Source organism: Zeus faber, assembly GCF_960531495.2.
Source record: "Zeus faber genome assembly, chromosome: 1".
NCBI lineage: Eukaryota > Metazoa > Chordata > Actinopteri > Zeiformes > Zeidae > Zeus > Zeus faber.
The window spans coordinates 49,559,770-49,767,269 of record NC_137193.1 but is presented as its reverse complement, the minus strand read 5'-3'; the positions used below and the strand labels follow the sequence as shown (position 1 = coordinate 49,767,269).

General features: G+C 43.2%; 4 protein-coding genes across 7 annotated transcripts; 1 reads left to right on the top strand and 3 right to left on the bottom strand.

The window, feature by feature from the left end:
* Positions 1 to 29,654: 29,654 nt before the first annotated feature.
* opa1 (OPA1 mitochondrial dynamin like GTPase) lies at positions 29,655 to 73,085 on the bottom strand. Of its 4 annotated transcripts, XM_080004757.1 has the most exons (31): positions 72,938 to 73,085; positions 71,788 to 72,112; positions 70,187 to 70,283; positions 69,423 to 69,530; positions 68,369 to 68,422; positions 67,191 to 67,273; positions 64,661 to 64,795; positions 61,700 to 61,753; positions 61,068 to 61,172; positions 60,785 to 60,871; positions 60,482 to 60,595; positions 59,656 to 59,736; positions 59,481 to 59,555; positions 59,272 to 59,343; positions 58,776 to 58,875; positions 57,654 to 57,784; positions 56,950 to 57,022; positions 56,787 to 56,859; positions 56,298 to 56,413; positions 54,642 to 54,706; positions 54,465 to 54,541; positions 53,236 to 53,401; positions 52,943 to 53,095; positions 52,461 to 52,569; positions 52,262 to 52,341; positions 51,855 to 51,995; positions 51,546 to 51,662; positions 51,316 to 51,409; positions 50,248 to 50,358; positions 33,071 to 33,144; positions 29,655 to 31,453 (listed from the first exon to the last, which is right to left on the bottom strand). In XM_080004757.1, the coding sequence occupies exons 1-30, from the start codon at positions 72,964 to 72,966 to the stop codon at positions 33,080 to 33,082; spliced, it is 3,090 nt and encodes a 1,029-aa protein (XP_079860883.1). In that variant the 5' UTR covers positions 72,967 to 73,085; the 3' UTR covers positions 29,655 to 31,453; positions 33,071 to 33,079. The 4 variants fall into 4 exon arrangements, with proteins under 4 accessions (XP_079860883.1, XP_079860885.1, XP_079860884.1 ...); XM_080004759.1 differs by lacking the exon at positions 64,661 to 64,795; XM_080004758.1 differs by lacking the exon at positions 68,369 to 68,422.
* A 4,259-nt stretch (positions 73,086 to 77,344) lies between these two features.
* On the bottom strand, positions 77,345 to 121,687 carry atp13a3 (ATPase 13A3). Its single transcript, XM_080003592.1, has 33 exons — positions 121,570 to 121,687; positions 116,367 to 116,439; positions 109,947 to 110,028; positions 108,539 to 108,712; positions 105,413 to 105,610; positions 105,048 to 105,118; positions 103,292 to 103,375; positions 102,299 to 102,368; positions 101,026 to 101,160; positions 100,184 to 100,256; positions 98,663 to 98,794; positions 97,146 to 97,328; positions 96,606 to 96,763; positions 95,755 to 95,943; positions 95,463 to 95,524; positions 95,089 to 95,239; positions 92,112 to 92,234; positions 91,057 to 91,210; positions 90,727 to 90,847; positions 89,784 to 89,908; positions 87,562 to 87,722; positions 86,701 to 86,829; positions 86,369 to 86,448; positions 86,067 to 86,109; positions 85,858 to 85,967; positions 85,400 to 85,496; positions 85,018 to 85,090; positions 84,677 to 84,854; positions 84,271 to 84,452; positions 83,461 to 83,549; positions 83,055 to 83,135; positions 82,263 to 82,355; positions 77,345 to 81,106 (listed from the first exon to the last, which is right to left on the bottom strand). The coding sequence occupies exons 3-33, from the start codon at positions 109,995 to 109,997 to the stop codon at positions 80,909 to 80,911; spliced, it is 3,768 nt and encodes a 1,255-aa protein (XP_079859718.1). The 5' UTR covers positions 109,998 to 110,028; positions 116,367 to 116,439; positions 121,570 to 121,687; the 3' UTR covers positions 77,345 to 80,908.
* A 9,705-nt stretch (positions 121,688 to 131,392) lies between these two features.
* On the bottom strand, positions 131,393 to 141,731 carry lsg1 (large 60S subunit nuclear export GTPase 1). The gene is made up of 14 exons (XM_080011672.1): positions 141,545 to 141,731; positions 141,117 to 141,243; positions 140,499 to 140,619; positions 140,327 to 140,413; positions 139,958 to 140,044; positions 139,809 to 139,869; positions 139,545 to 139,721; positions 135,175 to 135,498; positions 134,582 to 134,683; positions 134,363 to 134,505; positions 133,986 to 134,110; positions 133,246 to 133,325; positions 132,458 to 132,631; positions 131,393 to 132,374 (listed from the first exon to the last, which is right to left on the bottom strand). Exons 1-14 carry the CDS (start codon positions 141,644 to 141,646, stop codon positions 132,195 to 132,197), a joined length of 1,890 nt encoding a protein of 629 aa, XP_079867798.1. The 5' UTR covers positions 141,647 to 141,731; the 3' UTR covers positions 131,393 to 132,194.
* Positions 141,732 to 145,428: 3,697 nt separating this feature from the next.
* On the top strand, positions 145,429 to 147,612 carry fam43a (family with sequence similarity 43 member A). The gene has a single exon (XM_080018212.1). The coding sequence runs from the start codon at positions 145,594 to 145,596 to the stop codon at positions 146,641 to 146,643; it is 1,050 nt and encodes a 349-aa protein (XP_079874338.1). The 5' UTR covers positions 145,429 to 145,593; the 3' UTR covers positions 146,644 to 147,612.
* The last annotated feature ends 59,888 nt before the right edge of the window (positions 147,613 to 207,500 follow it).

Below are 207,500 nucleotides of genomic sequence, written 5' to 3'. Positions count from 1 at the left end.
ACCAAAATCTGGAAAACCTTATTCATAGCAGTGGTAGCACTCTGCTCTCCATCTTTCAGCGTCAAGTCTGTCTATAGTACACATTGCTCACTGCTTGGGCACTCCCAGTCGCTCTCTTCCAGGCCTTCTCCAAGACCTCAGCTCCTGACGCAAGACACCAAACGGGATAATCCCTTGTCAACATGTCACTGATCCCAGGATTGGACTGCCCCCAGGCCCTGATCTCTCTTCTCCCGACCCCTTCCTCTCCCCCAAATCTGCCTGGCTGCCTCCGTCACCCATGAGTCTCCCAGGCCAACATGGCTCCTGACAAAGCCCTTATCCATCACCCCCTGTCATGGATGTCCATGGTGCAATGCCCCCTCATGGTCCGACATTAGCCTAATCCACTGGGCTGGGGCTCCATGCGAATGGTGGGCCCATGCTGCTTCACCCCGGTTCTGTTTGCTTGCCCCATCTGAGTCAACACACTCCCTGAGGACAAATGCACCAGACAAGAGGGGAGACAAACGTCCGATCTCCTTCTGCCCAGATCCACCCCTGATCCCATTACCAGATGTGGTCTTACCTTGGGTGGTGCTGCTGTACGCTTCTGTATGTCTGAGGCCCAGTGTCTGGTCGTTCCTCTGGTGTGGAAATGTAATCTGCAGCGCAAATAGCGGCCTCCTGACTTCAAAGGACTGTAGATGTCCCCTTGATGCCGGAGACTTGAATGGAGGTCAACAACTGTTGATTCACAGCGAGAGACACCAGGATACCAAGGACAGGGCTCACTATCTGGAGAGGATGAAAAGCAAAACGTTTCATATCGTGACCATGCCTGTGTTCATAAAGGGCTCTTGTATGTATGTATGTATGGATGGTGAAAAACAAGGTCTGTTTCATTTAGTTGCTACTGCATAACCGCAAGTGCAGTAGTGACCTCCATGCTGACCCACAAATAATGTTATTAACTTGCTGCGTTTACACCCCGTGGCATGTCAAAATGTGCAGTCAAAAAGGTCCAAACACTCAAGTGTTTCCATGCAATATTTATTCAAATGGCATAAGCCAAAGAAGACAGCTCAACTAATAATATTCATTCCTAGTTTGCATGAAAGACTGCAAAATAAGTGCAACAGTACAGTTTCGGCGGTTTAGACAGTGGGCGTAGACTCTCAGTCCTTATTTCTAACCCTTTTCAACGCTTTCCAACAACGTAAATAATGAAATGAGCATTACATTTGGAGAGCAGGGTTGTAACCACTCATAATTTGGCATCTGTAGCCTTTCCAGCAAACTGCGCAGAGCAATCAATTATGGGCACCTGCTGCTGCACAGCCACGTGGTCTGACACCTGAAGAGAGGCGCAGAGGGAAGCAACGTTACAGCCTTGCAGAAACAACAGCGCCCTCTAGTGGTCCAGGGCGGAACTACCCCGTGCTCAACAGCGCATCTCTGCATAGACTGTAGTTTATGTATTGACCAGAGGGAAAGAAGGGAGTCAAGGAAGGAAGGAAGGGAGGAAGAAAGAAAGACAGAAAGAAAGATTGGAAGGAAGGAAGGGAGGAAGGGAGGAAGAGAGGAAGGAAGAAAGAAAAAAGAGGAAAAGAGGGAGGAAGAAAAGAGAGCAAATGAAAGGAAGAAGGAAAAAAGAAAGGAAGGAAGAAAGAAAGAAAGAAAGAAAGAAAGAAAGAAGAGAAGGGGGTAAAGAACCAAGAAAGGAAGGAAGAAAAGAAGAAAGAAAGATTATTGTCTTCTGGGCACAGAGTAAGGTTTATACAATCGTAGAGCTGACCACACTGTTTCCTCCGTCATCATTTATCACAAGGTGCTCAGATCATCCCTACGTGTCTCACTGAAATCTCCTTTAAGAGAGATCTGCAAACATGTTGAATGTATGAAAAAAACACCAACAACAACACAACTCAATCACACAGACACGCCAGATGACTAACCCGCTCTGTTGTCCGGTGTCGTGGTTTTTAGTCTTGACCTGGATTTACGATGGGATATCTTGGAAGAAGTGGGAGCAAGGCGTTGTTCATGAAAACTGATATGCAGATTGCCTCCACTTATAAATCGGGCCAACTTGCTTTTTCATGCAAGTCACAAAGTGTGATGGATGAGAAGCGTTGAGGCAAGCCCTGTGGGCAGACTTTTCAATTCTCAATGTAGGTGGCATGCTTTATTGTGGTACAGAAAGCCTATTTTTGTTTTTTAAGCTTAAGAGTTTTGTGTCGTATGATGTTAAATTCCATTTGACATTTCACTTGAAAACAGATTTAAATTTCCCACTCCTAGAACCCACAGCAACCTTCAGTGTGAGCATCAATAGAACAACGTGTGTATGTCAGCGGTTGGAAGCTTTGTAGGTATGATTTGTCAGGTCAGAAGGATTACAACCAATCAATATAAGGACCGCTCCGTCCTGATCATATCCCAATAATGATAAGATAAGATAAGATACTTCATGCATCCCCGGGGGGGGAATTCAGGTCTTTTTTCATTTTTGAAACAAGCGCACATCCAAATTGGTTCAATCACGGGGAAACAGGAAAATCCACCCCCACGCCACGCCCGGGGTGTTGACCACCAAATACAAGAGACCCGGAGGTGTGAGCACCGCGTGCAGAGGGAAAACTAACACCCCCGGCCTCGTTATCCCGGCGCCCACTCCATTGTGCTCGCGGTGCTGTGTCTCCACACTCCCCTGTTCTCCATCCCACACACTGTCCCGGTCCCTCGTGCAGCCCAGCAGGAATTCCAGAGGGAATAGCGAGGTATCCCACCCAGGGGCGGAGATTAAACGGGGTGGGGGTGCGTGCTTTCGCTGGCGTCCCACACAGCTTTGTTCTTGGCTCGAGCCAGGAATTTGGGAATGGCTGGGATGCAGTGAGGCCGTTTGCGGGGAGAGGCGATGGGGTGTAACGTGCTCCTCTACAGCGTGTCAAATGAAATGAATCAGGAAGGGCGACAGCAGAACAACACAGAGGAGAATTTGTTCCAGTTTTTATTGAAGAAATCATAAAATGAACATAAGACATACACGTAAAAAGATGCATGGGCATGTTGTGTTTTCTCATCCAGCAAAACAACACAACTGTTGACACCAAGCAAGATCGATAATTCATTGTTAATTTTAGATCTTACTTTGTGTATAGATGTGTTCATAGACTTTGCATAACTCACTCTTCTTTCACTCTCATTCCTTTTGTGAACAAAAATTGGGAGTGACTTCCAACTGGAGGCCAGTCCTTGTGTGTGTAACCATACTTGGCAAATAGAGCCTGATTCTGAGTCTGATTGAGTTTGTCGTGGTTTGCAGAGAAAGTGCTGTTTAATTTGCTCTTCACTACGTTCTTGCTGCTTTTCAACTGCTTGTCCTTTTAACTTGAGCTGCACTGCTTCAACAGTTCAGTTGATTTTGCTATACAGGCCTTCATTTCCTTTCTTCCAACTTTTCCCAACAGTTCCTAACTCTTTACCCCAGGGTTGCTTTTCTCTATAGGGAAGCCTAGAGCTTCTCATTTCTGACAACCTTGGCTTTTTTTTTTTCCCCCCTGCGCTGCTACTGTTAGAGCTGGTGATTTGAGACGTGCCTCGGCGTCCTCCCCCAGGAGAACCTACAACCTCCTCGGTGGATGAATAGACGGCAGCTACAATACGCCCCGCTGCCCCACAGCACTTTCACCTGCCAGAGCACAAAGAGGGATCACCTTGCATCGCCTGCAGCTCCTCTGAGCGCGCAAGCCGGAGATGAGCAGCTCAATGACAGCAGCGCGTGTTGAGCAGGTTCGACGGCAGCGCGACGCGTGCGTACGCACACGTAGACACGTACCGTCCTGCGGTGTTTCAAAGCGGAAAAACGGGCTGTTGCGCGGTCGGTGCGGTTGGCTTGGCTCCTTTTTTAGTCTCCTTCAGAGGAATTTTCCCATTAAGGAAAACCTCTACGATTGCAATAAAATTACCTCACGGACTAAGCCGCCCTTGTTCTGGCTTTAATCTGGCCTTTAATGTTCCTAATCATTATTGTGGCTCTCCCACTCTACGGCTGAATGAAGGCAATAGAACCATAAAGCCTCTCTCCGCAAACTAGCGCGGCGCTGGAGGGCGGCGCCCCGCTCCAGCCTTTGTAGGCTTTTGGATTATGGATTCATCTTTGCCGGACATGTGTCTAATTCCTCGACGGGGGAAAAAGCCTTCTCAGTATTTCTGTCTTTCATCTCGGTCTCATTTGCGGCGCATGTAGTCGTCATAAACGAGGAGGCCGTGCTGGGTGTGTGTTTGAAGCAGCGGTCAAGGAGCTCCTAATCCCTTCAAACAAGGCTGTAGACCCTCCACCCCTCCCACCCGGATTGCCGACCCCCCCCAACCCACCCCCCACCTCCACCTACCGCATCTGAATGTGGTGCTGAGAGTGTGTGTGGACTGGAGTGTTGGATCTTATGAACACTTTCACACACACACACACACACACACACACTGCTGGGAACATTTCTGACATAATGGCAGAGGGACATTTCAGTACGGGTTTTGGGGTGCAACCCATGCATCTGGAAACCCATTAAGACGGATGGAGAACTGTGTTCACGCAACCGTCGATTTCACCAGGTTGAGCTGCATAATGTAATGTCGTCATGTTTTTATTGGATGTTTTGTATTTAAATGCCGTTATCCCAAAGAGCTTAACAATGCAATGAAGTGATAAAGGAAAGTACAACACCATTTTGAATTATAATGGACATAATTTCTAGTTACGGTGTATCAATAAAAGGTGTTGGGTGCTATTCAATATGAACATATGATGAATATGTCTTAAGGGAAACAAAAGCCTTTGGATGCAATATCACCAACCAAAGACATGCATTTGAGTGTGATGCATAGCACTCCAGACAAGGATCGATCTGCTATGACGCCCTGCTTGTTGTGCTTGTTGTGTATACCATGAAAAGCAGACCACTTGGGTCTTCGCGTTCGCCTCTTAGCCCGAGGCACCAACACTGAAGAGGTCCCAGTTCCAGCTCTGTAGTGTCCAGGAGATTACCAGAGTCAAGTGGAGTTAGCTTGGATCTCCATGCCCACTCCTCTCCCAGTGAGAGGGAAAGAGAGAGATAGAAAGAGGAGAGAGAGTTCAGGCCTGATCCATCTTAGCAGAAGCCAAACAAAACAGGGCTGGAGATGCCCACTCCAGTGGCCAGGGCTGAGCGCAGGGAACCCCTTCACCGCTAAAGGCAGAAGGGTGGGGGTTGGGTCCTTGCCAAATAGTGGACGCTGTATCTGCCTTGGGCCCCCCCATTGATGCGCTTCACCCTCTCCACCTGCACCTGCCCCTCTTCTACTCTCTTCTCCTCTCTTCTCCCCCCGATGCTGGGCCTGTCACTCACTGGCCAGAGGGGATGGTTGGGTGTATTGTCTGGCCCCAAGAGGTTGGAAGAGACATGAGCAGAGTGGAGGAGAAGTGGAGAAAGAGAAGTATGGAAAATGTATGTGTTTGGGTGTGTGTTGGGGGTATGGTTGCGGGGGGATGGTTGTGGGGGGATGGGGCGGAGGGGTTCCCTGTCTAGAGAGAAGAACAGGAGGGATGGAAAGAAAGGGAAATTCCAGGGCCTCTCGTGAAAAGAGGGCGAGACTGTATAAACTCAGATGTGGAAGAAGCAGACAGGGTAGAGGATAAATTGCGGTGTGTGTGTGTGTGTGTGTGTGTGTGTGTGAGTGTGTCTGTGTGTGTGCGTGTGTGTGTTTATGTGTGTCTGTGTGTGAACGTGTACATTTGTGTGCGCTGATGTGTGCATCGACGTGCACGTGCGTCTTTTCTTGTTCCGTGGCTCTGATGCAGCAGCCAGACAGGCCTTCCGCTCTCCGGCTTTGAGCCGGCGTTTCCGACGGCAGCCACATCCAAAGCCTAAACCCCATGGCAACTTCCGAGGTGGGCTTTCCCTCCCGGCCTGGTCATCCACCGCGAAACGATCCGACCCCCCTCCTCCCCACTCCCACCCGCACATCCAGTCCTGACGGGCTGCTTGGTTCTGCCCGAGCAGCCTGGGACAAGGGCACCATTAACTGCAGGGCTGTGCCGGAGGGCATTCGGGACAATAGCTCCAACACGCAGTCCCTGCCCTCAGACAAGGCTGGAGACAAATGTAACAGGGCTGGCGCAGAATGGAATCATCCGGCCGATGTCACTGAATACATTTACCTACCTCAGAGCTCTTTCAGCCCCCACACTTTGTTTTAGCATGGGAACAAGGGAGGGCGGGAACAGGCGGACACCCGGGGGAATGTGTGTGTGTGTGTGTGTGTGTGTGTGGACACTGAGAAAAACAAGGAGGAGGGTGGACGGCGGGCGGGTGGTGGTGGTGGGGGGATGCTGTGAACGAATGAAACGAACGGAAGACGCTCCCGGTTTCCACAGTGACAGCCCAAGCTCAGAAAACACCACAGTGTTTTTGCAAGGGAAGGGAGGCGGTGTGTGTATGTGCATGAGACTCTGCATGTGTGTGTGTGTGTGTGTGTGTGTGTGTGTGTGTGTGTGTGTGTGTGTGTGTGTGTGTGTGTGTGTGTGTGTCCTCCCCTGAAGATGACGCCAGGAGGTCTTGTTGATTGTTTTTTTTTTTTTTTTTCTTTTGGCCTCCCACTCGCCTCCTCCTCCTTTGTCTCTCGCCTCCTTCCTGAGGCCTTTTTGGACTAATTGGGGACCTGGAGAGCAAAGCAAACTCCAGACAAGGCCCTTTTTTTTCTAAGCTCCTTGACTCCGGTTTGGACAAATAATTAACAAGTGGTCAGCGCTTGGTCAACAGTGGTGGACGTCAGGAAAGTCAGATTGCAGGTCTGAGTGGAGGGCTGCTGTTGTCCCTCAAAGCACTGCTCTTAAGTTTGGATTCCTCGCAGACAACAGGAAGGACTTGAGTGGCCCAACAGATACTGATCAGGAATTAGCAGCAGCTTCACAGTCAAAGCCTCCAACCATTAGACATGTAACAGTCAGGGTAATGGCTGCTGAGAGATAAAAAGGTTTAGATATTGGAGAAGGTGTTTCGAATTGAATCGAAAGAACCATAACTGTGTGAAATGTTAAAGCAACAGTGCTTCCAACTTTTCAAATGGAATGAACAAATATGTTCAGTGAACAAATGTGTTGCCGTAGTTATCGGCGGGAGATCACAGGCGGGTTTCTCACCAGATCATTCCAATGTTCCAACCTGATACCACCCTGGCCCGTGAAGAGTGGATTCACGTACATCCACAAGTGCTCTTCTGGCAGAAACTTGAGAGATAGCTCTTTAGAAGTCACTGCAGCGATGGTCTGATACAAATTTAGTGCAAAACACGACAAAACCTAAATAATGCAATCTGAATTAGTCTATACATAATATATGAATACGTTCGTATTTTAACAAATGAGTCCGAAACAAGTTGTTTTTCTAGCTCAAACATCATTTTCAATCATTATTTTCAATCAGCCTTTCCCATTTTTAATCATTTTCAACAAGGAGAAATTTGACTCCGGAAATCCCAAAACTTGAGGAAAAAGGGCGTCCCAGAAGAAAAATGTCATGGAATTTCACAGGAAAGCTTTTCGTAGATACCAGATTGTTTTCACTGCTCTGTCCCATAAACATGAAACATGATGTACACAGTACTTGCATAATTTATCAAGAGGGTGCACAGAACGACAACCCGATCGGTAATTCACTTAAAGTTTAAAAAAATTGAAACCCGTCCTCCACAGCAATAGAAAGTAATTAGAGTGTCATTTCTCCCACAAGCCTTTTCTCCCTCGGCTTATCTCCCCCAATCCACTGGTTTTGATTCAGTCATCTTTTCTCTCGTATTCTAATCCATTCTGCCTTTGAGCGTTTTGTGTGTGTCCCGGCGTTGTGCTACCACCACAAAGAGCAGCCGCTGAGCTATAACATTAAAGGTTATTGTTAAGCAGGCATCACCCCCCCCCCCCCCCCCCCAATCACCACCACCTACCACCACCCACCCCCGCCCCCTTATATGGGCCTGCCAAGCAAGGAAGTGCATGTTTCTATCCTTGTTGTCATGGGGATGAACACACAAACACACACAAACACACACACACACACACACACACACGCACGCACACACACGCACACACGCACACACGCACACACACACACACACACACACACACACTCACACACACACACACACACACACACACACAACTTCAACAACACACACAAACATCAACTTTTCTAAATTGGGCTGCTTAGTGTTCAGCGTCCTTCAACACCTGAACTTTGAAATATGAGACATGAAAGAATACTATACTTATCTTTCTTTCTGTAGGTTTTGCAATAGGTAAAGAAGGTTTTGAAAACACAACACACACACACAATTCCGCCCACATGCCCATCGTCAACTAGGAGCTGTTCGTCAGCTTCAGAAGACTCAGACAGATGGGAAATGGATGACAGGAGAGGAGAGAGGGAGAGGAGTAGAAATTGAGAGGGTAGGAGAGGAGATGATGAGGAGAGAAGAGAAGACAAGAGGAGAGATGAGACGAGAAGAGAAGAGTAGAGAAGAGAAGAGAAGAGAAGAGAAGAGAAGAGAAGAGAAGAGGAGAGAAGAGAAGAGAAGAGGAGAGGAGAGGAGAGAAGAGAAGAGGAGAGAAGAGGAGAGGAGAGGAGAGAAGAGAAGAGAAGAGAAGAGAAGAGAAGAGAAGAGGAGAGGAGAGGAGAGGAGAGAAGAGAAGAGGAGAGAAGAGGAGAGAAGAGAAGAGGAGAGAAGAGGAGAGAAGAGGAGAGGAGAGGAGAGGAGAGGAGAGGAGAGGAGAGGAGAGGAGAGGAGAGAAGAGAAGAGGAGAGAAGAGAAGAGAAGAGAAGAGAAGAGAAGAGAAGAGAAGAGAAGAGAAGAGGAGAGGAGAGAAGAGAAGAGGAGAGAAGAGGAGAGGAGAGGAGAGGAGAGAAGAGGAGAGAAGAGGAGAGGAGAGGAGAGGAGAGGAGAGGAGAGGAGAATAGACACTCTGACTGCAGCGTCTGGGTAACATAGATTATTTGCTTCCTTTAAAGATTTGTCTTGAAATGTCAATAAAATAGCAAATGCAATGTCACTTGTATTCCTCTGTCATATTTATTCATTTATTTATTGTAATATTATTTTCTGTCTTTTTTTATCTTTTTCTCAAAATCAAATAATAAATCTTAAGTATCCAAATAAAAATACACATGGTTATGGGAAACACACACACACACACACACACACACACATACATACAGTATGCACACGCTCAGTTACGTAACCTTGGAATAAGTTGTAAATAAATTTGTTGTCATCTTTTCCGATGACACTTCTAGAATGTTTCAATGAATCAAACTGGGAGGAAAAAAAAAATAACTTGAAAAATCACGTCTTCCCTCCAGAGCTCCCAGTCGAGTCGCAACTTCAAAAGCTCCGTTGAATGTGAACGCCGTTTCCTTGAGAAATGTTCTGCCAAAACCCGGAGGCTGAGTCTGGTGTCTCTGCGGAGCTTGGCGTCGGGGGACACTCAGACGTGCAGGTTCAGATCGGTGCCAGTTGGCGGTGGGACGCTCCTTACGCAGGAGGTCAGTTGTTGTGTCACTACTCTGAGATTGTGATATGGAAAATTCACAAAGCAGTCGGCGTTGAAGCCACTTGGCCGCCTTGTCAGGGGCGTGTCCCGACAAACCTTTGAAGACGCCTCCTGGACACTTGCTATTGCCATTTCACGCAACCGCTGCGAGAGCAGTCGACAGGTACATACAGAATGCTGGGATTGTGTGGATCCAGAAATGTCTGAACAGTCGGAGCCTGTCGCTCTCTCCAGGTTTTCAGAACTGGAGGTTGCTGCCAGAGGCGGCTCCTATAGAAATTCATTTCAGTGATGAAATCCGTCAAAAGTTGAAGCCCTTTCAGACTTTTTTGGAAGGGCTGAGTTGCCGCATCTTGCATCTTCTCACGGAACCCTTGGCCAGTCCACGTTGTCTCGTTGAAACACACAGATTTAGCTGGTCAGCTTTTATAGAAAGGGAGAAATCAGAAGTGCTGTTGTGAAGGCTGCTCGACTCACTCCTCTTTCGCTCCCTCTCTCCCCGTCGTCCTCCCTGTCCCTCTCTCTTGTGTTCCGTCTCGACGGCTGTCTCAAATTGTCTCGAACCTGTCTCCTCGTCTCGCAGAAGACAATGAGACGTATTTGCCGTACATTCACGGCGGCCATACGTCAAAATGAAGGCTCTATTGTGGCCGGGTGTCACCTCCTCCACAGCTCCATGCCGGCTAATTGAGTTTGTCTATGAAGCATTTATTCACTGTCAGACATCTGACAGAGGGGAGAGCTGCTTGGTACCAGAGCTCCCTAAAGTCAACACGAGCATGGGGCACACACGCAGCATCACTTGTACACACACACACACACACACACACACACACACACACACACACACACACACACACACACACACACACACACATACACACGGCCAGTACAATGCAGCGCCGAGGCGTCTGGGGTCCCGCAGACAGCATCCTGTCCCCACTGAATAGCCCTTGTGTCACCACTAACAATTTGGCGTCTTCTGAGCGCGGCTACCTGCACGGGATGTGAATGGCCGCCTGGCTGACTCGTGGCCCCAGCTCTTTGTGCAGTGTTTGGGTTGTGTCTCTTCCTCCATCCCCTCTCTCTCCCTCTCTCTCTCTTTCTCTCTGTCTCTCTCCTCTTTCTCTCCATCTCAAGTGGTCTTCAGAGAGTATCCAGCATGGGAACCTGGCCTGCTGCCCTACCGACCCCCAACACACACACACACACACACACACACACACACACACACACACACACACAATAATTTCTCCTCAATTAGCCCTTATTTGTCTGCTGTCTGACCAGAATGGTCAAATACACACACACACACACACACACACACACACACACACACACACACACACACACACACACACACACACACACACACACACACACACACACACAAATCTTCAAATATTCGCACGGACTGGACACACATTTATGCAAACACACAACAAAGACACAGACACTGAAGCACAGAACACACAAGCTCATGGACCCAGCAAGTCACACACACAGATGCACACTCTCTCTCTCACACACACACACACACACACACCACACACACACACACACGCACGCACACACACACAATTAAGCCGTTTTCAGCAAGACCAACAGGATGATAAACACACACAAACACACACACACCCACGCAGTGGTTTCATCAGAAGCTATGAATTGATATGAGAACGACCAACATTGGAGCAGACACGCCTGAGACCAAGGTGGAGCCTCTTCACCACATAAATCCATACATAAACTTAATTTCTAAAATAACCCAAGCATAAACATTTTGAACATATCTACATTCCACAGCAATTAAAGAAGATGCAAAAACCGTCTGGTGAACACGAAAAACACAATAATCACTAGTCAATAGTAGAAGTAGTATATATAGTAGTAGTATAGTAGTAATAGCAGTGTCGTTGTGAAGCAGTCTATACATTTGTGTTTGGACAATGTGAGTTGGTGTGTGTGTGTGTGTGTGTGTGTGTGTGTTGTGTGTGTGTGTGTGGTGTGTGTGTTTGTGTGTGTGTTTTCAGCGCTCGTGTGCTCTGTGTGATTTCTCTGTTTCTGATTTGATTTGTCTGAACTCAGACAGCAACGAGACATCTTCATGCATCTTCATTCTGCTCAGCCAATAAACTGATTCTTATGAGGTCACAGGTCTTGCAGGTTCTCTGCTCTCTTGTCCTACAGTTTTAGTGAGTTTGAGTGTGTGTGTGTGTGTGTGACTCTGACTGTGATTGTGACCATGACTGACTGTCAGTACACAAGTCCTGCAGCTGTTTGCACATAAACCAGTAGGGAGTCATGTGAGTGAGGGCGTGCACATACACTAGTATATGCTTACATCTCTAGACATTGGTGTGAGACAGTGTAACAATTTAAAATAATGCACTAGGTGTGGAATGTAATGTAACCTCATATCATATTATATAACATAATTGAATATATATGTTTATTATTGTGCTTGGTATTGAGACTGTATGTTTGTCCTGCCTGTATGCGTGTATGTGCATGCAAGCATGTGTGCGCGCATGCATGTGTTGTTGTATATTTGGGTGGGTCCGTCTATGCAATGCAATATACAGTTTAGTGTGTATATATGTTTTAATGTGTGAATGTGTGTGTGGTATGGGTGTGTGTGTGAGAGAGAGAGAGAACGTGGCAGCCAGCAGCAACCCAAAGCCCCCCCCCCCTCGGCCCTTGGCTCATTGCCCAGAGGTCACAGCCCACGCCTGGCCACTTCCTGTCTGACCTCCCTCAGTACAGCAGAGCATGCTGGGCCGTGGAACACACACGCTGGTCACAAACAATCCCACTTCCTCTCCCAGTGCAGCCTCTGACTGGATGAGAAGGCGTGGAGAGGAGAGTGTTTGTGTGTGTGTGTGTGTGTGTGTGTGTGTGTGTGTGTGTGAGAGAGAGAGGGAGGGAGAGAGAGAGCGGTAAAAAAGAGTGATTGAATATGTTGGGAGAGTAGGAGGAATGAAGATGAGAGTAGAAAGAGAGAGAGAGAGGGTGACATTAAGAGAGAGAGTGAGCGAGAGAGAGAGAGAGAGAGAGAGAACTCCCATCCACAGCTTGCTGTGCTTACTTCCTCACCATTTAAAACTCTTTCTTCCTCCTCTGTGTTTCATTCATCAGCTGCCGGCCTATTCAGTCTGACCCAAAGGCGAAGAACGTGGAACAGAACAGTCACTGGCAAGGCTTGTTCCAAAGCGACCGCCTCACTTGGCTGGATGGCATGAGTCACCATGGATTGTGTTAACCTTAAATGGGGAGGATTCAAACTGACTTTTTGAGGGAATTTGTGAACTATGAGATGGAAAAAGAACTATGAGACTGAAAAAAACCCTTCCTTTGTCATATTTTGAGGCATCATGACTTTTTTTTTAATACAATTCATCTTTGGCCTTTAAAGGTCTTTGGCAATTGCTCTGTGACAGTATGTCACAGATATCATCTCTGACACAATCAGATATCATCCCTGATATCTGATTGTTATCATTCCAATCAAAGCTAATCATATCTCACAAATAACACATTGATCCAGAATGATGATAATAATATGCGTGTGTCTGTGCTTATTCCAAAGCACGGCAACAAAATCTTCCCATCCGACAGCGAAAAGATTCACATTTGCCAGCTTCACTTCAAACACGTAAGATCTGTAGCATCTGTCACTTCATAAGTATTAACCAACACTGTGTATTGAGCGTCCACAGAGGACCTCCGGCTGAAAGGCCTGGCAAAATGAAGACCGATGTGCTGAATAGCATCTCAAGACAACTCATTGATGGCAGCTGGGCTGTATGAGCACTAGATTGGCCCCAAGAAAGAGACCTTACACAAACATTATTGTGCAGCGGTGCCAACCCATTGTGGGGCCGACCTCTGTTGTCCACCGACAGGCATCTCAAGCCAAATTAGACCTGAGCAGGAGGCGTGCAACCATCCTGTTGCTTTCACCCCCCCACCCCCCATCCTCCTTTTCTTGACCACTGCTCCCCAATGGCCCTTTCTCAGCAGATTCTGGCTGCTACAATGACCCTGCAGTAGTCTACCCCCATCCCCGCACAGCGGGGAGCCCAGGCGAGTGTGCACGTGGAGGGAGGTCAGGGCCACAGGGGCAGCAGAGGCCTGCTGGGTGAAGGGCACAAGGGTGATGTGGAACCTTCTCCCGGATTGTTGTTGAGCCCTGACCCCGGCGCGCTCCCCTCCTGCGGGGGGATTCACTGGTGGAACTCGGAGGGCTGGGGACCCCTATGTCCGGCTCAGAGCTGACGAGCAGAGGCCCAGCAGGTCAGCCAGGACAGAACCCCGCTGCTGGCCACAGCCAGAGAGTGAAAGGAGCAGCGGCTCATTAGGAAAGGCATTCCCTGCGGGAGATATGTATGAAAAGTCCCACTTAGCTGGAATTAAGCGGTGCAGTGGGGCACCTTCCTGATTGATCGTATTGATCAGATTCCCAAACGCTTGGTTCAATTCATCATATTCACCAAGGCGTGATAGCATGGAGAGGCTTGTCCAAAAGCGTAAACCGGGCAGCAACACTGGAAGAAAACCCAGATGGTGGAAATGTATGAGGAGAGCATGTATCTCAGGACATATGTAAACCATGAACACCCCACACACACACACACACACACACACACACACACACACACACACACACACACACACACACACACACACACACACACACACACACACACACACACACACACACACACACACACACACACACACACACAGATCTTTTTGAGTATTTCCAGAGTACCATCATGTAGTGGTTAGGTTTATCTGATGAGATGTACTGTGCTGCGTGATGGATGAGCTGGTGGCTCTGCATCCTCTACCTGGCGGTTGTCTCACATCACAATTCACATTTATACATCTTTTCCACCCCACAAAAAACCCGCTAACACCCGCTAACATCTGGCTTTTGTCTTTTGTGGGAAAGGTTACAATCGGCATTCATTCTCTGGACAAATGACTTTGCAGTAGTCACGGCCCCGTTTCCGGAAGTTGTTGCATCAATAGACAGGTATATTCGTGTATCATTTGATCATTTCATATCTGATTTAGAATCCAAAATCAAAATCAGAAGTTATTGAACTTTTCCTGCATGCAGGACCAAAAAATGTCTTGAGTATGGGGGTTCCGTGGGGACCGCTCCGACCGCTCCGTGGGGACCGCTCCGTGGGGACCGCTCCGTGGGGACCGCTCCGTGGGGACCGCTCCGTGGGGACCGCTCCGTGGGGACCGCTCCGACCGCTCCATGGGGACTGCTCCGACCGCTCTGTGCCCAACTCCCACGCTCCCCGCTGGGTTCCGAGCCACTCCAGTTCAGAGGCGTCCCCAAGCCAGCCTCAGAACCAGAAGAGTCTCTGCTCCCCGCTGTGCATCAGGCGCTGCCAGTTTGGGCATGGATACTCCATGGGGCTTTCTACATTTTTTTCCCCGCAATCAACCACACTGAAAACACAACACTTTTCTGCAGGGTTCATGATGTCGAACGTGACACACCAGAAAAAAACTGAAAGAAAAGCATACTTGTCTACTGGCAATGGGTGTGCAGTCAATGGGGTTTACCCGCGTTTAAAAAACCCACATATAGACTCTAATTTTGATGTTAGAACAGTATTAGGCTCCTCTATGCCGCAGATAAGATCTACGAGGGACTTACTTTTACGACAAAGCAAAAAATATATACAGTATATAGATATAATTATATTCCTCTTAGATTGTGAATGGTCTTGGAATCCACCGTTAGCATCGCACTGCAAAGGCAGGGTTGGATAGGTTTAATTGGACATGTTGTAGGTTAACATATGTATGTATGTATAAGTTTGAGGGATTTCAGTGGACCTTAAACTGAGATATTGACCTTTGAACCCTGACCAGACGTGACCTTTGAAGCCCTATATCGCAGTAATTAAAAGAGCTACCAAAATAACAACAGTCTCAGACAGCTCTGGACATGTACTTTTACAGGTGGTAGTGTCAATAGGGGGCGCCACTTAAAATGGCACAACACTTAATTCGGGGCTTTGTAAATTACATAATGTCAATTCAGTCAACGCAGGTATATTCCCTGACCAAATGTACCCCTATAAACACATGAATGGTGTTGTCCATAAATTTATTTCATTTTCAGGTTTTTAATAATACAACTACTACAACTACCAGTGTGTGTACTTTTTAGAGTTAAGGTTAACATTAGGGTTTCAAACATTTAGAAATAACCGCGAAATATAACCCAATGTATATAACAATTAGTTTCTGCTCCTGTAGAAGCCACAAGTCCATAAGATATCAACCTTGATTTAAGAAAACATGTTTTATTCGACATGTCATGGAGACTTCACTACCCACAATCCTAAGTGTACCAGCAACGTCTCTGATTGGTGGAGCTGATATTATGGAAATTTTTATCGCACTGGCTGAAGGGTACATTGGGTACACACTGATATTTATATCCAGTTAAATTGTATCTATGAATGAAATTCATACTGACGGTATGACCCTATATCACTATTCTCACGCAACCTTGAATTTAATAGACTATTCAAAACCAGTAACCCACTTTTATTTTGTGATAGAGCAAAATTTAAACCCATGCATTTAAAATTGTAATACATCCATGCCCCGCCTCAACATTACACGGTGGCGTACTTTGGTGGGTTTTAGTTCGAGTGTACATATCCGCACCCTTTCCCCATGCCCCCACCTTCTAAAGTCGAAGAAAATCACCCCATTCAAATAAATTGGTGTAAATTTCATTAAGTATAGCATTAAATAAATTGTAGAATCGTGCGATACGTTTCAAAAGATACATTTTCGTGACTTTGGGCACGAAATAGTTTGGGTTGTATGTTGGTGATTTTCTGTGTGGTGTATTTGTGTGTGCGTAGGCAAGGCGAGGCCTTTTGTAAAACACATTTCATACACATGGGCAATTCAAAAGACTTACATACTGTCAGGCATAAAATACGTTATATAGAAAAAATAAGAAGAAGAATAAAAGCATACAAAAAGCCAAAGCAAACATTAAAAATACATTCATTCACAGAGAAAACAGGTTAAAGTGGAATTTAAAATATGCCTACCCAGGTGCAGCCATTTCAGATTTTCAGGCCATTCATGAGAACGCTTTCATACAGTTCACATCTGTGGACCATGTTGACCGCTGGTGATATAGAATCACCCCTAAACAGCTACAATCAGCTCAAATTGTCGGAAGATCACCCCTAAACATCTTCATCATCCCTCACTGCAGTTTACTCCTATCACAATACAATGACTCATACCATTGACCAAAGATTTGGTGATACATTTTACCCAAATCAGATAATCAGGCCTAGCCTGAACATTTCCGCATGTGTGTCTATATGCATATATGCTTGCCTACTGTTCATGCAAATGCATTCAGGAGACGTGCCACACAATATGTGTGTATGTGTGTGCTTGTACATTAGTGCGGGTGGGTGATTGTTTGATCTGCCTATCCATTCATATGTCATGTATGCACTTGCAGGCCTGGTGCAGCCCTGCAGCAGAAACATCACACGCTTCTCATTCTTAGTCTGACCCTAGAGAGAGGCGGTAAAACAGAGAATGCCAGGAGGTGAACTGATAAGAGATGAGGAGAACAGGTCGCGCCTTGTTCTGTAGAAGACTCCGACATCTATCACCTTTCACCCATCTGTCCATCCATCCTGACTCTCATCCATCAAGCCCTGTCAACAGATGACTGGACTCAGGCATGGGAAGGAAGCCCCTGTCGAGATAGCGTCCTTATCATTCCGAGGTCAGTTATGCCTGTTGCCATCAATCAGCCATCCAACCAACCATTTACACTGGATACAACTCAGTTAGATGGGCAAAGAGATAGGGGGAGCAACAGGGAAGAGATAAGATAAGCAGCAGGCCTTAAGGTCTCTGTTGTTGTGATTTTGAAGAAGTCAAACTCTGGGTTTGGTTGAGATAGCCAGGTTAGACAGTGTTAGACCATTGGCCAAGGTGCAGACAGACCTGGGTTGAGTAAAAGGACTCCACTTCCACCTCTACGTCTCCACTCTTCTCCTGCTTCTCTCTTACTCCTCTGCTTGTTTTGCTTGTATTAGTACCCCGGAGGGACGAATTATGGATCAACAGAGGGACATCTATCACCATCTCGCCTTGGTCTCCTGCTCACGATAAAATAAGTGGCCAATTACTTTGGCGGTGACCATGGATGCTTTTCCCCATCTGACTGCAGATTAATGACTGGCCAACACTTTCCCTCCCAAAGCCCATTTATCAGAACCAGCAACTAGGTCAGATGATGATTAAACGTCCGGACCAGTGGTCCCTCCCGGGGCTCGGGACCCACTGACGTTGTATGCTCCAATTGGATTTAATTGCTCCCCTGTTTCTTGGCTGTGAGAGAGAAGAGAAGAGACTCCATTGGCAGGTCCTATTAGCCAGCAAGGCGCCAGTGCCGAGGCATCTGGGATGTCACACGTCCTCAGTGTGTGGTGAGAACAGGCTGGCTGTGTCCACTTCATTAGAGAAGACATACTGGAGTACAGTTGGACTTTCCTCAGACTGTCTGCAATGTTGACCATTTTGTGCCTAGGACCTGACACATTGATGGAATTCAATAGGGTTGTTAGCGACAGGCAGTCTTCATATCAAAGAGATCTTGGGCATTCAGTGTGTAAAGCATTTTGCTTAAAGTGACACAAAATTACATTCTTACTGAGACAGATATTAACAAGAATTTGATGAAATTCCATTGAGTAAAACATCAACCTTCAAAACTATGTGAATGTTGCTCGAAGTAAAACAAAGTCAACACTACATTTTCCCACCTCATTCAAACTACATCTCTCAACTTTAGGATTGCCTGTGCCATAATTCACCACAAAATATAATTACCTTGAGCTTGTCAACACAGAAGTTAGCGCTAGAATTAGTGTACCGTGATGGCCGGCCTCAACTCCCTCCCTCCTTGAGGAATGTGTCTGAAATAGAGCAACGTTACTCCTGCTTCCCGGCATCCTCTCTGACTGCTTCATCACCGGCCAGGTCATTGATCAGTATTAGTTTGGACTGAGATGTGATTTGTGTGTGTAAGTTAGTTCAAGACACTTGATGAAATTAGCCTGGGAGCGCAGGGAGACAGCTGTAATAGAATTAAAGTGTGTGGCCGGGTCTCTCGGGCCAGGTTAAAGACATTAGCAGCTGTGTGTTTAAGTGAATCAGGAGTCTGGCAGTGCGCATCTATCAGACTTTAATTGAGTTCTGTGTCAACAAACTCAAAATCTCTGGAGTGTGTTTGTGATTTTGTGCAGGCCAGAGGTGGAGGAAATGCAGCATACTTTGTTTTCAGTTGAATCCTGTGTCTAAGTTCCTTTGGGCACAAAAGCATTATGGGACAGCTGGGAGTCCTATGACTACAAGCCCACAGCATGTATTATCCGATCCAATTGAATGTTTAGGAGGCTCCAATTTGTATGAGCACCATGTCAATGATGCTGATCATGTGGGCAACATAAACTTGGCATTCCAGGAGATAATTGTTGCCATCTGCACAATTGCTTGCTTGCTTGATGTCATTGCAATAATTATCCTATATAATGTTGCTCAAAACTGACCGTGTGTGCATTCAGAAATGTCCAGAAAGATGCAAGGTATCGATGGCATTTGAACGGCGTTGGAGTACCGTGGCCAGTCTGACCTTGCCCTGCTCCGGCCATTAGCGCCAGGGATTTGAGTCGCTGCCGGACAAAGCCTGCTGGTGTCAGCCCCCGAACTGAGCTGATTAAGGAACTGGTGCTGCCACAGAGGGAGAGGGCGTCACTGTGCCCCTGATGTCGCCCTGCGCCCACGGGACAACCGACAACCCCCCCACCCCCCCAAACACACACACACACACGCCAAAAGAGGGCCACAGCAGGGGCTGCTAGGGGCCAAGGTCAGCGTCCACGGTGGCCTCTGACCTCCTTCCATGTTTGGACATGTCTCTGCACAATACAGAGGCAGGGCCTCAGGCAGCAGATTAGAATATGGAAGGGATGAAAGAGGCCAAAAGGGCTCAGGACCATCGCTGGCAGTTGTCGTTATTATCCGTCTGATGTTGGCATGGAGACCTGGTCAAACAGTTGTCTCAGGACGACTGGACCACCGGACCATTACGGACAACCCCTCCCCTCCCGTCCCTCAATCCCAACTTCTTCTTTAAACCCCCCCCCGCCTTCCCCCAGATGTCCGGCTCTTGTCCCAGGTCTCTTTGGGGACCAGGAGGGAGGTATTATAGCAGGGATGATCCCATATTACTGTGCCTGCCTGCCTTTCAGGCTGCCTTTCACTGCTCTTTCAGGTTGGGCTTAGTTTTGTTGGCCTGGTCCAGTCTTACCCTCCTCCTGGTGTCTCTGCCACTGATCTGATCCCTTTGATGTCCTCATAAACTGACCACCACGAAGGAACAATACACATTTTGTCACAAACAGGAGGAAAAAGAAAGAAAATGGAGGGATCCCACCCTTTTACAACATTCGTCAGGAAAATGCTCAGTACAATAGTGAAATATGAAAAAGGGGATAAAACAGTTTCATAAGTTGAAACATGTAGAATTACATTTCAAGATGTGGAATCTAACTTTGGAAGCTCATGGGTCTCTTTGAAAGGTTTAATGAGCTCTTATTACTGCCCCTGAACCTTTAATAATGAATCTTTAACGAACAACAAAAACATATATATATATATATATATATATATATTGGAAGGAGTTCTATTCTAAAGCTGTGTAATTAGTGATTTTAGTGACAACCTCCAGAAAACTGCAATGTCTTCTATAAAGTCCTGTGTGAAGGGAAAACGATGTCCTGATCAAATCTCTGCGTTGCAAAATATCACTGAGTTGTGTCTGAAGTGGAAAGTCTGTCAATTAGGTACAGCAATCTAGGAAAAGGTGTTTATGTACCGCACATCGATACCATACATTGTAACACCCGATGGAAAATTCTGCAAATTTATGGAAGATTGCCACATTTTAAATTCAGCATTGTACTTGACCATAATCCCTCTGGGGACGTTCGCCATAAAATCTGATTCACATCAAGCCTGCATTCTTTCCCCCATCCTCGCACTGGTTGACATTGATTGGGGATTCTCATGTGAGAAAAAAAACTGATAAACCTTGAGGCATCTGGTGAAGCCTCCTCTCCCATCTCCAAGATCTCAACCTTACTGATGATCTTGTGATTTTATCGTCAATGCAACCTCATCTGCAGCAGAAGACCAAGCACTAAGCTGATCCCAGCGCTGAACTGAGGTTTGATCACCTCTCCTCTCTCCTCCTCATCGTCCTGCAGCTGTCCTGTCCCGACCCGTCTAATTTGGACTGTATTAACCTGCGGCCCCCACCTAACCCCCTCACAAACCTCTGCCGAGCTGTGCCTCAGTGTGCCGTGTGTGTGTGTGTGTGTGTGTGTGTGTGATAGGTGGGAGGTAAACACAGTCCTTGTCTAAGACCAGTGGTCCATACCAGTTAACACTTCTTCAGGGCAGGTTTTGTGTGTGTGTGTGTGTGTGTGTGTGTGTGTGTGTGTGTGTGTGTGTGTGTGTGTGTGTGTGTGTGTGTGTGTGTGTGTGTGTGCGTGTGCGTGTGTCGCGGTGGAAGAGGTGGCTGTGGGTCTCGCTCTGACGCCCCTTGTGTGTGCTCATTCAGCAGAGGGGTCGTGTGTCAGGGGTCAGAGGGTCTTTTTGGTGGTTGTGGTGGGTGTGAAGGGATGTGTGAGGAGGTTGGGTTGGGTTGGGTTTGGGGGGCAGGGTAGCCCTCGGGCATGTAGAATATCTTAATTGGTCCCTGAAGACCTCAAGAGAATTCCATGCCTGTGGTTATATGAATGCATGTGTTTGTGGGTGTGGGTGTGTGTGTGTGTGTGTGTGTGTGTGTGTGTGTGTGTGTGTGTGTGTGTGTGTGTTGGGGGGGTGGAATTGTAGTTTCTTGATGGATGTGTAGCAGATGAAGGTATGATTGCTGGTGAGTGAGAAAGAGTGTGCGTGTGTGTGTGTGCATGCGTGTGTTGGTGAGTGTGTGTGTGCGCGTGTGTGTGAGAGGAATGTGTACTGCAGTCAAAAGGTCAACCTTGCACAGGGAGGACGAGGCCTGCAGGTAGACCTTTAGGGCTCTGTGTGTCTGTTTGTATGTCTGTTTGTCTGTCTGTCTGTCTGTGTTATGAAGCCTCCCTGATCTCTCAGTATTTATTTATTTGTTTTCATGTTTTATTTTCATCTGGTCATCTCCTCGTGCCATGTCAGTAACCTCCATGTCATTTCAGATCTTCCCACTCCCTTTTGCTTTGCTGTCACTCCCTTCCCTTCACCTGCTTTCCGCCGCATGCAGCTCTGTCCCCTCATCAGTCCCTCAGTATAAATACAAGTCCACTTCACTTTGTTCTCTGCCAGATTGTCTTTTGCATTACGCTGAGCTCTCCTGCAATTCCTTCCTGTTTCCTGAAACTTCCGTCCGAACCTCCGCCTGATTCCCTGGACCCTGATTCTCTGCCTCTCCCCTGCCGGATAGATTCTCCTTCTTTAACTGATCTCCTGGTTTTGACCCCTGCCTGTTTTGTGGAACAAACCTTGTGGACTTTGACTTCTTACCTGGTTGTTTTTGTGTCATGCTTATGGGTTCTCATCCGTTCTGATTCAGTGAGAGTAACAGTCTGTCCGTCTGTCTGAGAGCACAAAAGAGACCAATTGGAGGAAACATCAAGAAGCGAAAGACAAGTAGAAAGAAGGTGAAAAGAGAAGGCGAGACAGGGAGACTATGAAGAAAAAAGACGAGCAGTTAAGAGATCCACTAGCCATGCTGAGCTCGTGGAAGCTCTAAAACAGACACATTACCACTTGCAGTGGCAGTGGGAACAAAAAAAATATATATATTTTTTTTAAATCAAAAATGTTTGGCTTATAAACACATTTTTATTTGTCTTTTGAAAGTTATTTTGATGCCGTGAAGTTTTCCCCTAGTAAGGACACTGACTGATTGAACACACTCCCGCCCAGATTTCCAGATTTCTTCTTCGGCAGTTCACGATTACGACATGGCACATATTCAAACATGTTCCTCTGTAAGTTCACTCACTCACTCTTCATTAACATGCATGATGTTTGCAACTCTGTGCTGACGAAAACAGCTCACTCAACTAAACATTATATTTAAATGAACATATACCAGTTATTAGCTTATTTACTCATTTGTAGTTCACCATATGACTGATTTATGTTTGAGATCTTGGTTTTATATGTTGGAGAGCCCAAGAAGTAGATTCTCAAGGTTGATACACATTGGCCTTTAGGTATCGAAGAAGTGGTCAAAATCCCACATGTAGATTCTAACCTCAGTTTATCATTGTAGAGGACTAGTGTGAACCCTCATGTCCCTGCAGGCCCCCAGCACTGCCAGTGATCAGAGGCTGTGATATAAGCCCAAATAACAATTTTTATAGACCATTTTATAGATTCATGGAGTTTAAAAGTGACTATACTGCCATTGTATTGCATTATAAATCATCATTTTGCGTGTGAGTGTGTGTGTGTGTGTGTGTGAGAGAGAGGGAGGGAGAGAGAGGGAGCGGTGAAAAAGAGTGATTGAAAATGTTGGGAGAGTAGAAGGAATGAAGATGAAAGTAGAAAGAGAGGGAGAGGGAGACATTTTGTTTGCGTGTGTGTGACTGAAAGTCCCTAAATCTCTCAAGAATTAGAGCTGTTGTGTGCTTGTGTGTTTCTGTGTATTTGCACAAGATGGAAGACGAAACAAGTTTGGTTTACATCTTACGATGATATTAGGACAATTAGAAAGTGTGTGTGTGTGTGTGTGTGTGTGGGGGTGTGTGTGCGCAGGCCTCTGGTCAGGGAGAAGGCATCCTGTTTGAATAGGGACAGTCCGTCCAGCACCCTATGACCACATCACAGACCTTTTAAAGCCCCGTGATTATTTACCGTCCTCCTCTCAGAGGAAAGGGCCGATGAAGGGCCTGCGAGTGGCTGTTTGACTTCAGGCTGAAGGGCCTGGGGGCCACAGACACTGACTACAGTGGCTGCGTATTGTCAGAGCAAACATTCCTGAGCACCCGGGAACACAGCCCTGATGGACACACACACACATACACACACACACACACACACACACACACACACACACAACCACACCCACACACACACACACACACACACACACTGCAAATGAAAGATGCGCCAAGACTAACTGACAGCAGACACACAGGCACGAACGTACACACTACGCACGTACGCACGTACGCCCACGGACACGCACACACACACACAATAAATACTATCATGTTATAAGATACTTGCTTTCCATCTTCCAATATTTGCCTCGTTACCCAAATTACACACACACACACACACACACACACACACACACACACACACACACACACATACACACACAGCGGGGCATGCCCTGGCTTGGCGGGGACGACCTCCAGCGCAGGACAAAGGGGACAAAGCGGCTCTCTAGTAACTGTCACGCAGCGTTTCGGCGCTCGCCAACACAACCAGCGCCTGATTCAATATTTGGGCAGGGTCGGGGGCCAAGGCTGCAGAGAGGTGAGGAGGGCAGCGGGGGCCCAGGCCGCGGCTCTCTGACCAGCCGTGGCCAACTAGCAGGTGAGCAAACAGGGCGAGAGCGAGCTAGAGAGAGAGAGAGAGAGGGAGGGAGAGAAAAGGAGGGAGCGAAGGAGGGAAAAAGATCAACATGGTAGTGTGTAGGGACGGCGAGTAAGTTTCCGGTTTTCTGATCAGTTCAGTGCAGTTGGGTTGATCCAGTTTCATCTATTTATAGTGCACAAATGATATTAAAAAAAAAACTTGAGAATTTAATATATGTATTTCAATTGTTACAGAAATGCAATAGAAAACAAATGAACATTACAACTATTAATACTAGAATTATATACAGTATATTATATACTGTGTAACTTGATAGAGACTGACTTGAAAATCTTCTTTTCTATCTTTTCCCTATCAGGGAAAAATAACAACCTCCATTCATTCGTTCTTTCAGTTTGACTCCCGGAATCGACCCTAATCTTATTTTCTACCCCTATTCGTGCAGGGGCCGTGTGAAAAAATAACAGGTTGACAGAGCGATCGAAAAACTTCCTGAATCCATTGAACGAGCACATTGACAATAAAGCTAAATCTAGAGTCAGACTTGCTCTCACCCGGGTTGGGAAACAAGGGGGACGATCTTAAGCCTGTTTCCCCGTTTCCCTCCCACGACACATGTAAAACCAGCCCCGTGTGGAAATGCAAAAGCCAATTAAAAGCATCAGCTCACATAGTAACAAGCTTAGAAATCTCCTGACGGGCAGGAGACGCTCTCTCACTTTACCAGCCCGAGGTGTCACCTCTCGATTCGTGGCTGCTACGCGACCGCCGCCAGCGGCTCAAGCCTCCCGCGGGCGGAGAGACGCATTCAGACCTCGTGCCCGCTGCGTGTTTGCATTTGGTTTTAGCGCCGCGCTAAGACTCCGTTGATGGCCAGTCAAGTAATGTCACCAGACCCTTTTTGGTGCGGCCACACTGTGGTACTTAAGACAGTGAAAGCGGACCCTCAGTGTTCCCCATCAGGCGACAGGACCCCCCCCACCCCCCTGGGTGTTGTGACGTGACTAGTTTGGACAGATACACTTTCAGCCCCGGCGACAGAGCCAAGATCTACACCCGCTAGACCCACCCCCCTCCTCCTCCCACGTACTGTTTACGAAAAGGCTCAGCCAGCTGAGCTCGGAGCTCACCTGCAGGCCCCATGGGCCGCCATGAATGCACACATAATCCCTCTAAGTCCATGCAAACCCAGGGGTGGCTTCTTGTGGCCCTTCCCAGTCCCCCACACCCCCAGTTGATTCAGAAACAGTTTGTGCAGCGATCTGTTTCTCCATGGCAACGGTGCTTATCTGCATTCTGCAATTAAAGTCCCATTCACATTTGCTTCCTCCACGCACTTCTCTCTTTTATGTCTCTGTTTGCCGCTTCAGTGTACATTTCGCTGGGTTAATTCATTACTTTTCTCCGTTTGTTTACTGTGCGTCGCTGTGTTGTGAACTCCAAACAGTGAGCTGTCTGTTAGGAGCCGAGGCAAGACGGACTCCTGAGTTTCTCTGAGGTTCCGGCATTTTACGTGCATGAGGAGACACCGTGTGTCTGTCAAGCGCGGCAAAATCTCAATATAGGGCCGCTTCCGTCCACAAAGGCCCGATTCATTTATGATGCCCGATGCCATGAGACAATGAAGTCATTTTATGGATTCTTTAGGGGGGACGGCATGAATGGTGAGAACATAACGTGATGCGTGTGTGCATGTGTGTGTCTGTGTGTGTGCATGTGTGTGTGTGTACACAGGACCCGCACGGCCGTCACACAGTCAAACCTCTTTCAATTTCTAGGATATAATCTGTACCACCACAATTTACAGCTCTCACACACTAAGAACAGAGGTGTGTGTGTGTGTGCAAAGGGTGTGATAGAGAAGGTCGGTGACCCCTTGTGACTCGGCTGAAATCCCCACGGGTCTAATTCAGCGCTGGAATGGACCTCACAGCGCAATGGGAAGATGGCTGCGACATAATGAACACAATGGCCAATTGTGACGTCTATTCTGTGGCAGGCAGAAAGCAGCGGGCCCCGGGGACAGTGGCAGGTTTTGTTGGTTGGAAACGGAGAGGGAAGCCTGTTGATTCAACAAGCCGCTGATAACGTTTAACGGGCGGTGAGCGAACAGTGGCGGCATGTCTCCCCAGGCACTATCTGTTTGATTTATACCTAAAGCATTTATCTCAAGTGTCACAGTGGACGCCTCTCGTCAATGTCCTCTTACAGTGTCCATTAACAGATCCATAGGGAGACTAAGCATTGTGGGGTTTTGGTTGTTTTATTTTTTTTCCACCGATAAAGGGTTAAACCATGACCTGTGTAAATGATTACCATGATACTGAGGGGCAAATCCACAAAAGGATTGTGCGGCTTCTCCGTCCACTAATCCTGCACAAATTAGACAAAAAGTCACGTCTCTCTGAATTGCACCCCTAACTGCGCTGCCACGCAAATAGTGGCTAGGTGCCCCGGTGGTATTTCCACGCATTTCCATTTGGTAATGTTCATGCATTTGGCGCCAAATCTGCAATTTTTTTTGCAAATGAGCCTCGTTGCAAAAATGTCCAACTTACAAGCACCAGCGCTAATAGCTACACACAGTTAGAGTGAAATTATTACCTTCTTCAGAGAGCTGTCAAGAGTCATGCCGAGACTTTCCAGTTATCATGGCAGCAGTTATTGTAGCCTGGCGAAGGCATGAGCGGATATTTTGAAGGACAATATCACTTTTTGATTTAACAGAGACCAAAACTCATTCACTCCACTCGGTGGCGCGATGAGATCGATCTCCGCTCCGTTTCTCCAAACAAAGCAAATAATGCAAATGTTTTTAATGTAGGTGTATTTATTTCCTCTGTTTCCGAATTGAATGAAACAACAAAGCCCTGTGTGTAACAGGGAGACTTTCTCAGTAGAGATTCAGGACCCTGGACAGCTCCGCTCAAGAGAGTGACTGAGAAAGTCTCCCTGTTATCCACAGGGCTTTTTTATTTCATTCAATTTCAAAATGGAGGAAATGAATACGTCTACAATAAAAAACACACTGTTTTTACTGGTTTTATGTGGGGAAACGGGGAGCGGGAATGCACAGCAGAGCAGAGAATACGGGAATACAGGAGATTTACGGGAAAATATTTAAATGGGAGGACAGCAGGAGAGAAGGGTAGATTACGGGAGATTCCAGGGTAAAACGAGAGGGTTGACAGATTTGACATGGATACTTGCAATCAGACACTAAAAACAAAGGCAAATTGCACATTGCTGAAAAATCTTATGGCCGTGTTTGCGCTGTCATATCATTAACGCAGGATCTTTTGTGAATCAGACGTTGAGGACGGCGCAGATAGCTATATATATATATATATATATATATATATATATATATATATATAGAGACCACCACAGATATTTTGCCTCCTGAAGCTTTTTTGACAGAAACACTTCATGGAGAATTCTGCCCCTACGTGTCCCTCTAATCAGCTTGTGGGGAATCTTCTTTATTTCTTGGGAGTAAATATTGAAGAACATCGTGAATTTGTTTCCATTGTTTCCATTGAGGTTCTCTGTGTTTCTTAAATGCAAAAGAGCATTAAGGAATTGATATATCACGCTCACAAGGTTAACAGGATGTTACAGCAATCACATGGCCATTGAAAAGAAACTACTCGACTATTTCTCCTTAATATCATCCTCAAAATACAAAGTAATTAGGTACCGGATAGACCAGATAGGATAGATTCACTTTATTACACATATCTCCTGGATACGACACAGACAAGAAACCTTTGTGAATAAATTTGAATAAATTGTTGTGATCCTAACTCCGGACAATATTACAACAAACAAAAGCTCATTTGAAGCAGCTTAAGCCGTTGCTCAGGCAGAATTTGACTGCGGCTGACTGAATCTCCCTCTGCCCCACAACCTCAACCAACCTTTCCATGACACATATCACGAAACAAAGCCCGTCTCTACAACAAGCCAGAAAACAAACGCCTACATGGCGGCTAGTGCCAAAAAAAACCCAAGCCCACAATTTGTCGTTTTACTTCAGACTTATTCAATGGTTTCATCATATACCCTGCCTCCGTAGCCCACCCCACCACCCTTCTCCCGCCAAAACCCCACAGGAAAAACAAAAAAAAACAAAACAAAAAAAACAAAACAAAAAAAAACCGGGCAGAATGGGTGTGTGATGAGGCAGGGGATTAAATAGAAGCAACAAGACTCTTTTCATTTTCTAGCGGACGAGTAGCAATGATGCTTTGTGCACGTCTGCTGCTGTGGCACATTTGACAGGTCTTTACCGGCTGCCTTTGTATCAGTGGCATAATGGGTTTTGGGGGAAAACACAAACTGAGCCACTGTGCCGTTGTGGCGCTGACTATTAGTCAACGTGACGGCCTTTGCAGATGCTAATGCACGTATAGTGTGTCTGGGCCGGCCTCCCTCCTCCCCAGAACGTGACTATCTGATAGCACAAAGGCTTTCTGCTGGAGGTTGACTTTTCCCATTTCTTTTCACGGACGCTACAGAGTCATTAGAGCCCTCCGCCCCCGCGCGTTTTCTTCAAAACTGGGGGGATTTTGAAGCAGCCCTGAGAACAGCAAGTGGACATGAGGAGGGTATCTCCCATGTGTGCAGCCCCAGGTGATGGCAGCAGACGACCAGGGCCCCCTCTCACTCAACCCGGCCCTCCGCTGGCCCACGAGTCCCCGGGCAATGTGGAGATGCGCTAACAACCAGACTCTTATGAAAGAGGAGACGCTGCCCGTGAGTGCGGGACCTCTAGACCCTGCCTTATTAATCAGCCGGGCTCTCGGCTGCTTCCCTCCCCCCTACCTCCCTAAGAACCTGGCCCCGGGGCACAGGAAAACCTTAGCCGGGTTCGGCTGGGTGAGATTCCAGCCTGTGGAGAGTTAAGCGCCGGGGCTGTTTGGGCCAGAAGCCTGGCTACATGAACACAAAGGTCAACATACTCGGCTCTGCTGCAGCTTGCTGTAGGATAACATCAGCATGTGGAATAAAAACACATACATTTAAGTCTACACTCCGAAGAGACATAATTGGCCAGCGCGTTCGAGGTGATAACTTCTAGTGAACACAGCTGTTTTCTTTCACTTGTCATTACTCTTAAATATGCCAGGGTGCCTATAATTATTCCCCCAATGGCAACAGCAGTTTGCACATTTCTAGACAATAAGGGCTCTCCAGTATGAATGAATCCCAGCCGCACCGCTAACCTAAACTTAGGTTTGTATCAAAACCTCCACCTAATTCACCCTTAAATTTACCAGGCTTAATAATGGCCTAATGGGCTCCTCACTCCAATCTGTTTTCATATATCTATCATAAGTTATGAAACATTCATCAATAAGAGTAAATGCTCATATCATTGACAGAATTAAATACAATATTGCAGTTTTTTGTCATGTCAATTTTATTTTCACTTTTTTTTCATGAAGGAAACAATTGAGCTCAATAAATAACGGACATCTGATGGGGTACGCCATGCAACCATCATATAAACGGGAAATACAGAATTTGATATTGTCTTTGAACAAACCAATTGATGTTCTGTCACAAGAGTGTCTCCCTCTCCAGCACTGTAGTGGACGACAACAGCTTCATAACTACTCACCAACTTCTACCTGAACACAACGCAGTGTATATACACAAACCAATATACACATGAATAACAAGGGCGAGAGCACTCTCTCCCCTTCAGATCAATCCATCAACAGATACTTTGTCGCAGGACAAAAGGTGAGAAGACAGATGATAGAAATGGACTGAGTGATGACGGTGGTGAAGTGTGAGTTGGTGATGAGCCAAGCAGTGGTTTAAAAGAAAAAAAATAATAATACAAAACACGGACGAGAAAGAAACTGAGATAGCAGAGGGCATCTACAAAAGTAACAATACCTATCATCCAGTAACACCGGCCACTGATAAGAACAATTATGTGCAACATCATAAACTAACCTTCTATTTTGCCAAAAGATTAAACATCCCCAAAGCAGTGAAACTTGGAAAGCAACTGGCAGTGGCCACAGACAGATCGTAAATCATCAGTAAATCTGAAAGAATTTCTTGTTAAGGATTTACAAATAATATTTGTAAATCCCGACTTTCACAATTTTTTTTATTTTTTTATTTTTTTTCCACATATGTGAAAAAAAATACAATTAAAAATTGTGAAAGTCGGGATCGAAACCTAAAATAGAGCAAGTCGATTACTTGAGGAAAATGACTTTAGTAGAACAAAAACATCATGTATAGCATCAACCCTGGAATATTAATGTTTGGTTTGTTTTTCCATTATTTAAAATGAAATCTGTTCCTTGAACTTTGAATTACTCTTGTTTTGTGGTAACTGTAACAAAAGGTTAATGAGAAATTCGGGTCAGAGATTCCCCAGAGGGGGGTCAGAGGAAGTAATACATGACCACCCTCGCCAAACTGGCCATTATCGGGTATTTTCATACATGATTACACTGTACAGAGTGATACATTATTCAGTCCAGTGATCATTCTGTTATTTTAATGCTTGAATAGTGTCCGAGTGATTTTACACCGCGACAGAACCCATGGTAGGCGTGGTGGTGTTGGGCTACACGTCTCAGCAGGTCACATGACACGTTACAGGGAAATGGGTTGGGGCAAAGGTATTGGAGCCATAACAATGTCACCTATGGAAAAGTACGCCTGAAAGTTTTCTGCAAACGCACACACATAAAACACACCAGAAAAAAAAGCAGTAAGAAGATGAAACACGTACAATAGCCTAATTTATTCAAAAACAAGGGAGAACAGGGATTGGTACGGCAAGAATGAAGGAGCTCGTCTCTTGCTTTTCATCCGGCGTCCGTGTCCCGCCGCAGAGTCGTACTCAGTCTGATGTCCCAAGGCAGATTATGAGAAAATATAAAATAAAATAAAAAAAGAAAAAAGAAACAAAAAAAAATAATAATTTGAAAAGAAATGAGAAGCTCTGTTCACCTGCCCACTGTTCATCGGTTTTATCCTTCTCTTCAGGTCCTTCTTTTTGTCAAGTGCGATGGGAGTGGGGGGGGGGGGGGCGCGTTGGATATCTAAACCAGATCGTTTAGGCGGCTGCGGGGTGGGGGAGGAGGGCAACCAGGTACAAGCGGGGAGGAACTCTCTGTCCTGATTCAGTGCATTGGTTCGCTCTGAGCTGTAGGTTCGTTTTCAGGGAACCTGCGAACCAAGGCAGAACAGAGATGACACATGGTGGTACATTTGTACATTTGTCGTTTGTCTTTTCAGTTGACAATAAATGCATTCAAAGTTGAAGAAAAAAAAACAAACCAGAAAGAAAGCCAAGCAAAGTATAAAGTATAACAGAACTGGCAAACAAGAGCATGCAAGATCCCGTATAGGAAGTGATTGAGATTCAATTTATTTTAGTGAAGGCACAATATCAATTCACTTCAATTACTAAGAAATTCACCCGAGCTTTACTTATTTCATATATTAGGGAAGTTTTGGATTTGGATTCCTTCATCCCGAGTAACACAAACACAGAGCCCTTTACACACAACGAAGGACACAACGGATTTCAATGTGGGAATTTGGCCGTCGTAGTGCGTGTGTCTAGATTTTGCATCACTAATTGAAAATATGTTTGAGAAAATGGGAGAACAGGCCGACCCTGGTGTCTTCTCCAGTACAGGAAATTGTTTCAATTTTGTCACAAGAGTTCACAACCTTGGTTGGACACACAAATATGCACCGCAGAAGGTGGGAGCAGTTTGTGATGCTAGGTTCACACCGCCGGCAATGGGGCTCCTGTGCACCTGGCATTTGTGGGCTCGTCGGCTCAACATCCAATGTTGTGGGCATGCCAAACCTCAAACCTCTCTCCCTTTCCATATTTAATATCTATTATAGATATATGGGGCCGTGCATATTTTTTGGTGTTAAAATGGTGTCACTGTTTGCTTATTAAAATAAATTACTGTGGTGCAGATAAGGGACGGTTTGAGCAGCCACACCTGACCTGGATCTAGGTGATTGGGTCAGGGTGGCTGCATGCCTGTTGCTCATTGGTCGGGCTAACGAGCAGCAGGTTAAAACCCCCATCTCTCACACGCTCAGGATAGCAGCCCTGTCATGACATGTTCCATCTGCTCCTGGCTAATTCCACCTGGCCTCCTCGCTACAATAAACTGGTGTTTACAACCCCCGTCCTCTGTGTCTCTCTGCCAGAGGGCCCTGAAAACGCCACTTGGGTGGCGTGTGGTGGCAAAACTGCCACAATTACCACTTGAAAAAACGATGTAACTAGTATTGCCATCCGTCCCTTAAAGTAAAGAATTGTCCTCATTGGAAAAACAAAAAATTACGTGTTCCTTATTTTGTCGATAGTTTAAGGGACGTTTTCATGAAAAAAAAAATAGCCAAATCATGAACAACACACAGTGGTCCAAGCGTCCACTTCCAAAGCTCAGCACCATTGAGAGCGTATCTTCTCTCCTATTGACATTTGATTGTCGCCCGGTGCTGCTCATTTGCATTAAGTTGAAATCTGCTCAACTTTCCATGTCGGCTTGATGTCGTGAGCTTGTCACCGGTCATCGCTCTGCCCCTCGTAGCTGGCCGAAGCCGAGCTCTGTTTCAAATGCATTGCAGCCTGTCGCTTTGCAGCGCGTGTACGCCGGCGGAAAGAAAAAGAAACGAGTAAGACTTCCGCTCATTTGTTGTCAATTGTGCGTAAAGGCGGCTTTAGTATATGATTACCAAGGGTTTATTGTCATCTCTGATAGACTCAGTATGAAGAAACTGATAAGGAAGGAGATTTACTGAAACAAATACCTGGTACTCCTATTTCTCCTTGTGAAGAGCTTCAATGAAGGCTTCAAGTTTCTCCTGGATCTCACGCACTTTCTCTGCACAGGGGGGCAAAAACAGTCTTGCTTAGTCAAGTCAGTGAATGTCAGATATGTGTTCACATTTCCCATTGTATTCACCTAGGAGAAAAGAAATGATATTGAAAATAGTTGAGAGATGTAGATAAGGTAATATGTATGCATGGACAGTTTGAATGGATGTAAATTTTTCGGCATATTTTGTGATGCCTGTCTTTTGGTCTCATCCTTGTTTTTAGCCACTTTCAAATGTCCCTTGGCTCCTACAAAATGCTGTGAGACAACTTTTTCCAAAACATTGTTTAACATGCACCCTTGTTGGTTTGTTGTACTTCCATTCGTAAGACCATGTGCGGTTGTATCAACGTCTCACCAGTGCAGACGATATAGGAGGAGACAAGCCAGTTTGTTCTTGAAGAGAAGCTCTAAAACCAACACTGGATAACCGTTATGTTCATAGCACTGAATAACATGTTATTCAGTGTTATTGTGCTTCTTCCTGCTTGAAATACCATTTTCCCCCACAGTTACAGCAGATGGTCCCTGACAATGACAGGCAAACCTCAAGGCAGGAACTCTTCACACTACATCTGATGAGGAGTCTGAATCCCTTTCCAGTTTGATCACAGACCACATCAAAGCTCCGTAACCGCCCGCCCCCCCAGCACAACATGGAACGTCCCTTTAAGGCACAAGGCTGATGGAAGGAGGGACATACCATAACAACAACATTCCACATGAAAGGAGGAAATCTATCGGAAAAGAAAACTGCTTTTCTTTACTGGGCTCCTATTGTCCGGACACTGTCTCTAAAAGGAGCGATCGTTTCACACAACATGTACTGTCACACGAGGGCTGTCTGAAGCCGTCTTAATCACTGATTAAACAGTGCTGGAAAGATGTCTAGGCGACAGGATTTCAAGGGGGAAAAAAGGAAGCCTTGGATCGCCGTGCCAGCCGCACCAGCAAGTTTGGCTCACGCTGCTCTTCCTTCAACCCCCCGGCTAATCTCTCCAGATCTCCACCAAGCACAAACTCAAACACAAAGTCCAAAAGAAGAACGTAGCACGGTTCCCGCTTGATCAATCGGCCACACGAGATGCAAAGGCGACCCATTGACGATTATTTTCCAGCGGCACAGGCCCATGAAAATGCTGATATCAAAAGCACTTGTTTGGAGTTTTCATTTTCAAAGCAGTGATAAATCTTAGCGGTTAAGACCTTCAGAGAAACAGTGCCCTAAGTGTCCATTTTGGGTTGGCCCAAAGGTGAGAGCAGTGTGTGCGCTTCAGAGTGTAACTAGATCTGGTAGATGAGGGGCTCGTGCGCGACTCCTTTGATGGAGCACGGCTGCAGACGTATCCTTTTCCTGACATATGAAAGGCATGGCAGCCTTTCAGGGGGGAACACACACACACGCACAAGCGCACGCACGCACGCACTACTTTCATGACAAACAGACACTCACACAGATAGAACGGCAGGTCTTTATATTAGACATTTACAGTTAGTGCAGAAAACAGAAAACCTGTTCTTGTAAGAATTACGTGGTCATCTGCTGCCTATTGCTTTTCTGCCTCCGCCTCTCACCTTCTTCCATTCACAAATATTAAGACAATCTCCACCGTCAGTTGGCAAAAAGATATTCCCCTACCTTTGATAGTCTAACACATTGACGCACAATGGCAGGAGGCCGGGAAGTGGAAGGAGATTACAACAACTAATCGAGTCGTTAGTGGGGGAGGGACACCGACACACCATTGCAGCAGGTGTGAGGTTGAAATCTAAACCTGCCCTCTACATTTCCAACACACATTACCACACAGTACCCTACACCAAGGCAAGTAATGTCACAGCATCCCACGCCACACTAGTTCCTTGGGCAGGGCACGGCTCAAAAGAATCTGACAAAGTTCATCCATGTGGGTGGAAATCCCCAACCGCAGGCCAACATCACTCAATCCGGGCCAATCAGAGCCGTATTACCCACATCTGTCTGACCTCAGGAACGAGGGGTTGAGCGTGGGGGCTGGGGGTGAGAGGGAAGGAGGGGGCTGACTGTCACACCACAGAAACCTCGAAAGCCCCTGGCTACACCATCAAAGCCTAACCAGGTTAAGATGTGGCTTGTGATAAGGCAGGCTACCGTACAGAGCTGCGATGCCTCCATTAAGAATGGTGCTGACTGGCAGGGAGAGAGGTGCCAAGTTCATTACTAGTTCAATGCAGAAAGTGGTTGCCTGGAGGATCACAAACAGGCCCGCTAATTATAAGGCTGACAGTTTGCTGTTGAGGGCCTGAACTGGTGGAAAAGTTAATGGAGAATCTCTCGCACCCGACAAACATTAAACTCAGATATTTCAGTGGAAAGCGGCCATGTTAAATAATGCTTGATAATATATATATAGATTTTTTTTCTTGGTTTGGCTCATGGCACGATTCAAGTAAAACAATCAGGAGCCATTTTTAAGTCTTTGATTTTCTATTTATTAAATGCATTTATTTTTAGAGATTATTTAGATAGAATTTAAGAGATAAGACTGCATATATCAGGGTGACTTACAACTACTATTAACCGTTCCCTTATTGCAGGACTCTTAATCACATTAAAATGAGCCTTCAATAGCTTTCAAAGGACGAGGGAGCACTGGGTGACTGTGAATAGCAGCCTTCGGAAAAGCCAATATTCTGGGGATAGAAACTGTGAGAAAAATATATTTATTTCCCCCCAGCACCATCTGTTTGTTTCCAAAAGACAGCAGCAAGGGAAAGAAAAGGCCACAACAAGGCTTTCTTTTCAGGCACCCACGGAAATGCAACAAAAGTGGACAGAGTCACCATTGCCCATTCCACACAGAGCTGTGGGAGAAGGGATCTAAAACCCCATTTAGGACCCTGTTTACCTAAGAGATGAGCCCGAAACACGGCCATTCAAATACCCACCCCTTTATCTGGTCATGAATATTCCCATAATCCTCTGGCCTCTATCCCAGAGGCCCATCTTGAAGGTGGGGTGGGGGGGGCAGAGGGCCAAGGGACTCTCATCCATTCAGAGACAGAGAGGGAGAGGGGACCCCCCCATAACCCTCCAACCAATCCTCTCTTTCAGGGGCCTTCCCTCGGCTGATCTCCACATTAAATGATATCTCACTTACTCCCACTCTGCAGAATCCCCAAGTCTGCTCTGGTCACCATGCCGACAGAAGGAGGGCCCGGCCAAATAGCCTTTAATTGACCTGCAGTTAGAATGTGAAACTGCCAGATTCCTGTTGGGGCAAGCAACCAAACACACAAGTGAAGAAAGGGAGATGAGAGAGGCCCTACGACTCTGAGGTAGAGAAAAAGGCCCAGTGGAGCCACTCCTCTGGAACGGATGTGGAAGAGGGGTAGTGAGTAATGAAAAAGTGGCAACGGAAACATTTCAGCGGTCCACGTTCACAGCTAAGGTCAAGGCTCCGTTATGCAGGCTGCTCTGAAATCATCTAGTGACAAGAAGACCGGAGTTCACAGACTGGTCACTGGGGATGGGTCGGGTGTACGAAGGGAGCTAAGGACCCCTCGTCCCAACCAGTCATCGTTTAAAGAGAAACTCATATCTTTGCGCTGCCGAGGCCACGGCATAGGTGGAGATGACGACCAGTTAGACGCGTCTTTGAAAACCTATCTCTTAATGTAACAAACAGAAGAACTCCCTGCTCAGTCATGTGGCTTGATTTGTCACTAGCTCTGTATTGTCATGCTGTAAACGTCAGGTCCATGGGAGGCGGATACAGCCTGAGCAGAGATGTCGACGGCCTAGCGGCTTTTTCGTGACAGAACCATGAATCAGCCCTAGAGCACGGGGCTCTTATTTAGAAAGCAGATGCCTGAAAGGGAGCAGAGGAGGGTAGACACAAGGGTCTGAAGAGGCTGAAAACCCAGGGGTCAGTTGGAGAATCTTTTTGTGAAGAACAGTAAGTGATTTATTTTAATGCAAAAGGTGACAAGTTTTGTTGTGGTTTGAGGAACACATGGGAGGGCCGTAGACAGAAATCCACAGCTTTGGGCAGAGGGGTTTGTAAAGAATTAAGTTGAGGCAGCAGTCAATAAAAATGCTGTCAGTAAACTACTGTAAAATGTCTTACTTTAAGTAGTTTTTGCTTTGCAGCTGTAAAATTCACTGGTGATTTTGTTAAATGGCTAAATGGTTAAATTAAGTATAGAAGAAAGGGCTTGGTATAAAACTCTCAGAGATTATTATTTTTTTCAAAGGAAAAAACAAGGGTGGTCATAACTGGTCACTAGTGTCTTAGCTGGCCCCATAAGTGAAGCCACACTTATATTTATTGTAAATTCAGGAGAACTGTCTTTGTGACTTGGAATGTAAATCACAGCGAGTCAGCCGTTTGAGGTTTTCTGAGGCTCACCTTTTCCACTCCAATGGAAGCCTGTGCTTGGCCTAAGTGGTGGTCAATCACGAGTGGCCACATGGGTCTGGGGATATGGAGCTGACGTGTGAGGTTTCAGATGAGATCCTATCATAATCCATACGAGAAACTTCCATTTACAGCCTCAGCCACAGGTGTGTGGGACTTCACTTGACTACAACTGAAGCACACAGACCCAAAAGGTTTTATCTTGAAAACTGATTCATGGACAGAATCATGTTCACTTTTACGCAATGGTAGCAGGTGATAACTGAACACACAGACAGAACTTAACTTACAATTACACCTACAGTACTAGTAAAGTCGTCACATATAATTCTACAAAATTGTCATTAGTGCACAAACTGAAACACAAACACGCCATACATTCCTTGAGCTTTATCGGCTTAAAATTGACTGGGTTACAAGAGTTTTCAAAGTTAATATAAAATCCAGACAAGAAGAAATCATTTAATCTTATCTTCTTTTCGAATGTCTAAAGTTTATACTTGTTAGGACAAATCTTTAGGATAAAATTGACTTTCACCATAATAAGGCAAGGACTTTGCGTTCAGCCTGGTTGAGGTTGCCAACTAGGGCAGCACAGCATCACAGGACAAAGTCATTAGAAAAATCTTCACCATTTTTATTCCAGCACATAGAAGGAGACCATGTATGTTTTTCGCATTACCTCATCCCTTCCAGCGCCTTATCACAGCTGTGTGTATGTGTTTTTTTTTTTTTTTTTTTAATGTGTGTGTGTCTGTGCACGTTGTCTGTGTGAGTGACAGCAGATTCAGTGAGAGCAGGTCTCTAGGGCTCCTGCTGTGCTGGAAACAGATGGACGGAAGCCTCACAGAGGTTCTCCCTCCATCACACACTTCATTCTCTATACTAGTTTCCCACACTCACCGTCTCCTTCTCTCTCCCCGGGGGAACAAAGGATGGGTCCACATTCTGCACATCATTTTCATGTCATCCCTTCTGTCATCACGTCCAAGACATCCATGTTTATTTGTCTTATTTTCTACATTGTAACCGGGAGTTGGCATGAGCAAGAAACGTTGTTACCCACTCATGGTGAGGACTAAGTCTTACTTATAGGGAGATAAAGTGCTACCTTGATGACTGTTGCAAATGAGCTATGCTATCTCAAAATAATCAACCCTCAATTCTTACAATACTGGTCACAATCTAATTGAAAACTGAAGCCTTTGTTGTCCACAGCTAGACGTTTAAATTGCAGCGTCCAATAATTATATACAGAAACATGAAAGAATGTTGATTCAAAACAAAGCATAGCAGTGGCTGGAATGTGTTGTGGATTAAATGGCCTTTGGACATCCTCCCCAAAATAAGCGTGGGTAAAGGAAGATTTTGAAGCTGGAGGGGAAAAATAAAAAATGTCTACCAGTTTAAGCTTGTTGTTTATACTCCTCAAGTTCTCTCTATTAACGATCTCACCAGAATACTCAACCAATTTACATTGGAGACACGGCCAAATTGTCGCAGATCAAATATTGTTGGCTGACTTCTGCTGCAGATTTAGCTGATGTACTTGCGCCATTGCACATGGAGTGAAATCTAAAATCTAAATTTGCGACGAAGAAATAATCATACGGTCAACAATTTAAGTAAAATTTAGTGAGAGTGATTCAACTTCAAATTGTTTGTATGTGAAAACTGGATTCTCTCTTATTTCATATCAGCATTATCATCTCATTCACCCCAGTTGGATTCTATAGCATAAAATTTTCTATATCAAAGCAGATATCATGATATATACAACGATCTGCCTCACTGTGTAGCTCCCTCTCATGCCACCAAAACACCTCTGACCCATTGAGGCATGGACTCCACAAGACATCTGAAGGTGTCCTGTGGTATCTGTTGCGAGGTGGGGTCTCCATCGATCGGGCTTGTTGTTCAAACACATCCCACAGATGCTCGATCAGATTGAGATCTGCGGAATTTGGAGGTCAAGTCAACACCTCTTTGTCATGTTCCTCAAACCATTCCTCAACAGTTATGCAGTATGGGAGGGCGCATTATCCTGCTGAAAGAGGCCACTGCCATCGGGGAATACCGTTGCCGTGAAGGGGTGTACTTGGCCTGCAACAATGTTTAGGTAGGTGGTACGTGTCCAAGTAACGTTCACATGAATGCCAGGACCCAAGGTTTCCCAGCAGAACATTGCACAGAGCATTACACTGCCTCCACCAGCTTTCCTTCTTCCCATAGTGCATCCTGGTGCCATCTCTTCCCCAGGTAAACGACCCATACGCACCCGGCCATCCACATGATGGAAAAGAAAATGTGATTGATCAGACCAGGCCACCTTCTTCCATTGCCTGATGGTCCAGTTCTGACGCTCACATGCTCATTGTAGGTGCTTTAGGCGGTGGACAGGGGTCAGCATGGGCATTCTGACCAGTCTGAGGCATACGCAGCAAGCTACGAGGCACTGTGTGTTCTGACAACTTTCAATCATAGCCAGCATTAACTTTTTCAGCAATTTGTACTACAGTAGCTCTTCTGTGGGATCGGACCAGATGGGCTAGCCTTCGCTCTCCATGCACATCAATGAGCCTTGGGGACCCATGACCCTGTTGCTGGTTGATCGGTTCTTTGGACCACATTCGGTAAGTACTAAACACTGCATACCAGGAACACCCCACAAGACCTGCCGTTTTGGAGGTGCTCTGACCCAGTTGTCGCCATCACAATTTGGTCCTTGTAAAAGTCGCTCAGATCCTACGCTTGCCCAGTTTTCCTGCTTCCAAAACATCAACTTCAAGAACTGACTGTTCCCTTGTTGCCTAATACATCCCACCCCTTGACAGGTGCCATAGAAACGAGATGATCCATGTTATTCACTTCACCTGTCAGTGGTTTTAATGTTGTAGCTGATTTGTGTATATTGATTATGTGAAATGGCATGTAATTATCAAAATATCTTATATGTAATTTCATCAACCCTCCAGCCCTGGCAGTGTTACATCAATGGTCGACATTTGAACTACACATGGAATGGGACGCACAACCCTGTTAGTTGTTCTATTGTGTTCTGTCGTTTGAGGCGCTTTAGTCTTGGTCCATCGAGTCTTTCTGTCTACACTTACGAAGGTATGAGTTAGCTCACATAGAGGGAGCGATTGAAGATTTATACTCTTCCTGGGGAAATCACCCAGCATGTTGCCAAGCACCTGTCAACTACATGCTGGCTAGGGGAATATAAGGTGTGCGAGAGTGTGCGTGGCTGAGTGCTCGTCAGAGTCCACATTTCTGTGTTTCTCTGTCTGTGTGTGTTACTGAGTGTGTATTACTGAGATAAAGATTATCATACTTTTAGGACCATAAGGATGAGAAGTCTTTTCTTTGTGTGTGTGCAGTGCTTCATAATGTGTTGAAATAAGCACAGACAGCTATGGCTCTGAGAGGTAGGAGAGGGGAAGAGGTGGCTAGAGCACAAGGGAAAGACATGATGTTTCAGTATATGATGAAACAGAACCTGAGCTTCAGAACAAGAAGCAAACCAAAAGACGAAAGGCGCGATGTACGTACATGAAAGTCTGCCTTTCGATGCAATTTGCGTAGACAATCTAAATTAAACATCTAACTTATGAAGCAACAAATTATGTAATAAGCGAATGGAACTACGTGCTAAGCACATTAAATGTGCTAAGTACGTAATTCAGCTAAACAATTTTTTTTTGTGAGTGAGGCAGTGCTATGGAAGAGCAGCTGCACACCAGCTCAGGGATGATAAGATAAACAAGGATCAACAACACAAGCTCCTGTTTATTTATGACTGGTGGCAATGTATGAAAACACGAGAAATTAAATACCATCAGAGGTGGTGACTGACACTGTAGGAGAGAAGCTGACCCAAATTGATCAAATAGCCCAGATGCTCAGACCATTATGAATGCAACTGAAGTCCTATTTCACATCCATATTGGCAAAAAAAAAATAAGGAGTCCCACAGGTCTGAAATATACTTGTGGCGGTTGCCAACCAATACGGATTAAAGTTTTCCAAGTTCCAGTGAACGCAGCATCACTTGTTGCTTTGGAGCACTTCCAACCGGAGAGCCGAGTCTGCATCTTCTAAAGTAGTACCAGAGAAGGATCCACTAGTTAATCGATCGCGGATCGTGTCATTCTCTGATGGATTATAAATAAAAAAATAAAAATGCTAAAATGGGCTGTTGCACCCCTACCAAAAAAACAAAAAACAAAAAACGTCTCTTTGGATCTGGACGATTCACACAAGTCACCCAAATTGAGGTGAAAGAAAGCGACATTCGCCGAAAAGCGAGTATTGTATCCCTGAACTTCATAATTAAATCAATTTTTAAGACCTGTCAAAATAGTTTTGAAGACATTTTAAGGTCTAAAATTCAGATTTTAGATCATGAATTGCCTGGATGTTTCTAGCCTCAGAATGCACCTGAAATGAGGTGCAAAAGGCTTTTAGTAAATCTGGCCCCTGGTGTTTTCAGTTTGTATGTGGATGTGGATCCTAGGATAAACAATAACAAATGTATCATCCGGCAGAAAGCGAGGAAGAGCGGTTCAACACAAACCAGAAAAGCAAGAGCAACGGAATGAAGATAAAGAGTTTGTGTGTGAAAAATAATAAGAAAGACACGATGGAAGGAGTAAGCAAATATAGAAGAAAACTAGTTTGTTAAGAAAGAGAGTCATTTCCTGAGGGGAGTCTGTCAGGCAGCGTTTGCCAGGATGAGGGCCTGGCGACAGATGAAAGGGTGCAAAGGGGCGGCTACATTAGGACAAACTGGGAACACAGTGTTTGTCTTCTCCGCGCTACCAGAGGGAAATGGATCATTTGACTCAGAATCAGGGACTCAGGTTTCCCCCGCCATGGGTAAAGTAGACTCAAAAGCACCAACAATACTAAACCCAGGTTTACAGAACTGCAGGGTAAGCTCGCATTTATTATATTCAAATGTGGACCGGGAAAAACGTAGCGAGGGACAACGAGAGAGCAGACGAGAAGAAGTTGAAACGAAAAATGGACCGCTAGTCGTTAAAAGTGGAATTCGATCCAAAAGGCATTGTAGCAAATGTACAGAACTGTGGATTTTAGATGCTAATTTATCGATTATGATGATTGTATTGAATTAATAAAGTAATTATTGATGGATTGAAATACAAGCAAAATAGCACAGTCATAAGAGCTGAGATGTGTGATTTAGGGGTCTTATATTAGAAGAGGTGCAGGCACACACACACACACACACACACACACACACACACACACACACACACACACACACACACACACACACACACACACACACACACACACACACACACACACACACACACACACACACACACACACACACACACGATCGTACGTCATTCCCTACAGCGGAGCAGCGACTCTCCAAGTGCTCCCACTAATCACTCTGGAGGAAGCTGCTCAAAGGGGGTGGGGGGGGGACAAAGAAGGAGAGGGTGGGGAGAAGAGCAGAAAGCAGAAAAAGAAGAAGAGGAGGAGGAGGAGAACGAGAAGAAGAAGATGAAAGGCAGTGGAGGGGTGGAGGGAGTGCAGGGCTGAGAGGGCATTCCAGTGAACAGGCCCAGACAACCAGAGCACTATTGTATTCTGCTTCCACACATCTGTAGTGCACGCACGCACACACTGTTGCTCACATGTCCTCTCTACCGTGACTAAGGATTTAATCTCGCCGGAAGAGAGGAGGAGGAGGAGGAGGAGGAGGCGGCGGCGGCAGTGGCGTGCTGAAGAAAAGAGCTGAGGTAATAATGTGACACTAAGCACCTACAGCGTGCGTGCGTGCGTGCGTGCGTGTGTGTGTGTGTGTGTTACCACATGTGTACTGTACAGGCACGCGCTCTCCATCAATCTGACAAGCCAAGAAACGGGGGGAGGGGAGCTGCCAAGAAGGAACTGGGGGGATGTGTCTAATAGTCATGCAGTAGTATTGTCTTTGTTGAAACATTAAAATTTACACTTGAAAAAGATTTTGCACCCTAATTTATCAACATGAGCATTTAAAAAACTATAACTTACACCTTGTAGAGCTTGTTTTGTTGTCTTCTAAATTGATGTTGCCTACTTTGCACATCGCAACTCTTGGCCCACGAGCTGCACAGACACGCACTCTCCATCAATCTGACAAGCTGGAAAAACAGTCGACAAAAACTAGAGGGCAGGAACCGCCACCTCTTTCAGATCAGGCCGATTCATGTGACATGTGTAGAGTGCCGCCGTTTGATGCCTAAAAGGGCCTTCACAGTCAGGGTTTACACAGTCATTTGCCAATGTCGAGCCGCCGAGCCGACGCACCCTCTCACACCGTGAGAGGAGTCTCACGCACATACGCACGCATACGCTTCATTACAGTTAGAAAAAAAATATATATATTTTCTAGTTTATTGATATTGAGGTACATGTCAGTTGTGATCATGGGGGTGGCGTCCTAAGCTCCAAGCACACTGCACCGAGTACTTTGGTTCCACATTCACACTGGGCTCCGGACCAAGCATTGCAGCAGCCTGCCGTAGAGCTTCTCTGGCACACGCCAACACCCCCCTAGACACACACACGCCAACACACACACACACACACACACACACACACACACACACACACACACACACACACACACACACACACACACACACACACACACACACACACACACACACACACACACACACACACACACACACAAACTCTAAAGTACTTCGGCCCTGACGTTCTCACTTTCTCGGTTCTCATTTTCTGGTTTAACTGACAAACATCTCCAGACAGGGAAAGGGACGATAGACAGAGTCAGAGAGACCGACAGGATGAATTAGCTGTACCAGTCTACAACCCAAGTCTACGTGGACATGTACAAGTACTTAGGATGCAACAATTAATCAACTGTCGACGAATTGCTAATAAGAATTTAATTGATTAACATTTTTTCTTAACAATAAGAACTAAGATATCTGCAGTCTTCTTGTTGTTATTGTTTCAACAGGAGTGTTTGTGGAGCGCAGGGAGTAAGGAGAAAAAAAACACAGAATAACATGAGCGAGGTGTGCGTGTGATGGAATTGGCGAGGCAGTACGAGCGTAGTACATCTACGATATGTACCATACTGAAGCAGAAGGAGACAATAAAGGGTATTACGCCAGCCAAAGGCGTTAAAATAATGTCTAAGCTGCGGACCGCTGTCCATGAAAAGATGGAGAAATTGCTGTTGGTGTGGTTGACGGAGAAGCAGCTTGAGGAGATAGCGTGACTGAGGGTATCATCTGGGAGAAGGAAAAAATGATCTACACATTTTCTTTTATTATTATGTTATTATATTATGTTTTTTTACAATATTTGTTATTTCTAAATACATTTTTCTTATTTAAAAACACGTTTTTGGGGGCTGCAACGGATTAATGGCATTTCAATTAATTTCAATGGGGAAAATTGATTTGCTATACGAGCAGATTGAATTACGAGCTCTGTCACGGAACGAATTAAACTCGTAAGTCAAAGTACTAGTGTAGTAGTAGCAGCAGTAGATAGAGGCTTCCAGAAGAAGGACAAACAAGAAACATGGCTACACGTAGAAAACCATGTTTAATGTTTTTCAACAACTAATGTTCAGATGAACACGGTAGACAGGAACAAGATAACGACACTTTCTGAACGGCAAAAAAAAAAACTGAGCTAGGGAGAGGAACGACGGCAAAACAAAACAAGCAATATGTTGCTGTCGTGATGACTCCAATAAAATATATTAAACAAAATAATTTTGTGTGTTATTATATATCACAATTTGAGTAATGTTTAATACTATTATTAGTGTCTTGTTGTCCATATCTGCACCACACTTGATCTGCTACGTAACATCCGGCTTATTCCATCGTGGAGGACGGCAAAAAGTTCAAAAATTGAACTTGCGCAAAGATGGACTGTAAATATTCCTTTATGAGCGAACCAGCTCAGCGAGTCTTGCATCAAACTTCTCTATTTAGAAACGAAGCACGGAGAAACGCTCCTCGTGCCAAGTCACGAACATAGAAACATTTTGACATTCGGAAAACAAACGATACAATTATCAAGAGTATCGAGTGCACGACACGTTGATGAGTACATGCAGTCTCCTACAGCACGAACAGATTGGCTCACAAACACACATACACAACTCCATCAAGGTTGGTCTTCATGCCAGTGTATACACGTCGACGCTGACAGGTTAAAAACTTACTGTGGTCATCTCAACAACAGCCTCAAAAGGTCTCAAATTCAATTTATAGTTCAATAATCCAAATATGTCAGGCATGTGCTTTTTGCCCAACACATTCATTTCACATGCTAATCATGCTTCAGATGATAAACTTGCAGTTAAATGTTAGAAAAAAAAAAAAAGAAGAAAAAAAAAAGAGCAAAGAAAGTTTGCGAAAAGAAACCATTTGAGATAGGATGTGATTGTGGACTTTGTTGCTGCAAAATGCCATACTTTGCTTTAAGGAATGCTTTCGTTATGCGCTTTGGGGCGAATCTAGCAAGTCAGTATGGACTGCTCGTTTAGAGAAACACACACACACACACACACACACACACACACACACACACACACACACACACACACACACACACACACACACACACACACACACACACACACACACACACACACACACACACACACACACACCTCGGTGTCAGACGGCTAATGACCCACATCCTTCTCTCTTCAACTGACTGACATAGCCGGTGCTGCAGTACAGTATGTGAATTTATATGCTTGACTAAACAAGATGAAAAAATGGGGACACAAAAAAAAAAAAAAAAAATTTCTCCTTGGGATGTGGAAATCACTGTGATCAATAATGCGATCGGCACGTTTCCAATCAACACTCTGCTTCCAATCAACGAGCAGACAGTCAGGTGTAAGGTCTGGTAGACATGAGAAGGTTCTTCAATGAGTCCAAACCATCACAACAAAGGCTATGCAGGTGCACTCGAGATCAACTTGGATGGCGAGGAATATTTTATGACATCTGTTGTCAGAATGTCGTAGCAATTTGGTGGCATGTCACATCGGGGATCAACAGGAGGATGCACTTGCTGCCTCCACTAGTCAGACTGGAGAAGAATGACATGTGAATGCCTGAACGCAGATGGGCCCATAGCAGAGTTCTTTATGTGCGGTATCCGACACCATCCTTTATATCTCCTACTGCCGCACCACAGCAGGTGTGCGTCTGCACCGACAGATCGCTTTACAGATTCCAAACACGTTCCCACATCCCTCATCCACCGCGGATACGAGTCTTCCATGGTGGGAAGTGGGAATGTCACGCTTGTTTGGGATAGACTTTCCTTATGGGGATTGCAAGGCTGGACAGGCCTGGGCATTCCTGACAGTGCGGAAAGCAAGGAGAAGAGTTAAGCGGATAAGAGAATGACAGTGTGTGTGGGTGTGTGTTCTCATCTCCCATTAGCTGCTGTAACAAAGAACCCGACTCCCTCCAACACCATCTGACCACTGCATCATATAGCATATACTTATCATACTTTGCCCTCTGTCTGACCCTAATCCATACCTCCATATCGATAATTTGACACAGAAAGAGAAATATTTCAGAAACAATTATTACTAATGTGGATATTGCGACCAAGCAGTCTATAAAGTTCAGAAAATTAAATTTCTTCACTGTAATGCAGCCTTAAAGACAACATTTACCTATATTACAATAAACAGAAATCCAGACGATATCTAGTCTCGTATCACAATATCTCTATTATAAGGACTATCACTCAGCCCTATTTGCCACTGTGCATGTGCCGTGTGGCAGATTCTGAATGCCGTCTGCAGACTGACTGTAGAATTTTGTACCGAATGGGTGAAAAGCAATTGCATAAATATCACCGAAGCTACATCTTTGAATTTGTTTCTGTTCAAACTTGCAGTAGAAGAAGACGGCCATGTGTGGAGGCCACCTTTGTGTATGTGTGTGTTTTTACGGGGCGACACCCAAGACTCGGCCCATCTAACTAAACACAGAGATCCAGCAGCTTATCCCTGTTCGGTCCTTTTTTACCTGCAACCCATTAGCACATGAGGCCTTAAGCCCATACCAAGAACAAACAAACATCAAAGCGTAAAAGAGGTGGGGTTGGGAAGGAGAGATAGAGACAGACAGTAAGAAGGTGTTTGGGGTGGAGCTAGTGGGCGGCACTGTTCTTTTCTGTAAGCAGGTGTTCACAAGTGTGACCTCTGCATGGCTGAACAATATTTTGTTGCCGTTCACCACTTGTGTGTCTGCAGGCCGAGAGAATCTGAGAAACGAGATCTGTCGGGCAAACGTCGGAATCAACATCACTAAATTCAGTCCTGCCACAACTTCACAACGGTTTTAAAAGGTGTCCAGCTCCAACACATCCTGAGTGACAGTGTGTGCATGTGCAAGAGTATTAGCTTGTCATGTATGATAGTGTGTGTGTGTGCGTGTGTGTGTGTGTCTAGCATGCTCCCTTCAGCTTCTCCACATCCATTTTTTAGTGTGTGCACATGTGTATGGAAATCAGCATTTGTTATGCTTGCACATTAATGGCGTTTAAGCCAGCGTGTGTATTCACAGGAGACTGACAGCACGCCTCCCTTGTGTTGCCTCTCTAATGCACCACTGTCACCACTTAGCTTTAATGGGACAACTGCTTAGCACGCCTCACACTCGCAGCACCAGTCTTGATATTAGGACCCTCCAGGAATGGACAGCTAATAATTAGCACCTACGACAGCCCACCCCTCAGGGACAGGCCCGCAACTTGGAGAAAGCCCATGAAGGCATGTGCGCAGACAAGGTGTCCCCCTACAAACATACAGTTAGGGCTGGGGGACACATTTGCCATACTGTTGGTGTTGACCCCTTGAATATTGGAAAGACGCAGCGGCATTCAATGGGAAATTTTGATACTCGTTTAGTGAACGAAACAGGTGATCAGTAATTTCTACTCAACGTAAATTAAATAAATAACTTAGACTGTTAGTTTCATATTTGCATGGACCCTTTACATACAAACCTAACAAAGAATATAAATTCCATTTATAATTTTCTAATGATAGTCATTGACTAAAAATAATTTCCTAAATATAGCACAAGCAGACAAACTTTTATCGCAGCCAGACAATTAAAATCCAGCGAGGAAAATGTTAATCAAAATTGTATGAAATTCCGTAATCAAGTAAATTTTCTAATTTCCTGGATGTTCGAGAAATCCTATGACTCATGGAACCTTATCTCAGCTCGTCTCCACGGTGATTTACTTTAGGATTCGGTTTGGAAGTGTAAGAGGTGGACGTAGGGCTTTTACTCAGGCTGTAAAAACCTTCATCACACACACACACACACACACACACACACACACACACACACACACACACACACACACACACACACACACACACACACACACACACACACACACACACACACACACACACACACACACACACACACACACACACACGTTTTGTGTGTGTGTTTTTTTGGGGGGTGAAATGGCCGCTGCCAGTGAACTCCATGGTAAAAGAAAGTCAAGTGACAGAAATTATGACAGAAAAATTAACCATCATGACAGTTCATCTCTGCTAAAACCTTCGCTTGTAAGACTTCACAGCAGCAGAAAGACAGCCTGGCAGGAAGAAGGGGTGAGAAAAGAGATCAATATACTGTAAAGACAAACAAAGGAACATACTCAGAAAAAGAGGAGGGTGCAACAAGCATGCGAGAGAGAAAGCACGAGATGGGGAGGGTCGATAGAGCGATGAAGAGATAGAAATAGAACCTGAGCGAGTCGGGGCTTGTGGTGCAGGCGTGTGGGTGCTGTGCAAATTGCGTCGTGTTTAATCAGCAGAGTTGTGTTAACAGTGAACAGGCGGACAGCTTGACTTGACAGGCAGGTGGCAGGCGCACAGCCAGTGTGTGCGTGCACACGCACACACACACACACACACACACACACACACACACACACACACACACACACACACACACACACACACACACACACACACACACCAAGCTAAGTGGAAATTAAGGCTGCTAACTATACATAATGCCAAAGGTATAACTGTGTGTATGAGCAAGAGAAAGGGACGGCTCTTATACAAAAAAAAAAAGAAAGAAATAACTGTTAAAATGTTCATCTTCCAATGGAAATCATTTGGGTTGGGTATCTCACAATTCAATAAGATTTTAATACAAAGGGTAATGATTCAATGTATCGGATTAAATCTTTTTTCACACAGCCGGTGAAATATGGAATATGAAAAAAAACAAAAAACTAAAAAAAACAGAATCAAACTGAACGCAGAGCTGTTTACAGCCAATAACCTGATGGCAGAAACAAGCTGACAGTAAAAAACATGGGAATGGCTCTGTTAAAACGACAAAAAGCGGTGTTGGCTTCGCTGTAGATATTCAGCCAACTTGAAATTATCGCCCTAGCAGATCAGCCTGTGTGTAAGCTGGGCTGGAGAGGATATATCCAAGAATAAACTTTACTTAAGCTCCACTGCCACCTACTGGAACAGAAATGTGAGCGAATGTAACCAAGGTTAAATTGAGTGATTGTGTGAGTGTGTAAAAGTCAGTGAACAACAAGTAGGAACCCCGCTGTGTGTGTATATCAGTCGTGGTGAGTGTGTGTGCATGCATCCTGGACTCACTGAGGTCCTCAGCCAGCTGGACTCTGCGTCCTGTGATGAGTTGCATCTTCTTCTCTGTGTCTTCGCCAAAGTCCTCCAGAACTTCTTTCACGTTCTTCTCTAGACGGCGTACTGAGGGGGACACACACACACACACACACACACACACACACACACACACACACACACACACACACACACACACACACACACACACACACACACACACACACACACACACACATACACACACACACTTTGAGAATGTAGTAAAATTTTCCCCAGATTGGGGTTCCATAGACATAATCTTGTCAAATGGGGTCCGTTGCTGACTGCCTATCAAAATGACAATCCTTTATGTGGAAAAGGTTGAGAATGACTGAACTGGTCAACAGGAATAAGGTTAGACCAGATCCTGCTCCTCATGCCATGGGCACAACACGACTTTCAAAGTCGCCAGATCAATGTACTGTTAACACTACACAACTTTCTGTCTTGTGATGGGGAACCTTGCAGCCTTATGGTTTGCACACTCCTTGATTGATCGCAACAGGGGGTCACATAATACAAGATCTTTCACCAGGGGGAATCCAAGACGAGTCTGTCCCGTCTCCAAACTACGTTCTGTCACGAAAACGCGATAAGTGATATGGGAAAGGATGCGATGCCATGCACGGGACAGGATTATTTATTTGATTCTGGATCACTGTAAAAAAAACAATAAAAGCAGAATTTATATGAGAAATATATTAAAAATCCAAAGAAGAAAAGTCAAATAGGTATATTGTGTGCTTCTGGCTGCTGCACTTCTGCCTCTCCTTCTCGACTCCTCCCCACCCCCTCACACCATGTCTGCTCTCATTGGCTGTAGCTCGTTGCGTCACTCCCGAGTCAAGCCCAACACGACCAGATATTAAACCTGCTTGATAGCAGTCGGACCGCGTTGTGAGCAGTTCACACCACACGCTCGTTGCTCACGGGAGCGTGCTATCATTTGCTTCCGACCAGGGGCTTTGCCCGCCGATCTCCAAAAACCTGCCGGTGAGTGGAAAATCAGGCTCATATCTTGTAGTCTCAACTTGACATTACCCTCCCTGTTGGTGAGCTGCTGCCTCAGAGTATTGGCGGTGATTCCCAGCATCCTCTGGATCCTCCAGAACAGCACCACGTCATTGCACTCCAGCTGTGTACACATTGTGTGTGTTTATATTTGGGGAGGATATGTAGGTACATGTAGCTGATCTTTTACGTGATGCATTCCCATTGTGTAAACGCGTTGAACAGGCATTAGACACAACGTGGCGCCTGCGCCGCCTCACCTCAGCGTCCACAAAGTGCCTCTGGTAGTAGTAGAATCCCTTCTTGCAGAGGTTACAGTGAACCAGAGCCTTCTGGAGGAAGTGACGACGGTATAACTGATGCCACGTGTCCTTGATCTGAACAGACAGAGACGAGAAAGTTCATTTGGTGGATCTATTATATTAAAAAAAATATTTTTTTTTATGCATTCATTTCATTTCTTGTGCTTAAGGAGACATTTTTCATTGGTGTTCTACATAAAATCGATACCAAGTGATTCATAGATAATTTGTGTTTGATGAACGCTAATAAAGCTGTTGTGATCTCACCAGGACTGGGTCGATGTCTACCCCTCGAGACTCCAGGTTCTTTCGTACGGTGGTGACCTCGTCGTTGGCCAGATAAGCCGTGTGTTCGTCATGGAGCTTCAGAAGACGCTCCAGCTCGTTTTTGGTTTCATTGCGGATGTGCTGGAAGGTCGATGGAAATGAGAGCATTATGGGATATGGGATTAAAGAATAATGCAACAATATTTCACACAGGAATAATAAATAAATAAATAAATAAATAAATAAATAAATAAAAATATTGCATTGCACTTGCCTCTGTGGCTCTTTTTCCTACAATTCTACAATGATGTTAAGCTGTCTTAGCATCACAAAAGTATTTGGGAAATGTTCTGTTGCAGCACAGTCGGCAGTTTAACTCAAACTGTTGAGTGGGCGCGACTTCTGACCTGGTCTGCGGTTCGGTTTTTCCAGTACAGCCACCTCTGCTTCCAATCTGGACCCACCATGTCGTCAATTACAGACTCGGCTAGCAGGAGCAAAACAGACAAGAGAACCGCAAATCTGTTTGTTCAACAAGCCCTTCCAGAATCATTCCCAATTGACGTCTTGAATAAAACCTTCAGTCAGTGTTGAGGTCGCACGTACTGTCTTTGAGACGCGACTGCAGGGTTTCCTCCATGAACTGGATGGCTGCGTCCCACTGCGGCTTGTCTGTAATAGAGCGGTCTGCAAGGGCATTGTGCTGGATCACCCTCTTGACACACACACACACACACACACACACACACACACACACACACACACACACACACACACACACACACACACACACACACACACACACACACACACACACACACACACACACACACACACACACACACAGAGCATAATTTCTCACAAAGTATTACTTATCCAGCCACATTCAAGGTCCTATGCAAGATAAATGTTTTACACTGATGCAGATTATTTCACAAATTTGCAACCTGCAATAAACCCACTTTTAAAGAATAACTAACTAACTAACTAACAAGTACTATCATACTATGCAAAAAAAAATGCGGGTCATAAAAATAATGTGTTACTCTGTACCACAGACAGAGCGGCACGGTGCGCGCTGAACGTACCAGGCTGTCCATCGCTCTCTCGTTCCACTTGTGCCTCTTGACGCTTTCGTCCTTCACGGCTTCCTTCAGCTTGTCAAAAATGTCGTCCTGGTCTTTACCTTTGTACTCGGCCATGAAACGGGCAAACTCCTCTTGAAGTGTTTCCCAGGCAACCTAATTTGTGTGGGGGTCGAAAGGATACATTCAGGAAGGCATGTAATCAAAATAATCTGAGGAACAAGCACGAGTGGTAAAATGACATAAATATTTGACGGTGAAGCCAGTCGGTCTGTGTCTGAATGAACCAGCTTCACCTCCAGCGCTTTGTGTGGCAGCTGCTTGTCAGTCCACTGTTTGAGCTTGATGTCCACCGTGGTGTTGAAGGTGCCGGAGTTCATGGTCTGCGCGGCTGGTAGGTAGATGTTTTCAATCACATGGGTGGACACGCGCTCCCAGAGCTTCTTCTGAAGGATGGCCTCCCTAGTGGGGGTCAAAGGTCAGACCACATCAAATTCAGAAAAAAAACAGTAAGGGAAGAGAACACAACGACACATTTCCTCCAAGGGGCATTGTGAATATTCAGTCCAGCGGTACTTAAGTCAGGAGTATCCATGTTTACCCAACAGTGCTTTCTGGTCTGTCAGGTGCGTGGGATGGTTGATGATATTTGTATTCCAAAAATTTTGAAATTAAAAATAAAACACAAAACAAAACCCCGTGTTCACCCTTCTGAAAGGACGCTTTCAGACACGCTGCTTGGTTCAATTAAGTGATCCTTAGGGGCAGAAAACAATGAGCAGCGAGGGATCCCTCCAGACTATTGAACTGCTTTCATCTGTGTACAGCCACTCCTACCGCGGCTGCACTTGACTACAGATTCCAATAGGTTTCCAGCCATTAACAGCCTCCACCTCTCCTGCTCTATTTGACCACGACAATGTGACAATAGGAAAAAAACCTTTCCCAAAAACCCAGGGGGAGTGCGCGCTGAGTGTTAAGCCCCTCTCATTTATCATAAACGATGCTCATATTTCATATGGCGTCTCCTTTTGTTTGGGCTGATGCTCTTGGCTGTCGATAGGCTCCGTCTCCAATAAGAGCTAGCGGGTTGCCTAACAGGGCCACCCCTGTCCCGTTCCGCAGGCCATTCATCAGCACATTGATCTAGAGGCACGGACACTGTGCATACATCTCATTTAGCAAGGCCTTCCCCTCGGGGAAGCCTCATAACTACACGCTTATGCACAGAGAGACTTGCAGCGTGCTTGCAATACAACCTCCACACGGTGGATGGATTGCAGGAGCGTCTCAAGTGCATGCTCTAATTGGCTTCAGGCACAAGGCTCTAAGTTTGTTAGTGAAGGTGATGCTGCTTTGAGACGAGAATATCTCTAAAAAGATCAAAATGTCAATTTAGGGACAATATCGATGGCCGTTGACACTGTTAATGGCCATCGAGTAATGGCCATCAAGTAATGATGTAATATTCTTTGTGTAATAAGTTATTCTTGAATAATAACAGCCAATATTTATTTTAACTTACCAGTGCTTTGCAGTCACTTGACTTAAACCAATGACTTCGTCCAAGATTTCATTCTTGGCCTTTTCAAAAAGCTCATTCTGCAAAGAGGCAAAATAAAAGGTTTTCATATCCGCCCACACGTGCAGCATCTTAAGCCTTTTAAAGCTTGTTACAGTGATTTCTGGTTGTAATTCTCACCCTGTCCAGCTCTCTCAGTCGTGGGTAGTTGTTTTTCCATTCAGTCTCCAAGTTGAAGCGAGATGCTGAAGAGATAAAAATGCACAGTTAAGATGACCACCCAGTTCATAAAATAACTTGAAATCTGAAGAAATAAAGCCAATGTTTTAGTGTGAAGTTTTTAAGTGGTCAGTGAAAGGTGACTAACAACTAACTGCTGTACCTCATTTGATTACAGACATGAGGCAAACCCTTTAAGGTTTATTTCTAACAAATAACAGAATTATCCTTTCAGGATATAAAGTTCAGTCACCAAAAGGAAAACTTGGCCACATAGCTATGCACACAGTCACATTCTTTATAGTCCTTGTTTTATGCTCTTCTGCACTTTACTAGAATGTGTTTGCATGTAACTCACTCTATGACGATACAGTTAGGACACACCAATCTAGAAATATATGTGAATTGACCTGTTGTGCTCCAAGGGTCTTCATCTCTGATAGAGCACATTATCACATCTAGATGAACTCATCATCTTTACGCTCCTATTGCTTTTCACCTCTGATGCTATGGCACATTAAACACCAATATGACACGGTCATCGTGCACTGACCGCACAGGGACAGGGCGTGCTTTGTTTCACCCTGGTTTGATATAGAGGCAGCTTTCAGACATCTAATGGTGCCTACCCTTTAATAAAAATGGGTGAGGACTTTGCACAGACACTCTAAAGTCGCCTCTTAGAAGCAGTAGGGATGGCGCCGATCACACTCTTAATCAACAGCTCGCTTTTTTCTTGACACACACACGCACACGCACACATGCACACGCACGCACACGGCCTTCCCCAGAGCTCCCTCTTCACAGAGGGGATTAGGCTAATTGCTAGGTTATGGGGCTGCAATGACGCCACGCAGCGAGGCCGGGGACCACTGCTCTGTTTTTTTGATGGCCCATGGATCGATGCTCCACACAATGAGACAGTGGGAGCAGCGGTCACAGGACCATAAATCTCTTTTGCTGTTAGTGAGGGGCTGTTGGCTGTCTGGGCTAATTGTTGAAGGGACGGCAGGGCTGAGGGAGCAGAGACGTGTGGCAGGCTGGGCTGACCCTTTAGGCCAAGAAGCAGGAGCAGGCAGAGCAGTGATCCTGTTGAGCTCGGTGGCTGGAGCATGGCTGGAGTCTAAAGCCACAGACGAGCATTTTTAGGACATGCATTTAAAGGGTATGATTGTGCAAAAGCACTTGCTGTTTATGGGGTTCTATTCCATATAACAAATCGTTCGTATCGTCTGGGATTTCAGTTATTGCACTAATGATTGCTTTTCAAATATTTCTTGTGTGTAAATACCAAATGTCAAAAGGTCAACTGAACAATATTTCACACACACACAGCAAAAAGAGGCAAAGGTGCGCGCACACACACACACACACACACACACACACACACACACACACACACACACACACACACACACACACACACACACACACACACACACACACACACACACACAGTGTTTCTAATACGCAGGTTTCCAGATATTCTTTGATGCAAAACCTTTCAGATTACGTTTTTTTAAAGACATCAGGAGTAACCGCAAGAGCACATTTATATTTATTTTAGGCATTATTATAAACTTCATTGTTCATAAATCCTGGGGTGTAGAGTTGTACCTTTGAAGGCATCAGCCTGCTGCTCCACAGACTCCCGAACCATTTTCCAGAAACAGTCAGACACAGCCAGGCTCAGGTTCTTTGTTGTCACTTGATGAGCTTTTAGCATACCATCCCTGGTGAGTAAAACAAATTATAAAGTAAGGTGCAGGTGACTGGTAGGGCAAGACCACCATAAAAGTTGATCTGGTTGATCTAGAATAGGAAAGTGTGGCAGTTAAGTATGAAGTTACCAACTTCATACTAAACTGCCACACCTTTCTTTATAACATCAGAAATATTTACCCTGGTGCAGAAGACAAATTTGACAAAAATAAATATTGGAACAAATAAAATCAGACAAAATGTTTATGTTGAAATTAAGGCCTCGTACATTCAAATGTAAGAATAATGACTTGCAATGCATAAGACACCCCGAAACGGGTTCTTTGCATGACACCTCATTCGAAAGGAGCCATCAGCCTTTTGAAACAGTGCCCTGTAGTCTACCGTAGTAGTCTGGAGCTCTGGAAGAAGTCTTCCTCGTAGTCTTTTATGGACTCGATGCTTTCACCGCTGCTCCCTAGAGAAAGACAGCGAACAGTACAGGGGCTCAGAAACAGGCTCTCATTCACTTAATGATTTAAGTGCATTACATGGTGGTTTGCCTTACCTTTCCCCGTGACCACTGCAAAGTAGCCCAGGGCTTTCATGGGGAAGAGCCTGCCTTCAACGATCTGCTGGATCTGAAATTATAGACATGAGACTGCTTCAGAAGGCAAAACCCTCTGCTCCGTGGTGAGGGTTAAAGACACATAAAAAGGTCAAAACTAAGCGCCGAGCTCCCTCTGGTGGAGCAGCTTTGCACTGGAAAGCTCTCCAGCAAAAGTGCATATCCAGTCAACCTCTAATACTGAAAATATAGGCAATGTTTTTATTTATTTTTTTACTTCTTTCTGAGATTTGCAGGCACTTTACCGCAGCCTTTTTTTTTCCAGCCAGACATTGTATTCTCAAGACTTTATTGTAAAAGTACTCACCTGGGTCAAACCAGTAAAAGAACAACCAAAAATACATGCCAAGCCATTCCATTTTATTACCCAATTTGATGGAGAGAGATCTTCTTATTCTATTTATTGGATTTTTTAAGTTAATACTTTTTGAAGATGAAATTCTATATGTATATTTTTCTCATCAGACTGGAGTCACATTTCAATGCACAAGATATTACACAAAACAATCGTGCATGTGACAAGCAAAGACTGAAAAAGAAGAAGAAGAATCTGTGCTTCTCCATGGAGCTATACTTGCATTTCAATTTTAAATTCATGCTAAACATATAACAAATACAATGCTGACATGGGGTACGTGACTTACTCTGTTGGGGCTGGCCAGGTTCTTTTCAGCCAGGTCCACTTTGGTCAGAACAAAGATGGTCCTCTTCCCCTGCGGGTCCATCTGACTCACCAAGTCTGTGACTATGCTGCGCTCTGCATCCACACTCCCATCTGCACACAGAGAAGACAGCCAAGAGCGGGAAGACGGAGTAAGGAAGTGGTGGTAGTATAGACGGAGAGGTTGAAATACAAAGAGGAGAGAAATGAGAAAATGAGATGTTTTAGATTTTTATTTTAAACAACCAGCTATTTCATAATAATTCCATTCAAAAAGTTTTTTCGGCATCCAGGACAGTGGCTCCCCCAGAAATTTTTCATAGGGGTGGCCAGATGGGGCCACTGAAAATTTTGGGGCGGCACACTAAAACCTTATTCACATGTCGGCGGTGGGTGGGTGGGTGGCTGAGAGTGCCTGGTTTGTTTAATGCAATTAAAAAATTAAAATACAATCTACAAAACAGAGTTATTATTTGTTTGAGCTGAAATCCATACTCGCGAGGGAGCATTTCTGCTTTGCTCCACGTGCCTAAATGGGGTCCTGCGAGCACGACCCTCCCTATGCGCTCGCAACTGCTCAACAGTCACTCACTCGTCAAGTTGACTTTTGAGACTTTGGAGGCAGGGACTGAATAGACAGAAACAAGCGGAGAAAAAAAAATCCTGAACTTTTGATTGGGTGGGGCTCCTGAGCAGGGGGCCATGGGGGGCCAGTGATTGAATCAGGGTGGCCGCAGGGACGCCCTGGACCCTGATACAGGGATTTTCAGCTACACCCAAAACAAACTGGCTGTGGAGGAACATCTTCCTTGTACAGTAAATACGCTTTGCTGTGATGTATTTTGGAGAATAAAGAGCCTACATCAACTTCACTTATCAACAGTCCTGATCTTTGAATTCCTGCTGGGAAAGGCGGACCGCACATTTACAGTAGCAGTACATCCATAACGCAAATAAATCAAAGGTTTCTGTAACAAAATAATATTACACAGTTACACTTCTTCAAATAATACTGATATCCAAGTTATTTTCTTGATTTTTGATCAATGACGCTAAAATGGGGCTTCCACAGCTACGAGCACCCATCTTGCTTCTGGAGGCTCACCCTGGATGCAGAGGATGATGGCGTTGGGGTTCTGCATGTACGCCTTGCTGATGCTGAAGATGGTTTCCTTGGTGTCTGCCGCCATGCCTGCAGTCACCGTCTGAGACATACACACATAGAGGGGTGTGTCATTATACCTGCTAAAAAGGCATGATTTCAGAATTGGGAGTATGTTTTGGGAACAGTTAGGGAGTGTATTGGTGAGTCACTGAATTAATACATTCAGCATAAACCCCTCTGTTACTTTTTTTTTCCACATCAACTCTTAATAATTGCTTTGAGAAATGTTGGTATAAAACAATAAATAAACAAAACATGAATGAGGACAAAGATTCAAAAGTACCACTCAGTGCAGAAAAAAGGTTGTTTATCATAATTCAGACCTATAAGCCTATATATAAAGAATGTATGCAAATAACATGGTCTATATTCAGATAAAATACATTTGTTTCATATATTATTAAGACCTGCTGCGTGTCTGTAAAAGTCTACTCACACTGATGACTCCTGGCAAATCAACAAGCACCATCCTCTGAATACCAGGTCCTTTGACACTCAGAGATATTGTCTAAAAAAAATAAAATAAAAAAAAAGACAAACAAAAGAAAAACAGACAAAAACAAATTGACAGGAATATAAATATCAGCAAGAATCCTGCTACACACTACAGCAGTAAAGGTATTATTCTATTTATAATCGTCTCACCTCTGGACTGACTGTCTGTCCTTCCTTCACACTCTTCCTCATCCTCAGCTCGATCTCATGCCTCAGGGCGGCAAGCTGCAGGGGTGGAGGGGGGTTAAATACGCAGCTATTTTTGTGTTTTATGTTGACACTGTAACATATGCTTACAGTAGATGGAAGAAACAATGTGACTTACATCCTCCTCCTTAGTGAGGTCAAACTCTCGGGTGCTGTCCTTGAACATGGCCACGTGATGCGGGCCCTCGCTGAGAGTCACCTGGTGGGGGAGAAAACTGTTTGAGTCGGCAACTTTGATGCAAATTGAAAAGGTCGTATTTCCATCATTTTTGAGGGGGAAAAACTAAGAAAGGCTTGCCCTCGTCCTCACTCTAAGATAGCCATTTTCTTTTGCCTTCTTCTGATTGATTTGTTGTTTGTATTTTTTTATTTGTGGGCGCTGTTTTTTTTGTGAACTCTGATCCATACCGACAGTTTACTGACCACAACTAACTATGCCAGCTAAAAAAAGGATAAAATATGGGATTTGTTTTGACATATCAAAAATTCTTACGCATTGCCAGTTTAAGTAATGCTGATATCCAAGTGACAGAAACACTGTTTTAGTCAACAAGTTTGATGGAAAAGGGGCTCCTGTCAATTTTACATATTTCTGTTAAATCTCAGATTTTTTTCTCCATCCAGACGCCAACTGCTCCAGTCACTTTGAAGAACCTGGTCAGTGCATGCAGACTGGTCATTAGAAACTAAATCATTTTACTGTCCCCCAACAGAAAATATAGTATGATAAGTGGAAAATGCAGCAGGTCCATATTTATATGAAAACCACCATACTATAAGCCCTCTATTAGAAAATCATAGATAAACAGCAATATAATTGAATAATGATGATTGGAAAAATAAAATTGTGGAGGACACCTTCAGAGCAGAAACCTTTTTTTAAAACTCTAGAACCAGCAGTAGGGTGACTGGTGGGCGTCGGTAGCTGGTCTGACTTTTCCTACCTTGACCGGGGAGCGGGTCATCATCTCCCCAGAGCCCCGGGGGAAAATCCTGGCCTGGGCGATCATCTCCAACACACTGGTCTTCCCTGCACTCTGGTCTCCAACCACCACCACCTGACACAGCACACCAGGGCGAGGTGGGAGAGATGGAGGACAAAGCAGAAACAAAAAATAAATGTGAAAAAATATTGTGTTTGACACACATTACATTCTAAAATTGACACAGAATCTCAATACTAAATTCTCCACATTTCAAGGACTGTATTTCCCATGAGGTGTGAGTAATGCTTGACGGTTCCTCACCCTGGGTAGGTGGTCCTGGGTGTTGTAGTTGGAGTCGTAGTCTGACAGGATGTCCAGGACTTCAGAGTACAGATCGATAAGGGACTTCTAAATAGGGAAGATTTGAGGTTAAAATTTTGACAACTAAAACATTTTAAACATCTAACCAATTATATTTCTGGGCAGTGCAATAGTCAAAAGGTTGTACATTGTTAATAATGTAACCAACCAATAATAAAGGCTTGAATGATCATATGATAGAAAAGTTTGTAAGTATAGGTAGTGCTCTGGGTTTGACACCAACCTTGACTTTCCTTTGGTGGATGCCTTTGTCGTCTTTCTGCAGAACCACTTTTCTCAGTTCTTTATTCTCCTTTTCCAGTCTTTCGATCAAGCGTTGGTACTTCATCTGTAAAAAACCCACCAGCTAAATGTTGCCGACCAACATAAAACCTGAGGCTCAAGCCAGAGAGGTTTCCAGGTTGTATAATATTAGGGGGAGGAATTCAGGTTGGATAAGGAGTGGACAGGTGTATCATGCCGCTCCTCAGGAGTTATTAAACACAACGCAGAACTCAAGATGCATTTTCACTTTCTTGAGAAAATCAATCTATTTGTCCCAGTATCATAGCAAAAATGTCTGGTCTGGATTAACTGAAATTAATTTTGGTTCTGATGGTCCAGAATAGTGATAAAATTCACTGAAAATTTGTTTATTTAACTACCTAAACCATGACTACATAATGAGAAGACGTAGCATACAGCTACAGAGGCAATCAAATGTAAATGTCACCATTGTATACAAAACGCTTTATTAGTTGGCTGCCATTTTCTTGTGTAACAACCTAAGGTTTGTGAGTCAAGTTTGAACATTGTTACGTTAAAAAAGGAGTGAAAAGTAATTAAAAAGGTTCATATTATTTGATTTATCATTACCTGATTACGGAGCAGTTCTTCTTGGAGCTGGTCTAATTTTTCCTTATCTGAAGACTGAAAGTAACAAAGGAAGAAGAAATTAAGAACAGAAACATGCCTAGTTTCATCTCCTTACCTTCTGCAAATGAGACCATCCCATGACACCTTCCAAGTACACCGTCATGCACAATGAATACCATGAGCCATGCATGAACACCACAAGTCACACAACCCTAACCACATAACACAGAGCACAACAGCTGAGAAAAGATGAGTCGAAAGTTAGTGTGGGTTAAGGCTGAGTCTGATCATGGAATCGATGTCAAGGTAATTATTATTATTTTTCTCTCCATAATTTCCTCATGATTCGTCACAGATCCGCTGTTCATATAATTTGATTGAGGATGAGAGGATTTGGGGGTGGCAGGACTGAAAGACAGGGTGAGGTTAGCAGATGAGATTGGTGGCAGGGGACATGACGTTTAGCATACAAATACATTAAGACACACAAACACAAAGAACACACCTGAGGCTATGTCTATACTAATAAGTAGTTGCAAAATTCATAGCGTTTCTGTTTTGCAATGCAGCACAACTTTGGCTAAAGTGACTGTAGCGGACTGTGGCAGTGGGGGCATGGTTAAGTTCATCCTGCCACGGTGCAGCTGTACCGGGTTGGCCCAATCAGTCCCACTGGCGCTGATTGGCCGGACCCAGCGAGAGTTTTTACGTGTTGTCTGTCTTGCAGCGAGGGGATGTGGTGGTGCAGGAGACGTGACCCTGCGGACCAGATCACGACCCAAAATGGAGCCGGACGCTAATTAATGCAATATTAATTTATAGCTAGAGAGCCTTTTTGTTTATTCTTTTAATAAAAAACCTGCCATGTCGGCATCTCACTGCCCGATTGTCTCCGTCTCCCTCCCTGAACCTATATCTTGTGGGTAGAGTCCACCACAGTGACATTCCTGATTGGTTTTCTAAACTACCAATCCATCCATGCACATCTCTACCAGCTTGATCTGGTTCAGGACCATGCGGGGCTGGAGCCCAGTCAGTCTTCCTGCACGCATAAGACCGGAATGAAACGCAGTACATCTCAGGCTTATGGCAGGGACACACCAAAAGACAGTATCAGAGGGGATCATAAATCTTGGTATACCAGCACACACTATAGAAGACAAGACTTAAGACTTAATATCAAATGAGCTTCATAGTCTCATAAGAGTCCCAGATGGAAATGTTCTCTGAAACACCCTAAAAAGAAGAGAATTCCTTAGGAGCTTGAAAAAAATTGTCTGTGATTGAGTTCGCTAAAGTTCTTTGGTGTACACGAGGCACAACCTGCAGGTTTTTGGAGGTGGGAGGACACCAGACACCAGAGCACCTTTGGGAAACTCACACAAGCAGGACAGGAAGACACTCTGAGACAAGATTCAAACCCAGGTTTCTGGTGTTGCAGAGCGATGATGCTGCCTGCCCACTGCGCCACCAAAACTGTGACCACAATTATTCAGATTTATACATACTTCATAAAGCAACCATGATTGAAATCACAAATTGAAGTTACATAAATAAGTATGTTTTGTAGCAGCCAACTCATTATTGTGGCATTCGGGCTCACAATTATGGTGCAAGTCTAAGTCTTTATGAAAACCATCCAATAAGGCTGAAGCCATACGCCTAACAAACAATCAGAACACCCCTTGATAAAATGGTCAAAAGGTCAAAATCGTGGTAAATATCAAAAATGCAGGTCATTCCATGCAACTGGGTGTTACTCCATCCCATGCAGTGGACGCCAGTGAAACCCTGGAGGGGTCCCAGAGCAGAATGAGGGAAAGTATGATATAAATATGATTTAAAATAATGTATAATATAATCCTATATGATAGAAAGAATGTGAAAGAATGACATCCAAAACTACTCATTACTTAAGACTTGAGGACAGGAGCCATCGTCCATTTTTGCTCTTAATGTAACATAAGAAACACCTTCTCAGACAGTTTGAGAATAATGTTTGGGAAGCTTATGTTATGTATTAGGCATATGTAAGAGATGGAACCAGTTTTAGGTAACTGTCCTTTCAAGCCATCCCCAAAGCTCAGCTGCAAAGCAGCCTCAGTGATGCCTGACTTCAAATCACCAGTGATAAAGAGATCATGAAATGGGGTAAGCCCCAGTAATGCTAAAAGCCATGATTTTACATTATCCAAATACAACTTAATCTCAGCCAAATTGATGTTTTTTACATTAAGATGTAACCATAAGTTTCAAGGGTTGGGAGAATTAATGTAGATTCGCCGTCTTAGCATAAGCCAAATTTCTCACTGATTACTTAGAGGTACAATCAGTAATTGCACAAATTGTACATGACATTATGGCATGGGTTTGCATACATTGTTGATTAATGCCAGTCAGTCCAATGTTACCTTGATAGCTGCTCAGATTTCACGCTCTCAAAACAGGTGGTCCCCACCGGACGCTGTGTTTGGAAGGGAATGCCCCTCAACCTCCGACCTGTCAATCTCAGTTCATTTCCCGCCCCATGAACTACACTGCTTATATCCCCAAACTGGATTATCTTTGGTTAGCTGAAGCATGGATGAACATTCAGCTACCAAACAACCAAGTTGCAAGACCCGTCTCGCAACGAAAGCTAAAAGGGCTCGTAGAGGAGGAGCATTCATATTTGGCAATGCCTTTGTAGTTTCTATGGCCTCCTTTAGTGGTCGCCATTTGTAATACTGTAATACTGATTGCACCTTTAATGTTACCTTCAGCAGCATTTTACATTTGATCAAATCAACACAGGGCCCAGCCTGAAATAGTGTTTCTATTATCCCAGGTAACTGGCAAACCCTACAGAGGAGAAGGGCTTGGAGTGGCCCTACAGCATATAATCTGCTGGTCGTCGAGAGCAGTCAAGAACTGGCTATGTATGGGACGTCTAAGGAGGCTGGGATGGGGTGGGAGCATCACCTTGCGTTTTTGCTGAGGGGGGCTGGGGTTCGGAGGTGGTGGGGGACGCGTGTTATTGGCTGCAGCGACCCGCTGGACCTCCTCCTCATGTCGCTGTATCTGCTGCTGAATGAGAATTTGTTCGCCGAGCAGACCCTGCTGGGGGACGTCACAGTGAGAGAGGCAGGAGCAGAAAACCAAACCAGTGACCAACTGGGCCAGTCTGCCAGCCAGACCAAGGCAGCACCGAAACGCAGGCCAAACCACGGCCCACAGTCGATGGCATCACCAGGCCAGACTATCATCATTTTAGTCAATCAATGGAATAGAGATTCTTTGGCTTCGGCACATGTTGCCACGATTGTCAGAGCTTGCCAACAAAATCTGCCTCTCTCAGCCACAACGGGGAGATGCCGAACTTTGCCGGTCTGAAAGCGGAGGAGGCAGCTGATACCACAACCAGTGACTCACAGCAAGTGGCATGTTCCATTTTCTGTACTCATCAATCACAGAGAACACAAAAAACGGCTATGGCTCACCAACAGTACATTAACCATGGCTTAAGCATACAAAATATTACCATACTGAAAAAAAATAAAAAATAAAAAATATTGACAAGTTTGATTTGAAAAAAAAAAAAGATTTAAAAGTGACAAACTATGGACCAAAGTGTTGAATGAAAACTAAATGCATGGCAAGTTTAAATGACTTATCATAGTGTATGGATGAATATTTATACTGAAGGAATGACATCATACCGAAGTCAATGAATGTAGATGACAATAGTGTAGTTTTTTTTCCATAATCAGTCTGATGATAATGATAAGAGTGTTTTTGATGATGATGATAATGATGAAGTTGAAATTAGCCAAGCAAGCACTGGGATAATCAGGGAGAAGCAGAGGTCAGCGGCTGGGATGTGCAGGTGTTGGGATATTTTTTAGTCCAGTAGACCCCAAATCCTTGCTGCATAATGTCACTACATGTATGTTAAATCAAGCAAAAACTAAAGGATTCAGGGAGGTTAATTTCAGCAGTAAGAGTAATGTCATTCTAAATTTAGAGGAGGAATTTAGTTTAACCTTTTTTTGTCTTTTTTTTTTTAATTAACCCAAGAAAATAGGGTGACCATTTAATTTGAAATATCTTATTTGAGATGTTTTGTTTTTGTCAGAAAGTCACTGTTCAATACAAACATAAATAAATCATACAAAACACAGACAATTATATCCAGCAGGGGTTAACTGTAACCCACTTGCACAGGGAAGACAAGACAAAGAAAAGTTATAAAGAGAGGACAACAGGGGTAAACAAATGTGCATACACAGTGTTTTGTCACAGGCTGCAGCGTACAGTGAAGCCACACATGAGGGCATGGCCTCCTTGAGGGTTGCTTAAAGCTGCTGGGGGGAAAAAAAAAATCAACATTGAAAAGAATGGGCATGTGAAAAAGCAATGGCAAAGCAAAAGTAAATTAGGTAGTGTAAGCATGATTTCGCCAATTTATTCTCTGTTGGATTAAGTGCAATTTAACATTGCTATTTATAGTAAGTCACTATAGCTTACTGTAACATGAGCACTGTTGCCACAATCAAATGTAACGCAGAAAGGTACTTTTCAATGAGCTTCCAGAGAAAAGGAAACCCAAAACCATGGTTGTTCTGAATACACACTCTAATTTACTGTATCGTAAGTGCTATCAATGCTTCCTCTATTGGTTAGAATACTGCAGATGCTGGAAGCCGTGTTTTCCCCATTATTAGGCACAGGGAATAAAAGCTGAACGGGACCTTTGTTTCAACGTGGGTGGAGTTCATTCCAATATCATTTTCTAATGCCGCATAGAGAATAGAACCCCTACCTGGTTGTTAATGACAAACTTAACTTATGTTCGACAACAGGGCTGCAGGACAGTTTAAGAATGTATTGTACTGCTCAGAATTGTGCCGTTCATTACAAATTCACAAGCAAAAAACCCAAACCCAAACATGATTAAAAATATCTAAATCTGAACAGTCCGACGCTTTTTCAGCCTTTCAGAATTTGAGTCCCTTCGTTGCTCAAGGAAATAGTGCCACTACCCTCATCATTACCTGTGGTATCTATTAGGGCTGGGTGTTCTCACAATTCCATTCAATCCGATATTGATGAGATGGCTGACTCTATATCTAATATATAGACATTTTGTACATACAATATTGCCACCAACTTTTTAGTATACCATCTGACATACATTAGAAAAATATTTCACAGAAAATGTTCAGCCTTAAACAGAAATGAATTCTTTGGATTAATTTGTGATTAAGCAGTAAATGGTTACATAAAGAATCGGTTTAACTATTCGCCCAATAGAGTTTAAATATTGTTTGGGTTTTTTTTCTCTTAACTCAGCTCTCGTGTGATACTCTTCTCCGCAGAACTTTCGATATCCCAGAGTGCATTTGATTCGATGTAATGCTTCATACTGAAAGCCATGCAGCAGGTGAAAGTAACAAAGCAATGGTAAAGTGGGGGGTGGGGGGTAAGGCAAGTGGCGACCATGGCGACTCACCTTCTTGTATTGTTTGTCCCCGCTCTCTGACGTGGCTATAGTCGGAGCATCTGTAGCTTTCAGCTGAGGCTCGCCTGAGGTTTCTACCAGAGAAGAGAACCGCCAAGGGGTTATTTGCAGCATGTACAATACTGTGAATAATAAAGCCCCTCGAAAGTAAATATCTGGAAATTCAGTATTCTAAATAGGAATTTGAAACGTAATGCCACACAGAAAATAAAGGGACTTGCATGAAACAAAGTCCCCTGACCCATTTACTGCGTGGGAGGTGTTTTGGGAATTTGGTGTTGGCATGCACCATAAAGCAGCAGCTGTTGACACCTTTAGAAACACATTCTAAAGCCTGCATGTAGGAAAACACAGCATCTCTCAACATGTGATGGAACAGCTTTCCTCTGCACCTTTATAGGGATGGATGCCAACTGTGACAAGCACAGGAGCAGACACATTTGCTTTGCCTGACCCACAGAGGTGTTGTAGACTCTGCAGCCGACTGGGAACAACAAAGACTTTCGTTTCTCAAGTACAAAAATGTATTTCTAGGGCCGCAGGAATAGAATTGCTCAAAGGGTGATGACGATAGGGAACATTCTCCAAACATTTGGGTGCCTCTTTCTACTTGCAAGCAGAGCCCGCAGATATTAGTCATCCAAACGTTAGTATAATTAAAGAGCACAAAGGCCTTATGGAAGGACCAGGGAAACAAAAGAATGTTAGTCAAAACAGGACAGAGAAGCCAAAGAGAGCAGGTCTACATGAGGTGGAAGGGAAGGAGGACATATTAAAGGGAAACACACTGGATCTGTTGTTAAGAGCACTGGCGGGCAGGATAAAAACATACAAAAAAAAAATACCCTCATAGATGGTATGGACCATCCCACAGGACAGGGAATTAAATCCAGACCCTCAACATAGAGAAACAATCTGCGGCCCAACCCGTGTCTGGTAATTAAAGTGATGTGTAATACTTTTATCGAGTGTTTAAATGCATGTCTGCCACCAAGTGCAATTCTATTTTTCCTTTGCACAGTTACTCATTCCAAATATCCCAGCTGACAGATGAGACCCTTTCCATTTATTGTTCAAGACACTGAATGTTGGCAAAGGTGTCGTCGGGTGCACCACAACAAACTGGGGGGGGGGGGTACACTAAGTGAGGCATTTAGGGGTTTACACACCTAACAACAGATGCAGACCAGAAGCTCCTTTGACTTCACTACCCAAACTTACACCTGTGAAAAATGTGGAGGAGGGGAGGTAGGGAGGGAGGGAAGGAAGGAGGGAGGGGATGAGAACAGAAGAACAGCACAAAATAAAATTATACAACACTGAAGCAGTGGGGGTTGGTTGAGCAGCGTCATTGCCAGATGATGTGTGACAAAAATATAAGAGAAGATAATGAGTGATGAAGCACGGTGCCGTTGTGATGGATTAAATAAGTCCAAATTATAATTAAGTCACGTTACGATAGACCCAAATACAAGGGTCTCCCCAAAAAGTGGAGATAAAATGAGTCTCAGGGCTGTTCTGATCATGACGTTTTATTTAACAGTAAATGTCATACAATTGCAGTTGCAATTACAGTTGCAATTAGCAATTCAATTGTCTTTTTTGTTCATTTTATGTCACTTATATATTCTGAGTCTTAAATAGTGTCAGAATACACATCAATCTCATGTTCTTTGTGAATTGCTTATCTTTTCGTTATTGTCAGGGTTCATTGAAATCAAAGCTGAATTTCTCAACAAAAAAAAAAAACTCTGACAAGCTGCATGAACAGTTTGATTCTGTACAAATCAATGGAGGAACAAAGACAATGCCAAAAACACTGAATAACTGGTCCAAATCCAATCAACTATTTTATGTCAAAAGAGGAAAAATAACCATAATCAACCAAACAAAAAGCTAAATGTGGAGAATGGATCGTCTATCAACTACTGTTCAGTTTGCAACACTGAGTGTACATGATCTCACGGAGATAAGGTGATTTTGAGGCAGGTGCACAAACACACTAACACACTTTCAGCAAAGAGCCATGACAGTGTTAATCACTTGTGTTAGACGAGGAGCCTGGCAAAGCCCAACGCAAATGTGAGAATCTAATCAAGTTCAAATAAGGAATATCATCTACCTCAGAACCAGGATAATGTACAGGGTGTTTCAGTCTGGCATTAGCATCTGGCAAACTCATTACACCATTTCCAATGTTGATAAAGTGTGCTGTACCCTTACCACTGGACAATAGGCTTTTGAGGAAGGTGAAGTTCTCTCCAATCTTATCCATGTCAGGAAGAAGTTTGGCTATTTCCTCAATCTCTGGTAGGGCTTTGGCCAATTTCTCTGTGATGAAACAAAAAAGACAAGTTCATGGTTCTTGAACCAATCCAGCAGCGCAGGCCAGAAAGCCACAGTAACACATGTTTTGCTCGAACGGATAGTGTATGTCCAGTAAACTTTGTTCAAAGGTTTGAACAAAAATATGGAAATACCCAGTATACTAATACAACCACTTATAGTGCTGCAAAGATCTTGACAATTTAATTTCAGATTAATTGTCATACAAATAATTGGGATTAACAATTAAATTGTCTTTCCTTGTTTATGCCACTATCATAGTATAAGCTCAGAACAGTATAATTATACATGTCTTGTGATCAGGTGATTAAGTAAAAATTGTGACAGCCCTAGACATTTGTATATTCAGCAAGCTAAAATGTATGTAGATATTTGTGTGTGTCTGTGTATATATATATATATATATATATATATATATATATATATATATATATATATATATATATATATATATTTTGCATTGTCTTCTCAGGAAAAGGTCATGCTATAGGAGGCTTTTTTTTAAGTCCTGACAGCATTAACTATTTAGGACATGAGATGCAACTGTTTAAATTACAAGGAAAACTCATCACCTAGAATAACAGATGATAAAGACAATAAAACAATTACTCATGACTCATGACCCTGCTGAAAGTACTCACCTAGATCAATTTGTTCACTCAGTTCCCAGATGAAATCAGGGATGACCCAGTTGTATTCACTAAAATCAGGTAGAAGGTCCTTCCACTCATCATATGTCTAGAGGAAAATGACATTGACATTGGTCATATCACAATGTATACAGTATATGCTCTATAACATGTATAGAGTGGTCCCTTGGTGGTTCCCTCATCTGAAAGTAAATGGGAAATGAATGGGTTTTTGGTTAGATGTCTGAAAAAAGGTCTGTGGTTTACACGAGTTTAAGTGATTTTCACGTTTTGTTCTGCAACAATAAAATATGTCAGTTAATACACCACTAATGAATTTTGAAGCTTTAACACGTCTTAAAAAGGGCAGTTGTTAACAAGTAGCTAAATTAGACTATAGATTGTTGGGGCCTATAAACGTAATCACGCCAAATATGGAAAGTCATCTACCCACTAGTCCGCCTTTACAGCCTCTAGTTACGTATACTTGTGCTCTTGCAAACTATTTAACTCAAACTTTCCAGGCTTTTGTAGAAGAGGTTAGTGCACAAAATTAAATGACAAGTTGGAAGCTAAGTGGTGGGGATGTCGAAGTCATGCGACCGTGGTGTAGTTCGTTTAGAGCCTAACGTTAGCATTTTACTTCTGCTGATTGCATTGATGCTTCAAAATTATGAAAGTGGTGTTCATTTGTTCATTATCTTTCTGATAATCCCGTCCCACTAGCTCCCGTGCCTGTGTTTTTATCTCAGATCTATTTATTTTTGTTTGTTTCCTACATGTATAGAACATTTTTTTTAAACAAACTGAGTTAAGGGACTGCCTTGCCCTGTATTGTTTGAAAAAAAACAAAAAAAAAACAAAACTGTGTCCCCAGAGTGAAGACACACGTCTCCTTGTTGCTATGGGACTTAATTTAGTAAAAACTGGATGTTTCTGTGTAAATACTTTACTTGTAAATAATAAATCCTGGACTTCTGGAATGGGGAAACCGCATTTGCCACATTACATTACGTTTTATGTAATGTAATGTTATATACGTAAATCGTATATCGCCGATCGATTGGAATTGCTTGCCTGGCTGGATATAAATATTGTAAAGTGGAATATTGGGGTTAGAGAAAACTTACACAGCAAAAGTGAAGAACTCCAGCAAAAATAACTTCCTAATAAGCATTGCATTTTTAAACACATTATGCCCAGAAACCACAACATGAACCAAGAGGAAAAATGAATATTTTAAAGTGATTGTGAAGTGACTGTTTCTTTGATATGTGCAAATTGCACACAAATTTATATTCTTAGACAAAATACATGACCTATCCCAAGTACAAGTGTCATTTAATTGCAGCAAAAACACAGCAGAAGAGCAAAAAAAAAAGAATGAAAACAGCAAGGAGTAAATAACCCTTGATTCTCCTTTGAGGAGATTAAGTGAAGTTTCACCATGAGATTTCAGCCCAAGGCAGAAAATGAATATTGGTTCTTCTGACTTTGACGGATGCTTAAAAGACGTAAAGCAGAAAAAGAGTTCCCCTCACAAGAGGGTATATGTATGTGACAAATAACCTCTTGAACTTCAACTTTACAAACGGCCACTATCTAAAACAAACCTTTTTCGCTGTGTAACCTCCACCCACTGCTGAGCCCAGCAGGATGTACCGGAGCCTCAGGAGCCTCGCAGCCAGACGAGCCACCCAGAAGTTACGCTGATGCTGGTGTCCACGGCCCCCCGACCCCGGGGGGGGTTTGGGGGGTCGCATGGGCAATCTGGACAGGGAGGTGAAGTGGCGCGCTGCCGTGCGATGAGGGGGCCGCTGGGGGTTGGAGTTCGCCGAATAGCGGTGGTGGATGGCACGTGAGAGCGGGTGCAGCTTCTGCAGGGGTATTCGGAACCTTACCCCCATGTTGGTGGAAACAAGGTTTCGACAGGTCATGCTGAGAAACCAGGAAAAATAAGACAAAACACTTTATTAATTGCAGTGGAGAAAATTGTCTGCATTTAACCAACCCTAACTATGTAGGCAGTCACTCAGTGCGCAGGGACCAACTCCATTCTAACGGTAACATGCATGTCTTCAGCGTAGGACAAAACTATGGGAGAAAAACCCAGAGACCCACATCAATATAGGGAAATCATGCCCCACAGATTTAAATCCAGACCTTTGCTGTGAGGCAACAGCGCTTACCACTGAGCCACCAAGGCATAGAAACCAATTGAAAGTTTTACAATGAACATGTGAATTTGTCAACACAACCCACCTTAAGTACTAAGCAGTCGGACAGGATTGTACATTAGAGTGTGGTGGGGGAAATGTGACATACATGTAATTCAACATTTTAGTGGTAGGTCACTCTGCAATGTTTTGATCCGTCACCAGAAACAAATAGAGGACATAATTGACCCACAACAGTTTGCAAGCGTGGGAATTCAGCCTTCATGCTGTAAAGGAGAACACTGACAATCCCTGTGCATTATGGCTGGACAGCTAAGTAGCCGAGGCACCGTTATTTCACAGTTAACCTAGCTAGCTGACAGCTTCACACTCACGGGCCGCTTTATACATTGAGCAATAACGTCACGGACGGCGTGAAGAGGCGTAGCGAGGCGTCACGACGAGATACACTACGAGGATTCAAACGAGTTCACCGCTTGAATGCGGTCACTGTCCGCCGGTAACGTCATGCAGCGAACCTGTCCTCCACTGTCAGAATGACAAGCCCCGCCATACGGCGCTACGGTGCGCTTTAATATCCTCTTACCAAGCAACTTTGCTTCCGACACGCAACATGGTGCTGTTGCCAACGACGAGTACACACAGTCTTCTTGTAGGAAATACCCTTCAGGCATCATTTAAAGCATCGCTCCTCCTGATAAACACGTATTCCCCCACCGGTAACCGCCGCCCGTTAGCGCGTCGCTAGCAAGGGCACCGACTGACAGTTCCACTTCCGGTACTGCGCGAGCGGTGCAGCCTCGATATCAGTTCGGACACGCGCGACATCAGGTACATGGTTCCTACCCGAGGGTTCAGGTCTCCAACATGTGTTCTATGGTTCCTCGAAGCGTGTTTGCCTCCTATCCGATCGCTCCTCATTTATTTTTTAAATATTTTTTCCCACCGTAAAATCGGTCCGATTATTTGCGCGCTGCATGTGGAAAGGCTCGGTTCATACAGGCCGCAAATTCCCGGAGGCAAATGATGTGTGCGTCACGGGCCGGAGAGACCTGCAACGCCTTTCGTCTCCCGCTAAGAGTCATATTCTCTAAATAGAAAAACATTCGGGACAGTAGTGGAGTTTTTGCAAATGACGGTGGCCTGCCATCAGCTTAATGCTACCCGTCGAGCAAGTCAAGGCGACCCTATAACGCACAAGAGTTCGGCAGCTTGCCCTTTCCACAACTAAGGTCACTTTTCATGACTCCGCCGTCAGAGGAACACTGGACAGAAATGTGATGCTGTTATCACTCACTTGAGAAAGAGAGAGAATATATTGGACTATATTATTATATTATATATATATATATATACATAAAACAAATACTTCAATCACCAAAAATTGTGTTGATGATATATTACTTTTGTAGTGTAAACTTTCACCGAAAAATGCAGCATCATTTATATGTGATTACATGTGTGTGAGACGTGTGTGTAACTCCTGTTCATTTTCATGTTTTTATTTTTATTTTTAATTTACAACTTTCCTTCTACATTTGAGCATGCGTGTGTGTATGTGCGTGCACGTCCAATCGCCAAATTCTTCTCTCCCTCCTTAATCCTACAGTGTCTTTTTATAACTTACGACATAAACGCCTAAATACGCTTGAACGTTTGGTTGACGTGTGGATGGTTTTGCATTTGTATATTGTGACACACATATCATGTCGGAGGGAGGGGAGTGGAACGTGGGTTGGAGCGGACTCTCACTGTGGGGTTGCAGTGGATCCTGGAATGGAGTTCGCTGTGGGGTCGGAGTGGATCCTGGATTGGAGTGGACTCTCACTGTGGGGTTGGAGTGGATTATGGATTGGAGTGGACTCTCACTGTTGGCTGAGAGTGGATCCTGGATTTGACTCTCACTGTGGGGTTGGAGTGGCTCCTGGAAGGGACTCTCACTGTGGGGTTGGAGTGGATCCTGGATTGGAGTGGACTCTCACTGTGGGGTTGGAGTGGATGCTGGATTGGAGTTGGCTCGGAGTGGAACTTGGAATGGACTCTCACTGTGGTGTTGGAGTGGACTCTTACAGTGGGCTTGGAGTGGATCCTGGAAGGGACTCTCACTGTGGGGTTGGAGTGGATCCTGGATTGGCGTGGACTCTCACTGTGGGGTGGGAGTGGATGCTGGATTGGAGTGGATCTTGGAATGGACTCTCACTCTGGTGTTGGAGTGGATCCTGGATTGGAATGGACTCTCACTGTGGGGTTGGAGTGGATCCTGGATTGGAGTGGACTCTCACTGTGGGGTGGGAGTGGATGCTGGATTGGAGTTGGATTGTAGTGGATCTTGGAATGGACTCTCACTCTGGTGTTGGAGTGGATCCTGGATTGGAGTGGACTCTCACTGTGGGCTTGGAGTAGATCTTTGAATGAACTCTCACTCTGGGGTTGGAGTGGATCCTGGAGTGGATAGGACTCAAAATGGTTCACACAACACAAACAACTTGAGAACATTTTTTTCCATTGTTTTCTGCATTCAAAAATCTTAATACACATTTGAGGATTGTAGTATTTGTTCATCTTTTTCCATTTATATTTATTTGTCTAGAATGTATATATTTGTGAATTGTGATACAGAATTCCTCCTAGGTTCCCAGCAGAGTAGTAAGGTTTAAAGAAGCCTACCCTTCTGGAGAAAAAGGTTTTCCATTCCAAAACGGTGTAAATTGAGACATGCAGCGCAGACATTATTTTGAGCACATTAATTTAAAAGGGGGGGGGGGGGGGGGGGGGAATCAAGAGAAAACCGAAATACAATTTTAAGAAAAAATGTAAGTACAAAGTACAAAAACTTGCCAGCAATTTATTTATCTGATTAGAAAAAGAACATACCGCTTTGGGTACACGATATTAGAGATTTGTCGAAATGCCATAGCCAATGCTAAAATAAACTAGAACAATGATTAAAAGACTTGCACTCCCAGCAAGCCCACTCACCCACTGAGCAAATTGGAAATGAGATCCGGACAATTACATCTCAACTTGATAACATCATCCATCAAAAGACAATTCCTCATGCACAGTATCATGCTATTCTTTCAACTACAGCAGTCTCTAAAAGTTAAAATCAAATTGAGGAACAACATCCTACAACCACCTCCGATGACTGAACATCTTACTCATATTGGTCATTTAAAAAAATCCCTTTCCCAGAACATACAAACTTTTATTAAAAAGAGATGACATTTTGTCTTTACCTACCATGGAATAAGAAAGAGACCTTGCTGTTTCCACCGATATCAACCTGTGGAAGCTTATTTGCAACAACACCTTTTCCATGACGCTCAATTCCAAAATGCAACTCATAAGAGTCTGCACAGAGCTCTTATCACGCAACACAAAATGTTCAAAATGGGTTTTGTCGATAAAGACGTTCGTTCTCAATGTTCTCTTCATACCAGACATGACTACTTTCATGCCTTGTGGCTTTGCCCACCTATCCAAATATTCTGGACCACCATCACTTATCAACCCTTCTGGATCACAGCATTCCAGTCTCCCCGACTATATGTCTCAGTTGGCACACCACTGAAACACCACCAACCCATTTTGATCGGCTGAACAATTGCCAAGAAAATAATATTACTCAGTTGGACAAACAGAGAGAATCTCACCACATCCAAATGGTTACATTTATTAATAGAATACATCTAGGATGCTAAACCGATGTACAGGGACAGAGTGGAGCGACAGATGCCGCAACAGGACACCAGACGCTTGTGGCAGGGGCTGCAGACTATAACAAACTACAACAGCAGCTCCTCCCCAGCCCCGAGTGTGGACGCCTCCCTAGCCAACGAATTGAACTCCTTCTATGCCCGGTTTGAGTCTGGCAACAACACCGCCAGCTCGCCGGCTAATTGGAGTTACACCGCTGGGGATGAGCGCGCACTCTCAGTGTCTGAGCATGATGTCAGGAGGGCTCTGATGCGGGTGAACACCAGGAAAGCTGCGGGCTCAGATGGCATATCTGGGCGAGTACTGGAGACCTGTGCTAACCAGCTGGTCCCGGTGCTTACCAGGATATTCCACTCCTCCCCGGCCGGGAGGGCGGGATGTCGGTCTGTTGGTGCGGGACCTGGCTCTGGGCCTGGCGTCCGTGGCCTGGGTTCTACGACTGCGTCTTGTGCCTGCACATGGGAGTGGGTTGGATGTCTTTGCCTCAGGGTTGCAGGGTCTCCTCGTGCTCTCTGGGACTGGGTTAAGCTCCTTGGGATTCCGGCTTCTCTGAGGGCTGGGGGGGTCTTCTGTGACTGCAGGGCAGCGTGCTCGGGGCTTATCTGCGGCCGTGGAGTGAGTGTGTGGCCGCAGGCATCGGGAATGGCGTCGGGGCCTTTTCTGCTTGGGGGGGGATGGCCGGACGGACGGACGGGCGGGCACGCACACACACACACACACACGCACACGCATGCACGCACACGCACACTCCCTTCCTCCTGGTTACATCCCTCTCCTTTTCTCCCTCATTTACTGCCATAACTATGACAGGAGGCCACATGCCCACGATATATGTTGTCATCTGATGTTTATGTTTTTCCATGTACATGTTCTTTGGTTCTATGTTTGTTTGTTTGTTTCACCAGTGTGATTCTTCCCCTCTTAGTGATTAGTTTTCTATAGATCAAAACATGGAAAGACAGTTCTCCAAAGAGGGGGGATGGTGTGGTTCTGTACAACAAAAAACTGCTCTTGTCATCCGACAGGTCACCCACAGGACAGTTATTTCAGCAGTTCTTGATGATTAAAGAATGAATAAAAAGTTGCATTGCAGGTTGAGAACTTGAACTCCACTTGCAGACTAACTGTCCTAGACGCAATGACATACAAATACTCTGTTGTAGGCCCAGCATGCTGACAGCACAGGTGACGAAAAAGAAAGAAAAAAAGATAGAAATTTGATAAAAATGATAAAGCTGAGAAGCGGACTATTGACCAACACTTTTCTTTTTTAATTAATTTTATAAACCAACAATTTTTTTATTTTTTACCCGCATCAATTTACATATTAATTCTTATTTACCTCTCCGTTAATAATAAAATACATACATTTTCCTGAGGAAACGCCATTAGATGTACAGTACGACATATTGTGGCTTACCCATTCTAAATGCTTAAAAATGGTTTGTTTCTAATTTATTTCGATTAAATAAGTGATGCCAACTGATAATCTGTATAGAGTATTGTACCTGTAAGAGCATAGAGGATTCAGCAGATAAACTGTTACTGTAATATAGCCACATCTATTTCAGAATAAAATGTAAAATTAAAACAGATGAGTCATAGCATTTACAATTTTCAAGTAGGCAAGCTGTTTGCAAGAAATGCTTGAGGTGCATCTTCGCGACAGACAGTTGAGATGAATTTTCCCCTTACTTGCAGAAATCCCTTCGAGAGCAGACTAGCAGATATCCACAGTAACAAGAAAAATAAATAAAAGAAAAATAAAGCTTCAATAGTTTGCTTGATTAATCAGACAAAAACAAAAAAAAAAGCTCATCATTACAGGTAATCTGAATGTGTTAAAATCTGATTTCATCACATTACATCAAGTATTGTTCCCTTTTTCGCATTGAGATTCTCAATCTATACCAAATGTATCAGAGATATGCCAAGGACCAAAACTGGGAACCTTCTTTAAGGACTCTGGTATTTCTTTAACCATAGCCTTATAAGTGATTGGCAATATAATCTTTTAAATTGGCCCAGTATTAGAACGGCTTCAGCCATAGTACACTGGCGCAATCACTTCGCCAAAGAACATGGTCGAAATTGCCCGATTGTTGCGGCTCAGGTTGACTCCCAATTAATTGAAAAGTAAGGCTTTGGTTAACAAAAAGTCTGATTTTCTTTTAAAAACAGTGACAAAATCGGTTGACTTACTCTAAACTCCTACATTTGGATCGTGACCATGCTAAATGTCAAGACAACATCCAATTGTCCAAGAGTGTAACGCAACATAAAACAGACTTAAAATTTGAAATGCCCAGAATTTATTCCCAAAACCTGAAGTTACAAGCGTATTGCAAGTTTGCAACAAAAGTGACAGTACACAAATATACCCAGACAGTAAAAAATCTGTAGTGGACAGACAAGTGTTTTTGACAAAAAGTACCAAAGCTTGGGGAGAAAAAAATTGAAATATAACCAGTAAACCAAAAAAAACAAAAAAAAACGAAAACCCACATAAGCCCTTTGATATAATGACTGATATATTTTTCAGATTTTTTTTTTTTTTACATTTAATACACTTAAGCTACTAAACAGCTCAACTATACAGATAAAAGCCAACTTCCAATAATATTATTATTATTAACATAGGGCCAGTATTGTCAAGTCTAATCGTCTGTATTTGGGGAATTTCAGAGTGGACATTGACTGAGATCAGAACTAAAAAAAAAATTGTAACCCCTAGAGAGCTGTAGTGACTAAATGTCATTGAATCTTTGGAAAAATACAAATTTTGAATCACTTACATAAATATTGCATTGTTTCATTTCAAACATTTTTCATTTTTAACTTAATATAGCAAAGGAAACACATCAAATTAACCAACAGCAAAGTTCTCATGTCAGACAGTTCAATCCACTAGGAAAACATGGATCTTATCGGTTACAACTTATTTGCATCTTATTTAAGTATTTCCATAGACAATGGCTTTTATTTTGAAGTTGAGGTTGTGGCTCATGAGATACCAAGAAGTGTTCAGGTATTCCTTATAGAGCAACCCTCTGTATTAAAGGACTATACCAGTGTCAAATTGAGTTTAGCCTGTTTACTAGTGAGCACACACATTTTACATTTGCCCTGACCATTTTCCTGATGATAGCACATTTTCAGATTTTTTTTATATTGCCTTATTTTCCTTGTTATTCCATTTGAAAAGAAAACGCAAACTATGGAAAAATTAAGTACAAAAAAAAAAAAAAAAAAAAAAAAATGCATGCTACGGTAGTTGTCAGCACGGCCAGGATGTTTGTCCAAAACCCGCAAATAGAGACATTGAAAATATTATATTAATCATTTTAATAAATATTACAAATCATCAGGAATATAGCCAGGGGCATAAATATGGCTAAAGCTCTTCTTGACAGCCATATGGTAATTGAATTATTTGGAAAAAAATAAAAATCAGTATCAAAGTAATTCCTCATATCTCCCAAAAGGCAACTTTTTACAGAGCGGAAAAAAACGTGTTACAATTATAAGATTAAAGAAAACACCAGTCATGAGAAGTTGATGGATTTATATGATCTTAAACTGTTGGTAAATATAAAATTGCTGGAGCCAGCAGTACTGTGTTCTGTTGAGAATATATTAGCACTAACCTTATAGTCTTGTATGTCCAACAGAGCAACCCCTCCAGTGTAACTACTTCCCATGTAGCAGCCCAACGTGCACAGACTATACTGTTCCTGTGAAAATATGAACCAGGTGCATTTGTGCAGAAAACATGAAATATAGCCCTTGATCTTTGCTCGACTGTGTAGGGATGTGTAAGAGCACACATTTCATAAAAGGTAAGTGAATTGTACGGTGTGTGTCAGTGGGTTTCTCTCATGTGTTGCATGCCAAGTGTCACTCGCCTGGCCTTATGATCACACTTCAATTCACTCTTCCATAGGAAGCAAGGCGATGCAGAAAGCATTACAGATATACATTTCTATATTCTGTAGAAACAAAAGACAAGACAATTGTATGCAATGGAAAAATGGCCCTCTGGATGGTTTGTACATGCATGACCCAACTGTCCATGATCCCCAGGTAGATGCATGCTGTCCGTTATGCATTTCTCTCTTTTCAAAATGCGAGAAGTTCTTTGTTTTCTATTTTAAATGTCAGCTGATACTACACTTAACTGGGGTTTTATAGTTGTGTCTTATCCATTACCAGACCAACACATGGTTGTACTGATCTTGGTCTCTTGTGCTAATGTAAGACACCCAACAGTGCATGGCTCACATGGTGTACAAACCGAAAGATATGGGTTCAGGGCAAATAGTAAAAAGCATTTAGTATAGAAATGTTCTAGTTTTCTTTAATATTGTGCATTATTTGTCTGCCTTTGGGTGAAGACTCTGAATACTCAATGATAATTAAAAGAAAACCAACCCAAACAACAGAAATCAAACCACAGGTTCCAGCCTGTGAGTTTAATGCTGTAGGGGGGTGGGTGTGTGTGTGTGTGTGCGTGTGCGTGTGCGTGTGTGTGTGTATGTGTGTGTGTGTGTCAGTTGGGGGCAAAGGGACTACATTAACCTACAGTCTGAGGGGGAACATCTGCGAGGGCAATGCTGGAAATGCAAAGGATAAGGAGGTGTAGCAAACTTTATATGGCCATTTTGTTTGTCACTCCAACCATCTTTCCCCTCCCTGTGCCACCCTGTGGATCAGCCACATCCAATAATCGAAACAAAAAAAAGATCTTCTCCCTTTTGCGCTCTGCCTATCAAACAGTTCAACAATGTCTCTGGCAAAAAGCAGGTCTTGCTCTGATGATGATGGGGGCGTGGGGGTGCTAGGAGCAGAGGATCATCTGGTAGGTGGAGCCCTTTTCAGAGCAGGGTCTGGCTTCAGTTGTGGTGGTAGGCCTGGGGGGCCAGTCGGGGTCGACGCTGAGCTCCTGGGCCAGATGCATGTAGCGGGCCTTAGGGGCCACGTTGCGCCGGCAGCAGAGCAGTGAAACCCACTTGGTCCACCAATGGTTAATGCCCTCCTGGACGCAGTGCCGTCCAAGACAGGCGCAGGGGGGAAATGGGGGGGGGTTAGAGTGAATCGGTGTTACTTGAGAAATTCTAGAAGTCAGATTTCCTCACTTTATGCAAAATTACAACTCAACAAAAATAATTGGTGGTAGAGCAAGCAACTTTTTTCCACACAAGACAAAATATGTGTTAATTCATTACAGCAGACTATACAACGTTGAAATGACTGGAGAACTCAACGAACAAGTGTTTTCTAAAGTAAATCAACAGAACAAAAACAGGCATATGGAGTTAAAAACATTCAAACAGAGGTTGTGTAGAGCGTCGCATCCTGAAAATGATGAGTTCTACCTGCTTTTTGTCCCAACTAGGCAACACTCATGTAGCCTTCATGCATGATGGCCAGTAAACTAGTTTGCTAACTGCCTTGATACACCTCCCGACGATTTCTCGATTCTACATTGAATTTGTCTGTCCTGATAGTCGGTCCTAATTCTATGAATAAATGTAGAAAGAAAAACATCCCAGCCAAGTAGAACGCTTTAAATGTGTGGAGTGGTATATTTTCACACAAGGGCTGGAGCTATTGTGAGAAGCTCATTTCATGTCATGCGTCCCTATTATAATTTGGTGCCATTGTACCAAAAGGGCTTCAGCATAAGGGAGCCAGAGGATCCAGTAACTCTCTTGTGCAGTGGCAGCAAAACAATTAACCATTTTGAGAGTAAGGTGCGGTGAGTCCCAGTTGTTTCTCGGCGATGCTTGGTTTGGATTAGACGCGACAACGAAACCTGGATTTCCTTAAATTACCGGCCGGAGAAAGTCGATCAGCCTAAACCGGAGTAAAATTCAGTCGTTTTCTTGTCTTGAAGTCTAAACATCGTTTTGATAGCAAAAGAGATCCGTCGGAAGGTGTAAAGATCTCCTTATGTGCGTGACCATCAACCCTGTGAAGTGTACTCGACACTCCACACAGATGGGACGGATGAGTCTACTTCCTGTCTGACACATGCACTTTGCTGACAGGAGATAGAATAGAAAGAGGTATTAGGTGGTATTTGAAAAATAGGAGGAAGGTGGGGGTGGGGGAGGTGGTGGGACACCAGACAAGGAGGGAAGGTGAGGAGACAGAACCAGGGAAGGAGAGGGTGGCAGATTTTTCCCAACCTGTGCTTTCAGGGTGGCAGGGGTGTTGCCATAGCTCCCCTGCTTGTCTCGGCTGAACAAGAGCTTGGACAAGGCGACGTCAAGGAGGAGGGTCTACGGAATAGCGCATTGGGCAGGGGAAACAATTACAGAGAGGCCATTTTGATTTGGTATAATTTCCATGGTGCTGGTTGTGTTAGTACAAAAGAGTGATTGCTTGACAAGGGCAAAACCTGTTTTTCTTTTAGCAATTCTGCTAAACGTGTGTGTTATTTTCCCTTTAAGGTGCACATTAGTTGTTAGAAAAAGTATGTAGAGTTACAAAAGATGAGTCTATGATAATAACATTTTATCTAAAGAACACAAATACTTCACATAAATGCACTGTTAATAATTAGGTTTTCTTCTCTGTTAAAGCTGAAGCGGCTGGTATCCATTTGTATGGAAAGCCATCTTTTCTCAAAATGTATCAAGCTTCAAGATGGTCTCTCCCTCTCTCTGTGATAAAGTTGCTGCTACTGTGACATGACTTACTGCAAATAAAGGAATCTTTAAAAAAAAATCTCTCTCTCTCTCTCTCTCTCTCTCTCTCTCTCTCTCTCTCTCTCTCTCTCTCTCTCTCTCTCTCTCTCTCTCTCTCTCTCTCTCTCTCTCTCTCTCTCTCTCTCTCTCTCTCTCTCTCTCTCTCTCTCTCTCTCTCTCTCTCTCTCTCTCTCTCTCTCGATGAGACACAGATGAGCACATAGCATGAGGAAATTAAAGCAGCATGGGGGGGAAAAAAACAACATTGTTTTGTGTATCTGTGCTTCTTACCTCCACAAAAATGGCAACTGCTGCGTTGACTAGGATAATGAAGAAGAGCTTAAGCCTCCACTCGAAAGGGATACAAACAATCTGGAAGGGAAACAGATCGCCAAGACCCCCGTCAATGTGAAGTCATCCCTAGTTCACCCACTCATATCATTTTTTTTTTGTCAACAGTGTCGCCATTTTAGGACATTGAAAAACAGTTGAAAAGTTGAAAAACATGTTAAAGGACCATTTAATTTTTTATCTGTAAAATCTAATATAATTTATTGTTGCAAAATCATATTAAAAATGACACAAAAATATCTCTGGTTTCATAATTCTGTAGCCAAAGCTTGACCTAGGTAAGCATGGTGGAATAATGGGGGAACAACCGCCACACGGCGAGTGTTTGGGCCTGACGTCGACCTACCTGGAAGAACTCGTCAAGGGCCTTGACAGGGTGGAACATTATAAAAAGTAGGAAAAAGTACAGGCTCAGGGCGGACACCACAAAAGGCCCTGCATATAGAGATATAGATCGAGATAGAGAGAAAGAGCATACAAATCAAAAACAACGCTTCTCCTGTAGTGTTAGGTTTTTCATAAACGATCCAATTCTTTTGTTTTAAAGTTTTACAGTTTAATGTCATTGTTTAAGTTGCTGTCTCCTCTACTGTTTTGTTCCCAATGACACCTGGCAATGGGCAAGGTGTCGATTGCCTATTTTGACCTGGATTAAAAAAAAACCAAGGTCAACCTGCTAGTGTTGGTGTGAAAACAGCACTAGTGTCATTGTCTCATCTGCTATTGGATTACAGCTGGATTACATTTACATTTCCTTGGCATAATTTCTCATAAAAGTGATTCTGGAAAGTTTTTTTTTTACATTATGATTTGAATTTAAAAAAAAACCCCAAAAAAAACAAAACAGGGAATATCACAGGCTTTCAATTGTCAAGTTTTTTTTCCAATAACTTTTTTAAGTACTTCAGCACAAAATGGGATATTTCCAAGGCATTCCAGTACTGACATTTCTGAGGACGAAATTCAAGTAAATCAAGGACCTTTTACATTTCTGAGAATGAAATTCAAGTACATCAAGGACCAGGTAAGAACCCTGTATACCGTATAACATCTACAAAATACAACTTTTCTGAACTTGATAGACTGCTCTAGCTCTTATAATCGACACCTTCTTGGTCATAATACCCATGTTTTCAAAAGAAGCAAAATGTCTCACAGTTCTTGTAGCTGGGCTGTCTGAACGGCTTGCCCTTGGAGAAGACGATGGCCACGATGACATACTGAAAGCAGGACACGTAGAAGATGCTGGTGTTTTGGTAATTCTGGATGTTGTGCTCGTCCTTCTCCTCCGTGGAGTTGTGGTCAGTCAAGGTTTCGGGCAATGAGACGTTACAGGCGCTGGTCCAGAGGAGAGCAAAAAAAAAGAATACAAATAAAAAGTCATAGTGCACAGACTGAAGATTTCAAAATTTTAAGAGTGGATAAAAAGTATATTTCTGTTGTATGATGGATGTTGTTCTAGAACGAGTCGCAAAACAAAAGGTCCCCGAAAATGGACAATAAAGTACAATCTTATTGTATATTGTTTGCTAAAACAAACAAGTCCAAACAAACTCCCTTACTTTGAGTGTGGTGTCCATTGCTCGAACCAGGGCTGCTCCCTGGTCCAGAGGAAGGTGATTGTCTGGAAGCCCAGGCAGATGAGGATCTGGGTCATCACAGAGAGCAGCAAAGGCCCCGAGATCAGACCTGAGGGCGGGGAGCGCGGCACCAGCTCCTTCCAGGCCGGGTTCAGACTCACTGGGAGACAAGAGAGCACACGGAAAAAAAGGGGGAAAGTTGGTGATGAAGGGAGATAATTGAGAGGATCGAACGTGAAGATGGGAGAAGAGACATACAAGACATAAAAGCACAGAGATTTTTGTTGGTTGAGGCAATTTTTTTTGTTCCAACTTGTACTTACTAGTGAAGACTAGGAGGAGGATGATGGCAATGTCGATGAAGAGGAACTGGAAGTCGCCAAGGTTACTGAGGATCTGGCATCAGCAACAGAGGACAAATGGTAGAAGTTCGATCAGAAAGGTCATGATTTGGATTTTTCAATTTCACAGCAATGAGGAAAAAATAACATAAAATCTGATTAGCCTCAGTGTCAAGACACGGTCCTTTAATCACAAGTACAGTCTGGATGGTTAGACAACGCCGTCTAGCCATCGAACACGTCTCACTTGAGGTAAAACATGTTCCTATAAAGAAGATACACATTAACATACATACATAGAGACAATACAGACCATCATGCATCAGGAGAAAAACATACTTGGCAAATTTCAGTGATTGCTTACAGAGTAAAGTAGAGTAACGCTGATGTACTGGATCATGCTGTAGAGAGCCATGAACTTGAACACACAGAAGGAGGTGATGAGGGCAGCTCTGCCCTCCCTGCGGAGAAGGACATCCAAGACCGTGTCAGCAATCACACACCCAAACAACCTCAAAAGTAAAAATATAACAGACAACTACTACTAGACTGGGGCTTGAAAAACAGCATGTGTCCATGAATTAAAAAAATCGTATTTAATCATGTGGAAGCAGGAAAATGTATCAATAACTGAATCATTAAGGGTTCTAACCAACACTTCTGAATGTGACATGATCTGTTTCAATTTAGGTGATAATATCAGATTCCACTTTTTTTTTTTTTTTGAACGACGATCTTTGATTTTATTCTGGAATTACATTTTCCTTCCAGTGACGGCCAAGACCTGCAGTAACAGACTTGGGATTTGAGCAGACGACCCACCTGATGAGGTCGGGCACACAGGAGATGTTTGGCGTTTTGGAGGTGAAGGGAGACGCCACCGAGGCCTCCAGCTCCGACAGCGAGATGCCGCCGTGAGCCCTCTTCAGAGCCTGGCGGGTTTAGGTTCAATGATGTGAGTAGAAACTTGTGTTTTAACATTATAAAACAAAATGACAACAAAATCACAAAATGAGTGACGCTGTACGTACCCCGCAGTCATTCGCTCCATCACCACACATCCCTACAAAGTAGCTGAATGGAGATGAAGAAAACAATGATTAACCAATTACTAAATAATAATCACTCTGATAGTTACTCAACCATCTCTAAGCCCTTATCAGTCCCTCCAGGAAGTGGCGATAGCACTTATCAATGCTTATTCACCTTATCTCAGCAATATTTGCAAGAGCTTGCAGTACTGCAAAATTCAAAGCTGTTTTCCATTATTTTCCAGGGGTTCAATCCGATCACAACCTCAGACAAATGTAGTGACAGATCCTGTAATACTCACTCTACACCCTGAAGTGCTTCAATGAGCTGGGTCTTCTGGTCTGGCGCCATTCTGGCAAACACAGTCCCGTGAAGCACAAGCTACACACAGAACAAATGCCAGTTTCAAACTTTTAATCGTGAGAACAGTATTTGAAGTGCAGTGACTGTCTTGAGCACTGTGGGTGATGCTTCGATTCTGTGCACACGACTCAACACTTTTAACAGGTGGAGAAAATGGTCCTTTTGAAGCCTATACAATTAAAAAGCTATGCAATACAAACTTTCCTTCAATGAGAACAATGGAGATTGTAAACGTTATAAGGGATACATTTGTTCCACTGGGTGCGGTACCTTTTGCAGCATGTCAGGGAAGTGTTCGGTGATGACTGCAAACGACTTGCCACTCATGGCAAAGTGAAACTGGTCCTGAGACTTTGGCTCGTCCAGCTGACACACGTCCCCCAAACTGATAGCCACTTCCTTCAAGCAGCAAAGACAAAATGCAAAAGCAATGACTTTGAAAGAGAAAAGAAACACCTAATAAATTGTGATCATACATTACAGGCGTCTGCAAGTCTATGTTAAAAGTATTAATAATTATGTTAAAAGTTTGCTAAATTAAGGGAATTCATAGAAAACCTGGCTTGAGGGAAAAAAAAAACCAAAAACAGGTACAATTATTTGCAAATGTTGGCATTGCTTTGAGACGTGTGTGTTACAGTAACGATTACTCTCCTTTCGTTATAGTTTTAGTTCTTCATAACAAAGCCCCGGTCTCATTTAGATTGGTCAACAGAAAGGTCTTACGATCAAACAAGACCGAAGTGCATAGAAAGACATACAATGCACGTTGAGGGCAAATTCCTAGCTCAGAAGTTCAGATTTCAGCGAAATAAAATACTTGAGACGTATAGACAATTATGCAAATATACTTAATCCTATTGTACTAAGCTTGTTTTTTATGAACAGCATGACGCTCATATTTAATTGCATTTATAACTCATGTTTAGCGACCTAATATATATTGACCAGTAGGGGGCGCTCAGCACAAATGCGCCTGTATGAGTAAATAATTACATGGCAATGACGACATTTTTGTTTGTTGTTGTGAGTAAATGAGAGGAAATGTGTGTTAAGGAGAGAGAGGAAGAAAACAAATGCACACGTTTCAGTTAATGGGGTTGTTCACGTTCATCTCTGCCGGTGTCTCACCTCCAGGCGCGGGGTCTTGCTCGGCTTGTCGGCATATCTCCAGGTGATCCGAGCCGCCTGTCCATCCCGGGGCAGCAGGGCATCAGCAATGATGATCCTGTCCTCGGGAGGGATCATCCCGCAGTCCCTGGCCACTGAGATGGCCGTCAGCATGTTGTCTCCTGGAGAGGCAGTCACATTAGAAAACGACGCAGAATTAGAGAAGTGCAGCTTTGATTTTAAAACACTAATCAGCATATTTACTGCTCCGTTTTCTAAATGATAAAACTGTGCGTGGCTGTGGAAAATAGCTTGTCAACTAGAATCCAGAATTTTAGGAATTATCATTGGACAGGATGGATTCGATTTGATTTTGAGGGGTCACAACATGATCCTATATGAAAATAATGACATTTTATACATAATTAAATAATTGCTACCAACTTTTCAGTATCCCATCTGAAGTGCATGACAAAAATACAACACTGCCTCTTGAGAGATCAACATTGTTTTACTTAACTTGCTTGCTGAACGATAACTGAATTACAATGTAGTACATTGTATTTCAATAAATATATATATATATATATATATATATATATATATATATATATATATATATATATATATATATATATATATAAAAAGCATAAATAATTTAAATTAATACATTTGTGACTTTGCCAGTATCTAGAGTAACTATACTGAGAGACTGACTGCCAGATTGATGAAAGGAGAGCTTGTGTATTTTTATTTTCTTAAAGGAGCAGATTAAAATAAAAAAAATGGAGTGAGGCAAGAGGAGATAAAGACAGATTGTCCTTTGGACTTTGGAGCTTTGTGCTACTTAGGCCTGTCAAGATAACTACTTTTGTTGGATAATATATTGTCCAAGGAAATAATCGCGATAAATAATATTGTCATTTTAAGACCATTTTTTTGCCAGATATAATGAAAATATAATAGCACTATAATGCAAGTACACCCTTTTTTATTTTAATTCCTAAGAATATTGAGACATTGTAATGTGAAAAAAATATCTTAGTATCCAAAATAATGCATAAATAAAATAAATAGATAAAACTCAGCCAGGGACTGTGATCGTGGTCACTGTGAAAACTACAAAAGACAAGGAGATCGCAATTTTGGAGGATTCTTCTGTCACCAAGGTACTGTTTAGTTTTTGTCGCATTGATACATGGAGTAGCGGTGAAAAAGATGTGTAAACAAACACGCATGTAAACACAACGGGCAATTATCATGGTCAGAAAAAAATATCGAGGTCAGGTCCGTATGTCGTAGGATAAGTCGATAAAGTACTTATCGCGACAGGCCTAGAGCTACTAACGCTGTACGGCTCCCATAAGTTTAATAGTTGAGATTCCAGAAACAGCCTTTGCAGCACCACAACAAAAACCCACTCAGTCTAGAAGAGGAATGAACTAAAAATAGAGAGTAAAAACAATCCTTAGAGAACAGCCAGGGCAACATACTGTATCTCAACGACACGTCACACAATCTATAACAGGGCAGATCCAGCATTTGATTACCTGATTTGCCGGCCAAAGACATTTTTTATTATTATCATTGTCTGTGTTTTGTTTTAATGTCATTATTATTACAAAACACATGTTGGAGATGACACATTATGGACAAATGGCAGCTGTCTGTCCCCGTTCTGATTCATGATCTTAATTTTTAGTAATCTGTACCTTGATGAAACACTGATGTATCATTGTATTGTTGAACAGTACATAACTTGGCATGGGGGGCAGCAAAAAATATATTTTCATTCAATGCATTTTTTATCTGGAGCAAGTCAGAAGCTGGAAGAAAAGAAGCTTGAACACAACTTTGATAGCAAACCTCTTTTTTTTTTTAATCATAGTATACAGATCAACGATAATGCTCTGGAGCCACCTAGTGGACAGACTGAGGGATTACGTTTGTTGTGCTGAGCAGCAACAGATGAGGAAACAAACTCTGTATCTAGAGGGAGAGAATGAACACCACCAAAATGCAGGGAACCTGTCCACAAAATTCCATGTTTTATTAAACACACCGATGCTTGGGCTACATAAACAAAGGAAAAATGTGGGACGAAATGTAACCGAGACAATAAGTGCGTGTGGGGTTAGAAATATTAGTATGTAATGTTTAGCCAATGTATACATTTGCATACATGAATGTCTTTTGCAATCAGTGGCGTGTGTATCTTTGTGTGTGTCTATATGTGGACTTACCCGTGACCATGACAGTGCGAATGTTGGCATGACGAAGATCCTTCAGCACTGCAGGGGTCTCTGCCTTTAGCTTGTTCTGCATAATTATCAGACCCAAAAATTCCATGTTGGCCTCAATATGGTCCCTGGGGAAAAGACATAGCAGAAAGCATTCACTCAACAAGATGCTCACCACTCCCCGTTCCGACTAAAATATGCGATAAGTGAGAATAAATTCCTTAGCCGGACAGTAAAAGGAAACCAACAGAAAGGACTGGAAGGCTCCTTTAGTGACATAAGTGCACGGTGATTGATCCAGACATAAGTCCACGGCCCCTCGCCCCCAGCGCACAGGACACTCCGCCCGGTCGAGTCGCATCACTCTGGGTATGGACCAGCCCACGTACAGTGGCAATAAAAAAATAACCAATAAAAATAAAAAACAATAAAAATAATTTTTTATTGTTGATGTATTTATTTCACTTATATTAGTTTCTGATGTTCATTGACTGTGAGCCCGCTCCTTACAAAAGTCGGAACAAACTTTTAAATTATGTCTTTTAGATCTACAGTAAAACGAGTGAAGATCCAGCAACTGGACTGTATATTTCTCGCCTCAGATTTGTTCAGAAAGAGATTTTACTGTACTGACAGGGTGAAATAAGTGAAAGTTACGGAGTAAAAACAGGGCACTCACGCCAAAACCCTATTGGCTGACGTCACTTAAGCGTCACTTCAAGTTCCAGTGCGGTGCAAATACAACCAGAAAAAAATTCCTTGGTGGTATCTAGTTCTCAGGGGGACCTCCCCAATTCCTAGTTCTCCTCAGAGAGTCCCCAGAACTGTTCAGTGCAAAAACACCTTATGATAATACACATTCTGAATATTAAGTATTGCAGAGATTCATTGAATTTGCATTAATTATTTCAAATGAATTCCCTAGAATGACGCATGCAAGTGCTACCTGTTGACGTTCTGCACTTTGTGCCAGGTGAGCTTGGACTCCAGACGGCGGTGAGCTAGGGCGATGACCCGGAAGCCCTTCTTGGTGTAGTCCTCCAAGACCTCCGCAAAGTCCTCTGGCACTGGAGAGCGAGAAGGTGAGTGTGCGCGAGACTGATTAGAGAAGAGTCCGTTGAATCGCTGGAGGTAATCATAAATGAAGCTTTAGAGCATGAAGACCGCTTGCAGGTGAAGTCAAGGTAACGACTGATGAAGATAAATTGATCAAAACAATAGGCAACAATAATAAAGTAATAGAATAAAATTTCAACATCAAATTTAGGCACCGTACCCGTCTCCTTCTTGCTCAGGCTGGCCACCACCTCTGGCGCCCCCTTCAGGTAAGCGTCCATGCGCTTCTCCCCCAGCCGCCGTGCGACCACGCTCATCCTCTGGAGGGCCGCCGAGAAGGGAAACTGCCGCACGATACCGATCTCGAAGGCCGACTGGGGGCGTAAAGAACAGAAGATCAATTATATGCCTAGTTATGATGGAAATTTTTTCAACTTAAAAACAAAAATACTTCTATCAAATGATGAAGGTAAATCATTGGATATTTGGAAACAAAATAACTGTGTAGGCAGAGGCCAGATTTAATATGTGAAAGGCTGGATCGTTTCTATTTAATAAATATTATGTATTAATTTATTCAGATTGTATTGTTTTGTTATCCAATATCAATATATGGCATTTAAAATAAAACAAAAAAAACTTACTGTTTATTTTCCTGTACCTAAATCAAACTGCTTCTGTGTTTTAAGTGTAAATTCGACAAATCAATGTTTGGACTAGCGGATATTAAAAGACAACTCCGGTCAGTTTAACTTTTGTCTATAGTGGAACTTTTAAATTGATCCAGTATATTACAGAGAGAATAGCTTCAGTTGAGATTCTGAAGCAGATGAGCTGCGTTGACTCACAATGCAAAAATAAGGTTATGGTTAAAAAAAAAAAAAAACACCCAAGTTTTCCTTTAATTAATAGTATTACTGGGTAATTACTGGGTGCAATCTAATGCACCAAATGTATCGGGTCCATAAGTGTACGTGGCAAATTAAACTGATTCCGATTGTAATAATAGTCATGCTAAATTCGAAGATTCTACATCTTGAAGGAATTATCTGAGAAGTCCACATAAGAGTTGTGGAGCGCTGCTCCGTCACAGGGAGTTGTTCCAGACAACACGGAGGAAAGTGAGATCACAGCTGCCGAGAGGAAGTGGGTTACTTACAGACAGTTCCTAAAGGGACAGAGAGAACAGGGTGTGATGAGAGAGCGAGGCTACACGCCGTCACAACAAATAAACCACTTAGCCTTGTTGCCATGGGTGACGGTGGAGGCGCCTACCATGTACTGCTCTGGGGATGCGGAGACGGGCTCGGGGGGCAGCAGCTGTTTGGGGGGGCGGACCACGGTGGGCATGATGCGCTCGTGAAGAGCCGTCTCCTCCTCTGTGGCCTCATCCAGGGTCTGCAGGGTGAGATAAAATCACGGTGAGGACCCAGGGTGGCGCAAGGAGCACGGTCGGACTGGGCACCAGGGAAGAATCTTATATAATATTAACATAAATCACATCTTCTTTATGATGCTGACGAAAGGTTTATTCAACTCATTCAACTGAGGTCTATCACTTTGAATGGGATCGCACTGTTAAAGGACCAACACTTCTTTTTCTTTTGGCTGCTCCCTTTCGGGGTCGCCACAGCGGATAGTCTGCCCCCAATACCTTCTGTTCTGCACATCTTCCTCCCTTACACCAACCGCTTGCATGTCCTCCCTCACAACATCCATAATCCTTCTCTTTGGCCTTCCTCTTTTCCTCTTGCCCGTCACCTCCATCCTAAGCATCCTTCTCCCAATGTAACGCTCATGCCTGATTTCATCTGTTAACCTGTCCATCACCATTGCAAACAAGAAAGGGCTCAGAGCTGATATTTGATGGAATCCCACCTCCACTTTAAATGCCTTCGTCACGCCTACTGCACAACTTACTACTGTCTGACTGCCCTCATACATATCCTGTACCACTCTTAGGTAATTCTCTGCCACCCCCGACTTCCTCATGAAATACCACACTTCCTCTCTTGGCACCCTATCATATGCTTTCTCTAAATCCACAAAGACGCAGTGCAACTCACTCTGGCCTTCCCTGTACTTTTTCATCAGCATTCTTAAAGCAAACATTGCATCTGTAGTACTCCTTCCTGGCATGAAACCACATTGCTGACCGCTGATCCCCACCTCGCCTCTTAAACTAGCCTCCACTACCCTTTGCCATAGCTTCATGCTGTGGCTGATCAACTTTATTCCCGTGTAGTTACTACAGCTCTGTACATCTCCCTTATTCTTGAAGATGGGTACTAGTACGCTTCTTCTCCACTCCTCCGCCATCCTCTCCCTTTCTAGAATGGTGTTAAACAGTCTCCTTAGGAACATCACTGTCATCTCACCTAAACATTTCCATGCTTCCCCAGGTATGTCATCTGGGTCAACTGCCTTTCCACTCTTTATCTTCTTTAATGCTCTTCTCACCTCATCCTTGCTTATTTGCTGCACTTCTTGATCCACTATCCCCACACCATCAACTCTTCTCTCCCTCTCATTTTCTTCATTCATCAACTCCTCAAAGTACTCCTTCTACCTTCTCAACAAACTCTCCTCACTAGTCAGCACAATACCATCATTATCCTTCATCACCCTATCCTGCTGTACATCCTTCCCAGCTTGGTCCCTTTGTCTCTATCCTCAAGTCCTTTTCTCGATCTTCACTGTCCAACCTGTCATACAACTCGTTGTATGCCTTTTCCTTTGTCACTTCTTTCTTCGTCTTGTGCCGCATCAGCTTGTACTCCTGTCTACTCTCTTCATCTCTGACTATCCCATTTCTTCTTCTCTAACCTCTTCTGCTCTATGCTCTCCTAGTACCTTCTTGGCCGTCTCCCTCACCACTTCTGCAGTTGTTTCCCAGTCATCTGGTAACCGTTCATTCCCACCTGTTGCCTGCCTTACCTCTCCACTAAATTGCATGCAACACTCCTTTTTCGATTTCCACCATTTTATCTTTGGCTTTTCTTTCACTCTCTTCCTGGTCTCCAGTTGTCCTACAGACCACAATCCGATGCTGCCTAGCAACACACTCCCCGACCACCACTTTGCAGTCACTTATCTCTTTCAGATTGCACCTCCTGCATAAGATGTAGTCCACCTGTGTGCACCTTCCTCCACTCTTGTATGTCACCCTGTGTTCCTCCCTCTTCTTGAAATACGTATTCACAACAGCCAATTCCATCCTTTTGGCGAAATCCCCCAGCATCTGTCCTTCCACATTCCTCTCCTTGACACCATACCTACCCATCACCTTCTCGTCACCTATGTCTCTGATCCCTTTGCCAACATTCACATTGAGATCTGCTCCAATGACCACTCTCTCTCCCTTGGGGACCCTCTCCACCACTACATCCAACTCACTAAAGAATTCTTCCTTCTCTTCCATCTCACACCAAACTTGGGGAGCATACGCACTGATCACATTGATTATCATCCCATCAATTTCCAGCTTCATGCTCATCACTCTAACACTCTCGTCACCTCCAAAACACTCTTGACATAGTCTTCCTTCAAGACTATTTCTACCCCATTTCTCCTGCCATCCACTCAATGGTAGAACAGTTTGTACCTGGCTCCGATACTCCTGGCCTTACTCCCCTTCCACCTGGTCTCTTGTACACATAGTACATCTACCTTCCTTCTCTCCATCATGTCAGCCAGTTCTCTCTCTTTACCCTTCATAGTGCCAGCGTTTGAAGTTCCTACTCTCAACTCTACTTTCCCTATTCTTTTCCTTCGGCCGACAGTAGCACAATTTCCACTGGCACCCTGTTTGCTAACGGCACCAGTGGCAGTCGTTAACCTGGGCCTCAACCGATCCGGTATGGAAATCAAATTTGTTGTTTGCATGTTTAATTTGGCATGGTTTTTACGCCGGATGCCCTTCCTGACGCAACCCTCTCTATTCATCCGGGGTTGGGACCGGCACTGATGATACACTGGCTAGATTGTAAAAGGACCAACACTACAGCTTTGAAATGAAAACATACAAATACTTGACGCCTCATAATAGGAGAACTATTAGGACCTTGCGTCATTCATTGAATATTGTTGCATTACATTACAATTTTCATTGACACAAAATTGGCATGGCTGAGACGTTCACAAGGCACTTCAACTCCAAACTGGTGTGATTGTTTTACAGTCATTGATGCTTGGTGTTGTACGGTCTTAAGGTTGGGGCCCTTTCACCGTAAACCAGTTTACCCAGCCTCACCCAGCCTGCGGCCTCGAACATCTTGAGGTCCAGGGGGTCTCCGGACAACTGACCCTCGATTTTGGTGAGTGAGTGGCAGGTAGCCATGCAGGCCACAAACTGGGACTTGACCAGACTCTCCTTATAAGGACTTTCCTCTGACTGGTGGAAACTGGAGAGAAGGCAGGAAGAGGGTTATTGGGGAGAAATGTTGATTTAGAATAGAACTGAGATAACAAATGATCATAATTATAACCAACAATACCGTTTTGTTCCATCCAATAATTTTTTGTTTACTGGCATTCTTCGGTATTTGTTTGATGTTCCAACAGGGAACATGTAAATCTTCAAAGATTCCCATTTGACACATTCCATTCCATATGCAGGATTATTACCTGCCATTCTCAGCTCTCTGGACCCCCCACAGATCCAGTCCATCTTCTGTCAGAGTTCCAGTCTAGAAAAACAAATATAAAAACTGTAATTTCCTCCCCTTGCTTCGATCGCCATTCACATCACCTTGTTGAAGTTACAATTAATACCCTAGTCTACACTTCTGTATTGGCAAATTTTAATCAATTTCTACTTCTTTGTGAATGTTTCATTTTTTGTTGTTGGTATGCAAAATGAACCATCATCATCAAAAATGTTCTGGTTAAAAAAAGCACTGGCACCACCCACACTGACCTTATCAAAGCAGACCAGGTTGAGCTGCCCGCAGATATTGATCCTCTGCGGGCTGATGCAGAAAATGCCGATCCGTTTGAGGCGGCGCTGGGCGTACACGATGCCCGCTGTCATGGCGGCGGGCAGCGCCGGTGGTACAGTAATTGTGATAATATCTAGGGATTCGATGACGATATCCTTGACCGGCACCTAGCGATGGGCAGAAGAGGTCGGTAGTTGCACACCATGCCATATGAGCCAGTCAGCACACAATTTTAAAGACAATCGTTTCAAAGTTTAATTTTGAATGACCAACTATGAGGAATTTAGACAATATTATAGTGACCACATATCAATTGAAGCATTGAGAAACAGCAATTCTTCCACAGTGGAGGCATGCCCATGGCTGTAGTGTTTTCTATTTCTAGGTTGAGCGGTCTGGTATGCATGACTTTCTACCAAAACCAGATCAGACCGGATTCCATAATGGGATTGAAAAGACAAGCACAAACTAGCAGCACAAACTCCCATGGACATGTTTCCCTTCCCTTTTTGATCTAAAAACAAACCTCCCGCTCAAAGCTGCCGTGCCGATACAGTGAAAGAAGTGATCATCCTACCAGAGGCCTCCAGAAAAGGTGACCGTCTACTTCCAACACTGCCCATAAAGATCTCGAGATAAAGTGACTACACTTCCTCAATAATTATCATAAAAGAACATGGTTATTTTTCCAGTTCTCTTTGCACTCAACTCAGAGAGCGTTTAAGGTAGTTGAGCTAGAGAACAAAAACCCTGGAGAGAGACTGGGTCATTGAAACTCACCAGAGAGTACTATTATTACTATTCTTTTCCTGGGTTTCACGCCTTTTACCTGATTCATGATGCTGACGATGATAGAGTATAGAAAGCCGATGGCGGCCACGGCAACCAGGCACAGCAGGAAGAGGTAGGCATCACGGTACAACTTGAAGTCAGTGGGTTTCGGGTACAGGATCGAGCGCACCAGTTGGCCCTTGGCCGTGCTGAAGCCTGAGGGGAAGGAGAAGTTTTAAATCCTCCTTTAATTTATGAATTTACGATAATTTGGTTTTGCTGGGACTATCTGTTCTGTTGCTGATTTATGTAATGCCCAACAACACTTTTTCCCCAACGTCATTTATTTGAACAACATGAATGTGCCACTCTAACCATTATAACTGGATGGAAGTACAAGAGAATCTCATATACTCTGAGATGGTTCAAATAGTGCAATGATCAATAACTATCTTCCCATTGATTATTTCCTGTTGATTGAAAATGCCATGGGAAAAGTAGAAAAATACTGAATTAAAAACAGACTAGGGATAATTTGATTTGATTAACTTTATTTTGTAGAAAAAAAGACGTTAAACACGGGAAAACTAAAGCGTACCTGTGCAGACCACCACAGCCTTCACCAGCTCCCCAGTGTAGAAGCGGGTCTGGATGACCTGGGTGCCGCAGAACAGAGTGTGTCTCTTGTATTCCTCTGTGGTGAAGACGCCATCCCTCTCCGCATCCTTGTCCCCCTGCACCGGGTTCGGCAGATTGGTCTTCGTCACCGGAACGCTCTCGCCTAAGGAGACATTGTTTCAGGGCGGGACGGTAGATTCTGAAAACTTGGAACCAAATATATGGGCAGAAATATGTGTCTTTAGAAACTGAATGTGAATCACTGAATTTGTATTGTTTAACCTGAAGACTTGCATTGAAAAACTTTATCTGAATAGCATCATTTTAAATTGAATTTATAAATTAAGAACTGAGTTCCAGTAATCTTGAAACTGAATGGAATATTATAAAATTGAATGAATTTGCTCCGAAACTGTATTTGATCCTCACTGGAAGTTCATTCAGTTCTCACAATTCAAATTCAGTTTGTGCAATACAATTTCAGCCCAATGTGTCTGAGGTATCCGGGTCGTCGAGGAAGGGCAGATTCACAGAACTCCTTTTAGCCAGAGAAACTGTCCCTGTCAAACTATTTTCTGTTTCATTCAATTACAAGAAATACATCTATTAAAAAACTGCTCTGTTATAAATGGTTTTGTTTGGAAAAATGGGGAGTGGGGACACACAGCGGATCACGCAACCGTTTTTATTTTTTAGAAAAGTTAAAAATACGTGATTTTTACGGGGGAAAAAAAAATACTAAAAAGAAATAAAAAGACTTCTGCTAACACAGAACTTTACGATCGTGTATGTTACGTTTACCACAGTGACCATGATTTCAACACTATTATTCAAAATATAAACACTATAATAATTCAAGGTTCAATTCAAGAAGAGCGCTGAACTATCGGTAGGTAGGTTGGAAAGGTTTCATTCACAATGGTTTATGGGATTAGCAATTCCTTCACTCTATAAATAATTTATGCACTCAGTCTTGTACCTTTGCCTTTTTCCCCCATTTATTTTTTTTGCTCCAAATCAAATGTTTTGCGGTCACGATTCATGTTGTAGTTGGTTGGCTTGGTTCCAGGCTTCAAACTCTTTATATAAGGATTTTCTGAAATGTCAATGGAGTAAATGAATGGGAAATTCACTTCCGGAAACGGACCATTGAGAATTGAGAGAAGTGAATGAATTTTCAGTGACGATCAAATAGTTTCAGAGCAAATTAATTCAATTTCATAATATTGCATTCAGTTTCAACTTTATTGGTATTCAGTTCCACACTAATAAATTCAATTTCAAATTATGCAATTCAGATTAAGTTTTTCAATGCAATTATTCAAGTTGAGCAATTCAAATTCAAATAAAAATGATTCAATTACAGTTTCTCGCGACACAAATTTCTGCCCATACAAATCCTTCAAACATGTCAAGAATTTATTTCTTAGTTCTGCAATCCAGACATTTAAATAGTTACCTTAAGTACAGTAAAAGTACAAATTTTCATTTTCTGACCTGTGAGCATGCTCTCGTTGACGATGCAGGTTCCGCTGAGTAGCACGCAGTCGCACGGCATGATGGTCCCATTGCTCGGGATGACTACCACGTCTCCAGGCACCAGGTCGGTGGACATGATCTCCTCCGTTTCTGTTGGGGCAGGAGGAACAGAGCGGAGTGCAGAGTTCAAGTTGGGAGATGGAGCAAAAACCTGATCCAATCTAAGAAGCTACCTTTAGTAATGCTCATATTCACAGATTTCAAGTGTGACGTCTAGCCTCTTCTTATGAGCATGGGGCTGTATCAGGGTTTATTACTTGACATCAAGCACATCGCGAATAAACATGAAGACATGAAAACGCATTAAGTGGTGTGCCTTTGGTAAATAAAATATAAGCAGTTGTGATGGGTTGAATCTGTTGTTTTGTAGTCAAAAGGCAGGAGAAATCGACCCCAATGCAAATAAATCATATTTAAAAAGATAATAACAATAACACTTAATGTAAAATGACCTTTACACTGAAAAAATGTGAGACCCAAAAGATGTTTCCATTTAGTATATACATCAATTAATTTATTATGATTGTAATAATTATATAATAAACTTGAATATATTAAATAATAAATATGGTACATTTATAAGAAATATACTATATATATCATAATATACTATATTTATCACTATAAAATAAAATACAGACAGTAGAAGTGCATGTATGTTTGAAAAGAGAACACAAAGATGGCAGGGGAGGTGAAAAGCAGGAGGCATGCCAGAAAAGAAAGTAGACAGAGGTAGGAATGAAAAGGAGAGTGAGAGGGGATGGAGTGGGTGTATGGGAAGTATTTTGTGCGTCACAGCCCAGTAGTCTCTGGCTCAGCACATCTCTCATTACTCGTGGCCCGCTGGTCCGTAGAGAAAGTGCTGAGACATTACACGCATCGCCTGCTGCAGCGACAGGTGTTTTTACACACACACACACACACACACACACACACACACACACACACACACACACACACACACACACACACACACACACACACACACACACACACACACACACACACACACACACACACACACTCCTGCTTGCTGCATTGTCCCATCACAAGCCTTTTGAAAGGTGGCATAAGGAATGTGCGCCAGCACAATCGATTTTGAGAAAACTCTACTAATGTATCTAAGAAGTCCTTCATTCCAAGTGCCATCAATATTCTTAACTCTATTAAGTGACTGATGAGATTTAAGCCACAGACATTGACATGAACAGTTTTTAATGTGTAATTTCACCTTGTCTATGTGTTTGTTTTACTCACTGCTTGTCTGCTTTTACGTTATTATTTCGTATGTACGGTGAGCCAAAGACAATATGGTGGACAATAAAGATGTATTCTATTCTACTCTAACATTGGGCTGGGAAAGCCCTGTGCCACAACGGCAGAAAAACTTAACAGAAAAGCTGTTAAACGCTGAACCGTAACACAGCTACGTGCTGCCGTGTCACGCTGCCTACAAAGGAAGGAACGGAGCGGACAAACCGTTATTGGCTCGGCAGACGGACACGCGGACAATACTGTGTGCTGCCACCATATCACGAAGCGTGACATATTGCTGAAAGAAAGAAGACAGGAAAAGAAAGGCATCACATAACAATAAACTAATTTAAACTCCCCAAAATTATTAAAGAACTAAAATGAACTGATGTGGCTTTTCAATTTTAGAGTCCCAGAGGGCTTATCACACATTCAAAATAAACCCTCCTTTACCTGCAGCCTGATGACTCATTTGTGATTTATAACGCGCTATCTTCTTTTATGTGTGTGTGTGTGTGTGTGTGTCTGTGTGTGTGTGTGTGTGTGTGTGTGTGTGTGTATATTCGCCGCCCATGAAGAGCTGAACGAGTGAACCCAGGTGCGGCAGACCGTACACAGATATGCTTTATGTTTGAAAGGCCTGGATTAAACATGAAGTGGGGCAGGAGGTGCGTGTCTCTCTCTTTTACTGCACCCCAAAATGCAAAGCAAACATCTATACTTTTTCCACTACATTTAGAAATATAAATGTTTTACTTTCATATTTACTGGAATGATTGTGTGTCTGTACCTTTACTTAGTAATGTTAAAGTCCAGTCCCAAACAATTATAATTACATTATAAAATAACTACTACTATACCTACAGATATACCTGAATAGGTCTCTGATCTCAAACTAGAATTTGCTCTTACACGTTTTGTCACCCTTATTGTGTATATTATTTTACATAATTAACCAGCAAAAGATTTGCACAATAATGACTCCTATAGTGATTTCCACATGATGTTGTATATGTGCTGATATTTTAATATTTGACCTTGATGTGCCCTCTCTGGTCTGACTGTACCTTTTTAATGGTGTACAGAGAGGTAGCTATGGATATGACCGACATAAAAACAATGGTCGCGGCGTAGTAGTAATACTCGTCGCAACTCCACAGGATCACACTGAAGAGCTGGAAGATGTAAAAAGGGTTGAGGACCTGGAGATAGAGAAGGAGAGAAAGAAGATCAATGACAAAAAAAACAAAAAAAAACTGATTTGCAGAGAGAGAGAGAGAGAGAGAGAGAGAGAGAGAGAGAGAGAGAGAGAGAGAGAGAGAGAGAGAGAGAGAGAGAGAGAGAGAGAGAGAGAGAGAGAGAGAGAGAGAGAGAGAGAGAGAGAGAGAGAGAGAGAGAGAGAGAGAGAGAGAGAGAGAGAGAGATTTAGTGGTTAACCTTCCTCCAGTTGGTCTTAATCAGTGTTGCTGCAGTTTCGCAAACATAAAACAGTAATGTGCTGTGAATTCCAGAAAGTACAAAAAAAAAAAAAAAAAAACTAAGTGGAAAAAGAAAAGGGAAAAATGGGGTTTTCCAGGCAGGCCTTACTGGAAAGCCAGACCTTTTTTGAAATTCAAATGTGATGGAAAAAAAAGGATGAGTGAAAGAGAGTCAAAACAAAAGCGAAAGTGAGAGATGATCTGCTGATTTAGGCCTGTCAATGCCTTTTATATGCTATTGTTACTCACATCCGTATACATTCATGTTTACATTGCACTTCTTTTCCTTAACTTATGATTGTGCATCACTGCTCACTTTTTAACTTTACTTTATTTTTAACTATATTTATTTTGGCTAAACGCAATATGGAAATCAATCAAGTTCACCCTTTAGGCCTGTCTGGAATCACCAATTCAGTATTGTTTACTTTCCAAAACAACAAAAGTGACACTAGAAAGCAAAATAACAACCCTGTAATGGGTACGATTTGTCAATGTTTGTTAGTCCTTCTCTCTGAAGGAAGATTACAAAATAAATAAATTACAGCTCTATGTATACTGTATATAATTACTTGGTTGTTGGGGGAATAAAGCTTCAGGCAGTTTCCCAATTTTCCAAATACAAAAAAAATATTTAGTGACAAAGAAAAGATTTCAGAAATACAAGTAAGGATTGCCAGACATCCAATTGTGAAAAAGATTCTTGTCCACACCCCTTCCCTTTGCTATGAGGAAGCATGTAATATCATGTTTTTTTAACCACACTGGGAAGCCAAAGGGAAATTTCCAAAGATTCATGTGTTTGATATATAATTAGAATGCGTTCGTAAGTCAGAAAAGTTCATTTGATACTGTTCCCCACCTCTTTGATAAGCAGCTTGAAAACTGAAGGCACTTTCACTGCAATTTCATTTATTCCAAAGAACAGTTTCCTGCAAGAAAAAAGAGCAGAGGGTTAAATCAGGAAGATCAATGATTACATTGAGGGAAACTGTTTAACACTGCAAAAAAAAAAAAAAGGTTTCTGCCAAAGCCAACGAGGCTTTAACATGTGCTGTTGAATTTAGGAGTGGGTGGCCTGACACTTTCCCTTTCAGAGCACTAGAACCAGTAAAATGGTATGGTATGGCAGTTTTCAATAGATGGCTTCCTTAGGTTGTGCCATATAAAACCTTCATTTTACCCCCTGGGAAATAGAAATTTTAAAATGCTTATAAAATGATTGACAAAATAAAAATACACAACAAAAACATACACAAATTATAGTCAAATAAAATAAAACATTCATTTGGGTAGATAATTTTTCCTCAGCTAAACAGATGGAAACTGACTCTATTCACATTAATAATTCTCAGAAAAAGTTGACAGCTAGTTTGGCTGGTGACCCCACCCAATTCCTCCACCAAAGCTAATTTTTAGCCACATATGGCCTTTGCTGGGTGTTTATTCTGGACTTTGGACCAGAAATGCACACATTGCACCACACCTTTTACATCACATAAAAGTTAAATCACTACAACATCTCAACAGTTTGAGATGTTACTTTGAGTCACTGGAAGGGCAACATTCCCAGAACAAGGAATCCTGGTAAAAGAAGAGGTGTAACCCCATTTTAATTATAAAACCCAAGCATAAAAATGTTCTTTTATTAAATAATTAAGAACGGCACCATATGGAACTGAATTAATATTAAGATGAGCATTGCAGCAATCGCCTTATTTTTATTTTTTATTATTATTGTAAAAAAATATGCATTTCTACAAAATGTTGCAACCAAAATGCACCAATTAATAAAGTTGTTAGCAGGATCTAATCAAGCTTGTGTCATTCCGGAGCTTCTCATGTGTGTCGTCACCTGTACTCCTGCTGGTTCCTGGTGAGTCCGGTGCTGTGCTCCGAGTGAAGAGCCGAGCAGTTGAGCTGCCGATCCTCCAGGCCGCTGCGAGGGAAAGAAGTCAACTGTGGTTTTGACAATCCAAGAGAGGAATGTTATAAAGAGCAGTATGATTTTATATAGTTATGCCATTTCCTTGGGACTTTATTCGGTGTATTTAAATTAGTTATAAAACTGGACTATAGGGCTGCTGATAAAACAAAAAATTGAAATCACAATGACATTTGAAAACAACACAATTGAACCACGTTCCCGTCTGAGTTCCAAGCCAACCGGAGGGATTTAGCTTCTATCAATCTGATTTCAGTCTGCTCACACACACACACACGATATAATTACTCACAAAGTATTACTTATTCAGCCACATTCAAGGTCCTATGCAAGATAAATGTTTTACACTGATGCAGATTATTTCACAAATCTGCAACCTTCAATAAACCCACTTTTACCTTGTGAGAAGGTATCTTATGGTAATATTTTTGCGACATTTTGTGACTAAAACAAAACCCACAGAGCTTGCACTTGTAAGCCCTCCATTGCAGCTCATTTATCTTTTACGCTTCAGAGGCGCTTCCTAGATCCTAACACACATTAACACCAATTCCAAAGCTGAACCAATTAACCATTTCTGTAATAATACTTAATATAACTTACACTTCTGTAAGCAACTCTCCAGAACACACTTTGCCTTTGCTGGATGTTGCACTCATGCTGTTTGGGTCTAAACCCCAGTTATAGAAAGACTGACCCTGATGAAATGAAACATGTTCGATTAAATCAGGCCGCTGCCAATTGGGATCATGATTGCAAAGCGGTTACGACTAGACAAACGACAGCGACGATGAGACTCCCCAAAGCTTTCGAGAGAACATTGACACGAGCAAACCGAGGTTGAATGTTTGGAAGACTAGTTAGTAGGGGTGGGCCGCTTGATCAGATGAAACCACTATCCGTCACAGATATTGTGTTTTGTCTGATTAGGATTGTTGTCTGATCAATTTTAGTTTATATCCAGGATCGGAGAAATCATGACAAATACATGGCATGATCAGATCACGCTCAGATGATAGGACAGCTGCACATGGTTTGTCCCATAGATATAGAAACGTACGTAGATACCGCGTTTGCGATTTGATGTGCGTCTGCGTGGTCTCCATATTGGGGAAGGCAAAATCCGCGAGTAAACAAAGACAACGTATATTGAGAGATGCAGACTCCTCTGCAAAATCACGAGTGTAAACAGGCATGAATTGAGGAAGGTGGTGCTGGGAAATGACTCATAGGATGGATCATTACAAAATTTGCCTATTGGCTGCAACACCATGACAACATAAGGGGTGGGGCTGCTTTCCGCTTTTTGTTTGCCGATTGCATTTCAGTAACTGTCAGACAGGTAGCATCGGTACAACTTAATTTGATTTTTACTACCATTGTTCACCTCTGGCAAAAATAACATCAGTGTTTTTCCCCCCCAATAAAAGTGATTAACTCCTTTACCTGCCTTTTTTTAGGCAACTTTTGGTTTTTCCAATTCTGACCATCGGATCATGCCTATTGGGGTGCATTTTACGGCTATAAATCTGATTAAGACTATGATGTGATTGGCCCATCCCTACAAATTAGCTTTCTTTCCCCACATGCCAGTCATCCCTCTATCGGCCCGGCTCGCTGGGCTGTGAAGCTTGGCAAGATAAGCAAATGCCGAGTGCTTACTTACGTTAAAACTTCAAAGTTCTGCACTTCTTCGTTCCAGTAGTACTTTGTGCTGTGGTGTGTAAAATAGCGAATCTGTGAGGAGCAGAGAAGAAGAAGTAAGAAGTGTGTTTGTGGATGTGTGTGTATTAAGGAGATTAAAAGAAAAGCATATGTACCACTGAAAACATTCAAGCCCCTTGAAAATTATTGAATGAATGTACAGTATTGCACCAGTGTCAGTCTGTTTTTACTTAAATGTGGAAATGACAGAATGTAAACTAGGCATGTACACACCCAATCTTAAACTTGAACCGTAATCAGAGGCTGTTTTAAGGGAAAATTAGAAATGTGTGGCAGCAGATTGCTTGAATGTCCGTTGATAAAAACCTGTGTGGGCTGGTATTCTGCATATCTCTGGCTGAGCGCCGGGTCAGGGTTGCTGCCAGAGGTGCCGGCTGGGTATCTGCTTGCCAGGGAGGTGGCAGAGGAGAGGGCTGCGGTCTGGGTCTCCAGGCTGTGGAAGGGGTTCCTGCCTGGGGCCAGCATCACTCGCACCTTGGCCAGGAACCAACGCCGGAACTCATCCTTGTCAAAGGCACAAAAATAAGACAAGAGGCACAGATACATAAACAACCATAGAAATAAAATAGATACTTACACACATGTGTGCCAACACAAACTCAAACCAATACACAAATGGACAGTCAAACACACGTACTGTACACACATCCAGATAAGCACACACAGAGATAACGCACATTTAAAAATGAGGTCTGCTATAAAACAGACAAAATGGTTGACTGCTAACACATGGGTGTGAGTTCCGTTAAGAAATGGCCAGTAGGGTTGGGTATTTAGCAGGAACACACACACACACACACACACACACACACACACACACACACACACACACACACACACACACACACACACACACACACACACACACACACACACACACACACACACACACACACACACACACACACACACACACAGAGAGAGAGAGAGAGAGATAGTATTGGTCCTTTGACAGTCCCCATATCTGTGACAGCAAACCTCATCTGTGCTCCAGCAACAAACTACATCCAGGAGCATGTTTCTGTACCCTGACCTTTGACCTCCCTGCAAAGGAGGATGGATTAACAGACAGATTTTGTCTTTGGGAGATGAATATGAATGAAACCAGCCCAATGTAGAATTTCATGGCATTTGTCAGCTTTCCATCCTGTCCTTCAATGGAATGTAAATTAAATCTACCCAGAAGCACATGAGTCTACTCATTACAGTTAAGCACAAAGCCAACACTATAATTTAGCGACGGACACAATTCTCTCCAAAATTCAAGACACACATTGCAGAAAAGTACTACCCCCCCGAGCAGGGACTTTTTGGTTCCCGGGACTTTGTCCCCGGAACTTAATTTAGACTCTGGTCCCTGTGGTGAAAACGCACTATAGCCGCGTTTCCACCGCAGGAACTTTCCCCCGGGAACAAGGAACCTTTGGAGGAACTCAGTGTGTTTCCACTGCAGGGACCAGGGTCTAAATTAAGTTCCGTGGACAAATTTCCAGGAACCAAAAAGTCCCTGCTCGGGGGAAAGTACTTTGCAAAAGTTCCGGAACCTTAGGGGTGGGGCTTGCAGCGCTGAACATTTCTCATTGGTCGAATACTCACAGCATTCTATTTCAGACACAAGCACAAATATTTATTTGCTGCTTTAAAGGCAGTTTGTAACTTTTTAATTGTGGCACTTTGTTTTTTCCCCAGTTGCAATTTAAAGCTGTTTGAGTTGTTTACAAATCCTTTTATAAATATATAAAATATTTTATATTTTTCATTATACATCGCAATACATTGTAGTGGTCTCTTGAAGACCTGAACTTACATTCTAAATATAAATGTACGGAGACGACACATCGAGTTGACGGTGGCAGTAAGGCTGGACCAACCGCAGTTGCTGTCATGCAAAGTTACCACCTAAGCCTTATTTTGAATGAGGAAAAACCCTGAAGAAATGTAAACCGGCTTCCCACTATTGTTAGCGGACAGGAGGATCGCTAGCCATCTGTTCCCAACCCAATATGAGTCAGTTTCCTACGAGCCAGGCCTCCTCCTGTCTGTTTTAGTCTTTATAATGCCGATAGATCACTTGCATGTTCTCCCCACATTCTACCAATGTTCACATGGGTTTGCCCCCACCCTCAAGACATGCACCTTAAGTTTAGACACTTCTGCAAGAGGACAAATTTAATCACAGGTATTAATAGTGTATGTTCTTCTTTAACTTGAAATATATATTTTTTTTATCTCATCCAACTCTCTCATTTGGATTTTCTATAATGATGATAAGGATATTAGATTCAAGTGTCTAAGTGCCTTATGATGCACTGTAAATGCAAATTGAAATTAGTTTGCAGTGTTTTTGAAGGAGTGAGTGAGTTGATAGATTTCTAATTTCAGTGCAACAACTAATCTAACTATAAAGGAAGGAATATCTGTCTGTATGTTACATGTATGTCATTCGTCCATCTCGAAAACCGTTCATCCAATCTACTTTCACACTTGGCGGGCAGTCACAAAGAATGTCTTTCGTGGTGTTTGACTTAAGCCATTATTTTTCGTCTTTCGTTGTGGAGGACTGAATCTAGGGCACCCTGAAAGTTGACGCGTCGAATCATCAGTTGGAAACCCATCAGTTGACTGAGATTCTTCAATTCTATCTGTGTTGTTTTTTTTTTTTTTAATAAAACAAATTGGAGCTTACAAAAATGCACAGGGGTAATATTTAAATGAGGAATTATAAAGGGGAATCATAAACATATTCTTATGTGTGAATCGTCCATCCCTTTATCTGTGTCTCTGTGCCGGAGGGCCCTGAAAACGCCACTCGGCTGGCATGTGGCAGGTGGAACTGCCACACAATACTCTTTCAGATACTACTTATCAATCCGTTACTTTAATGGTACTCTTATCATTTCTTTTTAAAAATGAAAACAAATTAAGAGCAGAATTAACACTGCTTTATTTTCAGCACATTGTGCATGGAGAGGGGGCAATCGGGGCACAATCGGTGCCCTTGTCTCCTTGTGCTTGTGTGAGAGCCAGGCAGAGGTGAACCGGCCCCGGCCCCGGCCCCCGCCGCACAGAGAGAGCTCTTCTGATAATTTCCAAAAAGCTTCTTAGACAAATACTTAATGTTATTGCAAGTGAGAAACGTTTATATAGCCTAAATAAATAGAACATATTTTTTCTTAATATCTCCAATACCGTTGACAGTACCGGTAATGTCTGAAGTTATTGATAATATGGTCTTAATAATTTAACTCTGCCGCCCATTTAATAGGGGGTCGTGGTACCCAACCCCCTAACCCAACTGAATCGCTGACATTTTGTTCAACTGTGCCATTACAATGTCTTAGAAAGTCTTGAACATTTACATTTTAAACAGGCATGTACTGGTGAATATTAACTGTGACACACAAACACACACACACACACACACACGCTCACCGTGGTGCGCAGCAGCACCACCTGGGCATCGCGCACCGTGGTGCGGGTGCACGTGGACTTGACGCACCACTCTGGCAGCCAGTAGAGTAACAGCAGGAGGAAACCTCCTGTGCACAGCACCCCGAGGCCCACCAGGACAAGCCGCCAGCGGGACAGACGGAAGCCCTGTAGCTCCTGCGTAGTAAGAGTGCTGAGTCAGTCCAACAGGAAGTTCCACCAAAGCAGTTAATTTGTTTAGAGGAGATTCAATTTGACTATATTCAGTGGTACAAACGTAAAAAATAAAACACATACAAAAAAAAAAGAAAAAAGAGAAACAATTGGAATGGATATCTACAAAGAATATGCTAATTACAATTTGTTTCTTAGATATTGTGATGAATTATATCACAATATCACTATTACCCTTTATCATTCACTGAAAAAAGGAGTTCTTTTTTGTGGTCACTTCATACTTCTCCTTGCCACATCATGACTTTTATTAACCTTTGTGTGCATTCAGAATCAAATGAAAACAAAAGTAAAAAACAGTTTGCTGCTCAATACGATAGTTAAAATTGCATCAACAAAATAAACTCACAACAAACAGTTACAGCCTATTGCAGGGGTTCCCAAACTACACCAAGAGCGGCAAGGTCCGCTCTTGGTGACTAAGCTCATGCTCAGTCTGATCCCCCCTGACACTATCTGGCTGCAATAAATATTTAACTTAAACCTTACAATACATATGTGGTGTGGTAATGGTCTGCTTTGAGCTGCCACACCTGACCTGGATTTAGGTGAATGGGATCAGAGTGGCTGCATGCCTGTTGCTCATTGGTTGGTCTAAAGAGCAACAGGTTAAAAACCCCACCCCCACACACACTCAGGATAGCAGCCCTGTTGGGAGATGTTCTATCTGCTCCTGGCTAATTCAAACTCGCCAACTCTCTACAATGAACTGGGGTGTTTACAACCCCCAGTCTTCTGCGTCTCTGTGCCGGAGGGCCCTGAAAACACCACTTGGGTGGCGCGTGGTAGGAGAAACTGCCAGAACATATTTTATAAAATGTGTGCCAAAACCAAAAAATGATATAACAATATATTGACCAAAGAATGCATATAATGTTAAAAATGGCTGTATGATTGATTTATTGCTTTATTTTTTAAAGCACAATATTTGAATTCTCTAAGGTTCCAATAAATCCTTATTTAAATTTAGTGTATTTGATGATGGGAACTCAAACTTATCTTAAGACAGGCCATTTTTGTTATGATATATGCATTCTAGGATTCATCCTTTCGTCTATAATTTTGCTGGAATTCCTTCAAGGACCCTTAGGCCACAGACCCTAGTTTGAAATCCACTGGACTACAGGACAAGAGGACCTGAGACGGGGAAAAGACAGCAAAGCATTAGAGAACATACCATTTCATCCTCCTCATCCTTGTTGAGGACCTTTAATTCTTCTCTCTCCATGCTGCACAATGGCAAAACGCCTCTCGAGTCACTGTGGACAGAAACAATGTCAGACTTGAGTACAACCTCTGCTAACGAGGGTGGCCTTCAGAGGGTCAGAAACCCACAGTCCACCCAGAAAGTGATTCACAGAGGTCATTATGGGATTAGATGTATTGCGGTGGACAAGGGTAATTACAATAATCAGTCATAGAAAACTAGTCATTTGAATAAAATGTTCACCTCCGCTGTTTCCAGTTTTGCTCTTTATATTTACCCTAATTTACACTAGATGAAAAAAAAGAATGAAATAAAAAATGCTCCATGGCTCATCTAATTTTTTTTGTTGGTAATTGTTCTACAAATTGTGATGGTCATAATTTGTATCCACCTGACAAAGAAGAGATGTTTATTGACAAAATTCTGCAAAGACAGTAAATTGCGCTCAATCCTAATATGACATGACATGATAAATTTCACCCTCAGGCCAAAATGTGATAACTGTGGTAGGTCTAATCTACAGCAATGTTAAAATAATAATTAGAAAAAAGTTTTCTTAACTTTCTTACTTCTTGTGAACAAACGTAACATGAGGAAAGAACAGAGCTCGACTTTTTGACTGACCACAGGCACAGCTGACCAAGAAGCAGTGGTCCAATGCAGGACACAGATCAATCACAATTAGGGTCGCTAATTTGTGTCCCACACAGCAAAACTCGCCAACTCACGCATTTCTAAAATCACCAGGAGCAGCCAGGTAAGTTGAAATAACCTTTCTTGAGGGAAAATTCGATTTTTGGCAATTTTTGGCAAACCACAAAATTATTTTTAACGAAAAATTCTGAATAACGCCGACTGATCGTTTCCTTTAAAGCGAGCGTCCAGGTAAATATCATTCCTCCATATTCCATGTGATATGAAGTCACAATGTGAAACGGTTTTGATAGAATTCAACCTTTAAATCGTACTACTCTTACACACACACGGAGCCACTGTTGTGAAACGGCGAAGAAGAAAAACCCTTTGCGTCACGCACCTACGTCACTTCCGTAAACAGACGGTTAAAGCGCAGCACGGGGGCGCTCACTTGTCTGTAAAAAACTTTCTTCTCCGTATCGTTAAGAATTACGCAAAGCGGGAGCTCTGAATCATATTTCGGACCTTAATCTGACCAGTGCGAGAGATCCAAGTCAGAGTTCTCCGACAGCAACGCTGAATCTGATTTTACTCCAGACTTGGAGAACATTTCAAACAGCGGATTTCAAACTTAATGTGACGATCAAATGGAATATTTTCAAGAACCACCCGGGGTGACCGACGATACGTCCACTGTTGTTACAACGGAAGAAGTTGATGATGTGATGAAGTCCGTTGAGGTTGGTGACAGATTTTCAGATTTCAGATTTTCTGAGACTCATATTATTGATAGACTCTACATTTTGTTGTGTTGTCCGTACTTTTAAACTCCAAAATAATTCCACTTTTATAAAACATGTATCTTCATACTGTTAAATTAAAGCTTTTTTATAAACAAAATTTGTTGTTGTTGAGCTGTTTGTGATTGGCCCATTCAGCAGTATGTTAAGTAGCCATGAGGCTTTGTTTGTCCGCCAACCGCCATTTGCATCCTGGGAGCTGGCTGAATGAACCTGGTGAAAGTGAAACTTTGAAGGTGATTATCTCAGAATCACAGTTTGCCACACCCTTGTCATTAACAAGTCATAGCTTTAAAAATATATTTGCTTGATTTGCACAAGTGACACCTTGTTTGGAAGCTCTGATTCTCCACTTTCAAATGATCCGGAAAAACAAATCTCAAAAAATCTTGAAAACCACCAAATGACCCTAAAGTATGCGGTTGGTCACATTTTGAGTTTTTTTCCCAACCTAACCAACAATTTTAAAACATTAGGAGACTGTCCCCCCAAAAAAACATGAATTACGGTGGGGTTATTATTAGATTTTACAAATTATAATCATAAATAAGGGGAAGACACAACAGCCATCAGTCATCCCGCAAGTCTGTACCCCTCCTCTCTCAGCTGGCAGCCATTAGACAGTCAGAGAAACAAGATTTAATTCTCTGCATGTGGATATTTTGGAGAAATCTTGACTGAAAGGAGCCAGAGAACAAAAGGGATGTATCATCCAATGTGTTTATCTAAAATTAAAAGGGCAAATATGACTTATAGAATTGAGCAGATAAATGTTTTGTTATAAACTGGCCAACCAATCAAAAGCCCATTGAGTCAATGCCAATATAAGAGCACATTGTGGAAGTTCCGCCTTCCACATACTACTCAGGTGGCATTTTCAGGGCACTCAGACACAGACAATGAGTAGAAACATATCAGTTTACTGTAAAAAGTAAGCAAGGTGAAACAAGCCTGGAGCAGATGGACAACGTGTGTGTGTGTGTGTGTGTGTGTGTGTGTGTGTGTGTGTGTGGTGTGTGGTGTGTGGTGTGTGGTGTGTGAGGATGGATGTTTTACCTGTTGCTCGTTAGACTAATCAACGAGTAACAGGTATATAGCCACACTGATCCTGGGCCCAATTCCCTAGACAGGTGTCGCTGCTCAAACTTGTGTCCCTTCCCTATGCCAGAGAGTCCCTGTTCAGGTGCTACTGTGGCAGTACTGCTTGCTACACGCCAACGGAGTGACGTTTTCAGGGCCCTTTGACACAAAGACAGGCAACAGAGTAGAAAACACACCAGTTTTATTGTAGCAAGTGGGCTAGCTGGAACAAGCCTGGAGTAGATGTAAAACATGTCATGACAAGGGCTCCTCTCCTCTGTGTGTGGGAATGGGGGTTTTACCTGTTACTCGTACGATTAACAGGCATACAGCCACCCTGATCCTGGGCCCAATTACCTAGACCCAGGACAGGTGTGGCTGCTCAAACCATACCATCACCACACCACACACATCAAAGGAGTAATGAGCTGTAGGTACTTTACAGAATAATTGGAGATCTTGTGGTTATAGCTGTTAATGGCAAAGCCACAGAAGAAACAGTACCAGCCTCTTGGTTTGCCCTCCGTTGGGTCTTGCCATACCTCCCAGTCTCACAGGAGTTAAGTTGCAGAGTTTGAATGAGGGAGGTAGGTAGTGGCATTTGGCTGGAAATGCTGTTGTATCAACAACAGTGCGTCACAAGTCCTTTGGACAGAAGTGTGCGTGTGTGTGTGTGTGTGTGTGGGGGGGGGGGGGTAAGTAAATAACTAACTCAGACACAAACAGGGGGAAAGATAAACATGCTCAGACACTGGCTGTGTTGAGCAGTAGTCTGGTCCCACTGTTTTGATGTTATCTGCCTGCTGCACCCGGGTTTACTCTTTCCTTAACGCAGTGGGTTATTTTGCTTGAGACCATGCCCTTCCTAGCATGTACAATAGGAGCTCCCCGGCCAGCACTAGGCACTGGGTGCAAGGCAGCTAGTAGGAACCTCCACCCCCGCCTGTCTCTGAGGGAGAAAAAAACATCATAACCACACCTGCAGCGGGTGTGGTGATGAACTGTCGACAGAATGGGAAAAAAAAAAAGGTCAGGCACCCAAGTCACCCATTACTGTATGTCATGCCAGAATTATCTGTTCAGCAGTCTAAAACAGCCTTTGACCTCCAGGGATTCAATAATTGCAAGCTCTATAGCGCCACAGAAAGTGAACAAAGTTTAAGCTTTGCAACTGACAATTCTAACAGGTTACCATCTTTGTGGTCCAAATACCAATAGGTTACCTTTTAAAAATGATTGTCAAAGAAGTTACACTTTAAGGAGTTTAAATGGTTTACCAGGTCTGAGGGATTTCATTCTAGTTTATAGTCAGTCACCTAAACAACAATTTGAAGAAAAAAATATATATGTTAGCTGGTTAGTCTATCATGAAATACTGAGTCAAGAAAAGTTGTTCCTCTTCATGAGTTAGGTTAGTTAGAGGCTTTGACATGAGATGAGGACCAACCAAAGTAATTACCACACAAAACTCTCCAGGTGATTTATGCTAACCAACAATGACTGGGACATTTTGAGCTGTGGTAGATTGCCCAGAATGGCTGTCGGGTATTTGCATAATGCGTACAAATAAATATTGCTAACTTTTGAACAGAGCGAGCCGGCCAATTGCCGATATATGATGCAGATATGCTGTTGTTTGTTGAATCTGATAAAATACGACAATTTAATAATAACAAATGACACAAAATTGCTTAACTTAAATCAACATTTATTTAACACTAATGTTATTGTCTGCATTGTCTCTGCAGTGCACTTACTTTAAATAAAAAAAATGTGTCCCACCACAGCAAAAGCCGCCATCTTGCACATTTCTAATATCGCCAGGAGCAACCAAATAACCTTTCTTGAAGGAAAATTAGATTTTTCCAGATTTGTGTTTTTTTGTGGTTTATCTCTCAACGTATTTTCAAAACCGAGTTTGATTTATAAATAGAAGAAAAATGTTAAACCGTGGAGTTAAATATTCCCGTTAGTTTACATGGGGAAACGCAGTTCACTTACCGAGAGGCAGAACAGCACTGAACAACGCCGATCGATGGTTTCCTTTAAAGCGAGCGTCCAGGTGAAGATCATTCATTCATATTCCACGTGATATGAAGGCACTATGTGAAACCGTTTTGATAGAATTCAATCTTTAAACCGTACCACTTTTCAACACACGGAGCCATTGTTGTGAAATGGCGAAGAAGAAGAACACTTCACGTCACACACCTACGTCACTTCCGTGAACAGACGATTAAAGAGCAGCACAGGGGTGTTTCGGTCTCACTTGTCTGAAAATTTTCTCTGTATCATTATGGATTACTTGAAGCGGGTGGCGGAAGCTCTGAATCATATTTCAGACCTTAATCTGACCAGTGCGATAGATCCAAGTCAGTGTTAGCAGCGTGTACTGGACTTCATTTTCCGCGATGATAGTCAGTTCTCCGACAGCGAGGCGGAGAACGACAGCGCTGCTGAATCTGATATTACTCCGGACTTGGAGAACATTTCAAACAGCGGATTTCAAACTTCATGGGACGATTAAACTGAATATTTTCAAGAAACACCGGAGGACACCGACGATACGTCCATTGTTGTTATAATGGAGGAAGTCGATGACGTGATGAAGTCTGTTGAGGTTGGTGACAGATTTTCAGATTTTCTGAGACTCATTATTTATAGACTCTACATTTTGTTGTGTTGTGTCATACTTTAAAACTCCAAAATAATTCCACTTTGATAAAACATGTTTATTCTTATTGTCAAAGAAAAGCTTTTTTTTTTTTAAACAAAATTAGTTGTGTTTTGTTGAGCTGTTTGTGATTGGCCCATTCAGCAGTATGTTAAGTAGCCATGAGGCTCTGTTTGTCCGCCAACCTCATTTGCATTCTGGGAGCTGGCTGGTGTGGGTAAAACTTTGGAGGTGATTATCTCAGAATCACAGTTTGCCACAGCCTTGTCATTAGCAAGTCATAGCTTTAAAGATATTTGCTTGATTTGCACAAGTGACACCTTGTTTGGAAGCTCTGATTCTCAACTTTCAAATGATGCAAAAAAAAAAAAAAAAAAGAAAAGAAAAAAAAACAACTTCAAAGCCACCAAATGACCCTAAAGTACGCGGTGGTCAAAAATGTAATAACTATATAAATGTCCACAGGTTATCAAAAAAACGTAAAAAAAGAAGTAAAAAAAGAAAAATTATGAATAAAAAAAGAAGTAATTATAAACAATTTAAAAAAAAATCATAATAATAAACTGAATCATATTAAAGTCTGATCGGGAGATTTTCTACCCGTTACAGAAGTACAGGAATTATTCTTCACAAGTGAAGTACACAAAAACATCAAAATGAAGACCTAGAGCAACGGAAAGAAATGCGGAGATGGTATGACGCGGCACGGGACAGTGAGGGGACACAGGGTTTTTGTTTGTAACAGGACAAAACGAGACAGTCCCTTCACTCAGTTGTGTTTAAAACTTTTGCTTCATTCAAGTAAGGAAATGCACAAGAATAAAACAGATCTAAAATAAAAATGCAGGAAAACCGCCATAGAGAACGCACGCACGGCACAGCGCAGTCTGGAGGGGAGAAAAAAAAAAACAACAAAAAAAAAACCACTCCCTAGAAGTGCCTCAAAAACAAAGTATTGCCAATCAGCACTGCAGCTGTTTTCTGTCCCAACTGGTTGCAGAGGCTCTGCATATGCCATCTTTAATGAGCTAACACCATAACAAGCGAATGAGACGATGTATAGAAAACAATGTATAGAAAAATCTTTTTCTGAAAACTTTTGTTTTTCGGCCTCGGGAGGGCAGGCATCGGCCAATGCCGATTATCTCAAAATGTGCAAATATCGGCCAACTGATTACTCGGTCGATCGCTAGTTCCCACCTTGAGAACCTGGGTCTTGCCCCCAGGCCGTCCTCCCTGTTAGCGCGCTCAGTCACCACACCAGCCCGGACTCCTGGGAAAATCAAGCACACACACGTATGCAACAACATTAGACAAGCTTGAGTTTTTCTGTAAAAGTGCAATAAAGAATTTGCCTTGAATTTCCAGCCAATGCATATTGGTAGTATTATTTTTGCATTGTAGTTTGATACATTTTTCTCAAAGTTCAATATTGCTGAATCCTTCTAATATAGTTGGGTATTTTGTTCAAGCACCATGGGAGAACAGTAAGCTTTTAGAATTGTCTAGACATGAGATGAGAAATGTATGAGAAACATGGATCTCAGTTCATTGCACATACAGTTGGTAAAAGCAAAATGGCACAATTCACCAGCTGAAAGAACCAGCATCCAACCAACAATCAGTTTGACTCATTAAACAGTACTAAATTTAGCTAGTGAGTATTAGTATAATTACGGTTGAGAAGCTAGTGAGTTTCATGATCCACAAGGGCATATTAGACAGTAAAATGTGAAGCCTCCAACCCTGTGGAGCATTATTTCGTAAGTAATTTAATGGTATTCTCCAGAGCAGCCTGAGGTCTCATTTTGTTCCTTATTTCATTGGTCTGACAGTGTCTGGTGTTTGGTGGAGGTCAGGGAATTGTGACACAGCTGTTGGTTTCTGGCTGGACCACAGAATTAGCTCTTTCCATCATCACTGTTGCTGGGACATAATAGGAAGCAGATCTCTGAAATAAATAGCAACGGATGTTAATGGCCATTCCACAGCTTAGATGAATTAAGTCACCACAATAGACCAGTCAATGCTTTCAGAATAACAACATTTAAGTCAAGTAGGAAACTTTAGCATTTAAAATGACAAGATTCAAGACAAGGAACAAAATCAGCTCTCGGTCTTTGATGGACATTTTACTTAAGCAATGCGAAAGAAAGAAAGAAAGAAAGAGTTGGAGTCTTGGACCACTGCTAGGAGTCTAGGGAAGGGAAACTTTCTTGTTGTGGGTTGCTGTCATGGCGAGAGTATTTTTTTTCCATTATAAAAGTGAACAAAAAGGCTCTCTGGCCAAGAGGTTAACGACAAAGAATAAACTATTTGGGCACAGGAGGAGTGACGCTCCGATCAGTCTCCTGGTCAGCTGACAAGAATGTATGCACTGATCCCCTCTGCAAGACAGAAAAAACATTAAGAAAGCTTCCTGCCCCGAGTCGGACCAATCAGCGATATAAACTAGGGCGCTTATGCGGCTGTGGAAAGGGAAGCCATGCTGCAGTCTGCACCCACAGCTTAACCATGCTGCTTAGTCCGCCACAGACAGACCGTGTACTAGTCATACCTTGAATGGCTGAATGAATCTTTCTCAATACCAAAATACATTAATAATTTCAAAAGGAACCAATATGTCTTTCTAGGGTCGACAATTAAAAATGTAACCATAGCAATCTCTGAACTTCCGTACACAAACTACCAAGCAAACTGAACAGCAAAGACAAGAAGAGGCATTTCAAGAGGCCTCCGTGCGGCCTCATTCGGTGGGGAGGCGGACTCCTGTCGGCACCCGGCTGCCGGGGTACCTGTCCTCTGGCGTTCTCCATGCGCACACACACGCACACCCCACCACACCTGCTTCGAATGCACCCCAGAACCCTCCTGGTTACATTACTCTCCATTCCTCCCTCATTTACTGCCATAACGGACAGGAAGAGGCCACGTGCCCAATTGTAGTTCTAGTTTTCCCCAGGACCTAAATTAACTGTTTTTCAATACATGTTGTCATCCAATGTTTGTTTTCATGTACATGTTGTTTGGTTCTATGTTTAATTGTTTCACCAGTGGTGAATCTCCCCCTCTTGCAGTAGTGATCAGTTGTTTATAGATCCAAACATGGTAAAATAGTTCTCCAAAGAGGGGGGTTGGTGGTGGTTCTGTATAACCAAAAACTATGATCTTGTCATTCTACAGGTCGTCCACAGGACAGAGTTATTGCATCAGTTCTTGATGACTTAAGAATTAATAAAGAGTTGCATTGCAGGTTGAGAACTTGAACTCCACTTGCAGACTAACTCTGTCCTGGATGCAATGGCATGAAAATACTGTGTTGTATGCCCAGCATGCTGACAGCACAGGTTAAAAAAGAAGAAAAAAAAGAAGAGACATTTCTTTCTTTGTGCACTTTGCTCTTAGACACGTAGACAGAGGGTTATGGGTGGACTAACCCTAACTTCTCGGTGGAAAAACGTTGTGCTGCTGTGATTATTTTTATTCAATACACGTTCTTTACCCTTTTCCCTCCCAACTGTGAGGCATAACAGCCAGGTTCTGTGAGCTATCCTGCTCAAATTGAGCTGTACATCACTGGCTTTTTGGTATAAATAGTTGTCCTTTACATCTCTAATACTGGAAACACTAATGCTCAAACAATGTTTCGCAGGCCACCTCCTATAAGTTACAACACTCAATACCAATGACAGATAAACATAAGCCTAAAAAGCCATCAAAAATCAGCCTACTATATCAACAGGATATCCCAAAAATAATAAATAAATATTCATTGTATGCTTTTGCCAAAAACGAAGTCCATATGTATAGATAGATAGATAGATAGATAGATAGATAGATAGATAGATCAAGAAAGAGGCAGAGGTCGGTAGCCAGGGGCTGATATGATAGAGGTTTTATACTGTACTCAAAATCCTGAGAAAAGGCAATGGGAAAATAACTTATCCTCGACCTCTCAGGATTCAAATACCAACCAAATACTATTCGATAAGTAAAGACGGAGTAATGGGGAAAAGAATAAAAAAAATAAAAATGTTCCATGGTCCAAAAGACAAGTGACATATTCATATTGGCATAATCCCACGTAATGAGCTCAATTAGCCTTAGTCAGTTATGGTACCAATACCTTTGAAGCCCACCTACAGCAAAGCAGTTTTTTCCGAATAAAATTTTAAAGGAATGTCATGTTCTATATTAAGAATAAGAAGCATACGTTGAAAATGAATATAATAACTACCAGTGAACTGTTAATTGTATGTTGATGTGGTAAGATGAATTTTCTTTTGGCCTTGTTGGCGGCAACTTGCTAAAGCAGAAAAAGAAAGACGGCCTCTCTACAGCTGCTCGAGCCTCGGGGACAGTGAAGGGAAACAGGGTTGGGAAGCTGAGGGAGAGCTCTGTGTGTCAGGATATTTCACACGGCGGTTCTGGATGAACCATAGCAAGCTTTCCATCACAGCCTGATGTGCTTGTCTGTGAAGTCTTCAGGCTTGCCTTGCTCAAAGGCCTGGGAAATACTGGCACCCATGTTTCTCAAACCAAATCTAAACAGTGCCTAAACCAAATGTTTGGACGAGACTCGTTTGGGAGAGGTAACGTACAGAGGTCAAAAGGGGAAGCCAGGTGTTGATGGCCATAATCATGAAGCGATTTACACACTAAAAAAGCAGTTCTGTTTGCTGTTCAAAGAGGGTAATGAGGCTTTAGACTTCACACAAAATAAACATATTTTGACAAAAATATGGTAGGGTATGGTAGGGTAGGTGCCAATTGGACATTGCTATACCTGCTCTGACATCATTGGTAGACCTTGTATTATTTCTTGGAACGAGAGAATGATCTCCATTGCCTCTTGTCTAAAGGCACAACTGTGACTATGATGCATGCATATTTGAAATTTAACTTCTTTTTAATACTGACAAAGTGACATAGTGCTTTGTAAAAACCCCCACTTGATGACTTGGCAATGTGTAGGCAACTGTCAAAATTATTTGATTATGCCATAATTAGTGTTTTCAAAACCGCTTCAGCATGACTAGGAAATCATTTTAAGCTAAGTTTCTCAACCCCATTGCTCAAACAGAAAGTAAAACATGAAAAGGAAAAAAAGGTAAACAGAGGCAACATTGGAAATTGACATATTCAGCAGACTTTATATGTGGCATGTACATATTTTATTTATTGTTTATAATTTGGCTGCTGTCATGAAAGGTCATAATCTTGTACACCCTAATTCATGCCTGCCAAACTTACGTTCATAATGTGAAACAGGCTTCAGCAACTTCTCAAGTGGCTGAACCAGTTCATGATGTATCAATTATACCATAAACAGCTACAGTAAACTTTTGTTGAGTGTCCAAAGGATTACACAGTGTTCCCTTATTGTGATATAATAAGCTCAAGACACGAGAAACTTTAGTGGAGTGGATTGCATTTTAAATTTTATTTTATTTTTTTAATTCAGGGACTGGATCCATCAAACTGCTGATTAACGATTGCTCATGAGGTCTATATTCTTGCAAAATTCTATAACACCACCTATAGTTTCTGTAGTAAATCGTCATCAGGATATACTATGAGCACTCCTCTATAGACAAAAGGTAGAGAAGGCACTTTGTGCTGTAGACTCCATAGGCTGTTATATCAGTGCATTACATATGACAGCTACTTTCCCTTTTAATACTTAAAGTACATTTAAGAGCAAGCACCTAAATATGTTTTACCAAAGTAGAAATGCGGTGTAGGATTGTACAAAAGCAGAAATGCGGTACTTTCAAGTAATGTCAGGGTCTTTGTAATTTCAAGTAAAGGTTCTGAGGGGGCGTGGGCGTGACAGGAGCGTGTGCTGTGCGTTACATTAAGTACATAAAATAACCTGTGATGTTCAGCAAGATTAGTGGAAAAGCGAACCTATGACTGCACCATCGTGTTCACTATAGAAATTAACGATTGTTAACTAATTTCGACACCAAGGGAAGACAATAAATCAAAGTTGCCAACATTTTTGGAGAAAGCGCCTCCATTATAGCACTACTCTGATACAAACCGCTGTATCAAAATGATAAAAGGGAAGTTAAGAAAACGGAAGAAAAAAATACGCTGATCACCACAGAACTGCTTTGTCGACTATAATAGAGGATTTTCTGGCTGACGCTAGCTAACCGTTATTGCGAGCAAACAAGGCAGTAATCAATCACAAAAACGTGTGTTGTTCCTTTGCCCCTTTCTAATCCATCGACCCAGGGCGGTACACGGACGCGTCCCCCTCCCAGTGTCTGGGAGGGACCCCGCGGTAGTGCGGCTCTGACAGCGGACCGACATGGCTCCAGCCCGGTTTAGCGTTTAGCTAGCAGCGGGCACACATGGCGGGTGTGGACCAAATGCCAGCTTCGCAGACACTTACCCAGGACTACCTCGACACTCTGAGGATCAGCTTCGAGTCATGGCGGCGTGAGAGAAGGTTATGCGGAGCGAAATGTCGCCGGCGAGAGAGGGAACAGCGGCAGCCGCTCAAAGCTGCGTTGACAGCTCCGCGCAACTAGCGAGTGGCGGAGCGTGAACCGCCCTCAACCGGCCAGCCGAGGAGGAGGGAAGTGACGTAACGGGAGGCGCGGGATATCATATGATACTCTAGATGTTTTATATTATACATTTATTATAATTTATATGACATTACATTACATTACATTGTAGTTTATTACATTACATGACATATAACACTACATTACATTATATCGTATTACATCATGTTATATTACTCCACGTTTTTGATATTTTCCATTAATAATTGTGTTGAACACCATCTTTTATCCTTCTCTCTTTCCCCACCTTTTTCATGCCACGGCACACTTTTTTTTTTTATTTTTTTTATTTTATTTTTTAGAAAGCAATAATCCTGCACCACGAAAAAAACCCCACCACAAACATGTATATGTGGTGTGGGGATGGTGTGGTTTGAGCAGCCACACCTGTCCTGGGTCGAGGAGATTGGGGCCCAGGATCAGTGTGGCTGTACATTCGTTAATTCTTGATTGGTCTCCGAGGCAACAAGTAAACCCCCCCCCACACACACACACACACACACACACACACACACACACACACACACACACGAGAGGAGCCCTTGTCACGACATGCTTTCCATCTGCTCCGGGCTTGTTCCACCTAGCCCACTCCCTACAATAAACTGCTATGTTCTCAACCCCGTTGCCTGTGTCTCTGTGCCCTGAAAAGGCTGCTCGGGCGGCGCGTGGCAGGTGAAACTGCCACAGTATACTTGTGCTTGTTATGGTGGCTTACTGACGGTTCTCACTTTCGGAGGGTAGCTTGAGCTTGATCCGATGAACCCAGCTGGTATTGTTTCTGAAATGTATGTATGTATTAGTACAGCCTTGCAATGTTGATCTTACAGCCCAAGAGCTTTTTCCAATTCATTATAAATTGTATTTTTTGGTGGAATTTTGAAAATATTTCACAGCACACCTTTAAGGCAGCGTCTCCAATCTTCTTCTGAGAGGGGTGTTGTACTTGAGACCTGGGGGCTCTAGATGGAACATAGAATACCAGTGATTCTGCAATGCAGGTCTGTCCGAAGCCATTTACAGCTTTATATACAAGTAAGAAAACTTTAAAATCAATTCTAAAGTAAATTGCAAGACAATGCAGTGTAGCTAAAATTGCAGTGATGTGCTGAAGTCTAGCTGCCAAAGTCTGAATGGGCTGAAGTCTACCAATGGATGTTTTTTTTATGGAAAGCCAGCGAAAAGGCCATTGCAGTAGTCCAGTCGACTCGATTGGACCCTAAACACATGGGTTGGCTTTTCAGCGTCTTTCTGGGCGAGGAAGGGCCGTGCTTTGGCCATCTTTCCAAGATGAAAGAATGCGGTTCTGATCACCTCCTTAATATGACAGTTAAAACTTCAATCATAACCTGGAATAACACCCAGACGTGTCACATCTGATTTGACCCAGGGATTCATCTTATTAAGCCTTGAGAGAGTTCCTCCCTTTTTGGCTTTGGGGGCCAACCAAAGGGATTCCTGTTTTATCTTAATTTAGTTTTTGGAATCTTTTGCTCATCAAATGATATAGCTTTTTTTCCAATTTTACAATCCACACTCAGATCAGAAGGTCAACACAAATTGCATCCCTGTGTAACCAGTACACAGGGATGAAACTAGATTATCCCTTTTAAAATTCGGACAAAAGCCAATAAATGTGCGCTGCCCATATATTTCATTCAAATACCTTACCCAGTTGAACCCATTGTTTTGGCAAAGTGGGCTACTGGGTAATGCAGAATAGTTTGCATGCATCCAACATCTTCTGTGACCTCCGCAGTGGAACGTTCACCGATGTAGACAAGATAAACAAGGGGGCCGACTCCCCCTTGCTGCTTCACATGTCCTAATCCTTCCTCACTGTCACTTGTGCAAACAGAATTCCTCCTTTTTATAATGCACAGGGCTGTTTGGATTTTGTGACCCGTCTCAGAAGGGGCAGGGGTAGGACCCCTCATTCAGTTCTGCCCGGAAAGCTCAAATAAAACTAAAAACACGATTGACCAGTAAACCATCATTTCAGAATAATATATAAAAAAGTTACATGTTTGCTATTTGAAGATGCACTTCCTGTGTGATGTCGCTAAACATTAAAGCAAAGCAGGACATGGTAAGGCCTTGCAAACACAAATATGCATTTATTTTTTACCTTATGATCTAACTGGAGAACCAGCCTTATTACCTGCACTGGAATTGTCACTCACATCGGTCAATTAGAATTATTTGCTGAAGTGGCAAAGTCAAATTCTATGAACGGCGTAGCCAGAGTAGGAGCCGGTTTCATTCTTAAAGAAGGACTATTCCTATCTTGTAAATAATGTGAAAGAGTTTGCACATTTGAAAGTATGAATGTTCCTGGCTCTCTCGCTCACACACACACACACACACACACACACACACACACACACACACACACACACACACACACACACACACACACACACACACACACACACACACACACACACACACACACACACACACACACACACACAGTTAAATTTAGTCCCCACTTTGCATCTGTGTAACTGAGTGCATGCCTGATTGTTAAATTAGTTAAAATTATGGGCCTGGTGCGTAATCTTCTTTGTCTGGCTTTTACCCCCAAAATCGAGCTCGGAGGAGGACAACTCTATAGGATCAACGAACCCAGAGGCCTCAGCGTGAGCAGATGTGGGATGTGGTTGTCATCGTGTGGAATCAGCGGGAATGCGGTCTGCCAGGTAGGCTGTGGAATCTGAGGGGTGTCGACAGTCTGTGTTCATAGCCATGTTTCTGAGAGAGGAACCAAACCAAACTAAACCACGCACCCAGGTCATTCCACCTGTCATGAAACTAAAGCTCTCCAAGGGTCAACGTCTGTGCTGATGCCTCTCCACAGGTTAGCAGGGGGATAATAAGTCATAAATAATGACAAATGACAGTGAGAGTCACAGTCCGATAACACAGAGAAGAATAGTCTTGTCGTACTATTGTTGCAGGTGTTTTTATTACTTTTCCTATTTATATAGCAAGCCTACAGTACATCAAACTAAATATTCCTTGAGGATAATACAGAAGACCGTGTGCTTACATCACAACAGAACCCACTTGTTTTCCAGGCGCAAGCCCACACATACAAAATGGTGAAGGGTTCTTTGGCCACTCCTGCAGCGGAAACCCATCCCGGTTCTTATGAGTCACTGGTGGTTCGCTCCAATGTGTGTCGACCTCTTCAAAATCCCACTAGAATAGAGGACAGTGTTTAAAGTTTTTTCCCCTCATTACTTTTTAATGTGTCACAGCTGCTTATCGTCATATGTGTACCGAAGCAGTAGTTACATCAAGGCACTGAATCTTGCACTCCTCCTGATTGGTTGCTTGTGAGATTGTGGAAAACATGGTTGATGCTTCTTTTCCAGTACCTTTGCATAACAACACTTGATATGAAAGCTTAGACCAGTTTAGACGCTGGTCTGTAGGTATCCCACGGGGGATCATAACGCCTTCCCAAACAGAGGCCCGTATCTAATCTCCTATCCACTTCCTAGACATACAGACCCAACCCACATGTGGTCAAAGATCTTGACGGCTTTTGAACAGCTAAACAATTAGGCAACAATGACCCCACCACCCTGGCAGCCTCACCTAAACAAAGCACCCAACAGAAATAAAACAAATGCACATTAGTCCAGTAAAAGTCTTTTTTTTTTTTTTTTTTATTATATACTGTATATTGTTTTGCTATTTTCAGGAAGGCGGGCGTTCACCCTGGAACTAGATGCAAAAACAATTAGTGGTTTGAAAACTGAACTTTTTCCCCCTTTCCCGGACACGCATTGTGCCTGACCCGTATTCTGCGATTGTGGGCGGTCCACATGATGATCTCATGTTACCGCTTTGGGCTGAGCCTGGCCAGGCCACCAGGCGCTCACTCCCAAACTAATTTAGATGGTTTACCATGACAGAATTCAATTTGTAGGAATGAAAGGTCCGTGTGGAAGTGGAAGTGTTTAGAGCTACGATCATTGTCTGATATTTACTATATAATACATATGACTGAGAACATCAATAACATTCTCTTAATGGATTAATTGCTGTTAAGCAGCTTGAGAAGAAAAGCGCAGATACTAAAAAAGCCATAATGTTCAACTCTCAAGTCCATTTTGAGTCATAAATCGTAAACACCTATAGAAAAGGAAAATTGCATTCGGGTGAACGCTTCACGAGACCAAACAATGTGACATTGTTCTCCCATACAATGATGTGGCATTCCTGTCAAAGCGGCGAGCTGCACCACCCCCTTCAAACATCTTTACATTCTCTCACCACCTAGTGACACATTGGGGGACTTGCAGTTAGTGCAAGGGCGCACACACACACACACACACACACACACACACACACACACACACACACACACACACACACACACACACACACACACACACACACACACACACACACACACACACACACACACACACACACACACCTTTGAGTGGCGGTGGTGGAGTCATAGGACGGTCAACCATCTCTCCAAAAAGAGTTGTGCTTACTTCCAGGTCAGAGCTGACTGAGGAAGAGTCATAGGACGAGCTGGAAGAACTGAGACCATCAACTCTGACCACATCAACTCCACCAATCTTCATCAGACCGCTCCCAGACGCCACTTCTCCAGGGAGCGTCGCCTCCTCCATGCACACCTACACAAACAGCGTGGTCAGTGCACTAGAAATGATCTTTCAGAAAAGAGGGAACCCTTGCAACATGTGTGACTGATGAGCAGCTGAAGCCTGCTTTGTAGCCGCCGCAACAGGCCATGCAGCTTATGCACTCCCGTGCACTACCAGAGAGCACAAGCATTATAGTTGCGCGTTGCTGTGTCGATGACTTGGTGATATTTTCTGAAAGACAGGGAGCGCTGTGCACAAACCACCAGGGGAAACTGAAAGAACTGCCATAAACATTACGGCGAAGTCCGGAGGGAAGGATCTGAATAACTAGAAAATGGCAGTAAAATTACACTAGAAAGTGTTAAATGTATGTACATCTATTGTAGCCAGTGCAATTTTTTTTTTTTTTTTTAATATATATATAGTAGAGAGTTTGTACAAATTGTCGGTGTAAACATAAAGTCCCAAAATAATAATAAAATAGTCTGAATCTTTTCGACAGAGAAAGCGCCATCTCCTTCCATGAATTGAACACCCTGTGGTTATTTTGGGGGTTCATGCATGGATGGATCGTACAGATTGTACCTGCGGAATTCTTCGCACAACCTTTCTTAGGAACGCGTCCATTTGAATTACCTGAAGCATGCAGCGTGGAGTTCCAAAAACTGGGAGGTGCAACGACCTCATATGACATGCACACTGTACAACACTACAGATGTGGTGACGATAAATTAGGCTTACTTTCCTGGCAGAGTGAACATTGACGTCCATGTAGTGGCCAATTTCAGCCTTCTGGTGGGCGTCGTTCTTTTTTGACTAAATCAACCACAGATAGGGAGGGGAAAGATTACACAGTACATTTCTCAATAAAAAGGAACACAACACACAAATTGTTTAACAATCACTCAATAGCAATTTATCTGGCATCTTTTATTATTCCCTGTAACTCCTGTCCAGCATGGCATCCAGCACCATGCAGGAATAATATGAATGATATTACGACAAATTTTTTATTTACTACTTTTTATGAACATATAAGCGATAGTGTATGGCAGGAGTTTCCAGTGAAAGCAGGGTACAACGGATAACTTGCTTGCTGTTTTCGGAGTTTCTTTATCGTGAGGCTGCCGCACATATGTATGAGCTCCGAGCCCCTTAAAAGGCTTTCTCGGTCCGGCGAAGACCTCTGAGGATGCCGCCTGGCTCCTTTTCTGCACAACAACATGAGCAGAATCTGGCAGGACGGGGTTAAAGGTCAACTACTCCAAGCGTGGTGAAAAGCAAAGTGGAGTATTCACAGCATTACAATAAAACCTTTCAAAAGACCCCGAACATGATCCCCCAACACATTCCATATATAACATCTAACATTTGGGGGCTGAAGTCTGCACGGAAGGGAACGTGAACAAGTGTTGTTCGGAGATGTTCGGGTGGCTGTTTGCTGTTGGATTTTGTCTATGTTACTTGTCCACTGGAGGTCAGTGTCGCATTTAGTGAAACACAATGTACAGAAACCTTAGAAATCTTTTTTTTTTTCCTACATTTATTTGAAACCTTTAGAACTCCAAAAATATGCATATGCGAATAAAAATCTGCTTTCGAACCACATCCGCGCAACGCATTGTTTAGATTTGAGAGGTGTGCGCGTCTGCTCCTCTGTGACCTATGGGTTACCTATAACACCACTCGCTGCGTAGCTCCGCAGAGAGGTTACGTATGTATTCGCAGGACCAAAAACCAGACGTTTAGCATCATCATTATTCTGGGGATAAGGTGAGACGGTGCGTAAACCATAAACTCAAATGAGTGATCAATATAGAGGAGAAACTATTTATTTTGAAGCCTAAAATTAACCTTATAAAAAGGATACCAAGAGGTCCAGAGCAGCACAGCACAGTGCTGACAGCAGCCAGGGCGTGGCTTTTAGAAGAAACGTGGAGCGAGTGTCATGGGACAGGATGGCGGCGGCGTAGAGGGTGCCGGCAAGAGAGCACAGCGCTCCAGAGAACACATGGGCGCGTGTGAACGTCTCTCTCCTGTGCTGGAGAACACGCGGAGGTGGGTTTTCCCTTATAAATGACACCCCCGATCCCATTAAAAAGTAGGCCGACTGAGTTGGGACAGAGGCACGTTGCACAATGCTTACTGCTCTGGAGACGGCAGGGAATTTGGAGGTGCAGGCGATCACGCAGGAGAGTAGGCCAAGCACGTAACCCAGGACCTCAGTGTTGTCCTGTGGGAAGGAAAAATTGTTTGGTTTCAATGGTGAGAAGGGAAAAAAAGGACTACGTAAACAAATAAAAAAGGACAGTGTATTTAATTTGTGCACTTAATTGTGGTTAACTACTGTTTATCATTGGGCTTACGTTTCATCTTTATCGTTTGATTTCTTGAACATTACCAAATGTTAACTGTTCATGTTTCACCTTTAAGTTAATTTCCTAGTTCATTGTTAATCTTATTTCATTAATTATTGTTCATTTCATGTGGAAATGTAATGTATCTATATGACCAAATTTTATTTTTTTAATTTATATTTTGTTGCTTTGTAGGCTATATGTATTGTTTATCATTAGGTTTATTGTATATTGCCTTTTTTTATTGTTTACTATTTACCTTTGACGTTTATTGTATTTGTCATTCAATATATTTTATTTATTATATATTAAAAATTATATTTTTATTCTACTGCTTTCTTAAAATTGCCTATTGTATTTGTTTATGTGAGCTGCTGTGACGCAGCAATTTTCCCACTGGCCATCTATTCATTTATCTAAAAAAGTGACACATGTGACAATAATGCAAATCAAGGTGTGTTCCCTCCATTGTTAACTTGTGGACATCCACAGATCAACAAAGTGTCGCGGGTCTTGACACCTACTTGGAGCACGGCTTGGAGCAGCCTCCTGTGAGTGAAGGCTCGTTCTGCCGTGACGCTGCCGGCTTTGGAGGAGAAGCAACCTCCTCCAAGCCCCAGCAGCACACACACCGCCAGCTGGTACTGTCTCCTGCGCTTCCTAATCATCCGGAGCCTTTTATCTAGGGGAAAGACAGTCAAAGTTTGAAACTAATTTGGTCAGTACAGAAGCTTTGTACAGCAGAGCTACATTTACCGATCATTTGTTTTGTTATCTCTTTTGAGAAGTCAAATGTCCATTGACAGATTTGCCTACAATATAGGGATTGGTTAACAGTATGTGCACTCCTTTAAGACTTTTGTCAGGGTTGGAAAATTGATTCCAACTTATATACAAGTATTGTAATAATAAGTACAATTGGGAAGTATTTGTACTGTAAATACATTTTATAAGACTTACACTTTTATAGACTTTTATTCCAGTACATTTCAGAAAAGATCCCTTTTTACCACACTCCATTTGTGTTTACAACTGTCTACTTTACAAAAAGGGTTTTCCATATCAAAGCTTATTAAAGGGGTTAAAGTGGAAATCTATAAGATCATCTGTGTTCGGTGAATTATAATTTAAAGTCTCAGAAATCCATTCAAAAACGCAAAAAAAAATAATTTCTTACAGCGTCCCTTCAACATCATATCACATTGGGTGGAGGGGGGGGAATATATTTTCCTCCAAGGGCACTGTTCTTCTGCCCTATCAATACTTTATGGACCACAACTAGCTAGTCTCATGAATCAAATTCACCACCTTTCAATTTGTGCTAGCCAATCAGTGCATTCTTGCTGGGGAAGGCGGACCCCGCCACCGAAGAGGCCAAGAGCATACAGAACATACATAAAACAAATACAGAACCCGCTAAAACAGATATAAAATATGGAAGGTTTAAATATTGATGGCCAAGGTTTATTAAAAAAAAAATATATATATATATATATATATATATATATATATATATATATATATATATATATATATATATATATATATATATATATATTTTTTTTTTTTTTTTTTTTTATTTTTTTTTTTTTTTAAATCCTAAGGATTACCACTTTAAGTTTTCAATTAAGAGAGGAATTATAGGCCAAAATTGAATGACAAGCCTGTTGGGCCCATTATTACCTTCTTTTGAGTTCCAGCACCAAAACATTGACAACATATTCACAACATCCACGGCTGCGGCAAAGACACCCATTACAACCTAAAAACAGCGGGGGGGGCATACAGTCAGGGAACCTCCAGGGATACTGCAAAATGTGACCTAGCACGACTTGGGTCCGGGGGGGGGGGGTCAGGTACCTGGATGAACAGCTGCTGGGACAGAACCGCACCGGCGCCGCTGCACAAGTTGCCCAGAAAGCAGTAGACCGGAGCGGACAGCTCTTCAGAGCCCGCCCCCCGGACCCTGCACCGCTGGGACACCAGCCTGGAACAGGCGGCGTTCACCCATTGCATCGCATTGATTTTTTGGAAAGAGGAACTGCATGGATGTGATGGATTCCACACGCGATATATGAAGCGCACTTACACACAGCATGACAGCAGCGTGAGCAGCGCGGAGCACGCGCCGAGTCCGAGCGGCGCGCACGGCGTGTGCGAGGTGTGTGACAGGCAGGCAGCGACGGAGTCCATGCGGCGGCGCGGCGGCGCGGCGGCTCGGATCCTCCCACGGCTCCCACTCGGGGCTTGTGGGACAGGTGCGGCGAGTCGTACGCGAATGACACCGTTCGGGCCGAAGCTCGTGCACGGCCGACGCCTCTCCTCCCTGCGTTCTTATAGACGTGGCGTTGACTCGCTTGGTCGCGCAGCGCTTCGAGTTCCGAGGAAAGAGCGTCATAAACGGCATGCATTCTGTGCGCACTTCGTTTATATGTCCAGTCTGTTTTCATTCATTTTCCGCTTCTTTTCGTGTTCGCGACCCCTAAGCGTTTTAAAAAGTGATCTAACCCTAAAACGCGTATCTTTTTCTCCACGTTTCCCTAAACATACACATGTACTGCTCCTACAAACACATTAATTGCATTTTTTTTTTTATGGCTCACATTTAATGTAGTAAACTTTAGAAATTAGACAAAAGTTTGTGTGAGGGAGAATGCAGGTGAGTCAGGAAGTGTATGAGGAAAAAAAAACAACGCTCCGAATTGCATATCAGCATATACTATAACCACCTTAGTGTTTGGTAGCTATATTCATGTTACTGCAGTGTTAATACTTCTAGATTTTTCTAAATATGCAGACACATTTGAAAAAAATAGAAACCAATCTGATCAAATTCAAATTATTTCATTAAATACAATTTTGCTTGAGAAGTGGCAGCTGCAGGGCAATTTGAGTTTTCGTCAAATTTATGCATCACATTAATCAGCTGTAAATTACTTAACGGAATGCAGCAAGCTGTCAGTTCAATGAGGACCTTGAGTTTGTTAGAGCTAGAGATAGATATATATAGATATATATATAGATATAGATATAGATATATATATATATAGATATAGATATAGATATATATATAGATATATATAGATATATATATATATAGATATATATATATAGAGATATATATATAAAAATTAAAAAAACAGGTTATAATTGAAAATGTTCACAACAAACTTTGAACAACTCAAATGTTTCTGTTCTCATTTGGACACAAAGCTGGTCAAATCAGCGTAATTAATTAATGACAAAATGAATGATCAACTTATCAAATGCAGTGTACTATTATTTTCAATCGAGGGAAGTACAAATATACTTTATTTGCTCCAACCACACAAAGGGACCTGTGTCTCCCAACAGACCTAAGTCAGCGACAATTCCTTTGGAATTTCACGTGAACAGTCGTTCATGGTATTTCCATTCCTTTTGAAATGATCAGTCATTTCTGTGTCCGAGTGATCCTCAGGCGTCAAGGTGCTTGTTGAGTCTGCGCACTTTCTCCTTCTTGTGACTGTTGCCGTGCTTCTTCCAGGGTTTTCCGCTGGGAGCCTCTGTGCCTTCTTGGCCCGAGCCAACCGGGCCGCTCCCCAGCTTGTAGCCCATGACGGACTGGACCCCTTTGGTGAGGGCGCGGACATTCTCCTAGGGAAGAGATCCCATTCACTGTTATGATACATACTATTAATCACAAATACGTTATCAAACGACAGGGAATTCTGCTTCACCCGGTGAAAGAAGTTCTTGTCGACTAGGTTTTCTATCCTCTTGACTTTGCGTTGTTTGACGTTTGTTTTGGAGGGGTCGCTGTTGTCCGGGGAGTCCACCTGGAACGCGCTGTGCTGAGGCTGGAAATCTGCTGCGTTAATGTGAGGTGGAGGGTGGCAGAACAGAAGCTTGCCCTGTAGGGAATGGACACAAGAACTTTAGTTTGAGTATTTGAATTAATGTTGTTCCATTTCATATCGATATTTTTGGAGCCTAGCTTGCTGGAGTTTGATCCCTTTAAAAGGCCCAAAAATGATGCTTGGCTCCTGAAAAAGTTCAATAATTATCTCCCCTTATGTATCCACAAGGGGCGTAATCTGTAGAAGTGTTAGGGTTAACAGTTTTGTCAATAATATGAGGTTATTTATCATGCAACACTAAAGAGGAAAAACATAAGCATATTATAATAAAACATTTTTCTTCAACAATATTCTTTTGGTTCTCCAAATACAAAGGTAAGCATACATAACATTGCAAACAGATTCAATGTGGTGTGCAATTTAGAATGAGATCAATAGGAATTGTCGCTGGATGAGATATCAAATCAACGGTAGGAACTAGTTGAGGGCTGGCTGACCGATGTGTCCCAACCAGAGGTGGGAGAAAATAATTACCCCCTTGGATGACCAATAATATTTATAAAATCAAAATGATCACAATTTGGGTCTAAAACTCTCCTCATTTTCTGGGCAACCCTCCAAACCAGCAGAAACACGAGAAGAGCATCCGATGTGGGCGTGGAGCTTACGTTAACGTAGTCCTTCAGAACATATCGAGCGGATCTGGACTGGTCAGGCTGGCCGTGAGACGTCATGAAGCCTCTCATATCTGGAAGACACAAGCACAGAATCAGGGCCACTGCTCGTCTCCACCTTCATCTTCATCATGAAGTGAAGAGGAGGGTTCTTTAATCCAGAACTGATTAGAAGAACTCAGGTGTTCCCTATAATCAATGGCTAGTGCTGGGAGTCCAAATTACATGCATTTATAGCTCCGGCCATATCGCATTGAAATCAAATAGTAGTTGAAGTAGTTTGTGTTTTTCAGTTACTTTTTTCATTAATCCCTTTGCGTATATTTGTTTATTATATTACTTGATTTTATTGTATTTATGTTGAATGTTTGCTCGGCAGTATAATGGCTCTATCTGCACATTTCTTATGTTAAAATTATTGATTTCACCTTCCAATTTGTATGTAATGTGTATATTTTTACTGTTCTTATATGTATTTTACTTTTATTTATTTTAATGTGCTATAAACTACACTAAGTACTCCTCAGCATAAGCAGATAAAATGTAGTCAAGAGTCATGTAATCATTAACTGAATTCAAAAGCAAGCATTTTAAAACAGTATATGGCCTGAACTAAAGTTAAAAAGTAAATTTGCTTTGAAAAAATAAAAAAGGTATTGTTTCAGAACTAAAGAAGTCAAGTTACTTTACGTTTTTATTTTTATTTATTTTAAACAGTCCTGTCCTGTTCTTACATCCATAAGCCATGAGCATCTCTTCAGCGGTGGGGGGTCTGTCTGGGTCTTCGTCCTCTCTCGGGCGGATGATGTTGATGCCGTAGGTCCCCTCCATCACCTGGCGGGGGATTGTCTGACACACGTGAGGGCTCTGTTAAGGGTCTAAGCACTTTCAACTAGAGGTGGTACTGGAATAAACTCAAGATTTCAGTATCACAAAAGGCAAAGTGGTATTATGTCATCTCTCCTGTAAACCTTTATGTAAAGTTAAAACCTAGTTGTTCTACAGTAATCATACTATGCAAATCAAAACGTTTGATTACAGTAAGCGGTGGCTATGACATCATCACATTTAAATAACGGATTGCCAAAGGGTTGGCACGTGGCAGGATATGAAGGACACGGCAGGTACGTGGTCTCTCATCTGGTCGATGGGCAGGATGCCCGAGCAGATCATCTCAGCCTTTGTGGACACAAAGGAGGGCATGACCAGACCAGGGCAGTCACAGAGGCACAGGCCTGGCTCCACGTACAGAGTCTGAAATAAACACAGCAAGACGTGAAGATGCGGCTGGAAGGGTTCACATGGGAGTGTCCAGAGAGTAGCGCTCTACCTGAAAGTGCTTGGTGTGACCAGGCGTGGCTGAAACAGACACCTTCTTGTTCCTCAGAATAGTGTTGATGGTAGAACTCTTGCCCACATTGGGATATCCCACCTTTTCAACAGATAATTGGTTAGATAGTATTAGAGAGAATTCCCCAAAAAACATTATCCGCAATTAGTCAGTACAGGTACTTCTCACTTTACGACCAAATTCACATTACTTTTCTCAAAGGGTGTGATAATTATTCTCAAAATATTATTTTTTATTTTCAATGTCCACTATAATCATTAAAAAATGAAATAACATTTAAAATTTTGATATAAAAAGCTATTCTGGAGATTTTTTTTATTACGTTATGATTATAATAAGACAACCAGGAGGAATACCACTGATTTTAAAAGGTTGCGCTTTTTTTCCAAAGGACCTTTCTAGCGCTTCAGCACAAAAGGTGCTATTTTCAAGGTTACACTCAAGGTGACACATTTCTGAGGATGAAATAAAAGCGCTTCAAGCACCTCAAGAACTCTGTACAATCCATCTCTGAACGTTTGGGAACTGACATTATATTTTTATATTTCTCATTTCAGTATGTCTGTACGCACCAGGCCCACAGTGAGCTCCCCCTCTTTGCATCGGGCGGTGTTGTGAACAGACTTGAACACCGTCAGCAGCTCGTCCTTGTGCAGGAGATGGCTGGAGTTGTGGAAGGAGTCATGTGATGAATCCCCAGTTCTTTGTTCCTCTTCATCATCCTCTGAGCAGGTCTGCCAGTCCTCCTCCGTGACTGTTACCTTTTCCCGTTCATCTTCATCGGGACCACTTTCTCCCTCCTCCCCCTTTGGGTTTCCAACTTCCTGTTGATGACTCATGTCGCAACTGACTTCTGCATCACTCTCTCCATCCTCAGGGTCGTCTTGCTCTATTCCCTGTGGATAATTACACAGATCAGCAACTTTAATACACACGAAAAAAAAAAATAGTCCACAAAATAGTTTGTATGTGTGTTCAACACATTTTAGGTCAGAGATGATTAGCTGAAATACAACATCTGTCACACCCGCAGCCAGATCTTTTTTTGGATGGCGATTTGTTCAGATAAACACCAAATGCATGTGGCCAAATGACATGTAAAGACAGACTTCATAATTTCTAGTCCATTTAGGGTCAAAACATTTGGAAAAACTGAAGTCAAACAATATGGGGTGCTTTACAGGAATTCCATACATAGAACAGGGTGCTAATCGCCTCAAATAACTATCTGTAGCTTCTATGCAACAGCAAATTCCAGAATATCCAAGAAAGACTGTTTGGTTGAAATGTTAACTTGAAACTAAAAAGGAGCTTCGTGGCGCCGATAGTGGCGCCGCCCCTAGCGGTCGCCTGCGCCGGCGCTCCGGTTACTTTCTTACTCTTTAGTATTTTTTTCCTTTTTTTATCACAATGTTCGCCAGAAAAACATCAACAATTAACTCATACGACCGCGATGCACTCATGGATATAAAAATTTCCCTAAATGAACAACTTTGGGACTTTTTATCCGTGGGAGCAGAGTGGCCGGCGGAAATCCTACGCGGGAACACTCGCAACAACAACTACAACAACAAAAATGGAGTCGCTGTTCCACGAGCCGGCCCACGGAGGAAGCACCGAGGTAAACGAGGCGGCATTCGGGTCAGAATGAGGACGCAACCTTACCGTCCACCTCTGCCAAGCATCCTTCTTGCTAACGTCCAGTCCCTGGAGAACAAGATGGATGAACTTCGAGCGAGGATTCAGTTCCAGCGTGACACGAGGAACTGTTGCGTCCTCTGCCTGACGGAAACATGGCTGAACCCACTGGTGCCGGATGAAGCCATACGTCCAGCCGAGGCCTTCTCCGTGTTCCGTGGCGGGAGAGTCGGGGAAATCCAAAGGTGGAGGCGTCTGCCTAATGGTAAACAACCGCTGGTGTAACGCCAACAACACCAAATTCCTCTCCCACTCCTGCTCGCCGAACCTGGAACAGCTGACCATACTATGCCGTCCATTTTATCTCCCCCGGGAATTCAGCACGGTCATCATTACAGCCGTTTATATCCCACCGCAAGCGGACACCGACGCAGCTCTGTCGGTTCTGTACGATGTGTTGTGCGGATTTCAGAACAGACATCCCGACGCGGCTGTGGTGGTGACTGGGGACTTTAACAGGGCCAACCTTAAAAAAGTTCTGCCGAATTTCCACCAACACATCACGTGTGCCACCAGGGGAGACAGAACTCTGGACCATTGTTACACTCCTTACAAGAACGGATACAAGCCCGTCTCGCTCCCTGCTTTCGGGAAATCAGATCACGCCGCGATCTCGCTGCTTCCTGTTTACAGGCCTCTGATCGCGCGGGATCTGGTGATGAGGAGGGAAGTGAAGCGGTGGACGGACCAATCAGAGGCTGCGCTTCAGGACGCTCTGACTGACGTAGACTGGGACATGTTCCAAACAAGTTCAAGTGACGTCAGCGAGTTTACGGAGGCTGTAGTAAGTTTTGTGGCTACGCTAGTGGATGAAATCGTTTCCACGGTGAAAGTTCGGATATTTCCAAACCAGAAACCATGGGTTGTAAATCCATCCGCTGTGCTCTGAATGCGCACACGGCACTACAAAGCGGCGTCGTGCAATCTGCGGAGGGCGGTGAGGGACGCCAAACGGACGTACAGAGACACCGTGGAGCTGCAGATGGAGCGGGGGGACACAAGACGCTTGTGGCAGGGGCTGCGGACAATAACAAACTACAAGAGCAGCTCCTCCCCAGCCACGAGTGTGGACGCCTCCCTGGCCAACCAACTGAACTCCTTTTATGCGCGGTTCGAGTCTGGCAGCAGCACCGCTAGCTCGCCGGCTAATTGGAGTTACACCGCTGGGGATGAGCGCGCACTCTCAGTGTCCGTGCACGAGGTCAGGAGGGCTCTGATGCGGGTGAACACCAGGAAAGCTGCGGGCCCAGACGGCATTTCTGGACGAGTACTGAAGACCTGTGCTAACCAGCTGGCTCCGGTGTTCACCACAATATTCAACATCTCCCTGGCTGAATCAGTGGTCCCATCCTGCTTCAAGAGGTCCACTGTCGTTCCTGTCCCGAAGATCGCCTCTCCAACCTGCCTGAATGACTACCGTCCGGTGGCCCTCACCTCGGTGGTCATGAAGTGTTTCGAGAGGCTGATTAAGGATTACATCTGCGCCTCCCTCCCCCGCACCTTGGACCCGTTGCAGTTCGCGTACCGGCAGAACAGATCCACGGATGACGCGGTCTCCCAGGTACTGCACACCACGCTCACGCACCTGGATGGCCAGAAGGGGGCCTATGTGAGAATGCTGTTCATTGATTATAGTTCAGCTTTCAACACCATAGTTCCCACCAGACTGGCTGTCAAGCTGTTGGAGCTAGGATTGAATGCTCCGCTGTGCACCTGGATCCTGGACTTCCTCACAGGCCGCCCCCAGGTGGTCAAGGTGGGGAAGTACATGTCAAGCTCCCTCACACTGAACACAGGATCCCCCCAGGGCTGCGTCCTCAGCCCCCTACTGTACTCCCTGTACACACATGACTGTGTGGCCAGGTCCAGCTCCAACACCATCATCAAGTTTGCTGACACCGTGGTCGTAGGCCTGATCACCGACTGCGATGAGAAGGCCTACCGCGAGGAGGTGGCTGACCTGTCACTCTGGTGCCAGGACAACAGCCTACACCTGAACGTCAGCAAAACCAAGGAGCTGATTGTGGACTTTAGGCATGGATCACAATCGAGGACGCACGCGCCCTTGTGGATTAATGGGACTTCTGTCGATAGGGTGAGCAGCTTCAGATATCTGGGAGTCCACATCACAGAGGACTTTACATGGACTGTTCACACAGACACTCTGGTGAGAAAGGCGAGGCAGCGTCTCTACCACCTCAGGCAGCTGAGGAAATTCCGGGTCTCGGTGAGGATCCTCAAGTCCTTCTACTGTGGAGCAGTGGAGAGCATCCTGACAGGCAACATCACTGCCTGGTTTGGGAACTGTACTGCCCAGGACAGGCGGGCCCTGCAGAGGGTGGTGCGTTCAGCTGAACGTACCACTGGAACTACCCTCCCCCCCTTGCAGGAGTTATACACCAGGAGGTGTAGTAGCAGAGCCCGTAGGATCATGAAGGATCCTCATCACCCCAACAACGGACTGTTTCAGCTGCTGCGGTCAGGCAAGCGCCTCCGCAGTCACGCAGCGAGAACAGAGAGACTGAGACGGAGTTTTTTCCCGCACGCCATTAGAACTGTCAACGCTGACCTCACCAGGGGTCCTAACTGAGCCATGCACTAGGCTCCACTACCTACTGTACTGTATGTAGCATACTGTACCGCATACTGTATCACTGTTCAGGGTTGTTTGTGATGCCGTATTGCTGCGCCGTACTGTTGTATACTGTGCTGTATTATCCCAAACACTACCTCACACTATTCACATTCACATGCCACTTTAATTCACATGCCACTTTAAATGCACATATCTGTATATACATAGGCATATTCCTTCTACCTATTCCATTTTATTTCAATTTATTTTTATTGTATTTTATTCTATATATTTTTTATCTTATTCTATAAGTATTCCACTTACTGTATTACGTTTTAGGAGTCAGTTAGTCGGTCTATTAGAAAGGAATTTTCTACTTTTTATTTTATTTTTTATTTTTTTTCCTAGGACATATTGTGTGCTATCACCGGGTGCGTTGCATTACATTTCACTGCATATGTGTATGGAAGTATGTATATGTATGTGACAAATAAAAATCTTGAATCTTGAGCTTCATTATGAGTGTGTGGGTTGTTTCATTTCAGCAACTCCAATCCAATAACAACTTACCAGTGGTATTTTATCAGAAAGTCGTTTTTTCGATAATATGATACACAGGCTTTAGAAACTGAAATATTCAAAGATGTAAAATGGTGACCTCCTACCAACCTGGTCCTCGGCATCCAACCTTGCACCCTCTGCCAGGGCAGACCAGAACACCGCCCTCAGACCCTCTCTCTGGAAGTGCCGGGCCCAGACCCGCCTCTGCTCCCTGGTCAGCAGGTCTGCCTTGTTCACCAGCACCATGTTCACCTTGTCCTTGGACACCTCCTTCACATATGCCTCCTGGAAAGCACCAAGCACAGTGGGATTCAGAGACAGGCAGTAAGGTTTTCAGGCAACAGCCTTAGAATACTTGATACATTTTCTTACCAGGTCCGGGCAGCGAAATAACAAAGGATTTCTGGCATCAACGATCTGTACGACAACATCGCTGTGAAAAATAAACAGCATTTGAAGATTATGGCTTCAGTGTCAATGAACCATTTAATACTGGAATGACATCTTCCTCCACACCTTACCTCCTCTCAATCACTCTCCACAGCTGTCTCCAGAAGTCCAAGTTTCTCTCAAATGGGGTTAGAATTAACTTCTGCTCCTCTTCCAACCTTTAAAACCAAGCATTGTGGCCAATTTAATAGATTAACTCAAAACGATTGACATTAAGTTGATATTACATAAATCACATTGATTAGAATGGATAGTCCTGGGCCTCAGTTCAAACTGGATCCTGATAAAGACCGCATACTGCTGTCCCAGACAACTGAGGACACAACCTCAGTACCGATAATACTTCTAGATATGCATTGGGAAATATCTGACTACCAAATTACTTGCTAAAGCTAGTTTATTGGAAATGTATCAATGAGACCCAACACATAAAAACATACTGTGCAAGTTCCCGTCTCCACTCCAGGAAGCTGTCTCTCTCTGCTTGCTGAAGATCTTCTGCACTGGTGCTTTCGTCCCATTTGGGGCTTTAAGGTACAGACAAACAAGGTAAGGACACTTAAATGTATTGAGCTGATGATGAACTGAGAATCCTAGATCTGTTCTTCATACCGCCGAGGAATCCTGAGAAGCTGCTTATTGTCTTCATGCAGCTTTTTAAGCATCGTTTTCTCCTCAGCTGTGAGCAGACCTGCTCGAGCTTCCGCTGGCACAAACCTGATGTTGAGTTTTTCTGGGGAGACATACCAACTTGTCAGGGAATACAGTGGTATCAGAAAGACATTTGCAATATTGGACTGGTAACATTTAAAGATAGTAATTGAGGTCTTTGCAAATCTGCATCCAAGGGCCAAGCTTTGAGCACTTTGAATGGTTGCAAGAATAGAAAAGCGCTATATAAGATGCACTCCGTTTATATTTACAACAGTACTCGCAACTAATGACAAAGAAAATGCCAGTTATGTGATGATGTTAACTTCATCTATGGATATTGTTGGAAAAAAATAATTTATAGCGAATAAAATGTTTTGTTCTGAGAGCTATTACACTTGAATAAAGCGGAGAGATTTGGACAAACACTTTGATTTGAGTGAGTGTGAAAAAAAAAACAACGATTGAAGTTACAGGCAAATGTTGACACTCCATAACTTCTTTGTATTGATTGTACCTGACAAATACTTGATATTTTTCCCAAAACTGTAGACAAAAGCAGGAATATAATTTACTTACCAGCAACAAACTCGGTTCCTGCTAGCTCAGCAGTTGCCAGGAAGTCATCCATGGAACTCTGCTCTGTCACTGACTGCAGGTTCAGGCGACCCCAGTCATACCCATCGTTCAATTCACTCGTGTGGCGCTGAAGACATATTTGCAAAACAAAAGTCATTTTATATTCAGTAAGCTAAGCTACCGACAACAAACAAACCACAGGAGACTGCAAGAGTGTCTGCGTCGGACCAGGACCTCATTAACCGATATGGCAAATAAATATATTCTTGTTAATTAACACATTATTTTTTATAACATCGATACTATTATACTAATCGATAAATGTAATTAGAATATTAAATATTTTGACTCGAAAGTATATATTCTTTAAGGTTTATATTCAAACACTGTCACTGGTGAATATTTTTAATGAATCCCTAATGCCATACCCAGGAGTCAGCCTTCTTGTGCCCTCGGCTTGCGTGGAGTCTCTCCTTAATCAGCGCTCTGCCGAGTCCCGTGTTGCCTCCACCAGCCTTCTTTTTCCCCATATTGGCTGCTTTTCTGGCCAGCTAATCACGTTTACGTAAAATATTGTGCGGCGTTATCGGCCTTTGCTACTCGCTTCTGCGCTTTCTCCCCCATGTGGAGGAAAACAGCTTGTTGTCGTCCAAACAGGAAGTGAAATGGAACATACCATTCAAGTGTATATTTCTTCTATCTAAAGACTGTCAGATTAACTGGTTTCCACAATGTTGATATTTAATACTGATTAATAATTAATTAATTTGCGAAAACGTTTAAAAGTCTTTCTAATTGCTACTCTTTAGGTAAGGCATGGTGGTGCCGTCCAAAACCCTGTCCGTCTCATAATTAGGACCTGAAGAAAATGTTGCAATGCAATGAATAGTTCCACACGGCTGCTTCTCGTGGACGCTAGTCAGTTCATTTCAATTATTTTCATGGTAATTATTATGTTATTATAGTGGTAATTAATGTAGTTATCTGTGGTATGTTTCTAATATGCTACGACTAGTACTTACCGCATTAGTCGTACCCTGGAAATTAAGAAGACAGTAGAACAGTCAGTCTTTAAGATATATATATATATATATATATCTTTATATATATATATATATATATTTTTTTTTTTACAGAGTACGAAACAGGGCGGATTACGAAACGAAATCACACGGTGCGGTGAATAGAAACTAAAAACGTGGAGTTGAGCGCTCAACATCACACACACACACACACACACACACACACACACACACACACACACACACACACACACACACACACACGCACACGGCGAGAGAGAGCGAGATCGAGGGAGAGAACCAATAGATGGCAGCAAATAACTGTTTTTATCCGCGCACAGTGTATACCGGTATGTATTACTGGCTATTAGGCCCTCGGATATTATTACACATTTAATTGTGGACATCATGGCCTAAATTGTGTAACTAATTAAAAGGCCATCATGTGATTATTCCATACTAAACGGAAGTTGAGTTGCCCACTTTGAACACAAACAAACCATGGCATCAGAGTGCCGAGCGCTCTCAGTGTGTGTAACTCGATGCTGTAGTCTGCCACGCTGCTCTGACCCTGCTGGGGATTGAGGAGCTCCCTCGCAGCCTCTCTACTGGATACGGGATGATTAAACACCTTCCTCTCTCATGGTGAACAGATGGAGACTGGAACAGACTGTCAGCTGACTCGCCCACATGGCAGAGGCCCATGCAAGCTCTCCCAGCCAGGAGTATAATGATGTAGGCTATGCAGGAAAGCTCAGTAGGGAAAGAGGAAGGCTGGAGCTCAAACAATCGGGAGCACTGGAAGAGGAAGGAGCGACTGGATCACCTGTTAATCACTCAGGTGGAGGCAGACTAGGCTCTCTGGTAACAGGTGGAACTGGATTTTTCGGTCACGGGTAGAGGGACGGCTGCAACCGATGTAGTAGCCGGAACCAAGGTCGGGGCTTGACATGGCTGGACGCTGACAGCGAGGCTGTGAAACTGCTCTATCATGTCTGGAAAATGATGGTCATGATGCGCTGCCATCTCCTGGAGACCCTCGTCAATATGGTACAGCTGCTGCTCATGCCGTCTGATGGTGACTCCTTGATTAGCGAGCGCACCCCTAAGCTAATCAATGTCTGCTGGATCCATTTGGGGTCAGTTCATACTGTAAGAGTTCAGAACTGGGACCCCAATGCAGACACTGAGGCGCATGCAGGGTTCTCAAAAAAAGGCAGCCAGGCAGATAGTTGATTCCAAAGGGGGATTGGAACAGAAGAACAGGCAGGCAAAAAGAGGCAGGCCTTGAATTTGTTCAAATTTAAAAGGAAATCGAAACTTGCTAACGAAATACACACTGCCACGGTGATGAACAAACTGAAAGGAGAAAGTAACAAGATGAACTGACACAGAGGAAACCAAACTGCAGACTTAAACAACCAAAGACCTTAGTGAACACAATGAACTAATTGACACCGGTGAAACTAGAAGAGGGAAACGAGAAGACCCAAGAAAACAAGGGAGGCAAGACAAAACCAAAATGACACACTGACTACACAAACACAGATCACAACTGTGACATGCATATCCACCTCGCAAAGCGCAATGAAAAATGAACTTTAGCTGGTGTGATAGAACTCGGTGTCGCAAAAACATGAATGTTACAATTTGTTATTTGAAATTTGTCCTTCATAAGTTCAAGTGATGACGGGTGATGAGAGTCTGCGTGAAAGTTAAGAAAAATGTAACTTTTGGAACAACCATACCAGCACTTCCCAAACAAGTTGTTAGTTCTGCTGGCTCAGTGCTGCCACCTGTGTTCAGAACTTGCATTGCAAGTCATTTAATGCCCATTTGTCTTTAGAGTACATTGTCCGCAACTAGTCAACATCACATAACAGCACTCTGCTTGTTGTCAAGTCTTTGAAACCCCTAATAGACACAGACACACACACACACACACACACACACACACACACACACACACACACACACACACCCTGGGTTATAATTGTGCAATACATTGTAGTATTGCAATACTTTATTTATACTGTAATGACACTGTATACTTGCAATCATCAATCGATCATAATAACTTAACTTCTCGTACGTTGTTGTCCATCTTAGAAGAAGAAGACAGACCACACTACAACACATGCAACACATGCATCTTATGTTCATATTTATTAATATGTACAATACACCCCCCTATATTTATACTGTATTGTATTTATACACATTTATATTTATATACATTTATACATAATAGCAACCACGCTCCCACTTAGCTCCAGCTATTGCCTTTTAACTGAACTTATCCTGTGAATAGTATCACTTTCTTTGTTTTGGATTTTTATTTTCGGTGTGGCTATTTTTTAATGGGAAGTGTGTATTTTTGTACATTTGGCTATTCTTTCATTATTTTTTCAGGCTGCCAATCCCTTCGACGCAAATGCTCTGTTCAGTGACAGTATGTGAAAATGCACATATAAAATCGAAATAGACGGATTCTGAATCTGACTATGACATCATAGACTATTGCGCCTCCCCCCACTGTCCATTGTATTTTTTTTTTCTTATTTCCCATAAACACAAGAACTGTTTCTGTCGTTGCGTGTTTTGTAGTTTCATGTTGAGGCAGGTCCTTCAAATATAAATATTATATTAAAACGTATTTATTACTACTACCAAAAATAATTAAAAATAATCTATTCCATTTTATTTCACTTTATTTTTATTGTATTTTATTCTATATATTTTTATCTTATTCTATAAGTATTCAACTTACTGTATTACGTTTTAGGAGTCAGTTAGTCGGTCTATTAGAAAGGAATTTTTTACTTTTATTTTTCTCCTAGGACATATTGTGGGCTATCACCGGGTGCGTTGCATTACATTTCACTGCATATATGTATGAAAGTATGTATATGTATGAAAGTATGTATATGTATGAAAGTATGTATATGTATGTGACAAATAAAAAATCTTGAATCTTGAATCTTGAATCTTGAATTAAGAGTCCCATTGAGAACAGTATCTGTTTTCAAAGGGAGACATGGTCACCTACATACAAACATATGTACACATACTCACAGGGTACAATTATACGTCTTTAAGATATATATTATTTTACAATGACCATCCAAATCAACAAGTTAGCCCACCGGTATCAATGTGCAGCACCGGTGAACACAAAACACAGGGCTATCCTGCCTTGGTTTCGCCCGCCCCCTCCAGACAACGAAATGGTTTGTCCCTGTATATAATGCCCGGAGCCCGCTGCCCGGTCTCCAGTGGATCGTCGCGTACCGTCTTGTGGGACTACCGCCATGGACCAGAGCCCCTCGGGAGCCGGACAAATAAAGTGCTGCGTATCGACGCCAACCAGCTAATCTTCAACAGCGGCAGTGAAAGACCGTAAATCCATCCTCGTTTTTCGTCGGGTCGTAGCACAGAGAGCCGGGGGACATATAATGCTGCCTTGGAAGAAGAACAAGTTCGAACTGATCGAGGAGGAGCGCCGGTCCAAGCAGCAGAAGGGCTATGCCATGAGCCTCAGCTACTCGGCGCTCACCTCCTTCGCCAAGTCGTGCCCGGAGAGCGCCCTCAACCGGGTGGGCAGCATGTTCAAGTCCAAGAGGAAAAAGGTGAAGATCACCGGGGAGGACCCCACGTACACGGTGCTGTACCTGGGCAACGCCACCACCATCCAGTCCAAGGGGGACGGCTGCACGGACGCGGCGGTGAGCAAGATCTGGGGGAAAAGCGACGCGGGGAAGCAGGGCACCAAGATGAAGCTGACCGTCAGCGCGCAGGGCGTCCGCATGGTGCATGTGGACGACCGGGCGCGGCGGCCCGGCCACCTCTACCTGCTGCACCGGGTCACCTACTGTGTGGCGGACCCTCGGCTGCCCAGGGTCTTCGCGTGGATCTACCGGCACGAGATGAAACACAAGGCGGTGATGCTGCGCTGCCACGCCGTGCTGGTGTCCCGGCCGGAGAAGGCCAAGGCCATGGCGCTGCTGTTGTACCAGACCTCCGCCGCGGCGCTCGCCGAGTTCAAGAGGCTCAAGCGGCGGGACGACGCCCGCCACCAGCAGCAGCAGCTCGTCGGGGAGCAGACCATCCCGCTGGTCCCGCTGAGGAAGCTGCTGAACGGACAGTGCTGCTACAAGCCCCCGGTGGAGCGCAGCCGGAGCGCGCCCAAGCTGGGCTCCATCACCGAGGACTTGGTCGGGGAGCAGGAGGAGGAGGAGAAGGCAGTCATGCACTTTGAGTGCGAGGACATTCTGGACACGGACTCTGACTGTGTGGGGACGGGTAAACAGGAGCTGTCTCAGATCATAAGCGACTTGGGGGAGATGAGCATAGGGAACGACCTGCAGACTCTGAAGGCGGACCTCAGGGTCACCAGGCTGCTGTCCGGGGAGAGCACCGGCAGCGAGTCCTCCATAGAGAGCAACCAGGAGCACATCCCCATCACCAATGGATTCGAGGAGGGAAAACTTCAGGAGATTGTCTGAATGGATTCAGGCGCCACATTACTTTTGTGGCACCACAAACGTTCTGCATACAACTTTTCCCCCGTTTCTTGTTCTGGAGTGTTTGCCTATTGTTTTGTGCCTCCGCAGCAATCTGTAAATGTTGAGACTTCAGAGGTCAAACAACATAAAGACACACCTAGAAAAGCCAATATAAGTGCATGCCTATGGACAAAGATGATAGACTAAACCAGTGGTTCTCAAAGTGGGGTCCAGGGACCCCTCAAGGGTCTTTTAAGAAGTCCCCCAGGGTCCCCAGGAAAATGATTAACAGTTAAACTTCACTAACTTGTAATTTACAAGATGATAGTGATTGTTTTGATCATAGTTTCACTGTCAACTATAGTTAGACAGGTATGGAAGTTTGGACCAAATCATATCTAATAATACAAATCCTCTCAGATTGGAGACCCATGCAGAGACTAAATCTTATCAAATGGGGTCTCTGGCCTAACATCTTGTTGAATTGAGGGTCCTTGATATGAAAAAAACTGACAGTCACTGGACTAAAACAGATTTCCTGTGAGCACAATGGTGCGTCACACTAATTCCTTCTCTTTTATTTAAGAGGATTTGTTTTATCCTTGTTTACCCAACCTGTTTCACAGAAATTCTGTGTTGGAAAGAAACCCTCCCAAACAGCCCAAAACATTGGGTTTTGAAAGCACACTTACTTACTGTTTCAGTGAGTCTAAGACATTCACTTTCCTGTCAGAATACTTTTGCATTTACCTTTTAATTTCTCTTTTTTTTTTGCACTGTTGTGGAATTTGGTCGAGTATTATGTGTTTGCTATGTAATATCGTCTCTTGGTATGTTGTCATAAACATAAGTGTCATATCTTTGCTGTGCAAAAGAAAAACACCTTAATGTATTTAGATATATAAATATTTACAAATGTTTGTTATTTTTTAAAGGAGAAAAAATGGTTTGCTATGTCAATCTCACAGAATTGCAAATAAAAATAAAAGAAAATAATCTGAAGGAGTCATTGTTGTTTATATGTGTATATTGTGCTGGATAAAAACACGTATTCCATTGGTGCCCTTAAAAAAAAAATGCATATTTTTTGTGGAGGATGTATGAAAGATACATTCATTCCAATATCCTGAGGGTCAGACAGGCCAATTAAAAGTATGGACCCCTTTCCCACCACCACCACCAGTGTCATTATCACATGGCTGATTATTATGATGATTATTATAGTTTTAAAGCATCAAAGCAGCAAGACTTGTCCAGGTTCCTTAGGCAGTCTGCTCACTGCTCTTCATCCAGCACCATTACTTTCCTCCTAACTAACCAGCAAAACATGATCTGAGAATGGCACTGTCCTCTATAAAGAGAGAGAAAACATCATTTGCTTTGCTCTTCCATTCTCCCAGAGGTTAAACTAAGTAAAAGAAGAACAATGTCTAATCAAGATTAGTGTAAGTTCAGCTTGTGCACATCCTTGTCCAAAAAAATGAAAGAAACCCCATTGAAATTACATTTCAGTGTTTCACTCTTAATGTTTGACAAAAGAAAACAGCGTTACATCTCACATCATTGTGTGGTGACCTATAGATAGAGGTGTCACTGACTGAAATACAGTACTCTCGCTTACCCCTGCTATGCGTAGGTCAGTGTCACATCCTCCTCGCACTCACCCAAAATTCACATGGCAACCGCCCACGAAACTGCCACAAGGCGCATGCAGTTCACACCTGGCATACAGGCTGAGATAGTAATAGCACACACTCATCCCATCCCATCTCCCATGGAAGTCAGGGAGTGTTTTGATGCTTCCATTATTGCTTCTGCTGTGAGGCTGAGTGGTGCTGGATCACCGCCTCCATGTCTTGCTTCGAGGGGTGCACGATCCCAGAGCCAAATTGGTTTTGCATGTGCAGTTTCTGAGCAACATTTCCACCATTAAAACTGCAGACAAATAATACGGCCTTAATAATAAATGGGGGCTGCCCAGAGGAGATTGCTGATGAGAGTATCTGTTTCGCTAGCGAGTTATATATGGAACTTTACATTTCTCTAGAATGACGTTGTTTGTTTGTTCATTTCTTAATATATACCAAAAAAATGATATAAGGAATCATGAAAAAAGTGGAGCGATTGGAGAATTTATTCCTCAATGATGTCGATAACAAATGCATCATTGTGTAATTAGGTCAAATTAGGTTTGACCTAATTTTGCTTCGGATGTTCATAAAGTGCCCTCTCAATTTCTAGTCTGTATCTGCCATTGCAAACCTCACCTCTGCTCCTTATGAATCACTGTACTCTCAGAGGAGCTGCAAATGGAAATAGCAACAGAGCTGCGCTTGCCTTCCCACTGCAGCACGGTAACCACCGACTTGGCGGAAGATAACCGTGCAATTACTGCAAAGACCCGATGACATCACCAGCGCATGCCCTGCCCTGTACCATCAAAGAAACCAACAGGATATGGTTGAGTATTGGCGGGGAGAGTTTCTTTCTACCAGAACCTAGCGGCAGGCTTCCCGATTTCTCCCTGACCTTGTCTGTGGAAGCCATCCCGCTCTTGCTGTCTCTCAGGTTCTGCCCTGGGTTGTCCTCTATTTGAACAGGGAGCCTAATCATGCAGCTAATTGTTTGATAGGCTTTGTTGATGCTGGCTGCTTGTAAAACACGGTTCTCTCTAGTTGCCTGGGGAGAGGGTGTTCTTTGCAGACCCACTGATAAGGGGTAAAGGTGTGCAGGTTTCTCTCCAACAAAGAGCGATTTGTTTGCTCAACCTTATCACTAAAGATAGACGGTACATAACATTACAATAATGGCACATTTATCCTTAGATAGTACATATATGCTTTGTGGGACTCCGCACATCAAACCGTCTTTCTTTGTGCCAGGCACGCAGCTTTGTTTTTGGCCGCCCAAGTAAACCTTTCGTCTCCATAATGCATGAGCGGCTGGAGCCATTACCAAGCTGCGTCTGGTAACATGAGCACTACAAGGCACGAGATGAGAGGCCAAACGGCGGCGCTAAATCAGGAGAAAGCCCGAGCTCAATCTCTACCAAGCAGTGGCACAAACCGACAGGCCCGAGCATGCCCTCCTGCCCTGAGCAGTCCAAAGAAACGCACCACACTCTATGTGAGCTCATCTGGAGGCCTGTAACAAACACACGCCTATATTACAGGAACCGGTGCCGGTGCTGGGCGGCAGGTCTCGAATGTCACCCTGACACAACGGTTAATAATAGAAGTGTCCCTAGAAACTAAATATGTTTTTATATTTGAATTGAAATTAATCACATCATTTGAATTTGTATTTTAACTTCAATAATTGCATTGAAAAACTGAATCTGAGTAGCACAATTTGAAATGGAATTTATTGGTTTGGAACTGAATTCCAATAAAGTTGAACCTGAATGGAATATTATGAAATTGAATTCATTTGCTGTCAAACTGTAATTGATCCTTACTGAAAATTCATTCAGTTCTCACAATTCAAATGCAGTTCTTGGAATGCACTTTCAGTTGACTGACACACATCCTCGTCGTTCAAGTGCAATCGAGGGCAGATTCACAGAATTCCTTTTCACGTACTGTAACGACTACAGAGCTCAACAGTGACTGCCCACTCTTACCAGTGCACCGTTTCTCGAGGTGAATTTCCCATTCATTCACCCCACTGATGCTTTAGAAACTCCTTATATAATAGAATTTCAGCATTTGAATAGTGAGAACTGAATGAATTTCCAGTGAGGATCAAATACAGTTTCAGAGCAAATTAATTCAATTCCATAATAACATTCAGTTTCAACTTGACTGGAATTCAGTTCCAAACGAATAAATTCAATGTCAAATTATGGAATTCAGAATCAGTTTTTCAAAGAAATTATTCAACTTAAACAATACAAATTCAAATGATGTGATTCAAATTCAGTTTTTGTAATGCAATTATTCAAGTTGAGCAAACTAAATTCCCACATTAAAAATTCAATGTCTAGTGACACATATTTCTACATATAGAAGTGTTTCACAAGCCACCGTTTGTGAAACACTTCGGTCGGCAGAAATGCATCTTTTGGCACAGGGCTCCAGGCTCAGCTTGCTGTTCCGCTCCAGGAAGGAGGGATGAGTCGAGCTGATGAACAAAGACAGGAGGGACTTCATTCATTATTGACGTTGCCAAGTTCCGTTAAAAAAATAACGACCACCTCTATGAAACCCGCCAGATTGATGTGAACGTCTCTTCGCACCATCAGTTGACATGTTATCTAAGCAAATCAGGACATTCATGAGGGAAATTCTTCAGGGGAAGAAATCTCTGAACTGTCGAGTCAGCCAGGGAGAAGGACGGAGAACGCAAAACGTGCGAGGGGAAAAAGTTCTTAAGAGTTGATACTGTTGCTGCTGTTCCTTCACAGTTTACGGCAAACGGAGACACAGCTACTTGTACAATGGTGAAACTCTTTGACTCCAAGTTTTGGTATAAGTGCAAAATAAATTGAAAATGCTGGATCGCAAATTGGAAGGAAAAAATATTAATTCAATGAGTCAACACCAGTCCACGATCCAGTCCATGCATCCACTTACAGGCAGAGAGAGCACCGGGGCATTTCCCGGTTGCCTGAGGTTTGTTTTGGCCTGCTGTAAACACTCAACCAATACATTTTTTAATATATAAAAAAAAAAGTTATTTTCTCCTTTATTTGACAGGACAGTAGTTTGACAGGAAAGTGGGGAGATAGAGGGGATGACATGCAGCAAATGACCCTGGCTTGGATTCCTACCTGGGCCAGTGTCCCGAGGTTGCGGGCCAAAAAACAACATCATCTCGTCTGTCGCCGACGCACATAGTAATCGTCCTGATTACCAATAACACTTTAGACAAGTCGCCCGGCGAAATGGATGGTGAGCAGAAAAGGAAAGGTGGAGCAGAGAGGGAGAGAATAAAAAAAAAAGGGCCATCGCCACAGACGCAGCTCAATGCTACAAAATAACCGGCATGTTCACCAGTAAGGGACCGGGCCAGTCCAAAACAATAGCTGAAACACACACACACACACACACACACACACACACACACACACACACACACACACACACACACACACACACACACACACACACACACACACACACACACACACACACACACACACACACACACACAATTGTAGCTTATGTCCAATTTCAGTGAATGTGCGTGTGTGAAGTTTTTTCTTGAAGTGAGGCCTCATTGCTCTGGCTCTCCAGTGAATCATGGACGCTGAGAGTCTCTCATGTCTTGGTACATCCCGTATTGTCCCTGCGCTCCGTAATGAGCCGTGTCAGCGTGTGTGTCCGCGCGGCATTCCCTCGGAGGCCCTGAAACTCTAGAGCCCTCAGATCTCTGCTCAACCACAGCGGCTCTTGTTTTCCAGGACTTTGTGACACAAAAGCCTCTGCCCCAGGAGAGCCGTAGATTTCAGCAGGGTTATTTTGGCCCTTCCGTGTCATGGGCAGGAAATGGAATAATAACAGGGGAGAGAGTGGAAATCATGGGGTAACCCTCAGGCAGACACTGGATTGAAACTGCAAACCCCTCTCTGTGTCCCCTCCGGAGATAATGGGGGGGGGCACTGAATGGCACGGACACACATATTGCTGTCTCAGTTTATAACATGTTTTCTGTTTTCTCTGTTTGAAAAGGGGGAGGGGAGTTATGTGGATTTGTTATGGAATAATGATGGGATTATTTAGTTTTGTACAATATGGTCCTTTTCTGGCAAGGTTAGTGTGGCCCATTTTCCCCAAGATGATATCTGTCTAAATCTGTCTGAGAAAAGAAACCTGTGGATTCCACCAGTGATTCCCATTTCACACACGGACAGGAAGCAGATGCAAACTCAAAGGAGCAGACTTGTGTACGAATGTGCGGACTCATGTGCACATACAGTCTACTATAATGTCTCTATAATGTAACCCTTGCACAATGTTATTAAAGCAGCTACTCCAGCTGATTTAAGGATGTGGGCTGGATTGGACCGAATTGCACTTTGTGTGGGCTGGATTACTTTTTTAAAGCAGTGGTTGGAGGTTTTTGCTTGCGCCACATTCACATGGCCGCTGTGGATGACCCAGAAGCTCTTTTATATAATGAAGTTGAAATCAATCAACTGTATGATGGCATAAAATATTGCATGTGGGGCAAAACACACAAAAAATGTGGGTGGGTGTGTATGTTACCTTCCCTGTGCTTGCTTTGAAGCCACTGTGAAATCACAGGCCAGTGTCCACCTTGGTTTGCAGGTTACTCGTTTGTACTTATCAGCCATTGCCATGGATATAGGGGAAATAACCAGAAAGTTACTCGCATTGATGTATTTTTAAAAATATATTGTTGTTTGACACCCCTGGTTCAAAGCAAGGCCAGGTTGTTTGCATGTACTGTACATCTTGAAATGACACCCAACATATAACAGTGATGCTATATGGAAAGTATCAAAGTCAAGATGATACTAACTCACACATTTGGCCGAGGTCACACTGCAGTTTGGGTGCATGACACACATAATTGGACATGGCATCCACATCCACGTGCTATCTTCTTCTTCAGCTTGGGGGGAGTCCTGGACCTTTCCACCATTGATCATCATAAACATAATCAAGTTTTTTTCCATCGGGCCACTGTGACCTATAACAAAAAGTCCTTGTTGAGGACGGACCTCAGCCTGTAATTAGATCAGCGTTATGCCGGGCGTTGTGTAAAAGCACACGGCCGCGCACTATTGACGGAGCACTGTGAGAGATGTCAGAGTCTCTGCTTTGGCCGAGCGAGTCTTCGATTGGCCGTGTTCCTCTGGTTCGTCCTCAGTCAGAGTCGGCGATGCGTTGTGCAAGAGTGGCATGGACGGCCTTCCGAGGTCACCAGGGCACCTTCCAACTTCTCAGAAGACAGTGGCAGCACTTTAATTTGCTGTCTGTACTTGAAGAACAACTCAAGGCAATACAGTCTCATATGGTATAGAGTCATGATTCATGATTCAGTGTTTGAACAAATTACTTTTGCTATTGTGCAGTTTATAGAGCAAAATCAGTTTCATTTGAAGTCATTCTATATGTTTTGTGACATATACTGTACATAGGTATAATATTATATGACTGTTATCCATGCATTATATAATAAATTATATAATAATAAATAAAAGATTGAATAAATAGGCACAATAAAATGAACCAAAATAAAAATTTAAAACAGTCTGTGAAGTCTGTATCAGCAATTCACATTCTTAAGTAGAAAATGGCAAAGTTTGCAATTGCAAGATTTAAATATAGGTCAGCTGTGTACTTATACTGTGTGTAACAGCGTGGATAACAAACTGGTTATAACAATAATGCAAAAAACATGTAGACATACAGTACAGTGAAGAGACAGGCCTGAAGATATTGACTTTGTGAGTGTGACGTTACTTTGGGAACGGTTGAAAACAACATTACTGGGTCTCTGCGTCCAGGCAGACCAGCTCTGCGGCCGACATACCACATGTTTCCCTTCAAGGGAAATGTCAACAAAACCGGGCCCTTTGTTCGCAGAAATCTCAACAATGTTTACCCCTTGACTGTGTATCTAACAAACACTCTTGAGAATTACAGAAATGACATTTTAATGAGCAAAACACTGTGTTTATAGATACAGCATGGAAGCAGTATAAGACACGTCGTAAATGCTGTCAAGCACATTTAATTGATGAATGAGGAAGCAGCGGTTGGAATAATTTAACTTTGGACGCACACACACACGCACGCACACACGCGCTCGCACGCACGCACACACACACACACACCCACACACACGCACACACGCACACACACACACCTGCACACACGCACACATGCAAGTTCACACACACACACACACACACACACTCACAGGCACGCACGCATGCATGCACGCACACACACACACACACACACACACACACACACACACACACACACACACACACACACACACACACACACACACACACACACACACACACACACACACACAGGCCATCAGGCCAGAGCTTCAAGAGCAAATCTATACGTGCTACGGAAGCCTTTGAGAGACTATTTTGGCAGAGTTAAAGCAAACTCGTGTGCTCTGTTTATGAACCGACTGACTGGCTGGCTGATCCACCCAGTGACACAACCGCAGTGAAACCAAAGCCAAAAGTTAAGGTTAAGCACCAACTGAACACGTGCCATGTCTTCAGAGCACGTACGGTAGCTTATCAAGAAGCTCTGAATCATGTTTTATTTATTATGTGTGTCAGATGGGAAATTGGCACATCAGGAAAACTATTTGTATTCAATTGACTTTTATTTACTTACTACTTACTCGTCTTATTCAAAATATTTACAAACCAGAGTATATGGGAATTTTGAGTTATTTAGCATGTGAACCATAATGTTCTTCAATGCTTTGGCTGATTGGTTTGGCCCCCTATTGGCCTATACACAATCAATAGTTGAAGGAAGTACAGGGGATGGACATATACCCCCAAAAACATAGTGACATCGGCCTACCTTCCAAATCTTTTTTTTTTTTTCGGATTCCATAAGTCAATAAACACTGAGCTAAATTGCCCCAAACTTCTGGACAACCTGTGAACCATCCGACAAGGCTGGTATGAACTTTTTCCAGAGCCCTGGAGCATGTGTGTGCCCGGCTGCTGGAGGTTTAGCCAGATGGTGGCTCACCCCTTCCCAAGCCTCTTAAAGCCCTTTAAGCCAAGGGGGGGCAGAGGCTCCTGGAGACAACAAGGCACTGCTGGACTTGTAGCATTTCCTGACAGCAGACTGTAATCTCATATCCACTTCATGCTGTCTCCATGGAATTAGCATGTCGTCAGGTTTCATGCACCATACGCTGTCTGAGATTGGCCCCGCGCCCTTGGTGCTCTTGCCATGCTCATTTGATGCTTTGTGCTTGTCTTATCTGGAATTGACGCTATGGGGATTGGCTTTAAAAATAAATTATTATCTGTGCATTATGTTTTCAACCAGGGGTGTCAAACTCATTTTAGTTCACCCTCATCGCGGGCCGGATCGGTCACAATTGAACTAAATGTGTGCAGGATTACTTTTAATTGAACTGTGACTGGAGGTCTGTGTGTGTGGTTAGGTGCACATGACCAATGCAGCCCAATCAGATGCTCTTTCAGGCTAATAAAGTTGGAATCAAGCATATAGAATTTCAGGGCAGTGGTTAGTTTAGAAATAAAATGTTGTTTTTTAGTCTGTTGCTTGTTTTTTCAGTCAACCCTTTTCAACCTTTTTCAATTTCAGGTCTCTGTTCTAACTACATATTGACTAGCCAGCACTTGTGTGATCTGTATTCAAATAATATATATTTTGATAAGAATATATATAAAAAATGTTTTCTTCTTCTTCTTCTTAAAAAAACCAAACATTTTCAAATCATGTTGCTTGGACCCACTTGGACCCTTCCATGGGGCGGATCTGGCCCACAGACTCTATCTTTGACACCCCTTGATTTAAACTATCACCACCATCGGGCACGTTGACAACACACCTTAGCCCACATCTTCTGCATCCCTCAGCATCTCAGGTACAAATAAGATGTGGAAGATGTGATTACGTGGCGCTTGTCAGGTAACATTTGCGCCAAGCCATTATAACACACTCCCAGATAATAGATTAAAATGCCATTATGGTGTAATGTGGTGAGTGGTCTTTTATGATGGACAGGTATGAAACTCGCATGGGCCGCAACTAGCTGTTAATGTACAATGTCACAACATAGATGCAAGAGTCAGATAAACACAAAGACACACGCACACGCACATGCACGCACAGTGTTGGAGAATTCTCACTGTGTGGTCAGTGAGGTAAACCTGTTTCACTACAGGAAACAAACAGAGAGTATTAAAGATAATTACTCTGCAAAATAAAGAGAAAGATACAGATGCACTTTAAAACAGTGATTGTTAGAAGAAGAAGAAGAACAATCTTTAATTGTCACAAAGCACACATGCACGCACACACACACGCACATGCTTTGGATGGTGGCCGGTGAAATGAGGCCTCTGCATTTAACCCATCCTGGCTTGTCCTTCCTCCGGGGGCACAGCCAGGAGCAGTGGGCAGCATTCGTGGAAGCGTCTGGGGACCTGGTGATGAGTGTTCATCGCTGGTCAGACGATGTTAAAGTAAAACGGCTATAAACTTTGTTCGTGGACGGACTAATCGTTACAGAGGAAATTGGAGACAAATACTTTAGGTTAACAAGTATTTAATCTTGTACAAGAGGAGCAGTTTCAGTGTAACAATACAACAGAAAGTCACAGAGGAAACGTAAATGTCAAGACGCCCCTGCATAGATCATGCTGACATGACAGTTTCATTGATGGGGCAGTTTTCGTTGTGAGTGACCATATGTTGATGTTTCCGTACTTTACGATCGAGACATGTTGCCTTCCTCCTCTTTACATTAAGGCACAGAAAGTGATTAGTTTATGTCCTTTTTAAGATATGAACTCTTACTTAGCCTTGAGAAGAAGAACAGTGTACATATATATCGTACAAGAATCTAAGAGAAAAACACAGCAATAAAATGTGAACTCTGCTTAGCCTACAGAAAGAGAGCAGAGTACATATACGTCATACAAAAAGTTTTGTGAACGGCACAGTAATATGTATAGAAATTTAAAATTCTTATAATGGTGATGCTGTCCATTCTGCCCTTGCTTCTGCAGAAGAGGGCTTAATACCGTGAGGGGTTGTGTGCCATTGGTTAGGTGTAATTTACCAGACTATGCCCCCCACTCACATATCACCTGGTGTTCCCCTCATAGAATGATTTAACAGTCAAACTCCGGTCACAGATACAATCTTACTGTGCCATAAAAAAAACACAATACTCTGTCAAGCCCCCTGGGGTTATCCTTATCTCTACACAAGGTTGAGTAAAGAAGGCATCTGATCTGGTCTTTATAGTCCAGTATTATTTTAAAGAACAGTGTCTCTTCAATGTGAGCTCTGAGTGAGTTGTTAAAAACCCAAGAAAATGTCTTTTAAAAGTTATGTAAGATACAAAATAGGCCATTGTCTTATATAAGACATACTGTATGAAGCATCATTCAAAGCATTGATCATCTGCATTTTCTCTCAAAACGCACACACACACACACACACACAAACACACACACACACACACACACACACACACACACACACACACACACACACACAAACACAAACACAAACACACACACACACACACACACACACACACACACAAACACACACACACACACACACACATTCACAAACAATGAAATTCCATTTTTTTTTTTTTGCCAAGAGCCAAATTTCCATCCGTCAGAGGGAAGAATTTTTTTTTTCTTGGGGTTTGAGGGAAAATTCAGCTTGTGTCACCAACTACGATTATTATATTACATCAAAAAGTAAACCCAATTAAAGTCAAAATTATAACCTGGAATATGACTTGGAAGCATGGATTCAGTTTCTGTGGATATTGCTTCTATCTGTGTGTGTGTGTGTGTGTGTGTGTGTGTGTGTGTGTGTGTGTGTGTGTGTGTGTGTGTGTGTGTGTGTGTGTGTGTGTGTGTGTGTGTGTGTGTGTGTGTGTGTGTGTGTGTGTGTGTGTGTGTGTGTTGGTGTGCGTGTGTGCGTGTGCGTGTGCGCGTGTTCTTGTACACATGTTGCGGTGGTGGTTAGATGTAAATTGTCTGTGATAACAAACATTTCAATGAGATTCTTCCCATGACCTTTGATTCTCCCCTGAAATTCCTTTGGTGTTCTTGTTTCCTGTAAACGCATAACCTAAGAGGCTTTAAAAGGAAAAATAAAATAAAATAAAACGAATAAAATACACTGACACTATGTGCCTGACAACTTCACCATCACTATTTTCAACTACATGCTGGTGGAAACTAATATTTGGAATGGATTTGAACGACTTGCTTTAACAGGTCGTGTTGTGAATGTAGCGGCTGTGTTTCCTGCCATGTGGGTTATTGGCCTGGGAGAACTGGCTTCCTCTTCAATCTCTCTCCCTCTCTTTTCCACCCACACACTCTCTCTATCTCGAAATGTAGGCCGCATAACCACACTTGCAGGGAGGTTCCATTGATTAATAACTGCTTGGTTGTTTTCATAAACTGTACTTAATAATCGGCTGAAAGAGTTGAACATTTTCTCCAGAGAGGCATTGAAAGAAAACCCTTCGTCATTACTAAAGCCCCATGAGGATTTTTGGAAAACTGGAAGCATTTCCTGCAGCAAAGGCTCTTTCTCTGTCTCATGTCTCTTGGTGGAAACCATGTCAAACATTTCAAATCATTGAGAAGAAAGATCAGTCCTCTGTTTTTTTCCCTGATGTTCTAATTGTTTTTATGCCTGTGATATGAGAATCAAACAACATTAGTATATCATTTGTCAAAAGTATATCAAATGTATATCATTTATATATCATTTAACAATCTTCAATCTTCCTACTGCGATAGTAAGATTGTAAGATTTATAAAAGCGTGAGAATACAGGGAACTGATGTCTAGCGGCAGAAACTCTGTCACGTTGCATGTACCCTTTACATTTCAAATGCCTTCCCCTGCTCCTGCCGGTGTTAGGTGAGTGTATGAGAGACTGTGTGTGTGTGTGTGTGTGTGTGTGTGTGTGTGTGTGTGTGTGAGTGTGTGTGTGTGAGAGAGAGAGAGAGAGAGAGAGAGAGTATTGCAAGACAGTCGGGAGAGAATATTTTTAGATTTGGGGGAAGAGGATTTCTTGATTGAAAATTCTGGATTGAAATACTCTGTTTTCTAACAAGTACGCTCTCATTCTCTCTGGATATATCCACATACAGTATCTCTTTCTCACTCATTAATTCTCCACCCTTCTCTCAGTCTGTCCTTTTGTTTTGTTATAGCTCTCACTGTTTTGTCGATTATTCTCAATTTCTTCCAAATCTTTATATTTTTCTCCTCACACTGTGGTGTCAGGAGACCAAAGTACTCAGGTTTGCTATTTAGCCATCCTGTGTCTCAGATCCTGTGTTCCACTCAAAACAATGATACACAAACCGTCTGTGTGTGTGTGTGTGTGTGTGTTTGTGCACTCGTGTCCAGTGTTCCATACATAGCGGTGACAAAGGGAGAGTTGCCGTTAGGCAGTTTCAGAGCGCACGTCTCCGTCACTTCCTTCCCGTTTCCTTCATTTCATTCTCCGGTGCGGTGCTGTAAACTTCCCCCCTGTTTCCTCTGTCTGAAAACAAACACACATGAGCACACATGCACACACTCATACACACAAACACATAAGACAGTGGTTCTCTACTGCCTCAGAAATCTTTTCGCACCAGGTCGGCTGGATAGGATACGTGTACTGACCATGCACTCCAAAAACTGGTGTCACCCAGTCTAGTCGATTTCGTTTGATGTTCTCCCTTGACTCCAAATCACTTGGCTGTGATCTCCCAGGGCTTAGTATCCGATGTCCATGCACTTTCTCAAGCTCATTCTTGACCAAACGTTGCCACTCTTATTTATTCCAGTGAAAGACTGCCCTAACACAGACGTCTCCATTGATATTGAGAGCTCTACCGCCCTCCGACTTCCAAGAACCTTGGGGTGAAGGTCGGGTTCCAAACTCCACCTCACTTACTTATTTCTTCCAACGGTCTCTCAATGAAGCCACAACTTTTGCCCTTTAATGTGAGAATAGACTGAAGAACCATCTCTTCAGGTTACACCCATCCCACTTGTGCTAGTATCCACATCCCTGATTCACTTTAAAAGAATGACTTACTCCGCAGCTATACTTATGTTACTTGTTTTTATTGAAGGCTCAATAGTCAGTAGTTGTACTACTGACAAGGACAAGGAAGTCACTTCGGACAAAAGTGTATTTTCAGTGAAGTAATGTAAGCGGTGCCACGATCACCATCGCTAAACATTGAGACATTTAACTCAAGCCTCATTGAGACCAACTTGGAGAGAGCAAGCGTGAGAATTTAGTTTCTTTAGTTGAGATCAGAAGTTGTGGACTCATCAACCACACTGCATTCTCCCAATACGTCTTTGTGTCTTTGAGTGTGTGATTCTGCAGTTTTGTGAAGTGTTTGTCTGCATACACGGAGAGCCGTCAGGTTGACGTCATGTGTCGGAGCCTTGTCATCATCCATTTATTATTTTCACAAATTATCAAGTCATCCAAGGCATCACTAACCCAACTGGTTTTCCGCTTCTTCTTTTTTTGCCGGTTGTGGGTGTGGTCTCCATGTGACTCTGAGTGTGCGCTTCACTAAGTTTGAGTCATAATTCATAGGTGAAATGTTTTTTTCCCCTGGGTGCATCGGCTTGTGTGTCATATATGATTATACAGCAACTGTAGGAAAGATTTCCCAGCAGTACTTTCATTCAGCAATTATTACTAACAATTACAACGTGAACTTTCAGGTAGAGCAGGTTACAAGCGAGGAGTTGGCACGTCTGAACAGGGTCTCCTGTGTGCAGCACTGTGGCAAAGTCATCAATGCCGTTCCCATTATTGGTTTTATGATGTTTATGCAGCAGTTGCTCATCAATGTTCACTGTTAATCTGTTCATGACATAGCGCATGGTATGTCTTATGCTTCGCGACAAAACAATGAATATTGCATTCTTCTTTTATGGTTATATAAGCACCAACATCAACATTATGATTATTAATATTTCGACTATGATTATTGTTATCGCACAATATTTGCATAGCACCTTTTGAGTGTGCCACTCCACAGCTATCAGCTGTTAAACAGAGACAATGTAAAACAAAGTGAGCGGCTGAATTCCCCCTATGGAAGGCGCCTGATGTTCAAAGCGATTGACAGACGTGGGAAAGCGGAAGAATTGCTGTGCAACAGACTGGATTGAGTGTTCTGTAATATGACTGTGGGAGTTTCACCTACCACGCACCTTCCAAGTGACATTTTCAGGGACCTCCGGCACAGAGACACAGAAGATGGGGTGGTAGAAAACACACACGTTTATTGTGGAGAGGGGGCTTAATAGAACAAGCCCTGGAGCAGATGGACACAGGTCATGACAGGGCTCCTCTCTACTGAGTGTGTGTGGGGATGGGGGTTTTACCTGCTGCTTGTTAGACCAACCAATGAGCAACAGGTATGCAGCCACTCTGATCCTGGGTCCGCGATTATCTAGATCCAGGGTAGGTGTGGCTGCTCAAACCACACCATCCCCACACCACAATAACAGTCTATGAAAATTATATTGGCAGGTATTGTTGCTGACTCTGCTGTTGACTCTAAGATATTGGTGCCTGCTTGAAAACCCTAGGAATGCTCCTGGGCAGGATTCCTTTAGTTAAACATCAGATCAAGGTCCAATGAGGCCAAACCAGGGTCAGGGATGACATCCTGTGAATCCTGTTCCCGTCTGTCTCTACAGGGGTCACTTCCCAACGTCCCGCCCCATTCCAACCTGCCGTTGGAATGACCCGGAATGGACGGAATGCTTTTCCTATCATGACCCTCTGACAGAACTGGCATTCCTGTCATTGCTGTGGGAGAGAGTGGTGGATGAAAGTAGAAGAAAATGTGATGGAGTGAGAGAGAACAGTGGGGAGAGTTTGAAAAAAGCACAGAGAGGAAGAAGGGAGGGAGAGATCAGAGGCAGCAAGAGAGGTGTCACATACTGTACATACTTATACTCATACTTACTTCCATATGTATACAGTAAAATACACAAACCCCTGGTCATGCACACAGCAGCAAGTGGCAGAAAAGGACAATTGTCAAGGACATGAAACCCTCTAAATGCTGAAAATGTTTAATATTTAGAGCAAAAACATTGGCTTTCTTTCAGAATATCACTGCAGAACTTGATACAGATAGTGCAGCTATCATGTTCATAAATAATCCGGATTGCTAAAGTTGAAGCAAACATACAGTTCAATACAATTTAGTGATTAGTGGGTAGTGCAAGCAATAAGTCTGTTTTTAAAGGCAACACAAATGTTGTTTGTGAGGTCTTATTGTAAACGGGCAGAAATCGCTTTGGTTGGAGATTTTACACAAGGTGCATCACAGAGGCAGAGTTTGGTCAAAGAGCTTGCATAGATGACGGCTGCCTCATCTATTGATTTGATTTCCCTGGAGCCACTCTGTGTGCACCTTTCAAGGACTCTTGAGTAGGGGACAAATTGCACCGATGCCACCTACAGTGCTCCCAAGACCTTCCCCTTTTTAAGAGTGAGCCACCAGTTTATTCTAGAGAGAAATTGGAGATTAATCCTGTATTTCACAGACAACCTTCAGCCCCATAATCCCATCAATCCTTCATTCCCGAATGAACAACCGTTCAACTGAGAAAGACAAGAGTGGGTGAAAAGTATAATTTATTAAAGGTTTATATTTAGTTACCACATCAGCCTTTAACGCTAGGACATAGTGCAGGTGGTTCAAATCACCAACGATAAGTGAGAACTATGACAAGTCCCAAAGTAAGTATCAAATTTGAGATTTTTGTTTTTATTACCACTTTGAAGTATGTCAATGAGATCATGCTCTGCAACAGCAATTGTATTTACAGGGATCATCAAAAAAAGTTGCGTGTGTATGAATGTTTAAAATTCTCGTTTGTATTACCATTTTAGGAAGAAATAATTTAGAACCTTTTCTGCAAACACTTTGATAAATGATGTGAGGTGCGTATTGTGTGTGTGTGTATGTGTGTGTGTGTGTGTGTGTGTGTGTGTGTGTGTGTGTGTGTGTGTGTGTGTGTGTGTGTGTGTGTGTGTGTGTGTGTGTGTGGTTTCATTGCGGTAGCCAAGGCTAAATAACCTTGAAACATCATACAAAATACTCAAGACAACAGAGGAGAGACTTTCTTCTTACTATAAAGAGTTTCACTCTTTAAACACCACGAAGGCCTGTTCTCTGCCGGGAGATTAATATATTTCATGCTCTGATGCTCCTCTATGAACATGGAGTCTGAGAGCACAGACTTGTAATCTGTGTTCAGACTGCCTTGCTTGTGGACAGAGCAGATAATTCATGGTGGCTGATAAATGGAACCGCCCCAACCCAATCAATGGAATGGAGTGTGTGTAATCTCCCTCCTATATAATCCGGTCAATACACAACTAAGCTGTGCAGTGAGAAATGGGTCTATCAGGGCGGACGGTGAGGGACACACTGTGGAAATATTCACCGGAAAATGCATTTGAATGCTGGAAAAACAACAAAATGCATCGCAAGCTGTGTGAGAAACGGAAAATCAAAATTACTTATATTGAAATGAGCGCAAAGGGGAAAGGTGCTCGGGCCCGGGGTTCTTACTGTACGTTATACACATAAACCTGAGAAGAAAGAACTCTCTTTTTGCTTGAGAGAGCTAATACCGACGCCCTCGGCTCTTGAAACTGGGTCGGCGCGAGCGGTATGCGTGTGTGTGGGTGTATGTTTCATTTGCACCCGTTTGATGTGTCTGAAAAAAATAAGGGTAACTCCCTGGACATCACACCTCCAAATCATGTCATGAAATCATGAAAAACACAGATACGCAGGGCCTACACGGCACTCACACCAGACGACCTTCATTCACGCTGACAGTCGCTCGCGTTGGCTCGTCAAATTCCTCATATTCTGATGCAACGCCACCCCCCTTCACAGGGTTGTCTCAAAAGTTCAATGTGTGTGTGTGTGTGTGGGTGTGTGTGTGTGTGTGTCAGTGGTGAAAGAAGAAGTCAGGTGTTTTACTTCAGTGAGTGCAGAAATACCCCAACACACCTTCTCTTAAATGAACCTAAAGTATTAAAAATAAAAGTACCTACATATCCAGTGTAGGCTAAAATACGACACAAAGTGTGTATTATATGTATTGTTCTGCGGACAAGCGCTCATGCAGATCCAGATTTGGCTTATTTTGATACATATAAATATAAATCATGATTTAAAAAAATGAAAATAAAGTAATGAAACTGTGATAGAAATAGTGGAGATATTGGCTTTGTGTAGTAAGCACCTCTGCAGTCACACAGCGCGATCAGAGAGACTGAGACAGAGTTTCTTACCGTAAGCCATAAGGGCTGACAATGCTGAAATCACCAGGGGTCCGGACAAAAAGCACTGAGACACTCACGTAGGCCCCACTGCCTTACTGTACTGTATGTAGCATACTGTACTGCATACTGTATCACTGTTCTGGGTAAATGCATACTGCGCTGTATTGCTGTTCTGTTCTGTGTGACTGTATTGCTGTATCGTACTGCTGTATACTGTACTGTATATCGCCATACACTTTATTCACATGCACTTTACTGCACATATCTGTATATACAAATAGCCTATCCCATATACTACATAACTCTATTCCCTTCACTTCTATTTTGTACCCCCACTCTGTATTATCTTTTTGAGTCTTATTTTATTTTCATTTTATTTTATTAATATTATTCTATTGACTAACTGCATTACGTTTTAGGAATCAGTTAGTTTCAGTTAGTTAGCTTGGTAGAAATTAGGTAGAATTAACTATTATGTTTGGTTTAGTAACTATTGTGCATAATCTCTGGGTGCGTTGCAAAGGCATTTCACTGCATATACTATGTATGAAGGTATGTATATGTATGTGACAAATAAACCTCTTGAATCTTGAATCTTGAATCTTGGAATAAAAGTCGAAAGTTTCTCAAATCTGAACATACTTAAGTAAGTTGAAATACTTGAAAAATGTACTTAAGCACAGTAGCAAAGTATTTGTACTTAGTCACTTTCCACCACCATTGTGTGTGTGTGTGTGTGCACATATTGTAGACATGCAAACTTTTTTGTGTGTGTGGTTGGATACATGGTTGTGTGCCTACAGATGACTGTGCGTGTCTCTGTATGTGTTGTTGATGTTGTGCAGGTGTCCTATCTGTGGTGATAGCAGTGTCTCCTATCTCGCTGGCTGCTAAACGGTAAGCAGCGTTTTCCAGCGTCGTAGCTGATTCTGTCCCAAACACTGTGCGAGGGAGTAAAAATAGGTCGGCTGGGTTTTTCGGCTGCTGCGAAACAAAGGGATGCATCATGCAGTGGGGACAGCTTGAGCGTGGATGTGATGGTGATTCCCTGTGTGTGTGTGTGTGTGTGTGTGTGTGTGTGTGTGTGTCTATTGTCAGGGCTGATGACAAAGCACAGGCGTGCAAAACAAACACATTTTTTCTCTCCGTCTCTCTCGCTCTCAAAGCTTAGTGTGGTGTACGTACACACACACACACACACACACACACACACACACACACACACACACACACACACACACACACACACACACACACACCTCGCTTACTCTTTTGTGCCCTCTATCTCTCATAATATGCATTAATCTATATCTACTGTGTTGGTGTACACTATATACTGTATATATATATTCAAATGTACACTGTCCACACCTTTATCATCACACACAAGATTAATGAAAAAGAAACTGCTCATTTGAATATTCGATAAAAATGAACAGAGGAGAACCTTGTCTATCTACAAAAAAATAGTAACAGACACATGGAACAGAAGAACAGGCAGAAAAAAAGCAGGCCTTGAATTGGATCAAACTTAAAAGGAAATCTAAACTTGCTGACAAATTCACACTGGCACAGTGATTAACAAACTGACAGGGCAAGTGAAAAGACAAACTGACACAGAGGAAATCAAACTGCAGACTTAAATACCCAAAGACCTTGGTGAACACAATGAGCTAAATGACACAGGTGAAACGAGAAGAGGAAAACGAGAAGACTCAGGAAAACAAGGGAGACATCTACAAGACGAAACCAAAATGACACACTAATTACACAAAAAACTAGCACAACTGTGCCAGAACCCCCCCCCCCCCCCACACACACACACACACCAAGGAATGCCTCCTGCCGTTACACCTGGTCGACTAGGATGCTGCTGGTGGAAATAGATGATGAGGGCTGGGTCCAAAATGTCACCTCTCCTCTGGGTGGACCAGGCACTGGAGACCCCTTCCACAGCGGCGAACGGCCAAGAACTGTTTGACCGTGTAGGCCGGATGGCCTTTTATGATCGGGGGGGAGGTGGGGCACAGGTGGAGGGGCCAGAGGACTGACAGTGATGGGTTTGATTTGAGATTTGGGAAACATGGAACATGGGGTGGGCACGGAGAGTGTGGGGAAGCTTGAGCCGGACAGCAGAATTGATTGATGACATTTGTGATGGGAAAGGAACCAATAAATCAGGATGCTAGTTTGCATACTCCACATTAGGAGGAAGATGCCGGGTAGAAAACCACACCTTCTGGCCAGGAACTTAGGAGCTGGGGTCTGGTGAGAAATTCCTGGGGAGAAGGCACACTAACCTCTTCCTCCTGGTCCAGGAATAGAGGGGGCTGATACCCAGGCCCATACTGGAATGGGAACAGCCCTGTGGCAGAGCTTGAGAGGGTGTTATGAGCATATTCCACCAATACTAGCTGCCGACTTCAGGTGGTGGGGTTGCTGGAGACAAGGCAGTGCAGGGTGGTCTCCAGATCCTGGTTTGCCCACTCAGTCTGGCCGTTGGTCTGAGGATGAAAACCGGAGGATAAACTGGAGGATGAAACAAGAAGGCTGCAGAAAGCCTTCCAGAAAGCCTTCCAGGCATCAACCTCCACAAATAACTGTTAGGAGGGATCAGGGTGAATCAGGATGGGGGCTGACATAAACCGTTGCTTGAGCTTGAGGAACACCTCCTCAGCAGCAGGAAAACAGCCGTATTGTGAGGTGAGCCCAGTGAGATGTGCAGCCAGGATGCTGTAACCCCGAATGAAGTGGCGGTAAAAATTGACAAACCCCAGGAAGCACTGCAGCTCTTTTCGAGTGATGGGTTGAGGCCAATCTACCACCGCCTTCACCTTGGCAGGGTTCATGTGAATATTGCCGGCTGAGATAATATAACCAAGGAATGCGACAGTGGAAACGTGGAAGTCACACTTCTCTGCTTTGACAAGCAACTGGTTCTCCAGAAGCCACTGGAGGACAAGGCAGACATTGAGACCATGTTCTTGCAGAGATTGGGAGAAAATCAGGATGTTATCCAGGTAGACAAAGACGAACCGATTCAAGATGTCCCAGACCCCATCGCTGACGAGGGCCTGGAAAACTGCTGGGTCATTTGTGAGACCAAAAGGCATGACCAAACATTCATAGTGTCCACTCGGAGTGTTGAAGGCTGTCTTCCCATCATCTCCTTCTCTGCTGCGCACTAGATGGTAGGCGTTGCATAAGTCGAGCTTGGTAAAAATTGCAGCGCGGAATAGGAGCTCGAAGGCCGAGGAGATCAGAGGCAGCGGATATCAGTTTGTATGGTAATATAATTTAGGCCATGTTAATACATTGATGGAGTGTCTTGTCTCTCTTGTCAACAAAGAAGAATCCGGCATCTGCTGGAGATGAGAAAAGCAGAATAATGCCAGCAGCCAGAGACTCCTCTATGTACTTATCAATGACCTTCTCATGACTGGTGAGGAAGAACTGGCGGCCACGAGAGGAGGTACCAGGTAGAAGGTCTGTGCCACAGTCATGAGGAGGTAGGGTGGTGGCACGGGACTTACTGAAGACCTCTTTCAGGTCCAGGCATCAGACGGGACACTAGAAAGGTCAAGGGTCTCCTCTGGACCGATTGGAGGTGGCACTATAGGACTCTGAGCAAATTAAATACAATGGGCATGACATTATGGACTCCAGCCTAATTTGGAAACGGTAGACTGGTCTATATGTGGGTTGTGTCTCTGCAGCCAAGGGTAGCCCAACATCAAAGGAACATGGGGGGAATCAAGAAGGTAGAGCTTAATTAGTTTGTGATGGTGGACTGATATGAGCAGACTGATGGGGACAGTGACAAGAGACAATCTGGAAATTAAGTGGTCATCCAGAGGACTGGCATCAAACGGAGGTTTCAGAGGCTGGGTTCTAAAGCCCAGTAAACAAAGCGATCCCTGCTTCGCTCCGCATCCTGGTTTCCCTGTTTCTCCAAACAAAGAAAATAAAAAGTGTTTTCATTGTAGATGTATTTATTTTCCTCCGTTTCCAAATTGAATGAAACAAACCAAGCTCAGTGCGTAATGGGGAGACTCAGTCAATCTCTTACCACCTACCGACGGTCCGTGAAAACTTTGTGCACTATGGTCTGGTCCGTGATAATAAAAAGTTTGGAAACCCCAGGGACAAGGGAGAATCGAGAGGATGCTGGGCTGATTACCTGGCAAAGTGGGAATGGATGTAATCCACAAGAATGTGTCTCATCTCCCTCGTACGCTCACCTAACCGGTCGTCTATGCGGATGGCTAAGGTGATGACGGAGTCCAAGTCCAGAGGCCTCTCCCGAAATGCAAGCTCGTCTTTGATGGAGTCAGACATCCCCAAGGTGGAAGGCATCAAACAAGGGCATCAGAGTGCCGAGCGCTCTCAGTGTGTGTAACTCGATGCTGTAGTCTGCCACGCTGCTCTGACCCTGCTGGAGATTGAGGAGCTCCCTCGCAGCCTCTCTACTGGATACGGGATGACTAAACACCTTCCTCTCTCATGGTGAACAGATGGAGACTGGAACAGACTGTCAGCTGACTCGCCCACATGGCAGAGGCCCATGCAAGCTCTCCCAGCCAGGAGTATAATGATGTAGGCTATGCAGGAAAGCTCAGTAGGGAAAGAGGAAGGCTGGTGCTCAAACAATCGGGAGCACTGGAAGAGGAAGGAGCGACTGGATCACCTGTTAATCACTCAGGTGGAGGCAGACTAGGCTCTCTGGTAACAGGTGGAACTGGATTTTTCGGTCACGGGTAGAGGGACGGCTGCAACCGATGTAGTAGCCGGAACCAAGGTCGGGGCTTGACATGGCTGGACGCTGACAGCGAGGCTGTGAAACTGCTCTATCATGTCTGGAAAATGGTGGTCATGATGCGCTGCCATCTCCTGGAGACCCTCGTCAATATGGTACAGCTGCTGCTCATGCCGTCTGATGGTGACTCCTTGATTAGCGAGCGCACCCCTAAGCTAATCAATGTCTGCTGGATCCATTTGGGGTCAGTTCATACTGTAAGAGTTCAGAACTGGGACCCCAATGCAGACACTGAGGCGCATGCAGGGTTCTCAAAAAAAGGCAGCCAGGCAGATAGTTGATTCCAAAGGGGGATTGGAACAGAAGAACAGGCAGGCAAAAAGAGGCAGGCCTTGAATTTGTTCAAATTTAAAAGGAAATCGAAACTTGCTAACGAAATACACACTGCCACGGTGATGAACAAACTGAAAGGAGAAAGTAACAAGATGAACTGACACAGAGGAAACCAAACTGCAGACTTAAACAACCAAAGACCTTAGTGAACACAATGAACTAATTGACACCGGTGAAACTAGAAGAGGGAAACGAGAAGACTCAAGAAAACAAGGGAGGCAAGACAAAACCAAAATGACACACTGACTACACAAACACAGATCACAACTGTGACATGCATATCCACCTCGCAAAGTGCAATGAAAAATGAACTTTAGCTGGTGTGATAGAACTCGGTGTCGCAAAAACATGAATGTTACAATTTGTTATTTGAAGTTTGTCCTTCATAAGTTCAAGTGATGACGGGTGATGAGAGTCTGCGTGAAAGTTAAGAAAAATGTAACTTTTGGAACAACCATACCAGCACTTCCCAAACAAGTTGTTAGTTCTGCTGGCTCAGTGCTGCCACCCGTGTTCAGAACTTGCATTGCAAGTCATTTAATGTCCATTTGTCTTTAGAGTACATTGTCCGCAACTAGTCAACATCACATAACAGCACTCTGCTTGTTGTCAAGTCTTTGAAACCCCTAATAGACACAGACAAAGACAGACACACACACTCTCACACACACACACACACACACACACACACACACACACACACACACACACACACACAGCTACACGGACAGACGCACTGCAAACAATGACCCAGCGCTGCCGGCATGTGCATGGCCATAGAACTGACACAGGAAGCGTGTCAGATAAACAGCCTCCATGGCTGACGGCGGCGGCACGGGAAAAACACTGCGTCTCCAGAGTGCTATTGTGATATATAGACCTGCTCGCCTTAACCTTTGACCCATCGCCAAAAATAGAGAAGAAGGCACATTTTTTACCCTTTGTTTTTCAGTCTTCTGCAACATTCCATCTTAACCCTGTAAACCCAAGTGGACCCTACGGGCGACTTCTTCTTTTTAATTTTTTTCTGCCTCAAGTGAGCTCCATCTTTTACGCGGTTACACAATAACACTTCCATTGCAGTAAAATGACACCTCTTTGGATTGTGCCGCATTCGTGGTGATTTATGGATAAACACAACGGTCAATGGAAGGGTCACAATATCATTTCATTTACTTGAGTCACTTGTCATTCTTATTAATTATATTTATATTTATAACCTATGATATCTGAACACAGAGCAAGTGAATAACAAAATAAGTTGTTTAAATTGGCTTGAAATGGAAATAATGAAGGATCAATCATCATTTTCAAGCTTTTTTTCTATTTTAGTTTTTTATTGAACCTTTATTCAACCAAGAAAACAAGGGTGACCATCAGCAGCTGTCATTTGTCTTATGAGCTTCTGTTGTCCTCACATCAGGTTATTTTGTTTAGGTCGAACACCTCGGCTCATACAACCAGGGAACCAAAATAGCTGCCGCTGCTGCAACCATGTCAACAGGAAGCAGAGCTGAAGCCGTGTCCGTTGATGCCCGTGTGTGTGTGTGTGTGTGTGAGAGGGTCTGTCTGAATCAGTCCTTGTTTGGGACTAAATATATGTGTGTATGTGTGTGTGCGTGTGTGTCTGGACCTCCCACTGACCGGCCGCTAGATCCATGTGTGAGGAATGCAGTGAAGGTTGGAGGTGACGTGACACAGATTGCAGATTGCATCTATAAAAGGGAGGTGGAGTCACTGGGGGCGGGTTGTAAAATGATCACCCTCCCCCCATCACCAAATCAGAAAAAAACAGAGTTTATCGGTCCCTTGTTTTTTTTTGTTTTTTTGTTTTGACCAGAAAGGTTTGATTTTGTAAGGGCTTTTCTCAAAATTTCCAATGCAATTTGTGAACATATGTGTGTGGGTTTTTTTGCAGTAAAATTGCTGGAATCTGTGAAAATTGAAAGAAATGTTTTATTACTACCAACTACCAACCGACGACTATTACTACCTTTTTCTCTCAACATAAAGAATGGCTTAACGTGGAGGAACAAAAAGGAAAAAGAATAAGATTTTACTAGTTATGTTACCTGTCTTACTTCCTGACAGCACACGTTTTCTTCTTCGGTCGTCATCATAGTGCATTTACCACACGTTCACTTATTAACAGGGGCATATCGACCTTTTTTTTTTTTTTTTTAATATATATGGCTTGTGATTGAAACGCAATAAGCAGGTATTGAGCGTAAAATGTTCCAAACTGACACGTCCTGCAGTAACCTCTGTGGCTGGGGATGTTCCTGCTGCTGCACACACTCATTTTCTTTATCATCATCAACTCATCGAGTCGGGCTCCAACATGTAAGACTCGATCAGAAAAGTATCCATTTCTAAAAATATATAAATAAATTATACTCCTCCTATACTCGGTATTCATCCTTAGAGTTAATGCTGGAATACCATGAAGAGCAGAGTGCTGAATTGAGAGGCTGCATGAAGGGCTAGCATCAGATAAATAATGTCTTTTTTGAACTTAAATCAAATCGCGCAAAGGCACTCTAGTGGAGTGCCCGAACCATAACATTGAGAGTGAAAATGAGCATAATAGAGACGTTTTAAAATCTGAATCAGAATCAGTTTATTCTGTCAGTACATACACTACTCATAAAAGGTTAGGGATATTTGGCTTTCAGGTGAAATTTATGGAAAATGTAAAAAGTTCACGCTACAGTGATATTATATCATGAAAGTAGGGCATTTAAGTAAGGGCATGCAATGGTGATTTCCTCATCTCAAACAATTTATTGCAACAAAAGCCAACAACAGTGGTGGGTTTACCACAACCAAAAATGTCAATGTCTCAATAACTTGTCATGTGGCCTTGAGCATCAATTACAGCTTGACTACGACGTCTCATGCTGTTCACAAGTCGACTTATTGTCTGCTGAGGCCTGGCACCCCACCCCACCCCACTCTTCTAGAAGGGCCCTCAGGTCATTGAGGTTCTGGGGCACAGAGTTACGAGCCTCTACACGGCGACTCAGCTGATCCCATAGGTTTTCTATGGGATTCAGGTCTGGAGAAAGTGCAGGCAACTCCATTTGAGGTACCCCACTCTCCAGCAGCTGTTCCCTAATGATGCCACCTTGATGAGCTGGAGCATTGTCGTCCATGAAGATGAAATTAGGCCTGTGTTGTTCATGCAGGGGCACAACGACTGGATTCTCCGGTTCCACAGGGCACTGTTCACAATGAAGCGGTCATCAGTGTGGGTAGGGGCAAAAGACGTCCATTTCTATGCCTTTCTGTGACTCTTCCAGTCTCTCTATATCTCTGTTGGAACCTGCTGATGACACTCTGTGACACTCTAAGCTCAGTGGTCACTTCCCTCTGAGAACATCCTGTTTGAAGCCTCACAATGGCGGGGCACGGTCAGTTGTGAGGTGTCGTCTTGGTCTCATGATGTCAAAATGTGAAGAGCATGATGAAGAGGACTTGTTTAAATACCAACTCTAATTGAACCAGGAAATGTATTGGTCGATTCATGGATCAAACACCTGTTGTGAATTTTGCCGTTCAGCTCCTTGTTAGAGAACAGCAAGTTGTGCAAAAAGTACTGAAACATTGAACAGTTGGACATGTGCATTCAAAAGTTTAGAGAAGGTCAAAATACCTGTTACCTGTAAAGGTTATAGTGCATTTTAGGTTCATCCTGAAATTTCATCCTGAAACTTTTTGTGAGTAGTGTATACATTTACTAGGAATTTGTTCTGGTGAGGTCTGGTGTGTTTCACTACGGATGATTAGCATGACAGATAAAAATACATTTTACAATAATACAATAATAATGAAATTAAATACAATAAAAAGTGATCAAAATTATACAAATACCTAAAAGAATTCAAAACAGTAATAGTCAGCTATATGAAAATATGCATAATATTGAAAATGTAATACTATCAGCAGGATAAATTATTGTTCCTGGTATATACAGCATAAATTATAAATATGAATTATTACTTCCTACCAACAAGCTCATTACAGTATGTATAATGCAATACAAAGAAGCACCAAATAAAATTGGTCTGTGGGGCAACACGTTTCAGCAGTCTGTTGACTTGGCCATTTAGTACAGAAAAGTTCAATCAAAATCGCAAAATCCCAATCTGTTGCAAATATTGCAGATATTGATAGCATTTGTATTCATGTTTGCAGGGAGCTCTCTGGGTGTGTAGGTGTGAATGTGTGTTTTTGTATGTGTGTGTGTGTGTGTGTGTGTGTCTGTCTGTCTGTCTGTGTGTGTGTGTGTGTGTGTGTGTGTGTGTGTGTGTGTTTGTGTGTGTGTGTGTGTGTGTGTGTGTGTGTGTGTGTAAGAGAGAATGTGTCTCAAGGGGAAGATTAACGCCGATCAAATCCCGGGAATCCTTCGGCGCCAACATCTGGTTTGGGTTTACGCTGACTCTCATACAAGTGTTGGGGCTCTGGGTTATTTTCTCAGGATACTCTTATCTGCATCAAATCAGGTTACTCTGTCAGATACGCATTCTTACAAAGTCCTCCGAAAGGACCAGGGAGAGGGTCAGTCAGACAGACAGACAGTTTTACTATTTACTGTAGATTGATTCAAGATTCCATCCATTTCCATTTGATTTGAAGAGTGGACCCTGTGGTGTAGTGGTGCCTGAAGTGGGTATACTCTGATTTTCTTCCAAAAATATATTTTTTATTTTTAACTTGTGCTCTCAGCATGCTGGGCATACAACACAGTATTTTTTATGCTATTGCATCCAGGACAGAGTTAGTCTGCAAGTGGAGTTCAAGTTCTCAACCTGCAATGCAACTCTTTATTCATTCTTAAGTCATCAAGAACTGATGCAATAACTCTGTCCTGTGGATGACCTGTAGAATGACAAGAGCACAGTTTTTGGTTATACAGAACCACCACCAACCCCCCTCTTTGGAGAACTATTTATCATGTTTGGGTCTATAAACAACTGATCACTACTCTAAGAGGGGGAGAATCACCACGGGTGAGACAAATAAACATAGAAACAAACAACATTTACCCAAAGACATAAACAATGGACGACAACATGTATTGAAAAACAATGAATTAGGTCCAGGAAAACTGGAGCTACAACTGGTCACGCAGCCTCTTCCTCTCATAGTTATGGCAGCAAATGAGGGAGGAAAGGAGAGAAATGAAACCAGGAGGGTGCTGGGGTGCACTAGAAGCAGGTGTGGTGGTGTGTGCGTGTGTGATGGGACTGCCTGTAAGTGTTTGTGTGTGTGTTTGTGTGTGTGTGTGTGTGTGTGTGTGTGTGTGTGTGTGTGTGTGTGTGTGTAAGACCAGTAAGTGTACATGACTTATCCCCATTGGTACTGGTGTAGATGGTCAGTATTTTGTCGCGGCCCCTTCAAGCAGCTGAAAGGGCCTTGAACCTCCCCGAACTCGGCAGCCCTGTAGACACCCTACGGCTGCAGGAAAGCCCCGAGTACCCTGCCCTGCGGCCACAGAAGACCCCCAAGCCCCCAGAGAAGCCAGAGGGCCGTTGAGAAACCCCCACACCCACCCACGAGGAGCATTGCCCTGTTCCAGGGAGCACGAGGAGACCCCGCACCCCAGGGGTGCACACATACAACCAACCCCCCGGTGCAGGCACGAGACGCAGCTAGCGGCACAGAACTGCAACCGACCCCCGACACCCCGCCCGAGCCGCCAGCCTCACGGGCGAGCCGGCAGGACTCCCATGCCCTCCCACCGCAGCCGACCAAATGCTCCACCCGCCGTGAGTGACAAGTGCCTATTCACGTAGCAGCATGTGCTCAGCACGGGGCACCTTGATGTTAATAATATATATAATAATAATATATAATATGATTAAGCTAATATGAGTAGGATTACAATTTCGGGACGGACAAGAAGCATGCTTGGGCAGGAGCGTGAGGAGTAAGGGTCATCATGGAATTTACATTATCCACAGAAGAGCAATCAATCAATACTTGGTGACAGACTATAGGGTAAGACAACACAACTACATAATTAGCCACTGTATATGGGAAGATGATCTCTTTAGTGAGTGTTTTTAAGGGAACATGTGTTCGGACTTGGCTATTACAGGACACTACTAGAGATTTAGAGGTGGGTATATGCAATGCAGACTGAAAAAGAAGTAGGTATACGGCTGTGTATACCATGCACTACACAACTGGGTGGACCTTTTCGCTCAAGGGCACAAGGGACAATCACTTCTCTTGGAACCGACAACCCTCTCAAGGGGCCTGTTCGTTTATACCCATCGGCTCACGTTTATTCCGTCCATAAATCATGCTGATGCCCCCCAGAAAGCGACCGCCGCCCCGAGCCGCAAATGCTCTGTGTCTGATTAGCTTCAGAGCAGCACTAACCAGGAAGGTGCAGACGTCTGGGAGGCACCGTGCGGTTTGCAACTCATAACCGGTCGACTGACTTCAAAGACTCGACGAACATATGTCTCTGCTGCCGCGTGGGAGAAAGGCTGGTTTTGGTCCTGGTTCTGGTCTTGGTTCTGGTCCTTGTCCTGGTTATGGTTGTGGTTGTGGTTCTCCTCCAAGTTCTGATCAATCAAAAACACGACCCTGACATGTGCCATTCCATTTTCATTATCTTTCTTTCTTTCTTTCTTTCTTTCTTTCTTTCTTTCTTTCTTTCTTTCTTTCTTTCTTTGGAAGGGTGCACAGGAACATAATAAACATATTAAATACCTTTATCTTTTATAGTCCATGAGTGCAAAATGAGTGAAAAGATGAAAAATCAGTTTCAGACCCGAGGTATCACTGGAAGAAAAATATATAACGTGGCACTGGGCGGGTTTTACATTTTACTGCTGCCTTTATGGAATTACTCTTTATGATGATAAATTCATGTCTTTCATCAAAGATTTTCTTTTATTAAACTGTGCATTTGTCAAGACACACATGAAACAGGCTCTGATAAACATAAACAAGGCAGAGACATAAATACTACCCCCCCCCCCCACACACACACACGCACACATCAACACACACACACACACATTCCAGGATCCATGTGTCATGAACCGTCCCAGATCTTTCATTGAGATTACTCATTTGTTTTCATGTTTTATTTTCATCTGGTCATCTCCTCGTGCCATGTCAGTAACCTCCATGTCATTTCAGATCTTCCCACTCCCTTTTGCTTTGCTGTCACTCCCTTCCCTTCACCTGCTTTCCGCCGCATGCAGCTCTGTCCCCTCATCAGTCCCTCAGTATAAATACAAGTCCACTTCACTTTGTTCTCTGCCAGATTGTCTTTTGCATTACGCTGAGCTCTCCTGCAATTCCTTCCTGTTTCCTGAAACTTCCGTCCGAACCTCCGCCTGATTCCTTGGACCCTGATTCTCTGCCTCTCCCCTGCCGGATAGATTCTCCTACTCTGACTGATCTCCTGGTTTTGACCCCTGCCTGTTTTGTGGAATAAACCTTGTGGACTTTGACTTCTTACCTGGTTGTTTTTGTGTCATGCTTATGGGTTCTCATCTGTCCTGCCAGTGAGCGTTACACCAGGGTCCAAATTAACGGCACAGGCTGAGGAAGTGCTACAGAAGGACCCACAGGCCTGGGCACCAGGACGAGGAGCAGGGCAGGACAGGGGCGTGCGGGTTTATGCTCTCGGCTGTTTTTCGAGTGAGATCCAAAAAAAAAAAAAAAAAAGGTATTTTTTAGAAGAAAGGAAAGCCAAAGAACACAATGATGTGAGGAAATGATGTGAAACATGACGTTGGTGAGCGGTCCGCTGACTCAGCATCTCAGCATTTTTTCTCTCCACATCAACAGAGAAGGAGGTGGAGGGTCATGTGGCGAGTTAGCTTCGTCAATTCTCTGAGAGGATGTTTCTTTCAAACCTAAAGTTACTTGAACCTTTGCCAAAGATTGACGGATATTATTTATACAATATTATGTAAATGATGTATGATCATAATGTCATAAATTCATCAATATCGACCAACCTCTCATTATTTATGAAGGCGCACTGTTTCTGTGCCATTTTCACCACCGGAAGAGTTGCCGTGCAGAGGATGTTTACTCACAATCTCAGATCTACAACAATGTGAGCAGGAGCAGATTCTAAGTGCCAGCTGACCAAAACACCCAAATTCCTCAGAACACATGGTCGCCTCGCAAGAAGATTTTTTTTTTATTTTCTTTCTTTCTTTCTTTCTTTCTTTCTTTCTTTCTTTCTTTCTTTCTTTCTTTCGCACACACACACACACACACACACACACACACACACACACACACACACAAACACACACAGCAAAAAGAGGCAAAGGCATAAACAAACACACACACACACACACACACACACACACACACACACACAAAAACACACACACACTCTTGCTTGGCACTCTCCTGGTTCATGTCCCCTATGGATGTCCTCATACATAACTCTTCAGTAATGAAGTAATTATTCAAAAACATATTTAACTCCGTTGATGTTCTTATTGGAAGTTCTCCTTTCAAAGACCGTAATGTAGAGATGACTTACTGACTAATACTAATATTACTACTTCTGAATATTTATTTCCCCAATGCGCCAGTATGTACAAATGTATTTGTTGGACACTGTACATACATAAATACAGTATATATGGTTCTATAGAGTCATATATATAATTATAGAACCCAGAATCGCGATTGTGGTGCTGCCCCCTGCCTGCGCGAGCGCCTCGTGTCGGTTACGCATATTTTAGTATTTTTAGTATTTTCAGAGCTTATAGAGCTTATTGTGCGTAACCACCAAATGTCATGACATTTCACTGCAGATGTGTATGACCGTATGTATATGTATGTGGCAAATAACCTCTTGAATCTTGAACTACTACTAGATACACACACACACACAACACACACACACACACACACACACACACACACACACACACACACACACACACACACACACACACACACACACACACACACACCCCAGAGGCTCTTACCAATAATTTACCAGAATCACGAGTCATGTAAAGTTTCATTATATTAATTTCCAAAGGTGTGTGTGTATGTGTGTGTGTGTGTGTGTGTGTGTGTGTGGGGGGGGGGGGGTCTGTGAATTAATGTGTGTGTTTGTCTTCAAATAATCTCTATCCGTGTACTGTACAGTATGTTTGTGTATTTGATGTGTGTGCATTTGATAAGATTGGGAGGAATGTTCATTTACATGCAAGCTAAGTTTACTTGCCCGCCCTAGTGTATAAGATAAGACAAACAAAATAAGATATAGATGATAAGATAAGACTCCATTAATCCCTCAAGACGGGATTCAGGAAAACTACAATGCATCCAAGTGTACAGAACTTTTCTTGGTTTGATTTGGCTTTGACTGCACTTCCAGATTGCAGATAACCAGACTGTCTTGTTCTCCAGGCGCCTGTGAGTCACTAAACGCATCTTAGAGCCTGAACTGTTGCTCCCTGCCCGACACTGAGTGCTGGATTGGCATTGCATTCATTCAGCGTTTGGAGGAGCGATCGAGACAAATTAGAGAGCGAGAGAAAGAGAGGAAACAGACAGATGGATACAGAGACAGAGAGAAAGTGGTGAGGCAAGACTGAACTTGCAGTCCACGACTTGACAAGTACAGAACATTGTATTCCCCCCTAACGTTTGGGGTGTCATCTCTGTTGCATTTGATGTTGGCCAGAAAAAGCTATTTAAGTGGTTGTTGAGATAGAATATAAGATAACAGTTATTAGTTCATCACCCTTATTTGCTTTGAGATCAAGGTTTGGAAACAATGTAATTTTAGTTCCACTATATCAAATAAATAATAAGATAAAAGAAGAAAACAGAAAACATCTCCTGGCATGTAATTGTATGGCCATAACTGTCCCTGTCCGCCCATACTGCCTAAAAAACAAATGACATATTAAATATATTGCATACTAAACACATTTCAGACGGACAACGCTTAGATTTATTTTAAAATGATCTTTATTCATTTTGCAGCGTTTGAGTTTGGCGTCTGAGCTGGGTGTACAGCAAACAGAGGCATACTGAGTGAGCAAGAAAATATAGGAGTGATGAGTTTGAAACCACCATTGGATAGAAGAGTAGAGCCCAACAGGTGGACGCAGGGAAGGTGGAGGGAGTACAGCAAACAGGCAGCAAAGCAGGTATGGCAAGAGGGACTGGCCGTCTAAATAGGCTGACCCATAAGGGCGTGGAAGTGTGTGCCGCCGTCAAGTTGTCTGACAGAATTAGCTCCAGGAGTTACGCCTCATAAAAACAATATGTTCCCAAAACTGTTCTGTTATGACTTCTGACAGTTGATCTTAATGGTCTTTAAGTTGAAGTTAAAGTGTGTGCTATATGACGCCCAGATCCCCGATTCAAATCCAGTTGCCAGCTCTCAGGCCTAGTTTAACAATAACGGCAATTATCATTCAACTAAATTCAGTTTTTGTGTCGAAAATCGTAGGTACTTTTTTTTTTTTTTTTTTAAGCAACAGGAGAGATTCCTTTTCCTGCCAGCCTGTTTGGAGGGAGTCCATCTGCAAAAACATCACTCCGCTTCTGGAAAATATTCCTCCCTTGTTTCCGACGGATGGAGGCATTGGTGTACAAGGCATTAAGCGGGTGTCCACCAGTGTCTATTCAAAGCCATCGCTTGTCTATGAGATTGTGTGACAGTAGCTACTTAAAACCAATTTCCAGCAGCTCTATCTTTCTTTATAGGGAAGTTCAGAGAAGACAGCCTTCCAGGGATTTGATGGAGTTGCTCCATAGGGCTTGTGAGGAAACTTTACAGGCGATGACAAACACCTCATGTACGTATGTACATGAGGTGTTTGACACACATACACACCTTTTTTGTGTGTATGTGTGTCAAGAGTTTTAATTTGTGTCAACATCAGCTGAATCACCTCAGGAATAAAGCCAACAAGATTTCTGTCCTTTCACACACTTTGCTCTGCGTGTATCTCCACACAGACCTCTGTCATGTATGGCTTAGTCACATAAACACATAGGTGCAGACTCATCATATGCATTTATGAAGACAAAGCAGAATGAAATTCTACCGTTGTGTGCATGCTCTCTGTGACCATTAAGTGACATTAGGAAAGTTACTCGAGCTAATGGCTCTCACCGGAGGCTCTGCCCACTGAGGCGTCCGCCAACAGAGCTCATTTCCCTGGTATCTGCTCTGAGCACCAGGTAAAGCAGAACTGAGTCTTATCACCTTGGCCATATCTTTATGAGTCAGATGAGCAGTGTGAGAGTGTTCTGAAACTGCCAGTGTGTGTGTGTGTGTGTGTGTGTGTGTGTGTGTGTGTGTGGGTGTGTGTGTGTGTGTGTGTGTGTGTGTGTGTGTGTGTGTGTGTGTGTGTGTGTGGAAGGGGGGAATATTTGATTAACCTTAAAGTAGAAATCCATAATACAGAAAATCTGTGTTGCCTGGATTACGCTGTAAATGCCAGAATTCCATTTGAAATTGCATCAGACGTTCTATATTTTCTGGAACGATTGCCTTTTTCTGATGGATTGACTTGGGTATATTTCTTGGTCACCTTCTCGGTTGAGATGGTGGAATATTCTTTGTTGTTTTTTGTAAATGTTCATCCATATTAACAGTTTCCTGACTCATCTGGCTTGGCTGGTGTGTTCATTTCACAGCAGCTGCCTATCACTCCAGGAACACGCCCGATCTTTGCGTTATCGCTTGGAAAGGTGGGGCCGACCCAACCACAAACAATGGAAACAGCATATAAAGGAAGCCCATGCATAAAGCAAATACATTTAATGGCTTTTTCCTTTAAAAATGCCAATATGGGATTTTTTTGAAGACAAAATAATCTTACGGTTTCCACTTTCAACCATTTTGCTGCTGTCTGGAAATATTCCTCTCCAACGTACACATTGTTAGCACAGCGCTGTCTTCAATGACCAAGTACTAAAGTTGGCTGAGAAAATCTCGCAGCCAGCCACAAAGGCGAAGTTGCATCTTCCAGAGGCAAAAGACATGATGTACAACATCCATGTCAGATTTAATACTGAACGGGTGTTTCAGTTGCTTAGAGATATTGCTGTGTTAGCTCATGCATCAAATTATTTCTTTCCCTTATGTATTTTGATAGGGTTTGGTTGTATGATTTTTAAAACAGAGGGACAGAAGAGAGAAAGAATACAACACATTAACACACAATAGACAGACATGGAGACTGAGCAAGCAGGCAAACACAGATATACATATAATGTATAATTCATATAATACGTATGAATACACACACACACACACACACACCCACACCCACCCACACCCACACACACACACACACACACACACACACACACACACACACACACACACACACACACACACACACACACACACACACACACAAACCAAGGCAAGAGCAGTCACAAATCATTAGTCAGTCATAACCTTGTGAACAACAGCTAAAAATACTACGTTCCTGGCTTGTGATGGTCACTGTGGGTGATAAAAATCTGGTTAAAGAGAATGTTTGAGGCGTGTGTTGCCAGGAACCGGACCTCTCAGAAGATCACACACTGCTTACCAAAGCAATAAAAAGCTTAAATGCACGTCAGTTTGCACATCATTGAACCACACACACACACCACACACACACACACACACACACACACACACACACACACACACACACACACACACACACACACACACACGCACACGCACACGCACACACACACACACACACACAGACACACACACACACACACACACACACACAGATTTTAATCAACTTTTGGTCCTCTGACCACACACAGAATTTGACTGTACTGTACAACACAAGGTTCATATTTTAATGAAAGTCCATTATGAGAGGATTCATGCAAGATGATAATTGATTGTTATTCTCAGGAGAGCCACAGCCCGACCACAATGTATAGTAAGCATGGCTCGATACCATGGTACTGGAATCAGTGAATATCCCCGCACTAAAATGTCACATTTATATTGAACATACTAGGTATGAAGTGCATTTGATGTCTGTACTAGATAATGTTTGGCTGTATGACAATCTTTCTGTTCATAATCTGAATGGGATGGCAATTCTCCAGAGCTTCACACAGCCAATGGGCTTCATGCAAATGTCATTTTGTCTACTCTCAAAGAAAGAAAACTAGTGTTAACTAGGGGATCCGCTTTCCCTATCATGAGGGGAAACACGCCAAGCATACAAATCAACTGTCATGAAAACAGCACAACAAACACATCTCCACCTGACAGTACATTGACACATAAAAGAAGGATTGAGTAACCGAAACACAAGACACTCCTCCGCTTTGTGGAATTCTTGTCCTTTAATCAGCACACAGTTAACGGAGGCCTAGCACCTGTAGAATATGGAAGCCATTGATTTTTGGGAGTAAAAATACACCTTATACACAAGGGAAGGGAAGAAGTGATAATGCGTGTGTCGTGTCAATGCCAGAGTGACAAATGCACCTGTGTGTGTCTTGTAAAAACGTACCTACCTCAGTCTATCCATAAAGAGTTTCATTTACCATCCAGAACTAGACCTGATTGATAGAGTACATGTAAGCTGGGCCCCACGATCTCCGCATTTCGCTTACTCCTCATGCTCACTCTCTTACCACCCCGCCCGTAATTTTACTCCAATGATGGGGAGGAGTGGGCGAGTTAGGTCTACAGTATGTGGGTATTTGTGGGAGGGCAAATTACACTACAGCACTAAAATTATTGTGAGGCTGTGAGTAGACAGTGTCAATCAATACATTGGGTAAAATAACGAGTTGCAAGCAAGTTGTTTGTCAGATTTTCCTAACAAGCAACCACATTTTTTTTAAAGCAAGCCAAAAAACCACAACCCATGATCTAAGATTTTTTTCAAGGGACTTAAAAAAAAAAAGAAAAAAGAAGCCCAAAGTCGCTTATTATAAACTGACTTGGCAACTCTGCTCTGCCGCTGTCTTTTCAGGATATAATTTATATTGGGCTGTTCCACTGAATTAGTTCCGAAGTCACTTTTTTTCCCGCAAGATACTGCAGTCTTATAAAGCGGTGCACCCCCTCCTAAATATGATTGCCTGCCTGCCCCCGGTGCCCAGTCAGGCCCCGTTGATTGGTTTTTGGTCCCCCCGTGCCACCTGGTTAAAAAAATCCTGGAATCACACCTGCCAGTCATGACAATGCCATTCCCAGTGTGCGCTGGCACTGGGGTAATGTCACATAGACAGCTGTTTTAGTTTGAGGACCATCTTAATTGTTCATTGACTTCAGTTCAACTTTCAATACCATAGTCCCCACCAGACTGGCTTTCAAGCTGTGGGAGCTAGGACTGAACACTCCGCTGTGTGCCTGGATCCTGGACTTCCTCTCAGCCCGGCACCAGATGGTTAGGGTGGGGAAGCACATGTCCAGCTCCATCACCCTGAACACAGGATCCCCCCAGGGCTACGTCCTCAGCCTCCTACTCTACTCCCTGTACACACATGACTGTGTGGCCAGCTCCAGCTCCAACACCATCATCAAGTTTGTTGACGACACCGTCATGGAGGGCCTGATCGCCGACAACGATGAGAGTGCCTACCGCAAGGAGGTGGCTGATCTGTCACTCTGATGCCAGGACAACTGCCTCCTCCTGAACGTCTGCAAAACTAAGGAGCTATTTGTGGACTTTAGGAGGGGATTACAAGCAAAGACGCACGAGCCGTTGGTGATAAATGGGACTTCTGTCGACAGGGTGAGCAGCTTCAAATACCTGGGAGTCCACATCACGGAGGACTTAACATGGACTACACACACAGACTCTCTGGTGAGAAAGGCGAGGCAGTGTCTTTACCACCTCAGGTAGCTGAAGAAATTCCGGGTCTCGGTGAGGATCCTCAAGTCCTTCTACTGTGGAGCAGTGGAGAGGAAAGCACCTTCGCAGTCACACAGCGAGGACAGAAATACTGAGACGGAGTTTCTTCCTGCAAGCCATAAAGGGCTGTTAATGCTGAACTCACCGGGGGTCTGAACAAAAAGCACTGAGACACTCACATAAGTCTCTCTCTCAAACTTACTTGGGCTTTAATTAAAGAAAATAAAAAGTGGAGCATTGATTGTCACCCTCACCACAACGATCGAAGCCCGTTTAATTGCAGGGAGCTCCAGAGAAGCCTACGTGAGGGACCCACAGCGCCAGCAGGAGACGTTGAGGGAAGGAAACGCAATTCGTCATTGCAAATGCATTTTGGGGACCAGTTGTAAACAGCTTGTCTCGCTGTGCTCCACGCTATTCAGGTGAACTGAAGAGCTGCTGGTTAGCGTCTCCCCGCGGGTCCTGAGCGTGTCGGCAGCTCGGTCCGAACCTGTTTCCCGTCATCGATGTTTCAGCAGAATGCCACAGTTGCATAATGCTCTTACTGTACATCCTTCCTCTCTCTATTCCACCCTTCTTATTCTCTCTCTCTCTCTCTCTCTCTCTCTCTCTCTCTCTCTATCTCACGCACACACACACACACACACCGTTTAAACCACAGACTGAAACTATCTGTTCATCGTCCGTCCCGGGGAAAGCTGCCCTGGAGCAAGGCATTAAAGTCCTCGCTGGTTCTGTTGAGCAGGTGCAGCTTCCTACTGTCTCCTTGCCAGTTTTCCTTGAGTATTGCTCAAAGCAGATCGCTGCACATCAAAGAGTGGGTTTTGTGATCAATAGGATGGAACATGGAGGAGAGCCCATTTACCGGGAACTTCAAAGCCGTCCGTCCAGAGAGTTGAGATTTCTTCCAGAGCAGGGTCAGAATTATGCCAGAAGTTCTCCAATGTGTCTTATTGATTTTCTTAAGTCCCGTCCACACCCCGGTAAAACACAGCGCAAATATTTACATCAGAGCCAAATCACTGAAAAAATGGACTGTGTATGTCAATGGCGCTCAAGTTCAGGGACCCCAGTGGCCACTCAAGATGGTCCCCAGCAGAATGATTAACAGTTAATCTTTTATTTCATTTAGAAGTTGTTTGCACCATTAGAGAATGCACAATAATGACTGACATGATCACTGTTATCTGCCTAATTATTTTATAGTTAGAATACAATTTTGGTCTAAATCAGATATAACAATAAAAACATTCCCAGATTGGTGTCTCAGAGACAAAATATATATAATATGTAACAAGTATCTATCAAATTTAGGGTCACTGGTGTATGTTATCCATGAAGTGAAAAAAAAACAACTTTTTGGTGGATCCAAATATAGATTTAAGATTGAAGATTCAGATACTTTTTATATGTCTTGGCTAATGTATACTTTTAAAGTGAAAGGCACATTGGCAGACTCCAAGGTAAACTGTGCTGGAAAGTAAGTGAAATCGCAAAAAGAGGAGTCACGATCGTTCCAATACTCATGTTTTAGAATGGTTGGAATATAAGTGTTGTACGTTTCAATGTTTTTTTTTTAAATTATTTTTAGTTATTTATACTTTTTCCATTTTATTTTTCATTTTATTAGGGGTCCAGGGGCCCTATTCTTTTTGCTCAGGATTTTATTATTTTTAATTTTCTCTGCGCTTTTCGGCCAAAAGGATTTGAAACATGGCAACTGCAGTTCGCACAGACATGGTTGGAGTCTCCTTAGTACCGGGACGTTTCAAACGTCTTGTTGTTCGAGTTTGATCAATATACATCTACATTTGGAGCAGAAATTAGTGAAAAACAGTTTTTTGGAAGTAGGAGAACGTTGACGCAATTTGATTAGTTTCAGGAGCGTGGCGCTTTGTGACATCACCAACCAAAATTATTTAAGTCCCGATGCTGGGTTTAATTGAAACTCTGAAAACTGTTACTCCTGCTGCGTTTGACAAAACCCTGAAAACTATCATTGGTCACATAAGATGTTTTTCGCACCACAGGAAGTCCTAAGAACCAGTGGGGGAACCGTGTCTTTCTTTTGTGTCCGCACTGCATGATCCGGGAACGCTCGCAATTGTTAAAAACACCTTTCTTGAGGAATATTTAAACTAAACGACACAGGAGGAACACTCAGTGAACATATGATCATGAGAAATGCTCATGTGAAAAAACACATGAAAATAACATACTTCGCATAAAGTAAACACATCATTATTTATACACAATTTATTCCCAAAATATTAAATCTACATTAGAAAAACACTGTCCTTTCACTCTGACCTCGCAGTGGACACGGTGGACTGAGAGCGACCCTCGATCACGACAGGTTTCCCTTAGTGTGACCCGACCAAATCCCATCAGCCTGGGCAGCCAACGGGCCAGAGCGAGGGGAAAACACAGTGGATAACCGTTACAGAACTTTTTTCACAGAGTGGATGGCCAACGCTGAGACGTCATATATCAGCCACCCTGGAGTTGTATTACCACAACTATCACGGTGAGCTAAAGCAATGACAAACCTTGGTTTACAGCCACACGCAGAGGGAGGCTTTTTGAAACTTGTGCTGCATTTCAAAGAACCCGGAAACCTGTGATATTTGGCAGTCCAAAAGAGCTGCGAGGGACTAGACACAGGAGAAAAAACACTGAGAATAGTTAGAATGATTCTGATCCACATCAAAAACATGTTTGACCATTTATTCTTTCACTTCATAAACACTTTGAATGAAAACTGGTTCTGCAGTTATGCCAACCGAATCATAAATTACAGTAGCGTGCGGGAGGACGTATTCACCCCAAGGCTCACCCCCTCTCTCTGTCAATGCCAATAAAAGTGAATAAGTGACCACGCCCACCACCTACAATGACAGCGCAGTGAACAAAACAAGATCTCGCAAAAAATACAAGAGATATTTGTGGCTCCTACAATCATTCCGATTCTGATTCTACATCAAATCTGACCTTGAACACATGTCCTATTGTGCGTCTTTCCAGGTTGTTTCTCCAGCAGAACAATGGAATGGAATCAGATCACCTCGTTACACAGTTGGGGTTTCCTATCTTTAGATGTCCTTTGCAAACCCCCCGCTGAGCGTAATAGGGGCAGCAAATCATTCACGAGTCCTAAAGATATCAAAGATGGGGTACATTTTCCTCAAGCATAGGAATGGGTGCCAGTTGGTGGTTTAAATTAAGACGAGCATTCGTCTTCATTACAATGGCCCAGTTTGTCACGAGACCTTCCCCTTGTGCACATGTTGTTTACAAATGAGTCCAGTATACATGCACACAGCTACACAAACACACACACACAGGCTCTCACTCAGACACACACATTTGCACACAGTGGGACACATGAACGTGTCAACATCCGTCCTAGTTTTCACCAGGAGGGAATGAAACAGCGGATGAAGGAAAGACACAGTAGAGGAAAAAGGGGGAAGACAGGGTTAATAAGGTGTGTTCCAGGTGTTGTCTGCACACAACAAATTATTCCCAGTCAGTGGAGTGATTCATCAGAATTACAGTACAAATCTTCGAGGACTGTTTTTTTCTTATTTTAATTCATGGGAAATGGCTGTTCAGGTCTGCTTCTGAAGAAGCACTTTTTTACGAGTTATGAGTGTTAATGGGAATATGTCAGCAGGAAGCAAAATGAACCGCAGCTAAGTGCAAATAGGTTTCCGCTGTATTGTACCTCAGTCGGAAACCAAGATGTCGTAAAGCAGTAGGTGAAAGGAGGAGGAGGAAATTCAAGTGTAGAAATCGCCACTTCATTAAGGAAAGGTTCACAAATATTGAAGCTTAAAAATCGTTATATCTCATTTCTATTTATGTTATACAGAGAGAAATTGTCACAAACCGTGCATTTTATCAGGTTATTCAGGGTTTTGCAATTCTGCCAATCAGCTGTTTTGGCATACATCTGCAATAACGTAAGAGACTAGAAACAGGAAGTGGTGTCGCTTCCTACTGGCAACCTGCCATCGCCAATGTTACGCTCTGGATGTAAGCTTTGTAATGTATGATTGTAAAAAATAGTTTTATGTGAAACGGAATATTACTCTAATTGAAAACATGTCACAAAAACACCAAGAAAACAATAGTGTAAGTTTCCCATTTTCGAGAAAGGACATTTTGTTCAGGCTTAATATGTTCTGGGTTGAAAATAGCAAACCTATCCTCGAGCTTCCTACTCTCCTCTACGACATTAGTGAGCTGCCATTATGGCTTCAGCCCCACAGGAACGACAAAGAAGGGGGGGACTTGTACTTTTATAATGGTGTAGGAAACCTCATTCTTCCATTTACCCATTTTCCCCTCTTCATTGAGATAGTGCACGGGCAGCCTGAGGCCTACAGAGTGGAAACGTCCACCCCAGGGTGCAGCCAGAACAACAACAACATGCAGGGGAAACATCTGCAGAGAGGGTCAGCGGCTCACAGCAGAGTTTCCGCCACACACACACTGAGAATAACTCATAAAGCCAAGAATTGTTCCTTTTTTTCCCCTGCCCTTCCATAGACCGGACATCTCTAACATGCAATGAGACATTGTACTTTTGATATAAAATTAATAGCTGGGAAGAAAGAAATGCTTTGGAACAGTGACGTACTGTCCTGCTACTGTCCTAGGTTCTCTTGGGCTGCCTGGGATTCCCACCTTTCTCCCAACATTCCGAAAAGGTCTCTCTTCCTGTGGCGCTCAGAAGTTTGAAGACGGCAACGTTGGATAAACAAATGAGCTGTGGGGTACTGAGAAACTTTGGTTTATTTTGATATTGAGGTGCCTTGGAATGTGTGGCGTCCCAAGACAGCCCCATCGTATAAGATAATTACTAAGAGACGGTGAGAGAGAGCCGAGAGAGAGAGCACATCACCAGGGGTCCTAGTGATAAGGGAAGTGAAATGTGACCTGTGACCTATGTAGGGGAACCAAATGGTAAATGTTGTCTTTGGTCAAGCATAAAAGAGCCCGCCCGAGTCTCATTCGGCAGAGAATCCATCCGGCTCGGTTCTAGGCGTCCATGGAAGGTCTAGTCTGATGCTGTTCTTTTGTAATAAATCTATTATTTTACTCAAGTCAGCATCAGCGGTCTCTCCTTCTTCATCAACACATCAAATTCATCAAGAAACTACAATATTAAAGAAAAAAGTGTTACTAAATATGGCTGACTAGAGCCATTAGGTAGATTCATCTTTTTATTGCCCGGAAAAGTATATGATGATTGACCGTGATTCGGTGTAGAAAATTGTGGTTTGGCAGCTCAATGAGAGTATGATTTATAACATGATTTTAATCAGGGGAAAGACTTACCTTAAAGTAGGTCAACAGATTTACCTATTTCTGTAAAACGATGCCCCCCGTTTGAAGCAGCTCGGCCGAAATAATGACCTTGTGTTTTTGTGTGCGTGTTTAAAAAAAAAAAGGATATCTTAAATGTATAAGTCTTGAACAGGTTTTTTTTTTCTTCCATGGATGAGAAATAATCTCATAGTTTGAGTATCAGCCTCCACATGGTTCAGACTTGTTACTCCTCTATAGCAAGTAATGTTAATTAGTCTGCTGGATGCATTTCAGTTTGACCCAAATACAAACACACACACAGAAACAAAATGCACAGTAAAAGACCCTTCAACAGCCACATCAGTCCCATTACGCTCCTCCACGGGACCAGTCTCTCTGTTTTAGAGCCATCACGGAGCGTGGGCTGGCGGGTCGTCTCTGGGTCAAAGTCATCCTGCTCCAACCATTTTAAACAGAGACTGCTCATTTTCTGTGTTAAGTTGGGCTCTGGAGAGACAGCGGAGGGTTTATAATCCCCACCCGGGAGGTTCTGTGTTATTGAATCTACAGCTCGCAGTCACAGAGGACCAATCTAATCACACAGGGTTTGCATCAGACGAGGATCTCGGTGAGTATCAGAGTAACCCAGTAAGGAGGAAATATTACGTCACAAAACAGATCCCATTGTGAATTTACGAAGGAAAAAATATATATACATAAGTAAGAATCTAATATAACTGATAATCTCTGGTGCAATTCGGAGTGAGAACATACAGTGGATACAAAGACCGATATGACTGGATTGGAAGTCTGGATTGGGCTTGAATTTAAGGTAAGTGATTTTTAATTGCCTTCAAATGAGTTTGTTTTTATTACATTTCAACAGATATTTTATGGTCTGCCATGCCAAGGGCCACATATGTTACTGTACTATAGGCTTCACAATGTTTGCACAATGTTGATTGTGTAACAATCCTAGTTACCACAAAATAAGTTTTGGAATATAAACGAAATACCCCCTAGATACTCCCTAGTTGGATGCTAAACAACACTTGAAGCAGACTTCCAAAAAAAATAATATTTATTCAACAAATCAAACAAAAAAGATAACAGTTCATAACACTGCCTAAATGTCTGTCTGAGAATTAAATGGTCCGGCTTGTGAATCTCCCTTTAAAAAGGCAAAAATATAACAAAGGTTCCAAAAAATCCAAATGGATGGATCTCACCGTGGATCAGGCCTTCACCTGCTGTTAAGAGGCTGCTCAGGCACTCTGGTCTCCAGTAGAAGCCAGCAATGTAGCTATTGACAACTGATGTCCAAAACAGGACCCGGGCCAAATACTGGCTTTAATTGAGGTGAGAGAGCAAAGGCCTTACTAGTACTACTCCTCCTCCTCCCCCTCCTCCTACTATTCCTACTACTACTCCTCCCCCCCCTCCTCCTGCTCCTCCTCCTTCTGCTACTGCGACTACTCCCACTCCTCCACACACACACACACACACACACACACACACACACACACACACACACACACACACACACACACACACACACACACACACACACACACACACACACACACACACACACACACACACACACACACACACACACACACACACACACACACACACACACACACACACACACACACACACACACACACACACACACACACACACACACACACACACACACACACACACACACACACACACACACACACACACACACACACACACACACACACACACACACACCCTTTGTGGCGCGGTGGTGCAGTGTATTGCACAGCTGCCTCACAGCAAGAAGGTCCTGAGTTCAATTCCTGCCTGGAGTGCCGTTGGCACCCCAATTAGGGGCCTTTCTATGTGGAGTTTGCATGTTCTCCCTGTGCTCACATGGGGTTTACTCCATGCACCATCTGACCAGCAATGGACATATGGAATCAGGTCCCTGGGCGTGTCATTGAATGCTGCCCACTGCTCCTGGCAGACCCCCCCAGGAAGAAAAAGCCAGGATGGGTCAAATGCAGAGGCCACATTTCACCAGCCACTCCAAAGCATGTGCATGTGCTGCATGTCATGTGATGATTAAAGATTCTCCTACATCTAATTCTTCTTCTTTACAGTAAATTGCAGCTCTCGGTATAATTGCCCTCAGAGGCCACATCAATTTAATACCATGAATTGGTCACGGGTACAATTGAAAAAAAGAAAATAATCCATAAATAAACACAAGACAAAATACAAAATACACATTTACAATCTTTTTTCTCACCTTGAGTGGTTTCATCATCATCATTATAACATTAAAGGCCTGTGGCTGTGGACTCTATGGGAGCAGCGCTGCCGCCCCATCCAATCATGTTCTTGTACAATCAAGCTGCCGTGGCCTCCACATTCTGCCTTTTCAATGGAGAGCCGTCACCATGTGAGCGTATATTTTATATTGTTGAGATATGATTTATCCATGTTTGCTTTGATAACTGCTTTGACAAAGGCGGCCATCTTTGACAAAAGGTGACCTTCACCTGTCACCATCACACTGTTTATTGCTTTTTTCATTCCTCGTTTTCTTATCTCGTATGAAGCAGGAACGGAGGCACAAAGCAGCCTTGAATTTAAAACTTGAACTTGTGTTAAAGAGCAACAGCAATTGTATAATCGACGCCCGGGATTGAGGAATAGTGCACAGTTTAGCCCCACATCTGAAGGATGCTTTTTTGTTGATCCGCTTGGCTTTTGCTTTTGCTTTGCTGCTACAGTTGCTGCTCGACCTTTGCGTACACATCCCACAAACATGTACTCCTTGGAGTTTCAATCCATTGACCCTCTGCCTTCTTGCAGGGATTCAATGCCTCTCTATGCCTATGTTTGCTGAAAACCTTGCGAAGGACTGATAAGAAGTAGAGGCCAGATGTCAAACTTCTACATTTCATGTACTTAATGGAACAATAAAGCCAACTAAAGAGTTGTCCATCAGAAATGAGGCGTGGCCTGTGGAGCTGACAGTTGGCTCAGGTATACGCACCCACGCCCCAATGGGTAGATCTACTTGGGCTGTCAAACTCACCTGCTCTGTCTGCGTTTTTCATTGCTGCGTTAATACTCTCCCCCGGGCACCACCCTGCATCCACCTGTGGACTACACCCACCGATCCATCCAATGGGGGATTTGATATGTGTCAGACCACCTTGATTATGCACTAGCCCTCACAATCAAAGGGGCTGACGATGCGCATCTTTCTCAACGCCAACGCCCCAGCCCCCAAAATTCCTGCAGTCAGCGGGAACACGTGAACAGGTGAATTCATGACCTAGTTGGTCAAAATGGACAATAATCAGAGTAAAAAGAGGAAAGGCTGTGCTGAAAGGGCAAGAGATAAAAAAAAAGTCACTTCAAGCTGACGCCACAACTTCCATGAAGATAAGTGATATGTTTGTGAGCACTAGCAGCAGCAGCAGCACTGCTGGCGGCACAAAACAGCATTTGTTTTTCCAAGTTGCTAGAGGCTTTTTTTTTAGCATTGCTGCATTTAATAGTGGATGGTGGGATTAATAGGGATGGTGGCTCAGGCGGGAGAGCTGGTGGTCTAGTGATCCAAAGGTTGCTGGTTCGAGCCCAGGCTCCTCCTGCTAGCATGCTGTAGTGTCCTTGAGCAAGACACTTAACCCCTAATTGCTCCTGATGGCTGCGTCCGTCAGCGTTTGAACAATTGTAAGTCGCTTTGGATAAAAGCGTCTGCTAAATGTAAATGTAATGTAATTTAAGGCCTGTCGAAATTGCTCAGAAATATATTATTTATCATTTATGGATCAGCAATACCCTAGCGCTTGTACAAAAATATACAAGCTGTTTGTTTATTTAAATATTATTTTATTGTTTATAAACCAGCGAGGCGTAATGGTCTGTACCTAAGCAACAGGCCAAAAAATGTGCAATACTTCAGTTTTGTTCAATTTTTGATATTATTTAGAGTTAGTTTTTCATTGAAGTCTAATATATTGTTTAACTGCACTGTAGGAGTACAAATGTGTACAGTCAGTACCTGATGTTTGTAATAATTTATTGTTTGTAGACCTGTCCTAACAGGCCCATGCAGAGACGTTAAGATGGGCGGGTGCTAAAAACTAAAAAATAAATGGCACATGGACCCCCAGGTCCGGGTTCGAGGCATTTTGCCGCTCTGGGCAATCTGTCGACGGAGGGTATAAGAGAGTGAGTGAGGAAGTGTTCCCGTTATGCACCGTGTTTTGTTTCATTCCATAAGGAAACCAAGCCGCACAGTGGAGAGCAGATCACTGGCGCCCGCGACGGTGTGCATCGGGGCGGCTGTGATCTGTGCTCTGCTGGCTTAAAATTTTGCCCTTCTTCTTAGTCACTGTTAAAGGCCACATTTACTCAGTGAGCTCCTCTTCAGTACTTTCCCAAAGGGCTCCATCGGCCTTACCCCTTATGATCCGATACACCAAGTGGAAAAGCCACATAGAACAAGGAATCATTTTGGAATCCATAACATGGCTCTCAAAGGACCCACATTGACGTGATGCTGATGGGAGCCCATTGCCTGTGTGCCTGCGATCGGCTCCGGCAAGCCTGGAATCCATGGACGGACAAGGTTGCCTGGAACATAAGAAAGAAATACAGCTAGCACCAAGGTGGTGGAACAGGAGTTTCTTATCTTCCCACCATCTATTCTGTGTGTGTGAGGAGAGCTCTGACAGATTTAGACTCTGCTCTTGCTCAAGGACTTCAGCCTGTGGTTGTAAAAACGGAGATGCAGGTCTTATCAACATTTACCTCAACAAACTTTAGGGAAAAAAAAAAAAGTGTCATAGTTCACAAACAGGGTGGTGACGTTTGATACAATTTTGTCTGTGGGAGCCTAATCCGGGAAGATTTTTATTGTTATAAATGATTTATCGAAACTTCCATTCATGTATAGACTATATTTAGGGTGATAACAGTGAAACTGTGATCAAAGCAGTCATTATCATGCATTCTCAACATCCTGTAAATGAAATAATGGTGAAGTTGAGCTGTTAATCATTTTGCTGGGGACCCCCTGGCACCGCTTGAAGGACCCCCTGGAGGTACCCGGACCCCACGTTGAGAACCACTATCCTACAACAAACACATGCACAAATTGCTAATGCACACTAATGCACATGCACACATGAGCTCGGGATGTGTTTACATTAGTCCTGCAGTTGAATGCATGGGATGGAATGTCTCCCATTGTAAATCGACTTCATAATATGAACCAGTGTCACAGAGTGCACACATGGATGAGCACGAGGCATGTGTGTGTGTGTGTGTGTGTGTGTGTGTGTGTGTGTGTGTGTGTGTGTGTGTGTGTGTGTGTGTGTGTGTGTGTGTGTGTGCGTGTGTGTGTGTGTGTGTGTGTGTATGTGTGTGGGAGCCACTAAACAAACATGGCGTTTCAGCCCCTAATTACACTCTTCTTTTCTACAAGCAGCCTTTGACAATAGGGCCAGCATCCCACACTCAGCTGATGCAGTGTCTCATTGATTTTTTGTGGCTTGTTTGTTTTTTTCCCTCTCCGGCCCAAGTCATGCTTCTAATAAAGTGTTTGAAAGTAAGTCAAGTCGTCAAGTCTTCATCTGGATCTCCCTTTGACATGCAGTGCACGGGGACATGGCATTCCATCACAGCGGTGCTGATAGACCTTTAGTGGCTGCACGCCACACGGCAGCACTCCCATTCGATTTGGCGGATGGCATTTGCACGTGTCAGGTAGTCGGCTAATGGAAATTATCAGGCACTGAGGAAAATAAGGTCAGCTGTAATGAAAATAGTCTGGTGGCAGATTAGACAGATAGCCAGACAAGCTGTGAGGAATATTATCAATGGACAGGGCTTCGTCAAATCAGGGCAACGCAGGCGGTGGACTTAAAAAAGGGCTCTGGGTGGTTTTGCTGTTTTGTTCCTTTTCCCTTGAAATAGTGATATAAAACAGTGGTATTTTTGAAAAATCAAAGGGGGGATACTCAAAAATAAACACAGAAAACATACTACTCAAAGCCCTGAAAGTATCATTCAAAATGGTAAATCTGTGTGTGTGTGTGTGGGTGTGTGCGTGTATTGCACTTGCAAAAAAAATACCCCAAAAAACAGTATTGTACCGATTCTGTGTACAACAGTTGTGGAATGTGGCACACAGTAATCCTTCCAAAGGTCAATTTTGGACAATATTGTGTTGTATGTCACACACACACACAACACACACCCAACAAACCACTCAATTTCTGTCTTCTGGAACACAAAATGACTGAGAAATAATCTGACTGCATTTATAGAGCGCTTTTCTATCCACTAAGGCCGCTCAAAGTGTTTTACACGTTGCATGCCTCACTTTCACCCATTCAAACACCGACAGCAGCGTCAGCCATGCAAGGAGACAAGGTTGTTGCTTCCCTGTACAGCGGTTTGTACCTGCCCGAAGCGCGAGGAAGCGGGGAGCGCCTGACGCAATTGTAGTCACCAGGGGGGCAGCTCCATGGCACATTGGGCGCAACGTCGGGTCAAGAGCGTGAGGGTTTTTTCCTGGAAATGCATTGGAAGCGATAGGAGATCAGTGGTTTACTGTTTTATTTCTGACATACTGGACATTATTGACCCACAGCACAAGTCAGATGTAAAATTCAAAGTCTACCAATTACTTTTTGACCCAGAGACTAAATAGTAAATGCAAACAGCTCATTCAGGTTTGGTGATTTTATATAAAATGTACAGGGTGGTTGTAAAGTTCATTTCACAAATAAAAGGGAATGTTTTAATTGGTATTTATGTGCAGGTTATTTTTGGATAATCTTGAAATGAGGGAGAATAATTACACATTGTGACTCCATATTTCAGTAAGATCCCCTGTAATAAAATGCTGAACAAGAGATAACTTCAACCCCCCTTAGAACAGGCAGACATACCAGCTCCTTTTTGGCACTTTTGTTAGTTTAATCACCATAAACAGCAATTCCTCCTCGGCATAAACAAGCTCCGGTGCCCTGCCTGTAGCCCTGTTTGCGCAGGTGGAGTGTAGCGCTGCGCATCGCCCACGTGAAGGCCTAGCTAGGGCCTTAGGGGTTAGGCGTCTTGGTCAAGGAAACCTCGACAAATTAGCCAGGAGGAGCCGAGGATGGAACCACCAACTCTCCAGTTGCCAGACAATCATTTTACCTCCGGAGCTTCTGCCGAAAATGTTTTAAAAGACAGAAAAAGCCTTGGTGCACAGTCCAGATCCACCCCCGGCCGAGCACTGCACAGTACCAACCCTCTAAGCTGAATAGGATCATTATCATCACTTGCACACATGCCGGCTCTTAGACCAAACACCTCTGAGGAGCACCTCACACCTCTCTGGGAAGATCCCACCACTGCCTAAAATCGGCAGTACACCGGGAGAGAGAGACCCGAGATAAGAAGATGAAAGTGCGCTCGGAGCCTCTCAGTTCTATCAGCCGGGGCCCAGGCTACCTGAGCACCCTGTGAAGTGAGCGTCCACCTCGTGATAAAACCTTATTAAGGTAAGGAAATAACTCAGGCGGAGTGCTGCAGGAACCCGATGCAGGGCAATTTAGCACCATCCTGCCGCACATAGAAGCCTGCTTTAATGGAAATCATTTTTTGGGTGGAAAGGGGAGGATTCCACCCACCAGTGATCCGTAAGTATCTCAGCACGGTGAGAATATTAAGCTCCTTCTGAATGAGCAGCGGGCCTAATGATTTGGCACTCGACCATAAGATTCACAGAAATTCTGAAGTGGAGAGAAAAAAAGGCTCTGCAGAGTTCACACTCACTTCTTTCCCCGAAAAGTAAAACTGATTAAAACACAGGAGATTTTATTTCTTTTTAGATTTTTCTAGGCTCCGTCTATATATTTGTTGTTTCTTTCCTAGTTGAAGTCTATATTTCAAGGATGTGAGATGAATTTGACCTTAACCAAAACAAGAGCCATATTATCCGCCAAGTAATATGCATGAGTGATTAATAAATATTATAGAAATCCATATTTTATGGATTCGTATATATATATATTAATATATTAAATATATATATAGTATTAATTTATTATTATTTTTATTTTATTATTAATATATTTATATTTTCCATAGTTAATTACATTTTTATTTAATATATGTATATGCTTGCATATATGTGACCCACCGTGTACTTAAGGTTTTTTTTTTTGTGTTTTGCATCATTTGAAAGTGGAGAATCAGAGCTTCCAAACAAGGTGTCACTTGTGCAAATCAAGCGAATATTTTTAAAGCTATGACTTGTTAATGACAAGGGTGTGGCAAACTGTGATTCTGAGATAATCACCTCCAAAGTTTTACCCACACCAGGTTCATTCAGCCAGCTCCCAGAATGCAAATGGGGTTGGCGGACAAACAAAGCCTCATGGTAATTAACATACTGCTGAATGGGCCAATCACAAACAGCTCAACAACACACAACTAATTTTGTTTTTTAAAAAAGCTTTTATTTAACAGTAAGACTATACATGTTTTATGTACTATGGATGAATGATCTTCACCTGGACGGTTGCTTTAAAGGAAACCATTAATCTGCGTGGTTCAGCGTTGTTTAGTTTCTCGGTAAGTGAACCATGTTTCCCCATGTAATCTAACGGGAGTATTTAACTCCGCGGTTTAACATTTTTCTACTATTTATAAATGAAACCTGGTTTTGAAAATATGTTGAGAAATAAAAAACAATAACACAAAGGAACACAAATCTTGTGAAATCTCATTTTCCTTCAAGAAAGGTTTTTTCAACTTATTTGACTGCTCCTGGCAATTTTAGAAATGCGCGAGATAGCGCCTTTTGCTGTGGTGGAACACATATGTGTGTGTAAGTAATATTTGTAGTAATACAATTAATACAAAGTTAATATACTGATTTCAAAGGTCAAACACATGTACCCAGTTCCAATCAAACTGTTTGTGCTGCACCAATTATTTTTCTATTTATTTTGCTGCAAAATCAGTTTGAAAGTTTTCCAAGAAATGAGGGTGAGAAAAAGACAGCTGCAGTGGAACCAAACTGTTATTGTTTTCCTCTCACCCGCTGATAAAAATAATCCAGTTCAAAGAGGAAAAGGTGACATCATCATCATCTGGGAGCAGAGCTGTTGGCTATGAACGAGACAAACTTTCACACTTGGCTTTTCTCACTCTTCACTTCTGGGAACTATCTTTGCCACAGATTTCACCTGTTGGAACTCTAATACAAATCATGTTGATGATGTGTTCAGAATTGAATTACTTACAGCTTTTTTTAAAGGTATAAAATAAATAATAAAAAAATACATAACAACATCAAATATTATTATTATTATTGTTGTTGTTGTTGTTGTTGTTGTTGTTGTTGTTGTTGTATATGAGTGAATGTATATGATATGAATATGATGTGAATATATACATATATATATAGTTATTTATTTATTTATATATATATTCACACAGTATATATATATATATACACTACTCACAAAAAGTTAGGGATATTCAACTTTCAGGTGAAATTTCAGGATGAACCTAAAATGCACTATAATCTTTACAGGTGAACTTAATTTGACCTTCTCTAAACTTTTGAATGCACATGTCCAACTGTTCAATGTTTCAGTACTTTTTGCACAACTTGCTGTTCTCTAACAAGGAGCTGAACGGCAAAATTCACAACAGGTGTTTGATCCATGAATCGACCAATACATTTCCTGGTTCAATTAGAATTGGTATTTAAACAAGTCCTCTTCATCATGCTGTTCACATTTTGACATCATGAGACCAAGACGACACCTAACAACTGATCAACAGTACCTCGCCGTTGCGAGGCTTCAAACAGGATGTTCTCAGAGGGAAGTGACCACTGAGCTTAGAGTGTCACAGAGTGTCATCAGCAGGTTCCAACAGAGATACAGAGACTGGAAGAGTCACAGAAAGGCACAGAAGTGGACGTCCTTTGGCCACATCCCACACTGATGAGCGCTTCATTGTGAACAGTGCCCTGCGGAACCAGAGGACGAATGCCACTCAACTCCAGGCACATTTAAGGGAGGTGAGAAGCACCCAAGTGTCACGTCAGACCATTCGAAACCGTTTACATCGGCTTGGTCTACGTGCTAGACGACCTGCAAGGGTACCTGACCACACCACCAGGCACAGGCATCATCATCTTGCATGGGCCAGGGAACATTTACACTGGACGAAGGACCAGTGGCCTCAGTGCTGTTCTCTGATTAAAGTTGATTCACGCTGAGCCTAAATGATGGCCGCCAACCATGTTGAAGACGTCAAGGAGAGCGCTATGCATCAGCCACTGTTGTCACCAGACGAGCCTTTGGTGGTGGTGGTGTTACAGTGTGGGCAGGTGTGTCTAGTCATTACAGAACTGCCCTACACTTTGTGAATGGTACAGTGACAAGCCCATACTACCTGAATAACATCATTAATCCAGTCATTGTGCCCCTGCATGAACAACACAGGCCTAATATGTTCATGGACGACAATCCTCCAGCTCATCGAGGTGGCATCATTAGGGAACGGCTGCTGGCGACTGGGGCACCTCAAATGTAGTGGCCTGTACTTTCTCCAGACCTGAATCCCATAGAAAACCTATGGGATCAGCTGAGTCGCCGTGTAGAGGCTCGTAACTCTGTACCCCAGAACCTCAATGACCTGAGGGCCGCCGTTCTAGAAGAGTGGGGTGCCAGGCCTCAGCAGACAATAAGTCAACTTGTGAACAGCATGAGACGTCGTTGTCAAGCTGTAATTGATGCTCAAGGCCACATAACAAGTTATTGAGACATTGACATTTTTGGTTGTGGTAAACCCACCACTGTTGTTGGCTTTTGTTTTCAATAAATTGTTTGAGATGAGGAAATCACCATTGCATCCTTCTACTTAAATGCCCTACTTTCATGATATAATATCACTGTCCCGTGATCTTTTTACATTTTCCATAAATTTCACCCGAAAGCCAAATATCCATAGCTTTTTGTGAGTAGTGTATATATATATATATCTACAGACGTGGACAAATTTGTTGGTACTCTTCGATGAAAAAAGAAGAACCCACAATTTTCTCTGAAATAACTGAAACTCACAAAAGTAATTGGCATCCATCATTGTTTATTCCATATTTAACAGAAATAACACTTTGGTTTTCATTTTTTGATTCAACAGAATATTTTACATAATAAAACAAATGAAAATAACATAGACAAAAATTATGGGACCCGTAACCTAATATTTTGTTGCACAACCTTAAGAGGCAATCACTGCAATCAAGCGATTTCTGTAGCTCTCAATGAGACTTCTGCACCTGTCAACAGCTACAGTAGTTTGGCCCACTCGTCCTGAGCAAACTGCTCCAGCTGTCTCAGGTATGAAGGGTGCCTTCTCCAGACTGCATGTTTCAGCTCTTTTCATAGATGTTCAATAGGATTCAGATCAGGGCTCATAGAAGGCCACTTCAGAATAGTCCAATGTTTTGTTATGTGTTGTATTTCTTATGTTTATCCATTCTTGGGTGCTTTTAACTGTGTGTTTTGGGTCAATATTTATCTTTTTGGAGGACCCATGACCTGCGACTCAGACAGAGCTTTCTAACCCTGGTCAGTACGTTTCGCTTCAGAATGCCTTGATAATCTTGAGATTTCATTGTGCCCTGCACAGATTCAAGGCACCCTGTGCCAGACGCAGCAAAGGAACCCCAAAACATAACCAAGCCTCCTCCATGTTTCACAGTAGGTTTGGTGTTCTTTTCTTTGAAAGCTTCATTTTTTCCTCTGTGAACATAGAGCTGATGTGACTTGCCAAAAAACTCCAGTTTTGACTCATCTGTCAAAGGAAATTCTCCCAGAATCATTGTGGCTTGTCAATGTGCATTTTAGCAAATTCCAGTCTGGCTTTTTTATGTTTTTCTTTCAAAAGTGGACTCCTCCTGGGTCTTCTTCTTTGGAGCCCGCTGTTACTCAAAAAGCGACAAAGGGTGCGATCAGACACTGATGTACCTTGACCTTGGTGTTCAGTTTGTACCTCTTTGTAAGTTGTCCTTGGCTCTTTTTCTACCATTCACAATATCCTTCTGTTCAATCTGGGGACGATTTTCCTCTGGTGGCCGCGTCCGGGGAGGTTGGCTACAGTCCCATGGACCTTAAACTTTTTAATATTGTTTGCAACTGTAGGAACATCAAGCTGCTTGGAGAAGGTCTTATAGCTTTTACCTTTAACTTGCTTGCCTATAATTTTCTTTCTGATCCCCCCAGACAGCTCTCTCCTTTGCTTCCTCTGGTCCATGTTCAGTGTGGTGCACACGATGATACCAAACAGCAGAGTGACTACTTTTTCCATTTAAATAGGCTGAATGACTGATTATAAGATTGAAGACATTTGTGATACCAATTCAAGAAAACAGTTAGTTTGAAATATCGCTATAATCCAATTATTTATAATCTTTTCTAAGGGGTCCCAACAAATCTGTCCAGGCCATTTCAGAATACAATTGATCTCTTTAGTAATACTTTATCTATATTAACAGTTTCTTTGCTTTACTCTATGACATACCAAAGGCATGCAGGTTTACATGAGAAAATTGCTTTTAATTTCCCACTTTTCAGGAGGAATGAAGCATTGTTTCAATGAGCTGTAAGGGTACCAACAAATTTGTCCACTTCTGTATATATATATTTAAATTATATATATATATACATATATATATTTCCTTTGTTTAATTTTATTTTCTACTTTTGCAAATATCATGAATTACAAGCATCATGCAAGTCTGATTCTATTGCAGTCACTTGAAAGTAGTTAATGAATGAACAAACAAACAAATGAATAAATGGATTTCTGAAATATGAGTTTCCATACGTACTGCGGTACTGTGGTACACGATGCAAAAAAGGTGTTTTGGTGGGTATACAGCTTCATCATGTAAAAATGAAATAAGTGAAATGTACCAAAACAATTAAAGTTGACTGGCCTGCAGCTGTAACATGGATGAGTCCCCCGGCCTCCTCAGACCATCTTCCAAATGATAAATGATAAATGTGATCTTTATGGGTTTTTTGATTGCAGACACCATTACAGTGACCTCATCCTCATCCTCCAGAACATGGAATCTGATTGATGAGCCATTTGTTTAAAAATGATAACTCAAACAATGTAGGTTTGGCACAGAATAAAACGGCAGTTTGACCTTACAAAGGTACAAACTTTTGAGGGATGTGGGCGATGCTGAAGTAATGTGGCAGTGTGGTGGCACAATAAAAAAAAAAAAAGAAGTAAATCCAGACAAGTGGTAGATACGTAAATATTTCACAATCACAAGTTGTCTTTAAAATAAAAGGAGAATGTATGATGAATGTATGATGCTTGCAAGTTGTTTAATTGAGGCTGAAATCTCTTTCAATCCTTTAGATCACTGAGGAGGTTTTCCCACAGATCATTTAAATATCACTCTAATGCAGGACTTCATTTTTGCCGGATCCTGCTAAAAATGTTCCAGGACCTCCCAGGTTGGGACCGGCACCTATTTGATTGGAACGAGGCACGACTCTGCGTGTTGCTCTCCGCCGATCGGGGCACACGGAGAGCTGTATCCGAGGGTGTATAAAAATTGATTTATGATTCCCTTTTTTTTGTAATTCCTCATTGGAATGTTATCGCTGTGCATTCTGTAAGCTTCTATCTGTTTTTTCCTGTTATTGTAATGCACACTGACTGACAAAAAAAACGACTGCTCGACTTGAAGAATCTCAGTTGACTGAATGGTTTCTCACAGATGATTCCACTCGTTGACTTTCAGGGGACAGCTCTATTAATTTTTATTTACGTTATCTAATTGAACAAAACAAAAAAAGTGTGTCGCGCATGGCAGCCTAAGCGTTACGTGCATACGTTCCGTGATTGTTTTTTCTCCCCCTGACCCGACGGATTGGCATCCTGTCTGCGTCCCAGCACCTCCTGATTTACAAATTAAGCACTGCTCTGATGTGAGAGTAATGGTGTAACAAGTAACAAGTGGTTGCAGTGAGATCAGGTAATTGTGGATAGTGGAGGATGTGTACTTCGCTTCATATCTCCGTGTGTCCAGTGCGTGGAAGTATCTAACTCAGTAATGCCCCTCTAGTATGTCTTACCCACAGTTTACTGACCTGACTCTGGTACTGGGCTGGTGATGTGTACATGTGTTATGACCGTCTTAGAGGAAGCCTCCTCTTTAACTCCTGTGGGTGAATCCCCTAATCACCTCCTCACCAGGCCGCATAAGGCTGTCTTTCCAGCTTGTAAACATGCCTGAAAAATCATTGAAACTACTGATTATCTACAACCTTGTCCTTTGTTCAGAGAAAATACTGCAAACCGCAAATCTTTGCTCTTCTGTGCTCCGATTCAAACAGAAAGTTTGACAAGCTCCGGAATTTCCTGTCTGAGTCATTGTGTAATTACACGAAGCGAGAGAACAAACGCAGCCCCCTTTTTTTGGCAGAGAAAGTGTAATTTCGACGGGAAGCGGGCGCGCTGCGGGTGACCTCTATTTGTGATCGTGCTCTGCACTTACACGCTTTGATTGACTTCAACCTCTGCTTAGTGACTCCTTCAAATTCAGATACAAAAGAGGCGTTCAGCCCATGTCAGCTCCTCAGACATCATATGGCTAAGAAATCCTTTGAGACGTCTACATTTGAACAAGACACAACAGTCGGTGCCTCGCCTTCGCTTATCCCGCTTCAAGTTGTTTGATGTGGAAGCTGTTTCTTTGCTTTGTCGCAGCAGGATTTTCCATCTCTGACTCACCTAAAACAGGGCACGCAGGGCGTTGCGCCGGCAGCAATCACCCCCTCCGTGGAAATAAATCCAGCCAAGCGTCTTGCACTGTAGTAGGCATATCTCCACGGGGGGAGATGAGGTTAATTTTGTCCGGGATTCCGTGAGTACGAGGTTTATTCTGAGAAGAGGTAGACTATGTTCAAAGGAACGAACGAACAAACAAACGAACAAACGAACGAACGAACAAAGTCACTAACTGACAAATAAATACATTCAAGGCTTCCATAACTTAAAAGAAACACCACCCCAATGTGGACAAAACATTGCAGATTCTTTACATCTATGCTCCAACAACAACACAAAGCTCTTTAGCTGTGTGTCTAAATCAGACCTATAAAAAGCCAAAATGTGTCTTGTTTTTACTGGAGCTTGGCAGCGAACCCACATGTCTCAATAATGTGCTCGAACCATAAGAGCACCTTGACACGAGTGGTGTATTTTAATAGCCCAGATGTTTTGGAGTGAGAGGACAATGGCGGATTCGACTGCCAACAGTGGAAAAATCCTTGAAACTTCTCCAATAGGGAGTGGGTATTTATTAAATGGTGGGGGAGTGGTGAGTGTGGAGTCACGTTAGGATAATGATAAATCAGAGGAGTCAGATTTGGATGAACCTTTTACTCATTGTTAGATGGCTGTGTTTCTTTGTAACGTGCCAGGTAGAGGAATATTGTGACGCTCTTTATAACGGGGAATAAAACATTTGAACTGGGCCTGTTAGCGGATACAGTAAGCTGTTCTGTTACCATGAATTGTGTAATCTGGAATAAACTGTGATCGATGAAGCTGTGATTCCAGTTGGGATGGACACAGGGCGAGGAGGGAACAGACAAAATTATCGCTATGTCATTTTTTTTTATTAGATATGATGTATTATGTTTTATTATGGCTGGTCTCTTTTACAGAATCGTTATGGTTGCACTGTATTTCACACCCCGCAGCGGTTCAGTTCTTACTGTGAAGGTTAGATGAACCAAGTTGCAAAACATTCGGCTAGGTCACTCACAGTGCACGCCTATTCGAGTCCTGGACAGGTGATGCATTTTTTTTCACCGCACCAATTCCATTGCACCTGCACGTTTCATTCCAAGCCAGAGCCATACCCGCATTCAATATTAGGAATTGACACTGGAACAAACTCGTTGACCCATATTAAATAAATAACAGACCCAATCATAGGCTTCTGTATTTTGAAATTTAAATTCAAATAATTCAAATTCTCATTATTTCTGTTAAACATAAAATAAACATGTGTTTTAAATAGTCATGTATTGATAGCGTAACAAGACAATTTTCTATACGAACATCTCATCGATTAACTCCTGATTTCTGGCATTTTTTTATTATTTTAGGTAAAAACTGTGGATATTTCCACGTTTGTGTGGGGTTACCACAGTTACCTGGCCGGGTGCAGGACTCCAATTTGTGTGTTTGTCTCTTTGAAACGTCACGCTTCATTTGAGGAGTTCTTCATTACGTAGTCGAGTGGAGTCGCTGTCATGTTTTTCCTTGGTGGTTACGTCACTTTCCAACGATCAAGGTGAAGAATTTCGCTTTTTTGCCACCATATCTCTGTCAATAATGTTGCTGTTGCTGATGTTCGGAGCCATTATGGAGCTTCATTATGAGTAGCCCGAGTTTATCTTCCCTATCTTCCCCCTTCATTCCTTGTTTCCACTGTATATAATTGAGCTTTATCTTCATTGAAATTCACCAGAGTGTAAAACAAAGGAGAAAAGGTGGTCTGCCGAGACAATAATTAGACATAGTATTCATCCTATTTAAATGGGGGCCCCTGAGGAAATCATGAAACTATGTCCAACCAATTATGGTCCCCCTGCGAAGCTTGGCAGGAAGAGAGGCACCAAAATAAGACAAGAACCTTGTCCTTGAACAATAGCATGTGACATCATTCCCTCCAGCCCCTCTACTCTTCTGACTTCCAGAGGAGCGCGCAGGGGGGGCCTTGCTGAAGGCCCTGCATCTGAGCAAGGCCTCCTCTGATGGCTTGAACAAAGGGGCTATGAAGGCAAATCTGGTGCATCCGAGCCTTACTGATGTACGGTGCTGACCCATATACATAATTATCGGAGAGGCCATCTGGGGGGATTGGAGCCCCCCACGCCCCCACCACCATCTCCATTTGTCTCGCTCATTGTTGACCATTGCTCACCCCCCCTGAGCAGGTGGATGCCTTCCCCACTTTGACTAATGTTTACATCTAATTCCCAATCGGCTCCCGCCCTCACATGCGTGAATTAACAGCGGGACTTGGAGCGAGATCCTAAATCAGTCTCAGAGGCGTTATTCTAAAATCATGCGACGCAATGATGAAGGGACTACTTACTGCATTGGCTGTAAATAGATACCTTGCGTTTGTAGGGCTGACGGCTAAACAATTATTAGGAAAAAATAACCTGTTTACACAAGAAATTGCATGAGGAGGATCTGAATTGAGAGGATTCACAATTTCTGGTTAGGGTAACCCTTTTGATGCAGACTGAGAATGGGAAGTAGCTGTTCCTGTAAATGCAACGTCCACGTGGACGGGCGTTTTTGCCTTTGAAGTGATCCATTAACAAAAATGACTTTGACTCCACATATCAGTTCGGG

Excerpts from the sequence above, each read along its gene's own strand:
- opa1 (XM_080004757.1), bottom strand. The coding sequence starts at position 72,966 with ATGTTGCGTGTCGGAAGCAAAGTTGCTTG. Across the intron at positions 59,344-59,480 it reads GACAGACAGTCAGTCCAGAG|ACAATATCTCTGAGTGTCAA; the intron begins GTGAGACGATTA and ends TATTTTTTTTAG. Across the intron at positions 52,570-52,942 it reads AGAGAGCGATGGACAGCCTG|AGGGTGATCCAGCACAATGC; the intron begins GTACGTTCAGCG and ends GTGTGTGTCAAG.
- atp13a3 (XM_080003592.1), bottom strand. The coding sequence starts at position 109,997 with ATGGAGAGAGAAGAATTAAAGGTCCTCAACAAGGATGAGGAGGATGAA. Across the intron at positions 96,764-97,145 it reads GGCTGTGGTGGTCTGCACAG|GCTTCAGCACGGCCAAGGGC; the intron begins GTACGCTTTAGT and ends CCTTCCCCTCAG. Across the intron at positions 81,107-82,262 it reads CTGCCACCCTGAAAGCACAG|GAGGGCATTAACCATTGGTG; the intron begins GTTGGGAAAAAT and ends CACTGCGTCCAG.
- lsg1 (XM_080011672.1), bottom strand. The coding sequence starts at position 141,646 with ATGGGGAAAAAGAAGGCTGGTGGAGGCAACACGGGACTCGGCAGAGCG. Across the intron at positions 134,506-134,581 it reads GTCACACCAAGCACTTTCAG|ACTCTGTACGTGGAGCCAGG; the intron begins GTAGAGCGCTAC and ends TGTTTATTTCAG. Across the intron at positions 132,375-132,457 it reads ACAAGAACTTCTTTCACCGG|GAGAATGTCCGCGCCCTCAC; the intron begins GTGAAGCAGAAT and ends TCTCTTCCCTAG.
- fam43a (XM_080018212.1), top strand. The coding sequence starts at position 145,594 with ATGCTGCCTTGGAAGAAGAACAAGTTCGAACTGATCGAGGAGGAGCGC.